Raw genomic sequence first — 222730 nt, 5'->3', positions numbered from 1 at the left:
ATTTATTGTACCTGTTTAGTTATACATCATATTGTATATGTGACAAAAAAGATATAATCTAATCTAATTGATTCTACTCTGAACATTATTACTATAATTAACGCATTTTTTAAGTGAACGGACTCCAACGTAATCTTCCATCCGCTTCGATGACTTATTTTCCACTCCATCGGTCTTCTGTTTTGACGAGTATTGTAGTAAATGTGCATATACGAAGCCAGGGGGTGCAGCAGGTTATGATGTAAACGCTTCTGTTTCGTTAGCTGATTTCATCAAAACCCAACAAAATATAAATGCACCAATCTCGTAATAACGTTGAGGCGCACTCTGCACCACAGGTAACGCCCCCGTCTAAGGTTACATTTCGGTGTTGTAACATCCCCTAGCTGCCGGCAAGTATGGAAAATGGCCCTGGTTTAGCAGGACACTACAACTCCCAGTGTTCAGTGGCCTTATGTAGGGAATTGTAGTTCTTTCTGGTGTATCTTTGTTTAAAGTCAGTGGTGCGATACAGCTTCTAAACTACACTTCCCATCAGGCAGTGCGCAATCATGTGGTTCCTGTTTTGAGGACACATCGGGCGGTCGTCTTGCTTATTGCAGGTAGATACAAATTTCCTAATTTCTCTAATTGATGTTGTTAAGATTTGCTTCACTTTATGGGTTTAAAAGAATGATATTTTCCTTTAAGGAATTTAAAATAGTATGCCATCCGATTTGGAATATTTACTCAAGTAAATAAATGATAGACTTACCTGCAAGGTTGCATTTATCAGTTTGTTGTGAGCAAATATTTAATCATCCCTGTGAAACATCTGCAGTCACACTTTCTGTGTTGGAGTTTATGACTGCATGTGAAGTCAGTTGTAATATGCAATCCTGTAGAAGTCTCCTTGTGTCGACTAACATTATGGAGAAGTTACGGAGTTTCTTTTATTTACAATGCAAATGTTTCTAATCCCCAGACGCCGATGAGCAGTGCGGTCGATACTTGGCGTTTTCTGTGATCATGGCGGACGGTAAGCCGATTCATGTGCAGCGGTTCGAGGCCGCTGTTAAAGTGATCCAGAGTTTGCCGAAAAACGGTAAGCGCAGTCTTTTGTTATTGCTTTGCAGCGAGTGAGACGCCAAAGGCCTCCGGGAATAAGTTGTCATGTTTCAATGCGTGAAGCCTTGTTGTAGAGTAAAACGCTTAAAGACACTATATTGCAAGTTCAAGGATCTGCTTTTATGCAAGTGTTAGCCTTTTCGGCATTCAGGAATATTTGGAGGCTGTTTGGTAACTTGACATTAGTTGGACCATGGTGGCATCGCATAAACAGTAAATCAAATTTTATATAACATAGTTTTAAGCATGTACTTTACATGGCACAAACATGTTCTGGTGTAAAATTGACAGACCACACTATATAACATGGAAACTGGATATATTCACCACTTTCCGTCAGAAGCACATTCCTCACAGAAACATTTCTTTCCACATTCATTATGCAATGAACTTTGCAGGCACCAGTGTGCTTGTGGAGAGGATCCTCTCCATAATGAACAATACTTGGACAAATGAGACCAAATGTATGCAGCTACCCACACTGAAGGCCTTGCTCACCACAAGTCAGAACCTGTGCCCGTATTTATCAAGTGTCTCGGAATAATTCCCTAAGAATTACACTAAAAGTCGGACTAGGATAAGAATTTGTCTCACCGCATAGTAGGACATGAGAAATAGTTATGAAGCATCCTGCTCCCTGCAAGGAGTTAGAGGGCCACGTTCGAGGAAAAAAAAAATATTTTACAGCATCCGTTGCTGCAAATTGGCACTCATGAAGACGTTTTGTAGTTTTCTGATAATACCGCTTTACTACAAAGATGGAGACAATAATACTAAAATTCAAAGCAGAAGAAGAAAACATTGCATTTATCTAAGGCTTTTCAAGACACCCAGAGAACTTTACATGGAGAAAGGAGAGCCACCACCAGTGTGCAGCATCCACATGGATGATTTGACGGCAGCCATTGTGCACTAGTACACTCACCACTCATTAGGTCAGTGTTTCCCAACCTCGGTCCTGGGGGCACACTGTGGCTGCTGGTTTTTGTTCCAACCAGCTTCTGTTTTTATTTGGACTCCTGGGCTAATTAAGTGATGTGTTATTTCCCAAGTTCTGTGTTTTGGGAACAATATTGGAATTAGAAAACTAAGTCAGGGATTGGCTCCAGCAGACCCCCGTGACCCTGTAGTTAGGATATAGCGGGTTGGATAATGGATGGAAAACTAAGTTTGGTAAAAAAAAAATATAATATACAGTATATATATCAAAATGTACTAAACAGTTATATGGGAGTAATGTATTTTTTTCTTTCTAACAATACTAGGGGGTTCTGCTCCCTGCTCGCTTCGCTTGCCCACTCCTGGGTTTGGTTTACTGGATATACAATTTAAAAGATTATTTCCATGGGAATTGTTACATATGCATTATTTTCACTTTTACTTTAAAACTTTTGCAAAAACAATACTGAACTTGTCCTTTATTTCCGTCCCCGGGCCTGGTTAAATCTTCTTGCAGGACGTATAACGTTGCTTGTGTTGTGAAGGGGGGGGGGGGGGGGGGGGGGGTGTTGGCAGCTGAACACACGCTAAAGAGAAGTGGTTGGATCATCTGCTGGCTTGCTGTTGTTGCTGCTGAGCTGCGTATTTTGCTTGTTGCGCTGCACGTCGATCATTTAAAAGGATGTACAGCATCTGTCCTTTTGCCAATTCGCGCGTCTGCCACTCGAGTTGTGAAGGGTGGGATGGGGTTTGGCTGAACGCATGCTAAGGAGAAGCGGTCGGATCATCTTCTGGCTTGCTGCTGCTGGCGAGGTGCGTGTTCTGCTTGTCGTTGTTTTAAGAGCTGGGAGCACATGAAGCGTGCCTGCCAACAGCATTCCAACAACTCCTAGGTTAGATGTCCGTGAACTTGTTTTAAATGTTGTCTCACTGCCTTCTCTTGCGTGACGTTAAAGTGTCTCTCGCGGGATGTCCGCTTGCCTTCCGAGAAGATCAAGTCTCGTCTCCCTTCCAAGATTTTTTTTTATAATAGAGAGGTTTTCAACTTGCTTTTCATTCTACTTTTCTAGGTGTTCTAATTGTTCAATTAATCCATTATTTACTAATTAGTGGGTCTCACGCTAAAGTAGTTGCAACCTTTGATCATTCAGTTTTGTTTGCCTGGGTGTCTGCTCTGCTAATTTTTAATTGTCATTAATAAGATACAACGAAGGGGGAAAAGGGCAAAATATAATGAAATCAACAAAACAGAGTTAAGCATTTAAATCTCTAGCAAAAGCAGAAATATTTCTAAATGTCCGATAAATGTAAAAATCATGCTGCTGTGCTTTTGTGAATGTAGAATAAAAGAAAAATAATAGAAGCTAATTAAATGAGATCAGCGTTATCAGGTGTTGTCACTGATTAGGAATCTGGTTGGAACAAAAACCTGCAGCCACAGTGGGCCCCCAGGACCAAGTTTAGGAAACACCGCATTAGATGATGAAGGGGTGAGTGAGAGATCCGTTTAGTGACGGGGAATGAATAGCGGGCCAGAGTGACCAGGCTGTGATGAGCAGTTTAACCAGGACATCCTACTTGTTACGCAAGATGCCCAGGGATCTTTTATGACAACAGAGATTCAGGACCTCGGTTTTATGTCTCCTTTGTAAGATGGCAACAATTTTTACAGCACAGAGTCTCCTTGTCTACACTGGAAGAATTGTGATCCACACACAGACCACAGAGTAAGCACCCCCTGCTGGTCTCGTCAGCACCACTTCCAGCAGCAACCCAAGCTTTTCCCTAGATCATCTCCCATCCAAATCCTGTCCCGGCCCAGACATGCTTAACTTAAGGTGGATTACCTATTCTGAAGTGATGGCTGCTGACATGCCCCAGGGAAACATAATAAAGTAGGATATTGGCACAAAGCTACACATAAGTGTCGCCACTTTGAAACAACATAAAGAGTAATACACCAAGATGGAAAGAACGAGACAGTATATAAAGATAGTTAAGTGAGGTAATGGGCATGTTTATTTAACAATGAATGACCCACAGCCGTATTTTCAGACAAATCACCTTCCTGCTGTTAAGGCCACAAGAAACATCTTGCAAAGTAATAGTTATACTGAAACTAGAAACAGTTATTCCTGCACAGTTACTGAAGTTGCGTTCACTTTTCCAGTGTTTCTGATCATCTCCCAGAGTCATTTGCTGTGTCCCTATATCTTTGTGGTCCCCTCTTACCCTCTGTAAGACTTTATTTATCCAGTGCCCTAGGAGTCTCCGCCTGCCTTCTTAAACCTGTTCTGACTTGTAAGGTGTAACGCAAATGTTCCAGGGGTTTAAGGAATTCAGAGCTCCGCATACCCATGTGACATTTCACTGTTCATGACCAATCCAGCCCTGCCTGTCTTCAGTAATAATTCGGTAATGTGCTGGCTACTACAGCACAGTTTGCATCCATGACCACCTGTGTGTTGATACTGTGATAACACTTATGATTGACATACGCATGCTCATCCACACTTGGGGCAGCAATCTTTATGTGTGTGACGATTTTCGTGAATACTGTTTACTTTAACATTACCTCACTGTGATGATGCGGGTTTGCTGCATGCTCCCGTCTTCTGTCCGGGAGACATTAACCCAACACTGTCGGTAATGTTACCGATGAGCTAAGCAGTGAGGCAACAACATAGCAAGGGGATGGTGCAAAAGTGTCAAGTGCTTTTATTTAAAACAATCAAAACCATGTCCAAATAGAGAAGCGCAGTACTTCCAAAAAGTCTTCATTAAATAAATAATCCATAAAAACAAAATGTGGAGGTAAAAAAAATCAATAAATAGAAAAAAGAACCGCAATCCTTTAAAAATCGAGGTTAAAACACAATGCTGGAAGCATTCCTTTTTTAAAAAAACAACAACAACAAGCCCGGTGTTTCCTTTCCTCTGGCGGCTCCCCTGCTTCACCCGTCTGGGCCCTGCAACAGGAGAGTCGCCCTCTCAGCAGCTGACCTTCACTCCGCTCGACCGGTCTGGAGGCCTCCTGATTCCTGCCTTCGGTTGCGCATTCATCCCAGACCGAGACTTGGTTTCCTTGACGACCAGGACGCTCACGTCAAGGACTTCACCCACCAAGCCTTCTGACTCCCGCTGCCTTCCCGGCCTTACGCGGCCAGTCGTCCTTCTGCTGGTCACTCCCGTTCCTTCCTACAATGCTCAGTGGGAGTGACCGCTTCTTTCTGCCCCCACCGAGTGTTGGCCAAACACTTTTCTTGGGGCTCACCTTCCAGCTGCCTACCTGTGAGCCTGCACTTGCTCGCTCACACCGGCTCTCTCGCCACACTGCTTCCTGCTCTCCAGTATTGTATTGTATCCTTATCAGTTGCTTCAGGTTGTGGATAAATTTTATTTTTGGATTTTTTTTTTCTGCTAAGTACCTTTTGAAGTTTGCCAATACTGTGGGTACGGAAAGTATTCAGACCCCCTTCAATTTTTCACTCTTTGTTGTATTGCAGCCATTTGCTAAAATCGTTTAAATTAAATATTTTTCCTCATTAATGTACACACAGCACTCCATATTGACAGACAAAAAAAAGAATTTTTGAAATTGTTGCAGATTTATTAAAAAAGAAAAACTGAAATATCACATGGTCCTAAGTATTCAGACCCTTTGCTGTGACACTCATATATTTCACTCAGGTGCTTTCCATTTCTTCTGATCATCCTTGAGATCCCCTTCATTTGAGTCCAGCTGTGTTTGATTATACTGATTGGACTTGATTAGGAAAGCCACACACCGGTCTATATAAGACCTTACAGCTCACAATGCATGTCAGAGCAAATGAGAATCATGAGGTCAAAGGAACTGCCTGAAGAGCTCAGAGACAGAATTGTGGCAAGGCACAGATCTGGCCAAGGTTACAAAAAAATTTCTGCTGCACTTAAGGTTCCCAAGAGCACAGTGGCCTCCATAATCCTTAAATGGAAGACGTTTGGGACGACCAGAACCCTTCCTAGAGCTGGCCATCTGGCCAAGCTGAGCTACCGGGGGAGAAGAGCCTTGGTGAGAGAGGTAAAGAAGAACCCAAAGATCACTTTGGCTGAGCTCCAGAGATGCAGTCAGGAGATGGGAGAAAGTTGTAGAAAGTCAACCATCACTGCAGCCCTCCACCAGTCAGGGCTTTATGGCAGAGTGGCCTGTCGGAAGCCTCTCCTCAGTGCAAGACACATGACAGCCCGCATGGAGTTTGCTAAAAGACACCTGAAAGACTCTGAGATGGTGAGAAATAAGATTCTCTGGTCTGATGAGACCAAGATAGAACTTTATGGCCTTAATTCTAAGCGGTGTGTGTGGAGACAACCAGGCACTGCTCATCACTTGTCCAATACAGTCCCCACAGTGAAGCATGGCGGTGGCAGCATCATGCTGTGGGGGTGTTTCTCAGCTGCAGGGACAGGACGACTGGTTGCAATCGAGGGAAAGATGAATGCGGCCAAGTACAGGGATATCCTGGACAAAAACCTTCTCCTGAGTGCTAAGGACCTCAGACTGGCCCGAAGGTTTACCTTCCAACAAGACAATGACCCTAAGCACACAGCTAAAATAATGGAGTGGCTTCACAACAACTCTGTGACTGTTCTTGAATGGCCCAGCCAGAGCCCTGACTTAAACCCAATTGAGCATCTCTGGAGAGACCTAAAAATGGCTGTCCACCAACGTTTACCATCCAACCTGACAGAACTAGAGAGGATCTGCAAGGAGGAATGGCAGAGGATCCCCAAATCCAGGTGTGAAAAACTTGTTGCATCTTTCCCAAGAAGACTCATGGCTGTATTAGCTCAAAAGGGTGCTTCTACTAAATACTGAGCAAAGGGTCTGAATACTTAGGACCATGTGATATTTCAGTTTTTCTTTTTTAATAAATCTGCAACAATTTCAAAAATTCTTTTTTTTTGTCTGTCAATATGCGGTGCTGTGTGTACATTAATGAGGAAAAAAATTAATTTAAATGATTTTAGCAAATGGCTGCAATATAACAAAGTGAAAAATTGAAGGGGGTCTGAATACTTTCCGTACCCACTGTATACTTAAAATCTTTCAATGGACAGCTGGATTAATCGGATATAGTCAATTTTATAATCAGTTGAAACATATGAAGCAGCTGGTGGTGCAGTGCTGCCACTTTGCAACGAAGACAACTGTGTTTCACGTTCTGGGTCCTCCCTGCATTGAGTTTACATGTCCCTAATGTCTGAGTAGGTGTCCTCCTGCTCTAATTTGCCAATGCAGACATGCCGGTTAGTCAAATCGGTGTTGTTAAATTGGTGAGGTTGTTCATCCTGGTTAGTGTGTCTACCCAGGTACTCTGCTCAGCATAAGCTGTATAGATCTATGGATGCATATAAAAATATGAGAAAGGTCAAGTGTCAAGTTGTGTTTTTTTAAGCCTATTATAGATTGTGTTTTTTTATTTGGGAGTTTTACTTTTTGTATAGCACAATAACTTTGCTACTAATGTAGATCATTGATGAAATTGTACTGTATACTCTGGTGATTCACAGATCCAGAATCCTGGGTTTGATTCCCAGTCATTGTATGTGTAAAGTCTGCATGTTTTCTCTGTGTCTGTGTGGTTTTCTTTTAAGTACTCCAGCTTTTTTCCCCATTTGACATTTATGGCGATGATTGACCCAGTGCTCTGTATATACTGGTGCATCAGAGATCCACCATGATGGGTTTGAATCCTAAGCAGAGCCGTTTCTTGTGTACACTTTGCATGTTTTCTCTGTGTCTGTATGGGTTTTCTTTTAGGTACTCCAGTTTTCTTCCTACATTCCAAAAAACATGCAGATTAAGTTACTGGCAGCTGTAACTTCTCCCAGTGTCAGTGTGGGTATTTGCATGATTGGGTCTTCCACAGGACTGGTATCCTGTCCTGGACTGATTCTTGCTTTGTGCTCGATGTTATCTCAGAAGGCTTTGGCCCTCGGTGACCCAAACTGGAGTCAGAAAACCTCAGAATGTTACAGTTTGCAGATCATTAAGAGAAGAATTTAGTCATAAATTTTTGTTCTCTGTAATTTCTTTGTTAAATTAGTATATCATGAATTATTTGTTACAACTGAACATAAAACAGTTTTGTTGATAAAGATTTCTTTTTCTCTTTTAGGTTCATTTCAGCCATCCAATGAGATGATGCTCAAATTTTATAGTTACTACAAGCAGGCAACTATGGGTCCTTGTAATATTCCTAGACCTGGGTTTTGGGATCCAACTGGCAAATATAAATGGTAAAGCAATTTTTAATAAACTGTACTTATACTTGTAATATTGTAAACTTGTTGCATTCACAGATTGGTAGGAAAGTTTTTTTTGCTGTTTACATCAGTGTGCTGTGAAATGCAAAATAACAATATGAAGCAGTAACTTGGGAAGCCACCAACAGTATTGTGATAACAGATCAGTGTGTCCCAGACAATATTTGGAAAGCTTGTGTGAGGTCTGAAGCAATAGCAATTGTAAACATTACTGCTGTTCTTGGGTAAGCTAGTTTCACTTAGTGTAGTACAGAAGTGGTCTGTGGGTACTGTACGTAAGATCTACTGCTGATCTAGGACAAGATGGCGTGTTTGCAAAACTAAACTGGCATGTATTTGGCCAGTGTTCAGTCTCGTTATTTGACCTGAAATGTTACTGATACTGCCAAAGGTACTAGTAGTAATTGTTGATGTGTTTGGCGGCTGCTTTACCACTAGAATGCCGTTCATTGTTAAGATTTGGACAATATTGAGTACAGAAATTTCTTTGTGATTTCCTGTGCTGTGCATATGCAGGTTGTTGTTTGTGATACTCTGAGAAATAGTCCACTTTGATCTGGTCAGTTGCTGTTGACTCTAAAACCTAGTCCACGTGTACCAGGACGAGTCGCCTCCAAATGCCACAGTCAGTGATGAAACAATACTGATTTTGCAGTTTCTGATATCCATGTTGACTTGGTTCTGAAACAGGAAACACACGCTATTAGAAAACAGTAGAAACTTATAATTCCGTGTTTTGGTGCACAGGACCTAATTTTTGGCCACCACTGAATACCCTTTTCATGTTCAAGCTTTCGCAACATTAACTTGTATAGCACAAATACAGTTTTGTTGTATCCATGATTCTATGCCATCAGTATCCATTAGTTTTACTAGTCATTACTTATATTTAAATAAATATTTGCAAATCAATTAAAGATGATTATATTAGAAGAATTGTGACAATAACAGGCCATTCAGCCCAAGAACTTCTTCATTCTGTTTTCCTGCATTGTCTAATACAGGCGTGCCTGACTCCAATCCTGAAGGACCACCGTGGCTACAGGTTTTCATTCTAACCCTTTTCTTAATGAGTGACCTGTTTTTGCTGCTAATTAACTTCTTTTGAACTAATTTTAATTGACTTGTTCTTGAAGACTCAGACCCCTTAATTGTTTATTTTTCCTTAATTAGCAGCCAAACAATAATGAGATCCAAAATGAGCCAAAACAACTGGTGTCCATCATACAATATCTGAAAATAAAGAAAGATGAAGGTATCAGGAATGTTGATCTGCTCAGGTCCCCAAAACATTTCAATACAACTCTTAGAAAGAGAACATCAACAATTTCGGCAATGTCTGCTAATGCACCATGTGAGCAGCAACAAGCCATGAAATTAAAGAACGGGTTTAATTAACAACAAGAATTGGCACCTAATGAAGCAACTGGTTGGAGTGAAATTGGTTGGAGTTTGAGGCCCTGACTTAGGTGGTCTTCTGTTGGCTCCCTCACCTCACATTTCATTTCTGTTTGGGTGCCATTTAAGGAAAGAAATGAAGCCGTTGAGAGGAACAATGAAGAAATTCAGGGGAACAAAACTTAAAGCAATTCAATTAAAATTAATTCACAAGAAGTTAATTAGCAGCACAAGCAGGGCACTCGTTATAAAAAGAGGGTTAGAATGAAAACCTGCAGCCACGGTGGTCCTCCAGGACCAGACTTGGCGACCCCTGGTCTAAAACAGGCATGCCCGACTCCAATCGTGGATGGCCACAGTGACTAGTTTTAGCTGCCATTTAACTTAATTTAACTGATTTTTTTTATTTAAGACTCAGACTTTAAATCGGGGTGAGCAACGTCAGTCCTGGGGGGCCGCTGTGGCTGCAGGTTTTTGTTCCAACTCAAATGCTTTATGAGAGCTCATTTATTGCTGATGAAGCACTTATTGCTCAGGTGACATATTTGTACTTCATTTTAGTTGTCTCGCTTAAGATTTCCATCCTTCCATTATCCAACCCGCTATATCCTAAGTACAGGGTCACGGGGGTCTGCTGGAGCCAATCCCAGCCAACACAGGGCACAAGGCAGGAAACAAACCCCAGGCAGTGCGCCAGCCCACCGTAGGGTACACACACACACACACACACACACCAAGCACACCATGGGGACAATTTAGAATTGCCAGTGCACCTAACCTCCATGCCTTTGGACTGTGGGAGGAAACTGGAGCACCTGGAGGAAATCTACACAAACACGGGGAGAACATGCAAACTCCGCACAGGGAGGACCTGGGAAGCAAACCCGGGTCTCCTAACTACGAGGCAGAGCGCTACCCACTGCGCCACCGTGCCGCCTTAAGATTTTTAATTGCATATTTTAGTCTTAAAACAGTTTTATTCAGTTTTTCACAGCTTGTTAGCAAAAGATGCAAATGACAAAGAAACCAGCAGTTCTCCATCTAACTTGTTTCCTTTTACACCTGTGAGTATTTATTGTGCACTGTTTGGTTTAATAAAGTACTCAGAAGGAAAGTGAAGATCTGAAAATTACTGAGGTGTTTTAGACCTCAAATCTTTTGGATGATATGCTTGGAAAAGAAAAAAAAGTTGGTGATAAAAGAATGACCTGACATGTCAGAGTTAAAACACTAACGAGCCATGAAATTAAATAAGATTCGTTATTGGTAAGGTTTGGTTCCTCATTAAGAAACCGTGTTGGAACAAAATCCTGCAGCCCTTCAGGGCTGACATTAATCATCCTTGGTCTAAAATAACATCAAGTCAGGATTTGAAGGTCCTTAAAGTCCTGCTCTCCATCACACTACATGATCATTTATTCCAAGTCTGTTTTTTTTTTTTAAAAGCTTTCTAACATTTGTGTGAAATCTGCCCTTAACAAGTTTCTAAATATGTCCCTGTTTTCTTGATGAAGAATTTAGTTTAAAGTAAAAGCCCAGATCCACTGTATGTATTTATTTCAGTTTTAACTTTCAATAGTTTGATCATGTCACCTCTTATTTTTTGTTTACTTCAGCCCATATGCATTACATACACTAGAAGAAAAAAAATAGTTCTAGCCAAAAGTAGTATTGGCATGGCCATGCATATCAATAGTTTTATATGACTACTCTTGCATCTAAAAAAAATTTAAATTGTAATTAAACAAGATTAAATATCAAATAATGATAAAGAATCCATTGATAGGTAGTTTATCAGTTTGAGTGAGCTTGGTACTTGCTGAATTACTAGTGATCTTGAGAGCAGATAGTCAGTCTCTATATTACTGTACATGTTTGATTTATGAAGTGTAGTAATAAAACAATGGTGGATAAGATGGACAAATTTTCATCATCTAAGCAATCTGCAGAAATTTTTAAGGCAAATGATAGGTTATATTTTAAAATCATTTTGAATATAAATCAAGGGGAATGTTTCTTGGATTACTAGGGGGTTTTGCCCCCTGCTTGCTTTGCTCGCCATCCCCCAGGCCTGCTTACGCACTAGCATCTTTGCGGTTCTGACTCGCATATGGGGATGCGGTTGTACAATTTAAACAGATTTTTATTTTCATGGGAATTGTTACATATGCATAATAGAACTATTTTACATTACAGCTTGTAATTAACCATATTAAAAAAAAAAAGTAAAACGTAATAATTTGAAAGTAAATTATGTTTCATGTTGCTTTGGAGTTATTCGTTGATAATATGATTTTGTTCTGTTTGGATTTGAAATTAACGCGCAAATACATTTTAAACTTACACTTTTACTGTAAAACTTAATACATTTTCATCAATATTGCATTGAATTTTGATTCTGTGTTTGGACTTTTATCGTGACAACGCAACGTATAACTACCCGTTATTGAATTTTGTTTTTCTTTCTATTAAATAAAATGACTTTTTCAAATATTTGGCTCTGAGATTTGTTAATTGACTTTGCAAAAGCTATTCTAACAGGAAACGGTTAATGTTTTAATACGAATGGCATATCAAGATCTCCTTTGTTGTGTAATGTTATCCGCGGAAGATGTACTACATTACCTTTCTTGGATACATCCTTCTTGCTAAAGTAATTCGGCTGGTGGAAGACCAGACGGTGTTAACAGTTGAAGTTATTCTTTGGGATATTGTAAGTTAATGTTCTGCTCGATCACCAGTAACTGTTTCATCATAGTCTATTGATATGTATTTAACCAATTTGCCGTGTAACCTATTGACATTCTTGGCGTTCGTTTGACTTCATCGTTTCTCACTGCTAGGATTGCACATGTAGTCATTTTTTCTGTTGATAACTCTTCGTGAGGAAATTCTTCAATAGGATTTGAACATGATACGTCTTTCTTTAATTGGGAACTTAGAGTGAGAAAAGCGTTCAAATTTATAAGAGCTGAGAGAGCAGAAAATGTGTCTGTCAAAAACATTCACACGAATGAGAAGTGAGATTACCGTGTTTGTTGCAAATGCTTGAGAGGAAGGCGTGACTTGAAAAAATCTCATGGCCAAGGTCTCAACTCGCCACACTTGAAAAAATCTTCCAAAAAGTCTCGTCTCGTCTTCCAAAAACTCTTGTCTTGTCGCAGAATTATTTTATTATAATAGAGAGATATGATACACTAATGAGACCACATCTGGAGCATTGTGTACAGTTCTGGTCACAGTCCTACAAGAAAGACATAGCAGCACATGATGCCATGCAGAGGAGTGCATCATGGGACTTAATGACAAGTCATACTCTGACATACCCAGAGAATTAACCCTGTTTAGTCTTGTGCAGAAGACTGCATGGGAACCTGTCCCAGGTTTTCAGAATTCTGAAAGGCATTAATAAAGTATATCTGGCAGAATTCTGTCAAATTAACGGAGAATCGCATACATAAGGACACCAACAGAAATTTAGTGGAAGTGCATTTAGGACTGAACACCGGAAGCACTTCTTCTTGCAAAGAGTTGCAGGAATCTGGTAAAAATTCTAGAGACATGTAGTTGAGCTAAAACCTTGACAACCTTTAGGAAGGATCTAGATGAGATACTGGGACAGCTTAGCTATTATCTTGACAAACACTCCCGATGGACTGAGTGATGTCCTCTCATATGTAAATTTTTTATGTTCTTATGGTTTTATGGTGTTTACATTTGGCTGAAGAGTTTTCAAAGTTAAATGCCTTATAGCCTTACTGCATATTTCATGTTAACAGCTCTTCAGTAAGGATATTGTGGTGTTTTGTGTGCATGGGCCAGCAGCTTAACAGCTTTGTTATTTTAGATTCCTAATGTAGGATATTGGTGAGTCAGGTTGCCAGTGTTATGTTAAGAGAGAAGAGAAGAGAAATATATATGGGATGTTCGGGGATTGTTGTGCACACCTGAGCTGCGACCACAGAACTAACTGCTCTGTGAATGATTCATGCAAGCATTTCAAGGTCTTTTGGGCACTTCGTTGTAATGGAAGTATCTGCTGAATGTATTTCATAGTAATGAGATTTTTATAGACTCTGTCTTTTGGGGAAACTGTCGGAACCGTAAAAATACTTTGTTGTAATGAAAAGTTTGTTGTAACGATATTCGTTGTAACAGAATTTTACCTGCAATTCTGTCTTAAGGCAGTGATGCAAGAGTAGTTGTGTAGGAGGATACGTTCATTAATGTAACAAGTAAAACCTTGTTTTGTAAAGTGTATTTTTTCTTTGGTTTCTCACATGAGATGAATTTGCATTACATTTCAGCCAAATCAGATCATGCTGTTAAACACATTTATTCTGTCTTTGTCCTTCTGACCTTCATTCCTCTCCTCTCTAGAGCATTTACATGTGTGTAAATGAGAAGGAGGTTGGAGGAGTGGTGAGGATGCAGGGCGTAGAGCTGGCAATGGTGGATGAATTCAAATACCTGGGATCAACAGTACAGAGTAATGGGGAGTGTGGAAGAGAGGTGAAAAAGAGAGTGCAGGCAGGGTGTAATGATTTGTGACAGACGGGTATCAGCAAGAGTGAAAGGGAAGGTCTACAGGATGGTAGTGAGACCAGCTATGTTATATGGGCTGGAGATGGTGGCACTGACCAGAAAGCAGGAGACAGAGCTGGAGGTAGCAGAGTTAAAGATGCCAAGATTTGCATTGGGTGTGATGAGGATGGACAGGTTTAGAAATGAGGACATTAGAGGGTCAGCTCAGGTTGGATGGTTGGAAGACAAAGTCAGAGAGGTGAGATTGTGTTGGTTTGGATATGTACAGAGGAGAGATGCTGGGTAAATTGGGAAAAGGATGTTTAGGATGGAGCTGCCAAGTAAGAGGAAAAGAGGAAGGCCTAAGGTTAATGGATGTGGTGCGAGCAGACATGCAGGAGGTGGGGGTAACAGAGCAAGAAGCAGAGGACGGAAGGATATGGAAAAAGATGATCTGCTGTGGCGACCCCTAACGGGAGCGGCTGAAAGAAGAAGATTGTGCTGTTAAAGATGTATTTTAGTAAACAAAACTGAAACATTTTAAATGGTAAACATGTAAGAGAGTCTGTTTTATAAAAATTATTTAATCATGCCATGTCCTATTTCCTCACTACACCTGTTCTGATTTATTTCTGAGAACTGATGATTTTGGCTACCACTTCTATTGGACTCTTGACTCTTTCTGACATAGTCTGGTGTATTGGAGAAGCTAAATTAGCCCCTAATGTGTGTATAGGCAGGGGCGTGTGTGTTGTAGGGTTGCGAGGGGTACCAGTACTAAAAAACACACATTTTAAAACTGTATGGCATTTTGGGATTTTTTGGTACCAGCAGTAGACGTCCATTTTCCACTCAAAATCCTCTAAGTACACTTGATAAAGTAAAAGGGGGGAAAATGTGGTTAGATGTGCTGGAGACTTGACAAAACCACAGGCTTTAGACTTCATTAGTGACCCATTTTTATTACTTCAACAGGTTTGCAACTTCACAGGGAATATCCAAATGTGAACTTTATGATATCAAGAGAGAAGTAGTGCGGAATACAGTGTGATGGCACAGCATATCAGGGCTAGAGTAAGATGGGGAATATTTGTACTTATCCATTATACGCTTCAGAATCGTTTTGGTATCAGTACTGATGTCGGAAAGCTGGTATTGATACTGAACTCAAAATTTTAGTACTGATGATGGGCTGGTGCCCTGTTCATGGATTGCTCCCTCCTTGCACCAGATACTTGCTGAGATGCTTGTTTCAGTATCCCCACCTCCCTGCTCTGGATAAGTGGATTTTAAAAAATGTGTTGAAGTTCTAACTGACTGTGGACCCCTAGGTTTTTTTTTTCTTCAGGGATGCTTCTTCCTGGAGTTCTTGGTTTTCTCTCCTCTGTTGTTAACTGGCCGTTGTTCATCATTTAACTAGCAAACAGATTTTGTTAATTAACATTTATGTTAATTTGTTTCAACATACTTTGTTTACTTTTCTCTGTATAAACAAATCTCTATCTTTATGTGTACTTAGCAATTTTTAAAGTTTGTATTGGCATCAACCTTTGAGTTTGTCATAGCACTCTGCTTGTGCAGTCAGCAAAGAATAAACTGCAAAAATAAACTAAACCAGATTTAATTGAAATTTGTGGGTATGTGACGATGCAGGTTCTTCTCTATGCTCCCATTGCCTTTTTTGGGAGCTTTTGAACCCGACACCGTCGGTAATGTCACCGGATGAGCTGGACAGTGAAGACATGACATAAAGCAAGGGGAAAGGTGCAAAAAGGTGCAAAGTGCTTTTATTAAAATAATCCAACAAAACAGTGTCCAAAGAAATAGTGCAGTGCAATCCAAATGTTATTAAATAAACAATCCACTAAAACGGGTGAATCAGTGGAGGTTAAAATCCAATAAATAATTCCTTTTAAAACCGAGGTTAAAATAGCTGGAAGCAGTCCTTTAAAACAAAACCTGTTGTCTTCAACTGCTGGCGGCTCCCCTGCGTCTCCCATCCAGGCTTTACACCACCAGGGGAGTTGCCCTACCTGCAGTTGACCTGCTCTGCCTGCTGGTCTGGTGGCTTTCTGGTCCCTGGCTTCATTTAGCTCCTCCAGACCGAGATTTGGGTTCCCCAGTGACCAGGGCGCTCACGCCGGGGCTTCCACCTCCCGAGCCTCCGACTCCCGCTGCCTTCTGCGGCGAGTCAACTTCCTTCCGATCACTCCTGCTCCTCACAAATGCTCAGCAGGAGCGACCACTACCGATCACCCTGGGTTGCCGGCCAAACACCCCGCTAGGGCTCACTGCTCAGCTGCCTGTCCTTATTGTGCCCACTCATTCACGTACCAGCTTCCTCCCTTCCACCTGCCTTCTCCCTTAACCTCCATTCTCCTTCTCGTTTTTTTTCTTCTCCCCCTCCGCACTCGCGCTCCTACTATATATAATGGGGACGGGGTTCAGGTATGGCGATTAGCAGCTCCCGGCATCAATTAAGGATGCGGATGATTCCTCACCTGTGCACATAAGCGAGGAAACTCCCGCCTCACATAGCCTCCAGGAACCACTCTGGCCACACTACCACGCTCTCTCTTTAAGCCGTGAGTGCGTCGATTATTTATTTAAAAACTGGCCTTTTCTTAGGAACCATAAAACTGCTATACCATAGAGAAGGGATTACTGTAATATGCTTTATTACCCTATCGCGGGGATTGCGTTCCAGACCCCCCCGCGAAAGGTGAAAATCCGCGAAGTAGAAACCATATGTTTATATGGTTATTTTTATATTGTCATGCTTGGGTCAGAGATTTGCACAGAAACACAGGAGGTTGTAGAGAGACAGGAACGTTATTCAAACACTGCAAGCAAACATTTGTCTCTTTTTCAAAAGTTTAAACTGTGCTCCATGACAAGACAGAGATGACAGTTCAGTCTCACAATTAAAAGAATGCAAACATATCTTCCTCTTCAAAGGAGTGCGCGTCAGGAGCAGAGAATGTCAGAGAGAGTGAGACAGAGAAAAACGAACAATCAAAAATCAATACGTGCCCTTCGAGCTTTTAAGTATGCGAAGCACCGTGCGGGAAGCATGTTGCTTGACAAAGCAGCTGCACAGAAGGGAGCAACGTGAAGGTAATCTTTCAGCATTTTTAGACGAGTGTCCATATCGTCTAGGGGTGCGAACAGCCCACCTGCTCACACCCTCTCCGTCAGGTGCAGAGAATGTCAGAGCAAGAGAGAAAGAAAAGCAAACAATCAAAAATCAATACGTGCTGTTTGATCTTTTAAGTATGCGAAGCACTATGCGGGAAGCATATCGCTTGACAAAGCAGCCATATGTATGCCCAGCAAGGAAGAGAGCAATGTGAAGGTAATCTTTCAGCGTTTTTTGAGGAGCGGCCGTATCCTCTAGGGGTGCGAACAGCTCCCGTGCTCACGATATATTTGAGGAGTTTTATTTAATACGTAATACGCGCTCTGGTTGGGTAGCTTCTCAGCCATCTGCCAATAGTGTCCCTTGTATGAAATCAACTGGGCAAACCAACTGAGGAAGCATGTAACAGAAATTAAAAGACCCATTGTCCGCAGAAATCCGCGAACCAGCAAAAAATCCGCAACATATATTTAAATATGTTTACATATAAAATCCGCGATAGAGTGAAGCCGCGAAAGGCGAAGCGCGATATAGCGAGGGATTACTGTAACTCATACTCTTTGAAAATGGTGTCCTGCCAAATTCCAGACAGCACCAGTATTAAAGCAAACTAGCATGGAAAGAAACCATAATATTTTTGAAATGATAATATTAAGACTATCAAATTTTGAGGTGCCCTTAGACTTTCAAGCTTCAGACTTACAAGAATCAACCTAGAAGTTATCTGAATGAATGTTGACCCTGCATTAGAGAGAGGACAGTTTAACAGCTCAAATGTGTTAAATCAGAATAGGCACATTTATAAATGTTGTATTTTTCTTTTTAGCACGTCTTTTGAAGAATATTTAGGAAGATTTGTTTAAGTATATTGTTTGGTATTTTAGAGGCAGAAACCCTTGTCAGCAGAGAGTATCTGGACTGCACTAACATGTCTGATTTTACAGAGTGGAGTAGTGCAAAATTACTGTTCATAATTATAGCTGTTTTCATTCCACTTGGGTCTGACAGTAGCAGATTCTCAAGGTCCACCTTAGCGTTGGCATTTGTAATGTACATGTATCAATGGGAGAGGGCCTAGTGGGGGGGGGGGGATCTTGAAAGTCATTTACATCCTTTTGTTGTAGGAGCATTTGTTCACATTTTATAATTTGGCTAACAAACTGTACACATCTTACTGCACTGCAACATTACATGCTACTTTGTGTTTCTTTTTCTTGGTTAGCATGAATGGTTTGCTGTAATATGTATGTTGCATTATGGTGAGATTACAAACTGCAAAAAAAATAAATAAAATGTCATAGGTGGCCAACGTAGACTTGGAGAAGATATCCCATGAAAATTGATGATGAAACTTCCACTATGTCAGCAGATTTTACAGAATATTTGAGAAGTGGACCAGTAGACACTAAGCTGTACCTGTGGACACGGGAGTGTATTATATATTAGAGAGTCAAGGCTGGGGGGCTGTCAAGAGGCGCAGGGCCTGTTAAAGCCCATTGCGGCACTTCTTGTGTGATTTTGGGCTATCCAAAAATAAATTGTATTGTATATTACATAAATAAAATGTCATTAGGATGCAAAAATAATAATCTTTTAGTAGGTGACTTGCAAAGCGTGCATTTATAATGAACGAAACTCAGTGCTTTGTTATAAAGTTTTAAAGTGTGCCATTGTTTTGTTATTTATTGGTATTATTTTAAAGAAAGCAGCTGTTATAACCACAATCTTCGTTCCCATGAGTACTATACTGTATGTGAACAGAAAAGTGTGGTCAGTCCACATGGGCTGCTTGTAGAATGTATATATACATAAATAAGACCAAAACAAAGTTGTTTAGGAAAGAAAGAAAATAATTTAAAATGCAGTTTTGTTATTTGCAGGGATGCTTGGAATTCTTTGGGAGATATGTCCAAAGATGATGCAATGATTGCTTATGTTGAAGAAATGAAAAAGGTAACCATACTTTGTTATAACCTTTGTTTGTACATGATACCTATGTGTATACTGCATATTTTCCTTTGTAGTCATACAGTGCATTGAACTATGTCTGCTCCATAATGAAATCACCTCATTTTCCCTGAATTACAAAGAAAACGTAATCAAAATCATACAGACAATAGATAAATAAGTTACATTATCACGAGGATTACTTTTAGTGGTTAAACAATTATCATGCAAGAGGAGGCACAGAACATAATATAACTTAGCGTAAAAGAGCATATCTGTAGTTTGTTTGTAAAGTTCTTCCTAAATATCCTAGGAGTTGGGGCTAATGGGTAATCATTCCAGTGTACAATATGTAGCCCTGAATTAGAAGATATGGTTGTCAACCTAATTCAGAAGTTATTTTCACATTTCTGGAAAGTTTTAGTTAGAAATATTAATAATATATTCAGTAGGATTCAGGACCTACTGTTTTTTGGTAAGAGCAAGCAAATTTATGTGTATAGTCCTGCATATAAAAGTATCTCTATATATAATCTTCATTTGGATCTTGATCTTTGTTTGTCTGCAAATGAATTAGAAGAAGAAGCACTAGATGGCAGTAGAGAGACAGCTAAAACATAGGCATTGTATTAAGAATCTCCTCCAGGCTTATAGTACTGAAGACTGTAGTACTCCAGTCACACCTCAAAACACAGACATTCAAACTAAACAAATTGTTGTGCTTTAAATTAACTAATCTTTATATATAATCTTCATTTGGATCTTGATCTTTGTCCGGGAATTCATGTTCCCCTGACACCGCCTTGGTTGTTACTTTTGTTTACAAACACTGTCGATACCACTCTTTGTTTAGATCTGGCGTCGACACCTGCTTCGTTGTCGAGACTGTGGTTTTTTGTGTTTCTATCGACCGTCGTTGGCAGCACTTCGTCCAAATCGAATGTTCACCCACTTCTTGGAGTCAGCAGTCAGAGTATATAAGTCGGACACACTTCTGTGATTTTCTATCAGTCAACGTTTGGAGTTCAAGAAAGAAGCATAGGTTCTTCCTCATTCTTTGGATTGCCACAAAGCAACCTGCGAGATTGGAGAAAGGTTGAGAAGAGATCGTGAGAGGAAATGACAGTGTCGTGAAAACGAGACTGACTGTGAACGGAGAGAAGCAGAAATGCTCCTCCACCACCACATAATTACTATTCGGACAGTGATTCTGAGTAGGCCGTTCCTATCGAATCAGTGTCCAAGGGTTTTGTTTTGTAATTTTGTTTCCCTTATAAAAAATCATAATGCTGTGCGACGAAGGGCAAAGTTCACGACTGGCAGCCGCGTTTAAACAGGGAGCCCTTCACAGACAACTTTAACACGCGCAACGTAGTTGGGCGCACATGGCTAGTTTTAAGTATTATTTTTAGTTTCAGAAATTATCACAGTGCAAAGTCATTTTTGAATTCTTTTCATTTAAAAGAAACTAGGGGTTGAGGTGTACATGAGCTATATACTTGATTTAAAATGTGTAACTATAGTGTACATTCAGAAAGTATTCAGACCCCTTTACATTTTTTCAGATTTTGTTATATTGAAGCCTTATGCTAATGTGTCTCTATTATAAAAGGAAATCCTGGGACGGGATGAGACTATTTCCAAGAGATTCTTTCAGGTCCCACCCTCCTCTCAACCATATTCAACCACGCACACAGACCTCTCACCTCTCATTTGTGTGAATGTTTTGACAGACACAGTTCCTGCTCTCTTAGCTCTTATAAATGTTTACGTTTTCCTCACTTTATTTTCCCAATAAAAGAAATTATATTATGTCCAAATCTTACTTTAAAATTTCATCACAAAGGGTTATTAACTCATAAGAAATGAGTACACGGGCAATCCTAGTACAGAGAAACGATGAAGTCAAACGAATTAACACGAAAATTGCCGATTGGTTACAAGGCAAATTGGCCAAATGCATATCAATAGACTATGCTGAAACAGTTGGTGGTGATCGTGTGGAACATGAAAACATCAGCTTATAATATCCTGAAGAAAAACTACAGCCGTTAACACTGTCTGGTCTTCAACTGCACAAATTACTGTAGAAAGAAGGATGTATCCAAGAAAGGTAATGAAGTGCATCTTCCACGGATAACATTAGACATCAAAGGAGATCTTAATATGCCATTCGTATTAAAATGTTAACAGTTTCCCATTAGAATAGCTTTTGCAAAGACAATTAACAAATCACAGAGATAAACATTTGAAAAAGTCAGTTTATTTATTAGAGAGAAAGAAACGAAATTCAATCACAGGCAATTATACATTGCGTTGTCATGATGAAAGTTCTAACACAGAATCAAAATTCAATGTGATATTGACGAAAATTTCATTAACAAATTGTTTTTACTGAAGTTTTACAGTAAAAGTGTAAGTTTAAAAAGTATTTACGTGTTAATTTTAAAGCCAAACAGAACAAAATTGTGTAACGCAACGAATAACTCTTAACACAACATGAAACATAATTTACTTTCAAATTATTACGTTTTACTATTTTTTACTATAGTTAACTTATAGTTAAGAGTTAGTTATATTACTCACTGTAATGTAAAATAGTTAGTTCTATTATGCATTTGTAACAATTCCCATGAAAATAACACTCTGTTTACATTGTACATCTGCATCCCGATACGCGAGTGGCAGAACCTCAAAGTGGCTAGCGTATAGTGCCCGCCAGGGGGTTGGCGATTGAAACAAGCAGGGGAAAAGCCCCCTAATCATTTAATTATTTTTTTCCCCTCATCATGCAACACTCAGTACCATAGAATGACAAAGCGAAAAGAAGATTTTAGAATTTTTTGCAAATTAATTAAAAATACTGAAATATCACATTGACTTAATTAATACTCTTTACTCGTTACCTAGCAGAAACACCAATGGAAGCCATTATACCCTGGACTCTTCTTGGGTATGATGTGACAAACTTTGTCCACCTGTATTTGAGGATTTTCTGCCATATTTCTCTGCAGATCCTCTCAAGCTCTGTCAGGTTGGATGGGGATGTCACTGGGAGATCTGTTATTTACAGGTTACTTCAGAGATGTTTGATTGGGTTCAAGACAGGACTCTGGCTGGTGCACTCAAGGAAATTCCCTATATTGTCCCTAAAACATTAATACAGTGGTGTGAAAAACTATTTGCCCCCTTCCTGATTTCTTATTCTTTTGCATGTTTGTCACACAAAATGTTTCTGATCATCAAACACATTTAACCATTAGTCAAATATAACACAAGTAAACACAAAATGCAGTTTGTAAATGGTGGTTTTTATTATTTAGGGAGAAAACAAAATCCAAACCTACATGGCCCTGTGTGAAAAAGTAATTGCCCCCTGAACCTAATAACTGGTTGGGCCACCCTTAGCAGCAATAACTGCAATCAAGCGTTTGCGATAACTTGCAATGAGTCTGTTACAGCGCTCTGGAGGAATTTTGGCCCACTCATCTTTGCAAAATTGTTGTAATTCAGCTTTATTTGAGGGTTTTCTAGCATGAACCGCCTTTTTAAGGTCATGCCATAGCATCTCAATTGGATTCAGGTCAGGACTTTGACTAGGCCACTCCAAAGTCTTCATTTTGTTTTTCTTCAGCCATTCAGAGGTGGATTTGCTGGTGTGTTTTGGGTCATTGTCCTGTTGCAGCACCCAAGATCGCTTCAGCTTGAGTTGACGAACAGATGGCTGGACATTCTCCTTCAGGATTTTTTGGTAGACAGTAGAATTCATGGTTCCATCTATCACAGCAAGCCTTCCAGGTCCTGAAGCAGCAAAACAACCCCAGACCATCACACTACCACCACCATATTTTACTGTTGGTATGATGTTCTTTTTCTGAAATGCTGTGTTCCTTTTACGCCAGATGTAACGGGACATTTGCCTTCCAAAAAGTTCAACTTTTGACTCATCAGTCCACAAGGTATTTTCCCAAAAGTCTTGGCAATCATTGAGATGTTTCTTAGCAAAATTGAGACGAGCCCTAATGTTCTTTTTGCTTAACAGTGGTTTGCGTCTTGGAAATCTGCCATGCAGGCCGTTTTTGCCCAGTCTCTTTCTTATGGTGGAGTCGTGAACACTGACCTTAATTGAGGCAAGTGAGGCCTGCAGTTCTTTAGACGTTGTCCTGGGTCTTTTGTGACCTCTCGGATGAGTCGTCTCTGCGCTCTTGGGGTAATTTTGGTCGGCCGGCCACTCCTGGGAAGGTTCACCACTGTTCCATGTTTTTGCCATTTGTGGATAATGGCTCTCACTGTGGTTCGCTGGAGTCCCAAAGCTTTAGAAATGGCTTTATAACCTTTACCAGACTGATAGATCTCAATTACTTCTGTTCTCATTTGTTCCTGAATTTCTTTGGATCTTGGCATGATGTCTAGCTTTTGAGGTGCTTTTGGTCTACTTCTCTGTGTCAGGCAGCTCCTATTTAAGTGATTTCTTGATTGAAACAGGTGTGGCAGAAATCAGGCCTGGGGGTGGCTACGGAAATTGAACTCAGGTGTGATACACCACAGTTAGGTTATTTTTGATCAAGGGGGCAATTATTTTTTCACACAGAGCCATGTAGGTTTGGATTTTTTTTCTCCCTAAATAATAAAAACCATCATTTAAAAACTGCATTTTGTGTTTACTTGTGTTATATTTGACTAATGGTTAAATTTGTTTGATGATCAGAAACATTTTGTGTGACAAACATGCAAAAGAATAAGAAATCAGGAAGGGGGCAAATAGTTTTTCACACCACTGTATGTTGCCTTTGCTTTGTAGTTAGGGTGGTTGTCCTGTTGGAATTTAAACTTTCAGCCCAGTTTGGTTTGCAGAGCACTCTGGAGTAGGTTTTCATTAGGGATGTCTCGGTACATTGCTGTGTTCAGCATTCTCTTGACCCTGACAAGTCTCCAAGTCTTAAACCCCACAGAATGATGCTGCCACAGCCATGTTTTATTCTTAAGAGGATATTGCATGGGTGATGGGCAGTGCCAAGCTGTTCAATCTTAGTTTCAACAGACCAGATAATCTTGTTTCTTACTGTCTGAGAGTCTTTTACGTGCCTTTTGCAAACTCCAGGCAGGTTTTCATGTTTTTTATTCATTTATTCATCAGGCCATTCTTTCACAAAGCCCAGAATGGTGGGGTGGCACAGTCATAGTTATCCATCTGAGACATATTTCCTATCTCCACACAGGTTCCCTAGAACTCAGCCAGAGTAACCATTGGGTTCTTGGTCATCTCTCTTATCAAGGCATGTCTCCCTCGATAGCTCAGTTTAGTCAGGTGGCCAGCTTTAGGAAGAGTCATGGTTGTTCTTCCATTTAAGACTTATTGAGGCCACTGTGGTCTTAAGACATCTCAAACCTGCAGAGATGTTTTGTAGTCTTCTGCAGGTCTGTGTCTCAACATGATCAGTTTCTAAGCTCTGCAGGCAATTCCTTTAACCTCATAGCTTGGCATTTGTTCAACTGCAGGGCTTTCTATACACAGATGTATCCCTTTCCTAATTATATCCAGACAAATGAATTTAACACAGGTGGACTCTAAATAAGCTGTAGAAACATCTTAATGACGATCAGTAGAATGTGATAATGCCACTTTGTCAGACTTCAACTGCCATTACAGAGTGTCTAAATTATTTTGTCAATGGGATATTTCAGTTTTTTATTTTTAATACCTTCATTTAATACCTCAATTTTTATTTTTAATATTCATAATACCTTGTTTTTGCTTTGTCATTCTGGGAATGTGAAAAAAGTGAAAGGGGTCTGAATACAGACTGGTAGGTTAAATCACAATTTTGGGGTTAAGAACAGTAGCTGTCTAATAAGAATGCACTGAGTTAATGGCTGTACAGTTTAGAATTGCACAATATATCAGTACATGTTAAAAAAAAAAAAAAAAGATAAATAAAATGAATTATAAATGCTACAGCAAGTGTAACATCAAAGCAAAACAGTGTTTGCATACTGTATGGTGTGTGTGTGTGTATATAATATATATGTATGTATGTATATATATATAATATATATATATATATATATATATAATGTATATGTATGTGTGTGTGTGTGTGTATATATATATATATATATATATATATATATATATATATATATATATATATATATATATATATATATGTATATATATATATATATGTATATATATGTATGTATGTATATAGTGTGTACATACACACACACACTTTCAAATTTACATTACCAAAAAACCTGAAATTGTCATGTTGATGAGTTCCAGTCATTTGCCAAATACTCCTGTCAATTATGTGTGAGTGAGTAAAGATCTCTTTATACATTTTATCAGCCTTTAATGTATCTCGAGGAAGTCTTTTGTAGTGTTAGATTCACTCTATTTAAGCAGGCAGATTTCTGTTTCAGTCCCTCCTTTTTGACTCTCCTATCCATTCCACAAAAGGTTAGCAATTCCAGGAATTTGTTGGGATTTGCTTGCTTACACATGTCACAGTAATGTTGCAGGTTTATAGAAATGACACGGTTCTATATGAGGGAGCAAGAATCCTGAAAGATTACATGCATATAGTATAAAATATTCATCAATTTCTTGTCTGGTTTCAGGTAACAAACCAGAGTTCAAGAATAGAGCTATCAGACTTCTTAGTAATGCTGTGCTGTCACAGTACCATCTTGAAAGATTTATTGCCATTTTTACTTTTTTAACAGTACAAGTGCAGTTTTCAGTTTAATATTATATGCTATTTATTTTGAAGGGGAGGATTACATAATTTTCTGTGGCAAAACACTATTTATTTATGGGAGAAGGTAGTGTTTGGCAGTTGGAAAAAAGTAAACCAAATTTTGTAGACTTGTACAATCATATGACTCATTAATAACCACGTTAACAGTCCCTGGCAGGACACATAGTATAACAGCAAGATTACTGATTTGGACAAACGTTAGATTGATATTTTTCAAAGTGCAGCTTGTTCTCTATATTTTATTAGGCTGGTAAATACTCCTAGTATATTTATTTCAGGTTGAAATTAAAATGGAATGCTGTATTATTTTGATTTAATTGGGTTATGGGATGTACGATAATGATATACTGACATATTTGTCAATAACAGATTATTGAAACAATGCCAATGACAGAGAAAGTGGAAGAGCTACTTCAAGTAATTGGACCATTTTATGAAATTGTAGAAGACAAGAAGAGTAGTGGAACATCAGACCTGACTGTAGGTAAGCAAAACAGCACATAAAAACCTGGAAATTACCCTTCACAAATAATATTCATAAGTTTCTGACTGCATTTTTTTCTATATTTGTTAATGCTTACCTTGGAAAGGTCGATTGGAAAAAGTTGCCAGGTCATTGGAAGGCAAGTGAATGTGTCTTGTAATTTGTAGTTTTCTTAGTTCAGCAACTGAACAGAAAACAACATGATCACACATAAACCAACATTTTTTTTAACAAAGGCAATTCTGTCTCCCTTTTCATTTTCTTCAATTCCCACTTTTCTTTACCTGTCATTAGCTAAGTTTCCATCCAGTTTTTTGCGACGTTTTGTTATCGACAAACAGAATATACGTAAAAAAAATGTGCGAAATTTGCTGTCTCCAGCCTGTTTCCATCAAACTGGCTTTTTATCGATAAAATGGTGTGCGTGATGACATCAAATCCCCCCCCCCCCCCCCCCCCAAAACGAACTGTCGCATAACTTTTGTTGTATCGCGAAAAAAATCTGCCCTTGAGCCGTTTCCATACATAATTTTGTGTATGTCGCAAATTATCTACCTTTTGTTTTCCACGTTACACCCCCTCCACTAAACAAAGAAACAAAGAAATGGAGAGATTATTCAGACAGTTTTTTGAAATTTGCCAGCTTACTGTTATTTCAGTTTCACAAATAATTGGAATTGTACATAATATCCGAACACGACAGCAGAATGAAGCAGTTGCTTGTCTGATAGCCCTAGAGCTCGAAGAAAGTACCCAAGTGCGATGAAACCCACGGGTATGGGAGAGACGACGGAATAAGACCTTCTGGGAGGAGGTGGTGGAGAGACACTTAACAGAAAATCTCTGGCTGCAACATTTTATAATGACACGGCCGACGTTTGAGATGTTGTGTGGATTCATCAGTCCTGATGTTGCGCCCATCACAGGTTGCCACCGACCACCGGTTCCAACCCAAAAGCGGATTGCCATCGCCCTTTACAAGCTGGCAACCTGCGCCGAGTATAGAGTAGTTGGAGAAACTTTCGGGGTTAGTAAAACTACCGTCCATCGATGTGTATATGCTGTGTGCACCGCTATTAAAGAAAAATTAATGCGGCGTTATATCAGACATCTGACTGTAGCGGAGGCCAATGAAATTGCATACCGCAATTCCTTGGTGCATCTTGTGCCACAGATTTACGGTGCGCTGGATGGCACGCATGTGCCTATTCTTCCCCCGACGGAAGGCTACCGCGATTACATTAATCGCAAAGGGTGGCCATCTATTGTTCTCCAGGCCCTTGTTGATGACAGGTGCATGATACGAGACATTTGCGTTGGCACTCCTGGAAGTGCCCATGATGCAGCTGTGTTTGCAGCATCGGATCTGTACAGGTGAGCCTACCTTTCAACATCCCTTCTCAGTGCGATAACAACTGAATTAGTTCTGTAACCTGCTTCCCTTAAGGTTTTTAATTAAAACTGAAATTTGAATTAATACAAAATAACGACGTTTAATCAAAAAAAAACTCTCTTCATCAGACCATGCGAACCGCTCCGTATTCTCGTTTTGATTGCACGTGATGAAAATGTGACACATTTATTTGCGTTAAAGCCCTTTTTTCCGACAAAAAGTGTTTCCAACGTAGTTTTTTGCGACATCTGAAGTATCGATATGGAATTTATGCGCTAAAGTTAAACAGAAAAATATTATGTCGACATTTACAACATTTTATCGATAATTAGCATTTCCATCAGCCATATCGGTAAAAAAATTTGAAGCGCTAAATATTTTTTCGCAAAAACTCCTTGGATGGAAACCTGGCTATATTCTCAATAGGCGATTGCAGCAGAACTGTTGAAAATTTCAAGGATATGTGGGCCTTTTGTTTTGTCTAAGAGAATGTTTTCAAATTTCTCCTTGGCAATACTACCGATCTGAATAATATACTGCTGTTCAACCATCATAAGAATTTACAAACATTGACAAAAACTGACAGATATGTTACCATCAAAACACACTTCTATTTTAAAGAATGGAAAGCAGGCTATGAAGACATATGTATGCATGCATGGATGGAAAGTGCTTACACCAAAAGAGCTTGTAGATGGACACACAGTTGAGAGTATTTTTGTTATCATTTTGTACTAATTAGGAGATTTGTAATGTGGTATGAATCGATTCACGCTGCAAAAGCCAACAATGGCCTGAATTAACAGTGAGAAAATGCAATTCTCCGATTATACTGTATAGCACACACGCAGTCAGTTTAGTGTTCGAGCAGTTAAAGCACCTTTTAGTAGGTTTAAAGTGGCAGTGAATCATTTTGGACAAGCGCTGACAAGAGCCCCTTGAAGGACAAAGAGTGATTGCATAGATTAAAAACCTGATTAATGACTGTGTTATCTAATGAGATGTCACATAAAACCCCTTCAAAGATATCTCTTAGCAGGTTTAAACTGGATGTAAAAAGTGCCCTCTCATCTTTAGGTAATTCAAGCTTATTGTCATGTGTCATGAAGCAGGTCAAAGACATATTCAAATACATAGTATAACATTCTAAAACCCACTTCATTTAATTTAAGGAGTCAGGGAGCCCAAAGCCTATTCTGATAATACCAGATCTGATGAATTTATTCTTACAAAGTATCCATTAGCAAACCATAAGATACACACATTTACAGATCCATTCAAAATACCTTGCCACAAAGCACACAAAATACTGAATACAAAATACTATGCACATACGTAGAAATATACGTACTCTGTTGACGTTTTATGAAATTAGGTTTTTAATGCAACCCAATATTTATAATTGAAGAATAAGAATATATTAAGCCATGACCAAATGACATTAAAAAAGAGAGAACTAAATTTCAGTTTATGCGGAACTCTCCTGCTAATACACAGCGGAGGGGCGCTGGCGCACGCATGCTGTGGCCGCTCCTCCCTGTTAACACTTTTTGTAAAAATCGCCTTAATCCTGAACTTTTTTACGCTTGTTTTATTTTCTCTATTGTACGTATAGTTTGTGGATGCAGTTGACTCGAATTGTATGGATTTGGATTAATTTTTACGGACTTTATGGACTTTACCTTGACTGGGAACAACTGAATTTGTGGATCACGGGACGAGACCTACGAACATTTCTTTGTACCTTGGCGATCTAGGAGTCTGGGATGAGCTGTCTTCTTGATTATAGTTGCTATGCTGGTCTGCTCTCGATTCATTTTATTGTGCTTTATGACTAATAACTGATGTGATGTTCACACCCACCTGGATTGTGGCTCTGGGGTGATCATGCCTGTAATACCCAGTGTTACTTGTTTGTGACTGTATGTTGGAACCTCCAAATCCTGCTACCTCCTCCTGCTATGCTTTCTGCTGCATTGCTATCACCGTTCATCTGCGCCATGGCACCCTGCCCGTCTCACCGGCTCTGCTGTGCTGCTTCTCCACTGCTATCAGATAAGTATTGCTCAGTATCATGCTAGTATACTCTTGTGACAAACTCCTTCATATTAAACAGTTTGTCCAGAGCAAATGGTCTGACTGGAATATTCTAAAAGACACCGGTACTTTGCCGCGCCCGAAATATGTACATCGTGGGTCAGGTCACTGCCACCGCCAGGCTACGAATGAAAAGATCACCGACCGCATTTGCTTAGGAATACGCCATCCTACTCATGGCCCTGGAAACAGAAGTGTCAGTGAGCCAAATTTACAGTATGTGAAAATAAACTCCGGTCATGGCTCTGTGCAAAAAGAAGTCTCATCAACTAATACTGCATTGTTTAATTCGAGATCTCTTAATGGCAAAGCATTGGTGTTGTCAGAATTCATCATTGACACCAAACTTGATATGCTGTGCTTAACAGAGACTTGGCAAAAACCAAATGAATTTACATGTCTCACGGAGGCGACACCACCTGGTCACACTTTCCTCAAAGAGCCTTGTAGCTCAAGACAAGGCGGAGGACTTGCAGTAATTGTCAGAGTGGAGCTAAACATTAAAAGAATCCCAATTGATTGTCCATTGTCTTTTGAGTGTCTGGCTCTTAAACTAATAATGGAATCAGGTCCTGTCTTACTTATTGTTCTTTATCGTCCTCCAAAATACAATGCATCCTTCTTATCTGATCTGACTGAACTATTAACCCACTTAAGTTCACTTTCCCAGAGAGTCATTCTTCTTGGTGATTTCAACATCCATATTGACATCCCCACATCTGAACTGAGAAATGAATTCCTATCCTTACTGGACTGTTTTGACTTGACACAATATGTTGATTTTCCCACCCACTCTGATGGTCATATATTGGATCTGATCTGTACATCATGATTATCTGTTGCCAACACTTATAGCAGTGATTTGGGACTCTCTGACCATAAAGCAGTATTTTTCACGTCTCATTACCTCTCCTTCCTCTTATTTGTAAATGACAAATTTCTTACAGAAACCTTAAAAATATCTGTCCCTCTACCCTTTCTGGATCCATTTCTGATTTTTTTCTGTCTTCACCTATTCCATCAACACTTGATAGTCTTGTCGATCACTATAACTCAGCATTAGATAAAACAGCTCCTTTAAAACATCAGGAGGTTTCCTTTAAGCGTTCATCTCCTTGGTATAATTCAGAATTGCGATCTATGAGAGCAGCTGGCCGATGCCTTGAGAGGATGTCACATAATTCTGCCCTCACAGTGCACATCCAGGCTTTCTCTGACCACCAAAGAGCTTACAGAGAAGCACTAACTGCTGCCAAGAACACCCATTATGGCAGAATAATAGAAAGTGGCCATGAGAACCCAAGGGTTTTGTTCTCTGTAGTTAATAAACTACTCAAACCCGCATCTGGCCCAACTACCTCTTCTGCTGAAGTCTGTAAGAATTCCTCCACTTTTTCCGTAACAAAAGTAAAGATCTAAATAATTTAACTAACATAAATACATTATCTGTTAATATCTCTCCCTCTTTTCCCACTCCCTCCAGCTCCTTCTCTAAGTTCTCACCAGTCACCTCTGCTTTTGATAATGACCTGCTTTGTAAGATGAGGCCGACTACTTGTGTACTGGACCCCATCCCCACCACACTTCTTAAATGCTGCCTTCATGTCGTAATCCCGACTATTACAACAATAATAAACTCATCCCTTGACACTGGCTTTGTGCCGCTCACTTTTAAAATCGATTCTGTAACCCCCATGTTAAAAAAGTCTGGTCTTGATGCTGACAATCTTAACAATTTTTGGCCTATTTCCCACTTACTTTTTCTGTCAAAAGTTTTTGAGCGTGTTGTAGCTTTCCAATTCACTTCTAATAATTTGATGGAACCCTTTCAGTCTGGTTTCAGGGTGCAGCACAGCTGTGAAACTGCTCTGCTACAGGTTACCAATGATTTGCTTATGGCAACAGACTCTGGACAAACCAGCATATTAATTCTGTAAGACCTCCGTGCAGCATTTGACACTCAGGTCAGACATGACAGTCTACTGTCCAGAATGGAGAACATGCTGGGTATCTCTGGCACTGCCCTCCAGTGGTTCACGTCCTATCTGACTGATAGGCATGAGTTTGTTAGTCTTGGCAACAGCAGATCTAGCTCAGCGCCAGTCACACAAGGAGTTCCTCAGGGCTCTGTCCTCGGTCCTTGGCCCTCTTCTTTTCTGTATTTATATGCTTCCCCTTGGCCATATTATTCATAGCTATGGACTGGGTTATCATTTTTATGCAGACGATACTCAACTCTACTTCAATGTTAAAAGTGGAACTTCATCAGAGCTTTCTCAGCTCACAACCTGCCTCAGTGAAATTAAAACCTGGATGGAGCAGAACTCTTTAAAATTAAATTGCAACAAAACTGAACTCCTGCAAATTGGGACTAAAGTGCAATTTAATAAAATGAGTTCCTTCCCAGTCTGTCTTGGCGGTGATCTCATCAGACCTGCCTCTACTGCAAAGAATCTTGGTGTCATTTTTGATTCCTCCCTCTCTTATTCTGCCCACATAAATCACATTAAGAAACTTTCTTAATTTTACCTCAGTAACATATCCCGTGTTCGCTCCTTCCTCTCCTTCTCTAACGCTGAGAAACTTGTCTCTGCTTTTATCACATCCCGCATTGATTATTGTAATTCCCTACTGGCAGGTGCCCCTTCTAATCTTATATCACAGCTCCAGCTTATTCAAAACTCAGCTGCAAGAGTCCTTACTCGAACCAGCAGCAGCGAGCACATCACACCCATCCTGCTCCGTCTTCACGGGCTCCCTGTGTCTTACAGAATCGAATATAAAATCCTACTAATAACCTACAAAGCTTTAAACGACCTTTCGCCAAACTACATCAGTGACCTTCTCCATCACTATGTGTCTGTCCGCCCACTAAGGTCCTCTGATTCTGCCAATCTTGTTGTGTCCCACACTAATCTACACTCCATGGGTGACAGAGCCTTCAGCTGTATAGCGCCCAGACTCTGGAATGACCTACCGAAATTAATCAGGTCAGCTGACTCCATGAATTCTTTTAAAAAACAACTCAAAACTCATCTGTTCAGGAAGGCTTTTAGCTCTACTTGACTTTATTACCCTTCTCTCAGTTTACCTCTCTGTCAAGATGCTCATGTAACCTGTGTGTGTGCGCTAGACCATCAATTATGTTGTCTGTTAGGCTTTTTCTCTGAATTTACTACCTTACTCTTCTTTATTTATTTATCTGGTTTAGTACAATGCTATATACTGTATACCCTGCCGTTCTTTCTTAAACTCTGTGAAGTGCCTTCAGCATGGGAAAGAGCTATATAAATAAAATGTATTATTATTATTATTGTTAGTCATCCAGGCCCTTCCTAGGAAATCCAGCAATGCACTACTGTTCAGGTGAAATATTGTAATGGAGGGGTCGCCAGCTCCGGTCCTGGAGGACCACCGTGGCTGCAGGTTTTCATTCTTAACCCTTTTCTTAATGAGTGACTTCTTTTGAACTAATTTTAATTGACTTGCTCTTGAAAACTCACACCCGTTAACTGTTTCTTTTTCCTTAATTAGCAGCCAAACAATAATGAGATACAAAATCAGCCAAAACAACTGGTGTCCATCATACAATATCTGAAAATAAAGAAAAATGAAGGTCTCCGGGATGCTGATCTGCTCAGGTCCACAAAACATTTTAAAAGAAAAGAGAAAATCAACAATTACAGAAATGTCTGCTAATGCACAATTCGAGCAGAAACAAGCCACAGAATTAAACAACGGGTTTAATTAATGACAAGACTCTGTGCCTAATTAAGCAGCTGGTTGGAGTGAAATGGATTAGAGTTTGAAGCCCTGACTTAGTTGGTGTTCCGTTGGCTCACTCACTTCACGTTTCATTTCTGTTTGGATGCCATTTAAGGAAAGAAATGAAGCAACTCAGAAGAATGATAAAGAAATTCAGGGGAACAAATCTTAGAAAAGCAAGTCAATTAAAATGAATTCAGAAGAAGTTCATTAGAAGCACAAACAGGGCACTCGTTAAAAAGGGTTACAATGAAAACCTGCAGCCACAGTGGTCCTCAAGGACTGGAGTTGGCGACCCCTGACTCTCTAATGGCTTTCATTGATGATAAAATGATTAAATTCCATTCATTCATACAAACTAACAAGGTGTGCCTAAAAGAGAGAGCTGCTAAAATGATGGAGAATTTTGGAAAATTCTGAAAAGAGTATCAAAAATGTGTTGAACAAAGCGATTCGTGCTTTTATTATTTCACGCATTTCAGTGATAAACAACAAAAGCAGTTGGGTGTCAGGGATTTGGAGGAGATTAAAAAATATGGAAAAAAGGGACCATCTGAAGAAGGAAAGTGAAAGAAAAGCATTGGCCACTCCAAGTAATCAGTATATTGAATCATATCACAACACAACCAAAGGAGAGGAAAGGTGAGAGAATGTCCAAAAAAAAAAAACTGCAGCAGCATTTAATTACTAAAAGTCTTTTCGTGGCAATCCTCTCCTTTCGAAGAAACATACAAGAGCTACTCTGGTCAGATCTGATCAGATCTTTAGTGTTCTCTGAGTTGAAAGCCCTTTATTGATCCATGTTGATGGATAAGAAAGAGATTTTAATTGTTCTCAGCAAGGATGTACATTTATTTATTTATTAATTCTTCAGGGGTTCCAATAATTGTGCCCCATACTGTAAATTCTTGAGAGTATACTGTATGCTCAGAGTAAAATGAAAGTTCTTGTAGGAGTGATTTGTATTAGATAAATGGTAAGCAATTTCTCCAAATGTTTTGAAGAATGTTTAAATCCTTATATATATTGTTTATTTTATATAGTTGTTTTTGCCCATTTTATTTAGGGGTGTGAATAGTTGACTGTAGCTAGTAAATATTGCTTTTTTTAATACTTGTTTAGCTATACTTGAATACTTATAATTTGAAATATTAATGTCTTAGATATTAGTTCACATATTAGCTTTAATGACCTGGTATTTAAAATGAGGGTCAAGAACTAATACCATTTTTTATTACAAACGTTTCATGTTTTTCCTGGCACCCTCTATCCAGCAGGAGGCGTTGGCTCCATTGTTGGAATGAGTTCTTTTGTAATTGTGGCGTGTTACATAACCCAAATCTATATAGATATGATATTAAAAGGTGATACCCCTGACCCCCACTTAGTGATACAACGGTAAGAAATCACATAGGAGAAATAACTTTCTTAAATAATGGCTTACGCTGCATAACAGACGAAGGAAGCCAATGGCAAAAAACCCAGTTCGGGAGTGGGGGCCCAATGTGTAGAGTCTGCCATTTTTGCCGTTTGCAGTGGAAGGATTTTCGGGATCAGATGATGTTCTCTCCCATCCTAAAGGTGTGCCGGGCAATGTTCCAAGGCTTTATACTCTTTCTTCACGTGCAGGCCTCCACTTAGGTGAATCATGCAATTCCCAACAAGGCAACAGAGGATACAGTTTCATGCTGAGTTTGACACACAGCAATAGTATACAGTGGTCATCAGTCTGACTGCACGTTTCCCCAGCTGTCTTTTTTATCTGTCTTGTCTTATGCTTTGCCTAGCAGTTCTAAATGATGAGCCCCTGTGCTAAATCTGGCTCTGTGTCAGCTGTACATGTGAGTAGAAAGAAAAGTAGATTTATAAAATATGATTACACTCTGGATGTTGTGAACATTGGGTTATGATAGGGTTGGTGGTTTTTTTTTTACATTTTTAAACCTCTTGCGTTTTTACCTTCTGCTTATAAACCAAAATTATAGAAATATTGATATCTAGAATAATACTGCACTGAGAAAACCCATAAAGTATTTGCTTTGTATCAAAAAACTAAGTGCAAAAACACCTCTTTCTGTATATTATTGTTCTGACAGCCAACACAACTATTACTCTGAATTTGTTTAACTGATTGATGTGCGTATCAGTGGGTCCTTATTGTTGCACTGACTAATAGTTTTTTTCTTTTTGCTGACAATAAAAAGGTTGTGAAGCTGAAAGATGATAATTCTCAGCCCCTGTCTTTCAGCATGAGTTCCCCACAGAGTTGTATATTATCACCAGTCTTTTATTTGTTGTATACATATTTTCATTTGCAGCTTCTGTAAGACTGGTCTGCACGGAGAAATGGCGTAAAAGAGCTGGTGAAATGGCAAAGCCAAAATAAACTAAGATTGAAAGCTAAGTAAACAAAAGAATTGATATTGGACTTTAGTTACAAGGCAAAATGTCATCAATCAAAAGCCATGTTGTAGACGTAGAGTAACATAGGAGGTCAGTACATTTTAAAACATCTCAAATGGGGTTTGCTGACTATTAGCAGGTATTATAAAGCCCTGAAAACATCTGATTGTGTGCATTTTGAAGAATGAAAAAAAAAAACTGATGTGATCAAATCTTTTTTAAAGAGTTGTATATTGGCCATCAGATTTTATTTAGAACACTAAGTGAAATCATGATAGAGAGTTTGTTGCCCAAATGCTGCCTTTCTCAATTACAATTAATACTATAAGTCTGTTTAATTTTATTCTTTAGGCCTTGACACCATACTGAGCATAAACCCGAACTGTATGAAATTAAATGGCAAAAAAGAGAGCAGTGACAGTGGAGCAGAGTCCGACAAGGATGGTGAGGATGACATGGATGAGGAGGATGATAAGAAAGGTAAATGCAAAGAAAAGGATTCATTCAAATCTGAAAGTATTAATAAATATAAGTGTACAGTAAATACCCTTATAGCAATTAACTAGTGATTGCTGAGAAAGCAGAAGAAAGTACAGTGTCATTTGAGAGAGGCATTGTGATCCTGCCGTTTAAACTTGCATCATCTTAGCTAAATTTCCCTTGTGTGTTAACTGATATGTCCGTGTTAAAGGGTTCTGCTGCACTTCATAGCTTCTTTGAAAGAAGATTTAACGATATTACTAAATGTCATTTGCAGTATTCTAATAGATTATGAAAGCTTGGGGCCTGGCACACTGCTGTGTACTAGTCTAAAGGTATTAAAAGAGCACCCTTTTATCCGTTTCCCCTCTGTTTCTTAATGAATTTGTGATTTTTTTTTTCTTGCTTCTAATCTGCAGCGGTTTATATTCGTTAATTACAATAGGAGTATTGTGCTCATTTAAACCTGCTACTTGTGTTTGTGTAGGATGTAGAGGCACTGATAGAGGTGGGTTTTTGCCTCTTTCATGTTGTTTTTTTTTTGTTTTTTTTTGTTTTTTGTATTTTTAAACAGCCAGAAAATGACAAACCTAAATCAAAGGTCACAGCAGAGTATATTGAAAATCAATGGTTTAAATTTACGGATTAAAATTAGGGAATACTTCATTTTTTGTGGTGAGAAAAGGCTAGTTATTGGATGGACAGGATTAGAAATGAGGACATTAGAGGGTCAGCTCAAGTTGGACGGTTGGGAGACAGTCAGAGAGGCGAGATGGCGTTGGTTTGGACACGTGCAGAGGAGAGATGAGGGGTATATTGGGAGAAGGGTGCTAAGGATAGAGCTGCTAGGTAAGAGGAGAAGAGGAAGGCCTAAGAGAAGGTTTATGTATGTGGTGAGAGAGGACATGCAGGTGATGGGTGTAACAGAACAAGATGTAGAGAACAGAAAGGTATGGAAAAAGATGATCCGCTGTGGCAACTCCTAACAGGAGCAGCCGAAAGAAGAAGAAGAAGTAATTTATATGAATGGCAGCACACCTTCGTCTGATAGAATGTGTGATAATGCATTTAAAGGTTATGGCAATAAGAAGCCCTCTCTAAGTATGCTGTCAGTGATGAAACAATTGCTTCATTGATGTAATGTACAGTACTGTGCAAAAGTTGTAAACAAAGAATGCTTTCAGAAATATAAATAATGATTGTTTATTGTTATCAATTTACAAAATGCAAAGTGAGCGAACAAAAGAAAAATCTAAATCAAATCAATATTTGGTGTTACTACCTTTTGCCTTCAAACCAGCATCAATTCGTATAGGTCCACTTGCACAAAGTCGGGGATTTTGTAGGATTCTAGTCAGTTGTCTGATCAACCAATTCTACCAAACAGGTGCTAATGATCATCAATGTCACACGTAGGTTGAAACACAGTCATTAACTGAAACAGAAACAGCTGTGTAGGAGGCTTAAAACTGGGTGAGGAACAGCCAAACTCTGCTACCAAGGTGAGGTTGTGGAAGACATTTTCATGTCATGGCAAGATTGAGCACAGCAACAAGACACAAGGTAGTTCTACTGCATCAGCAAGGTCTCTCCCTGACAAAGATTTCAAAGCAGACTGGGGTTTCAAGATGTGCTGTTCAAGCTCTTTTGAAGAAGCACAAAGAAACGGGCAACGTTGACGATCATAGACGCAGTGGTCGGCCAAGGAAACTTAGTGCAGCTGATGAAAGACACATCAAGCTTATTACCCTTCGAAATCAGAAGATGTCCAGCAATGCCATCAGCTTAGAACTGGCAGAAACCAGTGGGACCCAGGTACACCCATCTACTGTCCGGAGAAGTCTGTCCAGAAGTGGTCTTCATGGAAGAGTTGCAGCCAAAAAGCCATACCTCCGACGTGGAAACAAGGCCAAGCGACTCAAGCATGCACGAAAACAGGAACTGGGGTACAGAAAAATGGCAGCAGGTGCTCTGGACTGATGAGTCAAAATTTGAAATATTTGGCTGTACCAGAAGGCAGTTTGTTCATCGAAGGGCTGGAGAGCGGTACAATAATGAGTGTCTGCAGGCAACAGTGAAGCATGGTGGAGGTTCCTTGAGCGTTTGGGGCTGCATTTCTGCAAATGGAGTTGGAGATTTGGTCAGGATTAATGGTGTTCTCAATGCTGAGAACTACAGGCAGATACTTATCCATCATGCAATACCATCAGGGAGGCGTATGATTGGCCCCAAATTTATTCTGCAGCAGGACGACGACCCCAAACATACAGCCAAAGTCATTAAGAACGATCTTCAGCGTAAAGAAGTGATGGTATGGCCCCCACAGAGCCCTGATCTCAACATCGAGTGTGTCTGGGATTACATGCAGAGACAGAAGGATGTGAGGAAGCCTACATCCACAGAAGATCTGTGGTTAGTTCTCCAAGATGTTTGGAACAACCTACCAGCCGAGTTCCTTCAAAAACTGTGTGCAAGCGTACCTAGAAGAATTGATGCTGTTTTGAAGGCAAAGGGTGGTCACACCAAATATTGATTTGATTTAGATTTCTCTTTTGTTCTTTCACTGCATTTTGTTGATTGATGAAAATAAATGATTAACACTTCCATTTTTGAAAGCATTCTTTGTTTACAGCATTTTTTCACACCTGCCTAAAACTTTTGCATAATACTGTATATATTTTCTTTTTTTTTTTTTTTTTTGGTAGAAGAATGAATCTTTGCCACGACTGTAAGAGTGAACATACTTGTTTAATACACTTTGGATGCTATGGTTTAGAGATCAGTGCTCTCATAATCGTGTCACCTAATTAAAATGGCGCCTGGTTTATACTGCATAAAAATAGTCAAAATAAATTTGAAGGCATGCAAGTGTGTCTAGAATTGGCCCCATTTCAGGTTTCAATTTAATTTTGCTTCAGATATTTTGGTGTCTGAATTTGAAAGCTCTTCAGCTATGTCAGTCACATCATATACTGTAATTCTTTTATGCCATGTAAAACTGTCATCAACTTGCTGATACCACAAAGTGGAGTACAAGGCAACCTACCCCTTTCAGGCCTAGTAAATCGGCTTGATAGTTTAAGTTTTAGTCTGCTCCCTCCTATATGACTGAGTCTGTTGCTCTGCATCCATTCAACTTATAGCCAATATAATCAAATATATTGACATGTATGTTTAAATTAATCCCAAGAAATTATTAAAGGAACTGTGGGACTGAATGATGTGTGTTTATGGTATTCCATTATAAGTAAACAATGGAATTAAGTACAGTACATCAGACAAGACATTGACTTCATAGATGCTATATCAGGTATACCCTTCAGGTGTATAGAGCCATGAAAAAGTATACACCTTAACCAATTTTCTGCATTATCGCATATTTTTCACAGTGACATATGTTGAGACCATGCAAACAAATAATTGCTTCTTTGCCATGACTATGCCACGTACAGGAAGATTAAACACAACTAGATATTTTTTGTAGTTACTGATCTCTTACAGCACTTTTTGAGTAATCTGTATATATAAAAGCCAAACACCACTGACTCGCTCGTCATGAAATCTCCTGAACCATGAGGACTTGGGACTTGAAATTTGGAATGTAGGTTACCCTTGGCCCATAGGTGCTCGCTAAGAAACGGTTTTAAAAATTTCGTGGTCCAAGCGCATTCTGTTTGTCCGCTTTTCACGAGAGAATTACTTAACGGATTTAGATCTGGTTGTTTTCTGTAAGGGCGGCATGGTGGCGCAGTGGGTAGCGTTGCTGCCTCGCAGTTAGGAGACCCGGTTTTGCTTCCCGGGTCCTCCCTGCGTGGAGTTTGCATGTTCACCCCGTATTTGCGTGGGTTTCCTCCCACAGTCCAAAGACATGCAGGATATGTGGACTGGCAATTCTAAATTGTCCCTGTGTGTGTGCTTGGTGTGTGTGTGTGTGTGTGCCCTGCCCGGGGTTTGTTTCCTGCCTTGCGCCCTGTGTTGGTTGGGATTGGCTCCAGCAGACCCCCGTGACCCTGTAGTTAGGATATAGCGGGTTGGATAATGGATGGATGTTTTCTATAATTTGCTTGAACTTTCTGGTTGATTTTGCGACTTTTCTCATTGCGTGGAGTACCATAGTTCGCTTGCGGTACTGATGTATTTATGCAAACCCAAGAGAGTGGCTGTGGGCTGAGAGCAGGGGGGCGGGGCCTTCATCATTCACTCGCCAGCCTCTGTTCAAGTTGGCCTACGTCTTGCCACGTGTTGGAGTGCACCTTGCCTCCGCTTAGTTAGTGATACCTGTTTGTTCAGCAGACATTATCATCTACAGATTGTTAAGGAGTAACGTTTGTCGATTTTGAGAGAGAGATCAGAGCTCCATGTGTTTTACAGGGTAGCTGCTGATTGCCAGAGATCTCACGGCCATGTGCTTTTCTCCCCACGCGGGGGACACTCTCCCGTCAGAGCTGAACATGATCAGATGTAGTGCCAACGTCTATTGATTTTTAACGTTTGTCCTGTTTCATTACTATGTGTGCGCAGCCATGGGGTACAGCTAGTATCTATATTACTAAACGACAGTTAATTTATGCACGGCGGACGCACTGAAGCGCACTGCGGCGTGGTTTCCCAGAGTCAGTAGGTGGCGCCCAAACAACACAACCTGTTAACTACACTTGCTCTACTCCACTGTGCCAGGAGGCTCCCACAACGCGCTTCACACACACCAGAAGCAAAGACATCACGGCTCCACAATGAAAGAGTTCAACTAACGGAAATACAAAACGAGCCCGTATGGATAAACACAATGAACGAGCTCACCCACAACGCGCTTTTTGACACAGCACAGGCAAAGGACGCACGTATCCAAATGGAGGGAGCTCAACGATTAGTAATACAAACACGAGCCCGTATGAATACAAACAATGAACGAAGGCGCCCACACAAAGAAATCGCTTTAGTTCAAATGGGGTTATTGAATTAAATGGAAACTTTACCATGCCTACGACCTGTGAACTAAACCTGAGGTAAAGCGTGCACGCCAGGTTGTACAGCTGCCTGGACGCGACCGCCCACACCACCGCATATACGACGACACAGCCATAAAAAAACAAAAACGAGACTGCATGAAGAAAAATAATAACAGAAGCGCTTTGAAATGAACTGTCCCAGGACGCGCCCAAACCTCCATGATATTTCATCACACAGCGGCTTCCCACCGAGGCGCATACGTACTGCGCCATGGCGCACGCCTCAGAGTCAAACGCAGAGGTTTCCCAGAGTCAGTAGGTGGTGCCCAAACAACACAACCTGTACACTACACTTGCTCTAATCCACTGTGCCAGTAATACAGATCACATAACAGTCACTGACTCAAACCCAGCGGCTTCCCAGACTCAGTGGCTGGCACACGAACACCTCAACCTGTAAACTACATGTGCTGTGCTCCACTCTGCCAGCAGTCAGTGTCAGCAAAGGCAACGGAATCACATCTCCACAAAACGAAACCGCTTTAGTACAGATATGCTTATTTAATTAAATAACATTTCCCCAGACGCACCCACCCTCCATGATATGTCATCCATCCAAATATCGGACGTTACAGAAACTGATTACCATTCTTGGATTGACGATTCTCTAGAGAATTGCGGGCTTACTTGTAAAATATATATGTCAACATTGTGTGTGCTGTATTTGCTGTACTTTGTGCTGTGGCAAAAGTTTGTCTTGTCATTCTGCTGATCAAATACCATTTCTGTGTATTATTTCCTTATAACCATCTAGATGATGAAAACTATGAAAGACAAATGCAGCCCACAACAGAAGATGAGACAAAGCAGGTGAAAATCCTCCTTGCTAATGGCAATTCTGAAAGAGATGTTCCCTTCACTGACAACAGTGAACATATAAAAAAGTCAATGCTAAATAGTGAAAAATCAGAAGAGATACTTAACCAAAAGAACCAGGCACTGGAATTTCCAGAATTACTGGAAATGAATGGTCACATAACCGGTAAGCAACCACAGTATTTCAAGTTTCATTTATTCTTCTAACTGCAGTCTTTCTTTTAGTTGCTACCCCCAAGATCAGAGAAGCGAGAGCTTAGTTGTAGTGGCTCTCTCCTGTATCTTCACCACTGTCCATTACCACTCCCGCAGCACTGTTCTTATGGCATCAATATATTGGTCTCTTTTATCACTCATTAGCAAATCACTGGGGGGGCCTTATCTGTAAAGCAAGTCACTGCTTTGGTATACAGAGCCGTGATCTCTGGATTGCTACTTTTCATTTTGACCAAGGCACACTCATCTTGAAACTGCTTCATTGTGTGCTTGAGATCAGCAGTTTAAGGCCACCCACAGAACCAAACTGGTTATTCACTGAGCCTTTACTGAAAATTAATATCTTGTGTATGATAATTGAAAACCAACTTTTAAACAAGGCAGATAGGGTTGAGAATTTCCTCAAAATATCCCTTTTCCACCTTCTAAAAAAGATCTCCAGAACTGGTGAATGTTTTTGCTGATTTCCTGAGTACTTGGTTGACATGTGACATTTACTTCATGATTCACAGAGAGGTGCCTAAAAGTGAGTTTGCTTCGTGATAACAGAGTAAGGGGAGATCCTGGGATTGAATTTTCAACCTTGTTGTTTAAAATCCAGTGACTTGACCATTAGGCCGCACTTCCTACAGTCTTGAGAAAATTGTATTTAATATTTAACTTGGTTGAAGATTAAGAACATCTTCAACACTGTAATGGAGGTTTGAATAGTATTCTTAGGAATAGGAGATTTTTTTTTTTGTTTTTGTTCTTTATTTCGCCTTATACAATTTCTTGTATTAGGAATTTGTTCGTTTTCGCATACCCTTTGGGGTACAGCGCCCCTGGAGCAATTACAGGTTAAGGGTCTTGCTCAAGGGCCCAGCAGAGTAGGATCTCTTTTAGCTGTGACAGGGATTCGAACCGGCAACCTTCGGGATACCAGCACAGATCCTTAGCCTCGGAGCTAAGATTAAACTACAATGTAACGTAACATACATTTTGAAAACATTTCTGTGGAAGCTTTTATACAATGTTTTATAATAGGATGTCACTATTTTCAAGTACAGTTTCCTCTTTCATATTCTAGAACCCATTGAAGATATTGGTAACCTGCACCACTTAACAAGTGACTCTGATAGTGAAGTATACTGTGATTCCATGGAGCAATTTGGCCAAGATGAGGTGAGGATTCGCCTTGAGGTATGATCTCTTTGCAGTGACCTTTATTTGATTTCAGCAGGCAGCCTTCCAGATACCACCACAGACCCTTAGCATCAGAGTCACCACCACTCTGCCTCAATGTTGTGGAACGTTTTCTCATGGTGTTATATAATTATGAGACGTACATTTATACAGGGTGGTTCATGAAAACGGAGCCCTGCTCTGGTTTTAGCTGCTGCAAATCTAGTGTGGTAAAACTAGCATAACTTCCCCTAGCATTTTGTTTTGTTTATTTAGTTACTTTAGCTTTATGCTTTCTGGAAAGAAGACCTATCGTGTTCACTGAAACAACTTATTTCAGTTGTGGAGATGTGTGTTTGTACAGGGCTCCTTCAAGCTGACGTGCAGAGGATTCATGAAATAATATCCCTTTACAAATGCTTCTGTGAAACACAAAGTTTAGCAGTTGGTGAAAAAGTTAAATATTAAACGTTCTGGGAGTCGTACACAGAAAACAAGATTGTCCTTAGACAGATGTATCCTGGTAATTGTGACTCATAAGGATGGCTCCTTATTGACCCTAGAAACCACTGTACCTATAAATTGATTTTGCAGTTATCACAAAAGATTGGCTGAGGTCTGTCTTCATAAATGTATTATAGTACCCAGAATTTGCATCTTTTAAACCCAGCCACAGGAGATGCACAAACCAGTGTGCTTCTTTGTGCCAGTCCCAAGCCCAGATAAATGGGGAGGGTTACGTCAGGAAGGGCATCCGGTATAACATTTTGCCAAATCAATATGCGGACAACAATACAAATTTCCATACCGGATCGGTTGAGCCCCGGGTTAACAACGACTGCCACCAGTACTGTCAGCCAACAGGGTGCTGGCGGAAATTGGGCTACTGTTGGCCGAAGAAGGAGAAGAAGAGGGGGGAGACGTGTCTGGAGGCAGGAGGAGAGGAGGAAGGTAAAGAGAGTGGATGGATGTGGTGAGAGAGGACATGCAGGTGATGGGTGTAAAAGAACAAGATGCAGAGGACAGAAAGATCTGGAAGAAGATGATCCGCTGTGGCGACCCCTAACGGGAGCAGCCAAAAGAAGAAGACGACGACTTTGCATCTTTTACATTGTATTACAATGCGCAGTAATACCATTTAATAACATTCTCTAATAACTACAAAACACTTTCCAAGTGTAATCTAACATTTGTAATTCTTTACTACTAATACAACTTTTAAGGATATTGACAGAACACAGGGTTGCTTTTTCACATGCCACCCTGTATAAGCCTACTGTACATTTGTGTAAAGACTATTCAGTAGATCAGGGGTCCTCAATGACAGTCTTGAAGGGCCACCGTGGCTGCAGGTTTTTGTTCTAACCCGGTTGCTTAATAAGAAAACAATTCTTGCCAATAATTTAATTTCATAGCTTGTCGAAGCTTTAACTCTGCTATGTCAGGTCATTCTCATATCCTAGATTTTCTTCCCCTTTCTAAGGAGATCATCCAAATGATCTGAAGGCTAAAATGGAGGAGTAATTCTCAATCCTTCACTCTTTTCTCTTAATTTTTCTTCCAAGTATTTAATTAAACCCAATAGTGCATGATAAACACACACAGAGGTGTAAATGGTAACAAGCTAAATGGAGAAATGCTGGTCTCTTTTGTCATTTGCATGTTATTGCTAATTAGGAGCAATTAAAAACCGAGACTACAGCTGTTTAAGACTAAAATAAGCAATAAGGGTTCAAAATCTTAACGAGCGAGACAACGAAAGTGAAGCAGGAGTGTTACTTGAGCAATAAGAGCTTCTTATTGAGCAATTGGGTTGGAACAAAAACCTGCAGCCACTGTGGCCCTCCAGGACCGTGATTGAGGACCCCTGCAGTAGATTCAGACATTATTTAGACCCCTTCACCTTCTGCACACTTTATGATATTGTAGATATGATTTTAAATGGGTCATTTTTGGATTTCTGTCCATTAATCTCCTCTCAGTAACTCCAAATGATAACGTTTTCAGAGAAGTTTGCAAATTTATTAAGAATGTAAAACTCAAGTCTCTCATTTGTATAAGAATTCATAACCCTTGATGTGGAACTCCGAGATGCTGTCTGGTTCCTCCTATTTGCTTTCATTCTGCTTGAGATGTGTCTAGAAGTAGATTGGAGTCCACCTATGAGAAACTGAATTGATTGGACATCGTTTAGAAAGGGCACACAGCAGTGTACATTCGGATCCACAGTTCATGCTCCATGCCTCTGTAGACCTACACGATCAAAACTGTGGTGAGGCACAGACCAGGGAAAAAAACAAAAAATATTCCTAAAGCTTTGCGTGTTCCCAGGAGGTCAGTGGCCTCAATAATTATGGTAAGGACTCTTCTTAGAATTGGCTGTTTGGCCAAACGGAGTAACCTGGCAAGAAGGGCCTTGAACAGGGAGGTGACCAAGAACCCTATGGTCTCTCTAGCATGAGTTTCAGAAGTCCTTGCTGGGATGGGAGAACCTGTCAGGAGCGTAGCCTTCTCCTCAGCACTTCATCAGTCAGCCGTTTATGGTAGAGTGCTAGAAAATAAGTTACAAAATAAGTAGGTTAAGTAACTTCCTTAGGATCACACAGTGACTTGGGACTAGAGTTGAATGAGTGGTCTTATGGTGTTGGTGTTATACCAGCACCACATTCTTGACAAAACCTGATTTATTTGTGTCTGTATTGTTTTCCCTGTATAGTGTTCTGAAGTATTCATAAATCGCTCATTCAGGCCAACTGAAGGAAATCCAACCAAAATCTTGTCAAAAACTGACACATGTAAACATTCCTATTATGAGCCTGAATTTTCCTTGAGTGTCATACAAGGTGGAGCTGAGGGAGTAAAATGTGGTGGCGAAGATGGAAAGTCGGGAGGAAACGGAGGACACCGAGAACGAATGATGCATGGCAAACATGATTATTCAGCTCTTAGACGTGGAGGAAGGGGTGAGTAATCACAATTGATAGGAGTACCAAGAGCACCCAATGGTTTAATTTCTCAAAAATACACATTACACTTCACAAGTTTATTTTTCTGTTCTGTGTTGATACTTGGCATATGAAATATATTTGCTACTGAGGGGGTCTTTGGTGACTACACGTTCCATGCAATGAAAACAGTATTTTAATCCTTAAACCGCCGGAACCGGCTATAGTCAGTTCCCAATGCAATTTGCCAGCATGCCGGAGCCGAGTATATTTGGAAAAATACATTCGTTGAACGGCGCATCTGGCTAGAGTCGATTTCCAGTGCAATTTGGAAGCACGCCGAAGCCGAGTATATGCGGCGACATACATTCATTGAATGCTACAACCGGCTATACTAGTGCCTCAGTGCAATTTGCCAGCATGCAGGGGGCGAGTATATTCGGTGACTTACATTCATTGAACCCTGCAACCGGCTATTGTCGCTTCACAGAGCAATTTGCCAGCACGCTGGAGCTGATCAGTCAGTGCCGTATATTCGTTGAGCAGCCAGCTCACGACCACTGCCGGCCCCGGCAGACCTGCAGCCCAACTGCCTCTGGGATTCAGCCGCTGCACTAGACGAGCCTGCAGTCATTAGCGTTGGCGTCTGTGTGTTTGCGTGCAGCCAGTTCAAGCGCAGTTGGCTCAGAGATTTACTGAATTTCATCAATGGCGTCAGTTGCACCTTGAACATATAATAGATTGTTGCAGTAGTTTTTTTTTTTAGTTTTTTTTTATAGATTTTACAGTTCATATCAAGTATGTAAATTGATCAGTGTTGCAGTAATTGTGATGCTCTTTACATGAAAAAAAAATACGTGTTCCATTAAAATTTCACATTTTCTTTGTGAATTGTTTACTTAAAAAGTATATGGCGTCCAGGGGTGCATTAACCCTCAAGTATGTGGCAGTTTAAGGGTTAAACAGTGTATAAAGTGACATTTGTGATAAGAAATGTTTTACTGGTAACAGTTGGTTAAGAAAAAGTCTTAAAAATACACTGTTCGTGACAAAAGTAAATTGTAGTTAAACAATGTAATATGGTTGTTCTCCACCTCTACTTCTCCAAGATGCCCCAGTGTTCCATGTGAGTATGTGAAGGCCCTCATATTTACCTTCTTATACTTTGCTCCAATCTTGACAAAGTGCTGTATTTGTTTTTGTAAGAGGTTAGGAGCAGGCCCTGATACAGCGCATTGCCGCACCCACCACATGACAAACCAACTCAGGATCTCAGATTAGGGCCCGAGTGCAGCCATGCAACGGGTGGCACCTCAGCACCACACCAGTTCAGATGAAATGGAACCAATGTGAGGTGTTTTTATGGTGGCTGGAGTGCCAATTCTGCCACCAGTCCCCACGTGCTCTGCAGTTTGGAGGGCCTACATGCACGACTAGATGCAGATTAACGTCATACCCAGGATAAGGGCCTTGTTTAAGGGCATACAGAAGTGAGTCACTTTTAGCGTTTACGGGATTCAAACCGGCAACTTCCGATTGCCAGTGCAGATCCGTAGCCACCTCAGAGCCACCACTCCGCCCCTGTTTCTTAAAACGCACTTTTATTAACAAAAACATATTCGCTGCTAGTGCTTTACATTGCCACATTATTAAGTCATAATACAAAATTTATAGGCCATTTCTCATTAAATAAAAGTTATTTGTACTAGTACCTGAATTTCATAGTCATAACGTAAACTGTGTAGACATTTGTTTATGGATAAATAATAACCAGTATTTACGAAAATAAAGAATTTGTCACTGCAGATATTTGTCATAGAAAAAGCTGCTCACTGTTCACTTGGCTTAAGCATTGCTTTTTAAATTGGGTATCAAATGATTAAATATTTCCAAAAACAAGGTTATATTTAAAAAGCAGAATTAGTCATAGTAAATGTTTTTTCAGAACATAACTACAGAAGCTACTTCATTCAGTGTTTCCCAACCCTTTTTGAGAGGTGGCACACTATTTGTAATCCAAAACATCCCAAGGCACAGCACTGTTCTACTAACCACAAACGCATGATATCTCATACACTTCCTCAGCTGTCTGAAAGGGTGAGACTACAGGCAAAGCCAATAAAAAAGCAGCTCAGAGATGAGCATTTGCAGACATGGCACTTAGTGAGCATTATGGTACATCTCCCAGCTGCTTTGTCCATTTGGCCGCCGCTCTCTGCCTCAGAGGCCACTCATATGCCTGCTATCCACTGCTCCTGAGAGACTCTCTGGCGACCACACACTCGGGCAGATGGACTCTAGCAGCCTGGAAACACACCTGAAGTGCACTAAGTGCTGTGTCTGCAACATAGCGATGGCAGAGCTGCTTTTATGCTTGCTTCTCCAGGTAGTCTTGTCCTCTTCAGACAAGTCTCGAACACCTGAGGAGGTTGTCCTTCTCAAGTTCAGATCCAGGTGCTCTACACTATCATTTCCATGGCATACCTGGATAGCTGTCACGGCACACCAGTTGAAAAGCACTGCTCAAGGTTTAGCACAGGAGTGTTTCCATCAACGATAGCCTCACTGAACACGAGTGAAAATTCAAATGCATTTTCTCTCAACATACAATAACCAAGAGTCATCAGAAAAGACAAATGCATTGTGTAGTGTAGTGGCAGGATGCACATAAGCCACAGAAGGGTGGCTATCCCTGACACCTGAGCAACTTTAAAAAGTGGGCACAGTGGTGGCAACGTTGTGGCTCAAGGTGAGCCATCATCTCCTTCATTAAACTGTAAAATCTTTGGCATCACCCAAAAATACTAAACATCTGTATGGCAGCGTGGCATGTTACCTTCTTTTCTCTTTGGGTCATTACATTTTGGGCTGTTCCCATTCTAACTGCAGGTTAGTTGCTGCAATGCATTGTGCCGAGTGCACTGTGATAAACATGAGCAATGACTAAACCCCTAATTGCTGTGCATATGTGAGGAGTCCATCTGATTGCTGCAGATACTGGAGACACAGTTTAATGCCAGGTGTAAATGTAATCCACCTAAACTATATACAGATACAGTCTATACAGCATGGGTCTCCAACACGTCGCTCGCCACCCCTTTCCAAGTAGCTCGCCAAAGGGTTAATGAATCCTACATAAATTTGAAAACTTGATTAGTCAGATTGGGGGGGCAATCTTTCCAAAAAATCATATCATGATCCTTTTAACACAAAATCACGATCCACAATCTGAATTACAATCTATCTTTTCAATGTGGTTTACACTTAAGAGAATATCTGGACTCAAACTCATCAAGACCTAAGTACAGTGCATCCGGAAAGTATTCACAGCGCATCACTTTTTCCACATTTTGTTATGTTACAGCCTTATTCCAAAATGGATTAAATTCATTTTTTTCCTCAGAATTCTGCACACAACACCCCATAATGACAACGTGAAAAAAGTTTACTTGAGGTTTTTGCAAATTTATTAAAAATAAAAAAACTGAGAAATCTCATGTACATAAGTATTCACAGCCTTTGCTCAATACTTTGTCGATGCACTTTTGGCAGCAATTCCAGCCTCAAGTCTTTTTAAATATGATGCCACAAGCTTGGCACACCTATCCTTGGCCAGTTTCGCCCATTCCTCTTTGCAGCACCTCTCAAGCTCCATCAGGTTGGATGGGAAGCGTCGGTGCACAGCCATTTTAAGATCTCTCCAGAGATGTCCAATCGGATTCAAGTCTGGGCTCTGGCTGGGCCACTCAAGGACATTCACAGAGTTGTCCTGAAGCCACTCCTTTGATATCTTGGCTGTGTGCTTAGGGTCGTTGTCCTGCTGAAAGATGAACCGTCACCCCAGTCTGAGGTCAAGAGCGCTCTGGAGTAGGTTTTCATCCAGGATGTCTCTGTACATTGCTGCAGTCATCTTTCCCTTTATCCTGACTAGTCTCCCAGTCCCTGCCACTGAAAAACATCCCCACAGCATGATGCTGCCACCACCATGCTTCACTGTAGGGATGGTATTGGCCTGGTGATGAGCGGTGCCTGGTTTCCTCCAAACGTGACGCCTGGCATTGACACCAAAGAGTTCAATCTTTGTCTCATCAGACCAGAGAATTTTCTTTCTCATGGTCTGAGAGTCCTTCAGGTGCCTTTTGGCAAACTCCAGGTGGGCTGCCATGTGCCTTTTACTAAGGAGTGGCTTCCATCTGGCCACTCTACCATACAGGCCTGATTGGTGGATTGCTGCAGAGGTGGTTGACCTTCTGGAAGGTTCTCCTCTCTCCACAGAGGACCTCTAGAGCTCTGACAGAGTGATCATCGGGTTCTTGGTCACCTCCCTGACTAAGGCCCTTCTCCCCTGATCGCTCAGTGTAGATGGCCGGCCAGCTCTAGGAAGAGTCCTGGTGGTTTCGAACTTCTTCCACTTACGGATGATGGAGGCCACTGTGCTCATTGGGACCTTCAAAGCAGCAGAAATTTTTCTGTAACCTTCCCCAGATTTGTGCCTTGAGACAATCCTGTCCTGCGGTGGGTTGGCACCCTGCCCGGGATTGGTTCCTGCCTTGTGCCATGTGTTGGCTGGGATTGGCTCCAGCAGACCCCCGTGACCCTGTGTTCGGATTCAGCGGGTTGGAAAATGGATGGATGGATGAACAATCCTGTCTCTGTGGTCTACAGACAATTCCTTTGACTTCATGCTTGGTTTGTGCTCTGACATGAACTGTCAACTGTGGGACCTTCTATAGACAGGTGTGTGCCTTTCCAAATCAGGTCCAGTCAACTGAATTTACCACAGGTGGACTCCAATGAAGCTGCAGAAACATCTCAAGGATGATCAGGGGAAACAGGATGCACCTGAGCTCAATTTTGAGCTTCATGGCAAAGGCTGTGAATACTTATGTACATGTGCTTTCTCAATTTTTTTATTTTTAATAAATTTGCAAAAACCTCAAGTAAACTTTTTTCACGTTGTCATTATGGGGTGTTGTGTGTAGAATTCTGAGCAAAATAATGAATTTAATCCATTTTGGAATAAGGCTGTAACATAACAAAATGTGGAAAAAGTGATGCGCTGTGAATACTTTCCGGATGCACTGTAACACTTTATTTTAAATATCAAACAAAGTTGAACTCAATTGTTCTCTCGTTCGCTAGCTAAGCGGAATTAAGGCACACGCCCCAAAGCTGGTGAATGAGTGAGGAAGAACCCTCTCCTCGGCCCGCTGCGTCTTTCTTGGATTCGCACAAATAAATCGTTACCGCAAGTGAACTCTGATACATAGTGAAATGAGAGAAGTCACAAAATCAACTGGAATGTTCAAGCAAATTATAGAAAAAAAAACAATCTAAATCCGTTAAGTAGTTCTCTCGTGAAAAGCGGACAGACAGACAGACAGAGAGAGACATTGGATTTTATATATATTAGTAAACCTTCAAAATAATGTGCAGTTAAAGTCTCTCAGCATTTCTGGAGCTTCGTAGAGCCAGATAACTATAAGAATCTTCACCAAGCAGCTCTGAAAATGTCTGCTTTGTTTGGGTCTCCATACCTCTGTGAGTCTGACATGAATGTCATGAAATCAAAGTTCAGAACAAGACGGACAGACGTACATTTAAATGACTCCATAAGAGTGAACCTCAGTGACTCCACTCCACCATACACCTCAGTGCCAGTCATCTGACAAACTCAAAAAACACATCACAAATGCAACTGCGACCTGTGAATAAAGTGACACAGTGACATGTGACAAAATGACAAATGAAGAAGTCATATCTGTGTATTTGGAATTGCATTGTTTTGTTTTGACAGCATTCATGTATTAATTCAGTAGCGTGAGATACACTAGAAAATGCATACAGGCATACAAAATGCACTTGCAGGTGAACTAAATATTTTTTGTGATGTTTTAATGCAAAATGTGAGATATGGACACCGACATTTTGTAAATGTTCAGGTAAAACAAGCGTATTCAGTTTGTTTGGGTTGAAATAAGCTATGAGAATTAATGTTAGAAAACATGAGGAGCTCTCGGCCATTTTCATTTTGTAAAAGTAGCTCTCAGGGGAAAAAAAGGTTGGAGACCCCAGCTCTACACTTTATGAAGTGAAAACCACTGACCTAGTAGGAGCCAACATCTATGTAAGAAACAACAAACACGGTGATAGAAAAATTGTTTGTAGCAATAATTTTAGGTATGCTCCATTTTAGAGTTAGGTTTTTTGGCTCATTTTCCTTTTTGACTGTGAAAATGTCTTCAGTTAGTCTCAACATTTTACAGACAATCTAAGCTATTATATCATACTCCATTGTATCTCAGCTGTAAAATGTAATGTGTGCATGTAGTCTAAATTGTAAAGAAAGGTCTGTTAAAGTATAAGTCCTTATTTGTCTAATGAGAGCAGTTTGGAAAAAATCTTGATCACAACCAATGTGAAGACTTGTTGTTTTGTCTTTGCTTTTTTAAATCAAAGTTTGTATTATTTTAATTTAAACAGGTTCTAAAATGCAAGCTTCAGATGAAGAGGCCTGGGGCTCCCAACAAGGAAGTGGTGGTGATGGCGAGCGCAGGGGAACAGAAAACATAATGAAGGGTGGCGTCCTTAATGAACAAATTGCTGTAACCCTCATCAGACTGCAAGAAGACATGCATAGCGTGTTATTGAGGCTGAACACCCTGGAAGCGCTATCGGCCTCTCAAGTAAGTGCCTTAAACAAGCAGTTTCTTAACATATAAACCATGCCTACAGTTTATAACGTTGAATGCATGTAACATCACCTTGCATTTGATAGTGTAACAGATTAGATAGGTTTGACTGCATTTTCTTAATCAGCATATTGTATATGTTAAACTCTAAAGACCATGTCACATTACACAACTTTCCAGTGATTTTTCAGTTGTAGACTTTGTCATTCGTGTGGTGTCATGTAGTCTGACATATCAAGTGACTCACTAGCCCACCACAAACAGTTTGATTTTGTCACTGGGGTTTTGGGGCAGGCTGTGTGTGCATAAGAGCTGACAACCAATGAGTGCTCAGCCAGAAGTACATTGCATATAATGCTGCAATGAGGAATAAGGATCATTGGTGTTTTGGACCTGACACGGAAGACAGGCTCATCTGTCTGGTGTCTCATGTTTTATGTACTACAACAGCATAATAAAAAAAAAAAAGGCGCAGAACTGTACGGTACTGGCTTTGTCAGGCAGCATATTATTGGCTGTTAATGATGAGCATGCATTTCTTTGAAATGTGAAACTATGCTGGAAGGTGTCACATAGTCATGTAATTTGACATTTTCCAGAAACGAGATCAGCACCTACAGTCATCAAGGTTTTCATCCCTGACGACTAGAAGCAGTGTGATGGTAACATCAGCTTAAGACAAATTAGAAAAAGAAAAATTAAGGGAACACTTAAATCACACATCAGATCTTGATGTTCGAAATGTTCAAGTGGAAAATCGTAATTCGTGGAGAACAAAATGATATAATAACGGTCAGTGGAAACCAAAATCGCAACCATTTGAGCGGTTTGATTCAACCTCACACTGAAAATCAGAGTTAAAAATAGAAGTCACAGGCTGATCCAACTTGTGTAAATTTCATAAAGGCATCTACTAATGTGACTCAGTAGTGTGTTTGGCCCCACGTGTCAGTATGCTCTCCTGATGGTGTCTGGGGGATCTCCATCCAGATCTGGATAAGGGCATCAGTGAGCTCCTGGACAGTCTGTGGCACTACTTGGCATCATCAGATGCACAGATATGTAACACCCCAGAGGTTCTCAGTTGGACTCGGGTCTACGGAATGTGTGGGCCAGTCATTGGCATCAGTGTCTTCGTCATCCAGGAACTGCCTACACACTCGAGATACATGAGACCAGGCATTGTCCTGCACCAGGAGGAACCCAGGGCCCACTGCCCAGCGTAAGATCTGACAATGGGTACCATTGACTAGCACGTGGAGATCTGTGCAACCCTCCAAGGATATGCCTGCCCAGACAATCACTGACGCACCACCAAACTGGTCATGCTGGATAATATTGCAGGCTGCATAATGTTCTCCATGGCATATTCAGACTATTTCATGCCTGTCAATGTGCTCAGTGTAAACGGTGTGCCAGCTACCAATTGTGGTATTCTCTGGCAAATGGCATTCACACTACATGGTGATGGCTGTGGGCACAGGTCCCACTAGAGGACATTGGGTGCTCATGCCACTCTCATGGAGTCTGTTTCTGACAATTTGGTCAAAAACATGCACATCAGTAGGCAGCTGGAGGTCACTTTGTGGGGCTCTGGCAGTGTTTCTCCTCGTGCAGATTAGAGATACCAGTCCTGCTGATTGGTTGATGCACTTCTACAGCCTTGTCCAGTTCTTCTCATGTAACTGTCCGACTCCTGGTATCTCCTCCATGCTCTTAAGAGTGTATTGGGAGACACAGTAAACCTTCTTCTGACAGCACATATGGAAGTGCCATCCTGGAGGAGCAGGACTACTTGTGCAACCTGAATCATCTGCAGGTACAACCTCATGCTATCAGTAACAAAAATTTGGGAAGAATCGGGAAGAATAAAGAGAGAGCAACTGTGTTCGGCCACCATCTGCAAAACCATTCCCTTTTTCTGGGTTTGTCTTGCTGTTGCCTCTCTGGTGCCCCTGTTGTCACTTTCATTTGCACCAAAGCAGGTGAAGTTGATTCACAATCGCATCTGCTTCCTAACTGGACAGACGGATATCCCAGAAACTTCACTGAGTTGGTGTTAGACTGGGATGATTAAGTGTTCCCTTAATGTTCTGAGCAGTGTGTTATACAGATGATTAATGATTATTATATTATTATATTAATGAATAATGATTCATTAAGAGATCCTTACGGTTTTCTGTGTTAAATTATCCAAATAAATTTTCTTTTATATTTTATTTTTAGGCCAGATCACAGGCACTTTCTTCGAATTACCACCTGCGCCCTCATGAGCATAAGGTAAGATTTTAAACTTGCTTGCAGGTGCAAGAAAATAAACCAAGAGAAATGTACAAAGTAAAAACTAGAGGTTAGTCCAAAAAACATGTTTGATTGTAAAAAGGCAACCTCTCAGTGAAAATAAAAAACACAAAAAACATTTAATAATCAATATAAACAGAAAGATATAGTAAAGGCATTTAATAACTGCTTAATAAAAGTTATTAAATGTTAAATAAAAGCTTGGATTAACAGAGCAAAGCATTAGTAAAAGTCTTGATCTTCTACCATAGCAAATTCAAAATATTCTCATCCAGGAACAGTTATTTATTCAGACTGAACTAACACCTTGTGTTAGCTTTTATAAATAAGTTGGATGTTTAAATCAAGTCATTGGATATAAATTGAGAAACAGTCAGGAATAGTTAGGAAAATAATGTCTTTGTGATAGAAAGTATATAATTATATAATATAATTATAAATATAATTGATTCATATTTTACCTTTCAGGCTGGATTTTAAAGGTTTAAAGTAAAAAAAATGTATGGTTCAGATCCTACTATAAAAATGAAAATTCACATAAAAAGGAAAATAAAAAGCAAATTAGTAAAAGGGAAAAATGCCACATATACTTGCAGATAAGTTGGGAGTTGATTTTAACGTATAATTTCTGTTTTTTTATAATGTCGGTCATATAAGTCGAATGCGGAAAACTCCCGCTATTGGTCCAAGAGATTACAATATGCTAACGCCCACCTGAGAGAGTAACCACGGACGGAGCACACGGCCTTTATTTTCTATTTTGGGTGCGGCTCTCTCTCTATTGTGCCTACGTGACCACACGGTAATACCCGAACTATTCTGAAGTGACATTTGCACTGATTTGTGTTTTTTGTATCTCACACCCTCATACACCTTTATCGTAAGAGCATCCCTTATCTACGATGGAGCGTTTGATCAGAAGAAAATATGAAGCTGGTTTTAAATTGAAAGCCATTGAATTGTCGAAAGAAATTTGCGCTGCTGTAATAAAATTCAATGTGTCTGAGAAACTGGCGCGAGATTAGAGGAGGCAAGAAGATGTAAAAAAAAAAAAAATGTAAGTGGCATATTTTTGAATGGGCGAATAAGTCGGTGTCTGATTTTATGATCGATTTTTTCCGTGTTTCAAGTCCTGACTTATATGTGAGTATATATGGTACAATGAAAGTCATTACATGTGCAGAAATATGATATCTAAGAAGCAATTTTAGGCTAACTTCTAATAAGTAGCTTTGGTTAGCTTGTAAGTAATATTTTTATTTAACAATTTAAAAAGATCTCTTTAGCTCAACTTTGTTTCTGATTTTCCATGTGCCTCTAATCAGCTGATTGTTCAGTAATTCTTTGGGTAAGCTAAAAATGTGCCATAGTGCTGAGAAATGTCAATTACTGGTGAATTTTAACAAAGCTTTAATTCTGGGCCTGTAGTTGATGATGTATCCACTGCATTGTTCCATTCCAATGTCTGGACACTTGTCACAAGCACTGGGTATGAAAAATAGCACGGGCATAAATAAAAAATAGTTAATGTCAATTAATTTATTTAACACATTTAAAACAACATAGGAATGCTGTGGCCAAAGTGCTTTACAATAATAGAATAAAAGAAAAACAAAACAAATTAACATAAAAAACATAAATAGAAATAAAATATATGAACATAAATAGAAGTAATGTTACATAATCACAGTGAGGAAACCATCAGTATTACTGAAGGTCACAGAAAGCAAGTGAATAGAAAGGAGTCTTTAATCTTGTTTTGAACAGTTCAATTGTAGACGACTCTTTTATATGATGAGGTAAAGAGTTCCACAGACGAGGAGCAGCAGCTGCAAAAGCCCTGTCCCTCTTGGTTTTACACTTGGTACGAAGAACAACCAGAGACAGCTGACCAGAAGATCTAAGCACTCTAGATGGCTGGTGTAAAGCACACAGTTCAGATAAATAGGCAGGAGTAAGCCAATGTAAAGATTTAAAAACTAGCTGCAAGATTTTAAAATCAATTCGAAAACTGACAGACAGCCAGTGTAAAGAAGCTAATATTGGAAAAACAGAATCAGACTTTCTTACGCCGGCAGCATTCTGGACCAACTGTAACCTGCGTATCAGGGATTTGCTATTCCTGGAACACAGCGAGTTGCAGTAATCAAGGCGAGAAAAGGTAAAAGCATGAGTAGCTTTCTCAAGATCCCTAGAAGATTAAAAAAAGGCTTGATCTTACCTAATAGACGAAGCTGGAAAAAGCAACTCTTGACTACAGAATGAATCTGTTTCTCAAAAGAGAGGTTACTGTCAAAGATAACGCCAAGATTGTGGACTTGAGGTTTGCAAAAGACAGAGAAAGAGCCGAGAAGTCCAAGACCAATTTGGGTTTTAGCTGATGGACCCACAATTAGTGGAACCATTTTTATCTGTATGTATTAAGAGGAGTAAAATGAGGGTTGTTCAATTAATTATGTCAGTAAGAGGATTTGAACATTTTTTCTAAAGTTAAGCAGAAGTCAGAGTAGCAATTTAAAGAAATACTCCACCCAAAATCTGTATTTTTTATATGTTTCTTACTCCATATAATTTACATTTGTTTGACATATTCAGAAACATTTACATATGTTACACCCTGCTTTCATGCAGAATGGAGTTTATGCTACAATACAAGCCAATGGAGACCAATGCTGTTTAATGGCAAACAATGTGAAAAACATCAGGGGAAGGGAGGAAATCTTGCATTACTTGTGTTGCATAATCCCTGTCAGTTATCCAATCATAAGCTCAACACGTGCATTTTTTTGCTAGACTATTGTTAAATAGATATTTGGGGGAAAAGTCAATACACCTCATAAACCGGAAATGCAAGTCACATGTGATTTGACTTTTTGAATTACTAGGGGGCTTTGCTCCCTGTTTTGTTCACTCGCCAGCCACTTCACGTCTCTGCTGCTCGCGTATGTGGATTTCACTGTCGCCAAACAACAAATCTTTTAATTCTCGTGGATACGCCTCTTCATTGGGAAGAAACACTACTTTTCCCTGATGACAACACGAATTAGACAATTTGCTAGTCTCCAACTTAAAATTTCAATCCAAACAATATATTCAATCTCTCTTCACTGTTCCATTATTTCACCGAGTAATAATTTCCATTTGTTTGTACTCATATGATCTTTACTATCATTTTTTTTGAGACTTTTGAATTTTAGTACTTCCATTATCTCTAACCTGCTCTTCATGTGTATTGCGCCGTTTTTGAATTCTTTACAACGTTCTACTTTGTCTTCTACTCTTTGTCTTTTATTTCCGGTCCCGGGCGTGGTTAAATCTCTTGGCACAAAGTCTCGTCTTGCGGGATGTGAAAGTATCTCTCTGGAAAAAGTCCCATCTCGTCCCAGACTAAAAAGTCACGTCTCGTCCCAGGAATTTTTTTATTATAATAGAGAGAAAATCTGCCTCTCCCCCTCATTCCTTGGTTTGTTCTTTTATTATCTACATGTGTGAGGCAAAAAACAATCAATGGCTACTTGTATTTTTATGATTGTACCTTTTAAACAAGCAGAAACTGGTGAATTTCCCCTTGGGATTAATAAAGTATCTATCTACCTACCTACTGTAATAAAAAGCATTGCCAATATATTTAAAGCATCTTGGAAGGTAAAAATCAAACAGTCCCACACTAACCTTACTTGGTATTTGTAATTGTATTAAGGGATATTCTAGCTATTTCTGGTAGTTACTTCTTATTAACTTAAAGAATGTGATGGTGTCAAAGACTAGAGACATGTGCTTTGTTGGTCCTTGCAGACTTGTGCATTCTTCTGCATAATCTGTTTGTTTTTTTATTAATTATAATACTGTCACTAGTTTGTGGGCAAGTAACACTCTCATTATAGTGATCACATGACAATAAACTTAATCTTAGTAATGCACAGTTGTAGCGCACCCCCAACTTCTAGAGAGCGCAGAGGTTGCCACCAGATTTACATAGCAAGGAATCCACTATGTTTTTAAAATGTTTTTAAAATGAGGAACAGATAGAATCTGGCCAACACCTAAGCCCTACCGTATTTCCACCCTGCCACCCGAATATTAACACCACCCAGGAAAATGCCCATAAAGATTAAACACACTAAACACACAAATATATAAAATGTTCCTTATTTGATAGAACTTCTTACAAACACAAAAAGTACTAAACAAACTCCGACATGACGATATTTACAGTCCTGAAAAAAGTCCTTACTGTAAGTGAATGGAAGTGATTCTGGAAATAGAAATTATGTTTAAACGATGGAATGAAGTGGGGAACGCTCCTTTTCAATAAACTGCTTCCCAGAACATGGATAGTGAAATACTGTCCTACCACCGGAGTCCAGAAGTATAATCTTCAGAGGTGCGCCTCTTCTCCAAGAGCATCGATGGAGTGGATTGGGAGGAAAAAGAACCCACCACCGTCGTTAAATCCGGTGGCTGAGCACCATCCTTCTCTGCTACGAATGTCCGGTAACTGAAAGGTTTGGGAGCTGCTGCCGATGATGCTGATTGGAAAATGGCACAATCTGAAAGTCCTGCCACATCCTTCTCGTCCGGGTTTATTGGTACAGTGCATACAAACCACAAACTACAAATCCCACAAGCCCCTCTGTATCAGTGCAAACCTGTTTAAAGGCACCAGCCCCAATTTACTAACTGAAAATCGGTGCAACCAGTGTTATTGTTCACATTTAACAATCACTCAACAAGATATACGTACATACAAATAAAAATCCCTACGTGGCCCCGCTACACAGTATTGCACCCAGTTCTTTCTGTCCATATCTAGTGTTCACATATGTGGTTGTAAAGACTTGCTGCTGTTTCTACATTGCCAGTAATTGTTTTTTCTTTTTACTGCTATTCATAACTGATAAAAATTTGACCTACAACTGATTTGTGTTTTGTCTTTTGATTTCTTCTTTCAGAAACCTTCCTGGTGGCCTTTTAGCCTGTCTCCTGGGATGCTGGCATTTGCTATAATTTGGCCTTTTGTTGCTCAGTGGTTGATCCGGCAATATGCTCGCAGACGGCGGAGGTAATTTCATTAAGGTTCTGAAAATATTTTCCTAGGAACACACCCAGTTGGATCAGACAGTTATTTTTTTTTATCAAACTAGCAATGTATAAAAAGCTGTATAGCTTAATTTAATTGAAAAACTGCACTCACAAATAGCAAAGTTTATATATCCTGTTACTACAGCTCTTAACACTAGAATTACCAAAGCCTAGGAAAAAACTTCTAAACCTGGCCCACCCTAAATCCGTTCGCACCTCTCCATCAGCGTCTTTTATGTTGTAAATGTGTCGATAAGCACAAGCAGCCTGCTCCTGTCCCACCCTACGCCACTGTGTTTGATCTTATTCAGGAAAAGATCTCAGTCGCCCCACAGGAGAAAGACTTTCCAAGACTAAGGTCAAGCTTATGAATCAGTTTCTGGACAAAGGTGGAATTGTAACATCAGTTCCGTGGAGCTTCCACCTGCAGCTGAAGTCACTTCAGTACACATGTAGTGTGTCAGCATGCCCGTGTCGATCAAACACAGGAACCTCTGCAGTTTACTTGTGACTTTACACTGTAGGAAGATAAGTAAATAAATCAAGGTAAATAACATTCGATCTGGCTTTTATATAAGTAACATATAAATGTTTTATATAAAGACCATCACAAAACATAATCACAAACAGGACTTTGCACAATACCTGGGCGAGCTCTGTATGCCCTGCTTTTTCTTTGAAGGACAGGTGTGGGGCAGAATGACTGGCAGGATGATGCCTGACCTCTTCCTGCATCCAAACGGTGCCATCTTTCGCCTTTATGCCTGGGTGCAGCTGTGTTGTTCTTATATGTGAGTGGATGTTCCTTGCAGGGAGGGCTTCTGTTCTCTTTCTCCAATGTAGAACGCCCATCCTCATCTGAGTTCAGCTCTGTTATAGCATGTCTTTATTTTTAAAGCAGCAATGTTAGATTGGGGGGCAGCGAAAATGCAACTGAGAGAATAAAACTGAATAAAAAAAAAAAAAAAAACGCTAACCTTTACAAGTACCATACATTTACACCAGCTGTTACAGACTTAAATCAAATGTATGTTTTTATTATATAATAGTAACAATAAGAGCAGCTCACTACTCAAAACATTTATTTTGATACGCACCTAGGCTCAAACCCGCGACCTGTTGTTTATGAGTCAGCAGTTCTTACCGCTGTACTCCTAAAGAAGTCGTGACAACGAAGTACACTAACCCGATTTCTTTTCCTTCGGTTACAGTCTTGAATAAAAGCGCACTTGTTCTGTTATATTTGTACCTTTTGTGAAAATGCTTATTTGATATTTGGATTTAAGTCTTCACACATTATATACACTGTCACGCTTGGGTCACAGATTTGCACAGAAACACAGGAGGTTGTAGAGACAGGAACTTTATTCAAACACCGCAAACAAACATGTCTCTTTTTTAAAAGCTTAAACGTGCTCCTTGACAAGACGGAGATGACAGTTCCGTCTCACAATTAAAAGAATGCAAACATATCTTCCTCTTCAAAGGAGTGCGTGTCAGGAAGCAGAGAAGGTCAGAGAGAGAGAGAAAGGCAAACAATCAATCAAAAATTGACAGGAGCTGTTCGGACTTTTAAGTCTGTGAAGTACCACGTGGATTGTGTGATAGATCAGCCACAAGTAAGCCCAGCAAGCAAGGGAGCAATGTGAAGGTAGTCTTTCAGCGTCTTTTTTTTTAACATGTAGGGGTGCGATCAGCCCCCCAGCTCACACCACTTCATGTCAAAATGTTGTCGTTAGTACTAAAACATGAAAAAAAGTTTGTCTTTTAGGTATGTGTTCAACATTTCTTGCATTTCCTGTCATCCTAGACTTAGGTAGATCTTTGTAGATACAGAACACACATGAAATGCATGTTCCAAATAACAATATATTATTTACCATATACAGCTCCCGGTACCTCACTCCCAGATAATCCAGGCTTGAGTTGGGAGAGCTTTTTGCCCTTTCTGCGGTAGTGGGTTGGATGGGATAGCAGGCTGCTTGTGCTGATCGACACATTTACAAAACAAAAGACACTGATGGAGAGGTGCAAACGGATTTAAGGTTTATGAATTTTATCGTAGGCTTTGGTAATTCTAGTGTTAAACAACTTTGAAATCATTCTTTAAAAATACAAAAAAAGTATGTGGTAACTTTGTGAGAAACTATTGGCAAATTTTATACATTTTAGATGTTTCAGATACTTCACAGTCATTAAGAGATCTGAGATTCATTTATCTGCAAAATTAACATGATCACGTTATTTTTAATAACGCTAACTAAACATAAACTAAAATGTAATTCATGCTGAATATTATAGGATGTTTTATTGGGATTTGCCAAAAATATGCTGCACTGTCCAAAAATCAGCCCTTTGTTGGTAAATCTGACACTGGCAGCGATTTTCATTCAGGTAACTAGGGGGCTGTGCCCTCTGCTCGCTTCACTTGACAAAGCACCCCCCCCAAATGCGCTACACGCCATTGTGAAAAGGGGGGCTGAACGCATCCCAAGAAGACGTAGTCGCTCCTCCGAAACCCCCTCTTAAACGGTGATACAAAGGGAAACAAATACAGTTTTTGTTTTTTTTTACCTCTTCTTTGCTGGAACAGCTGCTGGCTTGTTGCTGCTGCCATGCCGTGTGATCTGCATCTCGCATGGTGTTCTGAACATTTAAAAACCTGTACAGCAGCTGTCCTTTTTTCTCACTGTCTTGTCTATCTTCTCCCCCAGACATCCTCAAACACTTCGATTTTTTTTCACTGTTCTGTTATTTCACCGAGTAATAATTTCCATTTGTTTGCGCTAATGCAATCTTTACTATCATTTTTTGAGACTTTTCCTACTTCCATTATCGCTAACCAGCTCTGCATGTGTATTGTGCCAACATTTTTGAATTCTTTATGACGTTATAGTTTGTCTTTTTCCAGCCCCGGCTTTCTTTTTTGCGTTCTTTTCTCTCCAATGCTTTTGGGTCTCTTTTCGACGCCCTGCTCTTTCTTCTTCACTTAGTCATTGACGTGTCATCTAGAATGTTTAAAATTTTTAAGAGCGGAGAGCACAGGAGGTGTGTCTGCCAAAAGCATTCCAACGACTGAGAAGTTAGATGACAGTGGTCTTGTTTGAAAATGGTTGTAAGTAGGGTGTGACTTGACCGTCTCATGGGGTGCGAAAGTGTCTCTCTTCAAAAGATCACGTCTCGTCCCAAGATTTTTTTTATAATAGAGAGATTTAACATGGTGCAGCGATGAGATCAGCCACTCCGTTCAGCAAATCTGACATGCCACATGACAAGAGGTCCCTTAATGTGACTGAAAGTTCCCCTCGGAAATATTTTTTATCTAGTTTATCTAATCTAATTCATTTTCTCCAAAACTATCTTTGCCTGCCACGTAATTTCTATCCTTTCTCACTTTTCGAAAGGAATATTCTTTAGTGGGTTTATTTAGGTATACAGTGCATCCAGAAAGTATTCCCAGCGCATCACTTTTTCCACATTTTGTTATGTTATAGCCTTATTCAAAAATGGATTAAATTCATTTTTTTCCTCAGAATTCTACACACAACACCCCATAATGACAACATGAAAAAAGTTTACTTGAGGTTTTTGCAAATTTATTAAAAATAAAAAAATTGAGAAAGCACATGTACATAAGTATTCACAGCCTTTGCCATGAAGCTCAAAATTGAGCTCAGGTGCATCCTGTTTCTCTTGATTATCCTTGAGATGTTTCTGCAGCTCAATTGGAGTCCACCTGTGGTAAATTCAGTTGACTGGACATGATTTGGAAAGGCACACACCTGTCTATATAAGGTCCCACAGTTGACAGTTCATATCAGAGCACAAACCAAGCATGAAGTCAAAGAAATTGTCTGTAGACCTCAGAGACAGGATTGTCTCGAGGCACATATCTGGGGAAGATTACAGAAAAATTTCTGCTGTTTTGAAGGTCCCAATGAGCACAGTGGCCTCCATCATCTGTAATTGGAAGAAGTTCGAAACCACCAGGACTCTTCCTAGAGCTGGCCGGCCATCTAAACTGAGCGATTGGGGTAGAAGGGCCTTAGTCAGGGAGGTGACCAAGAACCCGACGGTCACTCTGTCAGAGCTCCAGAGGTCCTCAGTGGAGAGAGGAGAACCTTCCAGAAGGACAACCATCTCTGCAGCAATCCACCAATCAGGCCTGTATGGTAGAGTGGCCAGACGGAAGCCATTCCTTAGTAAAAGGCACATGGCAGCCTGCCTGCAGTTTGCCAAAAGGCACCTGAAGGACTCTCAGACCATGAGAAAGAAAATTCTGTGGTCTGATGAGGCAAAGGTTGAACTCTTTGGTGTGAATGCCAGGCGTCACATTTGGAGGAAACCAGGCACCGCTTATCACCAGGCCAGTACCATCCCTACAATGAAGCATGGTGGTGGTAGCATCATGCTGTGGGGATGTTTGTCAGTGGCAGGGACTGGGAGACTAGTCAGGATAAAGGGAAAGATGACTGCAGCAATGTACAGAGACATCCTGGATGAAAACCTGCTCCAGAGCACTCTTGACCTCAGACTGGGGCGACGGTTCATCTTTCAGCAGGACAACGACCCTAAGCACACAGCCAAGATATCAAAGGAGTGGCTTCAGGACAACTCTGTGAATGTCCTTGAGTGGCCCAGCCAGAGCCCAGACTTGAATCCGATTGAACATCTCTGGAGAGATCTTAAAATGGCTGTGCACCGACGCTTCCCATCCAACCTGATGGAGCTTGAGAGGTGCTGCAAAGAGGAATGGGCGAAACTGGCCAAGGATAGGTGTGCCAAGCTTGTGGCATCATATTCAAAAAGACTTGAGGCTGTAATTGCTGCCAAAGGTGCATCGACAAAGTATTGAGCAAAGGCTGTGAATACTTATGGACATGGGATTTCTCAGTTTTTTTATTTTTAATAAATCTGCAAAAACCTCAAGTAAACTTTTTTCACGTTGTCATTATGGGGTGTTGTGTGCAGAATTTTGAGGAAAAAAATGAATTTAATCCATTTTGGAATAAGGCTGTAACATAACAAAATGTGGAAAAAGTGATGCGCTGGGAATACTTTCCGGATGCACTGTATTCCTGGTGCACTACAGTGCATATACAACCATAAATTTATCTTATACTTAATGTACCTCACAGAATTTTCTGTAATAGCAGGATCTCTTGTTTGACTTTTGATTTATGATTTATTTTTTCTTCCATTCTAGACCACTCCAGTGACTCTCGTCAGAAGTCATGCCACTGTAGCCCCTAGCTAAAGAAGGCACATGGACCTTGTACCTTTTGGCACTTCAGCATTACCTAAATGCATGTTAAACATTTAACTTTTGCACTACTGTGATGGGCTGCTTGAACTGGGCAGATCCCTCATGAAGTGAAGTTCAGAAAAGATCAATGTGATTTGTAATTACATGGAGCACTGCAAGGGTTTCACTTCAGATTAGCACTGATCCCTGTGAACTATGCAGTCAACTCATCGGTGATGAATAGAGCATCTAATTAATATTTGGCTTTGTACTATTTATCTAGTTTCAATGTGGAAAAATTTTTTATTCAGCTATGCTTCTGTGTACTTTTGGCTGAATGAATGCTTAAAAGCTTGATCTTAAATTAAGGTTTGTTAAAAGCAAAGGCCTGTTTCTATGTGCAAGATTATAATAACTGTAAATGGTTTCAATTAGAATATGTTGAACTGATTCTATTATTTCTTTAAGGACTTAGACATATTTATTTCTGAGGAAAAAAGTGAACAGTCATTATTAAATAACTTGGGCCTAATGATGTTTAACCTCAAAGCACAAGTGTGTTACAACTGGACAGCAAGTTGCGCGTTTTTCAGTCCACTGCGGGTGTAAAGATGTGAACTGCAGGTATCCTCACTACAACCTGTGCAGAAGGTACCACATTTACAATATATATTGGACATTTTTTTTTTGTAATGCAGATGAAGAAAGCCTCGGTGTTGCTTAATCTGTAGCAGCAGTTTGACACAAACAGTTGATGAAGGCAGATCTACACAAACCGCAATGGCTGCCATCGTGTCGTCATCTCTAAATGGATATCAAACTGTTGCTCAGTATTGTTCTGATATATTTTAACACCATTAATTTACAGTTTAAAATTAATTTCTTTACATCATTTCTGCTGGCCAAATTTTCATGGTTGGTACGTTTTGTAAAATTGGTTAGAGCTACAACTTTCACACACGCCCACTTGTTTTGCATCTCCCGTAAAACAATATGAAGGGTAATGGAGGTCACTTGCCTGATATCCTTTCTGAACATTTGGACTCTCTTTTTATACACATTGTCAGTAGAATAAAATACAGAACTACAATCGGCCCTCGATATATGACCGGCCTGACATGTGAACAACTTGGTTTACGACCAAAATTTTTGTTTTGAATTATGACCAACGTCTTTCGTTACAACCCGAATGCGGTCACGTGTATCCGCTTGTGCGATTGTAAACAAACAGCCGAGAGCGTTCGTAAGTGTCAGTCGGAGCCCAGATACGTGTGTTTGTGGACGTAATTTCGGTCAGTGCAGTGATTTATATAATTTATTTTGATAACTGCTATCAAAATGGCCCCAAAAAAGCTAGAAAAGAAGCTAAGGAAGGAAGAGAAGGTGACGAAGGTAAAGAAAGCGATCACAATCAAAACAAAGAAGGAAAGTGTGCAGAAATGCTGAGAGTGGCGTTCGTGTGACCGATCTCGCTAATATGTACAGCATTTCGAAATCCACCATGTCGACAATTTTACAAAGAAAAGATTTGTATAAAGGAAGCTAGTGTTGCTAAAGGTGTTACTCAAATTAGTAAGTCACGATCAACAGTGTTAGACGAGGTAGAAGAGCTATTATTAGTGTAGATAAACGAAAGGCAGATGGCAGGTGATAGCCTATTGGAGTCTGTAATTTGTGAAAAAGCTAGGGTTGTAAATGCAGATCTGTTAAAGGATAAGCCATCAACAAGTGATAGTGCTGTGGGAGGTTCAGAATGCATTATGGGTATTTCCATTATTTCTTATGGGAAAAATAGTCTTGAGTTACAACCAACTTGATTTACAACCAGCCCTCGCGAACGAATTGAGTTCATAAGTCAAGGGTCCACTGTATAGAGAGGTCCCTATTTGAGGTGTATATTTCCATCCCAATAAACAACACAACATTTTATACATAATTTTACTGTTATTATGGGGTTGAATGGAAGATCATGTTGGGCTAATCAGAGTCAGGCCATTATTTTACATTTTGCTAGTGCCAGTGACTGAAGAAATCTATGTGAATATTGTGGAATAAAATGATTTGTTAAATCTAGGAGTTTGAGAACCAATATATTATAGATATAGAGTGGGTTGAAAAAGTATTCGACCCCCTAGACCAGGGGTGTCAAACTCCAGGCCTGGTGGGCCACAGGTTTTCATCCTAACCCTTTTCCTAATCAGTGACCAGTTTTCACTGCTAATTAACTCCTTTCCCCTTCATTTTAATAGCCCTGTTTTTAAGGATTCAGTCCTCTGAATTGATTCATTTCTTTATGAAATGGCAGCCAAACAGAAATGAGACGTGAAACGAGCCAACAGATGAGCAGCTAAACTGGGATTTCAAACTCCAACCAATTTCACTCCAACAAATCTAATGAGAAGCTGATTCTTGCTGTTAATTAAGCCCGTTATTTAATTCTGTGGCCCGTTGCTGCTCTCATTCTGCCACAGCAGACGTTTCCAAAACTGTTGATTTTCTGTTCGTCAAAATGTTTTGGTGACCTGAGAGATCAACCTTACCGAGACCTTCATTTTTCTTTAATTTCAGATACTGTGTGATGGGCACAGGTGAGCTGGTCATGTGGCAGCTCGTTTTGTGTCTTATTGTTTGGCTGCTAATTAAAAAAAAAAGAGACAACTAAGGGGCCTGAGTCAAGTTAATTAAAACTAAAGCAAAAGTTAATTTAAAGCAAAAACTGGTCACTAATGAAGAAGATGGTTAGAATGAAAACCTGTAGCCACTGCGGCCCTCCAGGACTGCAGTTCGACACCCATGCCCTAGACAATGTTAACATTTCCTGTAATATTTTGCTTTGAAAATGCATCTTTAGTTTCATACTGTTGCATATAAATGAGGACCTCTTGGACAATAAATTTTCACAAAAAAATCCTGAAATTTAAATTATGCTGCAACGATAAAGAACGTATCAGTGAAATCTGCTGTTGAATAAGTATTCAACCCCTAATAGCTTAGAGACTGTATGATTGTTAACAGTGTAATAAGGGGAATGAAAACGGGCGTAAACAATCGGGCAATGAATCCTCTAGTGTGTTGACTGGCCTATAAGTGATTCTTTAGGCCTGTAACAGAAATCAGTACAAGTGGCTTATTTGGTGAAACCTCAAAAACTGACAAAAATGAAGACAAGGGAACTTTCTAATGACTTGAGATGCACAGTGATTAAGAAGTTTAAAGATGGCAATGGTGCCAAGAATATTGCCAAGCTCAATAGCCTCAGTGTGTCCACTGTGAAGGCCATCATAGCGAAGTGGAAGTCTAGTGAAGCAGCATAGGTCAGGCCGGCCTGTTAAAATAGCCAAGAAAATGTCAGGAAAACTAGTGAGAGTATTAAGAGCAAATCCTAAGGTGACTCTCAGTGACTATCTGCAGCTGGAGTGGATGTGCACAAGACTACAATATCCAAGGGACTGTATGGCAGAGTTGCCAGAAAAAAGCCAAAACTAAAAAAAATGTCATCTGAAAGCTCGATTAGAATTCGCTAACAGACATCATGACAAGAGTCCTGCTTTCTGGAGTCACGTACTTTGGTCTGATAAGACCAAAATTGAACTTATTGGCCTCAACATAAAGGCATTTGTATGATGGCTGGAAGGGACTGCCAATGATCTGGCAAACACCATACCTACCCATCAAGCATGGTGGGGGGCAGCATCATGCTTTGGGGCTGCTTCTCTAGGGCGGACACTGGGTCCCCTGTCTGTATTGAAGGACGAATGGATAGTAAGAAGTATATCCAGACTTTGGTAGAAAACCTTCAAACGTCAGCCATGAAATTGGGACTTGGATGACGCTACCACTTTCAGCAGGACAATGACCCAAAACACTGTGCAAAAGGAACCAAAGCATGGTTTGACAAAAAGAAGATCAAGGTTTTGCAGTGACCTAGCCAGAGTCCGGATCTGAATCCGATTGAAAATTTGTGGCGTCATCTCAGAATTGCAGTTCACAAATGAAAGCCTTTAAACGTTGCCAGGTTGGAGCAGTTCTGCAAGGATGAATGGGAAAAATGGCCTCCATCCAGATGTTCCAAGCTTGTAGATGGGCTATCCAAAGCGATTTGAAAGCAGTTAAATACCACAAAGGTTGTTGCTACCAAGTAATAACTGGGGGTCATGTTGAGGGGTCCATTACTTTTTCAACAGCATTTTTCACAACATGACTGTCAATTTGCATTTGTTTAGATCACCAAAGCCCTAAATGTTTCAAAATATGTACACAGAGAAATAAAAGTTCACTCAGATACTCTGCATTTGTGATTTTTAAAGGTTGCAGTGATGCAAGATGGAAATACGGTGGCCTTCCAGAGGGGGTCAAATTCTTTTTCAACCCACTGTAAATAGTTTAGTCCTAAATCTTTTTTGGCTTTCAGCCTTACTAAGGTTAGCTCATTGTTAAGTCCGGCTCTTTACTGAGTAGATGCTCGGTGTGCTCTTAAACAAGTTCTCAGCTATAATGCAAATTTGTCTACAAATAAGAATGTGCATTTTTATGGGCTGTTTGATGGTAGTCAAGTCTTTATTCCAATTTCAGCATTGCTAGTATTTTAATCCTTTTCAAGACTTTGTTTGAACAACACTGATTTTGATTTATCTGTTGTTGTCAGAAGTATCTAACGCAAAAATTCAGAGAGCTGATCTTGAAATAGATAAAGTTTATTGTGAACTCAACTTTTAGATTGAGATGAACTTAAGCAGGTTTAATGGTTCGCCTCATCCTGTGTTATTGAATGATTTGAACAGGGAATGTTTTTGCGTGATCAGTGAAAAAGAAAACAGTCAAACAAAAACTGTACAATTTCATTTCTATAGATTATTGTGACATGATATTTTTAATGCCATCTCTATTAATCAACATGCACCAGTCACTACTCAAGTGTAAGTGGATTATGATTAAGTGGTGGGAGGTTATGTTAGCTGGTCATTAAATAGACCAAGAGATTTTGACAGCAAGTCAAAATGAGCTCAATGGATAAGAAATTCTCGGAACAAATAAAGTAGTCCTTGGTATGTAATCAGTCATTTTTTTTCCTTAAGAACATAAATGTTTTGATAAGAACTTGCTATTCCAAGCCAAATAAAGTTCATCAGCCTCTGCTCACCTCTTTTAAAAATATTGACATGTAAAGTATTTTGTATCTGTTGTTCTCTGCAGGGAGAAATGACCATAACAGTCAGTGTGCAGTTTTCATCGTTGACTCCGTGTTCTTGCTGATTTTGACCTAACACTAAAACCTTGGATTGCGAGTAACTTGGTTTTGCAAGACAAGCTAAAATTTTAAATAAATTTTAACTTGATAAACGAGCGAGGTCTTGCACTACGGAGTAGTATGTATACGCTTTGTCCGCCGAGTGTCACGTGATCACAACTGAGTTGATGGTTCATCTCTCTCTCTCGCTGCAGGATTGTGGGTAATCGTCTCCCATGCTTGGTCTCAATCGGTGTGCCTCACTCATATAGTCAACATCCGTACGAGCGTATACGGTTTACTATAGCATTGTGACCACGTACTGACATGCGAATCCCTGTCTTACACCCTAAAACACGAAGCTGAGTCTCAGTACTTTAGCAACACCAGCTTTATTCAGCGTGAAACAGGAACAGCGCGGTTATTTATTGTAGCGGGATCTGCCACTCACAGCAGTCAGGCAGGGCCGTGACCAAGTAGTACTGTGCCCTTGCATTTATAATGTTCCTCCTATCACCCATTGACGGCAGGCGTTTCTAGCAAGACCGCGATCTGTTTGGATTCGCTTTTGTGGTAAACTGCTACTGCGCTGACAGCCTGCGGTTGCTTCGGGACACTCTTCCGCGTGTCATCCTGTTGGGGAGAATCCCAAAAGAGTTTAGAAACCTTACAGTGCATAAAGCATTTTTTTATTTTATGTCCAAGTGTAGTGACTAATCAGGCAAAAGCAACTGTCATTGGAGAGGTTCCTTGTTGAAGTCGCAAAGAAAAACATTCCAGTGAGCCCACAGAGAGCAGGGATTCCATTAGTTAGAGTGAAAGTTGTCCTACACAATAACCTCCTCCTCTCTCTCATCTCCCTCACACCAGCCATGATTCTTTTCTAAGGTAAAGTACAGGTTAATTTGTTTTATGTATTTTTACTTTATATTTTGTATTAATCACAATTCTATTAATATTTTTAGGTTGTAGAACGAATCATCTGAGTTTCCATTATTTTTTAAGGGGAAATTCACTTTGATAAATGAGTGCTTTTGATTATAAGCACGTTTCCAGAACGAATTATGCTCACAATCCAAGGTATCACTGTATTTTGTACTAATTCTGAACACTTCTAGCCTGTCTCCTCCTGATCACCATTTCCTTGAAGTGTCTGTAACTCCTACCCTGCAGTTCTGGAATCGGCCACGTAGCTCCCGTGTGGACTCCCCAGTGCGGTGATTTTGGTGATACGGACAATTGCTCATTCTTCATCTTGTTTGTTTTCTCCAAATCTCTTTAGCTTCAACAAAATTTGCAGCAACACAACACCAGCAAAAGTTACTTCAGACATTTAACATCATAAAAGTACATTATCATTATTTAGTGATGGCTCTCTCGTCTGTTTGTAGTGTTGATTAACACATAATGCAGAATAAACTAAAGTGAAGCCACCATTTTAAACAGTGCGATCTGTGTGCCCAGTGTACTTCCCGCAATGCGTTTGGTTGTTCACTTGAAAGCTGCCTTCACTTTCTTCCTCTGATAAAGAAGTGAAGCAAAATGACCCCTTTTATTGGCTAACTAAAAAGATTACAATATGCAAGCTTTCGAGGCAACTCAGACCCCTTCTTCAGGCGAGATGTAAGATGCCTTGTAGAGCTCTTTCGATCTCAGCACAGGCATAACATGCATTTTAACAACAACAAGCAGCAAACCAAATTGAATGGCCTGTCATTTTCTAATCCGCTTAATCCAGACCTCTGTGGCCGAGTGCTGTATCCCAGCAAGCACGGGGAGCAAGTCAGGAACTAATCCTGGACAGGAGGCCAGTCATTGCAGGGCACTCATTACATCTCGCCTGAAGAAGGGGCCCGAGTTTCCTTGAAAGCTTACATATTGTAATCTTTTTAGTTAGCCAATAAAAGGGGTCATTTTGCTTGACCTCTCGCCACATCCATAATGGCTAACGCAGTACAACACCCTAGTTCTACCTCTGATAAAGTAGCATTTGGTGTCATTCATTTGTAAACTTGTACATTAGCATATTCCAGCCAAAAGACTGAATGATGTACAGCTTTATGGTACAAACCCATCCCGTTATTGCAGTTCTGTTCTTTTCTTTTTATCTCGTAATTCTTTTATTCAGTTTCAGTTACTCGAGCAATCTTCTGTCTTTTTCTCACTTGGGAGTTCTGCAAAACTGTTTGCTTTTAGTTTTGGTTCACCATTTCAAATGGTTAATTGCTGTAAATTAATTTTAATGTAAATTTGTTAATAGTTGTACAGTAGAGATTCTAGATACATTAATATAAAATATGCAATATTTTAATTGCATTTAAATGGCTGAGTATAGAACTCTATATTCATTTATTCTTTGATTGTAAAGTGTGCAGTCATATCTAAATGTTCAAATCTTATAGATGCAATTTTACTAAGCTGATTGCTAATAAAAAGAACATCTATTTTTATTCACCTAAAGTCTGATTTCAGACATTTGTAAGCATGAATAAAGAAAGAAATAATGTACTAGAAAACAAAGGCATGAATAAAATTTTCAAAGAAAAAAAAAAGTGTTGTCAATACTTACCGAAAAATAAAAATTGCAGAAGGTGTACAGTTATTAACAGTGTAAGTGACCCATTGTAAGAGTTGTGACAGGAAAATCTTTTTGGGGTGCAGTCATGTGAAAAAGTAAGTACACCCTATGACGTGTTTTTTTTAACATACGTGGACAAGTCAAGAGTTGATCTTCATTTACAGCAGTGCTTCCCAAACTCAGTCCTGGGACCCCCTGTGGCTGCAGGTTTTTGTTCCAACCAGATTCACAATCGGTGATAAGAACTGATTTTTAGTGAGCTGGACTATCTCACCCCCCCCCCCCCCCCCCCCCCCCCACCTACCTTATTTTGCTTTCAGAAAAGCACCTCAGTGTGATTTTTTTTTTTTTTTTTTTTTGAAACATTTCTATTTTTTTGTTATAGCTTTAAATGCTTAACTCTTTTGTTGTTTTCCTATTATTTTTCCCTCATTCTTTGTAGTGTGCGCCTTTCATTGTATCCTAATAGTGACAATTAAAAAAACAAGCAAAGCAGACACTCCAGAGAACACTAAATGATGAAAGACGGCAACTCAAACTCCCTAATTAGTCGATACTGGAAAGGCAGAATGGAAATCAGGATGAACAAAAATAAAATGCAAAAAACAATTACATTGTCCACATATAACTGCTTAATTTTCATTAAAATCTATTAACACAGTTACTTTTTTTTTTTTTTTTTTTAACTTCTACACTGACCCCAAAACATAGAAACTGGGAAATAAGAGCTCCCTTAATTAGGCTAGGAGTCCAATTAAAAACAGAAATGGTAAATAAAAACTTGCAGCTCCAGGGGGTCCTCAGGGCCGAGTTTGGGAACCACTGATTTAAACTGTACCTTTAACATCATTCTGGACCAAAATCAGACAGCCTTGGTGTCCCAATCCCTCCTAATCCACTAACAGCTGTGTTTGGTGGGCACACAGAGGGGCTTAAAGTCGAGAAAGACACACAAACTGGGATTGCCTTTACTACACTATTGGCACGTAGACTTATTTTGCTGAACTGGACGAATCCTAACTCTCCTGTTCTAAGTCAGTGGGTAACTGATGTTGTATATTTAAAACTGGAAAAAATCTAATTCTCACTTAGAGGATCTGTACTGAACTTTATCAAAACCTGGCAGGATCTAATCAATAACATTTTAGAATAAGCATTTAAATTGGGGAAGCAGGTTCTCTCCCCTCTTTTACTCCGTTTATCTTTATTCATTTATTAATTTATACATTTACTTATTTTTACTAGCTTAAAGTTTTACTCTGCTGGCCTAGCTCTCTCTTCTCTGGGAGGAGGTTGATTTGTCTCAAACCTATTTTTGTAAAACTTGAGTTATTTGTATGGAATGTTATTTGATTTTAATAAAATCAATAAAATCAAACAGTACCTTTAGATAAAGGTTAGATATTACAACTAATATCTAATTTATATTTTGTAGTTCATTGTATACTTTGGTAAACATAAATGCAAATTTCACATGTTGAAAAAGTGCAACCCTACACTTATCACAATTTCATCATTAGAGAGGATCTTGTCTAACCCTGTCCTGTTATTTAAACTAACCCAAAGATTCACTTTGAGGGTGGCACAGTTCCAGACGGGCGGCACGGTGGCGCAGTGGTAGCGCTGCTGCCTTGCTGTAAGGAGACCGGAGTTCGCTTCCCGGGTTCTCCCCGTGTCCGCGTGGGTTTCCTCCGGGCGCTCCGGTTCCCTCCCACAGTCCAAAGATATGCAGGTTATGTGGATTGGCGATCCGAAATTGTCCCTAGTGCGTGGGGGTGTGTGTGTGTGTGTGTGTGTGGGCTGGTGTTCCTGCCTTGCGCCCTGTGTTGGCTGGGATTGGCTCCAGCAGACCCCCGTGACCTTGTAGTTAGGATATAGCTGGTTGGACGATGACTGACTGACAGTTCCAGACCAGGGTTTGTTTCCCAATGCCTGTGTGGGTTTCCTCACACTGTCCAAATTCATGCTGGTTAGGTGAATTGGCAAGGTTAAAGTGGCCCATGAGTGTACGTTCCTAACTTGCTCCCCATGCTTGCTGGGATACATTCTGGCCAGCCCTGCCACCCTGGTCTGGATTAAGTTAGAAAATGACAGGCCATTCTGTTTGGTTTGCTTGTTGTTGTTGTTGAAATGCATGTTATTCCTGTGCTGGGATCGAAAGAGGTCTACAAGGCAATATTCCTCAACCTATTTGGTGTTCCAACCCACTTTCTCCCCATACAAGTGTTTTTGTGACCCACCTAGAGAAATTCATTCTTGGTAAATTAAACACAATCTTCACAGCATCTCCCTTTGGTGAACTGAGCATGATTGTTAGGAGTGGAAGAGGGATCGAGCACAACTGCTGAAGTGGTGACCTGCCACAATCCACCACCGATATAAGCAATAGCAGGTTGCTAAGGCATTCAAAACAAAGGGGTCTGGGAAGGGATTTAAAAAATCTCCAAACCACTGGAAAGCAACCATTCCACTACCTGGAGGATCATCTACAAGTGGAAAAGATGTCAAATAACCAACTTGTCTAGGCCAGGCCACAGAACACAAGATGCTGAAAGAAGCCTCTAAGAACCCCAAAGTTTCATCACTGGACCATCAGGTAGGTCTTACCATTGTTGATGTCAAAGTTCATGAGTCTACCAATCGAAATGGGCACCACAAATTAGAGGTGGGCCAATTGCAAACCTGTGCTGTCCACAAGGAACATCAGCGCAAGACTAAAGTATGTCTGTGAACACCTAGCCAGAGATAGGGACTTCTGGAACAATGTGCTCCAGCCAGCGTAGGCAATGATAGTTATTTAGCCACAGAACTATAAGACATGTTTGGTAAAAATCAAAGACAGCATTTGACCAGAAGAACCTGATAGAAAGTGTAATGCATAATGGTGGACATGTTAAGGTTTGGGGATGAAAAGCCTACCCTCATAGAATTCACTAGGAATTCCTCATTGTAACAGGGGATGCTTGAGGATAACGTGAGACAACCTGGGAGATGATGGATGCTCAACCCAAAAGTGTACTTTGCAATATGACAATGGCCGTAAGCATACCAGTAAATCCGCTAAGAAATTGAGGGTTACAGAATGGCCAAGTCAAAGCCTGGACCTGAATCCCATCAAGATGCGGAAGGGGAATTTGAATTGGGACAACCCTCAAACATCACACAGCTTATCCATGTAGAATTCTTGGAGTGGAGTTGACGTCAGGGACTGGTATGCTGTTATGGGAAAAGATCACTTAACCCCTTGTAGACGAATGTCGCGAAATCGCTTCAAACCACTTCCACCCTGAATGCAGCCGAGTTGGCGTATGTATTCCGCCAATGCCAGTTGATGCGTATTTGATACGTACCAAGGATCGTATTCAAAGCTCTGGTCATGCCATCTAGCAGTCGTGGTGGAAACTGGATCCACCTGATGGAAGCAAAGGGTTAGTGTGGCTATTAATTTGACTATTAATTTCGAGAAATTGTCCAAATTTGAGATAAGTTGTGCTAAGATAAAAATATGTACCAGCTTATTGTTTGCTTGTGTACTATATTCAGATGAACACTCTCCACTTAATTTCAACAGAGCGTAATTGCAGACCACAATACCTAAGAGGTCAGCTATGTAATGCCCCAACATCACAAAACGCCCTCAACGTCAGTCACGTAACACCCATTGCATTACACTATGGTTAACATTAGGGGCCCGTTACCCTATGGTTAAGATTAGGGTTGTAGGAGGGTTATCTAAGTCAAAGGGCATTTTGTTACTGATGTGGGCACCACCTGACCTATGTCATAGGTATTGCAGGCTGCAGCTAGACCCTTCTCCTTAATTAGCATCTGCTTGACAGCAAAAACTCAAAAGTATGTCTTATTTTATATAATTGTAAATAAAGTTAGGCAACAAGGGGTTAAGGGGGCAGTACCTGCTATTGGAGCCAAGGAAGGACTTAGTTTTTCCATATCTGGTCCTGTTTTGTTGAATAAATTATTGCAAAAATCAAGTATCAGTAGAGAACTAAATTCCAAACATTCATTCTCACTTATTCAATGTGAACCACAAACACAAGAAGTAGAATGTTGGTTGAAGATGAGCCAAGGTCAGATCCACCTTTCGCACTGATCACAAAAGAAAATGTTGGTGTGAATTGTGTTATGTATAATGGAGAATCAATGATCGATGATATGCGAGATATCAGACACTATTAGCATGAATTGTAGGTTATTTGAATCTGTTCTTCATGAAAAATTAAATATGACTGAGGTGCTCAATGAAGGCCCTGAAATAAAGCGTCCCCACATCCATTATGCTGAGGAGAAGCTCAAGATAATGAATTTGGACTGGGACAAGTTAAACACGAATTTCATAACTGGGGAAGACGCTGGACTACCTTATGATCCAGAGATCCAAACCACATTTGAACTAAGAAGAATCCCTTAATAAAGAAATTCAAGGTCTGAACTAGTGTGGGTAACATCATGTTCAGAGAGTAGTCCATACTAATGGCTTCAAAAGGTTCACATTAACTGTTCAAAATTACACAAATCGACTTATGCAAATGGAAAAACAAAGTATATACTCACGGATGAGTTCTCCCACGGCTAAGCCGGGACTTGATTTTACTGTACAATTTCTGGGATTTTGTAATGTTGGTCATATAAGTCAAATGCGGAAAACTACCGCTATTGGTCCAAGAGATTACGATATGCTAACACCCACCTGAGAGAGTAACCACGGAGCACACAGCCTTTTTATTCTATGTGGGTGCTGCAATGCGCTGTATCAATGTGTGCTCCTAACCTCTCCCTCTCTATTGTGCCCATGGGACCACAAATTATTCCGAAGTGACATTTTTTGGATCTCACACCATCATACACCTTTATTGTAAGAACATCACTCATCTATGATGGAGTGTTCGATCAGAAGAAAATATGAAGCTGGTTTTAAATTAAACGTTGTTGAAGTGGCGAAAGAAATTGGTAACTGCGCTGCTGTAACAAAATTCAATGTGTCTGAGAAACTGGCACCAGATTGGAGGAGGAAAAAAGATGTCAAAAAAGACGGGCATTTAAGTCGGGGTCTGATTTTATGAACGATTTTTCGGGTTTCAAGACCCGACTTATACGCGAGTATATACGGTATGTGGAGAGGAAAGACTGTCGACAACCTGCTTCTACTTCACTATGAACGGACGGAGTGGTGGCTCTGAGGCTAGGGATATGCCCTGGCAATCGGAAGGTTGCCGGTTCGAATCCCGTAAATGCCAAAAGGTACTCTGCTCTGTTGGGCCCTTCAGCAAGGCCCTTAACCTGCAATTGCTGAGCGCTTTGAGTAATGAGAAAAGCGCTATATAAATGCAAAGAATTATTATGAAACATCTTTCGGCATGGACGTATAGCAAAGGCTACGCTGTAAAACTAGATTGTAGGAGATCCCAAATCCACCTTTCACTCCAGACCTGATCCTGTCTTATTAGCTGCTGTTCCCCAATATAAAGGTCTTCCTGCATGGGACGAGTTGTCCAGATGATGAGGATGATATCATGGCTACAAAAGGCTGGTTACACCATTAAGATGAAACATTTTGTTTGAGTGGTAAAGAAAACTTTATTGATGAAACGCTTTACGACCTCACAGATAAAGTGTCCCTAGTTTGAATCTTGTGCGTGGCGATTTTGAAATTGGCACATTCCCCATTACTGCTTGGTTTCCTCCCACATCTCCAACTATCTGTTGCTCAGTTGACCATCAGCTCCAGACCGACCCTGGCTGAGCGAGTGTGGTTGGGGGCGAACTGCTGTGGTGTTCAGATCTGATGGGAGAGGCTTCAGTCCCCTGACCCTAAACTGAATTAAACAGTTTTGAGATAATGTCATGTGGTAAGTTTCACGTATGTTTTAATATGTGTATCAGTGTTCAATGAGATGATGTTGAAAAAGAAAACTGGTGTGGTTTTACTGCTGTTTTTTGACAGGCATGGCTCAAAATTATGTGATACGCAATGCTAGATCCAGACAATGACAAATTTGTCGGGCCCCTTATAAGCTCATTGAAAAAGTGTCATCTGGCTCCTGAAAAGTGCTAAAATGAGAGCCAATTGTCCACCGTGTATCAGCATGCCTTTGATATGTCATCAAGTAAAGCAAAGCAACTGTGACAAGAGATCAAGTATCGCTTATTCTACAAAGACCTTCTAAAATGGACCTGACAAACTTGTTGAGAACCCTAGAGAAGATCCTAAAGCATTGGATCGGAGCGATTTTTCAAACTCGCTGTGTTCTTGAATTTGTATCACACATCTCCAATTGTGTAATCAGTCATTCATTTGATTTAAACGGAAAAATGTAGTCGGTCACCCTGACGTTTGGCATCATCGTGTGTCCCACACTGAAAATGGACCAGAGAAAGAAAAAGGAGATAGTTGTCTAAGAATATCAGAAAGAAAATTATAGACAAGCATGTTAAAGGCAAAGGCTAGGAGACCATCTCCCAGCACCTTGAAGTTGCTAAAATATAAAGTGCAATATAAATAAAATTTATTATTATTATTCTTGTGACAACAATTGCAAATGTTAAGACATTTAATGTCCGTGGGACTGTAGCCCACCACCCTGGAAGTGGCCGCAAGAGGGAAATCAACCTCGGGATGGGCAGAAGGACAGAACGGCAGACAGAAAGCCAAGGACAACTTCCAAAGAGATGCAAGTTGAACTCCAAGGTCAAGGTCCATCAATGTCTGTTCACACCATCTATCACTTTCTGAGTGGCAGTGGGCTCGATGGAAGAAGACCCGAGAGGACTCCACATAAAATGCTTATCGACAAGCCAAAATGCTTCTGGGAGAAGGTCCTTTGGACAGATGAGACAAAACTGGAGCTTCTTGGCACGTCACGTCAGCTGTATGTTCACAAATGAAAAAAAATGAAGCTTTCAAAGTAAAGAGGACCACACCTACTGTGTAACATGGAGGAGGCTCGGTTATGTTTTGGGGCTGCTTTTCTGCATCTGGGACGAGAAAAATGAAATCTCAGGACTGTCAAGGCAATCTGGAGTGAAATGTACTGCCCAGTGATGAAACAGAAAGTGAACTCCAAGCACTATGTCTGACAAAGACCAGACACTGGCCATTACAAGTGTCTATTACCATCTCTATGGTGAAGCATGGTGGTTTCAGCATCATGCTATGGGGGTGCTTCTCAGTCACTGGGACAGGGAGACTGGCCAGAACTGAGGTAAGGATGAATGCAACCAAATATACAGAGGTCTTTGAAGATGACCTGCTCCAGAGTGCATGTCACCTCAGACTGGTGCAATGGTTGAACTTTCAGCTTGACAATGAAGTTCAGCACACAGTCAGGGATAACACTGGAGTGGCTTTGGCATACATCTGAGTATCCTTGAGTGGCCCAGCCAAAGCCCAGGCTTAACCCCCATAGAACATCTGTGGAGAGACCCGAAGATGGCAGTTTACAGATGCTTCCCATCCAATCTAACATTCTTGAGAGGATCTGGCAGGAGGAATATAATAAAATGCTCAAATTCAGGTGTGCAAAGCTGGTAGAGACCCAAGAAGACTCAAAGCTTGAGTTGCTGTCAAAGGGGCTTTACTGAATTAAGAGACTGAATAGCTCTATCAATGACCGCTTTCAGTTTTTGATTTTTTATTAAACTTGCAAACACTTATGAAAGTGTATGTTGTTAAAGAGCACTACTGACCATTTTAAAGGCAGTGACTGAATACTGAATACAGCAAAAGACGTCAAATACGCAGACTTGACCCTTTGTGTTGCGCTGGCTCGTTCTGCCCGTGTCTAGTTGGGTATTTATCTACTGTATGTACTCGTTTTGTTTCAACATCCCAAAGTCAGGTCAATAAGATGTCCTGCATTACCCTGGCGCTAAAATGTTATAATATATGCCCCACCCAGGATTGCGTCACACACTGCCAGGAGAAAGTCCAGCAGTACAGTTAGAATAAGCAGCCTTTTAAAATGGCAGAATCATCTCCTGCAATTCACTTACTGTCTGGTAAACTCATAACGCCCGTGTTGCATGTGAAGTTTTATTATATAGTAAAATGACAAACATTTTGTATTGCACAAATATCAAGATATGATTAAATATATCAATCTTTCATACATTCAAAAATAAGTACATATTTATACAATTTAACATAAATATATTAGTATGTAACAGACTTAACATAAAAGCTTTTTAAACCGAACACTATGGCGTTGTAATCTGAACATCACATGAATGGCTGAGCAAAGTCATTGCTGCCACTATACGAATACAACTATAACCAGATCTATCAGAAACTACATGTTTATTCCGATTAAAACAAATATATCAATTTTCTGTTAAAGGATAAAAGTAAAACAAATTATACATGTGATGGCCACATGTCTATATAATCTTTTGTAAATTTCCTAATACTAATGGTCTTTTACTTTTTTCTTTTTTCAAATGCTATTATGGGCAGTGAAAAACGCTTATTTACATTGTATTTACTTTTAAAACTATAGTACAACTTATTAATCCAAAATTTCCGCAGAATGCAGCTATGGGGGGGTGGGGGGTTGAATGTACACCGTGATGCCAACTGCACATGCCATTTTAAAAACTGGCCTGCCAGCTTGTCTACTGTGTTATAATACTTAAGGTACCTGGATGTAAATGTGTTCGCATCTAAAGGCTAAATCCTGAAATGGTGAGGTGCTGTGCGTTATTTCTGGCTTCAAAGTAGGTGGTGTCGGTTTCATCTTCTGGTTGGGGTATGAAGGGCATAGGCTGGTTTTGCAGATTTTCCCAGTCCATGCCATTAAATAATGGGTTGTTCTGCAAATCTGAAATAAAACAAACAATAAATATGGGTTAACAAGTTTAATTTGGTAATTCAGTGTGGATTAGGTCATGATCTGTATGAAGTCGAGCAGGGGCAGAGGTTTCGATCAGGGGTGTCAAACTCAGGGCATGGACACCCAAAGATTTTCATTCCAGCTGCCCTCCTCATTAGTAACAAGTCACTGCAGTTGATGGCACCTGATTCTTTTACCCAAGTCATGCCTATCAAGGTGTGTAAGAGCCATGTGTTATTTAGTAAGGTTATGTTAAACTGACAGAAGTATTTTCTTAGTTATGTTAAAATATTTGCCTATACAGGTGCTGGTCATAAAATTAGAATATCATGACAAAGTTGATTTATTTCAGTAATTCCATTCAAAAAGTGAAACTTGTATATTAGATTCATTCATTACACACAGACTGATGTATTTCAAATGTTTATTTCTTTTAATGTTGATGATTATAACTGACAACTAATGAAAGTCCCAAATTCAGTATCTCGGAACATTAGAATATCAATTAAGACCAATGCAAAAAAAGGATTTTTAGAAATGTTGGCCAACTGAAAGGTATGAACATGAAAAGTATGAGCATGTACAGCACTCAATATTTAGTTGGGGCTCCTTTGGCCTGGATTACTGCAGCAATGCGGCGTGGCATGGAGTCGATCAGTCTGTGGCACTGCTCAGGTGTTATGAGAGCCCATGTTGCTCTGATAGTGCCCTTGAGCTCTTCTGAATTGTTAGGTCTGGCGTATTGCATCTTCCTCTTCACAATACCCCATAGATTTTCTGTGGGGTTAAGGTCAGGCGAGTTTGCTGGCACTGTGTGCAGGTGCCAGGTCCTGTTGGAAAATGAAATCTGCATCTCCATAAAGTTCGTCAGCAGCAGGAAGCATGAAGTGCTCTAAAACTTCCTGGTAGACGGCTGCGTTGACCTTGGACCTCAGAAAACACAATGGACCAACACCAGCAGATGACCTGGCACCCCAAACCATCACTGACTGTGGAAACTTTACACTGGACCTCACGCAACGTGGATTCTGTGCCTCACCTCTTTTCCTCCAGACTCTGGGACCTTGATTTCCAAAGGAAATGCAAAATTTACTTTCATCAGAGAACATAACTTTGGACTACTCAGCATCAGTCCAAAGACGAGACGCTTCTGACGCTGTCTCTTGTTCAAGAGTGGCTTGACACAAGGAATGCGACAGCTGAAACCCATGTCTTGCATACGTCTGTGTGTGGTGGTTCTTGAAGCACTGACTCCAGCTGCAGTCCACTCTTTGTGAATCTCCCCCACATTTTTGAATGGGTTTTGTTTCACAATCCTCTCCAGGGTGCGGTTGTCCCTATTGCTTGTACACTTTTTTCTACCACATCTTGTCCTTCCCTTCACCTCTCTATTAATGTGCTTGGACACAGAGCTCTGTGAACAGCCAGCCTCTTTAGCAATGACCTTTTGTGTCTTGCCCTCCTTGTGCAAGGTGTCAATGGTCGTCTTTTGGACAACAGTCAAGTCAGCAGTCTTCCCCATGATTGTGTAGCCTACAGAACTAGACTGAGAGACCATTTAAAGGCTTTTGCAGGTGTTTTGAGTTCATTAGCTGATTAGAGTGTGGTACCAGGTGTCTTCAATATTGAACCTTTTCACAATATTCTAATTTTCCGAGATACTGAATTTGGGACTTTCATTAGTTGTCAGTTATTATCATCAACATTAAAAGAAATAAACACTTGAAATACATCAGTCTGTGTGTAATGAATGAATCTAATATACAAGTTTCACTTTTTGAATGGAATTACTGAAACAAATCAACTTTGTCATGATATTCTAATTTTATAACCAGCACCTGTATATTAATGCATAGTCTATGGGAGATTCTATTATATCCCCCACAAGCTAAATTGAAATGGAATATTCAAATTATTTCATATTCCTCTGACTACAGATTAGTCTCCCAGTTTGTGATCTGCCTTGCAGTTGGTAAGGCATGATGGGCAAATAGTTTTCAAACCGTATCATATCATACTGAACGTATTGATCATATTGAATACGCCGTATGAATTGAATGTACTTAACGTATTAATACTAGAATTACCAGAGCCTACGAAAAAACTCTTAGATCCGGCCCACCTTAAATCCGTTCGCACCTCTCCACCAGCGTCTTTTGTCCTCTAAATGTGCCAATAAAGACAAGCAGCCTGCTATTCCATCCCCCACAGCTACAGAACATGCACAAACTTCTCCCAGCTTACGCCCTGATTATCTGGGAGTGAAGTGCTGGAGTTTTAGAGTGGAAATAATAGATCGTTATTTGGAACACATGCATTTCATGTGTGTTCCGTTTCTACAATAATCTGTGTAAACGCATTGTTCAAACAAACGTTTTTCATATTTTAGTAGTAAATGACAAAATGTGCAAATAAACTATATAATGTGTGAAGCCTGAAGTCCAAAATCAAATAAACACTTTCACAAGAGGTTCAAGGATAAGACGACAGCTTCCGTAGCAGTAAGATTTGCAGACTTGTAATGAAGAGTCCCTGGTTCAATTCCGACTGCTTCCTATATTTGCCGTTTTCAGTAGTGAGCTGCTCTTATTGTTAATCTTATACAGTACACACATACATTTGGTTTGCGTCTGTAACAAACGGTGTGCATTTGTAGGACTTGTGAAAGTTACCTTTTTTTTCACTTTTATTCTCTCAGTCACGATCACGATACATACTAAGGGGAGCTGACGCTGTTAATTTTAATTTGAAACTGGGAATAACTGTAGATGTAAGTGGTGTTTTGAGGTAGTGGAACTGGACATTCTCTGATCTGGAGGGATAAAAGCTGACACACAAATGCTGGCGAATCTGCCTTCTTTGTATCTCACCATCAACTGATTTTTTTTTTATTCAGTTTTATTGAGTGCTCCTGCTCACGCTGAATTAGTATGCAGCTTATGGTCTATGATGTCAAAAAAAAAACAAAAAACACACAGAGACAAAGGGATATATGATATTTGGAATTATTCATTCAGAGAGGTCAGTTCAGCCCTATATGTAATCATCAGATCCAAATGTTAACAGTTCACACACACGCAAGGACTGAACTTCCTACATTTAGTAGGAAGCTCCCCTTAGTATGTACTGTATCGTGACTGAGAGAAGTAAAAAAAAAAAAAAAAAGGTAACTTTCACAATTCCTACAAATTCACACTGTCTGTTACAGACGCAAACCAAATGTATGCGTGTACTGTATAATCCATATTACTAACCGTGAATGGTAAACCGGAAGGCACAGACGCAGGTACACGGCGATGGACGCAGGAGACAGTGCGCAGGCGCCTACAGCACGCTTCTCATAAACCGCAACCGAAGTCTGATCCACCGCGAACGAAGGAGTCACGGCTCAAAAACGAAAGAGCTCAACTAACGTAAATAAGACATGAAGCAACAACGCGCCCATAGCTAACGACACAGCCATACAGAAAAGAGGATTCTGCACTGCACACCAGAGACAAACGGAAGACACTACGGAGTCCGCAAAGGTCCACAAAGAAAGTACAGAAGGTACGAGAAAGTACGAAAGGCACAGGCGCCTACAACGTGCTTCTGAACTAAACGTCCACACTACACAGCATGGTCCAGGTAATAAGAATAAACGAACTCTCCGTATTAAACCTACGGCATCCTCACACGTCCAAACCATATAGCATATGTGAATCACATTACAGTGATGCATTATTAACAGTACAACCACAGAAAATGCTCCGTATTAACAGTGAGTGCAATTATCCATATTACTAATGGTAGACAACGGATAACTAATGGAGTCATGGTCATGGCTCCAAAACGATCCAGCTCAACTAACGAAGCTACAAAAACGAGCCCGCATGGATAAGAACAATAAACGTAGGCGTCTGAAACCGCGGAAGCAAAACTGTCTCGGCTCCAAAACCAAACAGCTCGACTAACGAAGCTACAAAAACAAGCCTGCATGGATAAATACAATGAACATAGACGCCTACAACGCGCATCTGAAACTGTGGAAGCAAAGCAGGCACGGGTTCAAAACGAAAGACCACAACTGACGGAGATACACAAACGAGCCCGCCTGAATAAACAATGAACGCAGGCGCCTACAACGCGCTTCTCAAACAACGCAACCAAAGGAGTCACGGCTCCAAAACGAAACATCTCAACTAATGGACATACAGAAACGAGCCCGCCTGAATACAATTAATGAATGCAGGCGCCTACAACGCGCCTCTCAAACAGCAGAGGCGATGGATAAACGGCAAAGAAAGGAACGACAAACAGCCGCTAAACAATTCCGCCAATTAGCTGACAACACATTCTGTAATGAGTCCACTATTAATGAACATTCATTAGGATTAATGAATATCATTTGCTGTCATTGTCATTCACTTAACTTCCCTGAAGAAACAACTGGCAATACAACTAAGGAGTTTACACGTTGTTGTCAAAAGGGTCAGGTTAGACTGCCTCCTTTAGATGAATATCCTGAATATCTACGGAAGCTTCTAACTAACAATGTACCCGAAAGTAAAAACTTTATGGACTGCATTAGATCCTACAATAGTTCATTTGCTTTTGCATCTACCGGGGTAAATATCAGGCCACCAGCTGGCAATGGCCCATACTGCTTTCGCGTATGTGGACAAATTACATCGGATTGGAACAGTGCACCCTGAACCAAATCACGACCGCAAATATGCACAAATCTACGTGTTAGATCCAGATGACGCAATCTATCAACGAATGAACCTTCCTGAAAACAAGCAATGCACAGAGCTGATAATGAGAAACGTCGCTGAAGTCATAAACAATCACCCATTAGCTAAGTCTATAAAAATGCTACATGAGGTTGAAAGAGAGGCCAATACAAAAGCAGAAGCAGAAGGTGTAGCGCCAACTACAATTGCTTTAGTGTTAATAAAGGACAAAGAACAAGATCCAAGACGATACAATCTTCCCATCGTTAATGAAGTTGCAATTGTCTTTCAAAGTAAAGATGGTGAGCCTCCATTTGACCGCGATATTGTCCTGCATTCACGTCCTGATGGAACCAACAAACCTATCTCATACATACATCAATGTATTTCGGGTTACCCAACACCAGGGGTTGGCGAGCGAAGCCCCCTAATATTAACAATAAGAGCAGCTCACTACTGAAAATATAGGAGGAGGCTAATATAGGAGTCAGTCGGGACCGAACCGGGGACTCTTGATTACAAGTCAGCTGTTGTCTTATCCTTGAACCTTTTGTGAAAATATCTATTTGATCTTTGGACTGCAGGCTTCACACATTATATAGTTTATTTGTACATTTTGTCATTTATTACTAAAATATGAAAAACATTTCTGTTTTAACAATGTGTTTACACAGATTATTGTAGAAACGGAACACACATGAAATGCATGTGTTCCAAATAACGATCTATTATTTCCACTCTAAAACTCCAGCACTTCACTCCCAGATAATCAATCAAGGCATGAGCTGGGAGAAGTTTGTGCACGTTCTGCAGCTGTGGGGGGAATGGAATAGCAGGCTGCTTGCTGCTTGTCTTTGTCGGCACATTTACGGGACAAAAGACGCTGGTGGAGCGGTGCGAACGGATTTAAGGTGGGCCGGATCTACAAGTTTTTTCATAGGCTCTGGTAATTCTGGTGTTAAGTAAAGCATATTTAAGTTTGGCATTGAGAAATAACGCAACCTTCAAGTATAGAGAGTAACTAAAGTTTAACAAGAAAAGGCCAAGTTTCCTTTTTTGCCTTTTTTGTGTGTAATAACTTTTTTCACTGTTGTTGTGTGATCTGTCTTGCTCAGAATTTTCACTAAAACTTTTTAAAACAAACTTTATTGGACTGAGCAATTTCTTTTTTTACACGTTGTACTCATGCTGGATCCTACCTTGCCAACTCAGTTTCGGCTTAATTTTAGGAAACTGGAAAAGACGCAGTTACACTAGGCTTTATATAAAGAAAAGATAGCACTCCGATTTTATATTCTTCAATATACAATTCTTCCTTCAATAACTCTGGATTTCATACAACATAACTGGATAGTTCAATGTGCAAATAAAACATTGGGCTGGAAAATGCACCTTTTAATCCGGCCCTCTGAGCAGCATCAGTGGTAAGCAGGCTTTCTATCGTAGTCTTGGCATTTTGTGACAGCTCTTCTTCACCTTCTGGCCACGTAATGTCTGAAAGCAGAAGGAGAATAATAAGATTTAAAAGGGTGAGATACTAACTACATGTGACAGAACAGGAGATGAAGTCATACCTCTACTTAATATGTTCTGGAAAACCTGCTGTGGAGTCTCATCGTTAAATGGTGGAATGCCAGTAAGGAATTCATAGAGACAAACACCAAGAGCCCACCAATCAACCATGCAATCTGAGGAAAAATAAGCAAACAAATATGAATGTTAAGGCTACAGTCAAAAGTAGTTCAGTTAAATTTGGTATTAAAGAAACAGACACCGAGGACAAGTAATACACTTATTTCACAGCATGGTGTGGAATGCAAGGCAAGGAATACTGTTAAATAAAGTCTCATCCATACCTCCGTATTTACCTTTGTTCTTTTATGCAGTTGTGTAAAGCATGCAACTGTTTCAAGTCTGGCAAAATCGATTCTATTTATGTCCTTCATTCATATTATTGTGGAGGAGTGCAGTACATTTTAAAAATGTGACATGCACCTTCCTGCACAGAAAAACTCAAGAAAGTCGCTGGTGCCAAACGCCTTCCTCCCCGTTTCTTAAAAACCAACCACCTTTTCCTAGCTTTATCCACTAGACATCTTTACTTAAATACAAAATCACAAGCAGATGCATGCAAAATTAATGCATGGAAATTCTCCCACACAGCGGCCACATGCCTTTCTTCAAGTGTCAATGGCATGAATTTCACTGGAAGCGAAGCACAATTTGATTTTTTCACCACACACAAAAAAATAATTTCATGTGAATCTTTTTGCTTATCATCCCTTCTTAGTTGATCGCCATCACCGTAAACAGTGTTCTGCAGAGCTGCTCAAATAGAGAAGTTGACCTTTGCATTTGTTTTCAATCCAATTTTTGTAAAAATTGATCTATTTGTATGGAATGTTGTGCGATTACAATAAAATAAATAAGATTAAAAAAAAAAATTATTCAAAAATCTTCTTAAATAGTTTTTTTTTTTTTTTTAAATTTGGAGACTTTTTGTCCTCTTTCATTCTAAATTAGTTTTATTTCTGCTATCCGTCACCCTGTAGTTTGGATATAGCGGGTTGGATAATGGATGGATGGATGGATATTTCTTAAGTTTTGCCAGTATAAGCAGATGTTCTAAACCAGGAGTCGCCAAGTCCGGTCCTGGAGGACCACCGTGGCTGCAGATTTTCATTCTAACCCTTTTTAATTGAGTGCCCTGTTTGTGCGGTTAATTAACTTCTTGTGAATTCATTTTAATCGAATTGCTTTTTTTAAATTTGTTCTCCTGAATTACTTAATCGTTCCTCTGAATTGCTTCATTTCTTTCCTTAAATGGCACCCAAACAGAAATGAAATGTGAAATGAGTGAGCCAAAAGAAGACCAACTAAGTCAGGGCTTCAAACTCCAACCAATTTCACTCCAACCAGCTGCTTAATGAGGCTCTGATTCTTGTCGTTAATTAAACCCGTTCTTTAATTTCATGGCTTGTTGCTGCTCTCGTGGTGCATTAGCAGACATTTCCGACGTTGATTTTCTCTTTCTGAGACCTCTGTTCAAATGTTTTGTGGACCTGAGCAGATCAACATTCCTGAGACCTTCATCTTTCATTATTGTTAGATATTGTATGATGGTCACAGTTTGCTGGTCCTGTTTTGGCTCATTTTGTATATCATTCTTTTTAGGCTGCTAATTTAGGAAAAAAACAATTAAGGGGTCTGAGTCTTCAAGAGCAAATCAAAATTAATTCAAAAGAAGTTAATTAGCAGCAAAAACAGGTCACTCATTCAGAAAAGGTTTAGAATGAAAACCTGTAGCCACGGTGGTCCTCCAGGACTGGAGTTGGCGACCCCTGTTCTAAACCATGTTGACACTATAGTTACATTTTAAAATTACATTTTCTGTTACAAACATTGCAGCTAAATTTGTCGCAATTTTACTTACACAATATAATTCCTTGACCAGATGTAAATATTCTGATAGAACAATATTCACCTTTCACTTGAATGTAGGAAACATGCGTTTTCAATAAGGCATGGTTATTTATTTGACAATAGTAAAAATGGGCACTGATTATTTTATTACTTTAAGAGTGAAATGGTATATGCGGACATTTGAAAGCCTTTTTTTTTTGTAACATATTATGTGCCACATTTGAATCATCCATCCATTATCCACCGCTTATCCAAAGTCGGGTCGCGGGGGCAGTAGCCTAAGCAGGGAAGCCCAGACCTCCCTCTCCCCGGCCACCTCCTCCAGCTCCTCTAGGAGGACCCCGAGGCGTTCCAAGGCCAGCCGGGAGATATAATCCCTCTGAGCATGTCCTGGGTCTGCCCCGTGGCCTTCTCCCAGTGGGGCATGCCCAGAACACCCCCCCAGGGAGGCGACCAGGGGAAATCCTAACCAGATGCCTGAACCACCTCAACTGACTCCTCTCAATGCGGAGGAGCAGCGACTCTACTCTGAGTCTCTCCTGGATAACTGAACTCCTCACCCTCTCTCTAAGGGAAAGTCGAGCCACCCTGTGGAGAAAACTCATTTCGGCTGCTTGTATCCGCGATCTTGCTCTTTCGGTCACTACCCAAAGCTCGTGGCCTTAGGTGAGGGTAGGAACATAGATCAACTGGTAAATCGACAGCCTCACATTTTGGCTCAGCTCTCTCTTCACCATGATGGACCGTTGCAGAGCCCGCATTACTGCGGATACCGCACCGATCCGTCTGTCAACCTCCCGCTTCATTCTTCCCTCACTCGTGAACAAGACCCTGAGATACTTGAACTCCTCCACTTGAGGCAGTACTGTGTTCCCAACCCAGAGACAGCATTCCACCCTTTTCCGGCTGAGAACCATGGCCTCAGATTTAGAGGTGCCGACTCTCATCCCCGCTGCTTCATATTCGGCTGCGAACCGCTCCAGTGAGAGCTGGAGGTCACTGTCCGATGAAGCCAACAGAACCACGTCATCCACAAATAGCAGAGACGAGATTCTGAGGTCACCGAACCAGACCCCCTTCGCTCCTTGGCTGCGCCTAGAAATTCTGTCCATATAACTTATGAACAGAATCGGTGACAAAGGGCAGCCCTGGCAGAGTTCAACTTATTACCGGCAATGCGGACCAAGCTCCTACTCCTCCTGCACAGGGACTGAATGGCTCGTAACAACGAGCCTTGTACCCTGTACTCTTGGAGCACACCCCACAGGATGCTTCGAGGGACACGGTCGAATGCCTTCTCCAAATCCACAAAACACATGTGAACTGGTTGGGCAAACTCCCATGCCCCCTACAGGATCCTGGCCAGAGTGTAGAGCTGGTCCAGTGTTCCACAGCTGGGACGGAATCCACATTGTTCCTCTTGAATCTGAGATTCAACTAACGACCAAACTCTCTTCTCCAACACCCCTGAACAGACCTTACCGGGGAGGCTGAGGAGTATGATCCCCCTATAGTTGGAGCACATCTTCCGGTCACCCTTCTTAAAAAGGGGAACCACCACCCCGGTTTGCCAATCCAGAGGCACTGCCCCCGATGTCCATGCGATGTTGCAGAGACGTGTCAACCAGGACAGCCCCACAACATCCAAAGCCTTAAGGAACCCAGGGTGAACCTCGTCCACCCCAGGGGCCCTGCCACCTTGGAGCTTTCTAACTACCTTGGAGACCTCAGCCCCTGTTATGGGCCCCCTCCCGGAGTCCTCCAGCTCTGCTTCCTCTAAGGAAGACATGCTGGTGGGATTGAGAAGATCCTCGAAGTATTCCTTCCACCGGTCAATAACGTCTGCAGTTGACGTCAGCAGGGCCCCATCTCCACTGTACACAGTGTTGGTGGAGCACCGCTTTCCCTTCCTGAGGCGCCGGACAATTTGCCAGAACCTTCTCGGTGCTGACCGAAAGTCGTTTTCTATGGCTTCCCCAAACTCCTCCCATGCCTGTATTTTTGCCTCTGCAACAGCCAATGCCGCCACACGCTTGGCCCGCCGGTACCCCTCAGCTGCCTCTGGAGTCCCACTGGTCAATCAGACCCAATAGGACTCTTTCTTCAGCTTGACGACCTCTCGAACCTTAGGTGTCCACCACCGGGTTCATGGATTGCCGCCACGAGAGGCACTGACAACCTTGCGGCCACAGCTCCGTTCTGCTGCTTCGACAATGGAGGCTTGGAACATGGCCCATTCAGACTCAATGTCCTTCGCCTCCCTCGGAATGAGGTTGAAGTTCTGCCGGAGGTGGCAGTTAAAGATCTTTGTGACTGTTTCCTCCGCCAGACGTTCCCAGCAGACCCTCATTATTTGTTTGGGTCTGCCTGGTCTGTCCGGCAGCCTCTCCCACCATCTGATCCAACTTACCACCAGGTGGTGATCAGTTAACAGCTCAGCCCCTCTCTTCACCCGAGTGTCCATGACATAAGGTCGCAGATGTGATGACACGATTACAAAGTCGATCATCGAGCTGCAACCTTGGGCATCCTGGCGCCAAGTGCACTTATGGACACCCTTATGCTTGAACATGGTGTTCGTTATGGACAATCCATGGCCAGCACAGAAGTCCAACAACTGAACACCACTGGAGTTTAGATCAGGGAGGCCATTCCTCCCAATCACACCTCTCCAGGTTTCACTGTCATTGCCAACGTGAGCGTTTAAGTCTCCCAGCAGGACGATAGAGTCCCCAGGAGCTGCGCCTCTTCCAGGGTCTCCAAGATGGCTGGATACTACATTTGAATCAGTATTGTTAAATTTTGCACTTACTGTGTTGTATTTTTCAGAATTTTTTTATGATATAATTTTTTTTTTTAATCATCATTCAGTGTTAAGTATGAACTTTTACGTGCACAAACATGATGGACTTTGTTTTTCTTTTGTTGTTTTTTATTTACATACTGCATGGTATTTATGTCAAGCTGTTTACATTTGTGCTATATGCAATTTTGTGTTTTAGTTTATCCATCCATTGATTTCTTGAACCCACATCATGGGTGTGGGGGTGTCCTCACTGTGTACAAACGCAGCACTTTTCTGCATTTATATAGTGCCTTTTCCACAAAAGGTGTTATTCACAGAGAGGAGTGGCACCAAGTATATGCCAGTGTTCCCTCCTTGTGAGTAACCATGTAAACGTTTTAGCAAATAAACATTCATAAAAACATCGTTTCAACTATTTTGACATGTTTTGGATACTGAATTTTTGCAGATGAAAAGTAAGAAGCAGACCTCGGGTATCATAAAACCCATGAGAGCTGTAAACATGTTGTCAGGTATAAATACAAACGTTAAATTTACACAATAAATGAGGGCTTAATAATTTTGTCATTATAGACCATTTATAACTGAAATGGCAAGAAGGAAGAATTTTAGAAGGTGGCACAAAGGATGGCTGCAACTCTTTGTACATTAAAATCTTTAATAAACCGTGGCTGCTTGATCTTAATGTACAAGTTGTAAGTGTCTTACTGTGTTGCATTCCCAGAAGCAGCTCTGGAGCCAAGTAGTCAGGAGTTCCCAAGATGCGCTCTCCTACTGCAGGTGCTGTTCCTCTGCGCACGCTTTTTGGTGTTCTGAAAGGAGTCTGAGAAGATGTCTGTTTTGGAGTCTGAAACAAAAGCAGGACTTTAGATGTGGTAGACAAAAAAAAAAAAAACAAAACACGGAAGTCAGCATTTTACACAAACTAGGTGTAGTTCTAGTAATATTAGAGTGTGACAAAACTTTTTGTGAGGCCAAAAGGTACCTCCATAGGAAGAGCTGGATGACAGGAGTGAAGGATAGTGCTTCTGTGCCAAACAGGCTGAGAGGTTTAAGACTTGGTCGGCAGTACTAGATTGAAAACTAGATGGCAGTGCAGTGGCTAAGCCGTTTGATGTTTCTCATATTTAAGTAATAGTTGCCCTCGTACCTCTAGGATTTATTTATTTATTTTTTGCAGTGGGCATCACATGTACATGCAACCCCCAGAATCATTAACCTAAGTCTGAATATATATATTTTTTTTTTAATTTACTGTTACTGATTTGGGTGTAAAGTTTGACTTACATTTGTCATTTGATACATATGTCCATCACCTCTGCAAAATTACATTTCTTCATCTTTGAGACATGGCCAAACTCCGTCCCTACCTTTCCCTTTGTGATGCTAAAAAGCTGGTTCATACCTTTGTCTCCTCCAGACTGGACTATTGCAATGCACACCTCATCGGGATCCCCAGCAAGAGCCTTCAAAAGCTCCAACAAATAAAAAATAGTGCTGTAAGGATCCTGATGAGGGTGCGGAAATATGAACATATTTCACCAATCCTTCGGTTACTTCATTGGCTCCCTATTCACCTCCGTATTGAATACAAACTTTGTCTGCTTTCTCACCAGTGTATCCATGGAAATGCTCCACAATATCTTAAGGAACTTCTTATATTATAATTCACTACAAGAAACCTCCGTTTTGCAAATACCTCCCGAATTCGCACCCCTATAACTAAAACTTCATACAATGGGTGACCGAGCCTGTGCGGCCACTGCTCCACAGCTCTGGAATGTCCTACCAGAGAATCTGAGAACACAGCAGATTGTGGGCTGTTTTAAAAAACTGCTAAAGACTTTTCTATTTAGGAAAGCATATTAACAAAATTACCTCTAATTATTGTTTTATCTTTGTTTAAATTTATTTATTATTACCACGCTTATATGAATTTCACCTGTTTGTTGTCTGGTACAAATCTTGTAATCGATATTTAACCCACTCCTTATTGTCTAAATGACTTGAAATTTTGCACACTTACTTCCGATGACAATACATGAATCAATAATCAGTTTCACTAATTGATTAATCCATGTTAATTAAAATTAATTGAAATTTTCTTTTAAATTTTCATATAAAGAATAGTTCAAGATTTCACCAATAGATGGCAAGTGTTAAAAGTGTTAAAATATTGATTACAAAATTATACTAAAACAAATCCAAGACTAAAAAGTTGAAAATAATATATACATATATAAAACAATAATATAAGCATGGTTTTTAAAAAGTTAAAAAATGTACTAAAAAGTAAAAAATAAAAGTCTCTCATACATCACTCCAAATAAAAGGTGGGCGCTTTTCATCAATCTATATTCAAGAAACACTTCTTAAAATATTAGCAAAAGCTACTCTCCTTTTATTTGGAGAGTGATGTATGAGAGACTTATTTTTTACTTTTTAGTACACTTTTTAACTTATTATATGTGTGGTTTTTAAAAAGTATTATATACAGTGTATAAAAATATATATATATTTTATGTAGCACTTTGAGGTTTACTACAAATGTAAAGTGCCTTATAAATAAAATGAATGATTATTATTATTATTTAATTTGAATAATCAAACCTTATGTTTTGGCTAATTTGATAACCCTAGAACATGGCCAACAAACTAAGGCAGCTGAACTGTCCTTATCTACACCAGACTTTGTTGTCTCGGACGTCTACTTCATACAAGGGAAGATGAGTCACCTGAGCTGACCAAAAAATGATGTCAACAACAAGCACATGCTGCAAAGTGGTTCAGCTGCTTATTTTGAACATCCCAACTGTGTGACTATACTGTGGCACTGAACACCATTTGTGACTGATCAGATGAATGAACGGAAAGAGTTTCTAGTCTGGAATAGCCAAAGCTGGTCAGCTTCGTAAAAGGAAAAGTAATAAAATTATCTTTTTATGAGATAGTAAACCCTTATAAACAGTGCAAGCTTTTGAATTTTTCACAGTTAATAGATTGACCATGCATTTGTGGTCACATATTCTTAAATAAAACTGGACTTTGTTTACCTTGCAGTTAGAAATCTGATTGATTAGAGATATGTGACTTGATTTCTACTTCTGCTAACATTGAGTTGTCACATGTTAACTTAACCCTCAGAATGCCTTCAGGTCAAACTTGACCCTTTGTTGTGTATGAACTCAATAAAAGCTCCCTGAACATAATCTTCTTTTCCTACATTTCCCCATAATAGCTTTTCAATTAAACAATTTCTAACTTGGACAGCACCTCCTACAAAATGTTTACCTTGCCATGTCTTTCAGGTCAATTTTGATTCACTACTGACTGTGACAGATTCCAAAAGGCAAAAAGACTTTTCAAATGTGACACTTTTGTACCACTGCTATAAATTTTGAAGACTGCCATGTCCTTCAGGTCAATTTTGACCCACAATTGACTTCAACAGATTTTCTGATGCATTTAAGGTGCTTCTCTTTGTTTGCAACCCATAAAAACATCTGTTGTGAAAGTTAGGATCATCAGTACTACAGGTTAAGATGCTCAATCAATATAAAATAGGTCTGGGTGAACTCCAGGATATCTAAATGGAGGTATCAGAATCATGTTAAAAAAACCAAGAAGGTATGGCATTGAATCAATATTTCTAGTCACTGCGAGGATTACAGTGAAACAAAAACGTCAAAGCGGTAAGTTTATTCGTGTACTATTTGACCTAGTGCAAGTCTTCATGCCAACTAGGCCCTGTATGGATCTTAGTTTTGACTGAACTTCTTCTGCCAAAGAAATAATCGTTATATTAATGTTATATTTCACAGAGTTAAAATTTACAACATCCATTTGTTTCACAATTTTGGGATCATGTGCTCAAGGTTAAATCAAAGCCCCAGTAGGCTAATTTCACTGTACCAACAACCAAGTAATCCTACATGAAAAGGCATATAGATACATCGGAAACGTTACCTGTACCTTTTCGAAGCCACCAGAATGCCAAACATTCCCTCTAAATGCTTCCACTGCCTGCTATTAGAGGTTCAGGCTTTTGCTGAATAAGGCGCAAGAAATCAAAGTAGCATCCCTTTTGATATAAATATTTACATGGTAATTAAAGTTGCGGATCTTACCTCATACATTGCAGGTCTTCTACAAAATTTATCTTTTTGTGCAGGTGTAACAGCCACAGGGATTCCACCAAGAGAAGCAGCTGAAGTTTCCATTGGTTCAACAGAACCCAAGCTTATTCGTGAAGCCGCTGAGGCATTGGACCGAGTTATTGAACTACAGTAACTTCGGAAGGCCACCACATTCTTATGCTTTAAAACAGCAGGAGGTTGCATTGGCAGACAAGGCTGTAAATCAAAAAAGTGTTCTTGGATGGACTTGGGCATTTCTTTTCTGATGGTTTCAAGAGATTTAGCACCGTGGCCAGCGACTTTGGAAGTATTTAAAGATGATTCCACTGGTTCATCAGACTCCACAAAAGACAGATCATATGATTCATCTTTTATGCTTTGGTCCAGCTCTTCAGTTATTTTCACTGAATGGTTTTCAAGAAGTGAATTATCATTGAATGAACAATCAGAACCTAAACTTAAACTTCTGAACAGCTTTGGATCCTGCTCTTCTGTCAACTGAAAACTTGAATTCATTACCTCATTGGTAGGACCCTTCTCAAAGTGATCATCAAGCTCATCAAAGAGGTTTTTAGCCACAGGAACAGGACTTAATTGTCTCAACAGTTTTTGGTTTGATTTGTTTTCTGCAGCTGCTCTGACTTGGAGAGCCTGCAGTGAGAGCTCCTCCATATGCATAGACAGACCTGTGTTAGTGGGGAGCCTAGTTTCCTCTATTGCAAATGCTCGAGTATAAACAGAATTGTTTTTCTTTACAGGAAAAACATCCTGTTCTGGGCTGCTATCAACCTGTTCAAAAGTTCGTTTTAAAGAACCTATCAGATCATCATCACCTGCTTGTAAGGGTGGACTTTCCATTGGGAGGATACATTTTGAAGCTTGGGGAGATGATTTGATATCCATATTGAATGTATGGGACATTTTAATAGAGGAACCTTCATGAACTGATACTTTCGTTTTGGTACAGTTTTCATTATCAATTGTATTATTTTGTGCTGAGGCTAGAAAGCAAAGATCATCTTGTTGCTCATATTTACTTAGACTTGGAAGATTTTCGACTGATGATAGAACAGTACATTTTTCATGTTTTGTAGCACTGTTAGGTTTAGTCCCCAGTATCTTGAAAGCAGGCATAGCCTTAGACTCTGGTTTGATAGTTTCACTGGTAGCCAAAGAGTTCGGGAGATTCTCCTTTATTTCAGTTTCCTGTAAACACAACATACAAATTGTACAGTTATACAGTAAAAAGAAAGTATTTTTAGTTTAAATTTACAATTAAAGCAGTTTCAAAAAATAAAAATGTTAATCACACAGGTGAACGTCCCTATTTGGATGACCCAGACATAAAATTTTTCACCCCAAACTTATTTTGTATTGAGCGACTATCTTGTTTCATTAATGATTCTAAATTTTACAACAGATAACGTTAGGATTTTTTTTTGGGTTACAAACAAACAGGACCTTAAACACAGTAGAAAATCAATTAAAGTCAATAGTGGGTCAAAACTGACCTGAAGGATAATGAAGTGTTTATAATGTGCAGCACTTATACAAAAGGTATAAGGCAAGAGACATCAACGGTTGGGCTAAGAGATGTTCCACTACTAAATGTTTCTGTATTCCGACTGCGAGCACAAGTTTAGTCAATATGGACTGTAGAGTACTTAACTGAAACAGCGAAAAGTGTGTTTTAGATCTCGTTGAGATAGTTTCCTTTTATGTTAAGTTGTCTATAAAGTGTTTTACTTTTTATACAGGTTAAATTTGAGGTGTGGGTTATTAGTGATTTTACCTAAATACTGAACATTTGTTAGCGTCAATGAACTTGGTTTCTTCACAGCTTTTTATATATATATATATATATATATATATATATATATATATATATATATATATACACACACACAGTAACACAGTAATCCCTCCTCCATCGCGGGGGTTGCGTTCCAGAGCCACCCGCGAAATAAGAAAATCCGCGAAGTAGAAACCATATGTTTATATGGTTATTTGTATATATTTTAAGCCCTTATAAACTCTCCCACACTATTATAAACATTTCACGCACAATTATACAGCATAAACCCTTTGTATTCTCTTAGATATTAGGTAAGATTCGTTGAAATTATGTATGTAAACACAGTTTATATACAGTAAAACCTAAATATTATTTTAAAGATATCGAGCGTCTCCGATGTCACATATGTTACAGCCATTACGACAGACAGGCCACCAGCAATAAATACGTACAATGCAAGAAAAATTGTATACAGTAAAATGTGTGTACAGTGACACTAAACTAAGTACTGTACGTAAATAATTAATTATGGTTAGTCACCAACAATGACACGACGACTTGTCCGATAATGATGAGTTTAATTTTACTGCACAACAAAGGATAGTGTTACAGCTCTTCTAAAGGAGCCTCTTCAGGCGACTGTTTAGCACCGCCGTTGTTCTTCTTCCATCACTCTTCAATCCAAATCCCTAAAGCAGATTCCATCCAGACTACTGCCTTATCACGTCCACTTGCAACTCGTTTTGCGCCCTGGTTAAAGGACACTGCGGCCGTAGATCTTATATGCTTTTCCTCCTTTTTAAATAAAAAGAATCGTGGACTCATTTATGCTGTAATGGTGTCCTGCAGCGGTGTAGCTGTTTCCTTCCTTCAACATATCCAAAACTTTTACCTTTTCTGCAATCATTTGCATCTTCTGTTGGCGCTTGGGCACGTTAATGCTGAATGAGTGAGGTTAGACTTCCTGGTTAATGCAGCACTCCGTCGCTGAGCCAATCAGCGGCACACAGGAACTTAACCGCATGCTCTGATTGGGTAGCTTCTCAGCCATCCGCCAATAGCGTCCCTTGTTTGAATTCAAATGCGTCCCTTGTTTGAATTCCAATGGGCAAATCAACTGAGGAAGCACACGTACTGTAGACCGCAGACATCCGCGAAGCAATGAAAAATCTGCGATCTATATTCACATATGCTTACATTTAAAATCCGCGATGGAGTGAAGCCGCGAAAGACGAAGCGCGATATAGCGAGGGATTACTGTATATATATATATATATATAAATATATATATATCCTCTGTGATAAAGATGTACAATATAGTTTTTCCATTTTTTCAACATGCCAAAAACTGAAATCTTCATTTATATCCCCAGCTTTCACCCGTTCAAAAAGACAGCGGATCCTCTGCCTAATCAACTCCTTGTTCACCTTCTCTCCAAGTACAACATGCTTGCAATTGGAATGCCTCCTTCCCTAACTGCTGGCACCCCTTGCCCCTCTTTTTGATGCTGATCAGTCATTTGAGTGCATTTAGTTTTGGCACGATTAAAGTGTGGTCTTGAATTGAAATGCAGTACATACAGAGCTGCTGCTAAGTGAAATGCAATATGTTTGCTTTGCTTTTAGTTAGGACACGAGATCTATGGACATGAATTAAAATGCAATACGCTTTTGTACTGCATTTTAAACGGACACAAAAATTTTGTGCCTTCGGTTGATATGTTTTTTTTTTTTTTTTTTTAATTATGACACTATAATACCGTGCTAAAGTCAAATGTTCCATTTGCATATGAATTGCATTTAATTTTGGCACAAATAGACATGAGGCTCTTGTCAACAAAAGCTAAAGGACCTGTTACATTTCTACTATGACATTGTTTATAATAATACTAACCTGGCGATCCATAATCCATTGTGGACTGCTGCAGCTATCAGACTCCTCCGTTGATGGAAACAGACAAGACTGGCTACTGGTACTAGAGGTACCAAAATGCTTTCTTGATTTACTATTAATGAAACGTGGAGTGAGACACTTAACGGGAACACATGGACTAGCTGCACAGCTCGGAAGTCCTAATGTATGAGAAAGAAAGAGAGAAAATAAAATGTTTGCTGTTAGTACATTTAGAAAGCAACCAGAAACAAATGAAGCCACTCAAGGCTTCTGAGATTTAACACTGAGTGAACCGCTTTAAAATCCAATGCAGCTGTCAGTTTTGGCAAATCATCTCTCTTCTTAAGAAAAAAAAATTAACAGCCACACATGTCTTGGAAGATGTACAGAACTGACAATGTATTTCCAGAAACTGACAATGAAATAATTGGATGTATAAATTTCACTTTAAAAACTGCATAAGCAACTTTCATGTAGAGAAGAGGGATAATCGCCTACTTGACTAGTCCTCCTGACTTTCACAAAGCCCCCTCACTCAGAGCACTACTAAACTGCTTTACTTCAGTCTCTTAATTTTTTGTCAGCTTTAAATCCAAACTATGTACTGTTCCTTCTAAGAAAAGCACTAATCAGAAATAGCTACTCAAAATGATAGTTCATATTTAACCATAAGTATGAAATTGTTTAAAATACAGTAAATCTACATAAATAAAAGTATTAAGAAAATATTTGGTTTTAATTGTTTTGCCAATTTGGAAAATACTGTATGCACCCAACGTTCAAGGTGACATGTTAGTGCTTCCTTCGATTGCATATTTTCATCTATTTGCAATTAGCCTAACAAATTATACAGTAAGTGAATACAAATACACTACCGGTCAGAAGTTTTAGAACCCCTTGGCTTTTCCAATTTTTGTTCAAATTAATTAGCTAAAATGCAATGAATGACCTAAAAAGGTAAGCAGCAGACTGCCTGGGGTTTAACTTTAAAGTTTAGGGTAGCAAAAACTGGAGGAAAAAAAAAAAAAAAAAAAAAAGGAACTTTCAGAATTTTGCAAATGGGCCTTCTTCAGGGAACAGCTAATACAGCTTTTCTCAACCTTTAAGTATTTGCGACCCGAGTTTTCATAACAGTTTTAATCGCGCCCCCCTAACGTTTTTTTGAAACCCTAATAAAATTTATTCCTATATTTTTTGCTGTCAATACACCGCTACAAGCTTAAAGTTTTCCTACGAATAGCGAAATTATGCCACATATGGCAACATTCGCCCCCCTTTTTTGTTACTTTGGGGGGCGTGCCCCACAGTTTGAGAACCGCTGAGCTAATAGGTTACAACCTACAGATGTTCTGCAGCAATTTAAGTTAATTAAGCTTTACAAGTTGAAGCAAACGATTTGAACAGGTGTCCCAACTTGTGTTGGTTACTTAAAAACCCTCCGTCTGTCTTAAAGTAGAGTTGGGTGTTACTACACCCTCTGAAGTACTACTTGGACAATATTACACTATAAAAAGTTGTAAATTCCAGTGACAATGGCAAGAAAATGGCAATTAAATTAAATAATACAGAGCATTTTTACCCTTAGAAGTGTAGGCCTTTCATTTAGAGAAGATCAAAGCATCAGTGAATACAGTGGTGTCCTACATAATCCAAAGGCAACTGGAAACTGGAGGAAACTCTGATAGGAAAAGATCTGGCAGAGCCAAAGTCGCAACTAAATCAGAAGACAAGTATCTGAAGGTCACCAGCTTGCATGATCTGCACCTTGTAGCACAACAACTTCAAGCACGGTGGTCGAGAAAAGCAAGTCTAAGTTTCTGGAAGAGGAGACTTTGTGCTGCAGGTTTTACAGGGCAAGTTGCAGTTAGAAAGCCATTTCTTAAAGGACAAAATACGGCCTTCAAATACTGGCTGTGGACTACTGCAGACTGGGCCGATGAATCAAAATTTGAAATCTTTGGTTCATCACGCTGGGTGTTTGTATGCCATCGAGTTGGTAATAGGAGGGTTCTTCAGTGTGTGACACCAACTGTCAACCATGACAGAGGAAGTGTGATGGTCTGGGGTTCTTTAGCTGGAGGCAGAGTTGTTGGTAACTTGCATAAAGTTTCTAGCATTCTGAATCACAAGGGTTACCACAGCATTTTGCAGCACCATGCAGTACTTTCTGGTCTGAGTCTAGTAGGTCAGGGATTCATCCTACAGCAAGACAAAGACCCAAAACATACACTCCAGGCTATGTCAGAGCTGCACATTAAATTGAGTGCATTTCTATACAAACTGGAAAAAAAGAGGTGTTCTAAAACTTTTGACTAGTAGTAGTATATACAGTATACAAAAATTAAATATTCAAATAAACTGTACAAGTGTAGATATGAAATGCATGCACTTAAACAAAATAAAACCAGCAATGGAGATAAGTATGGCCAGAACTGCAAACTATTAGGTCACTAGCGTGTCTCAACCATAAACACGACAATAATTAGACAATCAAGTTTTATTAAATTTGATTTGGCTTGATTTTGTAGAAATTATCTTCAACAAGGCACGTGGTTACCTCAAAGTATTGCAGAACACATGGAGAATGAGATGATGCGGGTTTCAAGTACGTATACACTTTTTCCTAAAGGATCTGAGCACCTCAGGGCAAAACACATCATGTAATTATCTACAGATTTAATTTCCAGCTGTCACAGCATCTATATCAACATGACTGATATAAGGTGTGATTAGCCTGAAGATCTCTTGATTAGCAGCAGGTCATATTTAACAATGACTCTCTCATATGCTAATAACCCAAACCTTCTGGATTGAAGAAAGGTTCCTTTGCTGTGGTTTAGGAATAATTTTTCACAGATGAGGTCTGTTGTGAAATTAATGTGCGAGATTAAACAAAACTTTATTGCAAAAATTACATGTTGATTCCATTTTCTTTAACATACCTCACTTCAGAAACAATACGCTACCTTTATTATTCCTTATAACCCCAAAGCACTTTTCAAAATTTCCTTCTGTGATGTCTGTTATTATATTGGTTATATCTCTTTGGACATTTCCAGTTACTCGAAAACTGTGTCCTTTTAGGTACATGTTTAACAAAGTGAAAAAAATTGCTAGGTGACTGATCTGGTACTGCGGAAGCACTAGAATGTGCCTGGAGGCCAGTATAAATGGGCAACGCACCTTGAACAGGTACACCGTCACAGTGAAGTTTCCCTTTGGTGGAAATTTCAGGAGAAAGAAGCTTTGTGCCAAGAAAAAAAAAAAATGAGTCAAGGATAAACCTTACAGTATCTCCAAACTATATCAAATGTTTTTGTGACAGACAACTGAAACAGAAATATGAGTTAGAGAGAGTAACACTGTGTCATATTCTTGTGTACATTTGTGAGTGGATCATTAAACATACTGCTAGTTATTTCAGGATTAATCCAAATACGGCTAATAAAGCAAGCTTCACATGTTGTGCTACTTTTGAAAGAAAATAAATAAGTGTCAAAGGTTTTTTAATGTTGATTAACTCTGGCAATAAGGAATTCCACTGTACTCTGTACAAATAACAATAATGACCAAATAAACCTATGTGGAATTGCCAGGCAGTAAGATGGACGAAAAACTGCACTGTCTTGATTTGTCTTATACTGTATATCACATGCTTTGATTGTCAGTTTTCTTGAAAACTGCACTAGCAGTACTGATTTCTGGCCCATCCATTACTTGATAACGGTATTTTATATTAAACACAAAGAAAAGCAAATAATACTAATAATACATTTTTATTTAAATAGCACCTTTCCCATGCTCAAGGTGCTTCAGAAAGAAAGAAACAGCAGGGTATATGTAGCACTGGATACAAATGCTTCCTGAACGAAAAACTAAAACAGAGATACAAGATATAAAAAGCATTAAATAAAATAAAAGACAATAAACCAGAGTAAAACACTAAATTTAATACTAAAAGCACAGCCTAATAAGTTACATCATTTGTGATATAAGATACACACACAAATTATTCTGAGCATCTGGACAGAGAAGTAAACTGAAAGAAGTGTCAGAATGTCAGGTTAAGTTAAAATCCTTCCTCAATAAATGAGTTTTAAATTGTTTTTTTTTTTTTTTTTAAAGAATGAATTGAGTCAGCTGATATATTTAATTCAGGGAGGTTTTTCCAGAGTCTGGGCGCTATACAGCTGAAGGCCTTGGCACCCACAGAGTGCAAGCTAGTGTGGGGCACAACAAGATTACCAGCATCAGAGGATCTTAGTTGATGAAAATGAGCAGACTAATGGAGAAGGTCACTGATGTAGTCCGGTACAAGGCAATTTAAAGCTTTGGAGGGTAATAACAGAATTTTATATTCAATACTGTAAGACACAGGGAGCTAGTGAAGGTGAAGCAGGATGGCTGGGATGTGCTTGCTGTTGCTGGATTGTGTAAGGACTCTTGCAGCTGAGTTTTGAATCAACTGGAGCTGTGATAGAAGATTAGAAGTGGCACCTGCCAGTAGGGAGATTGAAAAATCAATGGGAGGAACGAGCAAGCATGTTATGGAGGTGAAAGTAAGAAAGTTTCTTAATGTTGTTTATGTGGGTGGAATTAGAAAGGGAGCAGTCAAAAATGACACCAAGATTCCTTGCATTTGAAGAAGGTCTGAGTGAAGAATGACTGAGGAGAAGCTCATTTTCTTAAGTTGTGCTTTAGTGCCAATTTGCAGGAGTTCAGTTTTGTTGCAATTTAATTTTGAAGAGTTCTGCTCCATCTAGGTTTTAATTTCACTAAGGAAGCCCTGATAGAGTTGAGTATCATCTGCATAAAAGTGATAACCCAATCCATACCTACGGATGTAGATACTGTATAGAAGAGCAGGGGGCTGAGGACTGAGCCCATAGGAACTCCTTGTGTGACTGGCACTGAGCTGCACATGCTGTTGGCAAGACTACCCGGCATGTTCTCCATTCTGGTCCATAGAAGGTCATGTCTGACAGTGTCAAATACTGCACTGTGGTCTAATCAAATTAATATACTGGTTTGTCTGGAATCTGCTGCCATAAGCAAATCATTGGTTACCTGAAGCAGAGCAGTTTCACAGCTGTGTTGCACCTTGAAGCAGACTGAAAGGGTTCTGTCAAATTATTAAATGTTAAAAAAGTTGTCCTCACAGGTGGCGCAGTGGTAGTGCTGCTGCTTTGCAGTAAGAAGACTGTGGAAGATTGTGAATTCGCTTCCCAGTTCCTCCCTGTATGGATAGCGCTTTGAGTACTGAGAAAAGCGCTATATAAATGTAATGAATTATTATTATTATGAAGTAATTGGTGAGTTGGGAGGCTACAACACGATCAAGAACCTTTGACAGGAAAGGTAAATGAGAAACAGGATGAAAATTATTAAGACTGTCAGCATCAAGACCAGACTTTATTATTATTATTTTTTTTTTATATAAACACTGGGGTTACAGAAGTGACTTTAAAAGTGGCTGGCACAAAGCCAGTGTCAAGGGATGCATTTATTATTGTCATAACAGTCGGGATTATAGCATGACGGCAAGACTTAAGAAGTGTGGTGGGGATGGAGTCCAGTACACAAGTAGTCGGCCTCATCTTACATAGCAGGTCGTTAACAAATACAGACGTGACTGGTGAAAATTTAGAAAAGAAGCTGGATGGAGTGGGAAGACAGAGAAAGATATAAATGGATGATGTATTTATGTTAGTTTGATGTTTTAATGGTTAGGTGAGTATTTAGATGTTTAATTTTATTTAATTTGAATTTTACTGTACAATAAAAAAAAAAAAATTAACTCACGTGATAGAAGGTGTTTATTAGCACTATAAACTGGAGAATTCAGAAATTCTCTTTTAGGCTTCAGCACAGGTGAACAAGACATGGGACTTCCAAATGATGACTTAGTAGAAGATAATTTACGATCTGCTGTGGTCTATTCAAAAACACAGTAAAAAGGAACAGTTAATAGGACATAATCACAATAATGATGTGATTAATAATTATAATTACATAATTATAAATATGAATTAATAAACTAATAAATTACATTATAAATATTAATTAATATTAAATATATTAATTTTTAAATATTAAATACTTATTAAATATATGATAAATAATAATATATATCATATTAATATATAATATATAATATAAATATGATTATTAATATCAATAATTAAATATGATAACATTAAATATTAAATTATAAATATTAATTATAATTACATAATTATGTTAATAGGACATAATCACATCAGGGACAGACCATGCAGTGCATACTGTACTTGAAGTGCATTAAAGTATGTTAACTGGAATATAAACATGGACATTAGTCTTTCAGCAAACTGGAGTCTAAAACATATTTGCAAAGAAGGTTAATGGATAATGACATTAAGCAATAGCACAAACTAATTAAAGTACATGCCAAAAAAAAAAAAAAAAAAAAACTAAAATCAATTTCCATTATGCTTAATTTACTGTTGAAACAAGATATCATTGCAGATATCTGCACCATAATCCTGGAAACTCTTGTCTGTAATTGGGTAGTCTAATAATTGTTTTAATAATAAAAAAAAAAAATCATCATCGAATTACATATGCCGCATGCAGGAGTAACGTTAAAGAGAATACACCACTTCCCTTCACAAACCACTTAATGGAGCAATTAGACAACCACGGTAGAGCGTGTGATCTTTCAAAGCATTCCAATTACAAATGTTAATACAGTAGCTGGGCCATTATAGAGATTAATAAATTTAAAAATCAATTCCTAACCAGCACCCATGAAGCAGAGAAACACCTGACTTTGAGGTTGTTTTCAAAGAAAATTCAGTCATGAAGATAGGATTGATTTCTGATTTATTTATAGTAAAAGCACAGTTTATTTCAAATAATTTACTTACAAGTCCCAAAGAGCTTATTAGAGATAACACTTGCCCAGGTGTTCGAAAATAGTCTTGCTTTGGCTTCACCAGAGATGGAGTTGTTAAAATATCAGTAATACTTATTTCTGTATTAAAAAAATAAATGTATAATTAGAATTTGTTCATTACACAAGGCTATATAAAATAATTTAAAACACATTAATCTTAATGGTAAACATAAAAATTTATGACTTAATTTATTTTAGCTTACATGAAAACTGACAAGGTAAAAAATTCATCACTTGAAAGACAAAATAAACTGCACAAAAAAAATTTAAGAAACACTTTGAAAACTCATCAGATCTTAATGGGGAAAAAAATCCTGGTGGCTATCTCTACTGATATGGACTGGATAATGTGATAGGAAAGAAAGGATGCCGCATCGTTTGATGGAAATGAAAATGACCAACCTACTGAATTCAAAGAATTTTCACCGAAATTTTACTGCAGCAACTAAAAATCGTACTCAGTAGTTTGTGTGGCCCCCATGTGCTTGTATGAATGCCTGACAACATCTTGGGGGGGGGGGGGGGGTATGCCAGTGCTCATCCTCTTCTTCCTTGCCCAATGGAGTAGATACCAGTCCTGCTGATAGGTTAAGGACCTTCTACAGCCCTGTCCAGCTCTCCTAGAGTAACTGCCCGTCTCTTGGAATCTCCTCCATGCCCTTGAGACTGTGCTGGGAGACACAGCAAACCTTCTTGCAGTGGCACGTATTGATGTGCCATCCTGGAGAAGTTGGACTGACTGTGCCACCTCTGTATGGTCCAGGTATCGCCTCATGCTACCAGTAGTGACGCTGACCGCAGCCAAATGCAAAACTAGTTAAACAACAGTCAGAAAAGATAAGGAGGTAAAAATGTCAGTGGCCTCCACCTGTTAAACCATTCTTTCCTGTTTAGGGGTCATCTCATTGTTGCCCCTCTAGTGCACCAAAGCAGCTGAAACTGATTAACAAGCCCCTCTGCTACTTAACTGACCAGATCAATAGCGCAGAAGTTTCATTGACTTGATGCTATACTCGGATTAAAAAGTGTGCCTTTCATTTTTTTGAGCAGTATATAAAAAAAAAGGACTAAACTAGCATCTAATCATTGGTACAATTAAATTCTCTTTGGTAAAGATGAATGCAATCACAATTTAATTATTACAACCAACCAATTAAAATCATAATTATTTTATTATAATTATCTGGCACAAAGCTAAACTATGACTTCATCAAAGCAATAGGGAGTAAATGAGGTCCTTTGGAATGGTTAGGACTGGAGCAAGACACATAACTGCAAATTTAGCTGTTAATCTGTGTAGTATATAATAACTTGCAGAATGAAATAGCAATATCTATTGTAAAATATAAAAACAGAACTGCAAAGGGCTTCAGACACCCCTGAAAATGACTACTCCACCTGTAGCATGATGTATATCAGTGGCAAACAACTCATGAACAAGTGATGAACAGTTCAACTGATAAGAATTAAAATGAGTAACTACTGATATTCAACAAAACGTCTTCATGAGAAAAATTGTTCAAAAAAAAAAAAAACAATAGAAAAAGACCCTAAAACTGAATAAAATGAAAAGGTCTACAATTTGTGTTTCAAGCATTTTTGCGGTTTCTGACTACTTCGGTCCAGTCTATTTCATAGCTCAAAGATTATTCTGTCTTCACTTTTAAGAAAAATATTTCACGCATTTGGGAATAACAAAATCTAGTGCTTATTAAAAACACTGTCAACCATTTTATTAGTGTAGGAAGAAATTGTCATATAACCCCATTCACTTCCACTCTCGTTTACTTAACAAAAGTCAACACAACATAAATATTAGTTCAACTGGCACTTATATTGTTTTCTTTTTATTTATAAATTTGGTCCATGTAGGAGAGATATGCTGCCAAGAATGTGAATGTATTTGGAGAACACTGCATACCCCAACAGGGCCAGATTTAATTATTTTTAGATTTAATTTTTATAAATGGATATTTCCATTCTCTGCTAGCACAAGTGTATTATATTTTATTCAGTTCTCTTATTAGCTTAGAGGGCTAAATCCTGTGCTCTATTCCCATTCCAATGTAGCACAGAGATTTGCTTTGACTTAGCAGTGCAGTGCCATTTGACTCTGTATAGGCAGAAAAGTATGAGCAGTTTGTTCACTGGGGATGTACAATTGCACTGAAAAACTCAAAAGCAATAAAAAGCAGTTTCCTATACAGCACTTATGTATGCAAGGGAATGAAAATGCAAACAACCATTTCAAAAGCAGATGTGAACTTTAAGATCTATCAAATATTTGAAAACTGAGTCGTGGGAACTTCTGCATGCAACATGCACCTCTATTTTAAGTTCAAACATGACTCCTAAATTCTAAAATGCTACGGTTTCTCATGCATTATTTATTCTTTTAGGTACTCACCTCGATTAAGATTAACTTTGGATAACCCAAAATCTGTTAGTTTAATGTGACCTTGGTTTGAAACAAGCATGTTATCAGGCTTCAAGTCTCTATGGGTATATAAAAAATAAACAAGAAACACAATAATAATACATTTTATTTATATAGAAACTTTCCCATACTAAAAGTGTTTAATTATACTAACTTAAATGTAAAACTGACTTAATGCAAAAAGAAATCACAACTGAATCAATTTAAGGATACTCTATGCTAAAGAGGCATAAAGAAAGTCACTGACATCTTACTAAAAAATCAAGTACATCTGTTATTCTTGAATTATTGATTCTTTTTTATTTCTACTAGTTAAAACTGAACTATTTGTGCAGTACTTCTTAAGGTTTTCTGCAAAAACAAGTGGTCTACAAAAACCATTATACACCCTGATTCAAGTTAGAGACTGAAATGTGGGAGCTCACAGTTATTTCAGTCTAGAGTTGTACATAAAATGGTATACAGTAGCTGATCAAATAAGGTAATCATACCTGAAATAAAATGTGGAACTGGCAATATTAATTTAGGTCAGGTAGACTTTATTACCCCGGAGGGAAATTTGTTTGCAACAGAATAGTACCAAAAAAGGGAACATTTTTAAGCAGATTCCAGACAATAACCCAAGATACTGTATAACATGACAGTAGTTGTTACAATCCATACACACATCTAAATGTTGTCTGCAAGTAATTACCTTTAACAGTACAATACTCTGCATACTGTATTTTGAATAATTTCACAGTAACTGTGTACAGTATGTGGTTTGTTTTTGTATCTACAGTAGAACAAACAAACGAAGAACAACTACTACCTCCCTTGATAAAGGGGTATCTTTATGGCAAAAACAATGAAAACACTATGCCTTTATTTCATCACACTCACTAATTGTCCATACTGGTTGCAGGATACTGGAGTCCAAAAATGAAACCAGCTATGGACACGGTGACAATTCAGGGTTAATTTAGCATTGTCAGTTAATTTAAAATTGACATTTATAATCTGGGAGGAAATGGAGTTCCTGGTGAAACACCTTGCAGACCAAAGTAAAACATGAAAATCCAATGCAGTCCCTGACCATACCAGGCATGAACAGGTGGCTTTCTGAAGACAAAGGCAGCACTGCTAATCATTGTGACACAGAGTCACACTACTCAAATGCAATTACCTAAGGTTTTTCAAATTATCCATCCTATTTTTCCTCTAGATATAAAAAAAAAAATAAAAAAAAAAAATAAATAATTCTATATAACAAAGTTGGAAAAATACTTGAACCATTCCATTAGGAACACATTTTTCAAACCCTTGGTGTGCTTAGTACTACACTTGACTACCCTCTTTAGTGAATAAATGTTTTAAATATAACTAATACTTTGTAATATGACTTTTTTGTTCATATAAAGCAAGTGACAATTATTTTTGAGTCAACTGTATATGATACATTTTCATTTTCACTCAAGACTACTATCTAAGAGTTCACCCATAGGCATGTCAATGGCAGCTAAAATACACAAATTACCCAAGCAAATAAAGTCATTATGTCCTGCAGTCCTGCTCAAAATTAAGCTCTAAATATATGAACATGGTAGAACCTGCGTAAGTGTCAGGGAGTATTTTGCTTCTACATTGTTGCAGTAATCATGTCAGAACTTTATGTAATAGAGCACTGTGAAAAATAGTTTTCACCAGGGCTGTGAAGTCGGAAGCAATTCCAAGGCTACTGGGAGTCGAAGTCGGTAAAAATGTTCCAACTCCAGCTTTGACCAAATATAAATTGTAACAATGTATTAAAATTTCCAATTTCAACATATACTGATTCAATTAAACTATTTTTTTTCATTTTAGACTTGATAAAAATATAGCTTCTTTTTTAACTTTCTAAGTTTAGTCTTTAATGTTACTCAGTGTTTGTATGCCGCAACAACATTGCTTGTCTTTAAACCCAAACTTTGACAGGTTTGCATGCTAAAAAGTGGCCTAAAGTGACGAAGTATCTTGCATCTTGTATGTTGTGTGCTTTCAATCAACATGGTAAATATATTAGTCTAATTACAAAAAGAGGATTCGGAGTCTGTGGTACCAGAAATTAAGGAGGAGGAGACTAAGGTTGTCACAGTAAAAGTGCCCAGAGTTTTACCTCAAACTGAGTATTAGATAAATTGAACACAGAAGAACCAACATAAAATTATGAATTAGTACATGACTGAAGATATGAAACACCCAATGCCATGTTAAAAATGCTCCCTATTCAGATATTATTCCATCATGTGCAGGATCAAGATTAGTGACTTCTGCAAAAACTGACCGTGTGCGACACTTTATTTATTTGGGCAACTTGGCTCTGAATATTTTAGCTCCTAGTAATTCCTGGAGAAGCTGACTGACCCTGCCTGCTACACAGCTGTCTACTGAACTCTTCCTACTCCCCAAAAAAAGTATTTATTTTTTTTTTTATCTAAAGACCTGTTATAATGAAAATCTGGAATGATTTACTTATTGAATTTGCAATATTGGAGAGAGGTCTCTGCAGGTAAATCACATCCAAGTACACATGGTTTCATCTTAACATGATCTTTTCAGAGATACTGCTGAAGGTCTTCATAACGTAATTTAGAAATGCTAGTAAACTTTTTGAATGGCTATTACTGAGTTACACCTGTCGTCTTCTTATTGGTCACTTGAGGCAATTGGTTTCATTGACAACATTCCTGATCTTGGAGTAGAACATCAGACTAATCATGGTTGACAGTGTTGGGCCCAGTGTCAGGCTTTTGCCATATTCAGCTAGTATATTCAACATTTGCCTAAGCTATTGTGTCCAATTACCTTACAATTGATAGGACTTTCATCTAAAATTTAGCTTTTCTCTACCAAATTTTTATTTTTCTATACAAATATTTTATTTTTCGTAAACATTCTAGAGCTCTGATAAACCTAATTAGCATTGTGGTTTTTTTTGTTTACATGTAATTTAACATCAACTATGGTATATACACTGCATATAAGAAAATAAAGAAAATTTTAAAAGCACAAAAGTATGAAAGAGGGTCTCTTACCTGTGAATTATACTATGCCTATGAAGATAATCTAATGCTAATGCTACTTCAGAGACATACTTGACCGCCATAACCTCATCAAAATAACCATATATATGTAGCAGGGATTTCAAGTCTCCACCAATAAGATACTCCATTACCTGAAAAAGGAAATGGGTAAATTGTAAAAGTAAAACAAATTAAATGTGGTTTACATTATCATAAAAGTACATTATGTTACATATTCACAAAGACACACTAATTAGGCAAACTATCAATTCCAAATTGTTCAAGTCTACGTGAGCCTAACGGTGTATGCATAAGTGGACCCTAAAATGTGTTGGATCAATTGTAATGTACTCCACCTCCTATCACAAATTAAGTCATAAGTTCATTATCTTTCATGATGAAGTTATTTTTTTACCATTGTGGTATACGTTAACCCAGTGTTTCCCAACCTCTGACTAAAATCGCTGCAGTGTTTAATTGGACTCCTGGGCTAATTAAGTGATGTGTTATTTCCCAAGTTCTGTGTTTTGGGAACAGTATAGAAATGAGAAAACTCAATTTAGTAAAAAAAAAAAAAAAATATATATATATATATATATATATATATATATATATATATTAAAATGTACCAAACAGTTATATGGGTGATGATACTTGCTCATTTTATTCTCATTTACCCATAGGTTTATAACTTCTTCAATATCAACATGACCATCGGTTAAAACAATGGTACATACCAATATCCTCTTGTTAAACAATGGTACTGTTACTAACTATATGCTGATTAGAGACCAGTGTCCCCAGAACCTGACGATTTTCAAAGGAAGGAATTATAAATATTTTCTAAGGAAGCAGACAGTTCTGTTATCACAATACTTTATATGTTGATGACAAACCAATCAAAGCAGTCTGATTTTTAAAAGCAGGTGACTCTCTTGTGAGACAGGTTAATAACTATGTCCTGTATATAGCTATGTACAAACAATAAACTGTAATAGGATTATTCAGGAAATTTGCCTTTTCACTTAGCCCAGCCTCAAACAAAAAGTTTGTCTATTGTCCCTCCATCTATTGGATATTTCATTTATTATTTTAAATTAAAAGCAACACAGAAATGTCCTTTTCTTTAAAACACCTAGCCCAATACATAAGCCACGTCCCCAGCTATGACAACAGGTCTCCAGAGTGACCTGCCTTTACAGGAGTCACTTCCTCCAAGTACCCTCTGATATGGCACTTTGACAGGTGGCTTGTTTTTCCTTCCCACCATAAACTAGCCACGATTACAGGGTAAGAAAGTGAAACAGACAGCTCTGGCATATTCATTTCCTGGTCCCAGACAAGACATGCTCTCCTGCTAATGGAAACACTGTGTTTAATGGGATATAACAAGTAACAAGGAAAGCACCTTGTGAAGTCCATGCTGAAGCAATACAAAGAATATGCCAAAGCTATTGATTGGGGACAGGCTTTATCTTCAATCATGTTTTCTCACACTGCTTCTATTCTGCTGTTTCTGTTTTAACTTCTAAAACAAATTTGATGCTTTCAACTCTATTGACTTTTTGGAAACTTTGCATTTTACATTAGTTTGTTCAACATTCAATCTTTCATATCCAAAACAAATACTGACATCCGACTTTAGAACTAGCTCATTCATAACAGCACTGCTCAGCATATTCTTTGCAATAATATTTTGACTGTACACACATGACCAGCTGATCAAACTAAAGTGTTTGCCCAACTGTGTCATTAGGTTATTAAAAAAAAAAAAAAAAAAACACACACACTTTTCATGTTTGAACATAGCTTTCAAATATTTTTTGAATTAAACTAATAAATCAAAAAAAAAAAAACAATCACTCCGTTCTCTATTGGGTCCTATTCTATCACAATTTTTGTTATGTCCATTAACCACAAAAACATGAGATTAAAAAATGTTGTCCAACACAAAACAGTTAAATGATACACTTGTCTTATTTTTTAGGCAACCATGCCAGTCAATTTTGTAATTGGTTAAATAAATGCAGTATACATTGCTTAGTTTAATTTATATGTACATACTAGGACTGCCAAATTAGCCAATAAATGAGGTTTGAATATCAAAATTAAAAATAAGTAAATATTCAAATATATTCAAACTTAGACTAATGACTGTGGACATTACAGTTATGTTTGTGCATTTTTTTTATACTCGTATTATGGAAACTAGCTGTGTAAGCCCGTACTGTAAAAAGCCCGGGGTCCTAGAAACTATTGAAATCATCAAAAAATAAACTGAAATGTAGAGATGTCAGGTAATTGAAAGGAACTACACTGGGCATCTCTCTCCTAGGAGGATTCATTTTGCTGACGTGCTCGAATTGCTTATGCATTAGCAGTGGGAGGAAGAGTAAAAGGGATACCGGTTTGCCAATGTTAGTGGCTAAGCGACGTTGTCTTTCTTCTGAGATTTTGTTTTGCTGATGTGCTGGCCTTGTTTGTGTTATTAGTGGCTAAGCGAGTTGTCCGTTTCCTCAGATCCATGTTTCACTTCCAGCCCAGACAGACACACACACACACTTCCACGCATAGAAGTTTATATATAAGATGCCTGCAAGTGCAAACACCAACTGCAAAACTCAGAGCAGTACTTGGGCAAATGTTAAATATAACAGTCTTCAAAACTGCAAGCAGGTACACCCTAAGAAAAGGGAAGCCTCTACACGGCCCTCTTGTCCCCAGTTAGGGCTGACGACCGAGAGTACAAGACCTTATCAGAACAGCAGGCCATAAAATCGGCCACAAAAAGAGGCTTAAATCCTTACAAGCCACACATGCCATCACCGCACTTCGCAACATTGTTATTAATATCTTTTATTCTTGCGTCTGCAAAGCATGAAGTGCTTATGACACTGTTGAGGGTGTCCTGCTTGCAGCACTACGCTTGTATCCTGCTGTACAAACATATCAAGATGTGTCTTGCTACTGCATAGTCAGTTGTGGGGTATGGAAAGCAGGGTTAGGTTGAAGCCACGGGGAAAGTACTTTTTATGAGGGTACAGGGCACCTTTCCTAAGGAGAACTGAGTGATGGGGTGAGAGATAAGTAGCAGTGCTTTTTGTGCCCAACAGGCAGTGATTTGAGATTAGGAAGAATATGGGTCAGTTAGAAAGACAGCAACTGGGTAAAAATAGCCAGAGAAGCAAACCAGCAGGCAAAAGACAGGTTGGTCAAAGGCGGACTTGTTTAATTATTTTGGAAGAGTCCAATGGACAGCAGCATTTATCATTTATATCTCTACACTCAGAATAAAAATGTAATCAGCACCTGTGGACTCATTCGGAAAATGGGATTGTCACTGTATCAAATCAGGGTTTGCACAATCTACTTTTTTTCTCATTTACAGGTGCAGTAATATTTAAATAAAGGTTGCCTGAGTATTTCTAATTACACCTCATTGTTTTAGGCATTATGTATCATTCCAGAATCACGTTTGATATAGACTAATTGTGGGACACAATGTGCTGGCTGACAATGACAAGGCTCTTTAAAGCGGAGATATGTAATAAAAGGAAAATCAGAATTAGGATAGTTATCTTCCATTTGCTTTAATGAGAACTTCTTAAAATTAAACATCAGTTATCGATGTCAAGTTTATGAGAGAATCAGAATAGGATCAAATGTAGAATGATGCTTCTCCACTACTTCAAAAGTATTTTTGAAAAACTGCTCCGAGTATATTTGTTGATCAAAGTGCAGAACAGCAGGACACCAAAAAGAAAAAACAAAGAAAATCTGTCCCAAACTATGTTGTAAAAGTGTCTGTCTGCAAGTTTTACTAATAAAGATAGTAAGCTAGCCATTCAAAATTACGAAACTCTGATTGTGGAAGTCAAGTACAAATGCAGATCTGTAAAATAGTGCAGCTTTGCATAGCACATCTGGAGTACCTCGATGCCACAATTTGTGCAGGTATAGCAAGCAACTGTTTTTTCACAATGAAATGTCAGCTTTTATCTTTGAAAAAATACTTTTTTTTTTTTTTTTAAATCAAAATTACATCTGAATAACAATATTCGATCTGACAGTCCTAATCCACACAGAATAAAGACCAAGAACATGGATTCAACTTACCAGATAAATATTGCTGACAGTCTGCAGGGAATAATACAAATGCACAACAAAAGGACTTTTAACAAGTGCTAGTGCATCTCTTTCGGCTTGAACCTGGTCTACCATATTTTTATTAATCATTTCAGCCTTCTTCACAACCTATTAGGAAAAAAAAATCATGAATATATAAAAACTCAATTCAATAGCCAAATAAGAACCTCCTGTATAAAGGACAGATTTACATGGGTACTTTCTCAAATTACAGTTTATTGATTAAGTAAAATATGCAACACCATCCCTCATACTGCACACCCCTTTTAAACCATGATGCTCAGCTGGTCTATTCTAGTGGGGTCTCTTTCTTTTCAACTACTAGGGGGCTCCGCCCCCTGCTCACTTCACTCGCCCACTCCCGGGTTTGGTTTACCAGATATACAATTTAAAGAGATTGTTATTTTCATGGTAATTGTTACATATGTATTATTTTCATTTTTACTTTAGAACTTTTGTACAAACAATACTGTACTTGTCCTTTATTTCCAGCCCCGGGCGTGGTAAAATCTCATTCTCACAGGACCTATAACGCTGCACGCGTTGTGAAGGGGGGGGGGGCGCAGCTGAACGCACACTAAGGAGAAGCGGTCGGATCATCTGCTGGTGAGCTGCGCATTCTGCTTGTCGAATTGTGCGTCGATCATTTAAAAACCTGTACAATAGCTGTCCTTTTGCCACTTCATGTCTCTGCCGCTCACGTTGTGAAGGGGGCTAGGGGAGGTTTGGCTGTACACATGTTAAGGAGTAGCAGTCGGATCATCTGCTGGCTTGCTGCTGCTGACGAGCTGCATGTTCTGCTTGTTTTAAGTCGTTGTTTTAAGAGCTGCGAGCACATGAAGCGTGTCTGCCAAAAGCATTCCAACAACTCCTAAGTTACATATCCGTGAACTTGTTTTAAATGTTGTCTCACTGCCTTGTCTTGCAGGACGTTAAAGTGTCTCTCGCGGGACGTTTAATTGTGTTCCAAGAAGATCACGTCTCGTCTCCCAAGTCTCCTTTCCAAGATTTTTTTTTTTTTAATAATAGAGAGATATCTTCAATGAGTTTTTGTCTCTCTAATTAGGAACAGAGTAACTGAAGGTGGTCGTGGGGAAATGAATACAGAGACCATGCACAATGACCATTATACAAATAACTTATTTTGAATTATTGAATGGTTTGGTTAATCAAATAACTGAAATCACACGGAGCAAAGTAATTTGGAAAATTTTTTACAAGAGTATGCTCCTTGGGCTCATGCACAAGGTTCTTGTCACTTCCATAATAAAAGTCAGCCTCCTTACATTAAACAGAGTAAAATGAAACATTAGCCCAGATTAGAACTAGAAATGAGTTTGAAGTGTAAAGAAATTGACAATCAAAGGGTTGTCCATCTCAAAACGTAAGTGCCAAAAATGGGGGGAAAAGGGCGTACATTGTTTTTCAGCTGGCCACCAGAAACTTACCGTAAGTATATTTTGAAAACAGCTGGCTGCACACCTGCAGTACCCATGCCTGTTTTCTCCAAACTAAGTTGGCATGGATCTTCAATCCTTTTTGACTGGAAATGCATAAATATTACAAGATGGAAAGAAAACTCAGCGATGCCACTAATGTGTAGTATCCAACTGGATGATGTGACAGCAGCCATTTTTGCACCACTGCACTCACTACACATTATCATTCGGTGGTGAGAGAGATAGCCAATTAAAGATGGGGGATGCTTAGGGCGCCAGAATGGATAGGCCATAGTGGGCAATTTAGCCAGGACTTTGGGATACACCCTACTGTTTACGAAGGATGCCCAGGGATCTTTCATGACCACAGAGAGTCAGGGCCTCAGTTTTACATCTCATCTGAAGGATGATAAATTATTAATTCATATCACCCCTCCAGAGGGAATCATGTTATATAAAAAAGAATTTGAAACAGATAAATGTATCTTCTTCCTGGTGCCACAAGCATATAACATAACATTCTCAAACTCACTTAATCCAGTTTGGGATCACATCACACCATCCTGAGTAGCAAGGGAAACCACTCATCATCTTCAGATTCACCCACACTAATTCATGGCAATTTGGAATTACCAATCAATTTAACCAGCATATCTTTGTGAATGTGAAGGACAACTGGAGTACACACAAGAAACCATACACAGGCACAAAGGAAACCTGAGTCGACTGGTGGAAAGAGCATACTGCAGGACTGCAAGGCTCTGCAGAGAGTAGTGTTGTCAGCTGAACGCATCAGGGGGCCATGCACTCATCAACTTTCTGGACATCTATACTTGGCGATGTTGGACCAGCGCAAAGAAAATTATCAGAGATACCAGCCACCCCAACAACAACCACTTCTCTGTGCTGCATTCAAGGAAACGCCATGATGCCTGAAGACCAGTTCAGAGAGACTAAGGAAAAGCTTCCACAGACCATCCACATCCTAAATGAGGAAAGTTATTAACTCTCTTTAATTAAATTTTTTAATTATATTTTTTTTATAATATTAATACAATGCTGTTATTGTATATATTAATATTTTTTGAGCTCAGTATTTGCTGGCTGGGATTGGGTTCAGCTGACCCCTGTGACCCTGTGTTAGGATATAACAGGCTGGAAAATGACTGACTGACTGTATTTTTATATTCTAATAATATACAGGCTTAGAGTTCAGAAACTAATAATTTCACCACATTCTGTACTGTAAAAAAATGCATGTGACAAATAAAATTTGATTTCATTTCATTGGGGACATTATCCAAACCCAAGTCACTAGATCTGTGAGGTGATGAAGTAATGAATTATCAAAAATGCAAATTGTTAAAATAATTTCAGTAAGAGATCTATTGCAAAACACTGACCATGTGTTTACTTTTTAAGAGTCAAGTTTCCAGATCAGTGCCAGTTACATAAGGATTTATTTCCTCAAGGCTCTGTCCTCGGCCCTCAGATGTAGTGTATTCCCCATGGCCATATTTGATGTAGCTTTGGACTGGATTATCATTTTGAAGTGGATGATACTCAGTGAAAGTTTCTCAGAATGTACTCAGCTTACACTCAATAAAATTAAAACCTGGATGGAACATAACTCTTTAAACTGTAACAAATCTGAAGTAATGCTAATTGGCACTTGGGCTTAACATAAGAAAATGAACTTTTCAATCATTCTTGGTGATGAGATCATCAGGCCTTCTTCTTCTGCTTGGTGTCATTTTTGATTCTGCCCTTTCTTACTCTACCCACATAAATCTAATTAAGAAACTTTAATACTTTCTCACATAAACAGCAAACTGGACTGGTATGAAAACACAGTGGTGCTGGACAAGAAGGGCCAGAGCAGACTCTACTTTCTGAGAAGTCTCAGGAACCTTTGATGCATGCATCAAGCTGCTGGAAATGTTTTACCAGTCTGTAGTAGCCAGTGTGTTGTTCTACACTGTGGTCTCCTGGGGAAGTAACGAGTTCAAATGATGCAAAATGTCAAAATAAGCTTATGATGAAAACCTGCTCCATCACAGGGCTAACCCTAAACACACTGGAAGCTGTGAATGGTGGCAAAATTGGATGCCATCATGAAAAATCCCATCCATGAGGTGCTACTTTGAGGTTGCAGATTGTACTGCAAATTTAATAATATTTGTTATATTTGAATCATTATCTGTGGCCTTAACCATCTAAGAGCCATTCCAAGAAAAATTAAAAATCACAAATTTCAAAACATAAACATGCAAGATATCATTTTATACAATTTTGGGGTCTATGATTAAAAGGTTGATGTTATTTTTTTATCCTTTATTAGGGAGCTAGCCCTGTATTGAACTTTATCTAAGGGTAAAAAAATTAAAAATTTCTATTGGAATTGAGAATATTTACAGACTTCAAACATTTAAATCGAAACACACACTTTAATATTTCAAATATATGACAGAACTATTCTTGCCTATATCTAATTCTACCGCATGACAGTTCTTTTGAACACCCGAACTAGGGCGAATTAGGCTAATTAAAACTCTTAGTACTCATTTATCTTTGTATCTATTGATTGTTTGTATTACTGCTTTTTTTTATTTCTGTTGCTGTATGCATTTAAAATGTACCTTTAGGTTTATTAAAATTTCCCTGATCTAATTAACAGCTTTGTGTAGAGATGTCAGCTTTTGTTAAAAATCGCCCTATATCTGTATTACATTTGTCATAACGGGAAAAAGAATTTTCATATTATTAACAAATCTATCCAAACGTAGTACATATCACACACGGGTATAAAACAAATACCATACTTAACGCGATAACATTAAGAACAGGTGATCGCATGCATTGGAGGTTTCATCATTTACACAAGTGTCTACAGAATTAACCTGGTATTTAAATATAGAATGTTCTGCGAATAAACACATAAAAAACGTAATGACTGTCAGCTAAACCCCCTTACCTTTATCGCATACAACTTGGAGTTACTTTTCTTGCGTGCTAGAAAGACTTTTCCAAACGCCCCGCGGCTGATGGGTTTCACGATAACGAAGTCCTCGACAGAAGGAGTCTTAATTCTGTCAGGCACGTCTTTACCGTCTGAAACACATCCACCAGCCTTTTCCTCGCCGTCCATTTCCCGCGGCAATGTAAAACTTATAACATAAAAAAAATTTAAAATAGCACTAAAATCTCACGTTCCGCTACAGCAAAAAACAAACATGACAACTCTGAACCAATGGTGAATTGTTTTGGAAATTCGAATTTCCCGACACGCGAGGTCTTCCCAAGGTGGGTGTGCCCAAAATAATGCCTGAATATATTGGTAACATAGGAAGGTGACAGCATCCACTGCATTGGCCGATTAGGAAAATATTTTGCATAGTAAAGTGTCATATTATTTAAGAATCTAATATGACTCTTGTATCTTAAAATATACAAAAAAACAACTTAATTTATACAGGCAGCTTAGCTACTTACAAAAGACCTAATGGGGAGGGTCGTCGTTCAAGCGTCCAAAAACGCTGCAATGGTTTTACTTTAAACGGATGAGATGGTAAACAGCAAACTTTAAATTCTAAAGTTAAAAAGTAGAATGTGCAGAATCGCGGGTTTAGTTGCAGTCTACCTGAGATAATAGCGTACTAAATGCGGATAACGAGCAGTTTACGTAGTACAGTACTATGAGGTGACGATCCTCAGATCTAAGTACTGTCTCCGTGAACTGCGGAACAAAATCAATACACAGTTGAACTAATACGCAGCTACTCTTGTTATGGCCTTGTGTTTCTCCACGAGGCTGAAGCTGGCTACTTGTTCGCAGTTCCTTATTACGCTGGCTACTTAATTCGCTGCTCTGTATTCAATTCCAGCCAGCTAATTCTGGCACTTTGTGCAAACTTTGTCATGCTTCATTTGATCTTTTCCTGGCCCAACGTGGGTTCCTGTGTCAAAAGGACTGGCAAAGTCAGTGGCGTAGCGTAGTAGGGGCGGCCCGCCCCGGGCTGCACTTTTATGGGGCGGCAAAATTCTTTAGAATTACTGTATATTTTAGTCTTTTAAATTGAAATACCTAAATAAGGGGGCGGCGGAATTTTCCTCCGCCCCGGGCGGCTGACACCCAAGCTACGCCACTGGGCAAAGTTGGCACACTCCCATATCTAATGAATTACATTTTACAATGACGTATAAAGGGCACGGTAAAGAGTTAAAAAGCGTTGGGCCACCTCAGTTTTCACACTTTTGTAAAACATGCAGATGCCTTTGTTAAGTTTCAAGTGAGTTTTGACCAGTCCAATGTGGGTATCAGGGTCAAAAGGACTTGCAATGATGGCACACTCCACCCCAGGTTGTTTTATTTTGACATGTGATGTTCTTAAGGTGTAAATATATAGTGGGGCAAAAAAGTATTTAGTCAGCCACCAATTGTGCAAGGCCTGTAATTTTCATCATAGGTATACAGTACCTCAACTATGATAGATAGATACTTTATTAATCCCAAGGGGAAATTCACATATGAGAGACAAAATGACAAAAAAAAAAATCCAGAAAAATCACATTGTCTGATTTTTGAAGAATTTATTTGCAAATTATGGTGGAAAAAAGTATTTGGTCAATAACAAAAGTTCATCTCAATACTTTGTTATATACCCTTTGTTGGCAATGACAGAGGTCAAACGTTTTCTGTAAGTCTTCACAAGGTTTTCACACACTGTTGCTGGTATTTTGGCCCATTCCTCCATGCAGATCTCCTCTAGAGCAGTGATGTTTTGGGGCTGTCGCTGGGCAACACGGACTTTCAACTCCCTCCAAAGATTTTCTGTGGGGTTGAGATCTGGAGACTGGCTAGGCCACTCCAGAACCTTGAAATGCTTCTTTTGAAGCCACTCCTTTGTTACCCGGGCGGTGTGTCTGGGATCATTGTCATGCTGAAAGACCCAGCCATGTTTCATCTTCAATGCCTTTGCTGATGGAAGGAGGTTTTTACTCAAAATCTGACGATACATGGCCCCATTCATTCTTTCCTTTAAACGGATCAGTCGTCCTGGTCCCTTTGCAGAAAAACAGCCCCAAAGCATGATGTTTCCACCCCCATGCTTTACAGTAGGTATGGTGTTCTTTGGATGCAACTCAGCATTCTTTCTCCTCCAAACACAACGAGTAGAGTTATTACCAAAAAGTTCTCTTTTGGTTTCATCTGACCATATGACATTCTCCCAATCCTCTTCTGGATCATCCAAATGCTCTCTAGCAAACTTCAGACGGGCCTGCACATGTACTGGCTTAAGCAGGGGGACACGTCTGGCACTGCAGGATTTGAGTCCCTGGCGGCGTAGTGTGTTACTGATGATAGCCTTTGTTACTTTGGTCCCAGCTCTCTGCAGGTCATTCACTAGGTCCCCCCGTGTGGTTCTGGGATTTTTGCTCACCGTTCTTGTGATCATTTTGACCCCACGGGGTGAGATCTTGCGTGGAGCCCCAGATCGAGGGAGATTATCAGTGGTCTTGTATGTCTTCCATTTTCTAATAATTGCTCCCACAGTTGATTTCTTCACACCAAGCTGCTTACCTATTGCAGATTCAGTCTTCCCAGCCTGGTGCAGGTCTACAATTTTGTTTCTGGTGTCCTTTGACAGCTCTTTGGTCTTGGCCATAGTGGAGTTTGGAGTGTGACTGTTTGAGGTTGTGGACAGGTGTCTTTTATATTGATAACGAGTTCAAACAGGTGCCATTAATACAGGTAACGAGTGGAGGACAGAGGAGCCTCTTGCAGAAGAAGTTACAGGTCTGTGAGAGCCAGAAATCTTGCTTGTTTGTAGGTGACCAAATACTTATTTACCACCATAATTTACAAATAAATTCTTTAAAAATCAGACAATGTGATTTTCTGGATTTTTTTTGTCATTTTGTCTCTCATAGTTGAGGTATACCTATGATGAAAATTACAGGCCTCTCTCATCTTTTTAAGTGGGAGAACTTGCACAATTGGTGGCTGACTAAATACTTTTTTGCCCCACTGTATGCGTGTGACACCCTGGGGTCTGTGGGGGTCTTAATCTCGTGTTGCTGAAAACCATGTTCTCAGTTACGTGCACTCTTAAAAGAAATGATTCTTTACTGGCACTATATATGCCAAAGTTCCCCCTGGGGACAAATAAAGATCTATCTATCTATCTATCTATCTATCTATCTATCTATCTATCTATCTATCTATCTATCTAAATGGTTCTTTACCCAGTTGTGTGCATTTGAAGTTGGTTCTTTGGACTTGGAAGAAACTTCCTAAAATGTAGAAAAAAAACTGGAATCTTTAATGTATGGTAGGCTACAGGACATTGACAAATTAAGAAAACCTGTAATTAGCCTGTGTTATTAGACATATGTAACAAGAGTTCTTTTAAAATCACAAGACACTGGTATTTGACAAATCTGTTACCATCTGCTCATGGTTATTCGCGGTTGAAGCCTGATACAAATCTAAATAAATAAATGGATCTTTCTGGAACCTTCATGTGGACGGGTCTTTTGCAAACTAAAAACGGTTTCCCTATGACATTGCTCTGAAGAACCACTCTGGCACCTTTAGTCTTCCAGTTGATAATTATAGAAAATGCAGCGGTGCACAAATACCCACCATGATATTTTTTCCTGGGGAAAATTTTTTTCTGCCCAATGACAGAAGTCCACAAACACCTATGGGAAGTTAATGCATATGTTTAGTTCACTTGAAAGTTTTGCAGTATGAAGCGTGACTGAACTAACAAAGTTGAAACAAAATAAAAAATGTCCCCTGATTTGGATCAAAGCAAATGTATTACTAGTCTGAAAATGACGTTTCCAAATGTGTATGATGTTTTACATGATAATGCTTGCTGTATTATACAAAACACTTTGTTTTAAATTCCAATAAATCTGATAATTAGCCAGACCTGGTGTACTTCCACAACTATTACACCGTGCCACCGTTTTTCTACATTGGTTTAAAGTATTTAAATCATATTGAAAACCTGTACAAAAATGATTTTTTGAAAAAGATAGAAAATGTACATGCAGTTCCTTAGATTCTCTGATCACAAAATGTCTCATTTGCTGCCTTCAATCTCAAATAAACATAAAGTGCTAAAAAATTGTCTTCTATCAGAGCCACTGCACTCTAAGTGACATTGCTTTTCTTGACCAGTAGATGTCACCAAAAACCCATCCACAGGGAATGCACAAACCAGTGTGTTTCTTCGTGCTGGACCCAAGCCCGGATAAATGGGGAGGGTTACGTCAGGAAGGGCATCCGGTGTAAAATTTTGCCAAATCGATATGCGGACAACAATACAAATTTCCGTACCGATTCGGTGGAGCCCCAGGTTAACAACGACCGCCACCAGTACTGTTAGCCAACAGGGTGCTGGCAGAAATTGGGCTACTGTTGGCCGAAGAAGAAGAAGGAGTAGAAGAGGGGGAGACATGTCCAGACACAGAAGGAGAGGAGGAAAGTAAAGAGAGTGGAACTTAGGGTAGGAACTTTGAATGTTGGCAGTATGACTGGTAAGGGGGGAGAGTTAGCAGATATGATGGAGAGAAGGAAAGTTGATATATTGTGCGTACAAGAGACTAAATGGAAGGGGAGTAAGGCCAGGTGGATCAGAGGTGGATTCAAATTGTTCTATCATGGTATGGATAGGAGGAAAAATGGGGTAGGAGTTATTCTGAAGGAACAGTATGTCAAGAGTGTTTTGGAGGTGAAAAGAGTGTCAGACAGAGTAATGATTATGAAGCTAGAAATTGGAGGTGTGATGATAAATGTTGTTAGTGCATATGCCCCGCAAGTTGGGTGTGCAATGGGTAAGAAAGAAGATTTTTGGAGAGAGTTGGATGAAGTGATGAACAGTGTACCCAAGGGACAGAAAGTGGTGATTGGAGCAGATTTCAATGGACATGTTGGTGAATGGAACAGAGGAGACGAGGAGGTGATGAGTAGGTATGGTGTCAAGGAGAGGAATGAAGAAGGTCAGAGGATAATGGATTTTGCCAGAAGGATGGACATGGCTGTGGTGAATACGTATTTTAAGAAGAGGGAGGAACATAGGGTTACGTACAAGAGTGGAGGAAGATGCACACAGGTAGATTACATCCTATGTAGAAGAGTCAATCTGAAGGAGATTGAAGACTGCAAAGTAGTGGCAGGGGAAAGTGTAGTTAAGCAGCATAGGATGGTGGTCTGTATAATGACGTTGGAGATCAAGAAGAGGAAGAGAGTGAGGGCAGAGCCAAGGATCAAATGGTGGAAGTTGAAAAAGGAAGAATGCAAGGTTGGGTTTAGGGAGGTTGTGAGACAGGCACTGGGTGGCAGTGAAGAATTACCAGACAGCTGGGAAACTACAGCAGATGTAGTAAGGGTGACAGCAAGAAGGGTGCTTGGTGTGACATCTGGAAAGAGGAAGGAGGAAAAGGAAACCTGGTGATGGAATGAGGAAATACAGGATAGTATACAGAGGAAGAGGATAGCAAAGAAGAAGTGGGACAGTCGGAGAGATGCAGAAAGTAGACAAGAGTACAAGGAGATAAGGTGCAAGGTGAAGAGAGAGGTGGCAAAGACTAAAGAAAAGGTGTATGATGAGTTGTACGAGAGGTTGGACACTAAAGAGGGATAAAAGGATCAGTACCGATTGGCTAGACAGTGGCACTGAGCTGGGAAAGATGTGCAGCAGGTTAGGGTAATAAAGGATAAAGATGGAAACGTACTCACAAGCGAGGAGAGTGTGTTGAACAGATGGAAAGAGTACTTTGAGAGGCTGATGAATGAAGAGAACGAGAGAGAGAAGAGGTTGGATGATGTGGAGATAGTGAATCAGGAAGTGCAACGGATTAGCAAGGAGGAAGTAAGGACAGCTATGAAGAGGATGAAGAATGGAAAAGCCGTTGGTCCAGATGACATACCTGTGGAAGTGTTTAGGAGAGATGGCAGTGGAGTTTTTAACCAGATTGTTTAAAGGGAATCTCAGAAAGTGAGAGGATGCCTGAGGAGTGGAAAAGAAGTGTACTGGTGCAGAGAGTCTCTCTGTGAAAGAATAATGTTCCTCAACATAAAATGGCAAAGAATTTAGGATATCATCATCTACGGTAAACAATGTCATTGAAAGATTCTGAGAATCCGGTGAATGTGGTTTCAAAACTTTCAAAGCTGCCATTCACTGGATCTCCGGGGCTCTAGAGAGAAGTATTAGATACAGAAAATCTGTTACAGAATTTCAAACTGTTCATAAATGACGGCATGTTCGCTGTAATTCAGACTGAGCCCAAGATACAGCATGTACACCGCCATTAATACAGCAGCACACACTAAGCCAGATTCCAGGCTGCATACGAGTCTGATGTCTGTTATGATGAGCTGCCGCATTTCTTTACACTTATTTCACAATGTAATTCAAACGCCTGAAGTCGTAATGTGCTGGTCAACAAAACCTCATGTATGAAAAAATCCCAAGTGAGTAACGTTTCATTTTATTTCTCTGGTGCCTGCGTTTTGTTGACAGTAATTCACCTGCCACTTCGTGCAGGAGAAATCCTTGTTGAAAATAAAACGCAGCTGATTGTGATACTGCTGGTCAACATACAAGATGAACATATTGTTGTTGAACCATAACTTTTACTTTAAAAAGGTTTTGTTTTAACAACGAAGTGATACAAACCTTGTAAAATTCCTGACTTGGCAATGTCCCTACTGAACTACAGGTAGGTACGTGAAGAGAGTCTGCCAACTGGTGAAAAACTAAACCTACTAATATGTTTTGTGTTTATTCTGTATTTATTAATGTATCTTTTTTTAGTTTTACATTCACAGCTCAAAATACCTGATATTGTGAAAATAATGCAGAGGCAGAATTATGTTTAAAAATATTTGTCTCCCTCTTTTCAATCTCTCTCTCCCTCTCCCATAATAGATAGTTGAAATATCATCTTTTTGTTCTTAACATCAGCCATATCGTACATATCTTTATATATAATCTTCATTTGGATCTTGATCTTTGTTTGTCCGCGAATTCCACGCATACGTAGACCACCTTCCAGTTTAGTACGTTGTTGTTACTCACGGATGTCAACAATGTGCCGGAATAACGAAAGGGGTGGTGGACAGTGTTACGCTGGTTAGCTCCTGAGGCCTGGTTAGAGAATGAAATTGCCGAAGATAAAAGGTACGTGCCTACGTAACATATGAATGAAAGAAAGATAGTGAGTAAAATGAATGACAACGTAACAGCACGTTCCGGAAATTATTATTGTTACGTTGTAGCCGGCGAGTGCTGCGCGTCTCACAGTTGTACCCTGGCTTGCTCACATGTCAGTGAAGTGATCTCTATTTATGCTTTAAAGAGCCTGGATACCTATGTGTCCCCCTTTTATAACCATTGCTCCGTGTATATTGCCTTACTCTTTGGATTGCCACAAAGCAACCTGTGAGATTGGAGAAAGGTTGAGAAGAGATCGTGAGAGGAAACACGAGATGGACTGTGAATGGAGAGAAGAAGAAATGCTCCTACACCACCACATAATTACTATTCGGACAGTGATTCCAAGTAGGCCATTCCTATCGAATCAATGTCCAAGGGTTTTGTTTTGCAATTTCATTTCCCTTATAAAAAATCATAATGCTGTGCGACGAAGGGCCCAGTTCACGACTGGCAGCCGTGTTTAAACAGGGAGCCCTTCACAGACAACTTTAACACGCGCAACATAGTTGGGCGCACATGGCTAGTTGTATATATGTATCTAGCATTATTGAAATAGGCTGGCACCCTGTCCAGGAATATTTCCTGCCTTGCATCCAAAGCTGCTGGGATAGGCTATAGGTTTCCTGAGATCCTGCTTTGGATAAGCGAGTTTAGAAAATATTTATATTGCTTCTAATCTCAAATGCTGTCTCTGTTGTTTTGTTGTCGTACATTTTCCTATTACTTGCTCTTACTCTGCTCATTAAGGGTTTACTGTTCTTATGTGTGGGCTATTCAAGTCTCACTGCCCCTAACCTTCACACTACATGCTTGTTTTTCTTTGTTTCCCTCAATAGAGCTAGGTGGGGTCTGCACACTGATTCAAGCTGTTTTGTCTTGGTAGAGTTCTATTTTACTCTACTTTCTCTTTTGTGTTATTAATATGTAGCCTTTGTCAGAATGCCTCAGATCTCACAGACTTACCACTGTTTATAAGGTACTGTACATTATAACTTCTCCCCTCCTTCCCTTCTACATTTATAACCTCAGGCAATTAGATGTAGTAAAAGTCAAGCAGGAGTTAAGTTACAATTTAAATAATGTATTATTGATAATATTCATAAATAATAACAATATGCAAAGTACAAGTAAATACTGGCATCCATACAACCTGATAAATGGTGATATGTAGTTTCAGGCAGCACACTGACTTGTTTGTTACTTAAAATTTCTTCAGTTAAGACATCATTCTTGGTCAGCTTTCTTCAGAACAGGCTGCAAGCCTGTCTCAATATGGCTGCAGAGCTGTGTTCTTCATTGTGTTGTCCTTTTGAGTTCATGGTGTGTGAGATGCTCCTTCATCAGATTGTATAAGAGAGAGAGGGAGGGATAAAGCAAGCAAATTTATAGATTCTCTGTTCAAACCCTACAGCCAATAGGGTGTCATGGTACTTATGTAATGGCTTCTGATTTAAAACCAAGCAGGCAACTTTAGACCAATAGAATTCTGGTGCGACACAACGGTTTCACACCTGCCCACAATACCATTTGGTAAGACGAAGCTTGCCAGCTAGATAGTTGGCCTCCATGTGGGGAATTAGTTTAAAGAGTCCTGGAGAGAATCACTTGCAAAACTGGTTTTAGCCACTTCCCCCAACCCTGTCGTAAAAATTCACTGTCCTGATTTAGTCCGTCTGGGGTGGGGGGGCGGAGTTTGGGTAAAGATAAATGCTTCTCACTAATGCAGCACTAGTATCATATTGCTTTGTCTAAGTTACAAATAAAGACATACAAAATATTTATTAACTTGTATACAAAATTTCACACCACAACACAAGCCCAATAGCTCTGTTTTTCCAAAGCCCCCATGATTTTCAAGATCACACCTATCAGAATGCTTTAGAATCTGTTTTCTAATTTTTTTATATCTTTTCAGGCCTGCAGGTGGCAAAATTCTGTCTATAAATGTTATGTGCTTGAGATGGAATTAGAGATCAATATGGCTGGTAGAATATAATAAAACCCAGTATGGGTGATTTTTGAATGTAATATTGAAGGTATTAATTGTTAGGACATTGTCTTTGAGCAGGATATGTTGTGTGCTACAGACATTTACAGTAAAAAACCCTCAAACCTTAAAATTCACCTAAATTGCATCACAAATTAGCCCATTCTGGGCAAGAAAAGTAAAAGTTGAAACGTGCCAAAAGTCAGCGCACATTTGTTCATCACAAACGATATAGAAAATATTTTAAAAGCTATAAAATTCTATGAAATTGTTCATACTCAGTATCTTGTTTTGATTATTTGCTTGTTTTCATCTGACAAAAACAAAACCAGATAGTAAACCATATAGTTTAGTAAACTTCCACTAACATTAAACACATATCCCAACCTGTTAAGTGTACAGTTTTGTCTGATTGTAACACAAAATTGAACTCTATAGTAGCTCTTTAACCATAACATAATTGCTAAAACTAAAACTGAAACTAACCTATATATATAAATGCCAAATACCACTGACTAACTCATCACAAAATCTCCCGAACCATGAGGACTTAGGACTTGAAATTTGGAATGTAGATTAGCCTTGGCCCATAGGTGCTCGCTAAAAAACTGTTTTAAAAATTTCATGGTCCAAACACATTCTGTCTGTATGTCTATCCGCTTTATGTCTGTCTGCTTTTCACAAGAGAATAACATAATGGATTTAGATCTGGTGGTTTTGTATAATTTGCTTGAACTTTCCAGTTGATTTTGTGACTTCTCTCATTGTGCTAAGCACCATAGTTCAATTGTGGTACCAATGTATTTATACAAATCCAAGAGAGTGGCTGTGGGGCGAGAGCAGAGGGGTAGGGCCTTCCTCATTCACTCGCCAGCCTCTGTTCGAGTTAGTCTACGTCTCGCTTAGCTAGCGATACCTGTTTATTCAACAGACATTATCATCTACAGATTGTTAAGGAGTAACGTTTGACGTTTTTGAGAGAGAGATCAGAGCTCCATGTGTTTTACAGGGTAGCTGCTGATTGCCAGAGATATCACTGCTATGTGCTTTTCTCCCAACACGGGGAACGCTCTCTTGTCAGAGCTGAACACGATCAGATACAGTGCCAACGTCTATTGATTTTTAAAGTTTGTCCTGTTTCATTACTATGTGGGCGAGGGCACGGGGTACAGCTAGTATATATATAAAAATAAAATAGAAATGTCTTTGTGAAGTAAATACTAAATTCAATCTAAAAATACACGATGAAGGAAAACTAAAACTAAACTGAAGTTCCAAGTAAGATCAGAAATAATGTAGAAATAAAAACTAAAATAAAAAGGCAAAACTATAATAACCTTGTGGGCGGCACGGTGGCGCAGTGGGTAGCGCTGCTGCCTTGCAGTTAGGAGACCCTGGTTCACTTCCCGGGACCTCCCTGCGTGGAGTTTGCATGTTCTCCCAGTGTCTGCCTGGGTTTCCTCCGGGTGCTCCAGTTTCCTCCCACAGTCCAAAGACATGCAGATTAGGTGCATTGGCGATTCTAAATTGTCCTTGGTGTGTGTGTGTGTGTGTGCCCTGTGGTGGGCTGGCGCCCTGCCCAGGGTTTGTTTCCTGCCTTGTGCCCTGTGTTGGCTGGGATTGGCTCCAAGCAGACTCCTGTGACCCTGTAGTTAGGATATAGCAGGTTGGATAATGGATGGATGGATAATAACCTTGCTTTGCTGCATACACAACAGTTAAAATTCAAAAGTTTGTTAGTTAAAATTCTACCATGCAAGGAAGAAACCATATATAAATATGATCCAGAAACACTGCCACCTTCTCTGGGCCTGAGCTCATTTAACACAAACTGAGGTGAAGTGAAAAACTGTGCTGAGGTATGACAAATCAAAATTTGAAATTGTTTTTAGAAGTCATCGACAATGCGTCCTCCGGGCAAAAGAGGAGAGGGACCATCTCTTCCTGGCCATTTTTATCAACACACAGTTCAAAAGCCAACATCCATGATGGTATAAGTGCATCAGTGCACATGACATGGGCAGCTTGCATATCTGGGAAGGCACCATCAGTGTTGCATGATATATACAGGTTTTGGAGCAACAAATGCTGCCATCCAGATGATGTCTTTTTCAGGGAAGGCCTTGCTTTTTTCAGCTTGACAATGCCAAACTGTATTCTGCGCATATGATAACAGTACGGCTCCGTGGTAGAAGAGTCTCTGCACTAAATTGGCCTGCTTGCAGTCCAGACCTTTCACCCATAGAAAACATTTGGTGCAATTATAAAACAAAAAATACAACAAAGGAAACCGTGAACAGTTGAGTGAGGACACAGTACTTGGTCCCCTCAGCTCCAAAAAGTTTACAGATTGTTGTTAAAAGAACATGTGATGCATCACAGTTATACAAAGGCCCCTGTCCCAATGTTTATTGAAAGGTGTTGCTGCCATCAAATTCAAAATGAGCATATATATTTTCAAAAAACAATATAATTTCTCAGTTTTAACATTTCATATGTTATCTTGAAATATAGGATTTGTATGATTAGCAAATCATTGCATTCTGTTTTTATTTACGCTTTACACAGCATCCTAGCTTTTTTTGAAAACAGGATTATGGGAGTTTTATTTAAAACTAGCCATGGTACCTTCAGCTGTGTCTTTTCCAGTTTCACAAAATCAAGCAGCTACTGAGTTGGCAAGGTAGGACCCAACATGAGTCAAACACATTACAAATTAAATTTCTCAGTCCAATAATGTTTGTTTTAAAAAAGTTTTAGTGAAAATTCAAAGCATAGCTATTCTCAAAAAAATAGAGAAACGGTATTGCAGATGCAGAATAAAAGGCCAAAAAAGAAAAAAAATGTTTCTTCTACAAACTTAGTTTTTTCTTGTTAAACTTCAGTTACTTTCTATACTACATAACGAAACAACTCAGGATCTCGGTTTGCAACCCCCCAGGCAGACACGCGGTCCAGTCACACCCTCCGGAAATGACCCTCTATCTGCCACAGCCCGGTGTTACGTGGGCAACCCCTTGGCCTGGTCCAGCCACTCGGGTCCCCAACAATGAGGATCTTACAAGCCGGGTCACCCTTGGAGAAAGGCGCCACATGGCCGTAGTGCCGTAACTGACGCTCCCTCACAATGGAGGTAATGTGCCTCATTCAGGACTCTATGAGCAACCACTCATTCGACACAAAGTCAAACCAATGGTACACAAGGATTTTCCGGAGAGACACACCACCAAAGGAGTCCAGTCTTCGTCTCAGGTCATTGGATAGTGTCCATGTCTCGCAACCATATAGGAAGACAGGAAGCACCAGGACTCTAAAGACTTGGACCTTCATCCTTTTACATAGATATCAGGAGCGCCACACACCCCTTTCCAGTGACCTCATGACCACCCATGCTCTCCCAATCCGTCTACTGACTTCATAGGAAGAGTCACCAAAGTCATGAATGTCACTGCCAAGGTAAGTAAACCTCTCAACAAGGTCAACACTCTCTCCTCAGTCAGACACACTGCTGATGGCTGTGCCCAAGAGATCATTAAAGGCCAGGATTTTGGTTTTTATCAGGACACTTGCAAGCCCAGACACTCAGACTCCTCGCTCAGTCTCTCGAGCGTCCCGATCAGAGCCTCCATTGAAGATCATAGCATCGTCAGCAAAGTCAAGATCCGTGAACCTTTCTTCACCAACAGATGCCCCCCAGCTGCTGGACCCCACAACCTTGCCAAACACCCAGTCCATACAAGCATTGAACAGAGTAGGAGCAAGAACACACTCTTGCAAGAACACACTCTTGCTCCTACCTACTACTTCTATACTAGAAGGTTATGTTATTTCTTTATGGCAAACTTACATATGCTTTGCTTAATACATTCAGTGTGTTCTGTATATATGGCACATTCCATATGGTCAATACATTCAAGACAGATCATAAGCTGGGACTAATCTGTAGTCAAAGGGACAAGAAATAATTAGAATATTCCATTTCAGTTTAGTTTGTTGGGGTTATATTAAAATCTCCCATAGACTACACATTAATATAGGTATACGGGCAAATAATTTAACAAAAGTAAGAAAATACTTCTATCAGTTTAACATAACCTTACTAACTAACAAATGGCTCTTGTAGTACCTGTCGAAGAATAAGAGAATAATTTAAAAATGTTAAAAAACATTTGCTATGTCTTGTCCTACGTGTATCTTCAAAGCATTTTTCTTGGTATTCCTGTATGTCTGAACGTCTCATCACTGGTGCTACCTTTTACAAGTGCGTTCCTGTAAAGGCTGCTTCTTAGACCCTGTCGTTATTTACAAGCTGTATTTCTCATCCTGTCTGCTTTTAGACTTCCTTGTCTTTGAAGATGTTGTTGTGGAGAAATCTTCAGAAAAAACGAGCAGAGTCTTCAGAAAGGCAGTCAGAATTTATTTCAGGCTTTATTGCAGAGCATAAGAAATAATTGCAGAGCATGTAAAGCCGTCTCAGTTCATGGTAGGATGCCTAGAGGGGTCTGGGTGGTCTCGTGGCCTGGAACCCCTGCAGATTTTATTTTTTTCTCCAGCCGTCTTGTTTTCTCTGTCCTCCCTGGCCATCAGACCTTACTTTTATTCTATGTTAATTAGTGTTCCCTAATTTTAATTCTTATTTATTTTGTCTTTTTTCTCTTTCTTCATGATGTAAAGCACTTTGAGCTACATTGTTTATATGAAAATCCATCCATCCATCCATTACCCAACCCGCTATATCCTAACTACAGGGTCACGGGGGTCTGCTGTTTCCAATCCCAGCCAACACAGGGCGCAAGGCAGGAAACAAACCCCAGGCAGGGCACCAGCCCACCACAGGGCACACACACACACACCCACAGACCAAGCATACACTAGGGACAATTTAGAATCGCCAATGCACCTAAACTACATGTCTTTGGACTGTGGGAGGAAACTGGAGTACCCGGAGGAAACCCACGCAGACACGAGGAGAACATGCCAACTCCACGCAGGGAGGATCCGGGAAGCGAACCCGGGTCTCCTAACTGCAAGGCAGCAGCACTACCTTGCTGCCTGGCCCAGAGATGACCATCATGTTTTACATTTCTCACATTTTCACATTCCTAATCTTGATCTAATAAACATTGGAGGCCTTTTAATTGATCAATGCTCATCATTAAGTTGGAACCAGGGTGACCCACATATGAGAAACTGAACTGTTCAATTAATAATTGCTTGTTGCAGTAGCATCCAGTAAGTCTAAAATCATAGGCAGCTGAGCTGGTGAGCACAGAACGCAGCTTTACTGATAAGAGCTAAGCTGCTAGAGCTGAATGCAAACGGCTGTTTTCATATTTAACTCTTAAACTCCTGTATAGCTCAATCTTAGCTAACACAATGCAGCTTGCTTTCAATTCGATCATTTAGAATATTCATAAGCCTTAATCTATAAAAACTGAATGCCATTAAAAAAATGTTTATATGTTTAAAATGTTTATGCACTAGCATGCAAGTTTACTTAGTTTTCTTTAAGTTTAAGGGCCTTGAGTGTTTGCAGAAACCTATTTGATCTTTAGTCAGCCAGAAGGCCCAGCAAAGTGCCAAGTCCCAAAACAAAAGCTTGTTTACTCAGTTCCCTATAAAACATAGTGTCCTTGGTTCATAGAAAACAGGGCAAGTGAAAAGCAAACCACCCACATTAAAAACAAAAGCAGAGGCCTGTAAAATAATAGTGCCTCTATAAGCCACTTAAAAAGATGTCAAGCAACTCCTTTTAATAGTCAATAAAACCAAGTTCTAAAACCAACAACAAGGCATATTGATCCTTGATTTAAATCTCAACAACGTCTCTCTCAGTGTGACTCATATGCCTCTACTCTTGCACTTCCTCCTTTGTCACATCACCAAAGCCAAACTGATTATTCAGAGATTGCTTACAGGGACTGGACTCATAGACCTTAGAGTTTTATAATATACTGTAGTAGGTATGCACTGAGCACACGGGGCACCAGCATTTCAACAGTAATATTTCTGTGTTGATTCAGGTCAATATTTTTTTGCTGCTGGAGTATGTGAATTTCCCCCTGGGATTAATAAAGTATCTATCTATCTATCTATCTATCTATCTATCTATCTATCTATCTATCTATCTATCTATCTATCTATCTATCTATCTATCTAATAAGAGACAGACAGATAACATTATACAGTCATGAAAAAGTTTGGGAACCTCTCTTAATTGTTTGGATTTTTGTTTCTCATTGGCTGAGCTTTCAAAGTAGCAACTTCCTTTTAATATCTGACATGCCTTATGGAAACAGTAGTATTTCAGCAGTGACATTAAGTTTATTGGATTAACAGAAAATATGAAATATGCATCATAACAAAATTAGACAGGTGCATAAATGTGGGCACCCCAACAGAGATATGACATCAATACTTAGTTGAGCCTCCTTTTGCTAATCTAACAATCTCTAGACGCTGTCCTCCAATAGCCTGTGATGAGTGTCTGGATTCTGGATGGAGGTATTGTTGACCATTCTTCATACAAAATCTCTCCAGTTCAGTTCAATTTGATGGCTGCTGAACATGGACAGCCTGCTTCAAATCATCCTATAGATTTTCGATGATATTCAATTCAGGGGACTGTGACGGCCATTCCAGAACATTGTACTTCTCCCTCTGCATGAATGCCTTTGTAGATTTCGAACTGTGTTTTGGGTCATTGTTTTGTTGGAATATCCAACCCCTGCATAACTTCAGCTTTGTGACTGATGTTTGAACATTATCCTGAAGAATTTGTTGATATTGGGTTGAATTCATCTGACCCTCGACTTTAACAAGGGCCCCCGTCCCTGAACTAGCCACACAGCCCCACAGCATGATGGAACCTCCACCAAATTTGACAGTAGGTGGCAGGTGTTTTTCTTGGAATGCGGTGTTCTTCTTCCACCCTGCAAAGTGCTTTTTGTTATGACCAAATAACTCAATTTTTGTCTCATCAGTCCAACGCACTTTGTTCCACAATGAATCTGGCTTGTCTAAATGAGCATTGGCATACAACAAGCGACTCTGTGGCGTGAGTGCAGAAAGGGCTTTTTTCTCATCACCCTGCCATACAGATATTCTTTGTGCAAATTGCACTGAATTGTAGAACGATGTACAGATACACCATCTGCAGCAAGATGTTCTTGCAGATCTTTGGAGGTGATCTGTGGTTTGTCTGTAACCATTCTCACACTCCTGCTCATATGCCGCTCCTGTATTTTTCTTGGCCTGCCAGACCTGCTGGGTTTAACAGCAACTGTGCCTGTGGCCTTCCATTTCCTGATTCCATTTCTTACAGTTGACTGATGGTTTAAACCTCTGAGATGGCTTTTTGTAGCCTTCCCCTAAACCAGGAGACTCAACAATCTTTGTTTTCAGATCTTTTGAGAGTTGCTTTGAGGATCCCATGCTGTCCCTCTTCAGATGAGAGTTAAAGGGAAGCACAACTTGTAATTGACCACCTTAAATACCTTTATATCTCATGATTGGACACACCTGTCTATGAAGTTCAAGGCTTAACGAGCTCATCCAACCAATTTGGTGTTGCCAGTAATCAGCATTGAGCAGTGACAGGCATTCAAATCAGCAAAATGACAAGGGGACCCACATTTGTGCACAGCCAGTTTTTCACATTTGATTTAATTTCATACAACTAAATTCTGCTTCGCTAAAAATCTTTGTTCGGAAAACACCGCAGTACTCAGATGTTCCTAGGAAATGAAAGACAGACCACTGGTATCTTTTTTGTTGAAAGGAGAGTCAATTATTATGCAGGCTGAGAGGGGTTCCCAAACTTATTCATATGACTGTGTATGTATAGTTTTTCAGTTGTTGCATTTTATGTATTTCTTTGAGATGCAGATGTTAAAGAAATAGCCAATAACACACAAAGCATTCCAAATGACATTTTTATTAAATAAATCTCTTATTTACAAAGATTCTGTGTTGCCCTTTTTTGTGACTAACCAGGGTATTACGGTTTCCCATTCTAGTGGGCATTTTGAGCTATTTTTGTGCTTATTGTGCTTTGGAACTCTCAAGTTCATCACATATGTACACAATGGCAGTGCCCATATCATGAACAAAATGGCGCCAACTCATAAAAACGTAATTACTTCTTATATATTATTATCAATGCGTCTAAACTAAATGAACCCATTGGTTTCTTGGTTCCTTCAATGTCTTCAAGGCCAAAGAAGAAATTAAAAAAATTAAAACACTACTCCGATTATGGGAGCAGCAAAGTATACAAGTACATGAGCTTCAAAGAGGAAATACAAAAGTCTGATACACTTCCAACCATTCATACATAATGTATAAAACACAAGTTATTTAATTATAATGGAAATTTGATCCTATTGAATACATTTTATAAAATTATTTCCAGCAAACCTCAACGGGAGTAGACTTTTACATTCTGTTGCTGGATAAAACTTTGTAGTAGTAGGGTATTGTACCATGTTAGCCATTATGGATGCAATGAAAAGTCAAGCAAAATGACCCCTTTTATTGACTAACTGAACTGATTATAATATGCAAGCTTTCGAGGCAACTTCAGGCAAGTTGTAAAACAGGAACTGGAGTTTCCTGTGTTTATATAGACACTAGGACAGAAACAGCATTGGAGAATCTTTAAGTGGGTCATCTTCAATGTAAAAACTTTACTTTTAATTTTAAAAACTTTAAAACTATGTCTCCACAATGTTATTCAAGTCCTCTTCTTTCCATTTGTAGGTGTTCTTGTAATAGTGACACCAGCATGGACACTGTCGTGTTTGGGTCCATGAGCTTCACCAGAGGTACATTTACACTTCTGTCTTGAAATATGCGATTTTGCACAGTCATTGCAAGCATAGAGTCAATCCCAAATGCTAAAAGGGAAGTATCGTTTTTCACCTCTTCTAAATCCAGACCAGAGATGTCACAGAGCAGCGTTATTACATAATTTTCAAGATTAGAAATGGAATTGCCCTGGGAAATCTCGGATGTGTCAGCTAAGTGTTTGATTTCCTCTGCCATGACTGGGTGCAAACGCTGCCTGAGGTAAACATTGGAGGACAGGAAGTGCTTGCTCAAATTTTGAAAATTGAACTTCGACACGACTATCTGTGGGTTGCTCTGCACCAAGCAGTATTCCAGACATTCATGAATTTCGGGTACATCCAGGGTCATCAAACCCTTCTGCTCAAGGAATTGTTGAATTTTGTCTTTGTTCAACAGCAGACCGGTATTTAGAGCTCCCCAGTTAATTGACTGTCCAGGTAAACCGATCCGCCTTCGGTAATGACAAAACATATCCAAAAATGAGTTTGCCGCCGCATAATTTGCTTGAGCAGAGTTCCCTAAAAAGGAAGCGATGGAAGAATAACACACAAAGTAGTCCAACTTGCATCGTCTGGTTGTGTTATGAAGATTTAACACCCCAGCAACTTTGGGTCTCATCACTTTCTCAAAGTCAGATTTGCTCAAAGTGTGAATCAATCCATCATGCAGGACCACTGCACTGTGAAAGATCCCTCGTATTGTAACACTGGGATAGGTGTGTTTAATGGCACTGATTGCCTGCTTCACATCCTTTGGAATGGCCACATTACAGCAAATACTAGAAATGGTTGCTCCAAACTGGGTCTGTAGGTCTGCAATATCTGCTTGTCTCTCTGGTGTCGGAGCACTTCTAGAGAGAATGACAATATATCCACCTCCATGCTGGGCAATGAACTTTACAGTCTCGAATCCCAAACCTGAAAGTCCTCCAGTTACTAAGTATACACCATCACATCGAAAAAGCTGCTTATTTGGGGTAAATAGAGGAATTTTGGAAATTCTTTTGAAATCATCCTGAAGAACAACCAACTGTATTGTCTTGGCCATAAAATAAGAGTCTAATCTTTGATTCTGTGCCACCTCATTCCCATTGTGTCCATCAGGTTTAAGAACTTTGGTAGGGATGTCTAACAAGGACTTCTCCAACTTCAAGGACTTCACCCACTTGAAAATGGATTTGCTGTGTTTCCTAAGGTAGGTTTTCTGAAAAATTGTCATCAGCTGAATAACGTGAATGTGAACATGTTCATTGTCACTCCTAAGCATATTCAGGAGATTAAAGGTCCGGTCGCTGTTACACACGATAACAATATGGCTGGCAGTTGTGATACTTAAAATGTTTCTAACAGATGAAAATTCAGTAGGATTGAACAAAATTAAAGCATCACTATTAATTAACTGTTCAGAATTTCCTTTTCTAATAATTTCAGTGCGCATACCACATTTGATTGCCACGTGTGTAATAATTTTGCATAGAGTGGACTGAGGAAAGGAGGAAATTATCCCCACTTGCCTCGGAGGTCTGACTGTGGGTAAGACATTTACTAGAATTTCCCAGGCTAATATGAAGAAAGAGACACAAGGAACTTCTTTCAGAAATGGAATATTCCAACTTTTGTAACAAACCGATTCAGGAAGGAGAACCCTAGAAGCTGCACCCACTGGAAAGCATGATATGATATGATCTCCAGGCCTCAGAAATGTGACTTTACTTCCCACATTTGCTACAATGCCACTGAAGTCAAGACACAAGAGTTGGTGGTTTTCGTTGGAGTATTGGGTCCAGTACATTGTCTCACCAAAGCGTAAAGCATTGAGACTCACAGGAAAATAATCAGAGGAATGGAGACATATCTTGCTTATCTGAATCTCCACTCCGTCAATAGAGAGAGTTTTATTATTGCTACCAGTAAATACAGTGGCTTGCAGATGCTCAAGTCCGTATGGATTTGTCGTATTAAGGGCAAAGCTACGTACATCTAAAGTTGTCTGATGGTTTGAATTACTCCAAACCTCTTTTTCAACTGCCCGTTTGATGCTTGAATGGTAAATCCGGCCTTTTCTGATCATAACTTCTGGATATTGTTGACTCTCATATGAAGTAATTACTTTTCCCAGCAAAACAATATCTTCATTATTTACAGATCCAATATCAATCACCTGAAAGGAAAGATGAAAAATTTCAGCAGCACATGCCCGGGACATTCCCCAAAGAGCAAATCCTGTGCTCATCTGATCGACCGTATCTTCGGAGGCTCTGTAGGTGATCGCTTTAATTGTGCAGCTGTATTTTTCTTCACTTAGCATAACAATGATCTGACGGTAAGCTTCACAACAGTTTGTTAAGTGCTGTAGCACATTTTCTGGGTGCAACTTATCAAAAATTTTGATTCCCCAGAAAAATAAAATTTCTGTGAATTCGGAGTAGGCAAAAAATTGCCCAAAATTCACCATGGCTAATTCTGTATCTTTACTTGAAATGTACACGGAGTCTGGGTGAAGATGATGTTTCACCAACTGTGCCACCCCCAGCTGATCAGCAAACACTAAACACTTCGGATGACTTTGTGAGACCTGTTCCTCAGGAGCATCTACCCATTCATTTTGAAAAGTAAATTTATGGGTAATAGAAAGACCAGAGCCAATAAACGTAATCTGAACATGTTTAAGTTCAGCTAAGACAAAGCCGTTGGTATCAGTAAAACATCCGCACACCTCTGCAGAATTATCGTTAGTTTTAGTGACTTTCATGTATATGAACATCTCGCTCTGCAATGGTGCAGATATAAGCAGGCTACCTATTGCTGAAGGAAATCCAGGCCTGGATTTGGAGACACTTACTACAAAAAAGGACGACATTTGTAAAAAGTAATCTAAAATTACTGGGTGAAAGAAATATTTGTACATCTCTTTCTGAATTTCGTCTGGTATTCGAATTCTTGTAATGGCCTCTTTGAACTCTTCTTTTTTATAGATATTGCCAAGTTGCCTGAATACTCCTCTGTATTGGAAACCCAGGTTAGATAACTTCTCATAAATCGTCTCAGATGTCACGATTATTTCACACCGGGTGCAAACACTGTCCACTGCGATTTGTCTTTCCTCTGTAATATTTTTGGTATTCATTTGTATTTTGCCTAATGCATATGTGATTTCAGAAGAGTATATCTTAAAAGCAGTTACTCCATTTTCTGATTCTAATTGTACCTGTAGGGGCATTGAGTTTTGATTCACGGTAAAGGGTTTAGAAAATTTGATTTCAAGCTGAAGGAAATTTAGAGGCAGTTTAGTCTCTTGATTAGCCATGGTGGATGCCAAAGCTATCTCCACATAGAAGGATCCTGGAACTATAGCGACACCATTGTTTTTATGTTCATATATGTATGGTACCACATCTGTTAACTTCTTGCATGTGATTATTGTCTGGTCATGATTCGCACCATGAAGGAGCGGATGGAAAGTGTTGAACATGTTTTGGTTTGTTTGCCCCTCAGAATTAGAAGAGACCTCTTTCTTGACATGATCAAACTGGTACCTTGGGTAAGGGCTTGGTAGAGTCTCACTCCCTTGATAAAACTGTTCCCAGCTGATGTCAAAACCCAATTCAAAAAGTTTCGTCACGACTGTAAGCAGACTCTCATAGTCCTTACTTGGTTGCACAGTAGGAAATATTAAAGCATCAGAGCCTAAGATCTCCATAATACTCCTTTGAAGTGCCCTTCTGGGACCGATTTCTACAAATACAACATCTTTTTTGCTAGAAGTCACTGACTTCACAGCCTGCTCAAAACACACAGGTTGTCGGACATTCTTGGCCCAGTATTGACCAGTGGTAAAATCCCCGGTGGAAATGAACTGTCCTGTTACTGTAGAAATCAGGTCTGTGGTCATTGGCCCAGTTTTTAGAAGCCCAATTTCTTCCTCAACCGTCTTCAAAATAGGATCCATCATAGGACTGTGGTATGCAGCCGGCACATCAAGGACATATAAGAAAATGTTCTTTGAACTGAATGCCAATGACAGCTCCCGGTGAATGTCATCTATGGACTCTGCATCACCTGATAAGGTACATGACTGAGGGCTGTTGAAGGCAGCAATGCTGATTTTTCTCGAAGAAGAATTAACAAAGCCTAAAAGATCAGAAACAGCAATGTTGCTGACAACAAGCATCTTCCCTCCAGTGACTTTGGCCTGCAAGATGCTTCGATAGTAAATGACCTTCACCGCATCCTGCAGGGAGAGCAGACCTGAGCAATGTGCGGCTGCAACCTCACCTACGGAGTGTCCTAGAACAGCATTCGGCTTTATACCCCACTGACTCAGAAGGCTCGATAAGGCCACCTGGATGGCAAACAGCAATGGCTGGATAATTTCTGGCTTGGTAAAATCATTATAGTCCTTTTCATTTTCCAGCCGGTCAAGAAGATGAAATGAAGCATATTTATTAAAAATGTTTTCAATTTCAATAATTTTCTCTCTAAATATGCTTTCTTCTTTTACCAGTTGTTTGCACATCCCCTTGTAGGTGACTCCATTTCCACAGAACACAAACACTAAGTGTTGATCGGATTTGGCAGCTGCTATTTTCATATTAGCTGCTGTTTGGATCTGCTTAGTTAAATTCTCAAGAGTCGGTGTGACAAAGGCTTTTCGGTACCTGTGTTTGGTGTGACTTCTCCTACATGCAGACGTATAGGCCAAGTCCTGCAGCTCTAATGAGGCACTGCTGTCAATTATCCTAACGGTGTCAGCCATTGTCATATGAATGGCTTTCTCCGAGGCTGCCGAGAGTACAAACAGCTTCAACCCCTTTTCAACATGGTGATTCAGAACCCGGGTCTCTTTGTATTGCCGCACCACAACGTGTGCATTAGTTCCACCGAACCCAAAGTTATTCACTCCTGCGGCCCTACCCAGTGGTCCTCTGCTTTCCCATTTCTCTGCTTTAGTTGGAATTTTAAGGTTGAGAGCTTCGGCGTCAATGCTGGCGCTGTCTTTGGAATAATGGAGGGATGGAACAAGGGTTTCGTGTTGCATCATCAAGAGGACTTTGATGAGCCCTGCAACTCCTGCTGCAGATTCAGTGTGTCCAATGTTACCTTTTACGGAACCGATGACAAGGGTCGGGGAGCCGGCTGAACGACATTTAGCAACTACATTAAAGATGCTGCTGGCCTCAGTAGGATCACCTGCTGATGTTCCAGTCCCATGAGCCTCTATATATTGTATGTGTGAAGGGTCAACATGTTTGGAATAAATGCTGTGTAGAAGCTGCTCCTGCTGCATCATTGATGGCCTGGTGATGGGCGTTACTGTTCTTCCATCTTGATTTACAGCACTGCATGTTATGATGCCTCTGATATGGTCAAGATCTTTCAACGCCTGAAAACAAAATTGACGAGAGACGAGTTTACAGTTGATAATCACCTTCTTATAGTTCCACAAAAATGTGCAGTTATTTATGGTATAGTCAAATTTAGAATATAGGCAAGTAAAATGTTTGATTTTCTACCCATAAATTTTTAAGAAAAAAACAGACTGATGTTAGCTGAACTAAAACAATTGCACTACATATCCTAAAGATGGCAGCAACAGGTCAATGGTATTGTTTATTTGAAATTGCTTCGGTAAATCTCTTTGTTTTTCTTATTTTATCTGATCTTATCTTATCTTATCCCTCAGGTAGGCAGGAGGCTAAAGCAACGTATGCCCACACATCACTTCGGCATGGGGAAATTTGAAGTTTTGCTTTTTGGAACTTTTTGAAGTTGTTTTTTTTTTAAATATTTCCATGGAAGTGGAACCCACCGATATGAAGGGCCGACTGTGATATTCTCATGAGTGGAGGAGACCTGCATGATGAGCAGATTCACTTCAAATATTTTTGCAGGTCTATCCTGCACTTTGATGGCCATTGGCATAATATTCAGCCCAACATTCATCATTGTGGCACTGATATAACCAGCCTCACCTCAAAAATTCACCACTATGGATGCAGAGGGCCACATTCTCAATGTGGCAAAGTTAAAAAAAAATACTGTAAAAAAACCCATTGCACGACAGCCATGCGTGGAAGTTTTCCAGGATGTCTGACTTCATTTTCACCATGTGACCCTTGTGTCCCACGAGGACACATCAAGCATAAACCACCCTTAATGCTGCCAGCTTTGTGATTTTGTGCACATCACCTCTAAAAGCTGCCATCCTTCTGATTGTACATGTGCCAATGCATTTAATTTTTTCACTCCACCTCGTTTGATTGTGTGCCACACATCTTTACATTTTCGAATGCTAGCACTTCAGAGCCACCGTATCAAAAAATTGACATAGAACTCAATGATACCAGGTACAGGTAGTCCCCAGGTTATGGACACCCGACCTATAACATACGAACTGGGCCGCAGCTGTGACACATGCGCCTCAGTAACTGCCGCTCCGACATCTTTCGGCACGGGGACGCTGCAAGCGGTGGCTGAACCGAGGCTGGAGGGGGTCGATTTCGCTGCTCGCGTAGTGTAGTATCCGTCTGGCGGCTCCCGGCGGCAAGCGGTTTCACTGCCCGGCACCCACTGCAAGTGGTCAACCTGTTGTGGCTGAACGGAGGACATTGAGGGTGAACGGGGAGGCGGGGGGTAGCATTGTAGTCTGCCTCGGATGGCTGCGTGCTGAATGGGGGCGGTGGTGCGGTGGACACTACAGGCAGCATACTGTAGCGGAGGTGACTGTGATGTGGGCTGGTCAGGGCCGGATTTATATGAAAAGAGGCCCTAGGCTATTCCACTTGTGAGGCCCTTTCACCTTCCATTTTTAAGGTTGTAAATTACATGACAGATAATAAAATACATCATTACTGTGATTAACCAATACATTTTTATGTTTGTTTATTAGTCATATGCGTAGAATTTCTCCTTATTTTCGGTTCAGTGTTTTAGTGTTCACTGTTTTTAGAATAGTGTAATTTTAATTTTGATAACAATTTGAATGTAGGCCCCTCTTGATCTTGAAGCCCTAGGCTGAAGCCTAGTTAGCCTATAGGAAAATCCGGCCCTGGGGCTGGTGATGAACCGCCCCTCGCTGCCCCCATTCATTCTCAATAGCAAGCCTGCTTGTACTGTTACGCACATAGCAGGAAGTTGTCTCTTGTCAGTACAGGGTGGTCCAGATCTAATTCTGCAGATCCAGATCGTCTGGATGACTTTGATTTATGCGGGGACGATTCCAGTTTGGCGCGAAGACGATTCTTCGTGTCGTCAGTTCGCACACTTCTCGATGGTCCGGGATTTTTCAGGTGATTTTCTATGTAATAAACTGAATAAGTTTTAGCGTAATGAAAATTGCATAATTAGATCTGGACCACCCTATACATCAGACGTGTTGACGACTGGTGCCTTTCTGCTGTGATAGCGTGTACAGTGCTGTGCAGAAGAGCTCATCTCAAACTTTTGTCTTCACCCTTCAAGAATGTCTCTGAAACACAAATCTGATGCAAGTGCTGGTGCTACAGTAAAGAAGAGAAAAAACATCACCATTGAAAATAAAGTAGAAATAATAAAAAGGTCAGAAAGAGGTGTAACTCCATCATTCATTGGCAGAGCACTTGGTTACAGTCGGTCAACAATAACATTTATTAAAGTAATGTACCTGTTTCCTCTTACATACAAATTCAACTTAAGTATGACCCTACAGTCCCTATCTCGTACGTAACCCGGGGACTGCCTGTATACCTGACTCTTCAAAACCTGAGAAGCAGACTGCTCCTGGCCTCAGATTATCTTAAAGTTTTTGATTATTTTAAGTAATTTTATTGATTGATTTCTGTATTATTTTGAATGTTTATAATGCTTGGCTGCATTGCAAATGAAGGTCTTTCTCCATGTATTCCAAATTTAAATAAAGTTTTGAAATGCAAAAATTACCTGTTCCAATGGCTTGAGTAGGACAATGCCACAGCCTTCTCCTCTCCCATAACCATCAGCCTTGATGGAGAAAGGCTTGCTGACACCATCCGGGGATATCATTTTTGCTTTGCTGAGGGAGACGAATATCCTTGGCTCAAGAATACAACTCACTCCTCCACAGATTGCCATTTCACAGTCACCTGGACAAAAGAAAAGCACAATACACAAAACTTCTATAAAGTTCTTCAAGGAAATGGCAGAGATTAACAGAGTTATATGGACCTGCTGTTGAGATGTATGCTACAGGACCATTGTTTGATATGGCTGAACAAAGAGTAATACTGTATGTGAGCCTCTTTGCCCTGGTATTTAAACTGATGCTCTACGGCCGGTTACATTCACCCCATGATTTTTGGTCATGGCTGGATTGAAACCAGCTTCATCCATAAAGAAATTTGCATGGTACAGCATTTTACTCCAGTTCCATGATTCTCTGTAATCACAACAGACAGGACAAAGTGAAACACTTGAGAGAACCAGTGAACCAAACCTCTATATAGAGTACACCATGCAGTGAATATAAAATGATACAACATTATTATATCAACCACATGTTGATGTCTCAGCTCCCTTACATACTCACTGTCACATTTAAAGGACACTCTTTAGGTTTCTTCCATTTTGATGTTATGACATTTCCAGACCCAATCAATGGTGAATATACTGACAGTATCATCCATCCATCCATTATCCAACCCGCTATATCCTAAGTGCAGGGTCACGGGGGTCTGCTGGAGCCAATCCCAGCCAACACAGGGAGCAAGGCAGGAAACAAACCCCAGGCAGGGCGCCACCCCACCGCAGGGCACTGACAGTATCAATGTGGTTGAAAGTTGTATGGTTTGCAATTATAGCCATCTGTATTTCTCTTAAATCAATGTCATTGTTCCTCAGCACCATCTCAACAACCTCTGCCTCTTGTGCGACAGTAAAGATTTTGCCTCATCCACCAGCAGCAGGTCTAAGTTCAATTCTGTGAAGGCACTGCATTTCCACAGAGATGTATGTCAAGCTCAATTACTCTATGCTTTGCAGAGATAGTGTAGCATACGTGTGCACATCTGCAAACACAGTATATGTGAGTTTGGGTGCCTTACTGATTCTCTCTCCAGAACGTCCAAATAATTGAGGCCATACATGAATGTAGAACATTTTGGCTACACACTCAAACCAGCCTCACACAATGAGAGGCCATGATTTATCACATGGTCTGTAATAGTTGCTCTGATTTCATCCGAGACCACTGTTCTATGGCCACCCCTTCCAGGAGGTACTCCTCTTTCTCTTTGTTCTCCCCAATCACACCGTCGTAGGGGTTGTTGTTGTCTGTCTCGTTTCATTTTACATTAACAAATAAACCACACCATCTACCCCCTTTTATGTGTTGTCACCTATGTTGATTGGTTTAGAGACAAATTTGCAACAAGTGTATCATCAGTTGCAAGATAAGGCCAATTGAAGTAGGAAAGGGCCTTAGCACCCATGCCATTTTATTGGGATTTGCTTGACCTGTGTGAGAGAATAATTTGGAGATAACAATAGTTAAGTATTTTGGTTTGCCGTGCACATTGAAATATATAAGCATTTGTTTTAGAAATATCATTAAGAGAGCTACTGAAATGGTTAAGTAAATAAAAGACAAGAATGTTCTAGGAGAATGGTTGATGTAATACATAAAATGTATTGGGAGATGATTCAGAGATCAGCAGATGTCCTGTAAACAACAATATTAGACAGTCGTCACATACACAGAGATTTCAAGAATAATGGCGGAACTTAAGAGATATAAGAACATCAAGAGTCTAGTAGAATAGACTTTTATTTGAATAAGTTATTTCAGTCAACGAACCAATCAGAGCAAATGTACATATTGATCAGCACTATTATGTAAGTTCAGGTGTTTATAAAACGAACCATTGCCCTTACTTTTTTGGTCATTCTGTAACAGACTGTTGTGATGAATGCTCCCTCTTCATCATTTACTGAAGAGTAATAAAAGATGTAATGGACAGGCTTCCTCCTGCCTGGTTCCTGAGTCAGGGAGGTTATAGTTGAGGGCAAGATTTCATCCTTTACAGTGTTTTCCCATTTTATACACACAAAAAAATGGAACTGTACATACAATTCTGAAAACTTGAAGCTCATGTATCAACAACATGACTCCAAACAGCTGAACTCTAAGCACAATTCCATTGGTCTCAATCAAATATCATTCTAAATCACAGTTTTGCAAATTTCTGAACACAAATTGCATCACTTAGCTCACTTTGTTCACCTAGAAACACTGGCCTTCAAAATGTAACACCCTGATTACCAGAGGCACCCTTAGGCGGCCCAGGCGGAGCCGGTTACGTCAAACACTGTTACCGGTATGTGTGGACTGTATAAACTTGCACACAAATTTAATGAAAATAATGTTAACATACACCGGATTTTCACATTACAGTATTCAGCTATATTTTTGCAAGATAGCAGGTGAACTTTATCAAAATATAATGACATAATCTATTCAAAAAGTGTAATTCATAATTCATGACAATACCACGACAGTGCGAAGTGAGATGCGGTGTCATATGGAAATTAGCAGGGCCTCCTCTAGAAAAGTACCCAAATTGATATGCAGGATATCATAGTCATAACTCATATTGATATCATGTCAGCTGTTTATCATTAGTGATATGTGTTTTTGTTCATTAATATTCAGACATGTTTATGGCCTACAAATGAAATGTGAGTTTCAGTGTTTCGACAGGAAGTGAGAAATTAACGTAGAGGTATCATCATGAAATTTCTTACTGGGTTCCAGGTTCAGAGATGAAAATCCACTTTTCTTGCCTTCCGATTGGAAAAGTCGTTGATAACATCTTCATAGTGTAATCTGGATCTGCAATGTCAAATTCTATAGATAGGATCGCCAGACTGCAAAGCCTGTCTTGAGACATGGTTGATCTATACTGGAGAATATAACTTGACAAATCTGCTTAGGCACGGGGCCTGGGGCAGTCGCCAGACCACTTGCCACCCACAAATGCTGCTCTTGCTGATTACCAATTACTCTCACTCATGTTCCACCTGTGCAAACTCAGTTGGGAGAACAATTCAATCATGTGTCAAAGTATACCATATTTCCCATTTCTGAATCTAATAGAGGAATGTCTTTCAGCATGGAAGCGGAAAGTGGTCAAACGCAGACCCCATGAGTGTGTGGCACTAGTCCAGTCAATGGAGGAGGCACATGATAACATCTACTCAGATGAATGCTAGAGATGGATCCACCATGCAAGGCTTTTTTTCCCCCAGGGAGACCATTGCAGCTGATTTGGATGAGGTCCCCTAGCCTAACTGGGATCAGAGGCGGGATGCAGAGTGATGTTTCATTGCATTTTACAATTGTTTTTGTCAGTTCAGCTTGACACTTTGCCTTGCAGTAATGTATAAATATTTCTTCCATCCATCCATTTTCCAACCCGCTGAATCCGAACACAGGGTCACGGGGGTCTGCTGGAGCCAAGCCCAGCCAACATAGGGCACAAGGCAGGAACCAATCCTGGGCAGGGTGCCAACCCACCGCAGTAAATATTTCTTTGTTACCTTTTTCTAACTGTGCACTGATTTACTTTCTTTGTAGTGCTTCTCATTGTACTTACATTAAATACAGTAGGTGAAATTATTACAGTAAGTTTTGCTACATACTATGCAAGACAGGTAACATTTGTGTTGCATTTACATGTAGTACTGTAAATGATATTTCAGGACAAAAAACCCATCACTTAACCAAAACGAGAAAAAGGAAATTTATTTCTACACATCTGTATGAATTTGAAGACCTGGGTTCACTTCCTGGGTCCTCCCTGTGTGGACTTTGCATGTTCTCCCCGTGTCTGCGTGGGTTTCCTCCCACAACCCAAAGACATGCAGGTTAAGTGTATTGGTGATTCTAAATTGTCCTTAGTGTGTGCTTGGTGTGTGGGTGTCCTGCGGAGGGCTGGCGCCCTGCCCGGGGTTTGTTTCCTGCCTTGTGCCCTGTGTTGGCTGGGATTGGCTCCAGCAGACCCCCGTGACCCTGTAGTTAGGATTTAACGGGTTGGATAATGGATGGATGGATGGATGGATGAATCTGAATATGTAACATGGTCTAATGAAGCCAAAACACGCATGAACACTTTTGATGGTGCTGTTTTGAATTTATCATGTCAGTATTTATTTGATGCTCTGTAAGACATTAACACATAGCAGCTCTGGGTATTGTTTTGGTGGAAGGAATCTGTTTTGAGAAGATAGAACATGGCTTTTTAGTGCTGTATTACATTTTGCTAGAAATTTATGGAGTTTTGACAAAGAAGTTCACTCTTTTCAGTTTGGGTTTAGGGTTTTGAGAAACTGCGGCTCAGTTTCTGGAAATGTGTTTAAACGTTTGGGAAAAACTGTAATATATTTCCAATTTAATTTCTTCCACACCTGAGACTGTGAGGTCCTATGAAATGTTCACTGTGTCTGGTGTTTTGCAAAAAGTGCCTTAACACTGGGGACTGACATACATACAATGTGAAACAGTTGACTGCTGTGCAAAAATATTTGCTGTTCTCTCCTGTGTCTTTAGAACTGACAACATGCACTGATGACGTGGAAAAAGATTATAAGCAACTGAGAAAAACTATAACTCTTCATGTGTATTTGTTATATAAGGAAAGTAAAACTGAAACTAAGCCATCTGATTATTCAAATATTTAAGGCTTGCTCTGAGCTCTTATGCTGCAAGTAAACAAGGCTGTACAATCCTGATGTATGAGTAAGTTTATAATCATCTCGAGGTGTGTGAACATACCAATACCAAATGACCAAAAAAATGTGAAAACTCTCCCACGCTTGTCATTTTTCAGCTATTAGCAGAGGTGGGTAGTAACAAGTTACATTTACTCCTTTACATTTACTTGAGTAACTTAAAAAAAAATTGTACTTCTAAGAGTAGTTTTACTGCACCATACTTTTTTACTTTTACTTGAGTACATTTGTGAAGAAGAAACACTACTCTTACTCCGCTACATTGGGCAACACTCGACTCGTTACTTTTTTCCATTTAAACATTAGCATTGGCGGCATGGTGGCGCAGTGGGTAGCGCTGCTGCCTCGCAGTTGGGAGACCTGGGGACCTGGGTTTGCTTCTCGGGTCCTCCCTGTGTGGAGTTTGCATGTCTGCGTGGGTTTCCTCCCGGCACTCCGGTTTCCTCCCACAGTCCAAAGACATGCTGGTTAGGTGGATTGGCGATTCTAAATTGGCCCCAGTGTGTGCTTGGTGTGTGTTTGTGTGTGTCCTGCGGTGGGTTGGCACCCTGCCCGGGATTGTTTCCTGCCTTGTGCCCTGTGTTGGCTGGGATTGGCTGCAGCAGACCCCTGTGACCCTGTGTTCAGATTCAGTGTGTTGGAAAATGGATGCGCTGCATTTTTGCCAGAGAGAAGTCGCCAGTGGATGTACTGCATGATTGTTTCACCAATTAGACGTAGCAACAATAATCACATGTCCATGTTTCACCAATCAGACATAGCCATGCAGTCACATGACCACACACAAACTTCCTGCGTCTGCAGCCCATGAGAGACTTTTTAGTCATGCGGGGCTCCTGTTTACTGCTAAACGGTCACAGCTTCACTGCAAGAACCTTGAGAGCCAACTCCTGCTGAAGCTTAACCAGCACTTCACTGAGTGAACAACAAGCACGTTTTAACCAAACATGCACAGACACAGACAGTCACGGTAAAGTGAGACTTCTTGTACGTGCACAAGCTGCCTTGTTCTAATGTTATTTTCTATCAGCTGTGCTATTTGGAGGGCAAGTGTGTGACGATGCCGGTCCCCTACAGACTCTTTTCTTTTCTTTGATTCCCCCTTTCTTTTTTTTTGTGCCGACCCGTATATATACACTCCCGTCTCCGTGGGCCTTAATCACAAGCCGCAGAAAGCCAATGAAGCAATCGAGAATAATCGCACCCGCACGTGCAGGTGTGACTCGCTCCAACTACCTCATTAACTCCCCGCGGTCGTGCAGTTGCGCCTACAGAGAGGGACACGGCTTTATGGATTTGAAACTGGCATTATTTTTTTTTGAAGCTGCGGACCCGCTACACCACAAAATGAATAAGCAGTATTATTCTGTTAGTGTACAGGTTATCTTGTCACTGTAAGTAGTTTGCACTGTTCAAACATATACTTAGGTATTGGCTTCAAAAGCTTTGTTGTGAAAACTGAGATTTGGAACTTTGTGTTATTTGTGCATCTTTATTCTGTAAAGATGTTATTTATTTGTACTCATTTTTTATTATTTGGAAATAACAGAATTTGCACATTATTTTATATTTGTGTATGTCTTATTACAACATTTCTAAAAAATAAATAATTTATTATGTTCAAACAGTTACTCAATACTTGAGTAGTCTTTTCACCAATTACTTTTTTACTCTTACTTGAGTAATTTTTTGGATGACTACTTTTTACTTCTACTTGAGTAAAATTATTTTGAAGTAACGCTACTCTTTTTGGCTACTCTACCAACCTCTGGTTATTGGTTTGATTTCCTTTAAAATCATCATTTATTAGCACATGCTGATAACATCACACCTTAATAAGAAATGACAACTGTTTTAATTTTGTTGTCATACAGTGAAGTTCCCACCATGCAAAGTGTCACACTTTATAACTTCTTTTTACCTTGCTTTATAGCTTGACAGGCATAGTGCAGGGCCACCAGAGACGAAGAGCAGGCGCTGTCGATTGCCAAAGAGGGCCCAGTGAAGTTGAAACAGTAGGAGATGCGGTTGGCCGCTATGCTCATGGCTGTCCCCGTGCTGTTGTAATGATTGATGGTACTGGCCACATTGTTCAAAATCATCTCATAATCCCGGTTCATGAGGCCTGCAGGAACAAAATAAGAAATGGAGATGTTATTATGAATTCAGGCAGGATTCTACACAGTTTAATGAGAGAAGAAACAACCTTCTGCAGTATTTAAGGCTTCCAAGTGCACAATGGCCTCCATGAATGGAAAAAGGGTGGAACAACCACAACAATTCCTGGAGCTGGCTGTCTGGCCAAACTAAGCAATAGTGCAAAGTGAGCAATAGTGAGAGAATGGCCTTGGTAACAGAAATGACAAAGAGCTCAATGGAGAAGGAAGAAACTTATAGAAGGACAATCATCAATGCAATACTCTGACGATTTGGGCTTTATGAAGAGTGACCAGACAGAAGGCTTTACCCAGTAAAAGACAGATTGAAGCCTGCTTGTAGTTTCCAAAATGGTACCTAAACGGCTCCCAGACTGAGAAACAAGGTTTTCTTGTCTGACAAAACCAAAATTAGTGTGTTGTGAGCTTGGAACATCCTCCAAACAAAGTCCCAAAAGCTGTTGCAAAAAGCCCAATGAAGTAGAAATGTCAGTAATCCTTCAGCTTGTGTAACAAAAACAGCAAATGAAGAATCTTTGAAAAAATAATAATAATAATAATACATTTTATTTATATAGCGCCTTTCCCATGCTCAAGGCACATGGGAAAATGATTACACAATAATTACACAAAAATGCCCTGCAGCAAAATGATGCTCCAAGGAGCACAAAAGGCACAGAAGGAGTTACCTTCAAGAATAGGCAATCCAGTGGTAACCAAATCCAAAATGCACAATTCCCAAAGAGAAAAACAGAGTAAATAAGTCAAAAATCCAGTACACAGCAATAATCAAAAGAGAGCTTACCAGAACCCAACATATACATACAACGTACCGCAAAGGAATGTGTGTTCTCTCAGCCTTTATAGAGTTGAGGACAGCCCCTTGACAGAGATGGACAGGTGGCCCCACCCATTATGGAACATCCCACAGTAGAAGCATGAACACTGTGGTGCCTGGCGGGTGTCCATGCCCGGCCGGGACGCCCAGGAGGAGTGGAGGAGGGCTTGTGTCTCCTCCAGGACACGAGGGGGTGTCCTCCCTGGTTGTATTGGGGGCCACGGGTACAGAGCTTGGAAGCTCTACCCTGTAGGGGCCCGTGGCCACCGCCAGGGGGTGCCCTGATGCCTTGGGGACCCTGGACCCCAGCGCTTCCGCCACACCAGGAAGTGCTGGGGGGAAGAGAAGAGGGGACACCCGGAGTGCTTCCGGGTACACAGCCGACACTTCCGCCACACTGAGGAGTGTCAGTGGAAGATTGCCGGGGAGCACCTGGAGCACATCCGGGTGTGCATAAAAGAGGCCGCCTCCCTCCAGTCAGGGTGAGAGTCGGGTGGAAGAGGACGAAGCTGGGAGGAGAGGAGTGGAGGCGGACCAGAGAGAAAGGCATTGTGAGTGTGGCCGAGGACTTGAAGGGGTGAATGGTGCTTTGGCACTGGATTGTGCACTATTACTGTAAATATTATTGTAAATAAACACGTGTGTGGTAAAACCATCATGTCTGCCTGTCTGTGTCCGGGCTGTACCCCACAACACATATAAATTAAATAATAAGCATAATAACATCCATCCATCCATCCATTTTCCAACCCGCTGAATCCGAACACAGGGTCACGGGGGTCTGCTGGAGCCAATCCCATCCAACACAGGGCACAAGGCAGGAACCAATCGTGGGCAGGGTGCCAACCCACCGCAGAAGTCAAAGGTGAAAATCAAACTGGCAGCCAAATTATAGGCTTATAGGGTTAATATTGTCACCTTTACGGGGTACAGTGGATTTCCTACTAGCCTTTGCTAAACAGCATGATGCCATGAGTGAGTATAAGCTACCTTCACTTCAATCCTCTGTCTTCCTCACCTTGAAACTGCTGTCGGCCATGTGGTTTCCAACTGAGAGCCTTAGCTTCTGGACCACACTGAATGACCAAACAATCACTTACAGTATGTCCATGTTGGGACACATTCATGTTAAGTGACAAGGTCACACAGAAAGTATCACAATCAGCAAGTGATATAGAAACCTCATGGTCTAACTTGACATCGTCTCTGAGGGTTATTGTGAGTGAAAATGACCAGGAGATATCAACACGATTTTGAGTTGCAGTTAAACCTGAAAGCCATATTAACCAGAAAGACACTGAACTGGACACACAAAGGGAAAAAGGGCAAAAACAATAATCAGAAGTTGAGATCAAAAGAGGATTTCAAAAAAATGAACGGAAACTAATGCTACACCTACTTGAAAGTAACTACATTTAAAGATCTTTTTTGTTTATCTAACCAAGGGATGCTGCCACACAGAACTGCTGCCATACTTACAGCGTTGTATCCGCTTACAATTACGGGTGTGACTGTCATGGTCGTGTAAAACGATTCCCATGTCACATAAACACATAACAAAATTAAAAACAAATCTAATCAAAACCCCTTGAAATAGATCCTCCAATATAAAAAAAAAAACTCAAAATAACCCAAAATGCAAATATAGTCACGTATAATTATGACAAATAGTCAGTGTCATAATATACTTAGGAGGCACGGTGGCGCAGTGGGTAGCGCTGCTGCCTTGCAGTTGGGACACCTGGGGACCTGGGTTCGCTTCCCAGGTCCTCCCTACGTGGAGTTTGCATGTTCTCCCCGTGTCTGCGTGGGTTTCCTCCGGGCGCTCCGGTTTCCTCCCACAGTCCAAAGACATGCAGGTTAGGTGGATTGGCGATTCTAAATTGGCCCTAGTGTGTGCTTGGTGTGTGGGTGTGTTTGTGTGTGTCCTGTGGTGGGTTGGCACCCTGCCCGGGATTGGTTCCTGCCCTGTGTTGGCTGGGATTGGCTCCAGCAGACCCCTGTGTTCGGATTCAGCGGGTTGGAAAATGGATGGATGGATGGATAATATACTTAATTTGTACATATGTTTTTATCCATTTAGGGCTTTGATACTCCAAGATTGTATACCCATTGTTTATTTCCAATTCAAATAGGAATTGACAAAGTTAGTTTGGATGATCTCTTATGTCACATGACCACGCTATAATAGTTGAGATGCCACTGGAAGTGGCGGTATAAATTTGACTACGTGCCCTTTGTTTCTTATCCATCAGTGCATAAACAATGTCTCATTACATCCTTTTAGTGGATTGTTAGCTTGATTTCTTTTAGGCCTAACCCTACGGTTGCTTCGTTGGCTCACGATTTGTTTTTCATCTTTGAGTCCCGTATTTTGTGCTCAGCCTATTGACACTTGTCTCCCTGGTTTTGTTTTGACTTTTCAGTTTTCAGCTTCTGGTTGTCTTTTACCACGTCTAGCTCAGCATTTATCATCTGCCGGTTCTTCTGCTCTCACAAAAAAGCTTGGACACATCAACTAGCTGGACATTGCTGCCAGATTAAATCTTGTATTTTGTGTAACGCATTGAGTAGGGTTACTCTCACCAATGAACACGCCTGTACTGGTCCCGCTAGCTTTTTCCATTGGTATTCCTGCATCCTCCAGGGCTCGGAAGGTACATTCCAGCAACAGTTTCTGCTGTGGATCCATTCTTTCCACTTCTGCTTCAGGAATGCCAAATAACTTGTTATCAAATTCGTTGAATCTGGGAGAAAATTAGTATTTTTAATAAATTAAATTGTTACTCAAACCTGCTGGTCTTAAAAGTATATGTGATTTGTTAAAAGCTGCATATCAGTGTTTCAGTGGCTAACCAAATGCATTTACATTGTCAGGGGACAAACAAACCGAGGAGCCTTCAGGAGTAGCTAGGGAACCAACCAGGCCCCCCAGTTTAATGTCAGAATCCAAAAAATATAACTTAGCCAAGCGCTTGGTGGCACAACAATAGAAAAAAAAAAACATAATAAGTGTCTGTATGGACAACAGGGCTTCTTAAATGAAAAGTTCAATCAAGCAGGCCAGGTCCTTCATATAAAAGGCCTGGTTCCCAAATGTGACCATTTCTCCTGGAAAAATTCAAATCTATATATGGCCCAGTTGGAAAGAGTGTGGGCTTATCTCATTTGCCCTCACTGGACATCTTCTTGTCATCTGTGAAAGGAAATGGAGATGAAACTGCTATTAACAGCACCCCCTCTCGCACCAGAGTGGTATCGCAAGCATCAGCAGAGTCTGAAAGGTGATCTTCAGGTGCTCATCAAAAAGGAAAAATTATATTAATTCATAAATGATAAATGAAAATAATTTATATGGCACATTTCACATACTAAATGCAGCAAAAAGTGCTTTACCAAGATTATAATACTATACTGTATACCTAAAATATATGCTGTCATAAAGATAACAGCAGTAGTAAAATATAGTAGCATTTTTAGCATGAAAATTGTACTTGGGCTGCATGGACCAGAGAGAGAGACTGAGATATTGTCAAAAGGGGCAGAGCCATCTTGAGAAGCAGGTTAGAGGGTGCATGACTGTGTGTTGTTGTGTGTGTGTGAATTAGAGAAAGACAGACAATCAGGCACTTAAAGAGCAGGACTTATGAGACCCACTATTGTGTGGTTCTCCGGGAACACATGCTTGACACAAATACCCTTTCAATTCTTGGGAGGGTTCTTTGCATATGAAGCTGGTTCTTTGAGCTTTGAAAATGATAGATAGATAGATAGATAGATAGATAGATAGATAGATAGATAGATAGATAGATAGATAGATAGATAGATAGATAGATAGATAGATAGATAGATAGATAGATAGATATGAAAGGCACTATATGATAGATAGATAGATAGATAGATAGATAGATAGATAGATAGATAGATAGATAGATAGATAGATGAAAGGCACTATATAATAGATAGATAGATAGATAGATAGATAGATAGATAGATAGATAGATAGATAGATAGATAGATAGATAGATAGATAGATAGATAGATAGATGAAAGGCACTATATAATAGATAGATAGATAGATAGATAGATAGATAGATAGATAGATAGATAGATAGATAGATAGATAGATAGATAGATAGATAGATAGATAGATAGATAGATAGATAGATAGATAGATAGATAGTGTGAGTGCTGAAGTCGAAATCAACAACGGGAGTCTAAAACCAATTTTTAATAAAAAACAATTTCTTTATTCTTTTGTTCTTTATTCTTGGTGAGTAAAAAAACTGTGAGACTGCCCTGTTGGAGAATGCGGGCAGACTCCAAAAGAAAAAAACTGTGAACCCCTTTTATCACCTAGCTTGTTCATTTAGCTAAAGAGAGAACAGAAAAAAAACATAAGAGTTCATTTTGAGGTTATCCATAGATTAGGGGACATCTTAAATTTATGACATAGGAGTACAGAATAACAAACAGCAGTACCAGGCACCTACATTATCTAAAGAATGTGCCCATCTCAGTTACAACCCATTTTAAGCAGTTTTCTCAAAGTTCATTGCATTAATTATAAAGAGATTACATTCTTTTAATTTTTATATCTTCATTAGATTATATTTGTTTGATTAGATTAATAATTCTTATTTATTAATTCATAAGTAACTTGTTTTCTTATAATACAAAACAAGAGTAAAGAAAGATCACATTGAATTATAATATCACAGGGTGTTCTGTTAATATCAGAAGGTTAGCACTTACACATAGAAAAATTAAATCAGTCTCATATTCTGTGCATAAACATAATTAATTTCCTATCTAAATGCAGATAAAATCATATAGTTCTCTGCAGCATGATTAATACAAATTCAGTTATTGGTATTTTGTGAGTTAAATACTTATAATCATCTGTGGCGGGCTGGCTCACCACCTGGTGTCTGCCTCCTGCCTTGTGCCCTGTGCTGGCTGAGACTGGCTCCAGCAGACCCCCGCAACCGTGCAGCCAGGACACAGCAGGTTGGAAAATGGATGGATAGATGGATACTTATAAACATTACAGTTAATAATGTTTTTCTGCGTTCTCAATAGATAGATAGAATTTTATTTGTCCCCAGATGTGGACAAAATAAAAATCTTTAATGTATAGTAGGCTACCTAACAAGATACTGACAGATCAGGAAAACCTGAACTTAGCCTTTGTTATTATATGAAGAGAGAGAGTCCTCTGTTAAAATAATAATGCTGTTTCATCTGAAATTATAAAAAGTACAGTAACTCCTTAGGGCTGTTGTCTTAGCCCCAAACTTTACTCGCTGTACATATATGATTACAGTATTTATCTAAATACAAACATAATTATTTTGTTAAATTAGTGGATGACATAACCATTCTTGGACTAATACAGGGCGGCAATGAGTCCCAGTATTGGCAGTTGGTGGCTGATAAAATCAGCTATGGAGAAGAGAGTGTCCTTGTTCTAAATGCAGCCAAGACTAAGGAGCTTATTCTGGACTTTAGGAAGTGCAGTGCCCCCCTCCACAGGCACTGTTTATCAAGGTTACTGAGGTGGAGCAGATAGATGGCTTTAAAATTCTTGGGCCTGTATATTTCAAAAGGCTTGATTTGGTCAACTCATATTACAGCTATTATCAAGAAAAGCCAGCAGTTTCTTTATTTTATTAGTCTGCTGGATCAATAACCTCTTATTCAAGTCTACATGAGATTATTGGAGAGTATTCTTACCAGAGGTATCATAGTATGGCTCAGGGATACTGCACTGAGGGTGAGGAAGGCCCTACAGAGGATTATTAGGACTGCTGAGAGACTGATAGGATCTCATATACCTTCTGTAGAGACTTTATTCATCCATCATTGCCAGAATGAAGCTATTGAATGATTAAAGACCCAAACCATCCAGGTCATTCTCTGTTCATGTGGATGATCTCAGGTGAACCACCTAAGATGCTGTATATCAGAGAGCATCAAAGCCCACAGTATCCTCTGTTAGAGTAGCTTTTTCTCTAGCAGTTACCAGATAGCTGAGGGCATTTAGAGGAAAGATATCTTCTCCCTCACCATATTTCTTCAATTAGTTAAAAGCTTGATTTCTAAGTCATATTTCTTTTTTGAGTGTGCATTTCTCTCTTATTGTAAATTACTATATGTATATCTGTGGTGGGCTGGCGCCCTGCCCGGGATTTGTTTCCTGCCTTGTACCCTGTATTGGCTGGGATTGGCTCCAGCAGACCCCCGTGACCCTGTAGTTAGAATATAGCGGGTTGGATAATGGAGGGATGGATGTATGTATATATATGCATTGTAAATGTACTATCCATGTTGGTGTAAGTAATAGTTTTTAACAGAAATTGGAGAAATTGGAGATGGTATACAGAGGTCACTTTTTATAATGTCGATTATTTATTGCTATTTATTATTACTGTATTTGTTGTGTTGTTATGTTTACGGCTGTTTAATTTTTTTTTTTTTTTATTTAGGGAACCACACAAGAGTTCCAATGCCCATGTACTGTATATCTGTGCATGTACACATGGCAAATAAAGGATCTAATCTAATCTAATCTAATCTTATATGAAGTCTGTTATTGGTCTAAATAAATAAAGGATCTTTCTGGAACCTTCATATAAGTGATTCTTTGGTGAACTAAAAACAGTTCCCCTGTGGCATCTCTTTGAAGAACCACTCTGGCATCTTTATTTTTAAGAGCGTGACTGTGAATTCTGTGATGCCCTACAGTCTATGGGGTTTGGTAGCTCTCACATGTAGTTCAATGTGTACTGTAGTTGTCATGTTTTGTTCTGTTGACTACACTTGGCCTTTTTTGTTTTTTCATTCATTCATTCATTCATTCATTCATTCATTCATTCATTCCTTCATTCATTTTCCACTGCTTATCTGAAGCCGGGTTGTGGTGACAACATTCTTTTCCTGAGCCACACTTGTCAACTCATGCTGTGGAATCCCAAGGTATTCCCAGGCTATCTGGGAGATGTAATCCTCTCAGAGAGCCCTGGGTCTTCCCCGGGGTCTCTTCCGAGTTGGTCATGCATGTAAAACCTCCACAGGGTGTCATCCAGGAGGTTTCCATATCACATGGCTGAAGCACTTCAGTGGGGTCTGTGGGTCTACTCCAAGCCTTTCCCAGATGTCGGGGCCTCTCACCGTATATCTAAGGGAGAGCATAGCCAACCTGTGGAGAAAGCTCATTTTGGTCGCTTATACCTGCAATCTCATTCTTTTGGTCATTACCCAAAGCTAATGACAATAGGTGAGGGTAGGGACATAGATCAACTGGTAAACTGGCAGCTTTGCCTCCTGATTCAGTCCATTCTTCAGCACTACAGATCGGTATAGCGACTGTATAACTGTGCTCGCAACCCCAATTGGTCTGTCAATCTCACCCTTCCTTTTCCCCTCACTCGTGAGCAAGACCTCGAGGTATTTAAACTCCTCCACTTTAGGCAGTAACTCACCTCCCACTCGGAGAGGACAGTCTACCTTTTTCCTAATGAAGATCATGATGCCAGATTTGGAGGTAATGATCCTCATACCAGTTGCTTCACACTCGATCTTAAACCATTGCAATGCATGCTGCATGTTTGTGGCACCATGTGCTGTTATTTGACATTATTTGACATTCCTTATGTAAATGTAATGATGGTGGTAGTTGTATACTCACAGTGTTGCTTTTTGAAAGACCAAGTTGTGTGCCCAGAAAGCAGCACTTCGTTTCCAGTAAAGGAAAGTTTGTGTTTTGAGCAGTTTCTTTTTGATTTTTTTGAATGTTTGGCTTTGACTACATGTTGTCCTGACATTGAGTATCACCTCTCTCTTTTGGATTTTGTGAGTATATACAGCCCTTTGATAATGGTAATAGCCTAGCCATGACTTTTCTCTGTTTTCACCCTGCCTCACTCACTCTGATAAGAACCTGATATTATGGAAAGATCTAAATAATCACTTATAACACTTGCACTCCAGACAAAGGGCCACGCTAATCACATTCCAGTTGCACCTTCAACATTTGAGCATTTTGGAGACTGCTTAGCAAAGAATAAACAGTTGATGTAGGAACAGAAACTATGATTTACCCATCGATAAGAGATGCCCTGCAGGTGCGGGATTTCCCTGGCAGGTTGTCATCAGGATCATACCACAATTTCAAGTCAAAGCGTTCCTCAGGTAATTCCCCTGTGCAATTTTTGCCTTCCAAGAGAACTTTCCAGAAGCAATCTGTTCCTTCACCTAAACATGAAAAGAATTGCCATATAATTATTAAAAAACAAATCCAATAATATATTGAATAATACTGAAATAATAATAAATAAATAATAAATAATATTGAAAAATATGAGGAAGGATAAGAGTGTGACAATGGCCACTCGCTTTTGTTCCATCTGTTTCTCTACACTTGAGGAAGAGAATTCCCAAGATGACAGTTGGAGTCACCTCCTGCTTCTGCAAAGCCCCATCCTGGGACGTCGGCATTCACATTTAGACCAGCTTTGGAGGAGGACAGAGCTCTGTGTCTCTGAGTGTTGGCTCTGAGGCTAGGGATCTGCACTGGCAATCGGATGATTGCAGGTTCGAATCCCATAAATGCCAATAGGGACTCTGCTCTGTTGGGCCCTTGAGCAAGGCCCTTAACCTGCAATTGCTGAACGCTTTAAGTAGTGAGAAAAGTGCTATATAAATGCAAAGAATTATTATTATTCTTTAATTTATGTGGTGAATAGCCAAACTACTTTTAGCACGTGTGTTCTTTCCTCTTTTTAGTTATTAACAGCAGTGTTTCTCAACCTTATTGGTGCTGCCACCCACTTTTTCTCATGCTATTGTTTTCATTACCTCCCCTTGTAAATCATGTGTGATCATGTTTTTCAATCACGCATGATCATTGGAGAATAAGCCCACTTCACACTTTACTGCATCCCACTACCAATATATACAATAGCGTCCAGTGCTTGAGAAAGGCCATCCAGTGATTGACAAACCCCGCTTTACATGATTTGATTAAATAGGGCATGCTTTGGGACCCCAACACTTATTTTCTCATCTTTTTCAGCATTTACAATATATAGTGCCTACTGGAGGTGGCAGAGGTAAAGATTCTTAGATTTGCATTGGGTGTGATGAGGATGGACAGCATTAGAAATGAGGACATTAGAGGGTCAGCTCAGGTAGGATGGTTTGGAGACAAAGTCAGAGAGGCAAGATTGTGTTGGTTTGGACATGTGCAGAGGAGAGATGCTGGGTATATTGGGAGAAGGATGCTAAGGATAGAGCTGCCAGGGAAGAGGAAAAGAGGAAGGCCTAAGAGAAGGTTTATGGATGTGGTGAGAGAGGACATGCAGGTGATGGGTGTGACAGAACAAGATGACGAGGACAGGAAGATCTGGAAGAAGATGATCCACTGTGGCGACCCCTAACGGGAGCAGCCAAAGGAAGAAGAAGAAGAAGAAGTGCTTACTGTGCTACAGAGAGCATCATTCTCAGATACATAGGAATTAGAATATCAGAACATTTATGATGAGAACTGGTCATTTGGCATGATAAGGTTGCCAGTCTTACTCGTTTAGTTTTGTCTGAAACAACATCAAGCCAAGTTTGAAGGTTCCTATTGGATATTGGTAATATTCTCCAAATCGTCCTTATATTTCTGTGTTTGACAGGCTTCCAACTGTATTTCTGTGTTCTTGCTGATGAATTTACTTTATCTTGGACGTCACAGGATCGCCTTCGTTGTAGCCTTTAACTTTACTTTCATCATAGATGTACTTATGGTCAGAAAATTATTATTCAATAGATGACAATCTTTCCAAAACATGATTTCAGAATTTTGACTGAGGTGTGCAGTGGCCTCAAATAGGACTCAGACAATAGTATGTGTGGAGGCCGGCCTCCCTAGGCTCAACGAATTCAAACAGAAACAGAATTAGCATACTTGACAATAATAAAGTCATTTAGCAAAATAATAAAGATAAAACAAACTGTTAAATTAAATAAATTAACAAGAACAACAACTCTGGAGCTAAATGCAGCATCTGACAGTTTAAAACTGTTTATGAAATGGCACAAATAATTCAAATCTTTGCCTCATTTTGTTAAATTTAGGACACAATTCAATCCTACCTCCAGGAAAGTGGCATCCAAGTCCAACAACAGCAATTTCTCCACTTTGATTACCCATGCCTGATTTTAAACCTTAAAAAAAGACAGTGGATTAAACTCAAAAAATGCAAACATTATTCAAGAAGGTTTTGAATTGGATTGCATTGTAGCACTAAAAGAAGTTCACCTTTCATGAGGTTTAAATGTTTCTGCTAGCACTGTGGTAAATGCCTAATGCCAGGCCCATAAACAGTTTTTCTTCTGTTGGAAACTGGCCACCAAAAAATAACAAAACATTTGATGTTAAGAGTGGTGTCTAGCAGGGGTCGCTGCTGTTTTTAATATATATATAAATGGTTTGGATAGGAATTTAAGCAACAAGCTGGTCAGGTTTGCAGATGAAACCAAGCTGGGTGGACTGTCAAATAATCGCGAAGTTTTTTAAACTTTTATTTCAGGAGGCTTTGGGATGTGCCAGACACAACAAGTCTCAACAAGTTCCTCATTTTTGAGTCATAATTGTCTAGTAAGAGTCTTGTGAAATGCCAGCATCTTCACTCAGCCCTTTGACTCAGTGATTCAGCTCTATAACTCAGTGGTTCTCAGTCTTTATTTCTATTTTTAACACCATATTTATTTACTTACTTACTTATTTATCTCTGCAGTGGGCTGGAACCCTGAACATGGTTTGTTCCTGCCTTGCGCCCTCTGCTGGATGGGATTGGCTCCAGCAGACGCCCGTGACCCTGTGTTAGGATAAAGCAGGTTGGGGAATGACTGACTGAGTGACGTATTTATCTACCTATTTATGTATTTATTTATTTAAAGAGCTTCTGTAAAAAGCTACATTTCTCCCTGGGGATATCTATCTATCTATCTATCTATCTATCTATCTATCTATCTATCTATCTATCTATCTATCTATCTATCTATCTATCTATCTATCTATCTATCTATCTATCTATCTATCTATCTATCTATCTATCTATCTATCAATACCCTACAATGCCCCTCAGGGTACCATGTAAATGTCACCCCACACAATTCCAGGTTGAAATAAAAGGGTTTTATTTGCCACCAACATTTTTCAAATAACCACCAGCCAAAAAAAAGTACAAATCTGTATGAAACAGATTCTCTTCCTCCTTCTGCCTCCAGTTGAGTGTCACCTGCTGCCTACTGCCTCTTTCTTTCTTTCTTTCTTTCTTTCTTTCTTTCTTTCTTTCTTTCTTTCTTTCTTTCTTTCTTTCTTTCTTTCTTTCTTTCTTTCTTTCTTTCTTTCTACACCTCTGCTTCTCCAAGATGAATTTTGTCCTCTTCCTCCCGACTCCAACTCCCCAGGTGGAGCGGAGCAGATTCCCATTGCATCTAGCAAGCCCTTCCAGGTTACGTGGAACTGCCTAGTGACAGAAGAGTCTTCAGCAGCCCCCCCCCCCCCCAGTGGCCTACCCAAGGATCCCAACAGGGCTGCCCACCAAAACCACAACTCCCATGTAGTCCTGTGGGTGTCCAAATGGGATGCATGCCTGAGGGATGTTCTTACCCAGTCTCCCCCTGTTCATTGTTTAGAATGGCGTCCCAACCAGGAAAGTTACCACTAACCGACCTGGTCAGGATGCTCATCCACAAATATCCTTCTATTATAAAAGGCTACCCAGCCAGGTAAAGAACCATCCATCCAGAATGTTGTCTATTGCAACTTACATTTATTAATAAAAGCATATTTACTGCTAGTGTCATTACAATGCCTGTGTGTTTTAAAATCATAAACAGATTATGTGCTTCTATTAAATAAAAGTTTTTTTTTTTACTAGTGCCAAAATTTCTTAATTATAACATAAAACAGGTAGAATTTTTTGGGATAAGCAGTAACCAGTAGTTACCAAAAGACAGAATTTGTCACTGCAAAATGTTTTGGTAACAACAGAAGCTGCTTACTACTGCCTTAACTTAAACATTACTTTTTAAATTAAACATAAAATGATTATTTCTGAAAATAATAAACAAAAATTATTTTTAAACACAGAATCAGTTGTGGCAGACATTTTTTGTTACTTAATTACAGGAGCTAATTCAATGTCCTCTGAATTCAGCACTGATGTGTTTCCAACAGCGACACTGGGCACAAGTTTAAATGCAAATCTGTTTTCTCTCCACATACAACAACACAGTCAGCAGAAAAGACCAAAGACATCATGTAGGGTAGTGGTAGCAGGCTCGTATGCCACAGTAAGGAGGCCAGTCATGACATCTGTGCAGGTTTAAAAAGTGAGAGCAGCAGCGGTGTGTGTAAAGTCATTTGTGAGAATGCCACGTCGTTGACATCATACCGAAACACTAAAATACTCTTTGAGAAGACTAACAGTCATTGTGGGCTATACAAGGTGTATAGGAAAGAATTCCCCCCTTCAAAATATTCACATTATGTTGCTTTGCAGCCTGAAATGAATACATATTGTCACACACGTGCACTTGGGAGGCAACTAGAAGGACCAAAAGAAGGTAATTCCATGCCAAGCCAAGGGGTCTAGACCTTTCTCTTTTATATCTGCAGAGCAGACACGGGAAATTCTGCCTGGTTCTGACAACATCAATTTTCCGGTTTCTGGGTCCCGATGACGCCACTTCCGGCACCCTTCTTTCAAAACCAAACAACCTCCACTTGTATTCAGTTCTGCCTTGGACTGTGCGCAGAGCAAGCGCATAGGTGTGAATGATTAGCGCAACACAAGTGAAGCTAGCGTAGCTGCCTAAAAATGAGTGTGTAGACAGTGCCAGGTTTAAAACAGCCTCGCAGTCTACATCGTTAGATTTGATCGCAAGACATGGATCACCCTCACAAGTGTGGAGGTCGTTTGGATTTGAAAAGAGTGATGTTGCTCAAAAGGCGGCAATCTGCAAACTACATTGGAAATCGGTTTCCGTTCAACACTGCACAAAAGCTGACTTGTTACATCATCTGCGAACTAACCACTGCACAGAATATGAAGAAAACGAAAAGCTTCAGGAGTCTGCTGTCCACGACAGGTCTAAATCACCCAAGGTACTGTAATCAGAATATAAATTTAATCTCACTGTGCTCTGTACAAAAATCCACTCACATGTACAGGCCAGGCCAAAGTTAGCACACAGGGGCTCTCAGCATTTTAAACTGTTAGGCCAGCATTTGAAGAGAGAAAAGGACAACTACGAAAATGGGCATTGTACTATTTCTGTATGTTAGAGATGAAATTGAATCTCCTTGCCTTGTTTGGAACCTAAGTAAGGGCCTGCACGTGGAGAAGACTGGCTGCTGTCGAAGTCTTCGAAGCCGACAGCCTGATGGAAGATTATGTCATCTGTCCTGAAAACCCTTCCAGCGCAGCGACAAAAATGACAAACTATACACAAAGTGCTGTCATGGCTTCCTCGTCTGTTATACCGCGTAAATCGTCATTAAAGAAAGCTGTTATTTTCTCTTATGTGATTTTTTACCCCCGTATCACTAAGGGAGGGATATCGCCTTTTACATTATATCTATGTAGTTTCGGGTTACTTAAAATTAAATTAAAAAGAAATTATTCCAACTAGGGAGCTAGTGACCCCTAGAGGAAACAGGTACAAGCACAAAAACACATTTGCAAACTTTAATGGAATCATCCTGCAAAAAAGCAGATGGCATGCCATAACAAATACATTGCAAAAGATATGGTGCCAGTTCGAGTGATTGAGAGGGACAGTTTCAAACAACATTTGAATACTTTAGGCCAGGGGTGGGCAAAGTCGATCCTAGAGGGCCGCAGTGGCTGCAGGTTTTTGTTCCAACCCAATGGCTTAATAAGAAGCACTTACTGCTCAAGTAACACTTCAGCTTCATTTTATTTGTCTCGCTTGTTAAGATTTTGAACCCTTATTACTTATTTTATTCTTAAATAGCTGTAGTCTTGCTTTTTAATTTCTCCTTATTAGCAATAAGATGCAAATGACAAAAGAAACCCGCATTTCTCCATTTAGCTTGTTTCCATTTACACTCATGTGTATTTATTGTGCACTCTTTGGTTTAATGAAATACTTGGAAGGAAAGTGAAGGTAAAAAGTGAAGGACTGAGAATTACTCGTCTGTTTTAGACTTCAAATCATTTGAATTATATCCTTAGAAAGTAAAAAAATGTAGGATATGAGAATGACCTGACATAGCAGAGTTAAAGCTCTGACAAGCTATGAAATTGAATAATGGACAAGGATTGTTTTTTAATTAAGCAACTGGGTTGGAACAAAAAACCTGCAGCTGCTGTGGCCCTCTAGGAACAACTTTGCCCACCCCTGCTTTAGACCCAAGATACATACTGCCTGGCCGATAATATTTTGGTCAAACAGCTCTGTCTGAATTGTATGATGCTTGTCACCATACTCAGATGCATAAACTGCAGAAGTTTTCAAATTTTATGGTCAAGTCGAACATCTGAGCCATACACCGCTCCTTAACAAATACTGACTCTTTCCATAAACATCATGTAATCCTCTTTAATAAAATCCCTGTGTGCGTCCAGGTGTCCATGTGTGGGTGTCTTCTGGTGAAGTGCGCATGCGCGGGGCACGGTGCGATGCGCGATATTACTGTCAGAGAAAGTTACAGGCGTTTTATGGAAATACAAACCAGTATTACTGCGAGAGGAAATTAAAGATACACAATACAGTGACGTCCTGCGGTGGGTTGGCACCCTGCCCAGGATTGGTTCCCTGCCTTGTGCCCTGTGTTGGCTGGGATTGGCTCCAGCAGACCCCCGTGACCCTGTGTTCGGATTCAGTGGGTTGGAAAATGGATGGATGGGAATACAGTGACGCATATTGCAGCCACATACAAGCCAGTATTACTGTCAGAGGAGATTAAAGGCATATTACCGACGCACACGCCTGTATTACCGCCAGAGAAAATTAAAGGTATATTACGGACGTACAAGCCAGCGGACGTACAAGACAGTATTAGTCACAGAAAATTAAAGACACACAATACACGGCGGCAGCCCACGAAGAACGGTCAGCTCAGCAAGTAAACATCAACAAAAGAAAGGCTGAAAGAAAGAAAAATACGACCAACAAACAGAATGAGGTCAAAGTCCCTTGCCATTTAATATAGACTGTTCCTACTAATGTTTATGCACTAGTTCTAGCGCCCGTTATTGTAAAGGGCTAAATGACTAGTTGTCAATAAAAGCCTTTGAAACTTATGAAATGCTTGTAATTCTACTTCAGTATACCTTAGAAACATCTGACAAAAAAAGATCTAAAAACACTGAAGCAGCAAACTTTGTAGAAAACCAACACTTGGGTCATTCTCAAAACTTTTGGCCACAATTGTATATAACAAAATTTAAAAAGAAAAGTACAATACTGAAGAACCATTAACATTAATACCTTAACATTAATACAGAATAACATTACCGTTAGCATCAGTCAGTCATTGTCCAACCCGCTATATCCTAACACAGGGTTACGGGGGTCTGCTGGAGCCAATCCTATCCAGTACAGGGCACAAGGCAGGAACAGACCCCAGGCAGGGCGCCAGCCCACTGCAGGACACACACACACACACTAGGGACAATTTAGGATCGCCAATGCACCTAACCTGCATGTTGTTGGACTGTGGGAGGAAACCCACGCAGACACGGGGAGAACATGCAAACTCCACGCAGGGAGGACCTGGGAAGCGAACCCGGGTCTCCTTACTGGGAGGCAGCAGCGCTACCACTGCGCCACCGTGCTGCCCTACCATTAGTATGTTTATGGTGCATTTGCTCATTCACCCGTTTGTACAGTATATATACTCTATTTAATTACTGTATAGGTTGCCAAGCACTTAATAAGTTTACGTTTAACTGAACTGAAAACGTGCCTTTCCAGTAGCCTTCTTTCTGAGGACAGATTCGACTGGCCTCCAGCTGCTCCCAGTCTTAATGCTCAACTGGTTTTCTTTCTCACCTGAAGACTTCTAGTGGTCCCGTTCTCTGACATATGCCACTTGATTGTGCCTTTGCTCTAAGGTTATGTTCCAATTTTTTAAGATAGCTATGTTTTTTTTCATTGTATTTTGTTTGTCACTTTTTAACATTTTTGAAATTAACATTTAAAAGTCAAAAAAAAAAACTTACCCCTTCTTGATGTGCTTTAATCTGGCTCGCAAATATCCCGTTTCTGTATGAGGTTCAGTGGGGAGATTGTTGGAAAAACCGAAAGTAGACAAATGAAACTGCAAGAAAAGAAGCTGTCACAGTTATACCAGTGGCTCAAGGCTAATTAAACACAATTACATAACGTGGTTTCAGTTGACTCTTTTTTAAGGTATGTGTGGATTACAAAAAATAGAAAAAAGTGATGAGTAATGAGAATGTGGGAAGGAGGGTGGGAAAAACCCAGGTGATTTCCTACCTGATGTTATTTTCTTTTTGCACCTGAATATGTGTACTAACTTTAAAGGTGCCTGTTATATTTCCATTGTCTGACTTTCCAAACAGTGTTGCCCAAGCTTCGAGATTACCGTATATACCCATGTATAAGTTGGGTCTTGAAACCCGAAAAATCGATCATAAAATCAGACCCAGACTTATACGCCTGTTCAAAAATAAGACACTTAAATTGTTTTTGTACATCTTTTCAATCTCACACCAGTTTCTCAGACGCATTGAATTTTATTGCAGCAGCGTCGTTACCAATTTCTTTCGCTACTTCAACGACGTTTAATTTAAAACCAGCTTCATATTTTCTTTTGATCGAACGCTCCATCATAGATAAGGGATGCTCTTACGATAAAGGTGTATGAGGGTGTGAGATACAAAAAACACAAATCAGTGCAAATGTCACTTCAGAATAGTTTGGGTATCACCGTGTGGTCACGTAGACACAATAGAGTGAGAGACAGAGAGATTAGGGGCACACGCTGATACAGCGCATTGCCGCACCCACATAGAAAATAAAGGCTGTGTGCTCCGCGGTTACTCTCTCAGGTGGGCTAGCGTTAGCATATTGTAATCTCTTGGACCAACAGTGAGAATTTTCCGGATTCGACTTATACAACCAACATTATAAAACACCAGAAATTAAACGGTAAAATCAAGTCCCGACTTATCCACGGGAGAAATTATCCGCGAGTATATACAGTATGATAGTTAGGGTAGGCGGCACGGTGGCGCAGTGGGTAGCGCTGCTGCCTCGCAGTTGGGAGATCTGGGGACCTGGGTTCGATACCCAGGTCCTCCCTGCGTGGAGTTTGCATGTTCTCCCCGTGTCTGTGTGGGTTTCCTCCGGGCGCTCCGGTTTCCTCCCACAGTCCAAAGACATGCAGGTTAGGTGGATTGGCGATTCTAAATTGGCCCTAGTGTGTGCTTGGTGTTTGGGTGTGTTTGTGTGTGTCCTGCGGTGGGTTGGCACCCTGCCCGGGATTGGTTCCTGCCTTGTGCCCTGTGTTGGCTGGGATTGGCTCCAGCAGACCCCCGTGACCCTGTGTTCGGATTCAGCGGGTTGGAAAATGGATGGATGGATGGATAGTTAGGGTAATGAAAACTACAATAATGAAAATAAGTATTTTTAAATAGGATTTCAAATAGAGGTAAACTCTCAGCTGCCAACACCTCTGTAGATCACTTAAACACAAGGCTGTTGACAGCAGTGATGTGCTTTAATAACAGAACTGATAAGAAATGCACACTACCAAAATATTGGTATGGTGTCTCTTATGACCTGCCGTTCTTCAAGTGAATGAGCCTCTGAGGTTTATATTATTTATGGAAGCTGTCAGCTGAAGTTTTTGGTCTCCTCTTCTTCAATGTACCATAGCTTTGGTTATGTTTTAACACAAATTTATGGGGGTCTCCTTTTTACTTTCTATTCATCTAGATATTCTGCACAGTCATGTGAAATAAGTAAGTACACCCCAAGAAATGTTTTCTTCTTTTTTTTAACATACGTGGACATATTAAGAATGGATCTTTTTTAAGGAGTATCTTTACATCAAGCTAATATATTTGAGAAAAAATGGAATATTGGACTTTGCAATAATTTATTCAACAAATCATTTCTGTCTATGCAAAGTAAGTCACTCCTTGGCTGTAACAGCTGGTGTTGCCCCCTCTAGTCAGTATTTGACGTCAACTGGGAGACAGTTTTTCCCACTCCTCCATGCAGAATTCTTTCATCTGTACGATGTCTGGATGGGGGTTCTTTCATGCAGAGGCTGTTTCAAATCCCCTCACAGCATCTTGAATTGGAACCAGAGCCATTTCTGGACCCACCATTTTTGTCTTTTTCACTTTAGCCATTTCATTTCTGGATTTTCTAGTCTGTTTGGGGTCATTGTCATGTTACAAGGTTCACTTTCAGTTGAGCTTCATTTTTCTGACAGATGTTCTCACCTTATCCTCAAGTATCATCTGGTACTATTAAGAATTCCTAGCGGATTCTGTGATGGTGAGCTGCCCAGGCCTCAATGCAACAAAGCAGTCCCAAATCATAACATTTCCACCACCATACTTTACCGATGCATTCGCTGTCTTTGGTTTTTGCCAAACATGTCTTCTGGTACTGTTGTCGAATAACTTCATTTTTGCCTTGTCTGTCTAGAGCAGTGTTTCTCAACCTTGGTCCTGGGGACCCACTATGGCTGCAGGTTTTTGTTCCAACCAGCTTCTGTTTTAATTGGACTCTGGGCTAATTAAGTGAACTGTTATTTCCCAAGTTATGTGTTTTGGGAACAATATAGAAATTAGAAAACTAAGGTTGGGTTAAAAGAAAAAAAATAAATATATATATATATATATTTTGTAAAAGATTAAAGGTCTCCGTGACCCCTTGAACCCTCAGACTATACGTCAGACACCAGGTAAAAGTCCAAATATTACTTTTATTTAGACAAATATGTGCACCAAGCACCTTACACTCCACTACACTCATATAAATAAATCAATAATTAATAAATCAATACAATAACCAATCCTCCTCGCCCAGACACTTCGCCACCCTACCAGAGTCCTTTTATACACCCTGACCCGGAGGTGTTCCCGTTCAACAATCCACAGTTCCTTATTCCTTCCGGGTCAGGGTAAACAGTCCTTTTCTTCAACCCGGGAGCACATCGTTTCTTCCTGTCACGTGACCGTGACGTACTCCCGGGTTATAGGGCACATGCGAGCCTACGAGCCCCCCTACAGTGACGCCTGGTGGCCCCCAAGGTATCCAGCAGGGCTGTGTATAAAAACTACATAGTCCATGAGGCCCTGCTGGAACTCGGGCATGTCCACGCTGCTGGGAGAGCTCCTCCTGGCGGCCTGGGGGTGAGAGCCGGAGAAAGAAGCCGGCAATCCACCACAAATATATATATTAAAATGTACCAAGAAGTTATATAGGAATAATGTATTTTTTTCTTTTTAACAATATTTTCATCTTGATTTTCATTCTACTTTTCTAGGTGTTCTAATTGTTTAATTCATCCATTATTTACTAATTAGTGGATCTGATGCTAAAGTAGTTGCAGCCTTTGCTTATTCAGTGTTGTTTGCCTGGGTGTCTGCTCTGCTCATTTTTAATTGTCATTAATAAGATACAACAAAGGGGAAAAACTGCACAGAGAAAGGGCAAAATATAATGAAACCAACAAAAGAGAGTTAAGCATTGTGGTGCTCGAGTGGGGGTGGTACCCAGCCAGGACGCCCGAGAAGACCGGAAGAGGGTTTGTGCCTCCTCCAGACCTTGAGGGGGTGAGCACCCTGGGGGCTGCAGGTACAGAGCTGGAAAGCTCAACCCTGTAGGGGCCCATGGTCACCACCAGGGAGACCCCAATACCTGGAGGACCCTGGACCTCAGCACTTCCGCCACACCAGGAAGTGCTGGGGGGAAGAGGAACAGGGACACCTGGAGTGCTTCCGGGGATACAGCCGGCACTTCCACCACACAGGGGCGTGTCGGTGGGAGATTGCTGGGGACGCACCTGGAGCACAGCCGGGTGCTTATTTAAAGGGGCCGCCTCCTTTCAGAGAGGGACTTGAGTTGGGTGGAAGAGAGGACGAGGTCTCAGGAGGAGGAAGAAGGAGGCGGTCTGAAGAAAAAGACAAAGGCATTGTGTTGGCCATGGACTGTGGGGTATTGGGGTCAGTGAGTGATATTTTGTGTAATGGAGACCCAAAATAAACATGTGTGGGGTAATTCTAACGTGTCTGCCTGTCTGTGTCCAGATCATATTCCACAGCATTTAAATCTCTAGCAAAAGCAGAAATATTTCTAAATGTCTTATAAATGTAAAAATCATGCTGTTGTGCTTTTCTGAATGTAGAATAAAAGAAAAATAATAGCAGCTACTTAAAAGAGATCAGTGCTATCAGGTGTTGTCACTGATTAGGAATCTGGTTGGAACAAAAACCTGCAGCCACAGGGGGTCCCCAGGACCGAGGTTGAGAAACACTGCTTTAAAGGTTTATTAAAAACAATATATGGAATTACCTTTTCTTCAAGATAGCATTGAATTTTGAATCCATTTTTGGAGATACATTGTGACAACGCAACATATAATCACCTGTGAGTGAATATTGTTTCTGTTTCTCTAATAAATAATCTGACGTTTTCTAATGGTTGTCCCTTTGATTTGTTAATTGTCATAGCAAAAGCTATTCTCACAGTAAACTGTAAACATTTTAATACGAATGGCATATCACGATCTCCTTTGGTGTCTAATGTTATTCGCGGAATATATACATCACCTTACTTGTCGCCTGTTAAAATTTGCATCGCTTCTCCATGATCATAAATATACACCTGACCGAATTGTGTATTCTTTGAAATTAAACTTGTCGTTGCTTTAACTGTTGTGGGACGACATTGCTTTGTCCTGCTATTTTTTCAGTTACACCTGGCTCTGATGATTAATCACCTTTTGTTTGCACTAATGAGATCTTTACTATCTTTTTTTTTTTTTTGATACTGTAGCGACTGACGTAATAAAGTGTCACAAAAGTTTTACTTGAACAATCGCCGACTTCGTAACCCCAAACTCAACTGTCTAGCACCCTCTCCGACCCCTCCCCCTTACCGCATCAATCAGTACCTCGCTATCAGGTCCGATTGAGGGGGGCGGAGTTCAGCACTGAAGAATATCAGTCACTTAAAACAAAAAAGGCTTCAACCTTGTTGCATGTCGTTGTTTTAAGACCTGGAGCACATTATGCGTGTCTGCCAACAGCAATCCAACAACTGCTTAGTTAGAAGTCTGTGGACTTGTTTTAAATGATGGCTCACTGACTTATCTCGCGTGACGTTGTAAAAACAATAATTGTCCTTTATTTCTGGCCCGGGCGTGGTTAAATCGCTTTCTTGCAGGACGTATAACGCTGCTCCCGTTTATGAAGTTCTAATCTTTTAATTCCGAGCCCTATTGGACGTGCTTTGTTTTCAATTCCACTTGTTCTGGGCTGATTATCACTTTCCTTATTTTCTAAATTTGCACCTAGATTATTGTTTTTCTTTTTAGCATTTTTTTTCTCTCCACCGCATTTGGGTCTCTTTTCTCCGCGCTTTTCTTTCGTCTTTGTTTAGTCGTTGATGTTCCATTTCTACCCTATTCATTTCATTTCTACGTATTGACCTTATACACTTTATATGCACTGAGAGCCATAGAGCTGTGTGTACTGCTTGACTGACTGCCTTTACACTACTGATTTTTTTTTTCTGCCCGTGGTCTTATCTTGTAAGTAGGGCGTGTCTTGCACCGTGGCAAGTGTCTTTGGTCTCGCAGGTCTTTAAAATTGTCTTTCGAGAGGATCACGTATCATAACCTTGCTTTTGCTTTGCTTTCCAGGATTTCCTTTTATAATAGAGAGATCTCTTTATTTACAAAGATTTTTTATTGCCCTCTTTTGTGACCATCCAGGGTATGAGGGTGTCCCACTCTAGTGAGCATTTTCAGCTAATTTTGGGCTTACTGTGCTTTGGAACTCTCAAGTTCATAACACTTGTACACAATGGCAGTGCCCATATCATGAAAAAAATGACAGTACGAGTATCACAATAAAATGTATTTACTTTTATGTATTATTATGAATGCATCTTAAACAACTAAGTGAAGCCATTGTGTTCCTTGGTTCCTTCAGTGCCTTCAAGGCCAAGAAATGAATTCAAAAAATTAAAATACATCTCTGATAATCCATCCATCCATTTTCCAACCCGCTGAATCCGAACACAGGGTCACGGGGGTCTGCTGGAGCCAATCCCAGCTAACACAGGGCACAAGGCAGGAACCAATCCCGGGCAGGGTGCCAACCCACCGCAGATCTCTGATAATGGGAACAGTTAATAAGTATGCAAGTTCAAGAGCCTCAAAGTGGGAGTACAAAAGCTTGATACACTTCTAACAGTTCATACCTAGCTTATAAGACACACATTTTTAATTATAATGAAAATTATTGAATACATTTTATAAAATTATGACCACCAAACATGAACAGGAGCAGGCTTTTATATTCTGTTTCTGGATTATACTTTAATCTGTGTCTCGTCATTGTTATTAATGTCTTCTCCTTCAGACTGTTCTTCCGTTTGTGGGTTTTCTTGCAATAGTGACACCAGCATGGACACTGTCGTGTTTGGGTCCATGAGCTTCACCAGAGGTACATTTACATTTCTGTCTTGAAACATGCGATTTTGCACAGTCATTGCTAGCATGGAGTCAATCCCAAATGCCAAAAGGGAAGTATCATTTGTCACTTCCTCTGCATCCATACCACAGATGTCACAGAGCAATGTTATTACATAATTTTCAAGATTAGAAATGGAATTGCCCTGGGAAATCTCAGATGTGTCAGCTAAGTGTTTGATTTCCTCTGCCATGACTGAGTAGAAACGCTGCCTGAGGTAAACATTGGAGGACAGGAAGTGCTTGCTCAAATTTTGGAAATGAAATTTGGACGCAACTATCTGTGGGTTGCTCTGCACCAAGCAGTATTCCAGACATTCATGAATTTCGGGTACATCCAGGGTCATCAAACCCTTCTGCTCAAGGAATTGTTGAATTTTGTCTTTGTTCAACAGCAGACCGGTATTTAAAGCTCCCCAGTTAATTGACTGTCCAGGTAAACCGATCCGCCTTCGGTAATGACAAAACATATCTAAAAATGAGTTTGCCGCCGCGTAATTTGCTTGAGCAGAGTTCCCTAAAAAGGAAGCGATGGAAGAATAACACACAAAGTAGTCCAACTGGCATCGTCTGGTTGTGTTATGAAGATTTAACACCCCAACAACTTTGGGTCTCATCACTTTCTCAAAGTCAGATTTGCTCAAAGTGTGAATCAATCCATCATGCAGGACCACTGCACTGTGAAAGATCCCTCGTATTGTAACACTGGGATAGGTGTGTTTAATGGCACTGATTGCCTGCTTCACATCCTTTGGAATGGCCACATCACAGCAAATATTAGAAATGGTTGCTCCAAACTGGGTCTGTAGGTCTACAATATCTGCTTGTCTCTCTGGTGTCGGAGCACTTCTAGAGAGAATGACAATATATCCACCTCCATGCTGGGCAATGAACTTTACAGTCTCGAACCCCAAACCTGAAAGTCCTCCAGTTACTAAGTATACACCATCACGTCGAAAAAGTTGCGTATAAGGGGTAAATAGAGGAATTTTGGAAATTCTTTTGAAGTCATCCTGAAGAACAACCAACTGTATTGTCTTGGCCATAAAATAAGAGTCTAATATTTGATTCTGTGCCACCTCATTCCCATTGTGTATATCAGATTGAAGAACTTTGGTAGGGATGTCTAACAAGGACTTCTCCAACTTCAAGGACTTCACCCACTTGAAAATGGATTTGCTGTGTTTAGTAAGGTAGGTTTTCTGAAAAATTGTCATCAGCTGAATAACGTGAATGTGAACGTGTTCGTTGTCACTCTTAGGCATTTTCAGAAGATTAAGGGTCCAGTCGCTGTTACACACGATAACAATATGGCTGGCAGTTGTGATACTTAAAATGTTTCTAACAGATGAAAATTCAGTAGGATTTAAAAAAATTAAAGCTTCACTATTAATGACCTGTTCAGTATTTCTTTTTGTAATAATTTCAGTGTGCATACCACATTTATTTGCCCCGTGTGTAATAATTTTGCATAGAGTGGACTGAGGAAAGGAGGAAATTATCCCCACTTGCCTCGGAGGTCTGACTGTGGGTAAGACATTTACTAGAATTTCCCATGCTAATATGAAGAAGGAAACACAAGGAACTTCTTTCAGGAATGGAATCTTCTGGCTTTTGCAACAAACTGATTCAGGGAGGAGAACCCTAGAAGCTGCACCCACTGGAAAGCATGATATGATATGATCTCCAGGCTTCAGGGATGTGACATTACTTCCCACAGTTGTTACAATGCCACTGAAGTCAAGACACAAGAGTTGGTGGTTTTCGTTGGAGTATTGGGTCCAGTACATTGTCTCACCAAAGCGTAAAGCATTGAGACTCACAGGAAAGTAATCAGAGGAATGGAGACATATCTTGCTTATCTGAATCTCCACTCCGTCATTAGAGAGAGTTTTATTATTGCTACCAATAAGTACAGTGGCTTGCAGATGCTCAAGTCCGTATGGATTTGTCGTATTAAGGGCAAAGTTACGTACATCTAAAGTTGTCTGATGGTTCGAATTACTCCACACCTCTTTTTCAACTGCCCGTTTGATGCTTGAATGGTAAATCCGGCCTTTTCTGATCATAACTTCTGGATATTGTTGACTCTCATATGAAGTAATTACTTTTCCCAGCAAAACAATATCTTCATTATTTACAGATCCAATATCAATCACCTGAAAGGAAAGATGAAAAATTTCAGCAGCACATGCCCGGGACATTCCCCAAAGAGCAAATCCTGTGCTCATCTGATCGACCGTATTTTCGGAGGCTCTGTAGGTGATCGTTTTAATTGTGCAGCTGTATTTTGTTTCATTCAGCATAATGATAATCTGCTGGTAAGCTTCACAACAGTTTGTTAAGTGCTGTAGCACATTTTCTGGGTACAACTCATCAAAAATTTTGATTCCCCAGAAAAATAAAATTTCCGTGAATTCGGAATTGACAAAATATTGGCCAATATTCATCATTGCTGATTCTGTATCTTTATTTGAAATGTACACGGAGTCCGGATGAAGATGATGTTTCACCAACTGTGCCACCCCCAGCTGATCAGCAAACACTAAACACTTCGGATGACTTTGTGAGACCTGTTCCTCAGGAGCATCTACCCATTCATTTTGAAAAGTAAATTTACGGGTAATAGAAAGACCAGAGCCAATAAATGTAATCTGAACATGTTTAAGTTCAGCTAAGACGAAGCCGTTGGTATCAGTAAAACATCCGCACACCTCTGTACAATTATCGTCACTTTTAGTGACTTTCATATACATGAACATCTCACTCTGCAATGGTGCAGATATAATCAGGCTACCTATTGCTGAAGGAAATCCAGGTCTGGATTTGCCGGCACTTACCACAAAAAAGGACGACATTTGTAAAAAATAATCTAAAATTACTGGGTGAAAGAAGTATTTATGCATCTCTTTCTGAATTTTCTCTGGTACTCTAATTTTTGTAATGGCCTCTTTGAACTCTTCTTTTTTATAGATATTGCCAAGTTGCCTGAATACTCCTCTGTATTGGAAACCCAGGTTAGATAACTTCTCATAAATCGTCTCAGATGTCACGATTATTTCACACCGGGTGCGAACACTGTCCACTGCGATTTGTCTTTCCTCATTCACATTTTCAGAATTTGTTTGTATTCTGCCTAATGCATATGTGATTTCAGAAGAGTATATCTTAAAAGCTGTTGCTTCATCTTGTGATTCGAACTGTACCTGTAGGGGCATTGAGTTTTGATTCACGGTTAAGGGTTTATGAAATTTAATTTCCAACTGAAGGAAACTTACAGGTCGTTTTGTCTCTTGATTAGCCATGGCAGATGCCAAAGCTATCTCTGCATAGAAGGATCCTGGAACTATAGCGACACCATTGTTTTTATGTTCATATATGTATGGTACCACATCTGTCAACTTCTTGCATGTGATTATTGTCTGGTCATGATTTGCACCATGAAGGAGCGGATGGAAAGTGTCGAACATGTTTTGGTTTATTTGCCCCTCAGAATTAGAAGAGACCTCTTTCTTGACATGATCAAACTGGTACCTTGGGTAAGGGCTTGGTAGAGTCTCACACCCTTGATAAAACTGTTCCCAGCTGATGTCAAAACCCAATTCAAAAAGTTTCGTCACGACTGTAAGCAGACTCTCATAGTCCTTACTTGGTTGCACAGTAGGAAATATTGAAGTATCAGATCCTAAAATCTCCATAATACTCCTTTGAAGTGCCCTTCTGGGACCGATTTCTACAAATACAACATCTTTTTTTCCAGAAACTACTGACTTTACTGCCTGCTCAAAACACACAGGTTCTCGAACATTTTTGGCCCAGTATTGACCAGTGGTAAAATCCCCAGTGGAAATGAACTGTCCTGTTACTGTAGAAATCAGGTCTGTGGTCATTGGCCCAGTTTTTAGAAGCCCAATTTCTTCCTCAACAGTCTTCAAAATAGGATCCATCATAGGACTGTGGTATGCAGCCGGCACATCAAGGACATATAAGAAAATGTTCTTTGAACTGAACGCCAATGACAGCTCCCGGTGAATGTCATCTATGGACTCTGCATCACCTGATAAGGTACATGACTGGGGGCTGTTGAAGGCAGCAATGCTGATTTTTCTCGAAGAAGAATTAACAAAGCCTAAAAGATCAGAAACAGCAATGTTGCTGACAACAAGCATCTTCCCTCCAGTGACTTTGGCCTGCAAGATGCTTCGATAGTAAATGACCTTCACCGCATCCTGCAGGGAGAGCAAACCTGAGCAATGTGCGGCTGCAACCTCACCTACGGAGTGTCCTAGAACAGCATTCGGCTTTATACTCCACTGACTCAGAAGGCTCGATAAGGCCACCTGGATGGCAAACAGCAATGGCTGGATAATTTCTGGCTTGGTAAAATCATTATAGTCCTTTTCATTTTCCAGCCGGTCAAGAAGATGAAATGAAGCATATTTATTAAAAATGTTTTCAATTTCAATAATTTTCTCTCTAAATATGCTTTCTTCTTTTACCAGTTGTTTGCACATCCCCTTGTAGGTGACTCCATTTCCACAGAACACAAACACTAAGTGTTGATCGGATTTGGCAGCTGCTATTTTTGTATTAGCTGCTGTTTGGATCTGCTTAGTTAAATTCTCAAGAGTCGGTGTGACAAAGGCTTTTCGGTACCTGTGTTTGGTGTGACTTCTCCTACATGCAGACGTATAGGCCAAGTCCTGCAGCTCTAATGAGGCACTGCTCTCAATTATCCTAACGGTGTCAGCCATTGTCATATGAATGGCTTTCTCCGAGGCTGCCGAGAGTACAAACAGCTTCAACCCCTTTTCAACACGGTGATTCAGAACCCGGGTCTCTTTGTATTGCCGCACCACAACGTGTGCATTAGTCCCACCGAACCCAAAGTTATTCACTCCTGCGGCCCTACCCAGTGGTCCTCTGCTTTCCCATTTCTCTGCTTTAGTTGGAATTTTAAGGTTGAGAGCTTCTGTATCAATGCTGGCATTGTCTTTGGAATAATGGAGGGATGGAACAAGGGTTTCATGTTGCATCATCAAGAGGATTTTGATGAGCCCTGCAACTCCTGCTGCAGATTCAGTGTGTCCAATGTTACCTTTTACGGAACCGATGACAAGGCTTGGAGATCCAGCTGAACGACATTTAGCAACTACGTTAGAGATGCTGCTGGCCTCAGTAGGATCACCTGCTGATGTTCCAGTCCCATGAGCCTCTATATATTGTATGTGTGAAGGGTCAACATGTTTGGAATAAATGCTGTGTAGAAGCTGCTCCTGCTGCATCATTGATGGCCTGGTGATGGGCGTTACTGTTCTTCCATCTTGATTTACAGCACTGCATGTTATGATGCCTCTGATATGGTCAAGATCTTTCAGTGCCTAAAAAAGAAAACTGATGAGTGACTGAGTTTACAGTTGATAATCATATACAACCATATATGGGACAACTTCACTAAAAAGTGCCATTCTTCTTCTTCTTCTGCTCCCGTGATCATCTTTTCCCATATCTTTCTGTCTCTCTGCATCTCGCTCTGTTACACCCAGTACCTGCATGCCATTATTAGCAGTAATAATACTAAATTAATAGCACTACATATCCACTAGACGGCAGCAACAGGTCAACTTTGTTCTGGCAGAATGACACTTTGTATAGAGTCGATCTTATCTTATATCTTATTTTTATTCTTTAACATTTATATAAAATTTACTCTCTGTCTGCTTGACCATCAAATGAAAACCACCGCAGCTATTTCCACAAAATTTTGTAGTTTTTCGATGTAGTCTAACTTAGAATATTGGCTAATAACATTTTAGATTTTCTATTTATAAATGCAGTGCATCCAGAAAGTATTCACAGTGCATCACTTTTTCCACATTTTGTTATGTTACAGCCTTATTCCAAAATGGATTAAATTCATTTCTTTCCTCAGAATTCTACACACAACACCCCATAATGACAACGTAAAAAAAGTTTACTTGAGGTTTTTGCAAATTTATTAAAAATAAAAAAATTGAGAAAGCATAAGTATATAAGTACTGTATAAGGTCTATCATGCACTTTGATGACCAGTTGCATCATTCATCATTCTGGTGCTGACATAACCACTCTCTACTCAGAATTCACCACTTTGGATGCATGGTGCATCATCCATATCGCCATGTAGTTAGAAAAAGTTCAGCAAGCAGTGAAAACCCAATAAGCTCCAGCCATCCACAGAGTTGTTCCTGGATGTCAGACATCATTTACACCAGGGGTCTCCAACACGTCGCTCGTGATCTACCGGTAGCTCGCCACCCCTTTCCAAGTAGCTCGCCAAAGGGTTAATGAATCCTACATAAGTTTGAAAACTTGATTAGTCAAATTTGGGGTAGGCGATCTTTCCAAAAAATCATATCACGATCCTTTTAACACAAAATTACGATCCACAATCTGAATTGCAATCTATCTTTTCAATGTGGCATACACTTAAGAGAATATCTGGACTCAAACTCATCAAGACCTAAGTAACACTTTATTTTAAATATCAAACAAAGTTGAATTCAATTGTTCTCTCGTTCGCTAGCTAAGCGGAGTTAAGGAACACGCCCCGAAGCTGGCGAGTGAGTGAGGAGAGCACCCCTCTCCTTGGCCTGCTGCTTTTTTCTCAGATTTGCGCAAATAAATCGTTACCACAAGCAAACTCTGATACAGAGCGAAATGAGAGAAGTCGCAAAATCAACCGGAGTGTTCAAGCAAATTATAGAAAAAAATCCGATCTAAATCCGTTAATCTGTCTGCTTGTGAAAAGCAGACAGACATAGAGACATTGGATTTTATATATTATATATTAGTAAACCTTCACAATAATGTGCAGTTAAAGTCTCAACAGTATTTCTGGAGCTTGGTAGAGCCAGAAAAATATACGAATCTTCACCAAGCAGCTCTGAAAATGTCCGCTTTGTTTGGGTCTCCATACCTCTGTGAATCTGACATGAATGTCATGAAATGAAAGTTCAGAACAAGACTGACAGACGAACATTTAAATGACTCCATAAGAGTGAACCCTGGGCGGCATGGTGGCACAGTGGGTAGCGCTGCTGCCTCGCAGTTGGGAGATCTGGGGACCTGGGTTCGCTTCCCGGGTCCTCCCTGCGTGGAGTTTGCATGTTCTCCCCGTGTCTGCGTGGGTTTCCTCCGGGCGCTCCGGTTTCCTCCCACAGTCCAAAGACATGCCGGTTAGGTGGATTGGCGATTCTAAATTGGCCGTAGTGTGTGCTTGGTGTGTGGGTGTGTTTGTGTGTGTCCTGCGGTGGGTTGGCACCCTGCCCAGGATTGGTTCCCTGCCTTGTGCCCTGTGTTGGCTGGGATTGGCTCCAGCAGACCCCCGTGACCCTGTGTTCGGATTCAGCGGGTTGGAAAATGGATGGATGGATGGAAGAGTGAACCTGAGTGGCTCCACTCCACCATACACCTCAGTGCCAGTCATCTGACTATCTAAAAAACACATCACACATGCAACTGGACATGTGAATAAAGTGACACAGTGACATGGAACAAAATGACAAATGAATAAGGAATATCTGTGTACAGGGAGTCCTCAAGTTACAACGTCTCGACATACGACGTTTCGAGTTTACAACGCTCACTCCCATAAAAACTTTAAAAAATTGAGACGTGAGAAGGAATAAATGTAAGGATTTTTTTTTACACTCATTTTTTCTGTTACTACAGTACAGTGTACAGTACAGTATATTTATGTCCTTTTCCTTTTTCTGTGGCTTAGTTGTGTTTTTATGTTCTAGATTACGATTTTGCAAATGTGTTAGGATAGGTAAGTGACTTAGGCTAGGGTGTGTTTCGACTTACACCAAAATTCGGTTTACATCACTGTTGTAGGAACGGAACTGTGTCGTAACCCGTGGAAACCCCTGTATTTGGAATTGCGTTGTTTTGTTTTGACAGCATTCATGTTTTAATTCAATAGTGTGAGATACACTAGAAAATGCACTTGCAGGTGAACTAAATATTTTTTGTGATATTTTAATGCAAAATGTGAGTTGTGGACACCAACATTTTGTAAATGTTCAGGCAAAACAAGCTTATTCAGTTTGTTCGGGTTGAAATAAGTTATGAGAATAAACGTTAGAAAACACGAGTAGCTCTCTGCCATTTTCATTTTGTAAAAGTAGCTCTCAGGGGAAAAAAAGGTTGGAGACCCCTGATTTACACCATGCGGCCCTCTCGCCCCATGCAGATGTGTCAAGCATAAACCAGCCTTAATGCTGCCAGATTTGCGATTTTGTGCACCTCTGATTGTATGCAAGTCAACACACTGTTTTTGCTCTACCTTGTTTGATTTTGCGTGCCGCCACATTTAATTGTGTGTGTCACCTCATGTTCATCTTTAAATTTTCTAATGCTAGCACTTCAGGGCCACCATATGAAAGACTTGAAGTAGAACTCCATGATACCAGGCAAGCCTGGCTCTGCAAAACCTGAGAAGCAGACTGTTTCTGGCCTCTGATTGTCTTCATGCTTTTAATTACTGTAATCAATTATATCGAGTGATCATATCGAGTTATTACTTTGAAATTCTGTAACGGTTGGCTGCATTGCAAAATTCTGAAATGCAAGAATTACCTTTTCCAAAGGCTTGAGTAGGACAATACCACAGCCTTCTCCTCTCCCATAACCATCAGCCTTGTTGGAGAAAGGCTTGCTGACACCTTCTGGAGATATCATTTTTGCTTTGCTGAGGGAGACGAATATCCTTGGCTCAAGGATACAACTCACTCCTCCACAGATTGCCATTTCACAGTCACCTGGATGAAAAAAGCAAAATACACAAATCTTTATGAGTGCAATGATGTCTCCCAGTAAACCCAGAGCTCCTGTTAACTATCATGAAAAGTTTTGGTCTTATTGGACTCATAAGGATAAATCAAAGAGTCAGCTCATGGTTCATTTTTAAGCTTTGTCTGGAGACTCGTGTGCAATCACATCCATACATGTCTTCAGTGAACCTGCTTAACCAAACTCCACAGTTCTAACATGAAATGCAAGACAGGAATTGACAGTGTGTATGATATCACCTAATGATTACAGACCAGTGGCCCTTACAGTCCACATCACGACAAGCTTCAAATCCTGGACAATGTGAGTCCTCAAGTGAAAGAGCACCTGGACCCACTGTAATTTGCTTATCGGATAAAAATTGGAGAGGAAGATGCAATTATTTGTCTGTTCCAAAAGGCAGGACAAAACCAGCAGCGCTCTGAGGATTATGGTTGCTGATTTCTCCAGTGCCTTCAATACCATCCACTTATCTCTGTTATGAGGTCACCTCAGGGATATGAAGGTGGGTGAGCCTGTGAGCAGTTTGTGAGTTTCTGATACAGATATGAGCAACACTAGAGCACCATAAGGAACAGTCATGTCTGATTTTCATTTCACCCCAAAGACCTCAGACTATAAATATAACAACAGGTCATGTCACTTGCAGATATTTTCTGCTGATTCTGCACTTAAAGATTGTATTCACCAATGGAATGAGACAGAGGAGAGAGAACTTGGTTTCTTGGGGCAGAAAGAATTATCTGCAACTCAATATCAGAAAAAGCCTCTATGTCCTGTCATTATTCAGGAAGTGCATGTGGAGGTGGTGCACTATTACATGGACTTGGGGTTCCATATCAGTGACAAGCTTGACCCATCTTGGAACACAGAGGAGCTATATAAGAAAAGGCAGAGGAGACTCTTTTTCCTTAGGAGACTGCATTCCTTTAATATGGGAAGTGACATCCTTGACATTTTCTATAACTCTGTGATGGCCAGTGTGATTTTCTTTGTTGTGGTATGCTGGGCTGGTAACATCACTTCAAGAGAGGCTCACCGAATCAACCAGCTAATTAAAAAGGTAGGCTCAGTTATAGGATGTACTCTGGTCCCCCTGGAGGTCATAGCCAAGGAGAGAATTAAAACAAAACAGTGCCATCATGAACAACGCTGCACATCCTCTCTGTGACACACTAACACTGAGAACTTTCAGCCAATGAATTATCCAGCAGAAGTCTGTCAGGAAATATGATAGGAGTTCCTTTATACCAACAGCAATATGCCTGTACAGTGCCTTACTGTGATCGTGATTGCCAATTTTGAAGTTTTCTTTCTTATTTGTCATTCTGGTTTGCACACTTAATTTGCTTCTGCAAAAAGTCAAATCTCTGCTCGAGGACAAATAAAATTCTCTCATTCTGTGTGTGTGTTCAGACCATGGTGTGGATGTATGTGTGTGTATGCATGTATTTGTCTAGCTATTTATTTATTTATTTTAATAAGCTTCTGTAAAAATCCAAATTTGCCTGAGGACATCTATCTATCTATCTATCTATCTATCTATCTATCTATCTATCTATCTATCTATCTATCTATCTATCTATCTATCTATCTATCTATCTATCTATCTAGCATATAGTGCCTTTCATATCTATCTATCTATCTATCTATCTATCTATCTATCTATCTATCTATCTATCTATCTATCTATCTATCTATCTATCTATCTATCTATCTATCTATCTGTCTGTCTGTCTGTCTGTCTGTCTGTCTGTCTGTCTGTCTATCTATCTATCTATCTATCTATCTATCTATCTATCTATCTATCTATCTATCTATCTATCTATCACTTCAGCACTTTCAGTGTCCTCAGCTCCCAAATATGTTAAATGTGTGTTCTTTATCCATCCATCCATTTTCCAACCCACTGAATCCGAACACAGGGTCACGGGGTTCTGCTGGAGCCAATCCCAGCCAACACAGGGCACAAGGCAGGGAACCAATCCCGGGCAGGGTGCCAACCCACCGCAGGACACACACACAAACACACCCACACACCAAGCACACACTAGGGCCAATTTAGAATCGCCAATCCACCTAACCTGCATGTTCTTTATCTCACTTGGTAAATGTCTTTTCACCTGTGATCTCTTTAATCCTCCATTTGTTTCTTTATCTGTCCAGCATTCTTCTAAAAACACATCTTGCAACTCTCTGGTCATACATTAAAGGAGACCAAATGTAACACCTTAGAATGATCACCTTTGTTTTCATTGTTATATGTTGGTTTAATGGAACCGTTCATTGTCTAACTTGTCCCCATTTACATTTGTGTGCATTCATCATAAAGCATCTACTTCTAATAATATATTTTTAAAAGAAATGGAAGAGAAAATCCCCTTGTGTGCATAGGGGTTTCCTCCCACAGTTCAAAGACATGCAGGTTAGGTGGACTTGCATTACTAAATTGTTCCTGCCTTTCCTCAGATCCTCGCCGGGATAGGTTCCAGGCTCCCATTGACCTTTTTCCCATTTGAAAGATGAATGGAATGATGGAAGAGAAAAAAGTGAAGGATCTACAGTTACTATTCTGCTCTTGGCCACATGTGACTTGGATTATATTGAGTGAAAAAGTGTAGGAAATAAACTTGCAACCTCTGTAGCCCAACCCTGAGCACCCTTGTACTAAAACACTGTATGAGGAAATTAAGAAATAAAATAGTGAACCTTCATCCCATAGATGGCAGCATTGCATTTCAGAGTGCCACACAGCAAGTAGGAGGAAATGAAGAAAAAATAATAATTCAAATGGAAGTAAATATAAAGCTGCAAGTTTCACTCAGGATAGGTCTTGGTTGGTTTTTGTGTTTATTTGCAGTGTGCAGAAGTGGATCTCCAAGTGGTAGGTGAGTCACAAACATTCCCACCTGCTGGCAACTGTGGCCTGAAGAGACACAGTATGCTAACTGTCATAGCTCTCTAGCCTTCGGAAGTTTGGTATCAACAAGAAATCTTGGCGTTTTTGATCTACTGTATCTATCTATCTATCTATCTATCTATCTATCTATCTATCTATCTATCTATCTATCTATCTATCTATCTATCTATCTATCTATCTATCTATCTATCTATCTATCTATCTATCTATCTATCTATCTATCTATCTATCTATTGTAGAAAAGGCGCTACATAGGCTCATGACCTGGCACAGAACGACACATTTTCTTCTCCACCTGTGTGCGCACGTCTTCCCTGTGACCCACAGGCAATACACAGTCCCAAAAGCACTATTTTCCCCACAACAATAACAGCACAGCACTCTTTTCTCCTCTCCCACCACTCCTCCACAAGCGTAGTCCTCCTCCTCCCGACCCTGGCTCTCTGAGTGGGTCTATCTATCTATCTATCTATCTATCTATCTATCTATCTATCTATCTATCTATCTATCTATCTATCTATCTATCTATCTATCTATCTATCTATCTATCTATCTATCTATCTATCTATCTATCTATCTATCTATTGTGGCGGACAGCCGGGACGCCGCTTCAGTATATGTTCTGGGGGAGCAAGCATGGACTACTCAATACCTCCACTGGGACGCTAGATGGCAACCCCCCTGGGTTGCAGCAGTGCCTTGGACTACCGCAGGGCTTCATGGGAGTTGGAGTTTGGTGCAGCCCTGTTGGGATCCGTAGGTGCTGCCAGGGGGTGCTGCAGCAGGAGCTGCTGAGCCCCAATGGGCAGTGTTTTCACCACACCCGGAAGTGCAGCCAGAAATGGGCAATCAAGCACCTGGGTGAACTATAGAAGGGGTCAGCAGCCACCATTCAAGGAGCCAGAGTCGGGAGGAGAGGAACTATAGCTTGCCAGAGAGGAGTGGAGAAGATAAAGAAGAGAGAGATTTGATTTGTGTTTATTTGAGTTTGTGCTTGTGCTTAGTGTGGGACTGTGTTGTGTCTTTTATAAGTGTGCCTCCGTGTCTGTCTGTGTCGGGTCAGCGCCCATATAATGCCTTTTGTTACACTATCTATCTATCTATCTATCTATCTATCTATCTATCTATCTATCTATCTATCTATCTATCTATCTATCTATCTATCTATCTATCTATCTATCTATCTATCTATCTATCTATCTATCTATCTGTCCATCTCTTCAATATTTCTCTGACCATGTAATTATTCAGCAAAATGCCACAGTGACCCACTATCTATCATGTTCTGAGGTTAGGCCACAGATTTTAAATCTCCATTAGGTATTTCTTTTTAAATATTTTATATTTAACACATTTGAACTGCAATAAACCACAGAACCTCCACATCCAACTACTGTACTAAGATGAGCACATGCATTTGAATCTACTGTCTATGAAAACAGCTTTAGCACATGATATTGTAAAATAATAATAAAAAAAAATAATTCATGTACTTGAGCAGCACATGCAATTATATTCTGTTACCACTGTTATCTTTGAATATGAGTCGCTGTTACAAAGAATATGTCATAAAATAAAATTGTGAAAAGAAAAGCTTTAATAAAGTGACTAGAACTTTTAAAAATGGCTCAACTTTCAAAGCAGGTAACCAAGTCTCTGTACTCTCCTACATGCTGTGCCATGCTGACATTTACTTACTTTTCTCCTTGCTGCCTTACCTCTTTTATTTGATGCCATGTTTTGCAGAAACAAATGCAATTAAACCTTCATTTGTGTATTTGTGATATAAGGAAAGTAAAACAGAAACTGAACCATTTCATCCATCCATTATCCAACCCGCTATATCCTAATGACAGGGTCACGGGGGTCTGCTGGAGCCAATCCCAGCCAACACAGGGAGCAAGGCAGGAAACAAACCCCGGGCAGGGAGCCAACCCACCGCAGGGCGCACACACACACACACACACACACACACCAAGCACACACTAAGGACAATTTAGAATCGCCAATGCACCTAACCTGCATGTCTTTGGACTGTGGGAGGAAACCCACACTGACACAGGGAGAACATGCAAACTCCACACAGGGAGGACCTGCGAAGCGAATCCGGGTCTCCTAACTGTGAGGCAGCAGCGCTACCCACTGCGCCACCGTGCCGCCCAAACTGAACAGTTTGATTGTTCAAATATGTGAGGCTTGCTCTGAACACAATGTTACAAATAAACAAGCTTGCTCAACCCTGATGTATGAGTAAGTTTATAATTATCTCGCGCTGGGTGAACTTACCAGTACTGGCGGACCTAAAAATGTGAACACTCTCCCAGGTTTGTATGTTTTTTAATAACAAGTTTGATTTCCTCTAAAACCATCATACAGCATACAGTATGTTTATAACATCACATCCTAATAAAAATGCCAATTGTTTTTATTTTGTTGTCATGTCATTTTTACACTAAAGTTCCCCAATTGACAAAGTACCTGCACTCTTAAAAATAAAGGTGCCGGACTGTTTCTTCAGAGTGATGCAATAGGGAAGCCATTTGTTTGGTTTCTAAAAGACCCATCCAGATGAAGGTTCAGGAAAGAACCTTTATTTATTGAAATTTGTAACAGAATAAATAGCCATGAATAGATGTTAACAGATTTATGCAATGCCAATGGGTCATACTTGTAAAAGGACTCTTGCTGCATATGTCCAGTAACACAGACTAAGCCCAGGTTTTCTTAATCTGTTAATGTCCTGCAACCCACCAACATAAAAGATTTCTTTTTTTAAAATATATTAGGAAGCACAAAAAACTAACTTGACATGCAAAGAACTCTTCCCAGAATGAACTCTTGATATCTTTCTGCTGTGAAACATTCTGACCTGTCATTGTTTATACACGTCTTAAACAACTATCATACACTGATAATTTCTGTATTATCTATATCTATTATTTATTTATTATATTACCTATCTATTGACTATATTAATGTATCTAGATTGCAAATACCATACATTGCATCAGTGTTCATATTGCTAACTACACGTCAACATTGCTGCTACTTCTTTGTCTTGTATTTGCACAATGTCTTGTCTTGTTTGTGTTTTAATTTTAAATTTAAATTTTAACTCTATTTCTAATTTATTATTTGCACGTCATGTTGTTACACTGTGGACCCTGAGCTTCGCAATTTTGTCTATCTGTACAGTTGTATATGTTTGCGATGACAATAAAGTTCACTTTGACTTTTGACTTTGAAATGGAGCTTTGACAAGCAAAGGCTCTATGAGGCACCACACAACCCAGTAAAGAACCATATAGTGGCCATTAAAGAACTATAATTTTTACGAGTGTGATACACTTTATAACTTCCTTTTACCTTGCTTTATAGAATGACAGGCATAGTGCAGGGCCACCAGGGATGAAGAGCAGGCGCTGTCAATTGAAAAAGAGGGCCCAGTGAAGTTGAAACAGTAGGAGATGCGGTTGGCCGCTATGCTCATGGCTGTCCCAGTGCCGTTGTAATGATTGATGGTACTGGCAACATTATTCAAAATCATCTCATAATCCCGGTTCATGAGGCCTGCAGATATAAAATACGAAATGTAGATGTGATAAAGAATTCAGGCAGGTTGCTACTTAATTTAATGGGATAAGAAGCAACCTCCCTTGCATTAAATGAACACAATCACAGTTAAAGCTCAGTTGCTTGAGTCTCTTATTATAATCATATTGCCCTTGATTGAAAGAAAAAGTCATTTATCTACAGTACATATATTAGACACTAAAGTCAAGCTTAATTTCATATACTGTTAATGAAAGACCCCATTAATATGGTGGTGGGTGCCAGACATGCTAATTAAGCCAGGTTTTTACTTCACATGATGCGACGCTCCTGCTACGCAAGCGTTGTACTGTTTATACTTGCGCGCGTACTTTATGTAAATCTGGAGGAATCCACCAGGTGGCAGTGTGAGATATTATCACGGTGAGAACAGGTTCGGCTTTGCTGTGTTGTGACTTGCCTGGAACACCCATTAAACTCTGATGACACTTTACCGCAATATCTCTGAAAAAGATGTTTAATGATTAAATCCATCCATCCAGGGATGTGTCCATTCCAGCAAGCATTCAGCTCATTGCAAGGTGAATACAAGCACACACATACACTGAAGTCATCTTAGTGTCACCAAATCAGCATATGTTTGGAAGGAAATGGAGCCCACTGTGGAAATCCAGCAGGAAAACATGAAAACTCCAGGTAGGGAATACCAGCGATGTGACTACCTGCGAGACAGCAATGCTACCGCTCCGCCACCGTCTCACCCCCATGTGTGTAATTATTAACAGTATTCATTAATTAAATGAATTAAAGACTTATCTGTAAAATGTAACATACATACTTTAATGCATTTCATCATGACGGTGATATCATGTGCAGAGAGTTGGAATATCATACGTTTAATGTGTTCTGTGTGGTGATCTATTGCTGTATGCCTCTTGGAAAGAGTTTCCCATAGCTGTCTGTGTTGGATTTGGGGAGCTGGTGTGCCCCCTGCAAGCCACGTTGGTTTTGTTTTGACTTTTCAGTTTTCGACTTCTGGTTGTCTTTTACTATGTCTGGCTTGGTGTTTATCAACTTGTTTTTTTTTTTTGTTCTCACAATAATGCTTGGACACATCAAGCAGTTAAACATTGCTGCCAGAATAAGTCTTGTATTTTGTGTAATGCATTGAGTAAGGTCACGCTCACCAATGAACACGCCTGTACTGGTCCCGCTAGCTTTTTCCATTGGTATTCCAGCATCCTCCAGGGCTCGGAAGGTACACTCCAGCAACAGTTTCTGCTGTGGATCCATTCTTTCCACTTCTGCATCAGTAATGCCAAATAACTTGCTGTCAAATTCATTAAATCTGAGAGAAGATGAGCATTTTTAAGAAATTAAATTGTTGATTTGCAAATCATTGTATTCAGTATCTCGGAGAATTAGAATATCAATTAAGACCAATGCAAAAAAAGGATTTTTAGAAATGTTGGCAAACTGAAAGGTATGAACATGAAAAGTATGAGCGTGTACAGCACTCAATATTTAGTTGGGGCTCCTTTGACCTGGATTACTGCAGCAATGCGGCGTGGCATGGAGTCGATCAGTCTGTGGCACTGCTCAGGTGTTATGAGAGCCCATGTTGCTCTGATAGTGGCCTTCAGCTCTTCTGAATTGTTGGGTCTGGCGTATTGCATCTTCCTCTTCACAATACCCCATAGATTTTCTATGGGGTTAAGGTCAGGCGAGTTTGCTGGCCAATCAATAACAGGGATACCATGGTCCTTAAACCAGGTACTGGTAGCTTTGGCACTGTGTGCAGGTGCCAGGTCCTGTTGGAAAATGAAATCTGCATCTCCATAAAGTTCGTCAGCAGCAGGAAGAATGAAGTGCTCTAAAACTTCCTGGTAGATGGCTGCGTTGACCTTGGACCTCAGAAAACACAATGGACCAACACCAGCAGATGACATGGCACCCCAAACCATCACTGACTGTGGAAACTTTACACTGGACCTCAAGCAACGTGGATTCTGTGCCTCTCCTCTCTTCCTACAGACTCTGGGACCTTGATTTCCAAAGGAAATGCAAAATTTACTTTCATCAGAGAACATAACTTTGGACCACTCAGCAGCAGTCCAAAGGCGAGACGCTTCTGATGCTGTCTCTTGTTCAAGAGTGGCTAGACACAAGGAATGTGACAGCTGAAACCCATGTCTTGCATACGTCTGTGTGTGGTGGTTCTTGAAGCACTGACTCCAGCTGCAGTCCACTCTTTGTGAATCTCCCCCACATTTTTGAATGGGTTTTGTTCCACAATCCTCTCCAGGGTGCGGTTATCCCTATTGCTTGTCCACTTTTTTCTACCACATCTTGTCCTTCCCTTCGCCTCTCTATTAATGTGCTTGGACACAGAGCTCTGTGAACAGCCAGCCTCTTTAGCAATGACCTTTTGTGTCTTGCCCTCCTTGTGCGAGGTGTCAATGGTCGTCTTTTGGACAACTGTCAAGTCAGCAGTCTTCCCCGTGATTGTGTAGCCTACAGAACTCGACTGAGAGACCATTTAAAGGTTTTTGCAGGTGTTTTGAGTTAATTAGCTGATTAGAGTGTGGCACCAGGTGTCTTCAATATTGAACCTTTTCACAATATTCTAATTTTCCGAGATACTGAATTTGGGACTTTCATTAGTTGTCAGTTATAGTCATCAACATTAAAAGAAATAAACATTTGAAATACATCAGTCTGTGTGTAATGAATGAATCTAATATACAAGTTTCACTTTTTGAATGGAATTACTGAAATAAATCAACTTTGTCATGATATTCTAATTTTATGACCAGCACCTGTATTTATAAATGGACAGTGTCATAGTGATGAGCGGTCCTGTCTCACATCTCAGGAGACTGCACTCTTCAATGTAATGGCTTGTTAATGGCATTTTACTTGGTTGTGTGGCTTTTTCTAGAATCCACACTTGACAAAGAACCATTTCATAACATGCATTGAATCCACTTGACTTGAGCATTCCTAGTTTTCATTCTCTTTCTCTGTGCGTTTAGCATTCATTTGCTTAGAGGTTGATGTGCTTGCTGCTTCCTGAGCAGCTCTTCTTTCCTCCACCCTAGCAGCCCGCTTCTTCTCTTCTTCCATCGGCATCTTTTCACGTTAAAACTGATTAAGTCAGTGTTTGTGTTGCAAATACTTAATACGTTTTCCTTAATTTTTCACTTAAGATGGCACTTAAGTCTTCAATCTGCCTCAAGAATAATTTAATACTGATACTGATGCTCTGTGCAAGAGAGGACAGAGCCGACTATACTCCCTTAGAAGGCTGGCGTCCTTCAACATCTGCAATAAGATGCTGCAGATGTTCTATCAGATGGTTGTGGCGAGCGCCCTCTTCTACACAGTGGTGTGCTGGGGAGGCAGCATACGCCTCATGCCTGGACAAACTGGTGAGAAAGGCAGGCTCTATTGTAGGCACAGAGCTGGACAGTTTGACATCTGTGGTGGAGCGACGGGCGCTGAGCAGGCTCCTGTCAATCATGGAGAATCCATTGCATCCACTGAACAGGATCATCTCCAGACAGAGGAGCAGCTTCAGCGACAGACTGCTGTCACCGTCCTGCTCCACTGACAGACTGAGGAGATCATTCCTCCCCCACATTATGCGACACTTCAATTCCATGGGGGGGTAAATGTTAACATTATACAAAGTTATTGTCTGTTATACCTGCATTTTTATCACTCTTTGATTTAATATTGTTTTTTATCAATATGATGCTGCTGGAGTATGTGAATTTCCCCTTGGGATTAATAAAGTATCTATCTATCTATCTATCTATCTATCTATCTATCTATCTATCTATCTATCTATCTATCTATCTATCTATCTATCTATCTATCTATCTATCTATCTATCTATCTATCTATCTATCTATCTATCTATCTATCTATCTATCTATCTATCTATCTATCACTTCAGCACTTTCAGTGTCCTCAGCTCCCAAATATGTTAAATGTGTGTTCTTTACCTCACTTGGTAAATGTCTGTCTGTCTGTCTGATTATTTTGTTTTCCTATGTCATTGCTCTGAAGAACCACTCTGGCACCTTTTATTTTTAAGAGTGTGGATGTGGATGCCCTACTTTGTATGGGGTTCAGTAGTTCTTACCTGAGGCTCAAAGTCTAGTTGTCAGGTTTTGTTCTGTGCTCTATACTTGTTCTTTTTATATTTTTCATAGTTGCTGTTGTTATTTGTGACACGATGTTTTGCCATTTGATATGCCCTATGTGAATGTAATAATGGTGGCGGCCTTATACTCATGGCATTGCTTTTTCAAAGACCAAGCTGTGTGCTCAGAAAGCAGCACTTTGTTTCAGTAAAGGAAAGTCTAATGTAAGAAAGTTGGTTTGTTAATCAAACTTTATTTTTTGGATGATTGGTTTTGACTATATGTTGTCCTGACATTGACTCTCTTATTGATTTAGTGAGTACGCACAGCCCTTTTTGCTTAATTAATAACCTAGCCACAACTATTTTCTGTCTTTACTCCGCCTCACTCACTCTTAACTGCATCTGCTAAGCTCCTGCTTTTATAGAACAATCTGAATAATCACAGCACATGTACACACAAGGTCATACTAATTACACTCTGCTGTACACAGCAACTTCAGCACTTGAGCGTTTGGCAAAGAATAAACAGTTGATGTAGGAACAGAAATTACAATTTACCCATCAATAAGAGACGCCCTGCAGGTGCAAGACTTCCCAGGCACGTTATCATCAGGATCGTACCACAATTTCAAGTCGAAACGCTCTTCAGGTAATTCCACTGTGCAGTTTTTGCCTTCCAAGAGAACTTTCCAGAAGGAATCTATTCCTTCACCTAAATATGAACAGAATTTCCATGCAACTATTAAAAAGCAAATACAATAATATATTGAAAATTTATATTGTCAGAAATATGAGCATCCAGAGTGTTTTTAGGAGTTTGTGCTGTTTTAATACAAGGAAGGAAAAGAGTGTGACACAGTCACTAACTTCTGTTCCATCTGTTTCTCTAGACTGGAGGCAGAGAAATCTCCTGAGGAATTTTGGGGTCACTTCCTGTTCTTGCAAAGTCCTACCCAAGGAATTTGATGCTCACCTTCGGACCAACTTCAGAAGAAATCAGAGTTCTGTTTTTCTTGGTTTTCTTTCTTTCATTTTAGCACCAAACAGTCTAACCATTTTTAGCATGTGTGTGCTTTCCTCTTTTCAGTTCCTTACACCAATGTTTCTCAACATTTTTGGTGTCGCATTTAAGTGGTTTGCCCCCTTAGTGAATCAAGTGTGATCGTCAGCTGGGTGAAGTGGTGCACAATTAATGGAGCAACAACCCACTTCATGCACCCCTCACGACCCACCACGAACAACTTTGTGACCCATTGCAACACACACTGCTATTTTATACAATAGCAATCAGTGGTTGGCAAACACTGCTTTACACGATTCATGTAAATGGGGCATGCCTTGAGACTTCAACACTCATTTTCTCATCTTGTTTCATATTTTACAATGCACAGTGCCTACTATACTACAGTTTTTGGAATCTGACCATTAGAACATTTTTTTTTTACTGAGAACAGGCCATTCAGCCTGATGAGGTTGCCAGTGTTACTCACCTAGATTGTCTAAAACAACATCAAATTGAGTTGTTAAGGTCCCTAAAACTTTAATCTGAACCAAGCTATTCAGTAATGTTCTCAAAATCATCCTAATATTTCTGAGAAATTTGTGGTTTCCAGCTGTGTCTCTGTGTTCTTCTTGATGAATTTAGTTTATCTTGGACATTATAGGATCGTCTTTGTTGCATGGTTTGACTCGCTTTACTTTTGGCATAAATGACCAACTTATTAGATATTACTTGGTGGATGAAAATCTTTCCAAAACATGTTCTCAGCCATTTGCCTGAGGTATACTGGGTCCTTAAATAGGCCTCAGACAATATTATGGCTAGAGGCCCCAACTTTCTGGACTCATCTAATTCAAGCAGAAACATAATTGGCATAAATGACAATAATAAAATCATTTAACAAAATAATAAAGATAAAACAAACTGTTAAATGAAAGAAATTAATGGACAATAATATCATATCACAATATAATTAACAAAAGTAACAAAATTAAATAAACTAGAATATAGGAGTATATGGATAGAAACTGAGCCCTGGTTAGACCATAACTTTTGCTTGCTCAGTCATAGTAAGACAGATTAGCAGTTTATCCAACCTAACCAGGGCTTTATCTCCATGGAAAATGTGAAGAATATACAAAGTCCACATAGACAGTTATCTGGCTGGCATTTGAACCCAGGTCTCTGAAGCTGATTGTGGTACTTCATAGCTATTTATTAAAATGGCTCAAGAAGTACAAATCTTTCACATTTAGGACACAACTAAATCCTACCTCCAGGAAAATTGCATCCAACTCCAACAACAGCAATTTCTCCACTTTGAATACCCATGCTTGATTTTAAACCTTAAAAAAAAGATAGTGGATTAAATTCAAAAGATACAAAACTTATTCAAGAAGGTATTAGATTGGTTTACATTATAGCTCTATAAGAATGTCAAAGAACGCACAACACCCAGCCCAAAGACAATTTCTTGTGTCTGAAATTGGCCATCAAAAAATAACAAAACATTTCCAGACCTGCGTTATTTCAGGGTTGCAGAATCAACAAGGGGTTACAGGACCAATCACAAGGACCAATTAGGAAATGCCATTTGTTACGCCATGGTAGTGTTCTACATTGACTCTACTCTACCCTGTATACTCTTTATTACATAGACCTGAACAAAATGCCCCAAATCCCTGCTCTAGCCCTCAAATGTTACACTACCTTTTATATCTATGACATCTGAGAACAGCATAGAGTACAAGAACAGGCAGAGCAAAAAGTTACACATTTATCAATCATGTATTATGGATTAGCAGTAACGGCGCACTGCACGGAATACATTTGACTTGAGCATTCCAAGTTTTCATCCACTTTCTCTGTACGTTTAGCATTCGTTTGCTCCGAGGTTGATGTGCTTGCTGTTTCCTGAGCAGCTCTTCTTTTCTCCACCCTTTACGGCCCGCTTCTTCTTTTTTTCCGTTGGCATCTTTTCATGTTAAAACTTATTAAGTCAGTGTTTGTGTTGCAATTTTTTAGTTTGCTTTCTTTAATTTTTCACTTAAGCTGGCACTTAAGTCTTCAATCAGCCTCAAGAATAATTTAAGATATGAAGATGTAGAGGAAGTGACGGTGAAGGCGGTAGGGATGAGAACGGTGCCCGAAAAAAGTAAACTTTTTTCACATTGTCATTATGGGGTGTTGTGTGTAGAATTCTGAGGAAAAAAATGAATTTAATCCATTTTGGAATAAGGCTGTAACATAACAAAATGTGGAAAAGTGATGCGCTGTGAGTACTTTCCGGATGCACTGTATGTGTACCAAATTTCAGGTCAATAGTTCAAACGGCTTGTGAGCTACAGGTGATTTAAAATCCTGGGCAGACAAACGAACAGCCACAGTAGCGTATTATATATAAAGATGTGCTCAAAAAATACGCAGAATGAAAATGTGAGTATTGGCAAAATAGTATTACCACAACCTGGGTAATTAATCAGTTAATCTTGCTTAAACTACCAGGTGGCTGTCTTACTAAGTATGTTGATATGTCTCTGGCATGGCTTGGTCTCTGCTCTCATGTGGTCTTTGAATGGAGTGTCAGAAACAGGCAGTGTGGCTGGTCTGAATATGGCAGCCAAGAGAGCGAGAGAGAGTTTCTTTGTTACTCTGTCTTTATGTTAGTCTGGCATCCTTAATGTACCTCCCAGACAAATGGGATATCATAGTGTAGGCTTGTCCCTCTGGTTCATTCCAGTCCTATTTAGACATAACTCAAGGTCAAGGTATTTTTATCATCACATGTACAGTGAAATTCTTATTTTCTAAATGTTAGTTTCAGTCAAAGTAATCAACATAAACATCATGAAAGGAAAAAACTAAACCTTAAATCTAATAATAATAATCACAGTAAATAACACAAAGCCTAACATTACATACACAAGAATCACAGAAGATGTGGGACTTCATTCGCTAAGTTGATTACAGACATTTTATCACATATGACAGTTGAGCATCCTTATTACATGTGGGTAGAAAGTATTTCTAAATCTCACAGTTCGAGTGTTAATAGTTCTGTAACGCATGCGTGATGGAATGTGGGAGGTAAATTTTCATGAAGGGTGAGTGGGGTACTTTATGATTTGTTTTGCCTTTCCGAGAGAGAGTGTGGTAAATATGTCCTGCAGCAATGGTATCTGTGTGTCAGTGATGGTCTGTGCTGTTTTCACAACCCTCTGCAATGCCTTGCGGTCTCTACCTGAACTGCTGCCATACCTGCACACCCTGCAGCCTGTCAGGGTGGACTCTAAAGTACATTGGTAAAAGTTTATGAGGGCTGCTGGAAACAATCAGGCATCTGACTAAGTAAAGTCGCTTATGGGTGTTTTTGGTGACCGCTGTAGTGTGTTCTGACTATCTAAGATCATTGGCAATGGCAACCCCAAGGGATTTACTGTTGCTTTTTCAACAGCCTTGCCTCCAGTGTAAAGGATTTACTAGTTGCTTCCTGAAATCAGCGATCATATCCCTAGTCTTGCTGACATTCAGAGAGAAGTTATTGTCCTGACACCACTCTAATAGGAGCCCAGTATCCTCTTTTGTTATCTGATATCACACCTTTGATGGTGGAATTGCCAGCAAACTTTATGATGGTGTCGGAGCTACTGTATATCTGACCCTACAGTCATGGGTGAGAGTGTACAGCAGGGGTCCTCAATCACAGTCCTGGAGGGCTGCAGTGGCTGCAGGTTTTTGTTCTAACCTGGTTGCTTAATTAGAAAGCAATTCTTCTCAGTAATTTTATTTCATGGTTTGTTAGAGGTTTAACTCTGCTATGTCAGGTCATTCTAATATCCTAGATTTTCTTTCCCTTTCTAAGGATATCATCCAAATGATCTGGAGACTAAAATGGATGAGTAATTCTCAGTCCTTCACTTTTTTCTCTTCATCTTCCTCCCAAGTATTTAATTAAACCTAATAGTGCATGATAAATACACACAGGTGTAAATGGTAACAAGCTAAATGGAGAAATGCTGGTCTCTTTTGTCATTTGCATGTTATTGATAATTAGGAGTAATTAAAAACCAAGAATAGAGCTGTTTAAGACTAAAATAAGCAATAAGGGTTCAAAATCTTAATAGGTGAGGCACCTAAAGAGAAGCAGAAGTGTTACTTGAGCAATAAATGCTTCTTATTAAGCAACTGGGCTGGAGCAAAAACCTGCAGACACTGTGGCCGTCCAGGACCGTGGTTGAGGACCCCTGGTGTACAGTGTACAGCATGAACATGGACTCTGTGATGGTCAGTACTTGAGTACAGTACAGTACTGGAGGCAGCAGGGGGGGAGAGAATAAAAACAAAACTGAGTTCCATTATGAGAAATGCTGCACATCCTCTCTCTGACATGCTAACACTGAGGATTTTCAGACAATAAACCATTCAGCAGAAGTGTGTCAAGAAACATCTATATCAGTGTTTCCCAAACCCAGTCCTGGGGGACCCCTGTGGCTGCAGGTTTTTGTTCCAACCGGATTCCTAATCAGTGACAGCACCTGATAGCACTGATCTCATTTAATTAGCTGGTATTTTTTTTTTCTTTTATTCGATGTTCAGAAAAGCACAGCAGCATGATTTTTACATTTAGAAGACATTTAGAAATATTTCTGTTTTTGCTATAGATTTAATGCTTAACTCTCTTTTGTTGATTTCATTATACTTTGCCCTTTCTCTGTGCAGTTTTTTCCCTTTCGTTGTATCTTAATAATGACAATTTAAAATGAGCAAATCAGACAAACAACACTGAATAATAAAAAGGTTGCAACTACTTTAGAGTCAGACCCACTAATTACTAAATAATAATTAATTAAACAATTAGAAGACCTAGAAAAGTAGAATGAAAATCAAGATGAAAATACTGTTAAAAAGAAAAAACATATTATTCCTATATAACTGCTTGGTAAATTTAAAATTTTTTTTTTTTAGCAAACTTAGTTTTCTAATTTCTATATTGTTCCCTAAACACAGAACTTGGGAAATATCAGTTCACTTAATTAGCCCAGGAGTTCAATTAAATACAGAAGCTGGTTGGAACAAAAACCAGCAGCCACAGGGGTCCCCCAGAACCAAGTCTGGGAAACACTGATCTATATAGTCCCTCACTGGGACTGTCACTTCCAAGTCAGAAGTTTTTCTTTTTTTTCTTTTCTTCTTTTTTAGTGATTCTGGTGTATGTTCAGCTCATTCTGCATGTGTGTATACATATTTATTTACCTATCTATTCATTCATTTAAAGAGCTTCTGTAAAAAGCCAAATTTATCCCTGGAGACAAATAAAAATCTATCTATCTATCTATCTATCTATCTATCTATCTATCTATCTATCTATCTATCTATCTATCTATCTATCTATCTATCTATCTATCTATCTATCACTTCAGCACTCTCAGTGTCCTCAGCTCCCAAATATTTTAAATATGTGTTCTTTATCTCAGGCGGCACGGTGGCGCAGTGGTAGTGCTGCTGCCTCGCAGTTAGGAGACCCGGGTTCTCTTCCCGGGTCCTCCCTGCGTGGAGATTGCATGTTCTCCCTGTGTCTGCGTGGGTTTCCTCCGGGTGCTCCGGTTTCCTCCCACAGTCCAAAGACATGCAGGTTAGGAGGATTGGCGATTCTAAATTGGCCCTAGTATGTGGTTTGTATGTGTCCGAGGTGGGTTGGCACCCTGCCCTGGATTGGTTCGTGCCCTGTGTTGGCTGGGATTGGCTCCAGCAGACCCCCGTGACCCTGTGTTCAAATTCAGCAGTTTGGAAAATGGATGGATGGTTCTTTATCTCACTTGGTAAATGTCTTTTCACCTGTGATCTCTTTAATCCTCCATTTGTTTCTTTATCTGTCCAGCATTCTTCTAAAAACACATCTTGCAACTCCCTGGTCGTACATTAAAGGAGACAAAATGTAACACCATAGAATGATCACCTTTGTTTTCATTGTTATATGTTGGTTTAATGGAACTGTTAATTGCCTAACTTGTCCCCATTTACATTTGTGTGCATTCATCATAAAGCATCTACTTCTAATAATATATTTTTAAAAGAAATGGAAGAGAAAATCCCCTTGTGTGCATAGGGGTTTCCTCCCACAGTTCAAACACATGCAGGTTAGGTGGACTTGAATTACTAAATTGGCCGTAGTGAGTGTGTGTGTTCAACCTGAAATGAAGTGGCACTTTGTTCAGGGACTGTTCCTGCCTTGCCTATCTATCTATCTATCTATCTATCTATCTATCTATCTATCTATCTATCTATCTATCTATCTATCTATCTATCTATCTATCTATCTATCTATCTATCTATCTATCTATCTATCTATCTATCGACCTTGCTCTGGTTAAAAAGTTTGAAAGATAGATGGAAAAGAAAAAAGTGAAGGATCTACAGTTACTATTCTGCTGTTGGGCACATATGACTTGGATTATATTGAGTGAAAACGTGTAGGACATAAACTTGCAATCTCTGTAGCTTCCAACACTGTGCACCCTTGTTCTAAAACACAGTACGAGGAAATTAAGAAATAAAATAGTGGACCTTCATCCCATAGATGGCAGCATTGCATTTCAGAGTGCCACACAGCAAGTAGGAGGAAATGAAGAAGCAAAAATAATTCAAATGGAAGTAAATATAAAGCTGCAAGTTTCACTCAGGATAGGTCTTGGTTGCTTTTTTGTGTTTATTTGCAGTGTGCAGAAGTGGATCTCCAAGTGGTAGGTGAGTCACAAACATTCCCACCTGCTGGCAACTGTGGCCTGAAGAGACACAGTATGCTAACTGTCATAGCTCTCTAGCATACGGAAGTTTGGTATCAACAAGAAATCTTGGCGTTTTTGATAAATCTTGGTACATTTTGTTAAGGTACCATTAAATTGTTTTAAAATTGCAGCCAGGACATTACTAATGTTCTAATAGCTAGTACAACTTGTAATGACTAATTTATAATTTATTATTCAAATATGACCTCAAAGCCCCTTTTCAGCAGTCATTTCTTCAGTGTCCTAATGGTAAACTCTTTTAGCTCGTTCTTAATTAGTCATTTTTAAATGATAATTGGTTATTAGAGAAACCTTGGTAATTGCTTTAACACTGCTCAAACCCGTTATTCTGTTCAATAGTGCCTTTAAATTATTGTCTTTTCTTGGGCTGCAAGGTTGCAAGGTATTGACATTCCTGAAGTTCAATTCTGGGTTTAAAGGTGAGCACAATGAGACAGCTTTCTGAGGAAAATTCAAATGAAGTTTAGTCCATTTGACAGAATGAAGTTTGATTAGACACCTCTATGATGGTATTGCATGAGATATAAGAATCTACCTGCACTTAAGACTTCTTCTTCTGTACATCGGTGTACCAGGGTCCAAGTGTTTTCTGCAAGTTCTGCCCTGATAGCAGTGGTGGATAACCTCTGATTTCAAAAGGAAGTAAGCTTGATGTATTTGTCATTCACAGAACTCATTTTTGTGTGGCCATATGCTGTGTTTCTGGTTCTCAACTCTGCCTGTTTTTTTGTGCTTCTGAAAAAGAGCTTGGACATACCATCTGGAAACACAAGTCTGTTTGGAAGATACCCTGTTCGTGCAGGATGAGCACCTTGTGTCTTTTCACTATGCTCACTTTTGCCGTGGTGTAAGATTTGCAGGTTAAACCACCACCTCCACTACGGTCTTCTTTAGCCTGGTTGTCCCTTGCCCATTTTCAGGCCCTGTTCATATCTGTCTATTGACATGTATGTGTGACTGAGTATTTCAGAATATTTTAGAACATTAGAAAAATCTAGCTGAGAACAGGCCATTCAGCCCAACAAAACTTGACAGTCCTATCCACTTAATTCTTCTAAAAAACATCAAGTCTAATTTTGAAAGTCCTATTATCTACTACACTACTTGATAGCTTATTCTGTATCTGTAGTTCTCTGTGTGAAAAAAAAATTCCTGATGTTTGTGCGAAATTTACCCTTAACAAGTTTCCAAATGTGTCCCTGTTCTCTTGATGAACTCTTCATAATTTTAAACATTTCAATCGTGTCTCCTCTGAAACTTCTTTTTCTTAACCTGAAAAGGCTCAGCTCTTTTAATCTTTATTCATAATGAATCACCTGTAGCCCTGGAACCAGCCTATTTGCTCTTCTCTGTACTAGTGCTAGTACTTTTTCTAGTGCTGCTATGTCCTTTTTGTAGCCTGAAGACCAAAACTGCCCACAGGACTCCAGATGAAGCCTCACCACTACCTTATAAAGCTTGAGCAGAACCTCCTTGGACTTGTACTCTGCACATTAGGGTGCTATATAACCTAAATTTATGTTAGCCTTCTTAATGTCCTCTGAACACTGTCTGACAGATGATAGTGTAGAGTCCACTAGGACTCCTAAATCCTTCTTATAAGCTGTATTTTCGATTTTCTGACCTCCCATTGTGTATTCAAGTCAAATTTTTACTTCCTACTGTATGTGTAACACTTTACATTTACTGACATGAAATATCATCTGCCACAAATCTGCCCAAGCCTGGATGCTGTCCAAGTCCCTCTATAATGATTCAACAGATTCCAGGTTAGCTGGCAATCCACCTATCTTGGTATCACCTGCAAACTTAACCAGCTTGTTACTTATATTCCTATGTTAATTACATATACGTATATATATTATAAAAAGCAGCAGCTCTAGGATGGACCCCTGTGGAATACCTCTCTTAACATCAGCCAATTCTGAAGAGGTTCCTCACACCATAACCCTCTACTTCCTTTGTCTGAGCCGATTTTGCACCCATTTACAAACATCACCCTGAATTCCAACTTCTTTTAGTTGGATGCCCAACCTCTCATGTGTGACATTATCAAATGCTTTTTGAAATTCAAGACTAATAATACAGTATTATATGCTCCACTTTGATCACACCCTTTTGTTGCTTCCTCATAGAATTTCACCATGTTAGTAAAACATGATCTTCCTCTTCTGAACCCATACTGACTATTCAGAAAAACTCCTGTACTTGCCATGTGCTATCAATCATATCCTTAATAATTCCATTAATTTTCCTGTGCTGCATAATTGCTTGGATTTTCCCGGTCACCCTTTTTATATAATGGGTTAATATTTGCTATTTCCCAGTCCTTTGGAATTTCCCCAGTGCACATTGACTTTCAAAAAATATGCATCAAGAGTTTATATATGTACTTGCTAACCTCCTTAAGAACTTGAGGGCAAATATTATCTGGTCCTGATGGTTTGTTTGATTTCAGCCTATTTAATCTCAGCAACACTTCTCTCTCTACAATTTCTAAATTACTCAGTACGTCTTTAGTAGTCCCATTTACTAGGAGGTTATGCACTTCCTCACTTGTGATGACCTCAAAAAGATGTTTGGAGCATCCACTATTTCACTGTCTCTGTTTTAAAATTCCTCTTTACTATTACTGATGCACTTCACCTCCTTCTTGACTTTTACTACTAACTTACTGAAAGAATCTCTTAGGGTCATCTGTTACCTTATCTGCTATATTCCTCTCTAACTGTCTTTTAGCCTCCCTAATATCCTTAATGGTTGCCCTCATATTCTCATACACCCTATGATTCACATTGGAGTTATTAGTCTTATATGCCTTATAAAGCTGTTTTTTTCCTGTTTAGCTTCTTTTTCAACTTTTTATTAATGTACTGTGGAGTTAAAAATTTCCTAAAAATTCCATATTTAGGTATGTACCTGTCCTGCATTACATGAAAAATGTTTTTAAACAGGTTCTAGTACTCCTTGACTATCTCCACAATTAAAAGCTTCTCCCAGTCTATCCTCCTGGTTTTGAGGTGACCCGTTGTGGCTTCTCATCTCTGCCTACCACCTCAGAATCTTCAAAGACACCGTCCAGCTCTGCACGAATCTGACAACGGTTTAACACTTCCAGTTCTGGGGTTGATGCCCCCACAGAGTGTCCACCATTTACCTTATGCCTTGTGACCATGACCCACCTATCTCTGTCTGGTCTGGAAAATCTTCCCATGCCACCTTAGGGGTGCACACTATCTCTCTAAAGGACACCCAGGCCACATCTGCCAGTTCTCTTACTACAATGCAGGCCAGCTAACACCTCCTCGAATTCAGTGACCCTGAGCTCGAGGTGCTGGATCAGTTGGCATTTCCTGCAGATGCAGCCTTCGTAGAAGACTTGCTCCTCCAAATCATCATCTAAAAAGTAGAAAAAGTAAATAATATGTATAGTTATGTATGTACGTGTGTGTGTGCATATGTGTACGTGTGTGTGTAATACACACATATATATATACTGTATATATATATTCTCACTATATATATATATATATATATATATATAGTGAGAAGTCAAGCAAAATGACACCTTTTATTAGCTAACTAAATAGATTACAATATGCAAGCCTTAAAGCTTGCATTTTTCTGTGTATATTGTGCATCCTTTAAACACACTACCATCGGCTATGTCTCTCATAATATATATATATATGTATTTTTATATATTACATGGTGTCTCTTAGTTTATCATGCATTTCTTCATTCACACCACCATCCATTAAAGTCTTTTCACAGCATATATTTTAATAAGTTTTATATATTGCATAGTGCTGGGCGGTATACTGGTTCATACCAAAAAACGTTTTTTATTTTTTTTATGATATGGATTTTTCTTATCCCGCAACACCGGTTTAAATAGCCTAAACAACGTTCGGAATGTGGCGCAGAGGGAAACTGTTTAAGGAGGGACCTTTTTCACTGCTGCACTGCTAAACACACATACAACCTAATACATGTGTTACTGGAGGTATTGAACAGTGAAAATGGACAGAGAACATTCCGAAACTGAAGCTATAGCAGACAATAAAGTTGAACATGATGACACAGAAGAACTTTTGCTGAAAAAAGGAGCCGTGTCTGTTGTCTGGAGATAGTTTGGTTTTAAAAGGTGGACAATTATGTTCAAATGTATGAATACTGTTTCTATACTACTGGATAATACTGTAAGCCAAGTTGTACTTGTTTTATTTTTTTTCAGTACTGCGTAATGTACCTGGGTACTGTGTAATAGTGTGATGACATGTTGACTTTATTCTCGACATTTCGACTTTATTTTCGCCGTTTATGTTGAGATTAAAGTCGACATGTTGACTTTATTATCGTAATTTGTCATTAAAGTAGAACATCATAACTAAACTTCATGTTAAAATGAATATTTAATTTACTAGATTTTCTCAAACCCCATCATAAGTTATGTAGCACATTAAATGCTTTGTGTTAAGTGTTCTCTGAGCCATGTTAATCGCTACGTGCTTCTTAAATTGACTTCCTCTGCACTAACAGGAGGCACAGGCAGCACACAGAATACATTAATTTCATGATATCCCTGCTCTCTGAACATTTAAAATGCTAAGATAAATACTTGATATCATTTTCATGATGAAATGCATTATGCAATGTGGGAGCACGGTGGCGTGGAGGTTGCACTGCTGCCTTGCAGCTAGGGGGTCCCAGGTGTTCCCTGCCTTGAATTTGCATGTTTTTCTGGTGGGTTTACTCGGCGTGCTTCAGTTTCCTTTCAAAGTCATGTAGGATGTGGGGTTTTGTTACGTTATATTGACCCTGCTAGTGTATGTATTGCTCATATTCACCCTGCGATGTGCTGGCGCCATGTTCAGGATTTCCTCCTGCCTCGCACACAATGCTTGCTGGGATGGGCGCAACCCTGAATGGTTGGCATAATTAAACATGTATAACGAAGACTTTTTTAAAGTTCTGAACACTCTGTGGTCTAAGTTTATAACTAGTTTTAATTTCACAAAGACGTTTATCGTGTGGTGATTGGTTATGTGGAGAAAGGAAAAGGAAGGATAGGAACTGGGGTTTTGGTACGTCAGACAGACAGCACGCATGCAATAAAGAAAGTCCACCTAGAACAACATCCATTGAATTCTGTGTTCGTGTCACCAACCACCAGATCACGAACCCAACATTTACACAATATTTAAGTTAAACCTGTGTGATACCCATCCATACATCCAGGTTTTTTGGAGCCTCGTCACAACTGCCATAAAGTTCTCTGCACTGAACGTACACCTGGGGACCCCTTACTGCGAGGGAGAAGCACTACCGCCACATTACCGTGCATGTTTAATACATGCTTTAATGCATTTCATCATGAAAATGATATCAAGTATTTATCTTAGCATTCTAAATTTTCAGAGAGCAGGAATATCATGAAGTGAATGCATTCAGTGCGGCGATCGCTGCCTGCGCCTCCTCTTAGTGCAGAGGAAGTCAGTTTAAGAAGCGCGTAGCAGTTAACAACTGGGTCGGGGAACACAACACAAAGCATTTAATGTGCTACAATAGTTATGACGGGGTTTGAGAAAATCTAGTAAATTAAACATTGATTTTAGGATGAAGTTTAGTTTACGACATTCTACTTTAATGACAAAATAAACTATGAGAATAAAGTGGAAATGTCGAGAATAAAGTCAACATTTTTTTTCTTCACTGTATCCATTTATTTTTTTCTTCACCATGGCCCTAATATGCTTCCATAGGGCTATACCACAAATAGCATTATAAATGCAAGTTGCAGTTTTATTTTTTATGTATATAGCTTAGCTTGAAGCAAGGTCCATATTAATGCAATTTGCCTTAATGATGGTTCAGTTGGTAAAGATGTCCTCACCAAGTTGCACTTGTTTTATTTTGTTTTATTTTTATTTGGTGAATACTGTGTAATGCACCTGGGCTTGAAGTAACAGTATTATTACTGGAAGTTGCACTACTATTTATTTTATTGTTATTATTTATTAGTTTAAATATTATGCAGTTTAATGATGATAAAGTTGTTTAAAACGTCACTTTAACGTGTCAGTGGACAAAGATTGTTAACAGTAACAGAAAGTGTAGTTGGTTTACAAAAAATATTTACTATTTATTCCTTTTCTAAGACATGTTCAGTTTAATACAACTTTTGACAAGCACCTCTGGATATTTTACTAATTCTAAATGCCTCTTTGGATGGTTGAAAATATGTTGTCAAAATTTTAGTTTAAGTTGTTTGCAAACTTTGTTTAATAAAGAGGTTCTATATTTTGACTGCAACTGTAATGCAATGTGATTCCTTCTCTTCATTAGTGCCACCCCCTTGAAAACTATCACTTTATGGGGCCATGCAAACCTGTATTAATACTTTTGTGCACATTAAAATATTTTCTTGTACAATGTACAATTCTCATGACAGTGGAATAGGATATTCTTAGCCAGTCTACTGCAGTAATTGCAGTGGAAAATGTGGTTAACATCCACTCATGCATGGGGAAAAAAATACCATTGAATACCGTGAAACCGGTATAATTCTGAAAAATACCATGATATACAATTTTGGTCATACCGCCTAGCACTAATAATGCATGATTTTTCTGTGTTCATTTCTTCATTCATATTCTTTATATATATATATATATATATATATATATATATATATAATTACTGCTTTTATGTGGCAGTCCACTTATTAAGATTACATTTAGCTGAATTGCAAACTTGCCTTTCTGCAGCTTTTTTCTGAGGACAGAGTCGACTGGCATCCGGCTGCCCCAGTTTTAATGCCTGACTGGTTTTCTTTCTCTTTCTCTCTGGTTCCTAGGTTCAAGGAAACTGCTTTCCAGTTGGCCACCCATCACATTATACATACAGTAAGCAAACTGGTTATATTACAGGTTTTTTTAGATTGCAAATCTTTCAAATTATATTTTGTTTGTTACTGTTTATTTGCATAAGTTTGAACTAAAGTTTTAAAAATTAAAAAACTTACCACCTTCCTGATGTTCTGGTTGTAAAAAATGCTGTCTCTGTGTGAGGTTCAGTGGTGAGATTTTTGAAAAAACAAAACCAGATAAATGAATCACCAAGAAAGGAAACTGTCACAGTTATACCAGTGGCTGGAGGCCAATTCAACATGATTACATCACAATGTTGTTGGCTGTTTCTAAGGTATGTGGGATTACAAAACAAAGAAAGAAAAATGTGATGATTAATGAGATTGTGGGAAGGAGTTGGGAAAACACCCAGTTGATTTCCTACTTACTGTTAATTTCGTTTTTATTTGAATGTGTATATGAACTTGAAAGCTGCTTGCTACTGTATATTTCCATTGTCTGAATTTCCTAAGAGTGCTGTCTAAACTCTCAGATCAGGTAGATTAATGAAAAAGTTGAAAAATTGAAAATAATAAAATATATATACAGTATATATATATATATATATATATATATATATATATATATATATATATATATATATATATATATATATATATATATATAGTATATATATATATATATATATATATATATACAGTATATATATATATATATATATACAGTGGAACCTCGGTTCATGAACGTCTCGGTACACGTACAAATCGGTTTACGACCAAAAAGTTCGCCAAACCTTTGCCTCGGTTCACGACCACACACTCGGTATACGAACAAGCCAGGTTCCCTTTCGGTTTGTACATATTCAGTCTCTCCCTGTGCATTTCTTGTGCAGCGAGCAAGAGAGAGAGCGAGAGCGCGCGACACACACACGCACACACACAGGCAGCGCGAGAGAGAGCTGCGCACTCACACAGGCAGCGAGAGAGAGATAGAGTCGCGCTCACACACAGGCAGCGCCAGAAAGAGACAGACGCACACACACTGGAGCGCAAGAGAGAGGGGCACACACACAGGAGCAAGCTAGAGAGACACACACACACACAGGCGCTCCAGGCTCGCAAAAGAGAGAGAGAGAGTGAGCGAGCGAGAGAGGGAGGGACGCATAAGGTAGAGGCTTCTTTTTGTTTTCACTTCTGTTTACAGCGATCGGTTCGTAGCCTGCATTGTTGCAATGTTACTTTTCTTGGTGGTTTATTAAATTACGGATTTTTCAAATGTTCATTTTTTCCCCTGGGCTTAAAACTCATTAAAAAAAAGTGTTTTTAGCGAGCGATTCCTAGCACTATAGCGCGAACTATTGCAGTGTTAGTTTTCTCTGTTGTTCAAGGTTTTCTCAGTGTTACTCAATGTTTTTACATTTAGTTTACTATTACGCTGTGCATTCTACGGTATTATTAACTATGTTTGTGCTTAAAAATTAAAAAATATATATATTTACATACAGTTCGTACGGTCTGGAACGGATTAATTGTATTTACATACAATCCTATGGGGGAAATTGCTTCGGTTCACGACCAAATCGGTTTACGACCAGAGTTTTGGAACAAATTATGGTTGTGAACCGAGGTTCCACTGTACATATATATATAGGTCAATAAATTGGATTTCAAATATAGACAGCCCCAGTAAATCACATAAACACAAGGCTGTAACAACAATTTATAGCTCAAAATCACACAAGGATTGCCTCAATGCACTTTAACATGCCCTGTTTTTTGACAGATCCCAGGCTTGACTCCCAAAAAAGACAAGAGCCCCCAAAAAAAACCCTTGTCAGGAAGAAAACAAAGAAATCTTGGGAAAAGCAATTCAGAGAGAGTCCCCCTTTCTGGTTGGTTTAATAATAATGGAACTGATAAGAAATCCACACTATCAAAATATTGACACTTTGTCTCCTATGATTTGCCATTCTTCTAGTGAATGAGCCTCAGAGGTTTCCCATAGGATTATATTATTCATGATGGCTATCTGCTGAGGTTTTTGGTCTCCTCTTCCTCAAAGCCAATGGATCATGTTGTGTGGCTTTACGTAGTTAGCGTGGCTTTGGTTACATTTTAATGCAGTTTTATGTATCTCCTTCTTTTTATCCAGATATAGTGCATAGTCATGTGAAAAAGTAAGCACACACCATTAAATGTTTTTTCTTTTTTAACATATGTGGACATAGCAAGGTGTGATCTTTAGTTTAGGAATATCTTTAGCTGATGTAATTGGAAAAAAAAAAACAACGAAAATTGGACTTTGCAATAATTCATTCAACAGTGGACAAATGTGCCATTTCTGTATGTGGGAAAAGGTTTGACCTCCCTGAACTCTGACAGCTGTATATCTATATATATATATGTATATCTATATATCAGTCAGTATATCCTAAAACTGTGTAGCAATCTCTGACATAAGCTGGGAGCATGTTTCATATCCCCCACAGCTTCTTAATTTTATGCAGGGCCATTCCTGGACCTACCTACCTACCTACCTACCTACCTACCTACCTACCTACCTACCTACCTACCTACCTTTCTTTCTTTCTTTCTTTCTTTCTTTCTTTCTTTCTTTCTTTCTTTCTTTCTTTCTTTCTTTCTTTCTTTCTTTCTTTCTTTCTTTCTTATATCCTGGTTGCAACCATTGTCTTCTGTGTTTGCCAAACGGGTGTTCTGATGCCATGGCCGAATAACTCCATCTTTGCCCTGTCTGTCCAGAGCATATTGTTCCACAAGTCTTGGTCATTTCCTATAGTTGGGCAAACTTTATTCTCACTCTGAAGGTTTTCTACTTTTACACGTTCCATTTACATCTTATTTGTGCATCCTCTTTCTAATGGTAGACTCATACACTTTGACACCAATAATGGCAATAGCTACCTGGAGGTCCCATGATGTAGTTCTCTGACTGTACAGACAGGATTCTTAACCAATGTATAAGGGAGAGAGGCAGAACTTCAATTCAAGTCCACAGTATTATGGGAATGTGCCTTTCTTTTTTATGTTTTAGTCTTGGGTTTTCTGGAGGTATTAATAACTAGCAAAATACCCGCGCTTCGTAGCGGAGAAGTAATGTGTTAAAGAGGTTATGATAAAGAAAAGGAAACATTTTAAAAATAACATAACATGATTGTCAATGTAATTGTGTTGTTATTGTTATGAGTGTTGCTGTCTTATATATATATAATATACACATATGTACATATATATATCAAAATACCTGCGCTTCGTAGCGGCGAAGTACTGCTTTAAAATTTTTATTAAGAAGAAAAGTAAACCTTTTTAAACCGAGGGAAAATGTATCAATAATTATTTGTTAAGGATCTCTTTGTATAGCATGTTGTCAGTTCGCCCCTCTGCTTGTAATATGACCAAGCTGTGTGGTAGCTTACTGTTGAGCATGCAACGTACAGTTGGCCATGTGAAAAGCAGTCCTGCCTCAAATCAATGCCAACCTTTTGTAGGGTCTGTCCCTGAGACTTATTAATTGTCATTGCGAAGCAGAGCCTTAGTGGAAATTGGAGGCGTTTGAATTGAAATGGGAGATCAGAGGGTATAACGGGGATGCAAGTAATAAAAACTCTCTCCCCTGAGCCACCGCCAGTAAAATTAGTTGCCTCAATGAGGTTGTTTTGCAGACACGTGACCTGAAGTCTCGTGGCGTCACAAAGTTTCAGTGGCTGTACGCAAATCTACAATCGGTTTCATATTCTGTTCGTACCTTATCAATTGTGTTATTTGTTTTTTGAACAGGTTTGATTCATCGAAGTGATCACTCCTGCTGCGTTCAGTCACTTCACGTGATCCGCTCTCTTGTGTGATGTTGCGCTGTCCACGGGTTTATTTAATGTTAGCTAAGACCCGGCAGTTAAAAGTGTCTTCTCATTAAACTTCATCCATCCATCCATCCATCCATTGTCTCCCGCTTATCCGAGGTCGGGTCGCGGGGGCAGCAGCTTGAGCAGAGATGCCCAGACTTCCCTCTCCCCGGCCACTTCTTCTAGCTCTTCCGGGAGAATCCCAAGGCGTTCCCAGGCCAGTCGAGAGACATAGTCCCTCCAATGTGTCCTGGGTCTTCCCTGGGGCCTCCTCCCGGTTGGACGTGCCCGGAACACCTCACCAGGGAGGCGTCCAGGAGGCATCCTGATCAGATGCCCAAGCCACCTCATCTGACTCCTCTCGATGCGGAGGAGCAGCGGCTCTACTCTGAGCCCCTCCCGGATGACTGAGCTTCTCACCCTATCTTTAAGGGAAAGCCCAGACACCCTGCGGAGGAAACTCATTTCAGCCGCTTGTATTCGCAATCTCGTTCTTTCGGTCACTACCCATAGTTCATGACCATAGGTGAGGGCAGGAACATAGATCGACTGGTAAATTGAGAGCTTCGCCTTGCGGCTCAGCTCCTTTTTCACCACGACAGACCGATGCAGCGCCCGCATTACTGCGGATGCCGCACCGATCCGCCTGTCGATCTCACGCTCCATTCTTCCCTCACTCGTGAACAAGATCCCGAGATACTTGAACTCCTCCACTTGAGGCAGGATCTCGCTACCAACCCTGAGAGGGCACTCCACCCTTTTCCGGCTGAGGACCATGGTCTCGGATTTGGAGGTGCTGATTCTCATCCCAGCCGCTTCACACTCAGCTGCGAACCGATCCAGAGAGAGCTGAAGATCACGGCCTGATGAAGCAAACAGGACAACATCATCTGCAAAAAGCAGTGACCCAATCCTGAGCCCACCAAACCGGACCCCCTCAACGCCCTGGCTGCGCCTAGAAATTCTGTCCATAAAAGTTATGAACAGAATCGGTGACAAAGGGCAGCCCTGGCGGAGTCCAACTCTCACTGGAAACGGGTTTGACTTACTGCCGGCAATGCGGACCAAGCTCTGGCACCGATCGTACAGGGACCGAACAGCCCTTATCAGGGGGGCCGGTACCCCATACTCTTGGAGTACCCCCCACAGGATTCCCCGAGGGACACGGTCGAATGCCTTTTCCAAGTCCACAAAACACATGTAGACTGGTTGGGCAAACTCCCATGCACCCTCCAGGACCCTGCTAAGGGTATAGAGCTGGTCCACTGTTCCGCGACCAGGACAAAAACCACACTGTTCCTCCTGAATCCGAGGCTCGACTATCCGACGGACCCTCCTCTCCAGGACCCCTGAATAGACTTTTCCAGGGAGGCTGAGGAGTGTGATCCCTCTGTAGTTGGAACACACCCTCCGATCCCCCTTCTTAAAGAGGGGGATCACCACCCCGGTCTGCCAATCCAGAGGCACTGTCCCTGATGTCCATGCGATGTTGCAGAGGCGTGTCAACCAAGACAGTCCTACAACATCCAGGGCCTTGAGGAACTCCGGGCGTATCTCATCCACCCCCGGGGCCCTGCCACCAAGGAGTTTTTTGACCACCTCGGTGACCTCAGTCCCAGAGATGGGGGAGCCCACCTCTGAGTCCCCAGGCTCTGCTTCCTCATTGGAAGGCATGTTAATGGGATTGAGGAGGTCTTCGAAGTAATCCCCCCACCGACCCACAATGTCCCGAGTCGAGGTCAGCAGCGCACCATCCCCACCATATACAGTGTTGACACTGCACTGCTTCCCCTTCCTGAGACGCCGGATGGTGGACCAGAATCTCCTCGAAGCCGTCCGAAAGTCGTTCTCCATGGCCTCCCCAAACTCCTCCCACGCCCGAGTTTTTGCCTCAGCAACCACCAAAGCCGCATTCCGCTTGGCCTGCCGGTACCTATCAGCTGCCTCCAGGGTCCCACAGGACAAAAGGGTCCTGTAGGACTCCTTCTTCAGCTTGACGGCATCCTTCACCACCGGTGTCCACGAACGGGTTCGGGGATTGCCGCCACGACAGGCACCGACCACCTTACGGCCACAGCTCTGGTCAGCCGCCTCAACAATAGAGGCACGGAACATGGCCCATTCGGACTCAATGTCCCCCACCTCCCTCGGGACATGGTCGAAGTTCTGCTGGAGGTGGGAGTTGAAGCTACTTCTGACAGGGGGCTCTGCCAGACGTTCCCAGCAGACCCTCACAACACGTTTGGGCCTACCACGCCTGACCAGCATCCTCCCCCACCATCGAAGCCAACTCACCACCAGGTGGTGATCAGTTGACAGCTCCGCCCCTCTCTTCACCCGAGTGTCCAAGACATGTGGCCGCAAGTCCGACGACACGACCACAAAGTCGATCATCGAACTGAGGCCTAGGGTGTCCTGGTGCCAAGTGCACATATGAACACCCCTATGCTTGAACATGGTGTTCGTTATGGACAATCCGTGACGAGCACAGAAGTCCAATAGCAAAACACCGCTCGGGTTCAGATCGGGGGGGCCATTCCTCCCAATCACGCCCTTCCAGGTCTCACTGTCATTGCCCACGTGAGCATTGAAGTCTCCCAGCAGAACGAGGGAGTCCCCAGAAGGTATGCCCTCTAGCACACCCTCCAGGGACTCCAAAAAGGGTGGGTACTCCGAACTGCTGTTCGGTGCATACGCACAAACAACAGTTAGGACCCGTCCCCCCACCCAAAGGTGAAGGGAGGCTACCCTCTCGTCCACCGGGGTAAACCCCAATGTACAGGCTCCAAGTCGGGGGGCAATAAGTATACCCACACCCGCTCGGCGCCTCTCACCGGGGGCAACTCCAGAGTGGTACAGAGTCCAGCCCCTCTCAAGGAGATTAGTTCCAGAGTCCAAGCTGTGCGTCGAGGTGAGTCCGACTATATCTAGCCGGAACCTCTCAACTTCGCGCACTAGCTCAGGCTCCTTCCCCTTCAGAGAGGTGACATTCCACGTCCCAAGAGCCAGCTTCTGTAGCCGAGGATCGGACCGCCAAGGTCCCCGCCTTCGGCCACCACCCAACTCACACTGCACCCGACCTCCTTGGCCCCTCCCATAGATGGTGAGCCCATGGGAAGGGGGACCCACGTTGCCTCTTCGGGCTGTGCCCGGCCGAGCCCCATGGGTGCAGGCCCGGCCACCAGGCGCTCGCCATCGAGCCCCACCTCCAGGCCTGGCTTCAGAGTGGGGCCCCGGTGACCCGCGTCCGGGCAAGGGAAAATGGCGTCCAAAGTTTTCATTCATCATAGAAGGTTTGAACCGCTCTTTGTCTCATCCCTCACCTAGGACCAGTTTGCCTTGGGTGGCCCTACCAGGGGCATAAAGCCCCGGACAACAGAGCTCCTAGGATCATTGGGACACGCAAACCCCTCCACCACGATAAGGTGGCGGTTAAAGGAGGGGTCTCATTAAACTTGTATCTCGCGAATATGGCATTGCAAACAGCAGCGGGTCAGTTCACGTGCTTACGTGGGAGGCGTGATGACGCGATATATTTTGATATATATCAAAATACCCACGCTTCGAAGCGGCGAAGTACTGCTTTAAAATTTTTATTAAGAAGAAAAGTAAACCTTTTTAAACTGAGGGAAAATGAATCAATAATTATTTGTTAAGGATTTCTTTGTATATCACGTTGTCAGTTCGCCCCTCTGGTTGTAATATGACCAACCTGTGTGCTGAGCTTACTCTTGAGCATGCAACGTACAGTTTGCTATGTGAAAATCAGTCTTGCCGCAAATCAATGCCAACCTTTTGTAGGGTCTGTCCCTGAGACTTATTAATTGTCATTGCGAAGCAGAGCCTTAGTGGAAATTGGAGGCGTTTGAATTGAAATGGGAGATCAGAGGGTATAACGGGGATGCGAGGAATAAAAACTCTCTCCCCTGAGCCACCGCCAGTAAAAATAGTTGCCTTAATGACGTTCTTTTGCAGACACGTGACCTGAAGTCTCGTGCCGTCACAAAGTTTCAGTGGCTGTACGCAAATCCACAATCGGTTTCATATTGTTTTTGTACCTTATCAATTGTGTAATGTGTTTTTTGAACAGGTTTGATTCATCGAAGTGATCACTCCTGCTGCGTTCAGTCAGTTCACGTGAGCCGCTGTCTTGTGTGATGTTGCGATGTCCATACCTCGTGTCTTCTCATTAAACTTGTATCTCGCGAATATGGCATTGCAAACGGCAGCGGGTCAGTTCACGTGCTTACGTGGGAGGCGTGATGACGCGATATATTTTGATATATATCAAAATACCCGCGCTTCGCAGCGGTGAAGTACTGCTTTAAAAATTTTATTAAGAAGAAAAAAAAACCTTTTTAAACTGAGGAAAATGAACCGGTTGTAATATGACCAAGCTGTGTGCTGAGTTTACTCTTGAGCATGAAATCTAACGTGGTTTGTGCCCTTCAGAATGAAAACAGTTTGCATTTACCTCTTTAATAAAAGGCGAGCTTTTAAGCCTGAGAAATCACCCCGTAAATGCACACGTTTAATTGCACATGTGTTAATATGTATGCTTACACAGTATTAAAAGACACTCAAAAATTAACGTCATTTACCTTCGTTCCCGCGTTTGACTCGTGCTGTAAATCTCTTCCTTGTTTTTAGTTCATGTGATTACGTAGGAGGCGTGATGACGCGATACGTGACTCCGCCTCCTCCATTAGAGTATATGGACAAAAAACAGGTTCATGTTATGACCATTACGCGTAGAATTTCGAAATGAAACCTGCCTAATTTTTGTAAGTAAGCTGTAAGGAATGAGCCTGCCAAATTTCAGCCTTCTACCTACATGGGAAGTTGGAGAATTAGTGATAAGTGAGTGAGTGAGTCAGTCAGTCAGTCAGTCAGTGAGTCAGTCAGTGAGGGCTTTGCCTTTTATTAGTATAGATATTGTAGCAAAAAATGCATGTGTTTTGTGTGTTCTGAGCATAAGAATGAGTTTTGTGAGAATTTTGTTTTTTTTCCATGGATATTTTTCACATAATTTGCCATTAGGTCCCATTCAGTTTGAATCTTCTTTATGTCCTTTCTCCACGAAAACATGAGATTAAATACTTTTCTTGGCCTCCACTACAAAGTATGTTTGGTAAGTAACATAAAAAATATAATTTATGGGTGGAGTATTCCTTGAAGTTCTCTATATATCAATTATCTATCCAAAATATACTGTATAAAAGGAGAAAAAAGTCAATCAGAACTGGAAATATGCAGTGGTCAGTGCTTCTGCCTCATGTATCCAGCATAATTAGTTCACTGCCCTTGGTGGAATGTTGTCCATGTAATATTCACACTTGTCATTGCGTCCGCTAACTATTTTGACTATTCTCCTACATCTTTCTAGGTAACTTGGCTCCTTTGTGAGTGAGGGGGTCCAGTAATGGACTGAGGCCTCAGCCAGGACAGTTTTTCTTGGAATAGGTTTTCCCTATGATCCTGAGCCTGATTAAGTGGCTTTAAGAATAATTTTTTTAT

The 222730-nt window shown here is 40.0% G+C and overlaps 4 protein-coding genes and 1 long non-coding RNA gene across 5 annotated transcripts; 1 reads left to right on the top strand and 4 right to left on the bottom strand.

Annotated features, from left to right (window-relative positions):
* The first annotated feature begins 506 nt into the window (after positions 1 to 506).
* acbd5a (acyl-CoA binding domain containing 5a) lies at positions 507 to 73900 on the top strand. Its single transcript, XM_028804359.2, has 13 exons — positions 507 to 602; positions 965 to 1084; positions 8208 to 8328; positions 19297 to 19369; positions 26497 to 26611; positions 36621 to 36749; positions 42513 to 42740; positions 43860 to 43954; positions 46671 to 46917; positions 53383 to 53585; positions 55818 to 55871; positions 60845 to 60954; positions 66181 to 73900. Exons 2-13 carry the CDS (start codon positions 1009 to 1011, stop codon positions 66191 to 66193), a joined length of 1464 nt encoding a protein of 487 aa, XP_028660192.1. The 5' UTR covers positions 507 to 602; positions 965 to 1008; the 3' UTR covers positions 66194 to 73900.
* Positions 73901 to 82044: 8144 nt separating this feature from the next.
* On the bottom strand, positions 82045 to 122925 carry mastl (microtubule associated serine/threonine kinase-like). The gene is made up of 12 exons (XM_028804354.2): positions 122614 to 122925; positions 118171 to 118308; positions 114067 to 114206; positions 110984 to 111072; positions 108548 to 108654; positions 107442 to 107574; positions 101640 to 101818; positions 97942 to 99156; positions 94523 to 94661; positions 89160 to 89273; positions 88978 to 89079; positions 82045 to 82858 (listed from the first exon to the last, which is right to left on the bottom strand). Exons 1-12 carry the CDS (start codon positions 122785 to 122787, stop codon positions 82701 to 82703), a joined length of 2688 nt encoding a protein of 895 aa, XP_028660187.1. The 5' UTR covers positions 122788 to 122925; the 3' UTR covers positions 82045 to 82700.
* A 16940-nt stretch (positions 122926 to 139865) lies between these two features.
* On the bottom strand, positions 139866 to 159189 carry LOC114653155 (uncharacterized). Its single transcript, XM_028803321.2, has 4 exons — positions 159032 to 159189; positions 155373 to 155576; positions 148628 to 148809; positions 139866 to 146093 (listed from the first exon to the last, which is right to left on the bottom strand). Exons 1-4 carry the CDS (start codon positions 159135 to 159137, stop codon positions 140592 to 140594), a joined length of 5994 nt encoding a protein of 1997 aa, XP_028659154.2. The 5' UTR covers positions 159138 to 159189; the 3' UTR covers positions 139866 to 140591.
* Positions 139866 to 178727, bottom strand: LOC127528400 (uncharacterized). The gene is made up of 2 exons (XR_007935287.1): positions 178607 to 178727; positions 139866 to 140001 (listed from the first exon to the last, which is right to left on the bottom strand). It is a non-coding gene; the product is annotated as an uncharacterized LOC127528400 (long non-coding RNA).
* A 165-nt stretch (positions 178728 to 178892) lies between these two features.
* On the bottom strand, positions 178893 to 195871 carry LOC114653807 (uncharacterized). The gene is made up of 4 exons (XM_028804353.2): positions 195711 to 195871; positions 194338 to 194541; positions 187839 to 188020; positions 178893 to 184597 (listed from the first exon to the last, which is right to left on the bottom strand). The coding sequence occupies exons 1-4, from the start codon at positions 195814 to 195816 to the stop codon at positions 179057 to 179059; spliced, it is 6033 nt and encodes a 2010-aa protein (XP_028660186.1). The 5' UTR covers positions 195817 to 195871; the 3' UTR covers positions 178893 to 179056.
* Between the last annotated feature and the right edge of the window lie 26859 nt (positions 195872 to 222730).

This window comes from Erpetoichthys calabaricus, chromosome 6, assembly GCF_900747795.2.
Source record: "Erpetoichthys calabaricus chromosome 6, fErpCal1.3, whole genome shotgun sequence".
NCBI lineage: Eukaryota > Metazoa > Chordata > Cladistia > Polypteriformes > Polypteridae > Erpetoichthys > Erpetoichthys calabaricus.
This window is presented reverse-complemented; position numbering and strand designations above follow the sequence as displayed.

Coding starts and splice junctions, on each gene's coding strand:
- LOC114653155 (XM_028803321.2), bottom strand. CDS start 159,137: ATGGATCCACAGCAGAAACTGTTGCTGGAATGTACCTTCCGAGCCCTG. Junction 148,810..155,372: donor CTGTCAAGCTATAAAGCAAG/GTAAAAAGAAGT, acceptor TCTTTTGTCCAG/GTGACTGTGAAATGGCAATC. Junction 146,094..148,627: donor TACTCAAGCCATTGGAACAG/GTAATTTTTGCA, acceptor TTTTGTTTTCAG/GCGTTGAAAGATCTTGACCA.
- mastl (XM_028804354.2), bottom strand. CDS start 122,787: ATGGACGGCGAGGAAAAGGCTGGTGGATGTGTTTCAGACGGTAAAGAC. Junction 108,655..110,983: donor CAAAGTTAATCTTAATCGAG/GTGAGTACCTAA, acceptor TTTTTAATACAG/AAATAAGTATTACTGATATT. Junction 94,662..97,941: donor GAAGACCTGCAATGTATGAG/GTAAGATCCGCA, acceptor CTTTTGTTTCAG/ACTCCAAAACAGACATCTTC.
- acbd5a (XM_028804359.2), top strand. CDS start 1,009: ATGGCGGACGGTAAGCCGATTCATGTGCAGCGGTTCGAGGCCGCTGTT. Junction 26,612..36,620: donor AACATCAGACCTGACTGTAG/GTAAGCAAAACA, acceptor TTTATTCTTTAG/GCCTTGACACCATACTGAGC. Junction 55,872..60,844: donor TGCGCCCTCATGAGCATAAG/GTAAGATTTTAA, acceptor TTCTTCTTTCAG/AAACCTTCCTGGTGGCCTTT.
- LOC114653807 (XM_028804353.2), bottom strand. CDS start 195,816: ATGGATCCACAGCAGAAACTGTTGCTGGAGTGTACCTTCCGAGCCCTG. Junction 188,021..194,337: donor CTGTCATTCTATAAAGCAAG/GTAAAAGGAAGT, acceptor TTTTTCATCCAG/GTGACTGTGAAATGGCAATC. Junction 184,598..187,838: donor TACTCAAGCCTTTGGAAAAG/GTAATTCTTGCA, acceptor TTTCTTTTTTAG/GCACTGAAAGATCTTGACCA.